Source organism: Paramormyrops kingsleyae, chromosome 6 (assembly GCF_048594095.1).
Source record: "Paramormyrops kingsleyae isolate MSU_618 chromosome 6, PKINGS_0.4, whole genome shotgun sequence".
NCBI classification, from domain to species: Eukaryota; Metazoa; Chordata; class Actinopteri; order Osteoglossiformes; family Mormyridae; genus Paramormyrops; species Paramormyrops kingsleyae.
Genome location: NC_132802.1, coordinates 20,560,624 through 20,774,886, shown reverse-complemented (window position 1 = coordinate 20,774,886; position 214,263 = coordinate 20,560,624). Strand labels below are relative to the sequence as shown.

General features: G+C 47.0%; 1 protein-coding gene across 2 annotated transcripts; it reads left to right on the top strand.

The window, feature by feature from the left end:
• The first annotated feature begins 34,281 nt into the window (after positions 1 to 34,281).
• LOC111855146 (plexin-A1-like) lies at positions 34,282 to 181,468 on the top strand. Of its 2 annotated transcripts, none has more exons than XM_023833862.2 (32): positions 34,282 to 34,479; positions 52,746 to 54,099; positions 65,968 to 66,150; positions 109,513 to 109,650; positions 119,878 to 119,978; positions 121,222 to 121,345; positions 121,458 to 121,611; positions 122,763 to 122,862; positions 126,864 to 126,978; positions 134,896 to 135,096; positions 143,619 to 143,715; positions 145,511 to 145,701; positions 149,183 to 149,334; positions 150,372 to 150,492; positions 151,436 to 151,572; positions 152,952 to 153,119; positions 155,939 to 156,032; positions 156,893 to 157,129; positions 158,168 to 158,311; positions 159,016 to 159,250; positions 162,404 to 162,546; positions 164,543 to 164,799; positions 166,187 to 166,253; positions 168,769 to 168,915; positions 169,211 to 169,370; positions 169,514 to 169,617; positions 169,701 to 169,797; positions 171,714 to 171,904; positions 173,856 to 174,025; positions 175,282 to 175,494; positions 175,650 to 175,800; positions 177,320 to 181,468. In XM_023833862.2, the coding sequence occupies exons 2-32, from the start codon at positions 52,933 to 52,935 to the stop codon at positions 177,413 to 177,415; spliced, it is 5,655 nt and encodes a 1,884-aa protein (XP_023689630.1). In that variant the 5' UTR covers positions 34,282 to 34,479; positions 52,746 to 52,932; the 3' UTR covers positions 177,416 to 181,468. The 2 variants fall into 2 exon arrangements, with proteins under 2 accessions (XP_023689630.1, XP_072568962.1); XM_072712861.1 differs by having other exon boundaries at positions 162,404 to 162,552.
• Positions 181,469 to 214,263: the final 32,795 nt, after the last annotated feature.

Here is a 214,263-nt window from a genome sequence, read left to right as displayed (position 1 = left end):
GGGCACCTCACATTTGAGCCCCTCCCCCCTCCCCTGGGCTCACAGGCTGCAGTGCGGCTTTTATCTTCTGTGGGGAGGTGTGGCCGTACTGTGACACCAGTAGGTCCACAACGTGTATCTGCCGCATGGCCACACAGGGCAGGGAAGTCCCTCGTGTGATTGTTGCGAGCCAAGCGTTGCATAGCAACCTGCCACTCATTGTGAGTACGCGCCATGAGGGCTTATCAGGGGATCACGTTAAGACCTCTTGCTTAGCTGGCTGTCGGATCCTGCACACAACGGCATGTGCAGCCTAATCAAAGATCTTATCTAAACCCACGGTTAAAGCAGTTCGCTCACCCCTTCTGTCGAGATCTACAGTGTATAAGCACTGATGCCTCAGGTCACTTGGCTATACCTGGTCCAGTTTATCTCCAGATGTGGATTTCTTGGCTGCGGTAGCTGAGATGGACTGACCGAGAGTCCCTCAGAGACTCCAACACTGAGTCTCTGCGGTCTTTAAGACCAGCCAGCCAAATTCATTCTCAGATGGCCCATTCCCAGCATGCCTCTCTCTCCCGTATTTCCTCTCGCCTCATCTCCCACTCGTCTCCCCAGGCCTGCTGCACATTTGCTGAAGCATGTCAAAGCCCCAGGGAGCAATTATCTCTGGATAAAATTATTGCTGTCTTCCACTTGCTAGGGCCTTATCTCAGACTGGTCAAAGCCCTGTGAGAGGGTTACTGGGGCCCGCTCCAGTGACAGGTCACTGCTGAGACAGGCCTCATTGTGACTGGGGTGTGCCAAGCAATGGGTTACTGGTGAGCTGGGGCAGGGGGCCAGTGTGCAAAGACAACATGAGTCCTAGGCTGAAACTTAAGGTATTAGTGATGCCACATTTTGATGTGCAGTCGAATGGGTTCACTGGTTATGATCTATATATGCAGATTTCCGTACTGTGGGATTAATTAATTAATAAAAGTTATCTTATTTGCAAGCCCATATGTATCATTACATAGTGACCCTGTCCTTAGCAGTGAAGTGTGATCAACAGCCGCAGTCAACAGCTTGACATAAAAGATCCAGAAAGTGTCTTAGGAGCTGATATATCACAATGACAAAGTTCTCACTTCCTGTACGCTTGACGAGTCACACTTTAGCTGCAATTCAGTGGCATTTACAGCCAGGGGCGCCTTGTCCCCATCCTGCTGGGACGGCGGTTTCAGGGTTCAGCGCGATCCGTGGTCTCTGCATTCATCTGACAGAGCCAGTAAGTGAGGCGGATTTGCCTCAAAGCATTCACCTCATAAAAACATAGCTTGTAAATGGGGCACAAAAAGGTTCCCCTTTCCATTTTTTCCATTTCATGCCAGGTGATCTTGCTCACATAACACAAAAAAATTCCTTGACCCTTACTCTACTATGTCAACCAACCATTTCTTTATAGATTAACACTACTGCAATGGACTATGGGAAGCACTTTGCCTGCTAGCCAATTTTTTAGCCGCGGATTTGTTTTGAGCCCCAGGTTTTAGACTCCTTGTAGTTCTAAGACGACCACCTTAGCTACTGTGTGGTGAGTAGAATGCCTGCCGTCGTATCATCCAGGTGGGTTCTATACTGGTGGTGGTTGAAGTGGTTCCCCAATGGTTCTGTAAAGTGCTTTGGGTGTCTTGAAAGGTGTCATATACATGTAATGTTCATACAGTCATTCATTAACCTAGGCCAGCTTTACCAGGGGAGAACATGCACAGCTAAAGTATCCCTCTTTGTGGTTGGGACTGTAACTACCTGGATGGACCACACTAGATGTAGAACCTCCACCGTGTAGGTGCAGCTACTCAGTGACTGAACCAGAATCACTCATTCACTAAACTCTCAGGTTGAAGCTTACTTGCAGAGAAGTTGACTGTTCTTTTCTGCACTAAGTATTCATGAAGGGTCTTGCGTTACCTGTGAATCTTTACTTAATGAAGTAACTCCCCTGGCTGTGTCTCTTTCAGATCTGGCCTGTGTCTCATTGGCTCTTCACGGCGGGGGCTGTCTGTGATGAGGCATGCTCAGGGTGTGGTCTCTCTGCGTTTCCTTCGTTGATTAATGTGAGGGTCCTCCCTGCAGGGAAGGCACAAGTGAGCGTTGTGGGGGGGGGGGAATCATGACAGGGTTATGATTGCTTAGACGTAGGGGTCAGCTCCTGCGGGGTGGAGGAGTGAGGGTTATCGACAGGAGCGGGCAGATTTATTTATTCAGCTGTGACATGCTGAGTTGTGCACTTCGATGGGCTCTGCTTCTTTCTGCACCTGATCCTGTCTTCCAGGGCATGTTCTCAGGTGCTCCCCCTTTGCAGTTGGGTTCCTAGAAGTCTCTCTTTTGTGGTCAAAGCCACAGTTAGTCTCAGAATCTCTGTGGTGCACAAAATCTGTGGGGTGCCAGTTTGGGTCTGCAGTGAAGCAGGGGTCACCGTGGACAGATTCTGAGGGTAGAAGCATTCTCTGTGAAGAGGTAACAAAGCAATGCATGTCTTTATTAATAAGACCTGTGACACGGCAGCTGGACTGGACTCTCACGCTCCACGTGATGGCTGATTCCTTGTCTAGGACGCCCCTCTTAGCCTGTGGCATCACGTTGCCACGCTTTATAAATAACAATGAGTGTTACTGAATGGGGCGAATGCATGGGCATACGGTGTAGTGAGGCACTGGCCGGCCTGCGCATTATGCTGTTTTATCCACACCTTCTGCAGTGCCATCATCTGGCTGTTACTGACCGGTAGTACTGCCAATGGCCAGGATGCATCTCAGATTCATACTGGCCTGTCCTCTATGTGAGCCCTAATCAGGGTGTTTATTTTTATATGTGGAATCTGAAGTAGTGCATTTCACTGGAAGGTGTGAGGAAGCCACTGTGGAGATCCACACTGGGCTGGCAGAGAGGACCCAGAATGCTAATATGGAAACACTGTACTGACTTAGCTGATAATTTCCATTTATGCACATCGATGTAATTAAAGCAGTTGTGCTCAAGACTATAAATCCTTCCTTAAGAGTTTGAACCAATAAGTCCAGTATTTTGCCACCTCAGTCCCTACTACTTATACTTTTAGCTAATTGTCATTGTATTAATCAACTTTATATACCAGTGATGTAGTCAAGACCACCTAAACCAAGACCAAGTCATTTCTAAACCAGAGTGTATTGAGACTGAGACCGGACCAAGACCAAGGCTGAGTGAGACCGAGAAAAGACCAAGACCAAGGCAGGGCGAGACCGAGACAAGACAAAGATCAAGGCAGTGCTAGACCAAGTCAAGATCAGAAATAGACTACTGTTTGAGTCTGCATAACAACTCATTATAAAATGTGGAGCATAGGCACCATCTTGGGGCTAGGCAGTATGGCCTACATTTTGTGTCACGGTATAATTTGATCCATGGATGTTTTTTTATTAATTTCAATATAAAGGTTTCTGGACAGGAGAAGCAGAGGTATGGCTACTGCATAATGCGAGGGCAAAGGTTTGGGCTCAGTGTAAATACTATCTCAATGCACACACATCGAATGATAAACTCTGGGTAAAGGACAGAGGAAACAGTCAGTGTAAAACGATCATCATCTGATGTGCGGTCTCCATCCTTTTTAGCTGTAAGTTTGGTCTCAATATTGGTGGCCACGTTCCCACAAAAGCACCCACATAAAAACATATACAGGCGCTCCTCTACTTATGAATGAGTTATGTTCCGAATGGCCGTTCATAACTTGAAATGTTCGTAACTCGTTATTCAACATCATTTTAAGGGTATACGCAAGTACAAAGAACTAGGATGCTGGGAGTACGCACGCTACGTTGCTGCGCGCCGGGAGTAGCGGCCAGAAGTCGTACTAGGCGGAATTGGCGAGCAGAAAAAAAAATTTGATGTTGCGGACAGGAAACGGGAGCCCAACGAACACAATTTGGACTTGCAGTCCTCTTTGTTCATATGTCTGAAAGTTTGTAAGTTGAAAGTTCTTAAGTAGAGGAATGTCTATATTGTTTATATTAAACTTATTTATTGAACATACTTTCCCCTTTTTTTTTTACATCACTTAACACAGTATTGCGTGCAAATTATGCTTAATATGTCCATAGATGGGGTTAAACCTTGGAGTACCTGACATGAATTTTCTTTTTAGCATGATAGCAGCCTTCTCCATCTTCAGAAGAACGTAATGGTTGCGTGTCATTCCTGCAGAATCTTACACCAGGCCAGCCTGGGTCTGTTTTATGGTTTGTATACTGACTATAAAATTAGACCTTCCTCTTTGCTGACCATGTGCGCCATAGTCACAAGGTGGTAACCATCAGCATCGTTTTACGTTGAGATACGTGGCCTTGGCATTGAATGGGAAGTGGTACAGTAGCACCCATCTAGACAGATGAATAAGAAGAGCAAAGAAGAGCCACATGACCGACGTGATGGTGGAGACTCACTGGTGTTGCATGAGATGGATGACAGAAACTGTAAGAACCTGAGATGGTCCTGTGTTAGCCTTGCCAATAAAATAATCATGGAAGGTAGACATCTCACACAGGTAGATTGTGGCACTGTTGCACAGGACTGAGATGAAGTACATAACCAGTCATATATCCATATAAATTACTGTATAGCAAGGGCATAGGTTTAGCTTTAGCACTGATAGGGACTAAATCAGCCTTGAACCCCTAAACTGATGTGGTTCTCCTAAAATATTCCTAGGGACATGTCCCTACTGTCCACGTAACTGTCAATGTATCTGATTTCCCTTTTGTTTTATTTCTCTCATTAATTAATTCTGCATGGTTATCTCCCAGGGGAAAAGGACTTCTGCTGGTCATCTAGTGGCTTCTCAAAGTTACAGCAGAAGCTGGTCTCCTGGCATACAAACCATTGACCTTCTTAAAGCAGGACTTTTTTTTATACTACTCCCCAGAGTGAAAAAAAATTACAGCTTTTTAATAGACCATGTTCATTACCAGCTTTAATATAAAAAACAGCAGGTGTTTATGAATCAGACTGAATGATTATTAGTTAAGTAAATGCTAAAAAGCAAAAAGTCTCTCATGTTAGCACAGAGTGAAATTAAAAATAAAATATTGACACATAGTACGACAGCTGCACTATGTTGAAATGGTGACTGTCAGGCTTCTGTTGGCATCCAAGTCAATTCACTTAATAACCACGGGCTGTATTTTAACAGTAGGTGCCAGATGCTGCTGTATTTTAATTAATTTCTAAATTTGTTCGGAGGGCTTCTGGGAAATTGTGGCCTCCAGCACTCTATCTAGTATTGTTGAATCCAGGTTTAATCCCAGCTGCAAACGTGATTTATTACTGGGGTCACTCCCAAGCTCAGAGTCGGTCCTTATCCTTACCATTTCAATGAAAAAGAAGGCAGCGCTTTACATCTCGTGTCATGCCGACTTGCAACAATAGATGGCAGTATTGTACCCAACGTGTGGCTAAAATGAATGCCTTCCCTACCTATCCTGGCTACAAATCCCACTCCACAATGCAGGTTGCTATGTTCTTACCACCATGGTCTGTTTACTGCGTCTGTTGCACAGTAATTATTTGCTGTTGTTGACTTCGGCACTCTTGTCATCAGCCTTTCAAATTGAGTCACGTTGATCAAGGTGCAGGGGTTTTACAAAGGGAGCAAGAGCGTCACACTGTCATGCAGATAAACGTGTGCCACACGGTGCCTACAGTGGTGGCTTTGGTTCATCCAGTAAATTCTGCAAGCGACTGCTCACAGCTGCACGAGTGTGCAGGATGCGCAGAAGGGGGCCGGCTTGGGCGAGAGGTCGTCTCGTTAATTCTTCCAGCCTGAGAAGCCCTGGGCCAGATGCCTGCCGTCGACTCGCTGCTGCCTCCACTGTTTGTACAGCGCTAGTAATCAGGACCCCGGCGCTCCAGCATCTGCCAGACAAGGGAGGAGCGTCTCCGAGCCTGCGAGGGGAGCACCGTGCTGCCGTAGCCCTTTCACCTGGATGTCTTCCACTGAACCAGGCGCTAATGAGGGTGAAGGCTGTTTTTCTCATGCCATTGGAGAAGACATCACCCCTGGGCGGTGTCATCCACTCCCTCTGTGGCATCAGACACCCTTCCTGTTGTTTCCTGGTGAGTCCACTTCAACAGTGAACCTGGCATTTGTCACACATGCAGTGCCAGGGAACTTTGGCCATGCCCGCTTTTAGGTCTCAGGAAATTGCATCACTCTGATTGTTGCCTGTTTATCACCAACCTTCACTGAAGCAGTAGTTGTACATAATGGTGGGGACTGGGACTGGGGTGATGTGGACTGCCCTATGATGAAGTCACCAATCTGCCTATCGTAGCAGGAACGAACAGCTAATGTTTTGCAGTATGTGTTTGTGCATGCTCTCATATGAGGCATCTATGCTTACTTGAGTACTGATGTACTCAAAAAATAAGCAGTACTGATGTACTCAAGTACAGAGATTCCCACATGCAAAACTGACTGTGGAACAGCTGGATTGTCTGATCCCCTGTACAATTAAGTGAGTCTCGTCCGATCTGTGTCTCTCAACAACCGTTATTGTTCATCTGGGGTGCGCTAAATGTCGAACGTGAATGCAAATGACACGTAAATGTCATGCTTGCATGTAAATAACATGTAAATTAACTTGTGCGAGTCCAAAGAATGCGGCAGCGTTTTGACCAGCCTTCCCACAGCGGTCAGTTTCCAGTGGTGTTTGTGAAGCCAGAGGACAGTCCTGACTCACGGGGCTCCTGCTCAGGTAGCCTGGCTATGGTGAACAACAGTGGTGCCACTCTTGCAAGTTGTCTTTGGTTTGAGATCAAGTGCTTTTTGAATAGCAGCAATGTTCGGTTGTTCAGCAACGCTGGAAGCCTGCAGCCACGTATTCAGGATGTCATTACTGGATATTCTCTGTCTTCCCAGCATGCATTGCTGCTGATGTAGTATCCAGCGTACTGTTCTCTTCAGGCTGTGGGTGGTCAGTCATGAAGTTCCTATCGGGGGGGCTGGGTTCAGGGCGGCTAATGTGATACTGGCTGACAGGACCTGCAAACCAGGAGAATCACTTTTTACTGAAGTCATCTTGTTACTCCAACTTCTGACAGGTCAAGCTGACCAGCCTCACTCTGCACCTCACTGGCTTTTAATGCCCAAGATACAGCTTTGCATATAATTCGTAACATGAACGTAAATATTTGCACTCTACAGTGTGCAGTAGGCGATTAGGTGAGGTACGTGTTCTTTTGATAATTGTGTCTGTTTGCTAATCCCTGGTGTAAATTCCTGCCATTGTGCCCTTACTCCTTAGTTCAGCTGAAGATAACCCCTGTAGTATGTTAGGGGAGGATCTACATAAACCTAAATAAAGATTACATCTGCCTCGGCAAAGAACACCTCATCGGTGGTAGGGGTGACATAATTGGTGACCTGAATGCCCTAGTGAGCTCAGTCCCAGGCCACACCCTCCCAAATGCTATTACCACCCATAATAGCAGTACCAGCCCGATTGGGCATGACCTGCCTGTCTAACCTACCCTTCTGGTTTCCGTGATCCAGCCTAGCCCACAAAGCAGGACCCTAGGGGTGTCTTTCTGACATGATAATTGGCTCTGACTGACAGTGCCGCCCTGGGCATCCTCATCCGTGTGATTTCCATTACAATGTGGGGCCAGTGGCGGCGTCGGTGGCCTCTAATGGTGAGGTTGTGGCAGGGGCTGCTGCGGTCACCGCCAGCCTGTCACCGTGTGCCACCAATCTCTGCCTCTTAACTAGACCTGCTCTATTATTAATGCCGGGGCCTGACAGAGCTGTAGGGGACACTAGGGGGGTATGCAGAGCAAAGGCTAGTGCTGTCATTGCAGGGAAGAAATCTTACCCCATCCCCACCCACCTTCTCAAATTCCCAAACACCAGCCCCCCCCCCCCCCCCCCAGACTGGAAAGAGGCCATATTTTTTCCTGCTTTAGCTCTTTGGCATCATCACTGACTGGGCTGGAAGCAATGCAGCCCGGAAGGAACATCCAACACCCCCCCCCCCCAGGATTCCTACAGGTGAGTGTGCAGTATTGGGATATTACCACCTCAGCACCTATGTCTGGGAAACTGTCCCCCTTACCAGCATCATTCTGAAGCGACAAATAATGTCTGCCCTGTGTTGGTGATGCAGCTGGGGTGGTTAAACTTGGCACAGTCTGCCTCAGCCCCCCCCCCCCCAGCCGGGACAGCACAATGTTTAGGGATCAGCATCGAGCCCCCCCTGTTATAACAGATTATCATGGGGGACACTACATCAGGGTTGTTTTCAAGACACGTTTCCTTTTGATAATGCTGTGCTCATCCTGGACACACGGACAACAGGAGAGGGCCAGGCTTTCAGAACACAGACACACTGCACCCAGGAAATAAGCAGACCTCTTTGAAGGTTTATAACAATTCTGTAAATCTTTGACTTGGTCAGTTCAGCAGCATACAGAAGGCTATTTCCACCTCATTCCATTCCAAGGGTTATCTATGTAAAATACATACAGTATGTATACATATACATCCCGCTTATTCATTGTGAAGGCCTATTGCCATTCATCCAAGTTCTGAACTCTTTAAATGAAGCTATTGTTCTGGTATAGTTCCTGTTTAAAAGGATTATGGTTGTGAAGTAGCTGCAGTTGCTGGTTTGTGAAGACAAGTTGGTCAGGGCACGATGCCCCCTGACTGTAAGCTTATTAGCTAAGAGAATCCACTGAATCATTCCTTGGGATAAGTCAACTGTGATGGTACATGTGTGTACACCCATTCTGAAGCCTTGACTACATTTAGAACTAAAGTTTAAAAAAAAATAAAAATCCATATCTGCCGACAAATCTCCTGACAGTCTAATAGATTAAGGCACTCAACTGTGTATTACGCTGCCTGTCTTTAGCTGCATATTAAGAGTGGAGAGCCAGGACCCAGCTCAGCCCAGCTTCTAGAAGAGTTGGGTACTTTTTGCTCATTGCCTTGTCTGCCCCCCTGTGGGTGGTAAAGTTGGTAAAGCGGTAATGTCAGTGATGGGCTCCCTCCCAAGTCAGGAAGAGCCTGAATTTACAACGATGTTAATAATGAGAAAGGATGAGCTGTTTCTAGTATGCAATGAGCTCAGACATGGAAGCTATATGGGGTTGTTCCCCCGCTTTCCAGTTTCGGAGCTGCAGCCTCCCTCCAGTAGCCTGACGCCGATAGCTATGTCCTCTAGGTGCATCACATCCACTCAGCCAGAAAAGATATTCATCATCTCTCAGGAGCAGGCTAACATCTGTGCACTCAGCTGAAGAAGGCGGTGTCCGCTCGCTGTAAACTCCCATCTCCGTGGTCTTGACAGGGTCGCTGGCCGCAGAAGCGTCTGTAAGCCTGCCAGTGCCCGCTTTGGGCTCGGCTGCGCAGGGCGAAGAGCAACATTACCCGTCTCTGTGCAAACAAGGTAGAAAGACCCCCTGCAGTCATGCTTCTTTGGCCACAGACTGCCAAGCGTTGGAGTCTTTGGACAAAGTGTCAGTCTGTAGAATAGATTTTACCTCACAGCAAATGACAAATAACTTACTGATAACACTTTACTTGAAGGGGCATAAATAAAATAGTATTATATTATTACTTATGTATTAATTAACCACAAACTAAGTCATAGTTATATATTGATCTCATGTTAATTTATCATTTATGAATCGTGATGCATGTTTTATTTCAAGGGTTACTATAATTTGTCACTATATGTTAATTATGTAAATCTTTGTGAACTACTAAGGAACTACTGAAGGAACAAGTAATGAATATACAAGTGAAATACTGATCTCTTGTTTGTTCTTCAGTAACGAATTGTGACGCATCTTAGCTCAAGGAGCGACTATGTATGTTCATGATTTGTTCATGATTTGTGCTTCAGTAGTAACTGAGTTATTACAAAGTATTTGTGCCCCATCAAAAAATGTTACCAACATATCTGACCTAGCATCTTACTGTAGGCCTCTTATATATATGAGCAGTTCCTGGGCATGTCATAGGGCCTTGAGTGAGCCACACTGGTCCCAGGTGAACCTTCCCTGTATAGCTTTGCTTGGCCGCTCCACATCGCTTCCACTCCAGGCCTCTGAGGTCTGGATATGCATGTTAGCTGGACTGATGTTGCTGGAGAAGCAGTGAGTGTATGAAGAGACAGCCACCTGAAACACTGCTAGCATGTGACCCCCCCAGACAAAAGGCCATGTTTCTTTCATGATACTCACAGTCAGCTGTTGCCAATGGATCCAATGTGCTGAGAAAATGGTTTAAATTGCACCATTCCTGTAACCCACAATCAAAGCACTACTTGTTTGCCACTCTTCTTTTGTCATCTTTCTAGTCTTTCCTTTTCAACTGGGAATGAAAAACATGACACCAAGTCACAGAGTACACACACTGCAAAAACATCTTACTGCTGACCGGCTTAAGCTAGCTATATATTCCAAACGATATCCAGACGAAACAGAATCAAACACGTCAATGAAAACAATATGTCACATACTTAAGACGGCACTGCCACCTTGTTCGTTCTGTGTCACACCACAACCGTACAGGGTGCAGAATGTTTTCGATGCAGTAGAACCCCCATACCAAGTAGACATATGCTTATGTGAAATTCCTACCCATTAATTGCAAGTTGTTTGCACCTTTTTAAAATCTCGACGTGAACGTGTCATATAAATGTGTATAATTTTGCACAAGTTTAGCGAATCTTCCAACAAAGGCATCAATGAGTGCAAAACCTTTTTCTTTTACTTCCGAAACAATGCAGGGGCATTACGATGCAAGAGACCACATGCTTTGTATAGCCAATCGTGGACAGCGGGTGGGATCAGAACAAATGAAAAAGGCCCAGTGCGGGCGGAGCATCAGAACGACAAGCAGTACAGCGATCACCACTCATGCAATGTTGTATTGCTAAAACCATGTCGATTTTATTTTAGGTATGAGGGCACCTTTGGTGTTACTGTGATGTGATCATGCTATGACTTTGTGGGTTCCCTACTCCAGTCCCCTGACAGACAGGATCTTTTGAGAGAATGAACTTTTGCTTGGGTGGGTGACTTTGGTGTTCTGTGAGCACGTAAGCATGCTCACAGGACTGGCCTATAAACAGTGGCTGCCCCCCCCCCCCCCCTACAGGATACCATTCATCCGTTGCTGTTTAGGTGACTTATCTCCGTGGTGGAGAGCTGTTAGATGCCATGGGGCTGGAACTATATCACAGGCTTCATTCTTCACCCCACCAGGAAAGTTGATATAATGACCTTCTCAGGAGGTAATTAGGGGCTAAATTTATCCCCGCTGTGTGGCTCTTCTGCCAGGCCGAGGTAGAGCAGTAGTCTTGCTCTGCCCCCCTGGGCCTTGCTGCTCAGTTAATCAGTGAGGAGCTGTTTCCCTCAGAGCCAGGCAGTGTTAGAGAGAGAGAGGCTTTAAATTCACTGCTGGGACTTTTCGATTGCTTTTCCATACTTCATCCTAATGTAATCCTTACCAAACGAGATTATTGTGAGGTGAGAGGATTATTGCACGGAATAAACAAGTCTGGCCGTCCCCATAGGTATGTGTATGTGTGTATATATATTTGTGAGCATGCATGTGCATCTGTGTGTGCGTGTGCACATGCTTATGTACATGCATATTCTTTAACTGTACATTGTGCAGTTATTACCATGGAAACAAGCTTATGAAAGCTCATGTAAAAATTCCAGTAACGAAAGTGATCTTCAGGGAAAAAAAAAATCACATCTTTTCAAATTCTTAGGCATGAGTTTTTATTCATGGAAAGCAGGAAGCACCGGAGCTCGCAACTCTGACCTTTGAAATAAACTCATACTCTGACCTCAAAAGAAATAACAAAAGACTTTTCGCACTTTGTCGTGACCTTAACATCTTCCTTAGTGAAGCCTGCGTGCACCTGAAGCATCTGCGGCCATCTTCACCCCCCAACAGTTAGCCAAATTGCTCTCTGTCTGTGAAACGCAATCCTGATGTTGGTTCCAGTTTAAGAAAGCCTTTTTTCTCTCTCCATGTCAGAGTTAACCAGTAGCCACATGTTTTCTCCAGTAATTAGTGAAGATTTTGTTGTTCTGAAAAGTCTTTTTCTTTAGTCACACTGTACTGAAAGGCTTAGCAACAAATGGATGATAACAGACAATGATTTATCAGCAGAAAAATATTGAAGGGATTGATAATGACACATTTGAAAAGTGGAACTTGCAGTACTATGTGCCAGGGTTGTTATTGTTATCAAAACCTGAAACTATAAGAAAACATTTACCTAAACTGAAATAAGAAAATAAAATTCAAAACTACAACTAAATGAAAACTATAATAAATATTGATTCTGAAACTAAATGAAATAAAATAAAAACAAACATCAAATACTTTTCATTACTGTTTTTTAATACAATTTAGCTATAGTAAGTATAGCATAGTAATTTGGTTATCTTTCCTTCTTGATGAAATTTATTTGAGGAAAAGTACATCTGTAAACCTGTACACGGCCTTTACATGACAGTTACTAATACTCTGAACGTGTTTTTACATATGAAATAAAATTACTCAAACTTAAAATGAAGTGAACATATAAAAACTAAATACAAATATTGATTCGATAAAAGTCAGACTGAAAATTAATAAAAACGAAATGGTTGCTCTTTACATTAAATGCATCTGTATAATGCATTCATTATGTATTCATGGAACATTCATCAGCAGCATTTAAGTATACCTCAATTTCCTAACATACTGTAACAGCTTTAATATACATCAATATCAAACATTCTATGAGTATATGTTTGTGAAAATTGACAATAATACAAAATAATGACTACAACTTGAAAGAGGGCTGCTAGAACAGGCAGGTGTGTGTGTGTGTGTGTGTGTGTGTGCATGCATGTGTGTCTCAAAGGAGAACAAGATGGGATATGCAAACTAAACAATTCCAGTGTATTTGTGCAAATGGCAAATAAAGATTCATTTCATTTTAATAAGCACTAATCATACTATATTAATTGTGTCTTTTTTAAACAGGACAATTGCTCACTGCTCACATCAAAATGCACAACTAGATGTTCTGAAGAAACACTGATGGCTCATTGTTGGATTGTACAATAACAGTGGTTCATTTTTTAAGGCAGACACTCAGCTTGCCAACAGGAATCATGATACAGGTTATGTCCTGGTTATACATTATAGGGCGTGAGACACACTGAGACAAACTGGCAGCACGTCCACTGCGGCATTCCAGAGTTACCCAGAACAGACATCATTTTGATATTCTTCTCAGAAGAAAATACTTCAGAGGATTTCTGTTTGATTTTCTGCAAACATACAATTCCAAATAAAATGTACAAAAGTTAAGAATTTAGTTGTAGGGTGAGTTATATTCTGGATTTCGAAAATTAATATGTTTTTAGGACTTGGGTGTTTTAAATACAAACAGTGAAACATATGAATAATTGAAAGACATCCAAACTACAGTGAAAATGAAAGGGTTTCCATCAGGAGATGGAGTGATATACCTGAAGAAATACCTAAAGAATATTTTTCTTCTGAAAAGAAATTCTTGCTCTCAGAATGCATTTAGTGCCACAGAAGTTAACTCTGCTTGCTTTGTCATATTTCCTGAACTTCATCGGTTTTGTTATGTGGTAACTGCAATACGCATTTCCTAGCATGATGCAGAAACAGTTCAGTGTGGCAGGGCTGAATTTGTGCCTAGGGGCATGTGATGATCTTGCGCCCCCAAATAACGTCCACCGGTCCTAATGGCAGCTAAACCATGCCCCACCTGCACATCTAGACCCCCCCCCCCCCGATTTGTCCAAATAGGGCTGCGGCAGAGTCTCCCAGGCTGACACATTCTGGCCTTGACCTACGCAGAGTGAATAATAAATATAGATTTGGGCCATTTCTCAGCGTCTGTCAGCACCGGCCGGATGGTGGCCAAATATTCCCTTGTGTGATGAAAGGGAAGGCCTGTCACGAAAGTTTAGGGCCGTCCTCTTCTGAATAGGCGGATGCGGAGTCACCTAATGCGAGCAGGAAAAGGTCTTCAGCAGGGGGCAGAATGACATGACTTAAATATCACCAGGTTTTCCATTCTTGTTTCACAATGCTCATATTAAAGGCAGAGGCAACAATATGGGTATAGCTGAAATAAATGCTCCTTTATATAGCATGTCTCCATTCTATGACTGATAAAGAAGTATTTAAATAGAACACAAATATTCTCCCGTGCACAAATTAATGTACATGTTTATACGCATCAAACCTAAGCTGTTCATTGGTTACATAAAACAGACGGTGCTACAGCATCGTTTCTCAACCCGGTCCCAGAGGGTCCATGTTTTTGCTCCCTCCCAGCTCCCGGAAAAACGTGGACTGTCTGGGAATCCCCAAGGACTGGTTTGAGAAACACTGTGCTGGAGCACTGCAGGGCCCATACATAGTCACAATCACACACTAAGGAAAATTTGGAGGCAGCTTTTCCACCATGTTTTGGTAAAGGCAGCAGGCAGAGGAAAGACAGGGAGAATATGCGAGATCTCAGGAGGACCACTCAGCCAGCCCTACACAGACTGATACAAAATACATTTAAATTTTATGTTCAGGTGGACACTTTTCAGTGCTTTTAAGGTGGCTTTGTTCAGTGCAGTTTGGATGGACACTGGTGCTGGTCAGGTAGACATTATTTGGTGGTGTTCAGATGGACACTTTTCAGTGCTTTTAAGGTGGCTTTGTTCAGTGCAGTTTGGATGGACACTGGTGCTGGTCAGGTAGACATTATTTGGTGGTGTTCAGGTGGACACTGTTGGGTGCTGTTCAGATGGACACTTTTCAGTGCTTTTAAGGTGGCTTTGTTCAGTGCAGTTTGGATGGACACTGGTGCTGGTCAGGTAGACATTGTTTGGTGGTGTTCAGGTGGACACTGTTGGGTGCTGTACAGGTGGACATTGCTCAGTGCTGGTCCGGTGGGTACTGTTTGGTGCTGTTAATATGGCTGAAGTGCGTTTTTCCTTTTTCTCTCAAAAAATATTAAAGAATTTTTCACTCCAGTCAGAAGCCCTGTGCAAACATTTTAATATACTGTATAAGTTTCCTCTTTTTTTCTGGAGTTTGGAAGCCTATAAAACAAACAAGCTTTGTTTTGCTTGCTGTCGATCTCCATGAGAGTTCATAGAGATAGCCGTGGCTGTAGCTTACCCACAGCCCGGCAATGTTTCCTTTAACTAGCAACCCAGTAGCCCTTCAGAGGGGTATGTGCTTCCAGCAACCCCCCTACCCACACATACCCTGGGGTGTTGCTTTTTGTGTCCCCCCCCCCCCCCCCAGCTGCCTCCCTCTCTCGAAATGGGCTATGTCTGCTTTGTTGCGATAGCGAGGCTTAATATTAACTGTGTTTTTGGATTAGAATTGAATTTCATACTTGGATGCTCCTATGCTACATGTTTTCTTAATAGAGAACAAGGGCACTCACCTACAGAATCCTGCCTCGGAGGATGTAAGCCCCCGAGGTACCGAGCTTGGCTGGCCGCTCAGGGTGTGCAGCATGGCCGCTCTGCTGTGCTAATCCCAGCCCACAGAACTGCTATGCCCCCTCCCCCCAGATAAACCCCACCTCCCAGCATCTCTGACCCTCCAACTGGACTGATGGATGCATGTGAAAGGGCACAGAGGCAGAGATAGATATTCAATGCACCAACACCCCTTCCTGGACCGGGTCTCAAAATAAGTAGATTGCAGGCTCCTCGTGTTGCTTTCTGTCAGGGTTTAGGGTTCGAGCCAGGCACCCCACAGCTTTGTTTCCCATTGTTTGAAGCTCTCACACCTCACACTGCAGCTTTCCCCATAAGTGCTGATGGTCTGGGGTTGCTGCGGCAACCCTGCATCACCAAATGCACTGTCTCTGCGATATCAATACAACATAACACACTACCGTCACTTTCCTAATAATTAGAAAAACTATGATGAAATAAGCTTATCAGATGACAGGACTGTACTTCATTGACTACTGCTGCATTCTTTGTTCTTGCCTGGCACTATCCTGCCATCCTTGATAAGCCATAAGTTCCATCCAGATTGATAAAAGAAACGCTAATAAAAAATATTGATAATGCTAATTTTGGAAATTCCAGTAACACCATCTGTTGCGCTTGAAATTAGACAAATTGTCTGTGCACTGCAGAGCTTGACTCTGTGATGGGCTGCCGGTTTTTAAACCTCTGTCAAAGTCATATTCGTTTGGCCAGACGCACAGCTTGAGCCTCCCTACGAAGCATACTGAGATTCCTTATAGGATGATAGCATGCTACATATGCCTGTTCCTCTTTCAGGCTTGAGCTTCTCTTGCGTCATTTGCCACTGTTGCGGACAGTCGTATGTTAAGATTGATGCCGAACTCACTTTCCTCTGGCTTTTTAATACGACACCTTAAAACACCCCTCCCCCAAAATCCATCATCTGACAAGCCCAGACCACATTTGCAATTAAATTAATCACCACAAATGCGCTCCCTGCAGAAGCAGCAAGAGCAGCGAAGGAAAACACGGGGAAGTCTCACGGCTCTGCTCTGCAGACCATCTGAGTACCTCTGCGAGAGGCCTCCTCTTTGATACCCGCCGAGATTCTATTTGAGATCTTTCTGAACGGCCTACACCATCTCCCCATCTGTGCCGTCCCGACACGTTTACCGCATGCTCTTTTAGTGCTGTCAGCATGCGGCGGGTGTTCGGTTCAAGTGTGCCGGGTCCCAGTTGGTTGGTGTGTTAGAGCCAACAGTTTTGGTGACAGGATGGCTGAAGCGTATTGTTACTGCATGGGTCAAGTGAGCATGGAGAGGCTGATGACTGTGACTGGGACCAAAGCCAGGCCACGGCACATCAGAGAGAGAGAGCAAATCTTTGTCTGACATGTTTGTTTTACAAAGCGGCATCTTAATAAAGTCGTGCTGTGCCAAATGATTCTGTGCTCCTCGGAAAACCGAAGACACTAAACGCCTGGAGAGTTGGAGCCGGAGTCATCAGCATGCATGGTGATGAAGCTCTGAACCCACGCTGAACCCAAACTGCACAGCGGAGGCCGTTAACCTGCCGGCCACTCCTGAGCCCAGCCTGACCCATGCCCTCTGTGTTTCTCAAATTCTGGCTTCTCTGAGATTCATGCAAGGAGACTGTCAGACTCAAAAAGCCCCACTGCTTGACCCAGACTCTCTCCAAGGTTGAATTATGCCCCAAAATAAAGCCTGGATTTGTATATAATCAGAAGTGCTTTCCTGATTTTTTTTAATATCCCCTTGTCAAAAGGGCTGGTGATGTGGAGGATGGTATGAAATCTCACTTAAGGCTGGTACTTACTGTATTATTGGGGACCTGCCACTGTGCGCGAGGCTGTGGTGATGTCATTTTCATTAGGCGCTGACACCGTGTTCTGGTGGACCGTGCGTGAGGGTGCCCTAGGGACCGCGAGGGTGCCCTAGCACGGTCGAAGCTGCCTCCGCAGTAAGTATGAACCAGCACTTAATTGCTGTGAAGTGGATTAGAGATGGGGCACAACTTTCAAAATTCCCTGCAGCTGCATCTAAGTAAATAAGAGTGAGCCAGGCATCACCTTGCAGATGTGATCTGAGGATGATTGGACTGTCAGTCACATCCCTCCCCACCAGTCCCAGCTTCCCCTGCTTCATTTCCCCCTGTTCTTCTTTTAATTAGTATTTTATTATTGTATTGATTCTTTCCTATTGAGTCAGAAGGGGGGTAACCCTCCCCTCCCTCCCCATGAGGAGCTGCTCTCTTCTCTGACGCAGCATCCAGCTCTAAGATATGTCAAAGGAATCCATGTTTTGAATGAGACGGGGGTCTAAGCAGGCATTTTCTGTCAGCTGATTTTCTCTCGGCTGAGCGATAACCTCTCCCTCTTTTTCTCGTCCTCCTTCCCTCTCGCTGCAGATCTCGTGCTTCATGGTTACCTGTGACGGCTATTTACTTCCACAGACAAAGGGGGAAGTCTCTGAGGACTGATTGTTCTTCGCTCGGTGCACAATCTTTCTTAAGAAACATTTTTCTCTGTCTGTTCTGTCAGCAAGGTTGGATGGTTGTGGCACTGGGTCCTTGAGTAGATCCCTGTGAGCAGGCACCCGGAGATGACTGGAGAGCTTGGAGCGCAATGAGCCAAACGTGTCATAGCGCTCTCCTACTCCTGGCTGCTGCCGCCCTTACAGCCTCCGAGTTTGCCGCACGGAGAGCCTCTGCTGGCCGCATGGATGTCCCGGCTTCCCTGGGCCAGCAGTATCATGGTAGTGAACGGATAGCTATTCTTACACCTGTGCCATGAGACAAAGGCACTCCAGCCTGGATTGATTTCCCGAGACTCTTCATGATCTGCCATGACTACTGATATATATTTATCGGTGAATGATGGTTATCAAGAAGAGAACTGTGAATACTGGAAAAAACCCAGATGAAAGCCTTCTGCTGGACTGGCCTTGGCCCTTTCACTGGCCTGACTGGGCTGAGATTGCGGCATTCAAAAGGAATTGCTGGCCGGCAGTGGAGGGGGGTTGCTATACAGTCAGTTCTTAGCTTACGTAAACCTGGAGTTACGCAAAAGATATCCAAGGTACATAGATTTACAGAAGTGCTGACGCAAAAAGGGCGACACGCAATATGAGGCAGGCTGCACTCTGCAAACCATACACACCTGCCGCTTTCCAATTCTCACATGTGCGTTGTTGTGAACAAATCATCTCGGGTTGTATTTTCCATTGTTTGCAGTTCATATTTTTTGCTATTGTGCACCACGGGGTGGTAGTAAGCATACTAGTGAAAAAAGTAGGTAAAAGTGAATGAGCGACTGATTTGGAATCGAAAATTAAAATGATCCAGAAATATGATGGTGGACAAAGCTTATCGGCGACTGCAACTTTACTCGCCAATTCAACCTTAAGCACTATAGTCCATATGAAAAGAAGAGCATGTCTGAAGTTGATAATGACAAAGAGACGTGAATGGGCAGTTAGTGATATGGAAAAATTATGAATGGAAGACCAAATCCAGGGAGCACCAACATGCATAAAGTTTGACTTACGTAAAGGTTTGTGGAACAGATTATTTACGTAAGTCAAGAACTGCCTGTTTTTCCCAACCGGGGGCAGGAGGGATTTGGCTGGAGTGTGTTGTGAAGAACAGGAGAGGTAATGGCCAAAGCTATTATGCAGCGACTCATCGGGGTGCTGATGCGTCGGGAGCCATGGATGGGTGTTAATGAGGAGGCTGTGTTGCTCTGTGAGAGAATGACGTGTCACAGCCCTCGGGGGTCTGTGGTGGAGGAGCTGTGTCTGACAGGACGGGGACAGTCGACAGTGCAAACACTGTGCAAGGAGAGGGACAGTTACCACCATAACGCCTGGCAACATGCGAGAGGCAGCAGAGTCATCTCTGTGCTAACAGAGGGACAACCAAAATGTAACCCCGGGGCGAACATCGCTTGTAATGTTACTGCTGCGATATCACAGTGCTGGTCTGTAATCTCTGTGCTAAGACCGCAGTGTGATAACATTGTAACTGAAACTGACTGTGGGAATTCAGAGACTGTCAAAAATGCAATTCATGCGCAAACACAGATTTAGTTGTATAACTGATATCCTGACTCATATTTAATGTGTAATTCTTGAACCACTAGTAATATAGGCATAAATGTAGAAGTTGATTGCATGTAATTTACAGTACTGAGCAAAAGTCTTAGGCAACCAAAGAAAGTTATGCCTAAATTGTCATAAAACTATGGTATTATATCTGTCAATGTGTATTAACTTAGCCATTTCAAAACTACTCTTAAATTCACCCCAGTATTTGCAGTAACCATTCAATATATGCATGCATTTGTTGTCTTGACCACTAGCATAGCATTGGCTAATCGATACCACATGAAATAATATAACAAATTAAGTTAATTAATTAAATGAGCTGGTAGTGAAATTTAAGAAATATAGATGGTATGGCTGAGGTGCCCCTGAGGAGGGGTTTGGGAACTGAAGCAGTGTTCATCTAGCCATCCAGCAAGATTTTAGTAACTTTTTAGAGAACAGAAGACATTTCTGTGACGTGATCTTTTTATGATGTTACTGCATATATTCTAAATGTTAAATTGTATGTTTTTCTGGTCAAATATACAGTTACTGTCCAAATATATAGCTTTAAACATTTTCTTTGACTGCCTAAGACTTTTCACAGTACTGTGGATGACATATTAGTTAACACTGTGAACACTGCAGCAGGTGGTATAATAGTTAAGAATGTGTCCTTGAAATTGCCCCGCCTGTGTAAATGGGTAAAAATATTCAGGTAGATAAAAGCCTCGACAAAGACAATACATCAAATCAAGTGGGTCTTTACCATCTATATACTGTCTCATCATCTATATAGAATTCACAGCATAAAATAACATTCCCAAGACCGCAGTGCAGTGTGTGTGTGTGGATTATGTTTATGTTACATTGTGGGGACCAAATGCCCCCCACAATGTGATAAAAACCTGTTACTGTGATGTTGTCAGGACCATTTTTCAGGTCCCCACAAAGATCTGTGAATGCAATCAAAAAGCTAAAAAAAATATTTGGTTACTTATGGTTAAGGTTAGGGCTGGGTAGGGCTTAAGGTCATCATGTTGGGATTACAGTTTTCCCCATAGAAATGAATGGAGAGTCCCCACAAAGATATAATTACAAACCTGTGTGTATGTTTGTGTGTGTGTGTGTGTTTGTGTGCATGCATGTGTGTCTCAAAGGAGAGCAAGATGGGATATGTGTAGAATGCAGAGACTGGAAATAAGACATGTGCAAAGCATGACGGAGAGGGGGAAAGGAGAATAAAAACTAATAGATATAAATAATAAAGCACAGATATACACTAACACACAAGGGAGCTAGGGGAACCCATACGATATGGTAGAGATTGTAGAAATTTTTATTTAAAAAGTGAATAAATGAATAAATACAACAGGTATGGCTATGAGCATTGGACAATGTCTATTGGACAATGTGCATTGGATGAAGAGGCTAGTGCTGATGGTATGCCAGATTTATAACCAGACTGGTAAAGAGTTCAGAGTTCAAACAGCTTTGGGGAAAAATCTGTTGCAAAACCTGGCAGAGGACACTCAGATGTTCTTGAACCTTCTGCCAGATGGGAGGAAGATAAAGAGAAGGTATGAGGGATGGGAGAGGTCCTCCACAATGCTGGAGGTCTTGCGGATGCAGTGCTTGTGGAAGATGTTTTCAATGGAGGGTAGAGGGGCCCTGATGATTTTTCCAGTTGCATTCATTATCTCTTGTAGGGTCTTGCAGTCAGAGATGTTGCAGTTCCCAAACCAGACAGTGGGGCAGCTGGTTGGGACACTTTCAATGTTTCCCCTGTAGAACGTAGATAGAATGGGGGGTTGCAGACTTGCTCCCCTCAGCCACTGAAGGAAATTCAGATGCTGCTGTGCCTTCTTGGCTCAGGCGGGGGTGTTGAGGGTCCAGCTTAGATCAACTGCTAGGTGTACTCAAAGGAATTTGGTGCTCCTGACTAACTCCAATGCAGAACCCTCAATGTGCAGTGGGGGGTGGACAGCAAGGGGGTTTCTGAAGCCAACAATCATTTCTTTCATCTTTCCCACATTAAGAGTCAGATTGTTGCAGTCATTGGATCTCCATTCTGAATGTCGACTCATCACCGTCACTGATTAGACCAGCCACTGATGTGTCACCAGCAAATTTGATGATGGTGTTGGTGCTACACGTGGTCATACAGTCATGAGTCAGCAAGGGGAACAAAAGTGGACTGAGTACACAACCTTTGGCAGTGTTGGTGCTCAGTGTGATGGTGCTGGAAACCGTTCTGCTGATGTGGACTGTCTGAGATCTCTCTATCAGGAAGTCCAGGATACAGTTGCACAGGGACGTGCTGAATTGCCCTATGAGCTTCTGGTGGATGAGGGTGTTGAATGCTGAGCTGAAGCATTCTTGAATCGGTGTTCTTCTTTTCCAAATGGGACAGGGTCAAGTGGAGAACAGTGGAGATGGCATTGCCAGTGGAGCAGTGGTATGCAAACTGTAGGCAGTCATGTGATGGAGCAAGTCTTAATTTCAGGTGCCCCATGGCTACTCTTGAAGCACTTCGTGATGATTGGTGTCGGTGCTGCAGGTTAATAGTCATTGAGACAGGAGACAGATGTGTCCTTTGGCACAGGTATGATGGTGGTGAGCTTGAAACCCTTGGGGACGGCTGCCTGGCTCAGTAAGGTGTTGAAGATGTCTGGGAAGACATCTGTCAGCTGGGGTCCAAGAAACTAGAGGAAAGGGACTATTAGATATCAGATACTATACTGTACTATACATACTATATCAGATGTCTTGGTCCTGCCTCCTCTAGTTACTTGGACTCACCACTGCTACAATCTGATTGATTACCTCTCTGAACCAATCATTTTTCCTTCTGCCCTCAAAACATTTTTGTGAAAGTAAAACTCCCTCGAGTGTTCAATTTCATCAAAGTTCTCCATATATCAGCTGTGGACAATCCACGGTCTCTGGTTGGCTTGTGTGGTGTTGGTCTTGGAGACAAACACATAGTCTATGCACTTGTCAATGTAACCAATGATGGATGAAGCATACTCCACCTAGTTGATATGATGCAACCAATCAGTGCCACCAAAACAGTCCTGCAGCGCTGAGACAGCTTCCACTGACCACACCCTGATCTGTTCCTGTAATGGTCTAGACCGTTTTAGCAGTGGTCTGTTTGCTGGCAATACCACTACAGAGATATAGTCAGAAAAATCGAGTTGGGGGTTGCAGCTCTGCATGCATTGAGGGTGTTTGTGAGGCTAAGGTCCAGCGTGTTCTCCCTTCTCGTAGGAAACTCGACATGTTAGTGGAATTTGGGAAGGAGAGTCTTGAAGTTTGTGTGACGTCCCCAGCCGCAATTAAATAACAAAAAACATTGGGATGCGCAGTTTGTAAGTTACTAATAGTACTATAAAGCACCTCTTTAGCATTACCACTGGGAGGGATGTAAATAGCCATGAGAACAACAGCATTTAACTCCCACGGTAAAGTAATTGTAGATGATTTGTGATGTTAAGGACTTTGTATTTGTTTTATATAGGTGTACTGAGCAGTACAATCAGTGTAGGGACTGTGTCAATAGCTTCAACACCTAAGCAGACAAGCAACATTAATTTCACAAAGGTGTCCTTCATCAAAGGAAAATTAACCTTCTGCTCTGCTCAGAGATTGTGATTATATACATTAACGGAGCTAAATGTATCACTGTAGATTCCCACGTAGCACTAGCTCAAGGTTATGACAGCAGAGCTCATTTCCCAGGACACGGACTCGCCACCTTTTGCTAATGAGGCCCAGATTCTTAGCCACTCTGTTAACTGCCAACCCCCACCCAAAGGACACAGAACGAAAGGGAGAGTACATACCCCCATGAGTCTGCATGGCCATTGTTTCCCTGTCATATAGTCGTAGGAATGCTTAAACAATGAGGCAGGGGACATAAAAACTCATGTGGCATCATAATGACATAACGTTAGAGCGCCTCCTGTGGTGATCCATGGTATGCACCATTTGGCTTTGGAATCACACAGTCTGATGGTGTTAAAACTCAGATAATAATGAATATCTGTATAATGGAGAATTTGATACTGACACCAAAAACAAGGGCAGGTTAAAGTAATAATTCTGTAAAACTACACACATATGTGTCAAATGTAAAATGATACATAGATTTAATTTACTGATCAGACTGACATTGTTAATACAAAGCGGTGCATGGTTATATTTGTACATTTACTCATTGAGCATCGTATCAAAAACATCAGTACTAATACTGGGCCTCCCTTTGCTCTCGAAAAAGGCCAAAATTCTTTATGGCATGGATTCCACGAGATGCTGGAAACATTCCTTTGAGATTCTGCTCCATGTTAACGTGATTGCATCACACAATTTCTGCAGATTTGTCAGCTGCTATTACATCCAGTGTAATAAGACAGGGGAATATATCTATATATAGTTCTGTTGGATTCAGATCTGGTGACTGGGATGGCCACTGAAGAACACTGAACTCATTGTCATGTTCATGAAACCAGTTTCAGATGAATGATGACTTTTGCTTTGTGGCATCATGGATTATCACGCTGGAAGTAGCCATTAGAAGATGGATAAATTGTGGCTTCAAGGGATGCACATGGTCAACAGCAATATTCGCATAGGCTGTGGCATTCAAGCTATGCTCAATTGGTATGAATGGGCCCAAAGTGTACCCCATAGCATTACACCACGAGCTCCACTCTGGACTGTTGAAAGAAGCCAGGTTGGGTCCATGGCTTCATGCTGTTGATGCCAAATTCTGACCCAACCATCTGTGTGCCTCAGCAGAAATCAGGATTCATCAGAGCAGGCTTCATTTTCCTGATTGTCAGCTGCCCAGTTCTGGTGAGCCTGTGCCCAGTGCAGCCTCAGCCTTCCGGTTTTGGTTGAGAGGAAAAGAACCCAACGAGGTCTTCTGCTGTTGTAGCCCATCCGCCACAAGGTTTGTTGTGTATCCTGAGATGCTTTCCTGCTCACTCTGGTTGTACAGGGTGGTTATCTGAGTTACCATAGCCTTTCAGTCAGCTTGAACCAGTCTGCCCATTCTCCTCTGACCTCTCTCATCAACAAGGCATTTCCATCTGCAGAACTGCCATTCACTGGATATTTTTTATATCTTGCACCATTTTGAGTAAACTCTAGAGACAGAGTGTATGGAAATCCCAGGAGACCAGCAGTTACAAAAATACTCAAACCAGTCTGGGACAAACAATCATGCCACGGTCAAAATCACTGAGATCACATTTTTCCCCCATTCAGGTGTTTGATGTGAACATTAACTGAAGCTTCTGTGCTATATCTGCCTGGTTTATGCATGGTGCTGCTACCACATGATTGGCTGATTAGATAAATGCAGGTGAACAGGTGTTGTATGAAGTGCTCAGTGAGTGAATAACTACACTGATATTAACACAAAGAGTAACATATTTAAAAATTATAACTGGTTACAGTATAATTTTTTAGCATTCTGCTAATATGTTAGCTGTAACTTTGTATTCTCCATGTGGAAGGAAAATGTAAATAATGTATAATCTGTGCTGCACTGTGAGTGCCACTTAAAATGTGTGGGACTTTGGAATGGGCAGCTGTCGTAAAAGAAGCTGTGCTTGCATAAGCCACCTTCTCTTGAATTTCCCTGCTGCTCTGAAACTGACCCCACTGTGACTGTGACCCTGATGCCTGGAGGTGACAGCAGCTCAGGAACACTGTCATGAGCACACATACCCAGTGTCACAGAAAAGCTGAAAATAGGGGGATTTCTCAGGCCGAAGATTCGCTCCATGGACATAGCACACCCCGTGTGGGACACAAGTGCCTGACTGGAAGAATACCCATGAGTAAACCCATGTGACCTCTTTAACTCTAGAACCCCCTCAGCAGTTGTACAGCCTCCACATATTGCTCCTGTAATAACTTATTATTTTTTTTGCTGTTTTGTTTTTCACACAAACTCTCTAACTGACTTTGAACAACCTGATGAATCATGGTTGATAATCTCTGGTGTCCCGGCTTCCCTTTTCAGATCAGCTCATTTTGAATGTAGGCCCAAAACCGTAGCAGGTCACAGCAACACCTCCCCACCCCTAATGCACCTCTCTCTCTGCTTTGCAGGACCAGACCTTTTCTGTGTCATTTGATACTTATTCAATGACAAATTTCAGCAACAGTTTTCTTTTACAGAAAGCCCCCCCCCCAGAAACCTGATTTCCTTTCATGTCCCGTGTCATGGATCCCATATCACAGACACGCGCATTTCCACAGATTTTCTCCCACACCCTCGGGCAGTGGCTCACCGTTGTTTTCTGCCCACACTGCTGCCCCCGGGTTTTCTTGGCAGTAATACCAAAGCGAGCGTGCCCTCAGTAGACCCAGGACCCCGTACTAGGAGAATTCTCCAGAGCCATTACAGGACCACTTTGCATTTAGATAACTGCCATGTCATTCACAAATTGCCTGCTAGCAGAAGTGGTTGGGGTGGGGGGAGGGGGGGTCCTCGTGGACCGTGATACACAGAGAGGGCTGGGCACTCGTGCCTGGCTTTGCTATCTGATGATGGCCGCAGGGACCTCAACCTGAGGGTGGTGTTTCTCAAGCCGGTCCTGGGATACCCCCTGATGGTCCACCTTTTTGCTCCTACTGGGAGCTGGGAGGGAGCAAAACTGCGGACTGTCAGTGTGTCCCCGAGGCCTGAGTTGAGAAACACTGACCTAGAGGGCACCAGCTACTGAGCAGCCCAGAGGGAGTGCAGGGGTCAAAAGGGGACCCATATCTCAGGCCGTACATTCACCCAAACAAGTTCATTGTACGGGGCAACATTCATCATTTACCATTTAGCACATCAAGATAATCCAATCTTTTGCCTGGAAGCTGTACAGGTCGCATTTGCTGAAGACCCCCAGCCCTGGTCCGTCTCACAGCTGTTCTGTGAGCCCATTAAGCCATGATGGCAAATGGGGAAAACCAGATTACGCCAGAGGAAGATGGGGGAAGTCACATTGTTAGAGAGCAACCCAACACCCCAGGGAGAAGCGTGTGCCTGGTCTCAGTTACATGTCCTTGGAAGAAACAATAGTCCTTAGCATCAAGCGCTTCTTGGTTGATTATCATAAGCAATTAATATTTGGGCCTCATCAGCTTGCTCCAATGAATGAAACCAGTTCTTGGGCATTGACATTTAGTGCAGCTAAATGTCAATATGCAGTCAAGCTGTGATCCCTAGTGTCTGAGCAAACGCAGATACGACTGTCCTGGCTCAGCCATTAATCCAGATTGACTTCACACTGCTCCGTCAACTCTATAGTTAACGTCCATTTATGTAGCTCTACACGGCGGCATGTTTGTTCACTTTATGATGCGCCTCTAGTCGGAAATATATATAGATATATTCCTCTCTCTTATTACACTGGATGTAATAACCACTACTGTCGGAATTGTGTAATTTATTTCAGTTCAGCGGAGGGCTGGGTGCTGAAGGGGATGACTGTTGGTACGTGCTGCCATGTCTATAAGAACAAGCAATAAATTAGTGTCACCGGAGCCAAAAACAAGGCACGGACGGCCAGTTATGCTAACTCCCTGCAATCTACATAAGTGCTGCTCATAGTGACAGCGATTGGCTAGCAGCCCAGTGATGGACGGCTGGCAGTCGAGGCAGAGCTGGCTGCAGGATCACCTTACCTGGAGGGTAAATGTCGCCACAGTGCTCTGCCGGTTTGCAGCGAGGCCGGCTGAAAGGGGAGGCGGCATACCCAGAGTAATTACCGACCCAAAGGAAACAGGATCCTCACTCGGAAAGGGGAGAGTATAAGCTTATGCTTCAATGACTACTGTTTTGTCCATCACCTCTCTCCTCGAACCCTCACTGCCTTTACCGGGCTGTCACCTCTCGTGAACTTCAATGTTATCATGAGAGATGACTGCTAGACATTGTAGCACTATGTGCTTCTGTGTATTTGACCCCAGGTGCCCTCAGACCCGTGAATTTACACATAAGCTGTTGTCAGGATTGGTCCCTGCCTTGTCCTGCCTTGTCTGCCATTTCCATGTTCGGTCAGCAGGTGTCACTGGTCATTCTGGTCTGCTCAGTGTGTTCCTCTAGGTCAGCGGTGGCCGGTGTGTATGCAGGTTTTTGGGGTAACCTTTAGGTCAGCTGTTCAAACCCAGGTGTGAGGACTCCTCAGCCAATCAGTCCTCTAATTAGTAATATAATTAGGGAGCTGCAGCGAAAACCCACACACACAGCAGCCCTTTGTGGATAGGATTGGCCACCCCTGCTCTAGGTTTGCCCCCATTCCCTGGGCAGCTGTGGGGCTGAGTAATCACTCATCCCCAACCATTATGAGTGTAAGACTGGCCAAAGGTCATCTTTGGACATTTTGACAATTTATGTCCCAGAACTCATCATTGTCAACCTGCATTAATCAAACACCTTGTGTGTATTAATCCCTGCCATTAGTGTCATTGTTTTGCTTGTTTGTGTCCCAGTTGTATCTATGTCCTGTATTCCTTGTCTCCTGATATCTTTTGGTCCCTAGTGTTAGAGTTATTAATGGCCCACGCCTGTCCCTCATCTAGCTCTTGTTACCTGTGTATATACTGTATGCCCGCCCATACCATGTCGCTCATCTAGCTCTTGTTGCCTGTGTATATATGCCCGCCCATGCCCTGTCCCTCATCTAGCTCTTGTTACCTGTGTGTATATGCCCGCCCATGCCATGTCACTCATCTAGCTCTTGTTGCCTGTGTATATATGCCCGCCCATGCCCTGTCCCTCATCTAGCTCTTGTTGCCTGTGTGTATATGCCCGCCCATGCCCTGTCCCTCATCTAGCTCTTGTTACCTGTGTGTATATGCCCGCCCATGCCATGTCACTCATCTAGCTCTTGTTGCCTGTGTATATATGCCCGCCCATGCCCTGTCCCTCATCTAGCTCTTGTTGCCTGTGTGTATATGCCCGCCCATGCCCTGTCCCTGATCTAGCTCTTGTTGCCTGTGTGTATATGCCCGCCCATGCCATGTCACTCATCTAGCTCTTGTTGCCTGTGTATATATGCCCGCCCATGCCCTGTCCCTCATCTAGCTCTTGTTGCCTGTGTATATATGCCCGCCCATGCCCTGTCCCTCATCTAGCTCTTGTTGCCTGTGTGTATATGCCCGCCCATGCCATGTCGCTCATCTAGCTCTTGTTGCCTGTGTGTATATGCCCGCCCATGCCCTGTCCCTCATCTAGCTCTTGTTGCCTGTGTGTATATGCCCGCCCATGCCCTGTCCCTCATCTAGCTCTTGTTGCCTGTGTGTATATGCCCGCCCATGCCATGTCGCTCATCTAGCTCTTGTTGCCTGTGTATATATGCCCGCCCATGCCATGTCCCTCTGACAGCTGTTGGATGTAAATGTGCTTGAATGTGCTTTCCATTTGATTTTCCCCACTGAAACTCTTTTTAAAAGTCAGTGTAATCTTTCTGCATTAAACTCTTTAGTATTTACACTATTTTAGTCTTTGTTAGTTCTCATGTTTCTTACCTGCTTCTGTTTAGACCCCTCACGGTGTCTTTAGTTATGAGTGTTTGGTGTTTGGTTCATAATAAAGTTCCCTCCATCTGTAAATCACATTGTGGACCGTGATCCTTGGCCCAGTGTAACAGCTGTAACGTGTGCCAAGACCTTGATGTGACCCAACAAGGCTTGATGCCACCTCACAACCCACGCCAATCCTAACTGTCCCACCCTGGGTGTTCTCCCTCTGGCTTATGTAACCAGGGCAGTGTAACTATCCGAGAAAATGGAATATAACAGAAGAAAGAGATGGCTGTGATCTCCATTGTAATGAAAAGTGCTAAAACGAATCAAAAGCCCCCCCCCCCCCGGCTCTTTTATGATGTGCACCTCTAGGCTCACACATCAGAGAGCTTGAGGAAGGCAGGGTGGCTTCTTTGACTGGTGCTGAGGAATGGCGAAAGGGAATGTTTGTTGCTAATTAGTTTCTGCATGCTCTCCCTCAGATTTTAATTATGATCGGGTGTCAAAAGATGTAGTTAAGAAAAGCTGCGTGTGCATCATGGCACCTCAACAGGAAGAAATATGAGCTGAGGAGCAAACAGGTTTCGAGTCACATAGGTTGTGGCATGATGTTGCTTTGTGGGGGTGTGCCAGAGCAGGACACAGAGCTGGGACTGGGGGTTCCAATGGGATGACAGGGTGGACACATGCTCCATAATTAATTTTGGGGGTCTTCTCTCCCCTTCCTCCCCAACCCCAGGTCTGGAATTCACTGTACAACTTGCTGTGGTTTCAACTCACAATGACTCATGCAAGAAGTCATTGGCATCACAAATGATTCACTTCTATAGTGAAAATAGAGTGACATTTAAAAGAGTTTCAATTTCCATAAACAATTACCCCTGCTTATTGTTCTGAGTGTGATGAATGTGTTTTGGTGGTTGTGCTGGGATGTACAGTTTGCTTCAGAGGAAAAATCCCCACATCCTTTGCTGGGGCTACAGGTTCAATTTACCTGAGAACTCTCAAGAAGGAGGTGGCATGGTGGTGCAGTGGTCAGCACTGTTACCTCACACCAGTGGGAGCTGGGTTCGAGTCCCCACCATTGCTCTGTATGGAGTCTGCATGTTCTCCTACTGTTGTCTTGGGGTTTCCTTTGGGTTCTCCAGTGCACCCTCCACAGTCTAAAAACATGTTTATGTGATGGAGTTACCAAATTGCCTGTAGGTGTGAGTAAACATGTTGATGTGATGGAGTTACGAAATTGCCCGTAGGTGTGAGTATGCCCTGCGATGGGATGGTGCCCCAGCCTGAGTTGTTCCTTGCCTTGTGCTCATAGGCTCTAGACCCTGCGTGACCTTAAATGGGATAAGTGGTTAGATGGATGGAACTCCAAACAGGCATGAAACTACTGTGTCCAGATTTAAGCCTTACATAATAACTGCACACAGCTTCATGCATACTGTACCTGCATTCATGTATGTGCCACACTGCTTTGCTTTTGCAAAGGTCACCTTACCAGCAACCGACAGAGGTGAGCACCATTCTTTCACTATAGCCTATCTATAATGCCATAGCCACTTGCATTTAATAAAGCAGTTAGTATTGATTGTCTTTGTCGTTATTGAATTGTCGCAAAGCAAAACATTTAATTACGGCTGGGTGCGCACTTCACAAGCATGTTAACTGCAGGAAAAATTAGAATTTTAATACAGTATCAATCCCTACTTTTCACGATTCCATTTCAGAAAAATAATCACCTGAAATTATACATAAACGTTAATAATATTTTATCTGTTACACTTTTACCCCTTCAAGACTACAATGTAACATTATTATGGTGCCGTTCACTGAAAACCACACATTTCATTTAATATCAAACTTCAGTTTCAATGTGATTTACAGTCTATATTTTGATAGTAATTCATGAAGAATTCCTTAAATATATCTCAATCATTTCTGATCCATTATTAACTGAGCCCAATATAAAAACAAAGAACCTAAACCCCGGCCAATTATCCTTAGCTTTTCATGTTGCACATATTTCTGGAATAACCCCTTAGACCCTTTCAAAACCTCCCACTACTGGAAAAAAAAATCTTGCATTAATTAGGGAAGAAATAATGAACAAAAAAACTACTCGACAAAAAAAAAAAACGAAATTACAGACTTTTTATTCTTATTATGTCTGTTATTATAAGCCTCAGTCCCAAGAGCAGCTGCAGATGTGATTACCTGCCCCAGCGATTACGTGTCTGCCTGCAGGTCAAGGTCCACTGCCCAAGATTCACAGCTCCCTATTGGTCAATAGCAAAATGGAGGGAAAGACCTCCCTGCAGATTTTGCCCCTAATGTTCCTTCCCAGGGGTGACATGGTGGTGCAGTGGTTAGCACTGTTGCTTCACACCTCTGGGACCTGGGTTCAAGTCTCTGCCTGGGTTACATGTGTGTGGAGTTTGCATGTTCTCCCCGTGTCGTCGTGGGGTTTCCTCCGGGTACTCCGGTTTCCCCCCACAGTCCAAAGACATGCTGAGGCTAATTGGAGTTACTAAATTGCCCTTAGGTGTGCATGTGTGAGTGAATGGTGTGTGAGTGTGCCCTCCGGTGGGCTGGCCCCCCGTCCAGGGTTGTTCCCTGCCTCGTGCCCGTTGCTTCTGGGATAGGCTCTGGACCCCCCATGACCCAGTAGGATAAGCGGGTTGGAAAATGGATGGATGGATGTTCCTTCCCCTCACCTGTTCTTGTCCGAAAGCTCGGTGGTGACAATAAGTAACAATCGAGTTAAGTGCTGATTCTACAATTCTGATATGGTGGTTGGCAAAAACGTTCCATCACAGACTGCTGTCAAGGAGACTCAAGACATTGAAAGCAATGTGGTGTAAGAATTCAACATACTCTAAAAGATAAGGTTTTATGAACATGTCAGGTATACCTATCCTTATGAGGCCCGCTCATTCTCATTCACTTCTATGGGAAAAATGCTAACGCTAACTATGACAACCTTAACCCCACCCCGCCCTAATCATAACCGTAAGTAACCAAGCAAAATACAAGAGTTATTGCAATTTTAGTTTTTTCATAGCAGTCACCGATTTTTCTAAAATAGAGTTTTCCCTTATGGGGACCAGCAAACCGGTCCCCATAAGGGAAAAAAAACAGATATTTATCACGTTATGGGGACATTGTGTCCCCATAAGGATAGGTATACCCGTTCTCACACACACACACACACACACACCTGAAAAATGGTCCTCTTAATGTCAAAATAGCAGGTTTTTATCACATATAAACATAATGCACACATACACACACACACACATAAAGATTGGGTATCTATATCTTTGTGGGGACTCTCCATTCATTTCTATGTTCATAACCCTAATCCCAGCTATAACAAAACAAACCAACGAAACAAAATACAACAACTTTTGGGATTTTATGTTTCTTGATTACATTCACAGCTTCCCATTGTGTAGACCGAAAACAATGTCCCCACAAGATCAAAATGGTCATATCAGCAGAAGGACCACATCACACTGCAGTACAATTACTGTAGACTACAGCACAACCTAAGAAAACACTGCCGTTTATCCGCTTAGAGCACATCTGGGAAACTTGATATCATTAGAATTGGACTCACATACTCTAATATCGAAAAATGTGGAAAAAAAAATCTGAACGGCATTTACGTTTTAAAGTCTGAGTGAAGAATTAAAGAAAACACAAATAGTCTTTTCTGCCTTTTAAATCACCACATTTTGCTTAACATATAAGCTACGTTTACTTTACATTATGAAAATGTACAGGTATTGGTCATCTGCTCAAAATAATTCTAAGGAATCTTGGGGAAGTGAGTTTGGACAGGAGTGTTACTCGCCAGAAAGGGCAGCTAATGAAATTATAAAGGTCAGTAAGTGAACAGGCAAGCTGTGGTGAATTGGGCCTGCAAAGGATGCAGTACTTGCTCTTTAAAACCATGCATCATTTGGGATTTACAGATTTATGTTACTGGACCGAAAGACCGGTGTAAGATAATCACTCACATCATCACATTCATGAGGACATATGACAAAAATACCTGCATGTTTAAGCAGGATACAGCAGGGTCAGAAAAGGATCCTTGCATAACCTCTTCATGTCAGCAGAACAGCCAGGAGCTTAAAGCCAGTCTGCTTTCTGGTGTCTAACATATGAACAGCAGTTGCACATACACTAAGAAACGTGGCTCTGATTTTTTTTTTTACCATGTCATTTAATCTAAGTACAGAACTGTAACAATATCTGCAACATGCAGGACAATCAAAGAAAAATGCAAAATTCCTCTTTGTTAATGTTATTCGGAACAAACGGAACCTGTCTTTGTGCTTTGATTGTTTGTGTCAAGCATTGCTCAATTTAGTCACTATATAATAATAACCATAACAATAACAGGTACTACTATAATCCATATCAGTAGTAGTTATTGTGCTAATAATAATAATCTGTAATGAGACAATCCCTAAGGCACCCATCAACTTCATTCAGAAAATTTAATAAACTGATATAAATGCCTTTTTAGATTAATATATTATTGTCACTCCCAAAGTTTTGTGTTTCTCATAAGACCCACTAAGTGGGCTTCACAACGCAGAGAATGTGAAGCCAACGACAGCTTTCATATCTCAGCAACAAGTGCGCTGCTTTCCCGCCTGACTACCAGTCACGCCTTGGCGTTGCCCTTTTAAACCGAAATATCCTCCGTATGCTCTCGCCACCATGGCAATATTGCCTGCCGTGGCTATCAAAACACCGACTGCTACTTCTTACACTATTTTCAATATTTGTGGATACACGATACGTTTTTGTCTTTAATGGAAAAAAAACACGTGTTGCCTTTTAAACACTAATGTATCGCCTATCTATTTGTCCTTGTCCATACATACTTGTGTTTCTAAGCATCAGTTCATATTATACGTTACTTTGCGTAATTTGGCGACAAGAAATCCAACGTCGTTCCGAATCCCGGTAAAACCTTCGCCGTTGCCCTTTTAAGAGGCGCCCGGCTCGCTCCTTCTCACATGGCCCTGCGGAGCGCAGTGACGCCCCCTATGTGCGGCGGGAGCATGTGCGCGGCGCCGATCCCCGCGCTCCGCGTTCACAGCGAGGCTGAGGCGCCCTCGGACGGCTGGGCTGCATTCCTCCCCATTCATGCCGAGACTCCCAGGCTCTCCGGTGAAATGCTGAGCGAGTGACTGCGTCCACGGGAAAGGACGAGTCTGCAAGTTTTGGAATTTAACCATGGAAAGGACGCCGAACCCCGGGCTCACCGTGTTCCGTAAGTACGGCGAGAGAATCCCGATGCATGTTGACTTTGGTGAATATTGTTAAAATGTCTGTAGTTTGCGGATTTTCCCCCAGCCTCTCTGTTAGGGTGCCTGTCTCGATCTGTTTTTCTTCTAATCCTTCGTGTAGTGACTCCGACATATGTTACGTATATAACTGGGAATTTATGCCTTTCGGGTGGAAATTTATGGGATGGCAGCCCCACTCTTCATTATTTTGCGCATTTTAGTTTACAGTGAATATGGGTTACAGTATTATTTCTGCGCAAGCATACTTGTGATTTAGGGCAACCAACTTGATTTTATTAAAACAAACAAAGTGTGTATTCTGGCGGTGTAAACCTGCTGGTTGCGTGCTACACGCCATTCGAAATAGAACCGAATGTTAGTTTAATTGCTGTGCCGATGTAACTAAATAGCGAGAACATCACTGCGTTTGAGCAGCACACACTCGGAATGCGCTATTCCGTCCGCGATCAATTCTTATCTAAAGACATTAGACTAATACGTGAACATGAACAATATGACTTTTGTGTTTTCGGTCATTTCTTTACTTTATTTTACAAAAAAAAAAATCCCATCTGTTAGTATTATTGTATATGTAGCCTTATGAGGAATGAGTACTTTTTATGGCATTACATTCGAGCTGGTGAAATTTTCACGTTAAGTTGAATTTTTTTGCGTGAAGAATTAGTTTTATGACATTCTGCGGTCCGCTAGGGAAATGGGAGATTATCGCCGTACGCTGGCGGAATGAAATGTGTTTAGTTCTCGGGATATAAATTGTCGGGGAACCGCTGGAAATTGCGTTTAATGTTACCGTAGATGACTTGGCGGTAGCTTTATTTCCATCGGTAACCTAAGAGTCATTTCTAAGCGCTTCATCGCAGGACTGCTCGGTGATGTCTCCGTAAAAATCGGTATGATTTTTTTTCCTTTAACGCACAAGCTTTACAACAGATTTCTAGATTGTCTTAACCATTGGTTAAAATACGATTTATACCGATCTTTTTGTTATTATGTATCTGAAAATCCGTAGCGCAGCGCGTTTGGACCCCCGTGCATGTGTGTGTTTGTCGGTGGGTGTGTTCGCGGCGGACCGCATACATCACAATCGGGCTTTTTGTGCACGAAAACTTTTCCTGTTAAAATGCCATTAATCACGTTGTGCGTGTAAAGGCTGGTTTCGCATCTCGGAAGGTGTCGGTTCCGTATTTCACTTGGAGACGATCGGCGAGGTGCTATAGGCAAGGGAAAGGGTTTCGTTGCACGGAAAAGGTTAATAAAAGTGGCGGCTCCGTCTCCTCATTCGGCTTTTCGTATCGGTAATACCAGCATCGGCGGCGCTTCCAGGCTGTGTAGCGCGCGGCGGAGGCGCGACTACGGCATTTACACGGTTTATCGCATGTATGTGTGGTGGCCCCGTCACATTTTATAATTTAGCTATACTGTTTTATTGCAAACACAGCGATTATAATTCCTCAATACATAATTTGGGTTCAGACTTGTTCCAATAAATTTGGTTTTATTTTGAATAAAAAAATCGAGGTACATAGGTTACTTTAACTTTTTTGAAGTGAGTGCATCTTCATAAATTATGAACTCCATAAATTGTAAACATTTTTTGTGAAGATTAGGGTAATTCTATTTCCAAACAATATAAATATACCCACAGAAATTGATTGCCAAAGAGAGCCGCGATAGAATGGATGCTCCAGGTGTAGATAAAACGTTACTGTAATTTTCCCGCAGATAACTTCTCCAAGTCCCAGGTAAAATACATTTTTATCGGTTTATTATTAACTGTAAAATTATTTGCAGTCACTATTTATTGTTTGTTTTTCAAATAACGTAACCGTACTGGTGGTGGCAGCAGGCAGATTAAATAACCAAAGCTACTTCGGGTAATAAAGATAATGACAACCAGGAACCGTGGTAATGATTAAAGAAGGATATAAAGGATACTGTGTACGCGTGAGCTTTGCCTTTACGTTGGTGTGCGGCAGATATCTCCTTTTCCACTTTTCTTGTCCTGTTGAAGGAAAACGTGTTTTTTTCCTGCGTGAATGTTTCGGGCTTTTTTTTGCGGAGGAACTAATTTACTTCCCTCATTTGTACTGGAAAGTTGCGGGAAATTAGCGTTTCCGAGCGGCGAAGGTTGTTTCCCGTCTCATCTCGCATGGATGGGGACACGGTGGCGGCTTCATGAATGTCGCAGGTCACCCAGAATCAGTTACCTGAAGAGAGAGTTACGGGAAATGATGAGCTAATCTCGTGGTCGGATTTCTGTACTGTTCCCAATGTTGATGTGACCTAAGTCTGGAAATGCACAGGCGGTTTAAACGGAGCGCGGCGCAGCTCTCGGTAACCGAGGACAGTGTCTCTCGGCATTGGTGTGAGATTTACAGACTGAACGTCAATCGGAGTCCCCGTGTCTGTGGGCACAACTTGCGGTTTCCATGCGATTTTTATTAATCTACGCGTCTGCTGAGCCCTTTAAAGTATTGTGGGAAATGTGCTCTGTCTGCCCCTACCCATCTACTCAAGCATTTTAAAGCACTGTGGTATCAGACGTGCTCTACTCTGCTAACAGAACAGTTGCAAAAAAAAACCAAAACAATGTATTTTCTGAGTATGCAGTTTTGAAAAAGTGTCTTGCTATGATTCGATCAGAGTATTAGAAAGTTCAGAGTGAGCCTCAGAGATAACATCCCAATATAAATAATGTGTCAGGATTTTCAAATATGAAGATAGCTTTGAGAAATAGCTTTAATGTGATTTCAGATTCGGATGTCTCTGTTCCATACAGATGCACACAATTTATTAAGCGGCTCAGCCTCTGTAATTTACACCTCTAGTTATCCTGACACGAGTAGATTTCTGCAAAGAAACAGCCTGGTGTTTCCTCCATACATCCAGAGCCTCCCGCCCCCCCCATGAGTGATTGGCAGATGTCTGAAACTGAACTGACAGCCTCCCCCCCCCCCTGCCCCCCCCAACCTCGTCCACCCAACCCCCGCTCCAGCCATCTTAACTGCTGCTATCCCACTCGTGTATTTCATCCTGTGGTCACAGCCTTGGCCAATTGCTGTCGCTGTTATAATGCTCTGGGCAAGCAGAGCCTGGAGTCCTCTCTTGTGACGGAGTGTTTACCAAGTTGGCAAGTTCTCGGGGGTGGGGAGAGATTAAACCACCCCCAGGCTCCCAACTCTGTTTGTCTTGAGACAACCTCAGGCCTCAGTGTTTAGGTTAGTCTGGTACTTCTCACTGCATCCGGGACGGAGAGGGGGAGGATGCCGTCATCTTCCACATCTTTGGTTTCAGTGGAGAGAATGAAGACGTGGGACAGTGTGGAGAAACCGGCGAACCCCCGCCCGCCCCAGTTCCTTAGGGATTTCCCTGTCTGTTTACTTTGGGAAGGAGCTGCATGGATACGATGGGCTCTGGCCAGCTTATCCAGTCACTCTTTCACGTTTCCCAGCTGGAATTTCACGGGTGGCTGTCTAGTAGTCGTGATTATAGCAGATTAAGATCTGGGTTTGAGAAACCAAAGTGGACCCATGTTTATGTGGCATGGGGCCCTGTTGGGAATGGCTGATGAAGGTGTGCTCTCGGGGTCTGCGTCAACGCTGGTGTTTCCCTTTAATGTAGAATAAATTTTAATAATAGGCTTCTAAAGATAATTCTGTCTGTTAGCATTTTATGGGGCTTCAGAAGCTCCGGCTTTTGAAGAGACTGTCACTTTCAAGTGTGTGGCATTTTGATGGAGGGATCGCAGCAAAGGGCAGCCACATTAAATTGAAATAATCTCTCCCCTCCGCTCTTCAAAAAGAAACATCAAATAGCGGGGCAGCAAATTAAAAAGTGGTGCCATGTACAGTCAATGTTTTGGCCGGACACTCAGTACAGCAGTACAAGTCGGGAATAAAGGATAAACTGGAGAATGAGAAGTGAATTTCTATAAATAGCCATCATGCTGTGAGATGGTATGGAGTACCTGGGTGTGGAGTCTTCCTGTCATGGGTTCAGGCCTCAGTCTGTGCACAGCAGTCTTTGGTTCCTTGCATGACGATGGTAACGTGTGGTCGGTTTGCCTTGACCAGGGAAAGCTTGACTAAGCAGGTGAACACCATCTCATCCCAGAGGCTGGCTGTCCAGTTTTCTGCTGCAGTGGCATGTATTTCTGTCCTCTGCCCGGCTCCCTTTGGGGTCCCTTTGACAATGACACCAGGTGGCATTTCGTAGAAGGTACAGGGTACCTTAGAGGGGCCTGCTGATGTGTCATTTCGCATGAAGTCTCTGCTTCGTCAGACGGAGGCCCGTGTGTGTGTGACTGACTTTACCTCTTTATGATCCCAGGCCCGGAGGTGGTTGCAGGTCCCGTCACCAGCCGCTTGACACAGCGCTGTAGTCGACGTGGTGATTTTGATATTTACATTTTGCTAGGAAGCAGCAAATTCTGTTACTAGCAGAAGCCTGTCAATCGCTGCTTAGTTATTTTGTCAGTCTGGTATTGTAGTGTTGTGTAAGGGGCTGTCTTCATGTGTCTGTCTTCAGAAGGTTTGGGGATTTTCACGCGGTTGTGAATGAAGGAGATTATCACCAGCTTTGCTCTGGCTGGACTGGGGCCACCAGTGCCGGCTTCCTGCCTGCTCGCCTCTGCGGATTCACACGCTTCTCCCTGCCGCTGAAGGATTAAAAGGCAGCACCCCTGGGGGCCTGTGCTGTAATTGATGGTTTTCATTGCCCCCCCCCCCACACACAACCCCCAGCTGTCAGTATGGCATCACGCCGTCGTTTGGCCTCAGCTTGGCCAGCTCCCCCCTTTTCTCCGGTCATTATCAGAGCAGGGGCTTAAATAATTCACAAGCCCGCATCTCTGCCTGTAAGTAAGATGTATAGGAAGTGGGGGTAAAACACGCCTGCGGGGGCGTGGGAAGTACGGCCAACGGGAGAGGTGGTAAATCAGGTGACATGGTCTGCGGAAAAGGTCACGGGTGCCTCTGGCAGCACCCCTCGGGTATCGGTGACACAAGGTGGCGTGGAGGGGGAGGGGTGGGGTGGGTGGGTAGGATACCGCTGCAGGCTGTGGAATTTGCGCTGGTTACGGCGTGCCCCTTGTCGGGCTGCGGTGAGAGACCTCGTTTCGTTACCTGTGGGGTAATATGAATGTTCCCTGTCATGGCTGCCCTAACTTGACAGCCAAAAAAGGTTGGGAAGTCATGCTTGGTATCTGTTTGTGTGCTTAAGTTGTTCTTACTGAGGGTGACGAGACAATCAAGAAAAACCTGCTGGTGGTAATGCGGGGGACCTTCCTCCTCTACAGGCTCCTCCAGCTGCACCTCTGCTGCCTCCCCTCCCCTCCGTGACTCATTCTGCCCCTTTACCCTGCGCAACAAAGGCAGTGTGGCTGTGAGCTTTCAGACCTCCCTCTTCCTACAGTTTTGACTTGACTACCCAACAGGGAGAGTCGAGTGAGTGGGTAGCCCCAAACAGGTCATGGCTCATGGGTCGCACAGCTTGTTTTAGCGGTGGGTTTTAAGTTGAGGAATGGACACCGCTGACAGTGCAAGGACACTTCTGTTTCTCTGAGGAGGAGGGACGCGGAACGTAGAGAATCAAAGTGAGATAGGCAGACACAAGGAGCTATCTGTTGAGTGTTTGTCTGTCTGTGTGTGACTGACATGCCAGAGTATCAGATTTACACAGTATGGTCAGTAGTAGACAGTAATATCAGGGCGAGGTACACCGTTTCCGTGGGAATTTGGATGTTGAGTTTCCCCTATGGTGTTTAACCAAGGATGTGGCTTGTGAATTTTTCACCTTCATGTTTGAGCTGCAGTGAATGGAGGCTCTTCCTCTGCTGGCCAAGAGACACATTTCTGTTCTCCCTTTGACACTCCGATGCTCTGTGTGTGACCCAGAATCCTCAGGTTTTTATGAGACAGAAATACGATGCTGTCCCTCCCCCGCTCGCTCACTCTTTACCTACTTTTTGACTGCAGCAATTGATTTAAGGACAAGCTGTGTTTGTGTGTGTGTGTGCATGTGTGTGTATGTGACTGTGAGTGCCAACTCTCTATGTATGGCTGTGAGTGGCGTTTTTGTCCCCACAATGTGATTAAAAATCTGCAACTTTTTAACTTGTGGAGACTGAAAAAAATGTAAGCTCAGTTTTATAAAAATCCGTGAATACAATCAAAAAGCTAAAATAGCCAAAGGTCTTGTATTTTGTTTGATTACTTATGGTTAAGGTTAGGACTGGCTGGGGGTTAGGGTTAGGTGGTAGTACAGGCCCGGTGTGTAAATGGCTCTGTAATGTCCCTGGTCTGTGTGGTTCCCGCTGTCCATGTCCTGCCTGTTCTCATCACCCGTCCTGCACTTTTTCTCCTGCTTGCTCTCTGCCAGACCCCTGTTTCATCTGGTTCCCACACAGCCTCGCCTGGAATGCACCCTGTCCGCTGAATGGGGGGGGGTCACTTGGCGTCCTGTTCACCCGCTCGTGAACCCTGGGGTTTCCGCTCTGGTTGGGGGGAGCCTGATGTCCCTCAGGCCTGCTGCTAGGGTCCAGCATAGCCGTGGTACTCTGGGCTGGGTAATATGATTTTAGTTTTGTTTTGTTCTGGGACACATCTTGTGTGTGAAGATATGCGGTGTTCATTAAAATGGTTGCCTGTATGACTCACAACCGGAATAATTTCAGCCTATGAGATGGGAGACATTGCTTTAAATTCATTTTGCTTAGGATGTAGAAGGGTTCAGGGTTGGAGACGGTTTCGGAGTTGAGGTCAGGTGGCTTCATTTACTGTGTTTGAGACAAAACCCAAATACCTTTTGACAGGACTCTGTTTGAAACCCATGTAAATCAAAGCAGCTGTCAAAGTGGGAGGTCATTTTCAGTTTCATGTACAGAGATGTGTGGCATGCAGACTAGCTGCCTTTCACTCAGTAAATGGTGTCTCCTCTATAAATCAATCAGTAGTAAATGATTACAGGATGTAGATGAAAGAATCAGCACAAGTGTTTCTTGCTCTGAGGTGAAGGTTAAGGGTTCTTTTACAGAGAGGTGTCTGTCAGGTCAGTTTTGGTCCCCACAATGTAATATGTACATGACCACACATGCATACAAGAGTGCGCACACACACACAGGTTTGTAATTATATCTTTCTGGAGACTCTCCATTCATTTCTATGGGCAAAACTCTAATCCAAACATGACGATCTTAACCCCTACCCAGCCCTAACCGTAACCATACGTAACTAAACAAAATACAAGACTTTTGGCATTTTTACTTTCTTGATTTTTACTTTCCAACAGTGCTGTTGGACCTGCAGGCTTTGTTTTCTTTTTTAGTTGTATAAGTTTGGGTTTTTTAACTTCTCTGGGTGGCGACTAACCTTCCTGCCCCGGCCTTGCTACTAGAGCAGGGGTGGATGGGGTCATGATTTTTTAAATATCTCGTATTTGTTCAACGCTCAGACACTTTGCAGGAATGTGGAATAACCAGATGACGTGCTCTAGGTTGCTTACCCTGAACTGTGGCGGCACCAGAACCGTGGCCGGTATCGAATATGTACGGGAACGCCGAAGAGCTGTCCAGTTTGTGGGTGGCGTGAGGGCTTTCCGCCAAAACGACGGCAGCTAAGATATTTCATCGGAGCATTAATTGAGCCGCAGGTCTTTGGAGAGGTTGTTAATTATTGACATTTGCTAGTAACAGCATCTGGGAATGAGTCATGCCGCTTTCGCTAAACTTTGTTTCCCATTCACACGCTCTGCCCACAGCCAGGAACTTTTGTTTTTCTCTCTGGCATGTGCTGCAACCTGACCGACGTACAAGGGCGTCCTACGCGAGAACTGCGTGTTCTTGTCTTTCTTATGGCTGTAATCTCCCTCGGCTTTCCGGCCTGGAAGGCCATCACTAATCAAAACCCAAACTATTCTTTTGTCCTTTTCATCAGGTACTCCTCCATATACAAAATGCAGTGAAGTCCATTGTAATAACTTGGCTGTTCTTAAACAAATCATTTTAGTGGTTGTTTGTTATCCCTGTGGTTTAGTGACTGAATGCTGGAGCTGTCTTTTGTGCTCATTCTCCTGCCGCAGCCCCTTGTCTGTGAAAATATATGTACATGTATATCTGCTACCTGCAATAGCATGTGTGTTTAATTCCCTTGTTTCGCACTTGTGTGCCACCCGTGTGTATCAGCGCAGTCAGAGGGTGTAGGGAGATTGTAACAAACCTGAGCTCTTGCTCCACATGGGACTGTGTTCTGCTAAGTCGGGCTGCCTTCTGAATGTGTGACAGTGACTGCCCTCTGCCCTCTGCTGTTTATTCTCACAACACAAAGGGTCAGTGTCAGAGTTATTCATTCGGAAAGGCCGTCACTGGCATTCTGTGGGAGGTGGCCCCCCCCCCACTAAGTAGGAATAACCCTGCGTTCGATTTTCTCTCGGAACTAAGAAATTCTGAGGCGAGTATAAAAAAAAAATAAACATTTTTAAAGATTTATAAAATAGAGTTACTGTCGACTGTGTAAGCCGCCATGAGTTCCGGCTCCGAGAGAAATAATCGAACACAGGATAAGCCGAGCACTCTCACCTTAGCTAGGTGGGCAGCGAAAGGGGGGAGAGTCATCAAGAGCTAAATCTCCGTAATGCTCCCCCCCCATCATTTAGAATGATTGGCTTAGGCCCTCTCTCACCACACAAACCTTGGGAACTTCTGTCATGTTTCAGCCACTTCAGTTGGATTGTAGTCCCTGGGGGGGGCAGCAGGGGGGTACTACCTGAGCGTTTTATAAATCCCTACTCCTGGGTAGGTATTGTGCATTTGCCTAGGTACTACTTACTGGGGTTAATGGCGATCGCTTGCAGATTGGTTGACCACAAGCACCAGTACTAAACCACGCGGAAGTGAATTGAAAATGGGTAGTGTATTTTAATTAGATTAACAGGATTAATGAATCTCTCTTTGCTTGCTTCCCCATTTGTCTGCCCCAGATAATTTGATACCCAGAATTCTAGGTAAACGTGCTTAGGCCTTCTTGTTGTTTTGTATAGTGCTGCACCAATATAGAAATTTGGACCGTTGCAGATATATTTTTGTCTAACATTGCTGATACGTACACTTGGGGTTGGGCGTAACCAGGATTGAAACTTGCTGGCATTGATTATCAGAATCACCATCCACTTTTTTTTATTCTGTGGAACATCTGGTCTGTATCTAACAGGATTTTCCAATGTCGTAAAGTTAAAAGCTGTGTCCTGTTTTGAACAAATCCAATATTGAACCAATATCTGTATTTTCAGACCATGTGATCAAACCCCCCCCCCCACTCTCCCCAATAACTAACAAATAACAAAACAACAACTTATTCATCCTCCGATGTTTCGTGGGTAGAGTAATTTCCTTGCTTATGAAGTTATTAAGTTACATGTTAAGTTAATGTGCAAACTTTTTGCATCTTCCATGCTTATTTAGCATAAAGGTCATAGTTCTTGTTATGCGGTGGAAAAGTGGCACCACAACAGTGGCCAGGAGCTACTAAACTAACCGGGTGAGACAGGCCAGGAACTAGAAACCAAAAACCAGGTTTCTGAACAGTCTGCCTGGTCACCCTGGTGTTTGGGGTCAGTCAGCACATCTCTGAATAATATGGATCCTCAACTGTATGGTTAATGCCACTCAATGCTTTCAAGTGCGTCTCCTGATCATTCAAACCCTATAGGGTTAACTCTATAGCAGTTTAAGAGACTATCGATCTGTCTCTCAGTCTGCCTGTCTGTCTATTCTATAGCTATGTGACAAAGTTCCCCTTTCTGCTGTACTTGTCTAGACCTTTTAATGGATTTCAAAAATGTTAGATGGTAATTTTTAACACTTAATTATATGTTTATTTGGTCCAGATGGTATCCCATAAAAAGCCTTTTATTAAAATGAGGGCGCATGTTCTAATTTTAGGGAAAAATATATTATTTTTCATGCAAATCTGACTAGCTTTCTACTGCTTATTTGATTTTTTTTATTTACGTTAAAGATGCAAATGTAGCCTTTAAGAAAATTAAAATGCTGAAGTGAGTATTGTAGCAGCTGATCTGGGCGGCTGTTCATTAGTCTGCTGTAATTGACTCGGCACAAACACAATCAGGGGAGATTGAAGGGTCTGTCTGAAAAGGTCAGGTGGGCAGTGTGAAGATACATCTGCTACACAAGCCTGTGGTCCTGATCCGTTTACTGCAGTGATTCCCAATCCGGTCCTCAGAGACCCACAGTCGGTCCATGTTTTTGCTCCCTCCCAACTTTTTGCCAGACAGTCCACATTTTTGCTCTGGGAGTTGGGAGGGAGCAAAAACATGGACCGACTGTGGGTCTCTGAGGACTGAATTGGGAAATGCTAGGTTCCATGGTCACTTTAGTAACCATAAAACCAGCTTTTGGTTGCTTAAAGCTGACCGGTGCAGCAGCTTCTTTCTCAAATCCAGATTCTTTTTTTTGTCTTTTTTTTATTATAAAAAAAAAAGAAGATGGAGATATTGGCAGAAGCAGAGTGTGAGGGCCTGGCTGGTCACTGTTCAGCTGTCAGTGGGAGTTGAGCTGTGTGAGAAGAGGCTGGTCATTGCCGTGGTTCCAGAGCAGGGGGCTGTACGACGGCCGGTGAAGAAAGCACCCCCCCCCCCCCCCCCATTTACGCAATGCGGGGACCTTGTGGTGGATATCTGCTTGTGGGTGATGTCATTGGACATGGGAAGGCTGATCTAATGTGGTGCGGCTGCCAAATGATGGCTCCGCAGGCGGGCGTCCAACCCCACATAGGGAGATCGGAAGGTGGGGGTGGGGGGGGCACTTGTTTGGCTACCTTTGGTGGGGTGAATTTATACAAACCGCATGTAAGCAAATCGGCATACAGCGATGGCCTGGCCCACTTCTTACAACTCTTCCCCTCCCTGCCCCTTTTAAGTAAAGTTTATGTAGTAAGTATCAGATTGCACACAGCACAGGTTTTTCTTGTCCGGACTTTTTTCTCCGCCCCGTGTCAACCCTGCCCCCCCCCACACACGCGCTTGATGGTAAGATGTGATCAGACTTTTGGGCGTGTCTGCAGCCCCAGGAACAACGGTGACATTAGGCCTGAGAGCCCAGCCCCCTTCTTACAGGACAGGTGTGCATTTGTGTGTCATGTATATACTATGTGTTAGGGGCCAAATGTCCCTACAACGAGATAAAAACCTGTTGTTCTGACGTTGTGGGGACCATTTTTCTGGTCCCTACAAAGGGAAACTCAATAAAGTATTTTGTTTAGTTACTTATGGTTAGGGCTGGGTAGGGGTTAAGGTTGTTATTGTTGGGATTAGAGTTATACCCATACAAATGTATGGATGGTCCTCACAAAAATATACGTGTGTGTGAGTGTGTGTGTGTGATGCATGACGTCAGTCAGCAGAACCGGCCCTGCAGAATGATTCGCTCTAGATGGAATGTGTGCTGACAGTCGGAAAAGCAGAGCACTGCTGGAACCCATGCACTACTGTCAATGGAATTCAAACCTATTATTATTCTTATTATTGTTATCATTGCTATTAATAATAACTACCTAGTGGCTTCAGCGAACCGTTGTGCTGCATGTGGAATTTGCCATGGCTGGCTTGCAGAGGCTGTGTCGTCACTGGTGTGTTTATCCCGATTTGCCGGTGGGTCTCTGTTCCCCGAGAAACACGGCTTCCCCCGTTCCGGGGGGATTTTGGCAGATGTTAATAATAGTAATAGTTTGAGGCTGTGCGGCAGGCTGCACTCCTACTCCAGTTCACAAGCTACGTCACACAAAGTATTCTAAGTATCTGCCTAAGCCAGTATCTGTATGTATACGTAGAGTCGCAGCTGGGTCTGGCAGTTGGAGTCGTCGGGGCTTTTTTGAATAGGCCCATTGAAGTTCTGTGTGTGTGGCGTTCCCACCGGTTGTAGTGGCGTTTACACACGAGGCTGACAAAAACCTGGAAAGTGGGGCTTAGGTATTTGCGACAGTGAAGTGCAGGACTTTGCTGGGCCAGGGAGAGACTAATTGTTCTGGTAATTTCCTGCGGTGCATCACGGCTGCGGATGAGAGGTGTGTACGATGTAGGGTGCGCTGAACAGAGAGTCATTTCCCCCTCGTGGTTGGCATGTTGTGTGTTTTTTTTTTTTGTGACTTTTAGCCCAACCCCCCCGAAACTGCAGTATGTTAGTAAATAGACACAGGTCACGTATCACACGTAGCAGGAGCCGTCCCTCCGGTCCAGCTTCAGTTCGCTTAGGCGTGGCACAAGGCGGATTTAGCTACTCAGACCCCTAGACAGGCAGCTGTAGTGGATGGTCCATTAAGGTGCGTGCGGCTCTCGTAAATATTTGGCATACAGATATGAGACGAGCAGACAGGAACCAGCGTGAGGAGAGGTGTTTATGCAAAGGGTAAATGTATGCTAGTGTGTGGGGGGCGGGAAGGAGGGTAGGGTCTGGGGTTAGTTAGAGTGGAGCGATGTAGAATGAGGGGAGGGTGGAAGGGGGGGTGAGTAGTAGACTGTGAGTAGCACGTTTGCCTTGACTGTTGACCAACTTTGGGACAAATATTGCAGTGGCTGTTCTGTAAGCAGGCCATGCAACGTATAATAAATGGTTAAGAGCATTTATGGCTGAAAAAAAGGTATAGGACATTTTTTTAATGTATTATTTCTCCTCTTAAGTGTCTTCTCTCAGGAGGAAGGATTAATTAAAAAACGAAGAGGCAGAGTTGAAGCAGACATGTGTGGATTTGGTGCAGGGGTCCCTTTCATTTCCTCTCTTCGGGTTCTGGTGCCCCTGGTCGGCAGTGGGGGCTCCGTGGAAATGCTACCCAACCCCCCCGCACCCCACCAAGCCCTAACCCCCTTCAGATTTCAGCCTGGTGGATTTGGTTAAGGAAAGAGTGACTGGGGTCACCTGCAAGATTAGGAAGAAATCACCCATGGCTGTATCTGAGCAGAGGGCTGCGGGTGTGTGAGATCGAATGATACAAGGATTAAGTGTTGTTTGTGACTTGGGGATCAGCTCAACACACACACACACACACACACACACACATGCAGGTTTGTAATTATATCTTTGTGGGGACTCTCCATTCATTTCTGTGGGGAAAACTCTAATCCCAACATGATGACTTTAACCCCTACCCAGCCCTAACCTTAAATGTAAGTAACCAAACAAAATACGAGACTTGGCATTTTTAGTTTTTTTGATTGCATTCACAGATATTTGTGGGGACCTGAAAAATGGTCCCCACAACACCAAAAAAACAGGGTTTTATTACATTGGAGGGGACATTTGGTCCCCACAATGTAACATAAACATAATGTATACACATGCGTGCACACACACACACACACACACGCACACTTTTCCCGTCCTCCCCTCTCGAGACCCTGACAGATTGGACATGTTACAGTAAACATGCACGTCTACGACACTCAGCTCTAGCACAATAGCTTAGTTCCCCAGGGGGTGACACCCCCACCCCTTTTTAATAGGACCTGAAAGCCTGGGAGATGTGCATGGTCACACCCACTTGTGGCCTGTTTCTATAGACATTGTTGTGTGGTGGGGGCGAGGGCGGAGTCTCTAACTCTGTGGGGTCCCTCCCAAATCTACACACGAGTGGCTGGTGCAGCAACTGCCCAACAGATGCGCCCCCCCCCCCCAATCTTAATCCCCCACCTGTGCCTTACACAGACCCCACTTTGAGTGCAGGGAGGGGCACAGCTGCCTTTCCGCCTTGGAGGCACACAGCGGTCGTGTACGCTGCAGGGGCGGCTGGCTTCCCTTGCCGCGCGCGGACTGTCAGCCGGCGACCCGTCTGCACGCCCACTCGCCGCGGCTTTTCCCGCCTGTGACAGTACGGTGAGCGCTGTGTGCGCTGCTGATTTACATTGTCAGTAGAAGTGTCTCTCAAAGCTCCCCAATCACAGATTGCACCGTTCTGTTCTCTTACGGAGTGGTCTTTGTGGCTGGCTGATTTTTATCTTTTTCCCTCCCATCCCCCCATTCGTTCTTCCTGCACTGCAATGCCAGGCTTATTTATAAAGGGGGAGTTTATATTGTGGGACAGCCTGTCTACTAAACAGCTGCACTTGTTGTTTTTCTATTTCCATCTCTCTTATTGTCTGTGCTGGTAAAGGCAACAAGATGTATTTCCATCCATATATATACTGTATAGTGTGTGTGGGGGCCAAATATCCCCACAATGTGGTAAAAACCTGTTATTTTGATCTTGTGGGGACATTTTTCCAGTTTTTAATCTATCATTAAAAAAATTCCAAATTCATTGCACAGTTTTCTGGGACTAATCGCAATTAACCATACCTAACATAAAAATTTACAATCATGCATATTTACACTCTGAATCCCTAAATTATTTTACAATTAACGCAAAGGAGAGTCTATGGGTCATTCATTACTATAATGTATCAATTTTCTCTGATTTTTTAAAATTAGTTTGAAGACAGACTCATTATGCAGCTTCATTGTTTAAACTATCATTTTAGCCTGAGGGCAACTTAATCAGTTTTGTTGAATTAGCATTTATTTCTGTAATAAACAAACGTACTCCATGAAATCCAGGGCAAGAGTTACGGAGATGAGAAAACATTACAAAACTAATTAAAAACTGAGCAAAGATACACATCTTGTCATGCAAATTGTTTGTGAGTTAAGTCGAAAGATTTAAAAACATTTTGTGTTCTTTGATTTTTGGCTACCTATTTGGGGGAAATGGTTAAAAATCATCAAATTGGGGCAACAAATGACACCACTTTAATACATCTTGAAAATTAAGGTAAATTGCTCTACACAATAGAACAAACACTATTTCACCATAAGATGTTTTCCAGAAAATTCTCAAGCTTGTGAGAATGCTATTTTAATATTTTAATATTTGTTTAATGTTTTAAGTTAAACTTGTGATGTGCAGCTTATTCATTTCCAAGAAAACTACTAATTGCTGAATTTGAATATTTTCAAAAAGGCATTGAAAATACATATACCACATGTACGTATAATCTCAGGTACTCAACAGGCAGATCGACGTAGTATCTAATTTCAGCAGCATGATTGATCTAACATCTAAAACCTATTTGGCAAATGGCTCTAAGAACAAGAACCTGACAACCACTGAAAGTGCACAGAATAACATGAAAGATCTTAAGATTTTAAAGTTTATGCCTTCAATAAAATAAAACAAATCGTGCAAATAGCATTATTTTTATCCTTTGCCTCCATCTGGCAATTTTTTAAAGCAAAATAAACTGGAGTCCTGTATCAAGAAGCTGGATTTGTTTAGCTAGATAACTTGGTAACATGTTACTTGGCAGGGTACAAATACTTAGTAATAACTCATTGAGCTGGCATGTAATAACTCATCAGTATTTTACTTGTATATTCATTACTTGTTCCTTCAGTAGTTTACAAAAGTTTATAGAATTAACAAATATAGTAACTGCTTGGGATGAAAGGTACATCATTATTCATTAATGATGATCAAATATGAGATCAGTATTTAACGTGTGTTACTCATGACTTGTTCCTTCAGTAGTTCCTTCAGTAGTTCACAAAGGTTTATAGAATTAACAGATACAGTACCAAATATAGTAACTGCTTTAAAGCATGGGTCATGAATCATTAATGATGAATTAACATGAGATCAGTATGTAACTAAGACTTAGTTTGTGGTTAATTAATGCATAATGCATAAGTAACGGTATAATACTATATTATTTGTGCCCTGTGAAGTAAAGCGTTACCGATAACTTCAGATTTAAGGGACAGCAGTTCAGATGCAGTTCATCTTCATTCACCTATATTTAGGCCAGACTACCAGAAATTCGACAAGTTACCCTGCTAAGAATAATGAAACCCTGCTTTGTGTCAAAGAAATAATGCATTATGACTTTAAAATTAACGCTTTGCCTTAAGTCGATACATTTCCCAGCCCCGAATGTAGCCAGCTAGCTGTTTATCTCTGCTGTCTCCCCACTCCATTGTTTCCTTATGGCCTGTATTTTATTGATCTCGAAGGGGAACATTTTTATTTTATTATCCCACAGCTTTGCACAGGTAAATAAAAAAAAATAGGAACGCTCCCAACAATAATCCCCACCAGAAACAGCCGTAACACCATATAGTAAAAAAAATAAATAATTGTAAGTGTTTAAGTATAGAATAGTGATGCCTTATTCATTTCTGTGACATCAGTCAGGTAGCTTTTCCTTATCCCATCATGCTCTCTGTGTGAGATGCAGACACGTATAAAGGTGAGAGCCAGCTTCGGGCTCAGAGCACAAGGTTAGCCAGCATGTAGCGCCCCTGCAGAACTCAGGGTTAAGGGCATTGCACCAGGGCCCAACATTCTGCCAACCATGGGATTTGAACTGGTGACTTTCCGATAACAGGAGCGGAGTCACTCACCCTCTGTGGGTGCTGCACCTTTAGCATTACTGAGGTAGACACCTGCTGTAAACAGTAACGATGGAAGGTGTCTAATTAGTGCTAGCTCACAAGGCAGTGGTTGGGCATTGGGTCAGATTAGGGGCATGGAAACCAGTAGCGTGTGCTAAGCATGCAGTGTGAATGCATACATGTGTAATTAGGCTTTTTGTGTGTGCGTTTTGGGGGGGGAAGGGGTTGATAGCCAATAAAACACACCTGGGACCTGAAAACTGTTTGGGCTCCCATAGGCTGCCCCTCCTCCCAGAGCATCAGTGACATATATCTAGTGACATACTTGGTGTGTTCAGGTTCTGCCCAAAACCCCCCCCCCACCCCCCACCACCACCTTCCTTGGCTCATCTTCAGAGGAAATCTGTTAATGCTGGCTCTGTGGGATATTTGCATTTTTTTCAATTTAGCTAATATATTCGAGGAAATGCTAATTTATTTCAAAGAAATGCTATACTAATACTTTTAAACACTTGAACAGTAATTTATATGGTGCGCCTCTTTTTGTCCCATTTAAATCAAGTGATTTGAGTGATTTATTTATTCCTCGTAGTTTAGAGCTAATGTTGTTTTGAAAATGTAATTGTATTTCATTTTGGATTACATTAACACGCACAGAAACCGATTCTGGCTGCAGTTAATTGCAGCGCTGATTTACATATTCAGCATTTTCAGTGCTTTGGATGCCCAGGCACTGTGTTTGAATTCATTGGCATTAGGTATTTCCTTTGTGGAGAAGAACTATTGGAATGGCAGCATTTTATTTTTAGGTTTTGTAGGGTGTAGAGGAAGTGATGGATGTCGGCTGCTGTGATAAGACCTTGAAGGTATGGCAATAAAATGGCCTTTTCTGCACATTTTAATTCCTTTCCCCAGTGATTGTCCCGTAAAAGCATTGATCTCTGCAAAGTGCTTTGGTTTAAAATTTTGATGGATTTTTATGTGCCTTGTGAGTGTGTATCTGTGTGTGAGCACACACCCGTGCTTGTATGTTAGGGCTTTTTTCCCCCATAACAAGAATTAGCTTAGCAATAAGTGGCGAATTAGGACTAAGTGCAGCTAAATGGAGGCAATCCTCTCACTCTGGGAAATTTGTGCCGCAACGATTGTCAGCTCAGGCAAAGGTTTTTGTTCCAATGGGCTTGCAAGCAGGGAATTTATGCCGTAGATCATCCGGACTGATTGGGTTGCATTGGGGAATGCGTTGACTCTCTTGTGAGTGTGTTGAGGCGGAACCCGAAAGATTGGTCGGTGCTTATGAGATATAGATAACCAAGATTGTTTGTGTACCTGTCATTACTTAATTGAGGCCCAAGGAACAAAAATGTGCCCAAATAAAACACCACTGCTCACCACATTCCTGTTGTTAGTTGTGAAAAGTCTGTGACGGTGGAAGTAGCACATTCAGACCACCAACTAGCCTCTAACCATACCTGATACAGTAAGCATCGTAAGATAGGCCTTCATATCCATGGTTAATCCATGCTTGTCTTATGCTGCATTCTGCTGTGTTTAGTCTTGTCTGACAGCAGCCCCCTGTAGCCCAGGATGCCCATCCTAGTAATTAAATGTTGTATGGGATATTTCCCCCAGGTCCCATTCTACTTTATTGCTACATATGTGTTGTGAATGTTTCTACCCACCTTCCTGTTTGGCTGGGCTTCTCTGGTGTTTTAAACCACAGAATGCAAAATCAATAGGAAATGTTCCACTGCAGCTCATAATGTGTTTTTTTTTTCCCTCTCCCCCTCCCACTTGTAGGGCTCTTGGCCGTGCCACTGCTGATGTTATAGATGACAGCTCTACGGCAAGTGAAAAACGGGACGTCTGGTCTATAAGTGTGTTCCCTCCCCCCGCAAATCATTAACGTGGTGCAGCCAAGCCGGACGAAGGAGCAGGAGGAAGAGCCCACTATCTAACCTTGGCTGTACAGGGGCAGTGCGTGAAAATGTGGTCTTGCACGAGACTGATGAGCAGCTTGCTCCTCCTGCTCCTCCAGGGGCTACCACTCATCCTGGCTGTGGCCCGCATTACGCCCATGCCCTTCAAGACCTTTTCCCCGCTGGACGGAGGCCTGACACACATGGTGATCCATAACAAGACAGGCGAGGTGTACCTGGGTGCAGTCAACTGGATCTTCAAGCTATCTAGCAACCTGACGAAGCTACGTAGTCATATGACCGGCCCGGTGGTGGACAACGAGAAGTGTTACCCGCCACCGAGTGTGCAGTCCTGCCCGCACGAACTGGCACAGACGATCAACGTCAACAAGCTACTGCTGGTGGATTATGCTCAAAACCGTCTCATTGCCTGTGGAAGCACCTCCCAGGGGATCTGCCAGTTCCTTAGACTGGATGACCTCTTCAAGCTGGGTGAGCCGCACCACCGCAAGGAACACTACCTATCCAGTGTGAATGAGTCAGGTACCATGTCAGGTGTCATCATTGAAGGGATGGACAGCCTCAACAGCAAGCTCTTTGTTGGCACACCTATTGATGGCAAGTCGGAATACTTTCCCACATTATCTAGCCGCAAGCTGATGGCCAATGAGGAGAACGCTGATATGTTCAGCTTTGTCTACCAGGATGAGTTTGTCTCTTCTCAGCTGAAAATCCCCTCTGATACGCTGTCAAAGTTTCCAGCATTTGACATCTATTACATCTACGGATTCAGTAGCGAGCAGTTTGTCTATTACCTGACTTTGCAGTTGGACACGCAGCTCACCTCACCTGATGCTAGCGGTGAGCAGTTCTTCACCTCCAAGATTGTGCGCCTATGTGTGGATGACCCTAAGTTCTACTCCTATGTGGAGTTCCCTATTGGCTGTACCAAGGACGGTGTGGAGTACCGGCTCATCCAGGATGCCTACCTTACTCGGCCCGGTCGGCTGCTCGCTCGCTCTTTGGGAATCTCTGAGAAGGAGGACATCCTGTTCACAGTTTTCTCGCAGGGCCAAAAGAATAGGGCCAAACCACCTAAGGAGTCAGCGCTCTGCCTCTTCACACTACGTCGAATCAAGGAAAAGATCAAGGAACGCATCCAGTCATGCTACAAGGGTGAAGGCAAGCTGTCTCTGCCATGGCTGCTAAACAAGGAGCTAACTTGTATTAACTCGGTAAGTCTTAAAGCATTCAGCAGACCGTTCAGAAAGTTCTGCTCTATATAAAGGACCCTAAAAATCACATTTCCATCCTGTCGCTTTTGCTTTTCCCTGTCTTCCTCTCTGAAAAATGTCTCAGGTTTGCTACGTAAGGATAAGGTTTTATCATACAAATGGTCTTCAAGAAACTCTGGTCAATTCTTACACCAAGAAGAGTTCATTATTTGCTCCTGGGATTTGTGTTCTGTCGCTCTGCACTTCATTGCCGTCTTCAGGCTGCTGAACTCTCCTGAGAGTCTGCTCTGAGGTCTGGCCTGATGTCAGTGAGTGGCTCTTTGTAACATGAGGGCAAGGGTGTGCATGCTTAATGTAACTGGGATGACACTGATACGGACTCTTGTGGCATTGCCTTTTCGTGGGGTTGGTCGACATCCTGTGGCTGTGCTGTCCCAGAATGCAGCATGCAGTGATATTTAGTATGCCATCTGTGTGTTTCCACTGCAGTGTTTCCGGTGATCGGTCTTTGAAGTAGTACACTGCATTCTCGTGTGCTATTGGGTGGAGATTAGGCAAACTATGATGGTGATGGCAAGATCCCCCTCAGGCCTAGTTAGGTGTAATATACCTTTGAACAGTTAATTAACAGGGCTGGAGGAGTGTGGAGTGGTGAGCAAGCTGTGAGGTAGTGTGAAGGCAGTGCTTGTCATCACACCCCTCCCCTCAAATAAAGCTCTTAACTCCTCAGCAATTACCAGTTGCTAGATTTGCCATTTTTTGTTAATGAATGCTGCTGTTTGGGAATCCTCAGGTGCCTGAGTAGTCTTGTTTTCTCTTCAAACACTTGAATATTTGGTGAAATAAATAGCTGTCATGGCACATAAATTTCCTAATTAATTGTACACAGGATAATAATCTCCCCTGATTAAAAAGAAATATCAGTTGTTGAATATTACCGTAGCATTTTACACCTGATGCTGGTATTGTATGATCCTCTTTGAATATTAGCGATGGTTAGCTGTGTCTGCGAAGCCAGAGTGGCAGTAGCTATAACTGTGCCAAACACTGACGAGCGCACCAATGAGGCGTGGAAGCCACATCCTGCTGCTTCTGCAGTCTGTCAGCAAATCACACCAGCTAATGTTTGGACCAAATTGGCCGATAACACCGTCTCCCATTCTTGCCAAGAAATGTAATTCTCATGTCATATTCACCACGTAACATGCGGGATCGCCGATTGACATTCACCGCTTCCTACTACCGTAATCTGCACCTCATTTTTTAAAAGCCTAATTCTCCTCCTTGTGGCAAGGCACTAAGCTTCACTGGCATGACCTCAGTATGGTCAGTGTGTGGAGTCCATCCAGTGAAGAGTTGTTTGTATTAGCTTTGCATGTTTCTGGGAAGGATCCAGTGAATCGTGTAAGTGTCAAGTGCAGGGGTCTCCAGTGATTTTTTTTTCTCAAGGACGAAATTCCATCAACAACACAAAGTCAAGGGCCACTGCCTTGAAATTTACCAACTGGGTGGGATGGGTGCTGTCGTGACAGTATGATTGCTAAGTTGGGGGAGGTGGGGGGAGTGCCATCACTGGCCACAGTTTTTTTTTTTGGACATTGTGGGGACAATTTTTCAGGTCTCCACAAAGACCTGTGAATGCAATCAAAATGTTTGTTTACTTATGGTTAAGGTTAGGGCCGGTAGGGGTTAAGGCCGTCATGTTGGGATTAGAGTTTTTCCCATTGAAATGAATGGAGAGTCCCCACAAAGATATAATTACAAACCTGTGTGTATATATGTGGTGGGGGGTAGTTGTTCTTTACATCTTCAAAATTTCAAAGAAGAATGAAATTCTGGTGAAAATTGGGAGAGGGGAACAGGTTTTGTGTGTCATTTGCTCTCACCTTGAAATTATGGGTTGGACTGGTTATAATGGACTACTTCAGTACTGGGATGACACCATTTTTCTAAGGAATGTCAAAGAACTTCACTATGTATTGACATCTGTCTTCAGTATTGACAATTGATTCATGCGATATCATGGGGAAAACAGTGACTGAGGTTCCCCCGTTCAGCATTCACTCTGCATTTTGAGTAACTGGTGACCTCTCTGTCAAACGTGCTCTGCATGGACTCATTCTAGCTTGTCAAGGGATTTCTTTTTCTAAGGAGTCTCCTGACCTTTGCATGTTACGGAGGGAATAGATATAAGCCATTTGTCTCACTCGTATGCAGATCTGTGATGCTGAGCTGTGTGATGACATGTTGGGGGGGGGGGGGGGGGGGGTTGACTCTGACTTTGATAGTGCCAGCATTGCAATCCATCATCTGTCTGTGTGTCTGGATTGTGTGTATGTATGTGTTTGTATATAAAATTTTATATATATTCCACACCACTGTCTCACCCCAAGCCCAGAAGCAGCAACTGAACCATTATGGGTCACCTTCCCTTAGCAGCTGTTTGTGTGCTTGTGGATCTCTGTAGCTTTTAGTCCTTATAATGACCCGTTTGAGGCGTCCTTGGGAATTTAGGCAGCTGCTGCTGTTCTGCCCTGGTTTCTCTTGTTCTCATTCTGTTGTACAAGCGCGTGTTGCTGCCAGGCGTGTAACTGGCCTCGCTTGCCCGCACGGACCATTTCCCCACGCGCTGAGATGTACAGTGGGGGCAGCACCTTGTGCATGGTGGAGGAGGGTCAGTCCAGGGTTAACGTTTGGGTATTTTGTGGGGTAAGGAGAGGTGTGATGATGGTGCCCTCATTAACCTTGGACAGATTACAGGAGCACGTTTAAAGACCGCTTTGGGAAATGTACTGCGGCTGTTATCCCCCATCTAGGAATGCTCATTTGTCTGGTGGGCTGTAAACTTCAGTTATATTCTGGTCAAAGGCTTTGATCTCTCAAAATGGCCTTGGCACTTTAATGGCTTGTGTTTCTGGTATCTTGCATATGCTCAGGTCACCTCCTTCTTCCCATCAAATTATGAAGTTTGCAGGTTGTTGACGGTTTACAACAACGCACATTAGGGCCCCTGCTGACTTGATAGGGAAACCCTTGGACTAAATATCCACGTTTGGTTTAGTGTTAAGTTTTTTAGTTTTTCTTTTTAGAAAGAACTCTGGGAAAAGTCATTCATTTTTCTGTCACAGTAGTTGTCTGCTTGTAAATATGCCTGGTCCATGGCCTTTGGTCAATGGACACTTCTAGAATATTCTTGAGTGCAGTTTTTTTCTACCCTAGCTATGCAGGCATGTTGCTTATAGCAGTTTCCATACCAAGACATACATGGTGAACCATTGCATTGTTACATTCTCCCCACTGTCTTTCCAGTGCTTCAGGGATTTTATGTATTCACTTGCTCTCTCCCACTGGAAGCCTGAAAGTAATTCAGTCTCATCACTGATTGTACCTGAGGATTGCTATGCCAAAACTTTGCATCTAGCAGATTGTGTAGCTGCTAAGGACACGCCGTTCTAATCTGAAATTCCCAGGAGGATCTAATGCTGAATTAACCTTAAAAAAGGGTTCTTTAACCTGAATACTTCCAGTGAAATATCCAGCTGCATAAAGATGGCTGTGCTTGTAAGCTACTTTGAATAAAAGTGTCAGCTAAACAAATATGTATACATTTAGTAAGGAGGAAGAGTGTCAGAGAGAGATCAGAACTGTATTGTTTGGATTTTGCTTAGCAGTGCCCTGTCTGCATGGAGAGTGAAATGAAAAGTGTGTAATTTGCCTCTCCAGGGAGTGTGAGATGCAGATCAATAACTACAGGCACAGTTGGTCAGAGGCTAGATGTCTTCTGTGACCTTTCATTGGTGGAGTGTGTCTCTTGCAAGTCCCCCAATGAGATGGGCCTGATGCTAATGAACTAATTGCCAGCGTAATTATTTATTGATGTTTGAGTAAAAGGAAGGGGGGGGGGGGTGTGTGTGGAATTATGTTGCTGTTTAGCGGTCATCATATACAGCTGTATTTGCTGTGCCCTACGGTGCGTTGGGGAGGATCTGTGAAGCAGTATTCTGCTTGCTGATGTTCGAAGAAGTCCACATCTGGCAGGGAGGCCTTCGGCGCCAGGGCCCAGCTCGCGGTGCCTGGGATGTGCGGCCGACCGTGGGAACATGCAAAAGAACACGTGGCAGCTTCATGCCGACACTCTGAGTGACACGGTGCTGCTCCCAGAGCTGAGCTGTGTGAGGGACAGCATGGAGTTTCCTGTGCTGTGTGGGGAATAGGACACGAAACAGAAATGTCCTTAGTGACAGTGATGGCATGCAGGGGTTATCATACGCAGAAAGAGAAGCCTGAAATGTACATGTGCAAAATCTCTGGTTTATCGATGAAAACTTGATAGGAAAAAAATGTGCATATTAATGGAAATGCAGGGGCATGTGTACATAGCATTTTGGACAGAGCGGTGACACCCATCGTAAACAAGGGAAATGCAGGTAAAGCGGCCAAATCACTGCTTGCATGCCAACAGTTTGTATTGCCGAGCTGCACTTTGACGTGACAAACAGTAAATCTAACTGTCAAGTGGGATTTATTGATTCTTCCATTGATTTATGTAAGCCTAAGACTACATGTATTTGCATTGGCGAATTTAATTTGCTCTTTCAAATATTACGCCTTGTCACCTTTTCCCATGAACGGAACATATATGTAACTGTCACTAGTTGCACTGAGATTAATAAGGTTTATCTTATCTTATTTTGCTAATTATGATGACTGGCTTATGAGCGGATTCTTCTGTCATTCCTCTGTACACCTACCGGGTCTGACTGCTGTTTGCTTTCTGACGACGGGCACCTACAAGAGTGAACTGGCATACTGATTGGGGATATCTTACTGAGCTTTCAGCTCCTTCATGCCTTCCGTGTCGGATGGCTTAGCAATACTAGCCAGGGGCTACATCACGTTTCCATATGCTGCGGGTGAACGGGCAAATGTAAAAACTAATGTCCAGTTTCCTTAATGTAATCAGTGCCGTCGACTGCACTCACATTGCAATAAGAGCATCTAGTGCTAATTCAAACTACTTTTTTCAGTTGAAAGCAGTTTCATTATATTAATGTGCATGTTATCTGTAATGGTGACATAACATTGACATATATAGTAGCTGGATGGCCTGGTTCTTCATGTAGAGTCTTAGGTAGCACATGTGAATCTCCTGACTGCTTTGGCAAAGCAGCACACAGGGCATCCCCTGTTGTAGATGCCAGTAGCATGTCGAAATTTGGTGGCGATGATGTGAGTTTGCCCCCGGCAGCTACAGTCACACTGGCCCTGAGGGCAGCAAGTTGCTACATTCTCTTTATCTTCTTGTTTATTCCGGGTATAGTGTGTTCCGTGGAGCTGACGGAATTTACCGCCGCAGAGATGTGGTCTATTCAACACACTTTCTTGTTTGTGATAACTGTATTTTAGGCCCCTGTGCTTTTGTCGTGCCTTTACCACTGTAAGAAGAACCACTGCCTTGCACTGTTTAAAATTCCCCTTGATTTTTTATTATTTGAAAAAAAATTACAGTCACATCTGTCAGACTTTGCAAGCAGAAACCCTTGATTTGCATATTACATAAAGATGCATCTCATTTGCATTGACCATTTATGGTTATTTGTGGGCAGAACCAGATCTCAAGTTCCTTCACTTAAACATGTTTACAACAACAGCAGATTAAATATGCGTGAATATCTATGTACGTCAGGTTTGATAAAGCATTTCAGCTCATGGCTAATGGTTGTCACTATTGTGCTGAATCACACAGTGTGGCCCCTTTCTTTGTAACAGGAACTACACTTGCCGCCCATCATCCATTGTGGGGCCATTAAGGCCAGTTGATGGCCATATGCAGGACAGAGTCTGCGCTGGAATGCCTCACTTCCTTGACACGTCGTCCCATCGGGCTTCCTGCTTGGAATCCATTCCGAACTGTTCTGTACTTCACAGCAATTGATGCAACATTAGAATGTATATAAAAAAAAACTTTCTAATGGGAAAAACATCTTGGCGTGACAGCATTTGCTTTTATGATGATTGCCTTTTTTTTGTTTCCTGAAGTGAAAGCTTTCCAACAGTGTAATCTTGTATAAATATGGCAATTATACCCATCCCCCCCCCCCCATTGCCGGTTCTCAGCTGCTCTCTCTGTGGCTGTGCTCCGGCCGCTCAAATCGCTCGGGGTCCTTCACTTAATGATTAATGACAGATAATGAACCTGCCCCACCTGGACTCCAGCAGTTGCCAGTGGGTTCGTTCCCAAAATCTATTTAGTGACGGGCTTTTCTTCGAAAGCGCTGATTTGTGAAGTTTCTGTGCCTGGCCAGTATGGATGCTGGAGAGCAGGCCTTGTGGGCTGGGGGCAGCGGGTTAATTGGATTAGAGTGGTACTATGCAGCCTCTTTCATGTCACGCAGATTAACATCTGCAAAAGTTGCTGCTCTGAAGCTAGTGCTGAAAGTATCAATAGATCATTGTAAATACATAATGAGGGCGGCATTGCATGTAATAGAAGATTAATTGTTGTGGTGGCCTGCCGCATGCACGCTTCTCTGCATGGTGGGGGATGTTTAGAGTTTTAGGGACAGGGCTTCCCTCTACCATGGGGAGGGGGGCTTTTTAAGCTTTTCCCCCACTGTTCTGCTTCCTGTCTGGTGGGAGAGGACCCCCATTTGTCATCATTGAGACTCTTTGGTTGATGTGAAGGGAGGATTGACCTAGGGTCAGGATTGGCATAAATCTTTATTTAGAGGCATTTCCCTGGGGGGGGAGGGGGGTTGGTCTTACAATATTGCGTTTCCAATGAACCGCATGCTCGCTAGGGAGTCACTCCGCTGCATCGTGGTGCCATGTGAACAGCTCAGAACTGATGCTCCTTTTATAGAAAAAGGGGTCGCTGATCTTGCCAGTGGCTCGGTCACACTTCTCCTCACCAGGACTTGTGAGAGGAAGCATGCCCACGTCTGATGTCTGGCTTAAGCCTGCCATTGCACAACGACCTGCGGCCTGGAATTGGGTCGGCGGTGGCTGGGATGGTGTCTGCACCCCCAGCCTTTACCAACAGTGAATTGAAGAAATTCTCATGAAAGTCTGTCTCATCTGGTACCACCGCTGCTGAATTAAGGAGACAGCTGCTCGTGTCTTTCTGTCATCAAGGGACGTTTGGGGTAAATGAGTCACCCAAGCACCTCATTCATCTTTGAAGTGTGTGGGTACCTGGTCGGTGCAGTTACCCTTCCTGCATGTCAGGAGTACCGATAAGCCACTTTCCTCCCTGGTAAATGTGTCGTGTGTGAGCTGGGTGTGTGCCAGTGTGTAATTAGGGCTCTGTGCTGGCGACTGAGCCCGGAGCAATCCTGCACCGGATCTGAACATCTGTTCCCTCCGCCTGCTCTCACTTCCTGTGCCCAGGTGCATGGCATGCTGGATACAGTCAGGCGGAAGACAGTGGTTTTACAAGATGAGAAGATTTTGAGGTTGTCCCCGCGCAGATGCAGGAATCTGACATTGTTACCTGTCTGTGTATTATCTTAACTTTCCTGGAGAAAGAAGAATGTGGTGCAGACAGGCAGTCAGTGGAGTCAGACTTCCAAAGCCTGTCACCTTTTACTCCAGAAGCACAGTTGTGGTGATGACTGTCAAATGTGGTCTTCAGTGCTGAAACAAGGTGTGGTGGGATTGGCACACGGACCCATAAAAATGCAAAGGAGGACCTGAATTAGATGGAGGGTGTGAGACAAACAGGTGTTTCCCCTAAAGAAGAGCAGGTAATAAAGATGGCTAAATGGGCTGATAAACAGCACCAGTATCACCTTGGGACCGTGAGCGTCGAGAGCCTGCAGCTACTGCCAGCACCTCAACACCTGAGAGGTCTCCAGTGGCCCAGTGAGGAGGGGACTGGCATGAGGAGAACAGGCCTGGGGGGGCCTTGACAGCTCAGTTAAGGAGGGGCACCTGAAAATGTGGTGATGTCGCTTGGCGTGCCGGGACCGTGGGAGAGGCAGGCCAGCACAACAGCGAAGCCCATCCTTCCTTTGTGTTTGGCTCGCAGCCTCAGAGCAGGACCTGCCACCATTAAGGGCTAATTAAAAAAGCTGCCGTCAGCAGCCGGGGAAAACAAAGAGCGAGCGGCACCGGAGAGCAGCATCCGGCATCACCAGTCGGACCAGGGACTCGGGGGCCTGCAGGAACGTGCTGCTTCTGGGGGCTCGGTTAACTAGGATTTTTTTCTCCATAACCGGCAAGCATAAGGCTCTTCCATTTTGTCCCCCCTAGCACTTTTGAAAATTGTCAGATGTGTTGCATCATTCTCCTGTGGGTGACCTAACTCTCTCTCCCATTGCTGCTGTTTACAGGAGATCTCTCTGCTCTTTTGTTATTATGGTTTGCTCCCCACAGTGCTGTCCTAAGAGAGGCTTGGGGCTTCAGACCTCGCTGGAGATAAATATGTACTCTCTTTCTCCTCCTTCCTCTCTCTCTCTCTCTCTCTCTCCCCTTCTCTCTCTCGGCCCCATGGTAGTTGCACGTTTCCCAGCTCCCGGAGCACCCACTTCTAAGACAGTGGTCTGATCAATTCTTTTTTCCAAATCCACTTCGAGTTTCTATCCATTTTTAAATATCTCAAGGTCGTGTTGATGCTGCTCTGGCCAAACACCTTTCCCAGAATGCATTGCTGTGATTTGATTACCCCCCCCCCCTTCTTCAGGGCACGAGATGCCCATAAGGAAGGGCGCCGTGTGAAACCTGTTCTCTTTTCTGCACCCTCTTTGGCTGCCTTCCCTTTGTGCTGCAGACGGGGAGCCCCCCTGGATGGATTATAAATTAAACCATGATGGGGGGGGGGGGGGGGTCAGAGTGAGGAATGGAGAAAGTCGACCTTTGTGACCTGGGTGGGCGGATTGAAACGGCGGGAAGCAGAGTGGCCTCCATTGGCTAAGATTATTCGCGTGGGGCTGAGGCCCAGCCTTTTGTTGGCGATGGGGAAGTGTCAGAAGCTGCTGACGGACGTGTCATGACCGCTTATCTTCATGGATCCCAATAAAGGAGGCGCTCTGGTCAATGGACTCGAGTAATACTTCACTGATAAAGCGCGTCATAAACGCCCACGTGAATACGGACTGCTGTGTCTACTCGCCTTCTTGTGAATGGCCCGTTTTGTCGAGTTGTTCTCAGACTCTTCACATTAAATCCACCCGCCATGTGGTAGTAAATTCATCCCCCGAATCGCGGTCGCTTCCTTCGCCCCCCAGCACTGGACCCCGTGGTCTGTCCCTGCTGTAACAAAGGTCCTTTCACATGTTTGGTCCTGTGATTCTGCTGCCCTCATCTGACACTCTGTCTTGTGATAGAGCTCTGACCAGCGAGAGCAATCCCCCCCCCCACCCCCCACACCCCTGCCTTGCTTTTCCACAGGGATGTGCAATTTCTAGACCGGAAAAGTTTTTCCTTGATTGGAGAAGATGGGTCACAGTGAAACAAACAAACATAGCGAACAGGCCGGCACTGGAAGTCTGCGGAGAGCAGAGGATACGAGTGCTGATATGTGATTCATTATATGATTCATTAACATCTAAAGTCAGGATGACCGCTGTTCTGTTTCCGGTGCTCTGATAGCCCACGGCCCCCTCCCCGAGTCTCCCTCGTAGCCCTTGTTGGTGGCTGCTGCCAGCTACAGCTTATCCTGAGGTGTTACATCACCTTCTGTTACATCACTGATTGCTTCGGCTACAGTATGATGAGAGCACTGGGGTTGGGCTGGGTGGGGGGGTTACGCGAAGGAAAAGTTAGTGAACATTTAAAAATGTTTGGACTCATACATTGTGTTATTCTAAAATCCAGTCTGATCTTTATCACAGTCATAATAATGACAGTATTATTGAAACTTACGGCAAACATTGTTTTATTGCTTTATCTTTTTGGAACAGATGGTTTAAACTATCAAGGTAATTCAAGTCAAATCAACTGGTGGTAAATTATGTGAAACCTCATATTTTGTAACTAATGGATTGTTCTGTATTGGCAGTCTCAACCAAATGCCTTTTTTAGCTTCTGATCATACTTTGCAGTAGTAGTAGGTATTTTGCCCGGTCCTCTATACGAAGCGGTCAGTACGTGTATTTTTTGGCATGTTTTTCTTGAACAGTTTGCTTCTGATCACAAAGCAGCATTTCAATTGGATTGAGGTCAGAACTCTAACTTGATCTTTCTAAAATATGGAATTTTGTTTGAGCCACACTATTGTTGATCTGCTCCTCTGGCTTATTGAAACGTTGCCTGACCCACATTCTTTGGAGCATTAGACAGATAAAATGACATTCTGTGGTAGAATTTTCTAATACAGGTTGGAATTCATTGGACACCCAGTCAATGCAAGCCAGCTAGGCCCCTACAAAGCAGCCCTACTGTTATACTAGGGAGGGGCCGATCCACATTTTTTAATTTCTGGTACAATTCAGATGCACAACTGCCCATACCAATACAGATTGCAATACCAGAGCTCTTTTTACTTAAATATTGTAATATATTATATGCAAAGCAAAGTAGCCAAAGCCAGCGACTCCGCTCTGTTGCTTTTTTCACATTATTCGCGTTTTCTCGAAGAGAGTTGTATTCTTCCATTTGTAAATGATCTTCCAGACTTAGACTAGGGACCCGTGGGTTTAGAAAGCCTTTTGTCAACCGTATGAGCTTCCGCATCCCTTCTCACCTCTTCCCAGGACTCTGTTTTGACTGCACTTCAACAATATTGTTGTGAAAAACTGGCCCCCAAAATTGTGGTCATTTTATATTGTAGGGGAGGCCAGACCCACACTGGAATTTACTGGAATAACTGACTCTGGTTTCGCTTTTTTAAAGAGGCTGTGATCCTGCATTTTCCACATAGTTTCTCCATCAGTGACCCAGATTAAGCCATTTTTTCAGAAAAGATATGTTACATGAGACTCTTTATCCATTACTGTGATCAGATTGCAGTTTAGGGGGCCTTCATGCAGAATGCCATGTTATTCCTAAGGGTTTTCCCCTCTACTGTAAAACTCGCCCTTGCCCCACTCTATCTGTCTGCTTCTTCCCCCAGCAGCCTCATCTTTCAGCTCTCGCCATTAGTGGGAGCAGGGATACGTGCCCAGCCTCTTGCTCAGGAATGGTGTTATTGTTGTTCTGAGTGCCCGTGGTTCTCTTGGGCCCACGGCTTCTGGCTTGGTAACCTGCTTCTCCGTCTGATGCTCCCCCCACGCCCTCCCCAGCTGGATGGGTGATACATGAGCAGCTTTAGTGGGAGGCCACAGATTCTGATGTGGGGGGGGGGTGTGTGGTGCAGGCAGCCTCATTGCTATTAATGAGATCCTGCTGTGGCCTGTTGGGGGTCAGTATTCTGTAGGCGCAGCATCTGCAGGCGTGGTCACCTACTCCGCTGGGAACGTGGAGCTCTCTTCTGGAATGTCTTCTGGAGGCACCTTTTTTGAACTTCTTACATCTGGCTATACTGTTATCATTTTCAATTACAGCCTCACCACCCATGAGATAAGTCGGTGATATCGTGGCTTACCTGTTGCCCTCACATATGCACCTAACTTATTAGTCTGTATCAAAGAAGCAGCCCTTGCCTAACCGGGTTAGCCAGACCCGGTTAGGCTCATAATTAATTACTGGTTGAATTAGGAGTAAAACTGTGAGGTGGGTGGGGGTTGGCGTTGGAGGGGGGCTTGCATGAGGCAGAGATTCATACATTAACATGAGTGCTAGGTGGCAAAGTGTGTGTGTGTCTGTGTGTGTCTATGTGTGTGTGTGTCTGTGTGTGTGTGTGTCTGTGTGTGCGCGTGTCTGTGTGTGGCGTTCGTAATGATATGTAAATCATCATGGCTGTCGGGTTCACTGTTGTCACTCTTCCAGCCCCTGCAGATCGATGACAATTTCTGCGGCCAGGACTTCAACCAGCCCCTGGGTGGAACCAGCACCATTGAGGGCTTGCCGCTGTTTGTGGACAAGGAAGACGGCATGACCTCAGTGGCTGCCTATGACTACAGGAGCAACACGGTGGTGTTCACCGGCACCCGCAGCGGGAGGATGAAGAAGGTATGCTCCGGCTGTAACCTGTCTTCCTCGTCTGGTGAGCACATGACACAGTGATCTGGGCAGGTGATGTTTGTATAAAATAAAAATAAAATAAATCTGACTTCCTGGTCAGTGGCCACCCCTCCCCTCGGTAGACCGTGTTGGATGGTGAACTTTTCAAGTAGCCTGCGGTTGATGTATACACCCATTTATGTTGTCCTCTGTTGTTCTGCAGAATCTCCATTTGAGCTGTTAGCAGTCTGAAATGTTGTAGTTATCTAGAGGCAGAGAAGTGTGTTTGTATTGATTTACAATTAGGACATTGTGGCAAGAGCAGATGACCTCAATACCCCACCCATTCTGCTTTTTATTAAAGCTGTCTTTACACTCATTTTCCGTCAGGTTTCTTGATGGTGTTGCTTGTCTTAGCTGGGAACTGGGGTGATGTAAATTAATGAAAGGTGCAGGCTGTCGCTCTCTGTCCCTACACTGGTCCAATGGACTGTGAATATGCAGCATATTTCCGTGTTCCATTTGGACTCGGAGGTTGGAAATTCCGAGTTCATTGTCGGAAATTTGAATTGGAATGCCCCCTGAAGTCGGAATTCTGTCTCAGAAAGTCGGAGGAACCTCTGCAACCCCAACCCGTGTAATTCAAGATGGCTGCGCCCTTTACAGACTTAAGTGAAAGCTGAAGTTTCATGCTGTTTATTAGCACTTATGTCTCATTTGTGTTTCATTAAATTTGTCATACACAAAGTACTGTTCAACCACCATCTATGGACATGTTGCTGTGGTGTTTTATCAGCTGATATTGCTAACAATGGCTATTAGGGAACCTGGCTAGAACTGGGACCTGTTACAAAAAGCAAGATTTCTTGCTTATCCAGTCAGCTTGTCGGATTTAAGGTAGCCTGTGCTAAGTGATCAAAGATAACTGGGGTAAATTAAATCTGACTAGTCAACTGGCTAACCAAGAAGTCCTGGTTTTGAAACAAGTCCCTGGTATTGATAAATGACTTTCTGACTTGGAACACAGTTAATTTGGGTGTGATGTCATTCCTACCTCAGACTTCCGACCTCTGATTTAAACAGAATGCAGCATTAGATGATGCCTGTGCTGTGAGCTGGTGGGATTGGAGGATTGTGCCTGCCCACTCCTCTGATTGGTCGGCCTCAGTCACTGCCCTGTCCTCACAGCTTTATAGTGGTGTCAAAGATTATCAGACTATTGAAGGATTATCTTCAGAAACAGAGATTGCTTTTCTCAAGAGAACCAAGTTGATTTTCCTGTTGCCTCAGCAGCAGATTGTATCTGTAGTTTTTACATATTTTAATATAGAAATCAGATTTTCCGCAGCTTATCTTAAGTGGAGGTCATGTTTTCTCATAGTCGGGGCATGGTTCTAGAGACTGCACACAAGCACTGGCCACACGCATACACGTTTGCAGAGCCACACTTAGCTTTTCTGTTGCACTTGCTGATGCGATACCCAGTCATTTCGTCCTCGAGGCTGAACTGTCGTGTCCTCTGGGGTTGTGCCTTGGCCTCAGATGCTACAGGCACAGTGTGGTTGGGTAGGTGGGCAGTGGAGTATCTGAAATGATTGGTGTTGATTGATGTCATATTTCCTTGGCTCCCCATGGTCCAGGAGTAGCGATCTACCATCCACATGAGGAGGACCAATGGAGGCAGATATAAATGGGCTGTAAGGCTGTAAGATGCGTCTCCGGTATCATTTAAAACCGTTTTGTACTCCTGGGAGCCGACAGTCATCGCCCCTCTGTCCCGGGAGCGGCAGAGACCTCTGTATTCATGGAGCTATTCCTTTAAAGCAGTGGTTCTCAATCCTGTTCCTGCCCCCCCCCCCCCCCCCGCCCCCGCCTGAATGTTTTCATTCTAACCATGCCTTTTAATAGGCTAATAATGAATGTGACAGTGTGGGTTGGAGTGAAAGCATTCTGGCAGGAGGTGCCAGGAACAGGGTCAAGAACCGCTGCTCTAAATGAAGGACGGCGACTCTGGACTCGCCTCCGGGTTTGAAACTGAGCCTGACCACAGTTATTTATTTACCCAGCCTGTCTATTAACGGAAGGCTTTTGAATGAATCGTGTGTTCCTCCCCGCCTCTGTGTACCGCTGGAGGAGCCGGTATTGGTTCATTGCTCTGAGCATATAATTGTGCCGTAAATCTGATGCTGCGGATGCATGTGTGGAGTGACTGGCAGTGCCTTGTGTGAAGTCATTCTTTGCTCTGCCTTTATTTGTGTCACTGACATTATCACCAAGCTTCTCCCTCTGTGGACGCTACTGAGTGACTGTAAAGGCGTCCCATCCAGGCGTGAGTCTTGAGTGCCTGCATCCGCATGCAGGAAGGCTGGGAGGTTGTCGGCTGGGAACTTGGATGAGGAAGTTGTCACAAAACCTAGAATGTTTTTACTGTTCTATATATATAACCAGATGACACCTAACACAAGGCCTGGAGGATTTCGCATTTCAGCCACTTTGCATTTTTTTTGTCTTCCGTTAATGGAAATTCAAAACTCTTCCTGGGAGGGACATAGAACGTGCTTAGTGTACCGCCAGACATAGTGAATTTATCTTTTGGTGGATAGTTGAGCTGGAGAGCAGATGGCTTGCACAGATCAGAATCCAGTGAGTGTGTGTGTGTGCGCGTGTGTATCTAAGCCTACAGGAGCCCCATAAAGTTCAGAATCTGCCTGCTTAGCCTATTAAGACTCCCTGCTCAGCTGACTGCTCTGTGAGGAACTGCCCTTCCGATGATGTCACAGGCAGCTGGGCATGGCTTTGATTGGTTGATGGAGGCCAAGTCCCCTCAGCCCCTTTGTGATAATGATGTGCTTGCTTTGACCCCTAGCATGCAACACTAGTGGCAAGGTCACAGGAGAGTCTCTCGGCTATTAAAAGTTTGCACTATTAATGAATTTGCCACCGTAGCGTAAAATGAACAGTGAGATATCATCTTCAGCAGCCCAATCTAGAGCAGGCAGCTCATCCTAATTCAGCGCCATCACAAGCTTATGATGAAATTCAGGCACCCCCCCTCCCCCTTTCCTGCCCCCCTCACCACCTGACTGGCACGTTAATTAAGATGCATGGTTTGATTTGAGCTAATTTGCCATATGAATCATAATTATAGATGTGATTTAAGAAAAAAAGGATTCGGAGGTCAGTTTGGAAACGTAATTAGTTTGCGTAGTGAGAGGAGATGTGAGGTGCTGAGGACATCATTGTGGGACTCATCCTGGAATCGATGGAACTCAGGGATGAATCTCTATAGTGAGACGCTTGTGAAGAAAACTGGGAAGTAGGCGGATTTGGGGGGGGGGGGGGGGGCGTTAGTGAGGGCCATGAGGGTAGGAAGATTATAGAGCAAGAGTGCAATATGATGATCAGCCATGACTTGTCGTCATTGTCATCATTGCTCTTCTACTCCAGGTCAGAGAAGGAGACAGAAGTTCCACTCATGACGGCGTGTGGCGCAGCAGGTTAGACACTGTGCCTGTGATCAGATGGCCGGAAAATGGACAGAAGCATATGCTGATTAAATAAAAGCTAAAAACTAGCACAGCAGCCAGTGTTAGCTGGTGAGCTAACAGTCAAAAGCCTACAGGATCAGACCGAGACTCGCCTGCACCCCCCCTTGCCACAGTAAGGCATAGCCCCCCTGGCAGAAAAGCATGTTAGATTTCAGGAAACTTGCAGGGAAATGAAACACAGTCCGTGCCTCCCCCTGCAAGCGTGTCACCTTGAACACTCCCACTGCAGTTTCCCATCCATGTTGCTGGCTGCATAATAACTCCTTACCCCCCCCTCCCGCCGTTTGCTACTTTTTATCGAAGGCCGGAGTCAACATTTATCTTGTTCCGATGGAGATATTCTGTAATTAGATACTTCTGAGTGGATCTGCAATGAAACTCCTGACCTGAATCCTGCTTCCTTTCTTTATCACTTGGTGCCGCCTTTATTGGTACCTGTATGTTGAGATGTTTCATCTCATGATACATAAGATATTCTAGTGGGCCACAGCCAACCTGTCATCATGCCAGATTTGTGTCTCGTTGCCCGATCATTGCTTGATCATTTGTTGTTCTTGCTTTTTCTTTGGCCGTATGATTCTGCGGCCGGGGGGACCTCCTCTGTGAGTGTGATGTATGACCGCCCATGTGTTGGGGCATGTTGTACCAGCGAAATGGCAGCTGTGAGGCTTGCAACGCTTCCCCCTTCAACACAATGCCTGGGACAACTGCCTCTTCGACAACTCTCCAAACAACTGTGCCCGTGTGGCCCATGTGACATAAGTTTGCAGTTATTCCAACGGTACCGCTGGGCCTATTGCAGTGAAGCAGCTGTACCCAACAGCTGCTGCTTCACTCCCCATTGTGGGGCTGTTCTTCATGCTTTCACCCCACGGTCCCCCTCATGCTGGTCTATGGTTCTCTGCTTTAGGTATTTTCAGATCCAGTTCTGTCAACAAAACATGGTGTCAGGAACAGGTTCTTTGGTGTCCTCCTGCAGTGATAGTCAGAGTTACCTGCTGCTATTTGCTTGCAGCTGACATCCCCTCTTTAGATGACACTTCTTGCAGTCTCCATTATCCTGCCATGTTTGTTGCTTAAACAAATGAATCATGCATTTTGAGACACCTGGCTATGACAGGATAGTTCTGGACTCCTGGAGGTTCAGCTAACATTCCGGTTTGCTTATAGTGTGGTCTTTCATAGCTCAGATCTCGGAGTTTGTTGCCCATATTTTGGTTATTTCTCAGATGTTAGATGCTTCACTTGTCCAGCCATAAAGCCCAGGTGCCTCTGCTATGGGAGCCTAATTTAGCACAAGGATTTAAGTGTGTCACTGTCTTTCTAGTTCGACTGCTCTAGATTTGCTAACATCCTTTCAGGAGTTTATGAGGTTATGCTGTGAATGACCATTTGCTGCCGACTCTGTTCTGTGGCTATGCTGCCTTCACTTCCTTCACCCTTCATACACACCCTTATGCATGTGAACAAAGAAATATGCCCTCATTATCCACCCCCAGCCCTATGGAATCAGCTTTCCCAGGACAGCAGGAAATGCAGCTCCTTTGTCCCGTAGTGAAAGTCGATCCATACTGAACTGGCACAGAATTCCTTAAAACTTCCTTAATGGATTCCATAGCGGCGCACCAGATTCAGGTAGTTGCTTCCACTATATTAGTTGAATGATGTTCAACACAAAAAAGTTCTGAAGGGAGAATGAAAAATGATTGATTCAGAGAGATAACCAGTCAGTTCGTAGAGGAGGTGGGTCCAAGCAACTAGAGGAGGTGGGGCCAACCAATCAGATGTCTTGGTCCTGCCTCCTATATTTGCTTGAACCCACCTCCTCTACTAACTGATTGGTTATTGCTCTGAACCAATCAGTTTAATTCTCCCTTCAGATCATTTTGTGTAAGTAAAACTGCCATGAGCTGGAAGACAGGGCCAAGGAGGCATCCATTTTGTATTAATCGAGGGCTTTCCCTGATATCAAGAGTTGTTTCTTTTTGAAGGTGGAGGGCTTTTTTGAGGAATGCTGACTAATTTGCCATTCCTTTACAAAAGAAAAAATATGGGTAACCAGAGGTAATGGGTAAGTGTCCCATCTGTTAGCTCTCTAGTGCCAAAATACATTGTGTACTCATAGGTGGGAGATTACTCTGCATGCTGTCAAAGTGTTCTGCTCAGACCCATTAAGAGACTGTGCCCCAAACAAGCATCCCCTCCTGCCCCAGCTGTTTGATTATGTTGTTAAGTGACTAAAGCCTACCCAGAATCAGTGTGATGAAAATGTAATCTCACTGTGAGATGTGTCCCTTTCATTGCAACCAAATCACCTGCCCTTCTCTTTAATTAAACCATACCGACATTTAGAAGGTTTCTTCTGGTGGGAATCTGGCTGACTGTGTTCATGCCTTCACCCTCAAATGCACCCTAACCTTCCCCATTCTGTGCTTTCAGTACATCCCGTCATAACAGTGACTCTTGTTGCTCTGCACTGAAGGCCTCATGTTTTGCCGCTGACTAATGTTTCCAAGGTTGGGGTAGGGTTGAGGGGGGGTGGTTCAGACATCTCTGGCCAGTGGGGTAACAGATGGGTAACAATAAGAGCCCTATGCAGACGCCTTTCTCCTCAGCGGGATTGTGGCAAAGCCACAGTGCCCTGATTATTCCCCATTGCTTTTTCCAGAATGCGTCGGCTGTCTCTGTGACGGGTAAATAGTCTGTCATGCTCATGGCTAATGCTACTTCAGCTTTGTGGCCCTTAGCCAGCATTGGTTCCCAAAACAGGCTTCATGTTCCAACTTGGGTTATTAGTTTATTAAAAATACGGTCCTTTTCCTCCAGTGATTCTGAATTGTTCAGATGGTATGTTATGGACCCTTAACCAATAAACGTCAATTTGTAAGTTATATCTAGTTTAATATATACACAGAGGTAAAGAAATGGCATTTTAAAGAGTGGATTTTGTCTGATGCAGTAGTGTGCATTGACCATTCACATTTAAAATCAGGAATTGTATAGCTTTTTGTGGTGGATTTAATTGTGTGTAGAAAATGAAGCACTAGTGTTTGGCTAAGGACTTCTTCTGATGAGAGATATCAATGGGTGGTTGGAGTAAAATGATCTCATTTATGCATAGTGTTGCAAAGGGGCAAAAAAATTTCTGGTAAATCTCTGGAAACTTCCAAGAAACTTTCCATGGGAAGTTAAGCTGGAGAATTTTGGTAATATTGATCTCTGTGAAACACTGTGTGAATTGTCAGATACAGCAAAGAAATCAAACTGTATGAATAATACAACATAGAATATGACTTATAAGCAGTGCATTTTGATGCAGATGCTTATTTTGGGGTGTTTTCACACACACATAATTACTCACAATCAGTTGGTTACACAATGATATCACTATTAGTGCCGTCAAGATGTTTTTTTTCCCCAACTACGTTTATGTTCCCTGTTACAGGCTAATCTGCAGTTTTGCAGATCCAATTTCTTTCCATCAATTCCCATATATTCCAGTTAATTTCTATATATTCCTGTTAATTCCCATGGAAAGTTTCCAACTTTGAAAATTCCCTAGAATTTTGCAACCCCATTTATGCATTGATTCTCAGCTACCTTATAACACACACCATTATACCGGCACACACAGCTTTTTGTGTGGTAGTTCCAAACAGTGGTGACCGCGTTTAAAGCATCCCCCTACCCCAAAGAACATAAGAACATAAGCAGTCTTTTTGAGCAGTGTTTCTCAATCCTGGGGGTCCTTAAGGACTGGGTTGGGGAACACGGTTTAGGATCGTGTTTTTCCTAGTGTTAGTGAATCCAGAGAAGCTTGACCCATGAAAACTCTTTCCAGCCAAGTGGAAGTCCCTGTGGACCAGCCTGTTTCTCTGGTCCCCCCACTCCCCTTACGGGACGCCTCCTACTCAGTGTTGATGCTGCATGTGGCTCCTAATGAGGCTAATTAATTCTCCGTAAACGTTAAATGTTCTTTCCATCTAACTCGCACTTAATTGAACATAACATGGAGGTACAGCTGACACGGATCTTGGTGGTCCTTACAAGATGGAAGGAGAGCTCCGGGCCCTGCTTGTGGGCGTACAGGGCGGCCCACTGGAGCGTCGCGTGAGAAACAGGCCTGTAAGAGGGACGTCCTGCTGCAAGGGGCAGCCTGGCCCTGGAATCACAGACCTATTCCCAGGAAAGAGCGGATTGGACTGGACCGTCACCGCTTAGTGTGTCCACCATTCCTGCCTGTCATGTCTTTCATTGTTTTGATGTTTTGCTGCTGTCATTCCTATATTTTTTGCATTTTTGTTTCAAAATACCTTCTCAAAAATTATGGGTTGAAGAGGGGGAAATTTTATACATATGTTTTTTTTTTCTTCCCAGGAAAGAGATGTTACATTGTTATGTGCCATAGTAGTGAATTTTTGAGTGAAAATGACTTATGATGCGGACTGAGCGATGATCACAGTCAAAAATGCTTCGCCGGCCGAACTGACCCCCCCCCCCCATTAGAGGCTCATTGTTGCCCCCCTTTGCTCTGATCACTGTATTCCCCAAACAGGGAATATCTATGGTTTTGGGACCCATTTGCCACTGCAGACACTTTCTCATGAGGTTCTTAACTTAAAAGTCATTTCATGGATCTTTTTACGACTTTCATGGTACATTGTAAACTCATGTTTTTATACTGTAAAAACATTTTGAGACAGATTGCATCATAGTTGGAGCAACGCCACATAGCATGATAACTCAGTAGTTTGTCAGATCCTTTCCAAACTTTGACACAAAATCTGGACCTGTTCAAATATTGAGTCAAATGGCACCTAAACTGAAGCAACACTGTTTAGTGACAGCAACGGGAAGGGCGACTGTAGAAGACACTTGACCTGGTGAACAGGATACCACTGTTTGATCTTATTACTCTGTTTACTCATGTTTATTTCTTTGATGTATCTTATTACCACTTCACAAAAACATTATATGAATGAACATCTACACCTGAAAATCTACACCTGAAAATCTACACCTGACAAACTTTGAAACAAATTGCCTCAAAGTAGAAGCGGCAGTGCTAGGTGACAACAGGGGACAGAAAAGGAGGGTGCAGAGGCCATCTTGGGAACATGGTAAAATCTAAGCATTTAATATGTTGTCCCTTTTGTCCCTTTTCTAAACAAGAGTTTTGGGGGAATCGGCTCAGCTTTAACTGCCCCTTTGAATCTGGCATATTAAGGTATGCAGAAAGATCACATGGTAGCGAAAGATGCATGGTGGTGCCACAGAACTTGGTTACAACAAGCCTTTCAGATCCCTGGATTGGTCAAGAATAACATGAAAGACCCTCTCCCTTGCCTGCAAGGCTACACTGTCCCCTCCAATGCAGCAAAGTACTCTTTAACTGTCAAAAGATTTGAAGAACAGGCTGTCTGATGTTATCAGTCTCCAATAAGTGTTATGTTTGCGTTTCACGCTGATGTCCCTGAATTGACTTCTCCTTTTCCTGTTGCTCCTATGCCCACAAGGTACATAAAGAGCTCTGAGATTTGCCCCAGGCTGTTTTTCTGTGGCTCTTCCCTTCATCACCGCGGGTTAGTATTTAACAGGTGTGTTTACCTGCCCTTGGTGGGCTGCCCTCTGAGAGTGGGGAGCAGATAGGATGAGTGAGTTAGGATGCTGGGCCAGTCGTTTCATCAGGCACCCACCAAAATGAAGCACCTGTATGTGAATGAGAGAATGGCACCAGGAATAGCGATTGCTGCCATAATATCTTCATTCCTGAGGTTGGCATGCTGAAGCCACCAGGCTTAGCCCGATGAGGTCTGGGAGGGCTGGTCCTCCTGCTTCAGCCTTGCCGACCATCTGCTTTCCTCGGGCATGTGAGAGGCGGGGCATGGACAGGGAGATGGCCATTGGTGCACTCTGTCGCCTGCCAAGGGGGGAGCCTCGCGCGTCCCGCACTTGTTTTCCTGCCAGTGCATGCATGTGTTCGCCGTTGGGCCGCAGCAAGGTGAGCGATAATAAAAGCTTCTTGGACAGCGAATGGCGAGTCCTGGAGCCGCAGACATGGGCAAAGCGGCGGAGGCAAATTACCTTTGGCCCTGGTCCTTCTGCTCCTGTCAGTGCACACTGTCAGCACATGCTGTCCACAGCGCTCGCTAACACAAATCTCTAATCGGACTCCCGCCAGCCAGCCCGTCGGGGTCCCTCCCAGGCCCGCCTTCTGGGGCCATGGTCCGACCAATCGTGGCCAGCGACACCCTGCACGTTGGCCAATCGTGGCCAGCGGCACCCTGCACCTTGGCCAATCGCAGCCAGTGGCACCCTGGACTCTGGCCAATGGTCGCCAGAGGCCACTAGCCAGCTCACAGCTAGACCATCACCCACTAAGGCATTGTGCCCTGAAATCCTATGTCATAGCGCATAAAATGTGTATGATTTCTGGTTTTACTTATTTGCTTTCATATTTTGGTGGTCTCAGGTCTCGGTTTGTGTTTATTAAATCATGTCTGCTCCTGGATAGCTGTTTGGGGAAGGGGAGTTGGTGACTGCACTTTGAAGGTAATCTCAGCTGCTTCCAGATTACTCTCTGCATCTCCTTTAGAAAGGGAGCAGCTTTGGGAGCATGTCGTCCTGAACGGCAGCCTGACACGCATCTACTGGGCCAGTTTGGGGAGGCTTAGCAGTCACTAATATGAGCTGCTGCTCTGGGATGTGCTGTCCAATCAGGGCTCTGCTTTTTTCAGCGCACAGCTACATACATAGAAATCACTTCGATCTGGGCAGCTTTAAGTTTTAGGGGGGTCGGTTTATAGTTATTTACTATTGTTCCGATGCTGCTAATCTTTACTCCTGAAGAGCCTGAAGGGTTATATTATGTTAGGGGAAGCGGCAGATAGCTGAGACCTCTGAGAAGCGTCTCCCTAAGCACCAAAGTCTGCTTGCAGTGACTGTGAAAGCAGAGTCACACTGCTGTAGTTTACTTGATTGTTATTTGGAGTCAGTTTCCTTTCTGGTTGTGAAAGAGGAAGCTCCCATATCCTCCTGCCCTCTCTCCCAGTCACTATCACCCTGCAATCCGCACACAGTATTGCTTTCTGCGGTTGTGCTGCATGCGCCTTTCTCTCTGGCTTCAGAGGACAGCGCAGGCTGCTTCGCATAGAAGATGCATCCAGCGGCATGCAGAAGCGGTGTATCTCGCCTAGTCTCTCGGCGGCTCTTTCATAGGAGCCTGGTGGGGGGGGGGGGGGGGGGGGGGGGGGGGGGGGGTGCAGCTATTACTTGCAATTAATTATCTAAATGGAGAAAATGCCTAATAAATAAGTAAATGTCTCTCCGTCATTCAATACTGACGTGTTATTGCTCCTTTTGTGTTAAATTTAACATTTCCTGCATGAATCCCGAGTAAATTATATAAGCTTATCGGATTATAGATCTCCGTGCAATAAATGTGTCATTGTCTTTTTTTTTTGTTCTAGCAAATATGATTACAGTTTACAATGCAACAAAATTGGTATTCTTATTATTGTGCAAGCAGACACTGTTTTGCATTATATTATTCAGCTGAAGCAAAGTCGCATGTTGAGACTGCCCCACCGCCACCCCCACCCCCACCCCAAGGGTCTGTGTAGCGTGTCCTTTGTGTCCCCGACAAGTGCTGTGCACCATCCTCGCAGAGATAGAGCCCAGGTCAGCAAACCCCAGACTTGATGTTCCCCCGGCTTGCGTTCCGAGCCTGCGGCCGGCGCTGCCTAAAGACTGGGACGTATTTCCTGCACGCAGACCACGTGGACATGGAACCGTTCATACTTCTGCGGTCAAACCTGCAAAATGCGTGCATGTTCTAAATAGCTGTGGAAAAAGTCAATTTTCATAGTTAAATAGAAGTACAGACACCACACCAAAACATTAGTGAAATAAAAATGAGTCATTCAAGTAACAAACACCTGGTTTTAAAAGTACCTAAGTAAAAAGTAGGATACATTAAAATCTATTGATCTTAGAAAAAGCAACATACCCTTTTAGAATCGCTCAAGAGAGGTCTGAATGTAGTATTGCAAGTTACAGTGCAGCACAATAAGGAAATCTGAGTTGCATATTTTCTTTTTATTCAGAAAAAGCAGTGAAACCTGCCAAGCTTGCTGGTGCAGATTAGCGGAATGACATTTTTCTTGAAAATGAAAGATCAATCAAAGGGCCAGATTTAATAATGAATTACAAACATGACTTTGAATATCGATAAATATTGGGTGGCAGTTTCAGTGTGCTGACTGGGGAATTGTGAGAGAAAACTGTGATCTTTGAGTGGGAAAAAAAATTGAAAATTTGATTTGTATTTTATCCAGAATCATGCAGAATACATTGGGGAGGCGAAAAGGACAGTATTCCAAAACGGAGATGTGCGCAGTGGGTGAGGAACAGCGCGGTGAAGGGCTGCACGGAGACAACAATCTTCGAGCTGCAAACGTTTGAGCGCAGAGAAGCGCATTTACGTCAATCGCGTCATAAGCGCACGTGCATGTCAGTGTGTGGCGAAGTATGAACAGGCAGAGTCTGCTTTCCGTCAGCTACACACGAGTTTGAAATGATCTGAATATAGTGTTTAAATTCCTCCTCTCATTTTCCATGGGTAACACTGCTGCTCCAACTGAAATTAGATTATGTGGGCTTAAAATGACAGTGCCTTCCAGGACACCCAGGAGGTCCTGAGGCTGAGAGGCTGTGTGTGTGTGAGAGTGGGTTTACCTATCCTTATGGGGACATAATGTCCCCATAACGTGATAAATATCTAAACTTAAAAGTAAACTTGTTAGGTTACTTATGGTTATGGTTAGGGCAGGGTAGGGGTTAAGGTTGTCATAGTTAGCGTTAGCATTTTTCCCATTGAAATGAATGAGCGGTCCCCATAAGGATATGTTTACCCTACATGTGTGTGTGTGTGTGTGTGTTGGTCTGTCTGGGCCTGCTCCTGCTCTGTCTCTCTATCCTTCACATGGTGTTCCCATTGGCAGTGAGACTCAGAGTGTGCATTTACAGGGCCACACATTCTTTGACGCTCACTCTCCGGCGAGAAAAAAGGCCATCTAATTGTCCGTGGCCCTAACAAGCAGCCCATTGTGTTGTGCTGGTGTTTCCTCTTCTGTCTTTTTGTCTTTCGGTTCCCACTCTCCAAAGCCTGACACAGGGCCGTTCGTCCCAAGCCAGGCAGCTCCGTCACGGCCCGGGACGTTGGTGCTGACCGGCCACGCGGCTGCACGCTAATCACATTTCCAGCGGGGTTTACTGGTTCAGCCCCATTATTGCGGCGGATTAGCACTGCTGACCCTGGAGCCCTGCCACCCACGGCCTGAGCGGCAGGAGGACTGCGCCACTGTGCTGCCCCCGGCGCGCTGGGCTTTGCCCTGCCCTCTTGGGTCTCCTCCTTCCTTCCTCCCTCCTTTCCCTTTCTGTACCCACTTGTAGAGGGAGTTGAGGCTGTTTCTTCTGACCATCTGCCTATCAGGGAGCATATACATACATACATGTATAGTGTGTCTATATATATGTGCATATATTTTTGTATTTTTTCGTCGCTAATAAAATTGCAGAGTAAGTCAGTCTCACGGGCAGCTGTGTCCCTCCCGCTGGCCGCATCAGTTGCCCCGCCCTTCTCTGTCCCTCCCATTGGCCCGTCTGTAGCCCCACCCCTCTCTGTCCCTCCCATTGGCCTATCAGTAACCCTGCCTCTCCCTGTCCCTCCCATTGACCCATCTGTATCCCCATCCATCTCTGTCCCTCCCAATGACCCTTGTGCCATTTCGGGCTCTAATGTGCTCCTTCAGTGATGTGATCTCTGCTAGATGCCCCCCTCCTCCAACTAGCATTTAGAGAGAAATGTCACCCCCCCCCCCCCCCCAGAGAAACAAGCCCCTTTTCGAAAGGCGTAGACAGGCATGCTCATTTCGGTGTGTTTTATAGTGCGATATGGCTGTCGTTAAGGTGTCTCTGGGTAATGGACGTGTGTGTTTACGCCCTCTGCAGCTGTGGGGATGTGTACAGCTGTTTCCTGACTGACAGCCAGTGCCCCCCTGAGCATTGGTGACACAGGTGAAGCTTATGGGATTGAATCATTTCTGCTCTGCTGTCATCGCGGTCCATTAAGCAGATTAACAGCCACACCATTTCCTCGCATCCTTCTGCTGCTGCTGGCTCGAGGCTCCGACTGGAGAGTCACACGGACCACGCAGCACGTGGAATCGGGGCTATGTTCCCGGTACCTGACGAGGGCCCGAAAAGCAGAACAGAGAGGGCTGTTTGAGCCAATATAGACGCCACAATGCACGTGCCATTCTCGAGTCGCTGTCCTGCTCCGCCGGGGGGGGGGGGGGTTTCTGTTTTGGGTTTTGTGTTGGCTTAACGAACCAGAGTGTCACGCATGTGCTTGACCTTCAAGGTGGTGCGAGAGAGCACCCTAATTTGCTTCTACACGAGTCAGAGGTCAGAAGGGCTGTGGAGGGAGATGAGAGGCCAATGTTTTTGCCAGGGAGGTAACACGTTGTGAACGCTGCAGGCGGCGTAGTGGGTCACTAACGGTACATTGATCCGATAATGCTGTTACTCCTCCTGTTTCCCATCGGCGGCCTTTGAAAGTGAGGCCGCTCCGTTTTATGTTACTATGAGCTTTAGCTGGACTGTTCGGAGCATTAGAACGTGAAGTGAAGGAGGAGGATGTGTGGAGTGGGGTTTGGTTCCCCGGGGCAGTGGCTTGAGCCATGCTGGGAGGTTTGGGAAGTCGGAGAGCTCAGAGAGCTGGTACGGACATGGCAGCAGAAAGGGAAATATCTGGCAGACCCAGCAGTCGGCCCTGGTGGTCCATGTCAATGGCGTTCCTGGACCAAAAGCCACCCAGAACCCTTTCACATGCAGATAAATGGGCATCCTCCTGCCCCTCCCTCCAGTTTGCTGGCCCTTTTGTGTCCTGTCTGCACCCTCTGGATGTGGTGGGAGTGCTGAGCATTGCGGTCCTCCACAGCTAACGATCCCCTCTCCGTCGCCAGCGCCGACCTTCGCCGCACGTTTCAGCATCTAATTTGCTGCCCGAACTTGGGGATTGATCGCAGTGCTGGTGTGGTTAATTCTTCTGGTGTGCTTTAGGGGCCCAGGAGAGCGCGTATCTGTAATTTGGCAGGACCCAGCGCTTACCACCGACACTCTTTGGCTGAAGAGGCTCATTGTGAGGAGAAAGGGGGGGCGGAGGATCTGGCCCGTTTCCCACGTAGCGTGACGAAAGGAGAGGGCCTTAAGCCCACTGTATGGTCTCAGTGCTTGGCTGTCTTTCCCGAGGGGGGTATGCCGAGGTGGGCGTGGGCATATTTATTCATCAGGGCAGGCCATTATACCTTCTGCTGTTGGTTTTGGCTAATTTGCAAACTGATCTCTGGTTGCTCTGCTCTTTCAGCCTCGCTGCTATTCAGTCTGCGACACGCAGTATATATATAAAGCGTATATATAAACTCATCACATCAACAGTGTCAGCGCATGTGCTGTCTAAGATGCATGGATATCACACGCACGCTCACCCACACCTCAGACACGTGCCAACTCGATAAAGCAGCTTTATATATACTGCACATACTGTCTCACGCACATCCTTGTGGCAAGGAAAAAGAAAAACAATCTGAGTTTTTTTTTTTTTTTTTCGTGTGATTTTTTGAATCTATGAGTCAGCCTCTCTGGGGGACTGGAGGAGTTTGTAAAGTGAAACGGGCGAATCATCAATCAGTGGAGGTCTGACAATTAACAGATACCACGTATTGCGAGGGACAGAAAGTGGAAATGCCAGCATTCACGTGGCTTATCTCAGATCAAAGAATGCAAAGACAGAAGGAAATTAAAGGGAGATGCAAAAAAAAAGGGCCTCATCCTGCTTATTATTCTTAGGAACGAAGTAAAATGCTAACATGGCTTTAATCTGATTTAATGCCGTACAGCAGTCCAGGGAGCACGTTAAATTCATAAAAATGGCTTAATGCAATGAAATGTAATGGGGTCATTTGCGTGATGGCGGGTGGTGGCTCAGTCCTTTATGAGCCTTCAGCTCCACGTTTAACACGGGGTGACGGCATCAGGCACGCCAGAGTGTCCACGCAGCGTGTTGATCCTGAAAAGGGCACATTATCCTTCTTTCTGCTACCATTTGGAGTAAAAACTTACCCCAGTTGGTCCCACTGTTTGCCCCAGTGTTTATCCATCTATCCATCCATCCATTTTCTGAAACTGCTTATTCTATTCAGGGACACCGTGGGGGTCCGGAGCCTACGGGCGCAAGGCAGGGAACAACCCAGTATGGGGCGCCAACCCATCGCAGGCCACACTCACACACCATTCACACCTACAGGCAATTTCGTAACTCCAATTAACCTCAGCATGTGTTTGGACTGTCGGGGGTAGCTGGAGTATCTGGAGGAAAACCCATGATGACATGGGGAGAACATGCAAACTCCACACATGGCAGAGAGTCAAACCCTGGTCCCAGAGGTATGAGGCAACAGTGCTAAGCACCGTGCTGCCGTGTCACCCAACCAATGGTTATTTATACTATAATATCTTCACCTGACCAATAGGGCGGCACTCTTAAGGTGAGCATAAAGGGAATGGAGAGGAAGACGATGGATCGGGGTCAGATGCCATCCTAGATGACTTCACCATCTGAAGGCTGGAAATGAAAACTCCACATAATCAATGGCTCAACTGACTGTTGCCCTTGGCAGACTGGGGGAGGTCATTAAGAGTAATGGCTCCTGTTTCCCTGAGTGGGGGATGGTCGGCAGGTCACACCGTGTAGGGGATGACATCATTTGTGCACGTGCGCTTCAAACTTGGCACATCTCTCGTTCTGTACGATTTCATTGCAAGTAAGATTTAAATGTAATAAATATTTTAACCTCGCCAACCTCTTACTGCATGTTTCATCTCCTGAGGGGGGTTAAGAAAGCTGCTGTGGGTCGGCCCTGATTGAACACCTTTGCTGAAGGCCTACCAGTGGGATTGGCTGGGTGACCGCCGAGACACTGGCAGGCCAGGTGAATTTCTACAGCCAAAAAGTTCTCCTTTTGTATCACTGTGTAGTTGCTGCTGGCTGGATTCCAAGGTTGGTGCTTGATAGCAGTCTTGGAATAACTCTGCATCATGAGTAGCACAATTAGGGGCTTAGTGCCCTCTGCAGTCCCTGGCACATGCTCTGTTTCTGACGTTACCCCACGCAGACGGAGCAGTAGCCAGCCTGTAGGCCGTCAGCCAGGCGACGCTGTGCGCCCTGTGATCCCGGGCTTGATGCTGGATAGCATGACAAAAGCCGAGCAGGTCTGAGTGTGTGAGGGCAGGTCTCTCACGCAGGGAATGGGCTCTTACTGCATTGTTCAGCCCGGTGGAACAATGGGTTTCCATTTTCGTAAGATTTGAGGAAACAATTACTGATGACCCAGCAAGACAAACTTCTGTTTCTGCTAAGAGACGACAAAAAGGGCATTTGGAGACTGTTGTGCTGTTATTACTGGGCAACCTCTACAGTGTGTGGGAGTGTTTTTAAGCTCATGGAAGGGAGCAGAATTGAAATTTCTCCTGGTGATGACTTTATTTTTTCCAGCTTAAGAGGAATAGGGCTCCAAAAACCAGTCGTCATGCGTTGAACCTTTGAACTTGGTGATGAATCAAAAGTGGTAGCGATGAAAGTGCCAGTTAAAGAAGCACGTACTGCAAATTCCCAACCCAAAGACTGTGTTTGATGCCTCCACAGCCTTATAAAGCCCCTGATCAGTCCAAACACTAGGGCCTACCTTTGTAAGAGCGCCCCCTGTCTGGGAAGCCCAATCCGTGTGGTCTCTAGGGGATGGAAAAATATTGCATTTCACTTAATCCATCTAGTGAATGCATACGATTCAGCATTTCAATTCATGCATTGCTGCTTCCTGCATTTGTTTGGAATGCGATGTTTGCATGTATATTGTCGCATTTCCCAGCCCGGCTTGCTTGCGCTGGTTCTCTCGTCTACGCAGCGCTAAGACCATGATGGATAGCGGTTTGAAATGCATAGTTGCCTGGCGAATTGGATGTATATCACACTAAAAATGCTAGCTTGTCAGTTTTATTTTAGAAAATTAGATTGTTTTTGTCTCTAAAGGCCAGAGCGGTTCACTCTGAGGCGCGTCCCCGTCCTGCTGCGTGAAGGAGTAGCTTCAGCGGCTGAAAATGACCTGTCTGTCTCCCGCCATGGGAGGATGGGCAGCCCCAGTGGCCATTTTCATTTAGCTGGTCTCTTCTGGTTTTGTCAAATCGGAATGAAGAGGAAGTGACCGTGAAGGCCAAGTCCCAATCGACTGCCGCTCATCGTCGGATAAAGAGGCGACTGAACCAGAAGCGGTTAGTCTCAGGGATTTCCTCCTGTGCTTATCCGCCGGGACAGGTCAGGCCCACGATGCTGTCAGAAACATGGATGCGAGACAGGAATGCTTGCTGTTCCCATTCAGCTACCTTCCTGTGGCTCTCCTGCGGCCCTTTTCCCCTCGTCGCTCTCTTAGGGATGCTCCCAGAAGTGGGAAAGGCAAGAGCCTTCTTATAAAGTCTGGTCCTGCCACAGGGTGCAGTAACTGCTGTGGCCCTCGGCATGCCTGCCCAGAAATTAAACGGGTATGCTTCGCACGTTGGTCTGCCTCCGCTGACTCCTGGAGCAATCTCCTGCCTTTAACACCAACTCTCACGTCTAATTGGAGGTAAGACCTTTTCATTTTCGGCCTAATAGATTTGTGCTTTAGAAAGTCAGTCTTTTATTTTTCAATTAAATTCCCCGGCATGTGATCCCAGTTTCAAGCCGGCGCCTGCACATGTACTGCCAAGGAGGAGGTCAGTTGGATCCGAATCTCCCTCATTTTGGGTGCAGATGGCAGTTGTGGATGCGCCTTTCAATACACAACAGTTGACACCGTGTTAAGCAAGGAGGGAGGACTGGTAGGTAAAGACGTTAGAAACGCTGTGGATGGTGAAGATGTGGAGGCGGGGAGAATCTGGCAAATGGTTGTTAGATATTGGAGTATAGAAATGGTAACATGCAGTTATCTATGGAGGCTTTTCCATCTCGTGTGACAGCCTTAGTGTCTCAGGCCAGGACAGCACCCTGCAGCCCTCTGAATGCGAGTCTCACGTTTTCTCCATATGAAACCTGGAGTTTGTGGTGCTTGGGGAGGTTCAGTGCGATGCAGTGCGGGGAGCCTGGACAGTGTCGCTCCTCACCAGCAGGAGGACGGCAGATCGCTGTGTAAGTGTTGAGCACATGCTGTCCAACTCCACCCTGTTCCCGTGTTTCATTTTCCGCATCGGTTGTCAAAGGTCGTTGCTACCAGCCGGCAGATAATTGGCGATGAGGCACTGCATTGTTCCCTCGTAATTGGCCAGGGTCTGTGTCTGACGCGCTGGCATTAAGTGTGTGTGTGTGTGTGTGGGGGGGTCTCTGGAAGGGGCTTATGGTACATGTACAACCATCTGTGTAAAGTGGGAGGGGGTGGTTTTGACATTTAGCTTAGAATTGGGCATGCATCTGGGATAGGGGTTCCGTGATGGGGCCAAGAGTGGCAGACAGATTGGGAGAGGCGTTCAGTGGATTTAGGACATGAAACTGAAGGGGCAGGCATTTCAGAAACAGATTATTTGCAGAGCCTGCAAAGAGTGACTCTGTGTTTGTTGAAAGAAAATGATCACTGGAAGTTTGGCACGACTTGTGCAGATTAGCAGAGCCTTTATCTTCGGTCAGTGGTCGTGGTTGTCCTGGCTATGCAGTGAGAAGACAGAACTCCTGGAGAAGGAGCAGAAGCAGAAAGTCGAGTGCAGTTGAAACGGAGTGAGCTCAGGTTTAATTAGCAGCAGTGTTCATGATCTGGCTGCCCTGTTCACATGCAGCTTCTGGGCCTTTCCCTGGCATCAGTGTGTGGCCTTTCTCTGCTGGGCTCCATGCACTTCCTTTGTGTTTTAACTTAACTGTTCTTAATCCACAGTCTTTGCTGTGTAAAGGCAATAAGTGTTTTTGTTTCGTTTTTTTTTTTAGGGAAAATGAAGAGGGGGCAGCATTAGACCCCGGGATTGACCTCTGTAGGAGGTCTTTCCCCAGAACCTTGTCTCAGCTGCTCTGTGCTGGCAGCCCTTCACGCTGACTTTAATGAGTTTCTTTTCATCAATGGCTTTATTGTCATATCTTTTCCTCCCTCTCAGTGGAACTCTAATTGTTGTTGCCTGTCCCTGAGGGGTCTTGACATGACCTTGCACAAGTAAGAGGAGGTGAAATTATGCTAAGAAGCTGTGGAGTTCATCTCATTAATAATTCAGGGGTCACCATTGCTGGTCTAGGGGACCCCCCCTCCCCCCCCCCACCCAGAAATAGTGGTGCTTGTCATCTGTGAGCCACGGGTGGAGGTGCTCGATTTCAACTGTGGTTTGGTTAAGCCTATATCAAGCATCCGTCGCATTAAAGATTAATTATATTGATCACTTTGCTTCTTACACACAACCCTGTGGCTTAATTATCAGCTCACAACAGGAGCCCTAATCCTTCAGATTAGACGATTAAGGAGCAGCATGTAAAACCAACTAGAAAAGGGGGGGGTCTTCAGATCTAAGACATTCAACTTCAGCGTAACGTTTATTAATGCACGTGGCTGCCGCATGGGGCTGAGCGGGGGTGCAGTGCATCTGTATCTGAGGGATCCTTTCACCCGCTCTCATTTTAGGCTCCATCAGGAATGTCGCTAGCATGTGATGGACCGCATTTGGGAATGCCGGGGGAATGACGCGAGAAGAAAGGCCAGACTGTCCTCTGCGGCTGTAATCACTCTGACAATCAGCGTAATTGTTTTCTGGATCCCAAAAAAATAACAGCGCTGCCCTTGTTTCAGCTCATTATAATTGACCTGGGGTCTGATCCAGTGGCGTTGATCAGTTGTTTACAATGATAACATGTTTGGTAATTAATATTTACCAGAAATGTTACGGCTTTTCTGCAAATTTCCTGCTCTGCTTTTATTTGATCACTGGTCCTTTTCGTCAGGCCGCATTCTGGTTTCCACCATCACCTCGTGAAGCCCTAATGGGTCCTGTGTGCCAAGAGCAAAAGCAGGTCACTGATCTTCACCAGCAGCGCCCCCTGCTGCCTGGGCACCGCGCTGGTGTGCCGTGTGGGCCGGCCCTGCTCGGCGTCCTCCGGAGAGCCGTGGGGAATCCCAATGCTGCGGATCAGCCCATTTGGTCCCTCGCCGTGGCCTTCTGCTTTTCTGTCGGCATCTCGATGAGCATGGATGAGAGGCTCGGGGCAACAGGGAGAGAGAGAGAGGGAGGGGGAGAGAGAAAGGGGGAGGGGGGTCTCCGAGGTGGTGAGAAATCACTGTTTTTTTTTTAAATTTTCTTTTTGGTGAACGGCAGGTCGTCTGTCACCCATAGCCAATGGCAGCGTGCCGTCGGGTTGCCGTGGCAGCGGAGGTGTCAGCAGGCAGGCAGAGCGCATGCTGCCCCGCGGCAAGCTGCTCCCGCGGCGTGGACACGCATCCCCGCCCCAGCAGCAGAGAGGGCCACCCGGAGCGCTGCCCAAGAACGGCATTCAGGAGCAGGATTATCCCTGCCAGCCTGGATTAGAGGCATTACTTGGCATTAGCTGGCATCGCCGTGGCATTTCGAGCCCAGCGCTAGGTGAGATGAAAGTGCTGGTGTGAGAGGCCTCTCCAGGAAAAAGCCTTATCTCTGAGTAAACAGCTTAGTTAGGCCATCCATGAATTTATTTGGCAGTTCAAGGTGAAATTACATCAACTGTCTTGCACGGGGCAGTCCAGTAAATAGCAGTCATGTGTAGCGTGTGTCAGATGCAGCCCGGTGTCTGTTATGTAGCCCAGGATCCAGCCAGCACTGTGTAGGGGCCTCTGCTGCCTAAGAGCCCCACCCAATCCCCCACAGGTGTCAGGTGACATGTCCGCATGGAGCTGCCCCGCCGCTGACGCCCGGCCTCACAGCCCAAGCGTGTGAGATCCGCAGGTCCAGGGCTTCTCCAAAGGTGTCCGGCGACTCATCTCATCTCCCCTCAGCTTTTGGTTCAGTCTTTGGCTCGCGTCTGACTTTGAACACTAGTGGCGTAACATCCGCCCCCCCTGCTCCCCTTCCGTCTTCTGTCTCCGTTAGGACTGTGACTGCCACCTGGAAAGCCCCCTTCCTCCCTGTGCTGACCCTTCCGCTTGCATATCGCCAAAGACTCAGTGTGCTGCCAGCAGCGTTCTCTGGGGGAGCTCCTTGCAGGGGGGGGGCGCAAGTCGCTGTTGTATATCTGAGAATGTCGGGGTGCTCATCTCACAGCTGTCCTGGCGTCTGCCGGGAAACGCCGCCGTTCCCACGATCTCGCACATGGCCCCTACTTTCCCCGTGCCTGGTAGTGCCACTCTGGTGTCGCGCGCGGCCCGCCGAGGACAGCGGCGGATTAATCTGCCCATGGCCGTCTCGGGAATATCTGGTGGTGAGCCAAGTTCTGAGAAGAAAACAATGGAGCGTTTAGGCGAGTGACTCATTATTCGCTCCGCTGGACAGCCTCCAAAGCTGCCCCCACCTCTGTCGATTAGGGCTTGTTGTTTTCGCTCTCTGCGGTGTGACTGTTGCTCATTTTTTTTTCCTTTCAAGGATGGCCATGTTTTTGGGACGCCTGTCCCTGGGCGGAGGCTCCGGGCGGCCTGTCCGTTCGCTGGCTCGCTTCCTGGGCATCGCCGGTTTGTCGAGAGGAACATGACCCTCCCCTCAAAACTACATGCACATTTTATTCTTTCTTAGAAGTGACATCCTTCTGGGAGAATCCTTACTGTTTATATTACAGTGTGGCTGTGAGGATGACTCACTGTACTTTAACCAATCAAATATTTTGGCAGAAAGTCCAGCAGCGAATCGAGAAGCGGGATGGAGCAGTGAATGCTGTCACTGGATAAACAAAGAGCAGGGCCTCGTCGCCCCCCGGCCCTGAGGTCAGGCAGCCGTGAAGCTTATAAGTCCCCTTACTTCTGGGAGTAATTGCTCCTCATTCGCTTTACCTCTCATCTCGCATTGTAAGCACCAACGTTGGCCAGGGGCTTCAGTGTGGCCTCTCACTGCGCTGCCCTCTGTTTGTATTAATGTATCTGCTCTTGCCCTCTCCCTCCCTCCCTCCCTCCAGACAGCCGCCTTATTGGTGACGGGCTGCTGTGGTGAGTGTGTGTGAGGCTGGTTCATGGTCGGCCGTTGGCTTGGCAGAAAGCTTTGATGGAGGGTCAAAGCCATTATAGATCAGGGTATAGAGAGATGCATCTTAGTGCACCCCCATCCCCACTCGCCACCCCCACCCGCTGGGGTCTTCCTGTTAATGGCTACACCTTTGGGTGATGTCAGGAACCTCCAAGCACCTAGAGGTCTATCACATGCCTGGGACCTTATGGGGGCTGTGTTGACCTAAAACCTCAAATCCTCATTCCTGTAGGCATGGCAGAAATGCAGCGCATACTCTTGCTGTTACCCGCTGGAAGCCGCTGTCTACTCATGAGTGGCCCTCTCAGGGACGAGGGCCAGGGGGGTTGTTAACCTAGGGAACGGCTTGAGGGTAGGCCTTCGCAGAATGGGGTGGCTGTTCGCCCGGCTGACTGTGACTAACCCCGTGTTTGTCACAGTCCAGTTCAGCTCTGTGGTTAGTGTCACAAGGCCCATGTAGATTATATTTGGAGTTCAGAAGAACGAGAGGCTTTAACCAATATGACGCACCCCTCCCCCGCCCCTGCCCACTGTCAGGACTACGGAGTGAACTCGCTTGTTTGGCATCTCCTTGTTTCTGAGTCTCGCTTAGTGTTGTTGAAACCACACAGAAATGCAAGCTGGTGTTTCCGCTGAGCTTCATTGTTGGCCGTCACGACAAATCAGATTTAATGTATTTCTAGGATGAAAACAAATAGGAAATTTATGGGGGAGAGATACTATTCTCACATGTGTTGAAGCAAAGAGGAAGGACACTTTTGTGGAGACGTTCTTTGGCTGGTTTACCAGACACAGGTTGCTATCTGTCTGTCTAGGTTCTCCATATTTTTTGTCCTTTTTCAAAGAACCCCTCCACCCGCTGCCTGATCTATAGGTCTCTTTCAAAGAGTCAGCTTTGCCGCTGGATGTTGTGCTCCTTTCCAGTTCCCTCAGTTCAGGTTCGGAAAGTAGAAATCCAGACCAAGATTTTGTTTCAACCAACTTGTTGAGTGCACTGTGACTGTGACTCTGTATGCTCAACTGGTTGGTTGAAACAGAATCTTGCTCTGGATTTTTACTTTATGGACTTGTATTTTCACCTCTGTGTCGATACCGATAAATATCACAATAAATGTTAAATTATTATTTCTTGCAGTTTAAAGGCTGGTTTTTGCTCCTGAGTTAAGTTTGTGAAGAAATGAGATGGTTAATTGTGGTTTTAAACTATTCTTTATTGTCAGAATGTGACAAATTTCAAATATAGGCCTATATCTGTGTAAATAAAAATTGGGAATTTTTTTGCATTTTCAAAAATGACCTTTTAAAAAACACCTGCAGTTTACCCTTGGCCTATTGATTTCCGCCTGCACCTGTATCCACAAATTGCATAGCAGGATGTTTTTTTATTCGTTACATTAAAACTTGTGGGTCACCCGTCAGATACCGCACCAGTGCAGTACTCTGGACATCAGTCCTGTCAGGAGAACCAGCCTGTTGCCCACAGACACGTGTGTTTATGCTTTTTTTATATTCACGTTTATGTTTGTGTGTATGCTGTTGGACAATGGATGGATCATTGGTTGCATGAAGTCTTTATGAGGACCGATTTTTATATTATATATAAATTGAGTTGCACTCGCTGTCGTCATTCTGCACTCGGACCCTCCTTGATGCTCCCCCCTGGCCCCCCGAGCGTGGCTCTGTGCCCAGAGGGCTTTAATGAACAGTCGTCAGACTGGCAGAGGCGTCATATAGGCTGTGTGGGGTTGGATCCAGTTCACTGGAGTGTTATGTGGGTCGGCCAGGCTTCCGTCACCGTCGCTCCCGCTGGATTGAGCGGGTTTCGCCGGGAGCAGCCCCCGACGCCCTGCGTGCTGCTATGACCTGCTTGGGGCCGCCTCTTGTCATTAATGTGCCCTGGAGCAGGGATCACTCATGGGAGGTGACAGTCTGTCTGTCTGCCTCCATCACCCAGCATGCTGCAGCCCCGGACCGCTGTGCTGTTCACCCTGAACTTCGATGGGAAGGACAAGGCAGTAATTAGAGAGGACACACATGAACAGATGGGGGACCCAGTGGTGACAATGTTTGGGTGCGGTCTATGAGCTGTGTGCTTCTGGTAACTCCTTCCTCACCACCTGAGCTTTTTATGATGGTGGTCAGTGTTTCTGACATTCTTGCGTGTGTGCCGTGCCACATTGTCAAAGCACTGCTCTGCATGACTGATGCCTCTGATGACTGGTGCCTCTGATGACTGATACCTCTGATGACTGATGCCTCTGATGACTGACACCTCTGATAACTGAGCCCGGCCACGATTTCAGAGCCTGTGGGCACAGTATCAGGCCAGGTGAGCTGCCTCGTCAAACACCGTAGTCGCCTCCTGACCATGGCTCTCCTCCTCTCCATTCCTCGCCATGGGCCCTAGGGGAGTTTACTTTTCTTCAGTTTATTTTCTTCCCGTTATACTTCATCTAGCTATACTCTGCTGTGTAAACCCCGCCCTCAGTGGTGCTGAGCAACATTGACTTTATTTTGGCCCATATGGATGTAATCCACCGTGTTGCAGAGTATAAAAGGGGCCTTTGTCAGCAGTGAGTTTTTCGGGGGTGACGGCTTCTCCTTCCCTGGCAGAGCCCTTAGCCTGGCCTTATGCACTCTCCATCTGTGGGTACTGCCAAAACGAGTCCAGTCTCTGGAGTGCGTTTACCTCTCTGGCACCAGAGGTTCAGTAGGCCATGTTCAGTCACACACACACAGTCAGATATGGTCTCTTTGCACAATTAGAGTCTGCAAACGAGCTGTGTAATTAGCCCATTGTCCCTCATCCTGATGATGTAACGCCCTGGAGTGTTCGCCTTTTGAGCTGTAGGTAACTCTGCTCATTCAACCGAAGCTCTGCCTGTCTGCCTGTCCTCACTGCTCTGCTGCGCCTTGTGAATCCTCCTATGTCCATGTCATCTATCAGCAGGCCTTGGATTTGGAGAACTGGATTAAGAAAGAATGAATGTGAGAATCAGACGGGTGGAGCCGGCATCCCCTCTGTGTGAGGGGTCTGTGCTGTGATTGGACCTCCGAGGAGTTTGGGTTAAATTATTAAGCCGTAAACCAAAGTCAGGGTTAAAATGATTAAGTTATCCTGATTTGTTAGCTTTGTGGCTTTATCTTTGCGACTGATTTAATGTTACGCCCTTTTGTCTTGGGCCATGGTGTTCTGACAGCAGTCACTTATTTTCCTGCAAGCTCTCATAGTTTTAAAATTTCCACCAAGTTCTGCACCTCCCATTCCTCTCTGTCTGAAGGTGTTCCTTGTTCTGCTTTCCACCCATTTGCTGCTGTGCTGGCCTAATTGCTCCCCATTGCCTGTCTGAGACCCTGGCAGAAGCCTCTCACGGCTCTGTCACCTTGATTTTAGCTTCCACAAGAAATGAAGGTTGAAAAGTCCCCCCACCCTGCCCTTCCCATGCAGCAGTGGTACATGCCTTAGGTGGATGTAAAGGACCTGGTAGTGCTGGAGGGTTGGAGGTCCATCTCTGAGTTATTTTACTCTGCTGCTCTTTGTGAGTCTTCCCATGTCCATGTCCATCTAACAGCAGCTACTATGTTGGATTTGGGGAACTGGAATAAGAGAGAATGAATGTGAGAGTCAGAAGGGTGGAGCAGACAGCAGGGTCTGTGCTGTGATTGGACCTCCGTAGAGTTCGGGTTAAATACGTAAGCCGTAAACCAAAATCAGGGTTAAAATGCAGTTTGGATAATAATGATAACGATGACGACGATGATGGACGCCTCTCGGTCATGTGTCCATACTCTTGACAGTAGCCAAGTTGTTTATGCTTAAAACACCCCAGAAATCAGGATGGCAGCTGAACTTCCCAGAAAGGTTTCCTAACATGTCTGTTGAAACATAACGCTCTTTAGGGGAGGTGGTGTAATTAAAAGAAAAGGATCAGATGGTTTAAGTGTGAAAATGTGAATGCTCCATGATATGTTATTATTATTTGTTGCTAAGCTATGCAGCTAGAAAAAATGAAAAAAGAAATGCTGCCCTGTTCTAGAAAGTTCTCATAGCTCCTGGGTCTTGGGTTTACTGCAGTCTCTTGTGGGAGGTGGTGATGGGAGGGGTCACATACATTTAAGAGCTTAAAGTCTACTGTATCCCTACAGAAGAACATGGATCAAGGAAAATCCTTTGAATGGGGACCTTTCTGGTGACACTTAATGCCTTTTGTTTAATCCTCTGGATCTGCATTTGCTGCAGGTTTGGCCTCGAGGCACCAGTTTTGTTTTCCTCGCCGATATTCTGCAAATTCTGTGCAGTTCTCCTTAAGCCTTAGGCAATGTTTGATTTTTACATTAATGAATCGTTGAATTAATTGTTCGTTTGCTCAGTAGGCAGCCTTTATAGACGGGTGTTCAATTAATCGTTTAACCAGATGCATCTACGTGGAGAGTTTACTGTATATCTCTCATAGTGGAAGGCAGAGTTATGCCTTTGCTGCCAGTACTTGGCATCAGTCTGCTAGCTGTGCCAAGGGGTATGCCAACTGGGCTTCAGTTTCTCTAAACAACCTTAAGGTTGTCGTTACCCATACGTGATTCATTTTTCCTATGGCTTCATCTTTCTCATTACTGACTCATGTTTTTCCTTTGGAACTAAAGCTTTTCGGAGAGAACAAACAGGTACTATAAAAAAAGAAATAAGGTATGAAACCCTGACGCTATGTTTCGAATTCCCTTCGCTTTCCCTTAGTGGAGTTCTGCTGCTTTGCTTCCCCGTCCAGCCTTGTTTCGAGCTCTCCCTGATTGTCGGCCCCCAAAGATCGATTCCCAGCTGGCTCATAAAACCCCACAGTCGTTTCCTTTTTGAGGTTAAGCAGGCCAGTTTGCGTTCATTGGCGGGCTGCGGGTGGCTGTGCTCCTCCAGGGACCGTGTAAGTGGGTCTGGTTCCTTTCAGGCGTTGCAGTGCCAATGTCCTGCTAGCTGAGTGTTCCTGTCTGCAGGGCTCTAGTTGAAGCTGCACCTGTTACTCTCAGATGTTCCCCACAATGTGATAAAAACCTGATATTTTGACGTTGTGGGGACCATTTTTCAGGTCCCCACAAAGGTCTGTGAATGCAATCAAAAATGAGTGGAGAGCCCCCACAAAGATATAATTACAAACCTGTGTGTGTGTGTGTGTGTGAGAGAGAGAGAGAGAGAGAGAGAGAGAGTGTTGAGGGTAAAACAAACTGCATTCTGACCTTGTAGATGGAACCTGTGGGTTCAGTCACTGAGTGGGGCCAGATCAGGTTACCTCAAAAGGTAGAATGATCTTCACGCAAGCAGCTCTGTGGTGGATTAAGGAGTGTAACCATGCAGTGTGTACTTTGCTAATGAGGTCCCTAGTGAGTGGTCCTCGGACATTACAATGGGATCTGTCAGCTTGCTGGACATCGGTGCTGCAAAGCAGGAACAGCGACTGACAAGAGCTATCATCCACTCTGGGGTGGGTCTCAACTGGGGTAGAACAGAGTAAATTTGCTCTCATTACTGTGACAGAGTATTTTTTTTTTGTAAAACCCCTAAGTATCTTTAATCATAGTACTTTTACATAAGTATTATTAGTTTCAAGAATTGTGCTTTTTTACTAGGGTCACATGACAAGGTGAATGAATGAGTGCGCAGACACGGGCCCCCGCCCACCGGTCATCAGAAGATGTGCCAGAAGATATTTTCTGGCTGAGGGTGGTGGCTGATCAGCTGATTAGTGGTGTGTTTTTAGGGGAAGACGTTCAAGCCCTGGGCCATTTAAGTATAATTTAAAAACATGTTGTGGACTGTCTAAAGCAGTGGTCTGCAAAATCTTTACACCGTGTACCTCCTCAGAAAGCATTATGCTCGCAAAGCAGTCATTGAGAGGTGTCGGAAACGTAGGCTGGGAGGCTGAACTGAGACTTTGCTATCGAACCTAAACCTACTTCCCCCTACAAAAGTGATAATTGTGGGTTAGTTACCGTCTGATACCGACACCGGGTTACTAGTCTGATATCATCATTTACCGATAATATCATCATATTGCACAGGCCTAGTGATAGCCGACATCGCGACTGCAGTTTCGCCCGTTGCCTTGCCTGGGGAGGGGTCTCGCCCATCCCTCTGTCAGAGAGGGGTGTCACCCATTGCCCTGCCTTGGAGGGCTGTTGCCTGTCCCCCTTCCTGGGGTCTCGCCCATCACCATTCCTGGGAGAGGTCTCACCCGTCGCTCTATCTGGGGCCGGCCTTATAGGCCACAGGAAGGGGATCAACAGGGAAAAAAGCGATTGGAGCGTTTATTGATATGCCACATTAGGTCTCATGTGAGGTGTGCTGAAGTTTATGTAAATCCAGGCACTGTTTTCAAAGGGAAATGTTGCTAATTCTGCTATGTGTGTCGTTCCTCTTTCCCTGTGGCTACGCCTGTGTACATGGCAGTGGCTGCACATGCTATTTCAGGATATTCCAGACCAGGAAAGCCACAGAGTGCCCATACTGGTTTCAGCGGCTGGCTCTATTGGCTGTGTTTTTGCAGTAAGCTTTCTCTGTGTCCTCCACTCCCCTAAAATTGACACTAGGGGGAGTTGGGTCACGAATGAAGCACTCCTTCATCACCGTATCATGTGAGAAGTGAGGCCCGTGCTCAGGATCAGAGGTTGAGACCCCAGGAGAGGGCTATGATCTCTGTACTGTCAGGCCCTGCTTAGCTTGGGGGGGGGGGGTGTTCTCCGACACAGCAGAGTCTCGCATGTCCTCATCACTTCCTGTCACTGTTACCCTGTCTATGACAGAGGAACCCAGAAGAACCCAGAAGAACCCTATGGCCGAGAGAGGAATACGGGGGGCGGGTTTCCCTGATATCAAGAAGAATAGGGGGTGACATCTGCCATAGTTTAATTATGTATGGCTTCCTCAAAGAACAATTTGAGGCATCGGTGGTTCTGTAATCAGCCGCTTGTTCCCGGTGGAGAGCTCTCATCGTCTCCTTTATAATTACAGATCTGAGCGGCGCGCGCCCTGCCGGGCCGGTCCGGCCTGCTCCAGCTCTGACATGCGCATCACCACCTTCTTATTGTGGCATGTGGCAGCTGTGACCTGTGGTGTGTGTGATGCGTGTCGGGCCCTGGGGGCCTCCCCTGTATGCTGTGTTGTTCCCATGCTTGGACTCAGGTGGGCGGGGGGATGACTTAAGCAGCTCTGAGCCTATGTGAGTTGCCCACCCCACTGTCCCCCCCCTATCTCTCGCTGAAAAGGACAGGGAACACAAAATCACAGAGGAGCTCTAGGAACTCAGTGGAATCCTGAGTCTGTCTGTCCAGGGATATCAAGTAACACAAACACAAGCCTTCATGTTGTGGTCCCCAGCTGTGGTAAGATGGGAACCACCCTACCATAGACACAGACACCCACTCACACACACACACACACACACACACACACACACACACACACACACACACAGACACAGACACCCACTCACACACACACACTCAGACACAGACACCCAATCACACACACACACAAACACAGACACCCACACACACTCACACACACACACTCAGACACAGACACCCAATCACACCCACACACACACACACACACACACAGACACCCACTCACACACACACACACACACACACACAGACACCCACTCACACACACACTCAGACACTGACACACACACACACAGACACAGACACCCACTCACACACACACACACACACACACACAGACACCCACTCACACACACACACACACTCAGACACTGACACACACAGACACAGACACCAACTCACACACACACACACTCAGACACAGACACCCACTCACACACACACACACTCAGACACTGACACACACAGACACTCACACACACACACACAGACGCTCACACACACGCGCAGACAGACACAGACACTCACACACACACGCACAGACAGACACAGACATATAAATTATGGAAGTGTGGGCGAATGGAAGAGTTTGTCCTCGGCCCTTCCTGTCTCCTGTTCCCAAGGCCTGGCCGTCATGGATCTGCTCTTTTCGGGTTTTCCTTGGTTTGTCCCACATCCAGGTTCCGGAATCCCTGTGTCCTCTGTGTCTGGTTACCGTTCATTTTGAACATACTCCTCTGCTTGCATTTTTAGCTTGCTTTTTGCACTTTTTAACTTTAGCAACTTGCACAGTCTGCAAAAGAGCGGTTCAGGATGCATTTCACTACGTTTTGTACTTTGTATAACTATGTATGTGACAATGAAAGAATCTTGAATCTTGAATCTTGAATCCTTTCCTGAATGATGAGCTGAAAGTTTAACAGCCCAGGATTATTATGGAGTGGTGCCTGTCTCCGTGCCCCCCCCCCCCCTCAGGATGGTGCAGACTTGCAGCCTGCTGCTTCACCCCCCTTCAGCTTTCTCTCCCAGAGGCCCCTTAACTGAGCCTTTCTGCAGTGTGGCCTGTGGGGGGGTGGGGCTGGCACGCGACCGTGAAGCCAGTCAGAGTTCGGCTAGGGGCAGACGGCACTCCTTCGTCGTCTCAGAGAAACAGATGTGGAGATGGAGAGAGGGAGCCTTGCTTAACTATCCGTAAAAGTATGTCATTAAACAGACACGTTGTAGAACATGGAATTTGTTTGGCAAATCTGCTTTTTTTTCCCCATACAGCCTTTATGGGGGGCGCTTGTGTTTAGATTTTCCTGCCGCTGCTGCTTTATTGAGGAGTTTGGCTCCTCTGATCAAAGTGAGATACTGACAGGTGTCGAGTAAACGCTGGTGGGTGACACTGTGCCCGCAGTGAGAGAGAGCCCCCTCCCATGGGGTGGGGCTGTGCCCGCAGTGGCCCACAGTGAGAGAGCCCCCTCCCAGGGGGTGGGGCTGTTGGCTTCCCACACTGTAGTAGCTCCTGTCGGGTGCCTTTCATGCTGAAGGGCTAAGCGCTTATGACGGTGTCATAACAGATGTTTGGTGGCTCCAGAGCCTCGACTGAACCGCACACGGGTGACGCCCACACAGCCTCTGTAAACCTGCTGCTCTTTAACCCGGGAAAACTGCAAGCTGTGAAAACGCAGCATGTGTGGGGTGCTTTATACGTAAGAGACTGTGGCACCTACCGGGCCGTGACTGTCAGCCAGGACTGTGCCGCTGGGCTATTGTTTTGTTTGCAGTCCAATGTTTTGGTGTAAAAGATCGTCAGTGTACAAATCACAGACCTTTTACACCAAGTAGTTTGGATGTGCTGGGCACCTCATGATATGACTAGAATTGTGCGTGACTCCATCTGCTGGATGGAATGTTCATAATGGTCCCCATTTCCCATTGTTTACATGGTAAGTTGTGTGTATGTGTCCATGTATCCCTTGGGCCAATAAAGTTCATCTAATCTAATCTAATACAATACAGTAATTATGCCCCTAATTTCTATCCCTGGAACTCATGTCCCAGTTGCTGGTATAACTGCCTTTGCCTTAGCAGCTGTGTAAGTGGCTCTGATCGTGCTGGTGGCCAGGATGACAGCGTAAGTGCTGAATATTTACATGAGCAATATACACTCACCTAAAGGATTATTAGGAACACCATACTAATATGGTGTTTGACCCCCTTTCGCCTTCAGAACTGCCTTAATTCTACGTGGCATTGATTCAACAAGGTGCTGAAAGCATTCTTTAGAAATGTTGGCCCATATTGATAGGATAGCATCTTGCAGTTGATGGAGATTTGTGGGATGCACATCCAGGGCACGAAGCTCCCGTTCCATCACATCCCAAAGATGCTGTATTGGGTTGAGATCTGGTGACTGTTGGGGCCATTTTAGTACAGTGAACTCATTGTCATGTTCAAGAAACCAATTTGAAATGATTCGAGCTTTGTGACATGGTGCATTATCCTGCTGGAAGTAGCCATCAGAGGATGGGTACATGGTGGTCATAAAGGGATGGACATGGTCAGAAACAATGCTCAGGTAGGCCGTGGCATTTAAACGATGCCCAATTGGCACTAAGGGGCCTAAAGTGTGCCAAGAAAACATCCCCCACACCATTACACCACCACCAGCAGCCTGCACAGTGGTAACAAGGCATGATGGATCCATGTTCTCATTCTGTTTACGCCAAATTCTGACTCTACCATTTGAATGTCTCAACAGAAATCGAGACTCATCAGACCAGGCAACATTTTTCCAGTCTTCAACTGTCCAATTTTGGTGAGCTCGTGCAAATTGTAGCCTCTTTTTCCTATTTGTAGTGGAGATGAGTGGTACCCGGTGGGGTCTTCTGCTGTTGTAGCCCATCCGCCTCAAGGTTGTGCGTGTTGTGGTTTCACAAATGCTTTGCTGCATACCTCGGTTGTAACGAGTGGTTATTTCAGCCAAAGTTGCTCTTCTGTCAGCTTGAATCAGTCGGACCATTCTCCTCTGACCTCTAGCATCAACAAGGCATTTTCGCCCACAGGACTGCCGCATACTGGATGTTTTTCCCTTTGCACACCATTCTTTGTAAACCCTAGAAATGGTTGTGCGTGAAAATCCCAGTAACTGAGCAGATTGTGAAATACTCAGACCGGCCCGTCTGGCACCAACAACCATGCCACGCTCAAAATTGCTTAAATCACCTTTCTTTCCCATTCTGACATTCAGTTTGGAGTTCAGGAGATTGTCTTGACCAGGACCACACCCCTAAATGCATTGAAGCAACTGCCAAGTGATTGGTTGATTAGATAATTGCATTAATGAGAAATTGAACAGGTGTTCCTAATAATCCTTTAGGTGAGTGTATTTATTGTGAAAATAATGCTAAATCCCCCTTCCCGTCCATCATCATCTGAGGCAGCTCTGGGGAGTACAGAGGAGCGGCACAGGCGAGCGCGGGGGTCGGCACAGGCGAGTGCGGGGGTCGGCACAGGCGAGCGTGGGGGTCGGACGGCGCCTGGAACGTCTCCTCTGACTCCCGTCACTGTAAGGTGGCGCTGTGACATCAGCAGGAAGCAGGATGTTGGAGGGGCTCAGAGATGCTTTCTCCTGATAAAGCCGCTAATTCCCCTTCTGATGACTGCATGTGCATCTATATTGGCTGAATCACAGTAATGAGGCGGCGGTACGGGGGGTGGGGGGGGCGTTGGAAGCAGGCTGTCGTTCATTTTCTCAAGCTGGCTCTCTAATGGTGTCGCCGGGTGAAAATGTGTGGCATCCATTAGTGCCCGGCGGTGATCCCCGGAACAAGGCCCCGCCCCCTGCTCTGCCTCACCGTGCAAAACCGAGGCGGGGGGTGAAGACGGGAAGATGGATGGCTGGTCTGCCCGCTCTGGTGGTAATCCCCAGTTTATCCGAGAGCAATGCGGGAGGGGCCATCGGGCAGGGGGGTGTCCAAGAGCAATGCGGGAAGGGCCATCGGGCGGGGGGGGGGGGGGGGATCAGCCAGCGGCTGCCCGCTGTTTCGCATGCGGTGCAGAGCCCCAGACGCCCAGACATTCCAGCAGCATCATGGCTGCGCCGCACGTGTGTCTGAAGAGCAGCTGTGGATCTCCTGGCTGTGTGTGTGCACCATGCCCCTCGTCCCCCCCAGTACTGTGACTGCGTGCTGCGTGGACGTTGACAGGCAGCTGAGACAGTGCTCTGAACAGGAAGCAATTTGAGCTGGTAGTGGCACAGTAGTTACAGTCTTCCACTTGAGTTGAGTGCCTTGGGCTCTTTGGCTCGAGCACTTTACTCTTTGGGTTGAGCACTTTACTCTTTGGGTCGAGCATTTTACTCTTTGGCTCAAGCACTTTACTCTTTGGGTCGAGCACTTTACTCTTTGGGTGGAGCGCCTTGGGTTGACCTGCTGGGTTCTTGGGTTGAGTGTCTTGTCTCCTCTCCATATGGACTGAAGTGCTGGCTCTCCAGCCCCTGGTCTTCTCCAACAGGTGTTGATGGCTCATCATTGGGGAGGTGGTAACGTGATCCCAGAGTCAGTGCATATAGGCAACAGCTGCTCTGAAGGGAGCATGTTCAGCTGGACTCAGGCGGGAATCGTGCACATCTGTGTGGTTGTTACCACACTTGGCCCCTTCGCTTGTTTCTGTCTGTTTCCCAAGGCAATACCCATGGCTTTCCACGTCCACGTGTGTGACTCTTGGCACACTGACTTTTGAAGCCCTTTTTCTATTGCAGCTAACCTAAGTCGCTCCTGAATCCATTGTAGCTTTGGTTGAGGCTGGGTGTCGTACAGGAGCTACCGTCATGCCTTACCTACTGACCATAGGGTGTTGGATCTGCAAGCCTCGAGATGGAAGTCCTTAGCAGTGCTGCTGGCAGTATAAAAAATGATATCCCCTGGATTTACTGACAGGGAAAGAATCCTGAGAGGGGTGCGTATGTGTTTTTGCGTGACTGAACATCAGTATCGGGGTAGCCAGCATGATAAGGGTTAACGTGTCCTGATACTGGAAGGTGTTGGTGGCAGGTAGGGGTAGTGGGGTGGGGGTGCAATAGCGGAGGGGTGATGGTTGTGGTCGGGTGTTTTGCAAAGATAAGTCTTTCGCCTTTGAAGTATCGCGGCTCCACCGTAAACCTCGCTTTGAGCGTCTCCACCAGACGCCCGAAATTAATCACCTCACCGAGCAGATAAGGGTACGGAGTAACAACAGGCCCGGCGCGCAGGGCGCAGCTCAGGAAAAGTGAGCAGAATTTATTACCGGCTGGATGAGGGCTCTGTGCCCCCGCCCCGGTGACACCGGGGCCGCACTGCTTTTATTTCCTTATTTACCCCCCTCCCCCCCCAAGTCCTTGTTTAATCACTGATATTTGAAGGCCCTTTTAACTTTGCTCAATCCGGCTTCTTTTGACTGTGTGTCAGACTCTTGTTTACACTCAAACTCGACTGGGATCATCTTCCACAAAGTCAGAAAATCGCATCTCTCTTAATTGTCTGGCTTGCAACAGTGTTTGCTCATGGATCTGCCTTGGGGTGGGGGTGGGGGGGAGGATTCTCTACTTCTTTCCATAGTACAGTTCGGTCTTCCTGAACTAATTTTCTTCCATTACAGTCTGCTTTCTATAAAAAATCTCTGGGTGTAGTTGTACCTTATTTGTACACTTGTTTCCTTTATCAGTCAGATGTGATGTGGTTTGCTAAAGGTGACCACTGGATGTGGTTTGCTAAAGGTGACCACTGGAATTGTGTTTTGGGACTGTAGCTCTCAATCTGATGGGAAGTCCCGGACCTAAGCTACTGTGAGCACCCAGCCCAGTAAAGGATAAGCTGGGATTTTATTCCTACCAGTGGATGACATTGTGAAGCGGGAGAGCTCCCCCCGCTGCAATGCCTCCCGCCCCTCTGCCCCAGACATTCACACACATGTGCCCTTTCACTGTTGTGCTGCCATTCACATGGGCGCTGAAACTCTCACAAGTTCATGACAGACACTTGAATGTTTCAAACTTCAGCTACCATGTACCAGTTGGGTCACATCACCATAGCAATAGTGGGACTGCATGAAACACAGGGTGTGTCTGAAATCGCAAACTTGTTTGCTGTGTGCAACTGATCGACACTACGATATCCCTCAAGGCCACTGGAGCTGCAACTGGAGATGAAGAACATTGCTTGCTTAGAGATTTTTGTCAAGTTAGCAGGGGAGGTGCCATCTCTGTACAAACTTATGTAATAGTTCTTAACTTTCACGTGGGTCAGGCTGTATCATTGGAAAACAACCGGCTCAGATAGTGTGCAGAATGGCGGCCGCAGTGTTTCCAGTGTGGACTGTTCCCATGCATACATGCAGTGCGTACTGCAGTAACGGATGAGAGGTAGGCTTCAGAAGAAACTCAATGCCGGCTGTGTAAGTGGGCGATTTTGGATGCACCCACAGTTTTGTCTTGAAATCCAGTTCACCTGTGGGATAAGATGTGTAATGTCTCAGCTCTGCAGTACAAATACCATCAAAACGATCCCACAGCAGGGCTCTGCTCTGACTTTCCTGAATGCGTTTGCTTACTGTATGTAGTGCCTGAGTTGAGCACTCTCCTCTCTCCTAAGTGCGGGATGGGTGGCGGAGGGGGGGTTGCTCCCACCCTCATTCAGTGTCCATAGTCAGAACTTAGTCTCATTTATCTATCTGTTTCTTTGACTATCTGTTTATTTACTTTTATTACCCCCCCCCCCCCCCCCCCCCCCCCATGCGCTATTTACCTATGTGTGAATTTCTCGCCTGTATCTGTCTGCAGTTGAAAATCTCTTTGTCTTTAGGTTAAAATGAAGTACCTTTTAGAGGATGCTACTGCAGGCCCCCTCCTGCTTTGAAGTGGCACCCTTGGGGTACACTCTTACTCTGGGCCCCCCAGTGGCCGTATGCTTTTTGATGCCTCAGTTAAGGTGCGAGAGGCCAGTGTGCCGGGTGGCTGAGCCATTCGGGGGGGGGCTCCTTACACAGGAGAAGTATGAGAACAGGCCCAGTCAGTGTGGAGAAGCCATGTCAGCCATTCTGCCATTTAGTGTGGTGGGGGGGCGGGGGGGACGCAGCCCATTCTGCTGTTACTGTTTTTAACAGGCACTTGTTACAGGCACTTGTTAAACATGACTCCAGTAGCAATTCCAGTGAAGTACTCCGTTAATGGTTCTGTGTTGCACCCCCTGGTGTCCTGTTTCTGTCATCGGCTTCATTTCCTCCTAAGGAAACACTTGTCAGTGATAGGTGATCTCCGCACCCACTTGTTTGTTTGTTTGTGTGTGGGTTTTATATACAATTATATATATATATATATATATATATATATAATTTATATATATATAAATTGCAGGTTTTTAATCACATTTTGGTCTCCACAATGTAATATATTACATTGTGGAGACCAAAATGTGATTAAAAACCTGCAATTTTAACATTGTGGAGACAATTTTTTTGTGCCCACAAGTGGAAATTCATTTTATAAAAATCTGTGACTGCAATCAAAAAACTAAAAATGCCTTAAGTCTGGTATTTTGTTTGGTTAATTATGATTAAGATTAGGGCTGGGTAGGGGGATAAGGTTGTTGTAGTTGGGGTTAGGGTTATGCCCGTATAAATGAATGGAGAGTCCCCGCGATGTGGGTAAGTGGGTAAGTGGGTAAGCGGCATGTAACGGATGGATGAGTTGTTTTGTAGGGAGACATGAAAATAAAAATGAAATTAATTTCAAAAGCTTTTAGGGCTTGGTCACCATCAGCCACGAGTGCCCTGTGCTGAACGCTGTAGCACTGAAGCATGTGTAAGTGGGGTTACAGATAACATGACCGGGGGCCGAGGCTGCATACTTCAGCGTCACCTGGTCCCCTCTGTGGGTCCATGGACAGTCAATATCCAGACCTGTCCCACCAGCTGCCATTTTTTGCCCTGTGTGTGTATGTGTGTGTCAGATATACTTTACTTTGTGGGGACCGAATGTCCAGGAAACTGGTCCCCATAAGGGAAACGTCAGTTTTCTAAAAATCCGTGACTGCAATCAAAAAACTAAAACTGAAAACTCTTGTGTTTTGTTTGGTTACTTATGGTTAAGGTTAAGGCTGGCTAGTGGGTAAGGGTCTCATTGTTAGCATTAGCATTTATCCCATAGAAATAAGTGACTGGTCCCCACAAAGATATGATTATGGGTCTGTGTGTGTACGTGTGTGCGTTTGTGTTTGTTCATAGACCTGAAGGGAGGTCGGTGTTCTGAGCCAGGCAGCCGCTATTCTGCTTCTCCTGTGAGGCAGCTTTGTGAACTAATGGGTCCTGCTGTATGTAAGATGTGATATCCAGGTGCGCCGATCGGGTAAATGCCTGTCAGATTCCAGAGGGTGATGCAGAGGGCCATTTTCACCGCAGGCCTGTCTCACCTCACATCTCGCAGAGAAGATAGCTCTCAGCCCATTTGGCCAGTCTCTTCCTCCATCTCAAATCCCATCTTCGAGTCTCGCACCTCCGCTGCCGGCCAAGCTCGGCCTCTCTTGCCCGCAGGGTCTTTCCGGCACTGAGGAGGTGGGTGCTGCTGGTTGCCTGCTGGCCAGTCTAATTATGTTTTTAGTGGACCTGCCTTCTCTGATAACACTGATTCATAAAATGTACCACATGTGTCTCTTGGCCCTGTTTCCCAGAATTCCATGCAATGGGTTCAGCTTCACTACATGCACTATGTTGCGGTAAATGAAATGGTAGCACTGTAGAAAACCGGCGATGTTAATGATGATATTAACAATAATGATAAAACCCAATATGACACATTGACGACAGCCTCCCGAATCCATAAATTATCCAGCAGTCAGACTGGAGCAGCCTCTGATCTTCGATTCAGGAGGCTTCAGATCAAAGACAGCAGTGGGCCTTGTATGTTATGCAAGGGCCAAACCCAGTTATGTCAAGTATGAGAGACCTCGCAGCGGAGAGGGGAACACCGGTGGACGGCGGCCGGGTGGGGCAGGGGACATAAATAAAATAACATGTAAACAGCTATACGCACTTCAAAGGCCGAGTGTCGCAGTGGAGATGCCTGCCACTGCAGTGGCAGACGCTGGAAGCCAAACCCTCGAGAGGCTCGCGAGCTTCTGTGGGGGAGTGGAACAGATGCAGCAGTGATCTGAAGGAGGCCCTTCTAGAAGCATCTTTATTTATACCCCTCAGTCGCCTGCAGCCAGCCCGTTACGAAACCTCCCCCCCCCTCCTCGCTCCCGAGACGTGACCATGGGGCCACCTGAGTCCCTAGATAGGTGACTGTGGATATCTGTGGAAAGCCCTCCCACTAGAGTTTCTGTGCTTAATAGGCAGGACGGTAACCCCCGCCCCCATCCACACTTACCCGCTCAGTTTCTGTATGGTTACGAAGGGGGCCTGTTTCTGGCCCAGGACTGTTTCAATAAAGCAAAATGTTGCGTGAAAAAGGAGAGCTCCGGCATAGCAGCTGTGCTGAAATTGTCGTCTGTCTCGCTGAGCCCTGTCAGTGCCGGGCCACATAACCACAGCTTACTCCTGGGCTTGGACCAGGGTATCAGTCCCCCAAAACCTGCGGTGACACGCCTGTTAGCCTGAGACCTACGGTGTTACCGTCACCCGGGGTGCTGCACAGCTGCAGACTAATATAGAGACTAAGACTGTATTTTTTGACCGGCTGCCACACGAGATGAACGTCTGGGTGACCGCTTGCCCCCAGTTTTTTGTTGTGATTGTTGCCACCCAATCGAGCCTCATCTGCATTGAACTTCCTGGGTAATGGTTCTTGACCCTGGCCTCTAGCAGAAGCAATCTCAGCCCTTAATTGAAAGCTTTGGTTGGGCTGGAGATCAGTCACAGCACAGTTGCCAGCTTGCTCCGGCGTGCCCTTTTCTGTGGGGCTGGGGGGCGTGAACGAGGCCACTTATTTGGTTTGTGGTCAGGCCCCGAATGTGGTCACAGAGCTCCTCAAAAAGTACAAAACACACTGCTTCATGTGAAGCTAAATGATGTTAATGGCGGTGGAGGACTGAGTTTTTCTTGCTTGCTGTATCCAATTTGGAGTCTGGGGGGATCGCTATGGAAATGTGGACTGTTTTGTAACACAGGCTTATTTGCGTGGGTGTTATCCCTAACCGGCCATCTAACGTGTGGAAAATACTTTCTTTGATTGCATTAGCCTGATATTTCCTTCTCGGTCTCCCCTCCCCCCAAAAAATGGCTGCAGTTTCAGCACCTGGGATTTAGACCTTGGCGCTGGAGGAGCCTTCGGATGATGTGTTTACGAGCGAGTGCTTGGCCTTCCTGGGTCTTTGCTCGTCGTCATCATGGACCCCGCAGATCGTGGGTCTTTTCCTGCGTCTTATCCGGCTGTATGGGGACCGCTAGCGTGTCGCTGCAGCTACTTGGGTGTAAGCCTGCTCCTCCTGTTGGACTCCCTGCAGCTTTCCGGCCCCTTCTCTGCAGCTGCTGACCCCTCTTATGCTATTTTCTGATCCATGGGATAGCAGTTTGAAGGGTAGGGGTAATGGTGACCCCCCTCCCCCCTCCTGAAACCCCCAGCCTGAAGCCACCGACACTGCATGACCGCTGCACGAACTCGGCCTGGTCCTTAATCAGGGCCTCATCTGGGGAGGTGCAGTTAGGGAAATGGCAGGATGGGACTCAGCTTTAATTTATGTTTCTCCATTTTCATTTTCTAATCTAATCCCCCCATGGAAGATGCAGGAAGCCCTGTCATAGAAGGATACCCAGGGGTCTGGACTCTGGGGGGTCTGTGTGCATGGGCTGCTCCCCCCAGGGTCAGACAGAGGCTGGTGAAAATGAGGCCATTGATTAATAGGATCCGTCCTGCTAGGACAAAACATGTCAAAAAAGGAACAGTATGTTCTACTAGTTTGGGTTTTGTGTGTGTGTTCTGTTAATACACACTGGCTTTTTGGATTTCACTTGGTGGAATTAGGTCCACTATCGCTCCACTGCCACTTGTCCTAGTTTCAGGATGCAGAGCTGACCCTCCGCATGAACTTGGATGGGTGGCCAGCTTTGAGTCGAGCCGCACCGAGGGCACGTGTGATGGCTGCAGTGAGGGAGATGCAGTGAGGGTGATGCAGTGAGGGTGATGCAGTGAGGGTTACAGCCTCAGACTTGGGGGCAGTTACGGGTGGGCGGTATGGCAGTGTGGATAGGGTGCGATGGCCGGACCTTCAAAGGCAGCAGAGTGTGAGCTGGCTATCCACAAATCTGCAGCAGGGTGGCCGGTGTCAGAGCTGATCTGTCAGGGGAATCGAATTTGTTTTCTTCGTCGTCGTCTCAGGGGTTCATCTTGCATGGCCTGTTCTGACGCCTGCCCGTGAAACTGCGGATTTCTTTGGTCTCCTTCGCATTTCTCTGCCAGCTCTCCTTTTTGACTTGGAATGGATGGCGGACGAGGGAGCAGAACATGGCTGTACGCCCACGCCACACAGGGAGATCGCGTGTCACTGCCGTGTAGCTAATGGGGGGGGGGGGCTGTTTAACGTCACCTAATTGGTTAGTGTTAGAAAATCTCCCTGTAATGAGAGAGGTGCTGTCCCTGGTGGACCATTCAGGGTAAATTGTGGCTAAATTGAATTATATTTGATTACAGATGAGTAAGCTCAGAAAAGAGTGCAGCGGGAATGACAGATAAGGCGGGGGTGGGTGGGTCGGTGGGGGGGGGGGGATTGTGGGGTGGGTTCCAGGGGCCGCCGGCCACTTGTTTGTCTTGGCGGTCAGCGTGGCCTGTTCCTGTGTGTAGAGCCCAGCACAAAGGACTATGGGATATGTCCTGTGCCATAGGACAAGTTCCTCCCACATGGACAAGTTCCTTGGCAGCTGGTCCAGAAGCAGAGGATGTGGTGTCCTTGCTGATAGCGGTGCTGGGCCTGTAATGAGCCATATCCAGTGCCGATGGGGGGGGGGGGGGGGGGGGGCGCTGCCCCATTTTATACTTTCTTCTTTGCTCACATTCCTCCCTGCTGTGGGCCAATAGGCTTTTCAAACTACCCCCCATTAAACATAATAGGACTCCCCCCCTTGTTTTTGTGAAGTTCTGCTAGCATTCAATAGACCTATATGTGGAAGATCTTCCCCAGTATGATATGCCCCCCCCGACCCCCATGCTCTCTCCCCATAGACGACAGCTGCCATTAGTCACTCTGGACTGGGAGCTCATTAGAAACACCACAGTGTAGGGTTAGGGTGGGGGTCATGGCCACCCATGACCCTGTGACCACCCCTCCCCCATCGTCAGCCTCACTAACTGCTACATCGACCAGCTGTTTTGCTTGCCATGCATTGCCCTGTGTGGGGCGCCCTCGTCGTCCCTGCGTGGGGGGGCAGTGTCCTCGCTGACACACTCCACGCAGGCCATACAAATGCGTTCACCTTTACAGTCTGGCCCTTCCAGAAGCAGGAAATTTCAAACAAGGTGCATGTAATGGATTTAAAAACTCAACTGGATCATTTCCGGGCCCATTAGGCTATAATAGATTGAAGTCTTGTGAGGGGAAGCGTTTCACTTTCCAGCTGATAAGTGATGTTTTACTATTTGCGTGTAACACAGTGCTGGATTTTCGTGTATGTATTTACAGTTGCTGAATGACCCTCTTCTGTATTGACATTCTATGAAAGCTAATAACTTTGCTTTGTTTTATGGATATCATTTTTTCCTCATTTAATCTTGCCAGCGTGAATGTATTCATTTTGATGATAATGGCTGACATTCGGATTGCCTCGGCTGTCAGAAGTGCAGCACCTGGTGCCAACTCGTTACAGATTCGACTTCAGCCCTGCGAACGCTCGATATTCAGTAAATTGGACTTTACACAGAACCAGATAGGGCGGGCGGTGGATCGGGTCCAGCTGAGCCCGACACTTATCCAAGGGACAGCATGTTTCTGTGATTCTTTTCTTAACTCCCGGTCTGTCACTTTTTTTTCGGGATAGGTGACGGTGAAATGATTGCGCAGGGCGTTTGATCAAGGCCGCACTGAGATCTTTGATATCGTTCCTTCCCATCAGCGGCAATGGCCGGTTTCCCTGTGCCATGCCCCCTCGTCTGCCCCACCCCAGGTCCTCTCGATGCATGCCAGCGTGAAGTCTGGACAGTGGTGCCATCGTGTTTTGTTTTCCCTTGCAGATCCTGGTGAACTCTGTGAGCTCCAGCCAGCCGGCACAGCTGTACGAGGACATGGCGGTCAGCGCGGACAGCCCCATCCTCAGGGACCTGCTGTTCAGCCCCGACCATCAGTACATCTACACGCTCACCGACAAGCAGGCAAGCTTGGCCTTCGCCTCCGGCTGCTACCTCTCTGTGGTGGCAGCTGCCCACCAGTGACATAGTAGTTAAAGCTTGATTTGTATGTCTAGTAATCAAAAGACTGGTTCTTTACTGCCAAATGTTGCACGTTTTTGGACCTATGAGCATTGTGTGAGGATTTGCTGCCTTAAGTCTTATGTGTAGTTACACAGTGAATGTGTCCCTCAGTCCTTCTACCACGTCAGCGCAGGCTAGTTCCTGATCCACTGTATCATGGCTCTATCAAGTCCCTTAAGAGTCCCTTCCCTTCAACCCAAGTGTGTATGCATAAAGGCCCACCCCACTGTCTGCACCTTCACCTGCCCCCCCCCCCCCTGATTAAAGCTGAGACACACTCCTCCAGTGAGCTAGGAAGTGGGGGGAGGGACTTCCCCTGTTTGGGACGGACACCCTGTCGGTGAGTGCCGTTAGCTCAGAATAGAGACCGCAGGGACTAATTCACCATGTGAGACAGAGCAGCGGCCCAAAAAACCTTCTCAATTTATGCAGTGGGGAGAAGCGAGGCATGGTTGGGGTGCTGAGTAGTTCCTGAAGTGCGGTGGGGATGTGACTGAAGGGGGGGCTGCTCTCAGCCTCCCTGTACTCCGGGCTGGGAGACGCATCAACACGCCAGCTTAATAGCCTCTTGTTACCGCACATTCGTACACCCTCGATTACTTCCTTCACCTTCCCCCACCCCCCCAGCAGCTAGCGCCTTCTTCACAGCTGTGATCCGTGGCAGCCACCGGCCGAGGGGTCAGGGGTCCTGCGGAGGGCTGCCTTCAGCCTGCCTGCACTCTCGAATACAGATGCACCTCTGTGAAAGGATGCCTGAATTTTTTGCATCTTTTTTTTTTTTTTTTTAATTCGCTTGCTTGTCTATTTAATTTGCTGCCGTCTCTGATGGCTGCAATTGCACTAGAATGCCCCCCTCCCCCCACTTCCTAGCTGACCATGCTGGACTGTCCCTCTGCCGTCCAGGGGCCACTGAGATGGTGTGTTGTCTCCTCAAGCCTTGGCCAGATCTCTCTTGTCCATGATGAGTAGCAAGACAAGAGGCGATTCTTTCATCTGCCTGACCTTCACCCCTGTAAGCCGAGGAATGTTCTACTATCTGTATCATGACTCAGCCTTCCTCTCCCTATGCTCAGCTGGTATGGGTCTCCTGGTTGTTCGGCCCAGAGGAGAGCTTTTTAATGCCCATCTTCCTCGCCCCAGACACCCCTCCCCCCCAACCCAACCCCTCTCCCTTGCTGCAAACGACCAGCCTGGCCTCTGCCTCCTGCCCTGTATAGAGCAGCACACAAGAGAAGCACATTAAGGTGTCAGCTGACATGTCTACTGATGCGTTGCCGTGGATATTTCCCACAGGGAGGGGGGGCTGCATTCAGCCATGGTGTCTGGTAAATCACCCGGGCCTCTCATTGGGGAAACCATAATGCCTCTGTGATGTATTGTTATTTATGATTATTATTATTTTTTATTATTTCTGTTATTTATCATCCTAATCACAGGCGTCTTCACTGTCAAAAGAGATGTGTCAGTGTGAATATGATCTACCGTTATTGATGGATTGCGCGCTGCGCACGCGGTTCCTGAATCCTGCGTTATAGCTGCCCCCGTGGGACAGTCTGCCGTACAACTGCAGAGGTCCAAAGTGCTGCCGCCAGTGCAGAATCAAGAATCATTTGAAGGAAGTGCCTGGCTGTGCCCGCCCTTTCGCCCATTCCCCGTCTGCGGCCTGACGAGGGAGCCGGTGATCTTAAGCATAGTCAGAGGATAAGCTAGATTAGGGGGAGCCAAATTGTGGTCCCCTCACAAGACTTTAATCTATTATAGCCTAATGGGCCCGGTCTGAGGGGGGACATGATCCAGGTCTATAAGATTCTAACAGGTCTGGATGCTGTTCAACCAAATGGCTACTTCAGTATTAGTTTAAATACTAGAACTCGTGGCCATAAGTGGAAATTAGCGGGAGAACATTTTAAACTGAATTTGAGAAAGCATTTCTTTACACAGCGTGTAGTTAGAGTATGGAATAGTCTTCCTGCTAGTGTAGCGGAAGCTAAAACCCTGGGTTCCTTTTAAATCAGAGCTAGATGAGATTTAAACAACTAAGAGCTATTAGTTAAGTTCTCCCCAAGCGAGCTTGATGGGCCGAATGGCCTCCTCTCGTTTGTAAATTTCTTATGTTCTTATGGTCTGTATGCGGTCTGTATGTCTCCTAGACCTGTTCCCACCTTTTTCTGTTCATACAGCTACAGTTTTCCTGGTTTACACAGTTTCTATTATAAATGCCTAATTTGGAGAACTGTGTTTGCACTGCAGCAGTGAGTTGAATGTGTCTGGCCTGTAGAACCCCCTCCCCCGCTGATATTCAAATAGTAAAACCATTCTGCATGGAAAGACTAAATTTTACAGGAGCCTCTGGTGCTCATCCCACATCCTTGATACCAGCCCTTTGTATCTCTGTTTACCACTTGTGGCCGGTAGGGTATTGGGTCCAACGTGCTCTGGGGGGGCAGCTTCTCTCATTGTGTCATTTACTAGGATGGGGTCACCTTGACATGCTTATGTGCCGGACCTGGCTCTGTCCGAGCGGTAAAAGCCCGGTTCTATTCCACAGGCCTGTGTCGGGGGCTTCTGGGGGTCTGCCTACTTACAAAGCTGCCCCCGGCCATTGAGATTGGCACTTGTTACCCATGCTGTCACTGGGAGAGCTCATGTGGCAGACTGCCTGGCATTTATCCCATCACAAACGGCATGCCGGCGCTCCATGGCGAGCATGATCTCATCGCGGTAATGATGCAATCGCTGCCGTTGTATCTTTTTCGCCTGTTAGTGGACACTGGCGACGGCGTGACAGGGAAACGGCTAACGAACGTCGCCCAGGTAGACTTGCCCACGCAGACGCAGACAAACACCCGCACCGGTGGAACGCAGAGGCGCCGCAGCCCTGCTCCCGCGAATGCAGAAAGCCGCTGTTATGCAAATCAGACCTGTGTTTGCGGTCAGCGAAGCGAGCAGGACGTAATATTCCCGGAGGAGAAGAGGGAAGAGCGCAAGCTGGTGGAGACCCAGGATTATTAACAAGCCGTGTTTATTAACAAGCTGCCCCTCCCCACCCATAACTGAGGCAATTACAGCTGGGGGCGGCAGGCCCTGCTTCTGCATGTTCCGGGGCAGGTTGGGGGGGGCTGCTACGGGATGAGCGAGCTGGTCATGAAGCAGCTAGCAGAACTGGAAGTGGTTCATATTCAGGGGACTTGTTAGGGCTGCCCCCCCACCCCCTCAACCCCCCTAGGAGAGTTAGGCTTCTGCTTGTGGTTTGCCGGGCCAAAGGCATTAGCAGTCCGGGCTGATCTGTGTCCGCGTCGCATTTCCTCTGCGTCGCATTTCCTCAGCACCGCAGCTCCTGCTGCCCGGCTCCTTCCGGTCCCGCGCATCCTACCCTGCCTGACAAGCCTCTGTGTGGTGCGAGAAACCCCCAGAGGAACTGCCAGTGTTGGTTCTGGAAACGCTACCGGATCTCTGTCGCACAGACACTGGCCGTTCATGAGAAACTGTATCAGCCTTTCAGTGTTGATCAAGAGAGATGAAATTAATATGCTGGCTTTTTCAGATGTTTAATTTTAGACTGCTAATGGAATTTTCAGTCATGTTTCTCTGTCAGCTTCTCTCTTCTTATGTTCCTCTCCCCACTAAAATTTGTGGCAGGGTCCAGGCCCATGCTAACATTTTGAGGGAAGCAGGTGTCTGGCTCGTACCATTTCCTTCTCCCGGGGGAGAGGTTTTAAATTTAAAATTTTTTTTAAAAAACAAGCAACTGAATATTGAACTGCTTTTATTTATTTATGTGCAGCAGTGTTTTTATTTGCAAGAGTTCAAGACTTTTATTTGTTTCTTTCTTTTTGATGTGTTTGTGTGACCCACCCTCTCTATCTCCCACGAGTCCCTCCCCCAGGTACAGTAAGGGTTGATGGGATATCAAGCCTGGGTCATCCTTTCTGGGGGCTGTTTTTCTCGAGAGCAGCATCCAGCCGGGAGCGTGGGGGTGAGGGATCACAGGCTCCTTTGAGGGTGACAGTGTCTGAAAGAGATGCTGTCAGACAGGGTAATTTTCTGGTGAGGGATGGCTTCTGAACAGGTGCCATAACCTCTGGCGTCGCCCCGCCGGCGACGCCCCTGAGGGACACTCTGATGGAGCTCTTTTGTTGATGCTGCCACTGCTAATAGGTGCTTGACAGTCACCACATATAATGGCTGGAAATGTCCTTTTAAAAATGCATTCGGATTTTTATCATTTGAAGAAATCTGAATGTTTATAACACAATTATAGACCCAGCCCAGCGTTGCACAATAGCCCAGGCCCACTGTGTACAACAAGAAACCGTGAAAGATGAAACCCAGAGTGGTCTTAAGTGAGGGAAATGACGAGGAGGCAATAATATATAATGACACATTTTTATTTGTGTAGCTACCAACAGGAATGGAATGCCAACAGCAACAACTAAACAGTTGTTTAAATTGTGCTGTGAAATTGAAATATCAGTCGATTGACCTTAGACCACTAACACAGGCTTATGTGTATAAAATAGCTTAAAACTTAAGTGACATCATGCATTCAAATGCTGCCTTTGGTTTAGGCTGCATCTTAGGCTTGGATGGCGTGTAATTTTTCATGCTATAATACTGTTCGTTTCTTTAATCCCCCCTTCCTCATTTTTACATGCCATATCTATCTTTTTAAATAATGTACCACTAGTATAATGTACCCAAAGGTAGCTCAGTGGGTAGTGCTGTGTTCTCAAAGCTCCTGCGGTTCTGTGAGGCGTTTGCATGTTGTCCCTGTGTTTGTGCTGTGTTCTCAAAGCTCCTGCGGTTCTGTGAGGCGTTTGCATGTTCTCCCTGTGTTTGTGCTGTGTTCTCAAAGCTCCTGTGGTTCTGTGAGGCGTTTGCATGTTCTCCCTGTGTTTGTGCTGTGTTCTCAAAGCTCCTGCGGTTCGGTGAGGCGTTTGCATGTTCTCCCTTTGTTTGTGCTGTGTTCTCAAAGCTCCTGCAGTTCTGTGTAATGTTTGCATATTCTCCCCGTGCTTGTGCTAAGTTCCTCCCTGTACATCCGTACTGGTGTTCAAAGTCGTGCACTTGAAGCAAAATGCACTGAACTGCCCATAGTGTGGGATGTTTGTTGTGACTTTCACAGCCTTGCACCCTGTACTTCCTGACAAACCTGTACTGGATAACTGGTTTTGGAAGATTGATAGTGCAGCCACTGGCTTCTTTGGAGTTGTTCTTTGGCCACACAGAGTGAGGTGTGTTCCATTTGTCTGAAGTGGACAGGGCCTTTGTATTGATTGGCATACAAGAAGTGGACTCCATTAAATTCTGGCTTCCATGACACACCTATATGGGAGCTGTATCATGTATGCAAAATAAAATAAGTAACTATTTTTCCTATATTGCTTTTATCATTGTTCATATGAGGGTTTCTCAAATGGGTTTAATTGGATCAACAGTGATGCCAGATGAACGTTAGCTTTCTGGATGGTGGGTAGTGATCAGTCCTCTAATTGGTGGATGCCACATTGCCATATGATTGGCTCAGCTCTGAGGGTGAGCCATCCTCATTGGCCTCTTAGTGGGGCTGGTCCATCACATTCTAGAAGCTCTTCCCAGCCTACTGCAGCTGGAGTGTCACACTGGCAATGGAGATGGGAGGTGGGCTGAGTTTGGCTCAGCCAAACATCTACCGTTCAGCTTGTTTGTAGAAGATTCATTACGGACCTTAGTTTGATTACCTGTTACAAGTATTCTGATATTCTGATTTTGGATACATGGAGGAACACACAGCTTTGACGCAGTGTTGTCATGTCTAACACGGTTGTCAATTCTCACACTTTCAGAGTCTCGTGCTCATGCAAGAAATCTTATGGCAAATCTATATTATTCCATTATAAACCTAAAATTAGCTACATCACGTGCTGGGGTAGTTTGAACTATTTTCCAGGTAATAAAACTGTTAAATACATGTAAATGCTTGTGCATGTGTGTGCAGACGTGTCTTGAATTGAAAATCTCACTCCAGCTAGCTGACCAAAGTTGGCAGCCCTGCTTCTAAGCTAAAGGCTCCTTACCAGCCTGCAGAGGAAAGAAAACAAAAACACTCATTATCCCTGGTAACATTAGGGAAAAAAGAACCCTATAATCAAAAATGTGCTTAAATCATTTCTGAAAAAAAACAACAATAAAATTGAATTATGAAAAATTCCTGGAGGGAATGATCTGATTCATGTAAAGTCAGCCACAAGCAGGCTTTATAAGCTAACATTATGTCACGTTTCCCCACAGTTTATTTGACTGAACATTAAAATAAAATGAACATTGAGTGCTGTTTTACCAGCCACAGTTGAGTTTATTCTTTGTCGAAAGTTAGGCTCTAGGCAAACATTAACAACTATTTTAGCTACCATGGCCATCATTAGTTTGGTCTTTAGCATGCTACTCACGCCAACACCTCAGAAAATATTAGTATCCTCTCATGTACTCAATACTGAATGCAAAAATCAAAAATATGCAATAAAGGAGAGGCATTGATGGCTCCATAGAGAAAGATCTGATTCTTTGTCCTCTAGATGATAAACCTCCTGCTTTTTATTGGGCAGCTTTAATCAATTATCACTCGTGGAGTGAACACACATGAACTGCCAAAGCAGTAATTACACTAGATATTTCTGTTGTTTTCTGATTAAATGAAAACACAGACTTTTTTTTTATTAAATGAGTTGTTTTGCATGTTGCAGTTTTTAGCTGTTAAATGAATTGCGTCAAGTTTCTAAAGAGTAAAAAGTGTCTGAGAGGTGTAGAGTTCATTGTAAATACAGGGTTTTCTGAACGATTACTGAAAAGAATTTAACACCACAAGTTTTTACACCAACTCTATGAAAACAGTGAAAATTAAACCGATTAGACTCAAAATAGAGTAAAATTAACTTCAGTCAGAGCTAGATTGACTCTCTACTTGTAAATCTTTCACAAATATCAAAACTGCTGCTGAATTTGCTGTCTATTTAAGATAAAATACACTTTATTTATCCTGGGAGAAAATTCTTTGTTCCTTTCAATTTGTCCTTAATGATACCAATATCCTGTTGCATTAGCACATGTTACATATTTAAAAAACTGTCAAAACAAACTGGGATTTGCAAACTACAGCCTCAAGTTTTTAGGGAAGGTAGTTGTCCCAGTTATGAAAAAATAAAATTGGTAAGAAGAAACTACCTGTTGATATCTGAAATGTAAACTTTGACAGTGTTTCACCGGTGAACTATGCAGTTGGTGAATTTGATGTGCTCCCATGGCCAGGTGCTGTACTGAATGAAGGAGCAGAACAGGAAGAGCATACCCGTGCGTGCCCAACCCGCCGACCCCACCTCTGCCCCCCAAATAGGAACGCAGAGGATCCCTGGCTGCTGTTAAATCCTGCCGGGGTTTTCCACCCCCTTAATCCTCACTCACTAAACCCGTCGGACATATGCTGCTATTGATTCATTAAGCTCTCTGCATTTCCATCAGTTGCTGTAAGTGACCAAGGATTTTGATAAGCCAGATGCTGCTGCTGTGTGGGTCTTTGGTTAGGACACTAGCTGCAGACAGGGCAGTGTGTGTGTATGTGTGTGTGTGTGTGTGTGTGGTCCAGGTATACCTTACCTTGTGGGGACCAGGAAAACTCAGTTTAATGTGACTGCAATGAAAACACTAAAAATGCAGAAACTCTTGTATTTTTCTTGGTTACTTATGGTTATAGTTAGGGCTGGGTAGGGGATAAGGTTGTTACAGTTAGCGTTAGCATTTTTCCCATAGAAATGAATGAGATATGTTTACCTGACGTGTGTGTGTGTGTGTGTGTGTGATTGGCCCACTTTGAGACGCTGCTGCATGTGAATGGCAGACTTCACGCAGGCTGCTGCACGGTGCAGCTGCAGCTCGAGCAGGCAGTGGGGTCCCCTGTGGCTGGATATCTGCAGTGTCCTGGGCTGCACGCTTCCTTCTTGCGGGGTGTGTCTGGCCCCAGAATGAAGCATTAAGAGGAGCACGGGGAGTGCTGCATGCGGTTTGCACCCGCAAATTGTTCCCTGGTAGTGAGGCTTTTTGGTTTTATGGTTTTCATTAGTTGTTAGTCTTGAGGCTGAATGGAGTTCTAAGCCCCTACGAGGTCCTGATGTCCAGGTGACGTCACAGGCTTACTAAGGAGCAGCATGCCTGACCTCTACACGCTAACACGTGTCTCTCATAGACTTATTTCACTTTATCATATTCTGTGTGCAGAGGTTCATTTTTGATTTTGGTTGGGTGGGGAGAGGGGGTCTCTATTTAGACGGCGTCTGGACCAGAGAGCATGATGTATGATTTCATTAAGCCGTGTGTCTCTCTCTACTCGGCCCAAATCCAAAATATGGAGGAGGAGGAGAAGACAGGTTTTCCTTGACCAAATTAAACACAATCTTTTTTTCCTCTTCTTTTTGGGGAGGAGAGCTGTGTCGTAAGAGCAGCCTATCGATCATCTGCTCGCAGCGTCGGCACTGTTGCTGCTCAGCGTGGTGTAGATGGAGGGAGCGCGCTGCGCCTGCCTGCCTCACCTGCCCAGAAAGTGACCCCCTACCCCCCTGTCGCAGTCGTTGCTGAGCTGCTCCAGTCCCCAGTCTCTCTGCTCTTCTCCCCCCTCTGCTCTGCTCTTCCTGACCCAGATGAGGAGCTCATATGCGCCTGTTTACTTTTAAATGGTATGTGATAAAGACCCCCCCCCCCCCTCATTCCCAAGCCCCATCTGGATCAGGAGGTGTTTGGACTGCCTGCTATATTTTAGCATCAGCTCCTTGTTAAGGAGTCCAGGGTCTATGTGGGGGGTGTAGAGGTGACAGGCACCATGCCACATCTGTTCACCCCCCCACTCCCCTATTTCTCTTTCTGTACAAAGTCTCTGCATCTGGCGGGGGAGGGGGGGGGATTTTTGCCCCAGATTCTCACTGCCCCCTTATATGTAATTACTCACCATGGAATGGCTGTTTAGTGTTCTCATTCAGGGATTAAATTAATGCCCCCCCCCCCAACATGATTTAAAAGTGGCCTGTAGTTGTAGCTTGATACTGTAATACTAGTTTTATAGTTCAGTATAATGTTATGTTTCAGATTTAGCTGTACAGGGAATATTGACACAGAGCCCATATATCAGCGTGTGTCTGTGTCTGTATGTGTGTGTTTGCACGTGCGTACCTTCATGTGAATGCACACGTGTGTGTGTGTGTGAGCGCGTGCACTGATTTATGGCCACAATGCAGGATGTGCCTCCATACAATTTATTCACAGTTGCCCCAAACCACTTAACAAAGACTTACCAAAATGTTACAAGTTTATTGAAATCAAATTAACAGCAGCAGACACAACAGTGGTTATTGTTAAACAATATTGAATTTGCTGTGCGATGAAGGCCAGAATACAATGGAGGAGAGGGAACAGGAATCCACCCCAAACCCCCAGAGCCTTCTGCGAAAAAATGGATGTATAAAGATGAAATGATGTCCACGTGATTCATATGATTCATGCGTGGAGCTATCAGAAGCGGCCGGCCTGCTGTGTGAGCTGTGTGATAAATGTCTGGCCGTGTGGTGGTGCATACTGGGCTGGACCCAGCAGAGACTGTCTTGGACCAGCTGTTTGGTCTGTGTCCCGCAGATATACAGGTAGGGGGGTGAGCACACCTCTCCATGGGGACTCGCCACCCCCTCCCCTCTCCGTGGGGACTCGCCACCCCCTCCCCTCTCCATGGGGACTCGCCGCCCCCTCCCCTCTCCATGCGGACTCGCCACGCCCTCCCCTCTCCGTGGGGACTCGCCACGCCCTCCCCTCTCCATGGGGACCTGCCACGCCCTCCCCTCTCCATGGGGACTCGCCACCCCCTCCCCTCTCCGTGGGGACTCGCCACCCCCTCCCCTCTCTGTGGGGACTCGCCACCCCCTCCCCTCTCCATGGGGACTCGCCACCCCCTCCCCTCTCCATGGGGACCTGCCAAGCCCTCTCACAAGGCGTCCCCGCCTGTCTACCTCAGTGCCCGTCCTTAAATCGGTGTGATTCTCTCCTTTTAGGTGGCAGCACTACCAGCCCGTACGCACGGCCACCTGACCCCCCCCCCCCCCTTGTTTTTGTACACAGGTGAGCCGCGTGCCGGTGGAGAGCTGTGAGCAGTACAGCAGCTGTGCGGAGTGCCTGGGCTCCCGCGACCCCCACTGCGGCTGGTGTGTCCTTCACAATGTGTGAGTAAAGGCCTTTCACCGCGCTTCCTGGTTGGCGTGAGACTGCCGCACTCAGCTGGGACGTAGCAGCACTTGGCTGGTGGGACCGGCCCGTGTTCTCGGAGACACCCTACATGATCAGGCACTTACAAAAAACTGGCGTTTAAGATGGTGCCACCCTTACAGTATATCCACAAGTTATCGTGCAACTAGACACCTTTCCTGTCTGAAGTGTTGGTAGTGCGTGGCTCTGTCGGTTAGGGCCTAGTGATCGAAAGGGCAGGAGTGCAAATCCCATGGCAGGCAGCATGATTTTGCCATTGGGCCCTTGAGCAAGGTTCCTAATCCCGGTTGCTACGTGACTGTCTGACCCTGCTTTGTGTAAATGCCAAAGTGTAAATGCCTTTTTCCCTACTGTGATTCGCTCAGTACAGACAGGACATCTTGAGTGTGATTGGGCGATGGTCTTGAGGTGCAGGTCCTGTGTTTCTGCTCATGGCCCAATCTGCCAGCACAGAAATTACAATTATAAGCAGTTGCGGAAATAAACTAGCTAGACTATGTATGTAGTATGTAACTGTATCGGACTTTATTTTAATTGTTGGTGTAAAAAGGCAAGGGTGTCATCAGGATTGACTGTAGCTGGTCTGACTCCCAGATGTCTGACCTTCTCTCACTGTGAAGTGTTCATTACCAGCTCAATACATCCACCGTTTATGAAGCAGAATGGCCGAAGTGTGAGTTTTTTTTTTTTGTATGTGTGTGTATGTGTGTGTTTGCATACAGCACACTATGGTATTTTAAAGCCAACTGTAATGTAACATATTATGTGAATTCCCTCCCTTTGTCATATTTTAGTTCATGCTGCTTTAAATTTCTGAATTTTTCAACTCAAACATCTAATTCTGTGACCCGATTGGCAATTTTGGTTGGTTTTGTTTTTCCTTTAAGGAACAAAAAAACACCACCATGATGAAGGGCTGTGACGTGGTCTGGCGTGGTGATGAATGAGGAGATGATCTCTGAGTGCTGCAGGGCCCTTTTGCTGACTCGCTAACCTCGGCCAGCCAGCCAGCCAGCGTTTCCTTTTCCCAGTGTTTTGCACCAGATCAGAAATAAAGCCTGCTCAGCAGATCTTTAAACCCGTAAAAAAGCTTATTTATTAGGCTCATTTAGGAGGCGGTCTCGGCATTACGGGGCTTCCGCTGGGCTTGCGCACTCAGGCGTCCTCTGACCACCTTGCCTCCCCCCCCCCCCCCCACAGCTGCTCCCGGAAGGACCGCTGTGAGCGGGCCGAGCAGCCGCAGCGCTTCGCCTCGGACCTGCGCCAGTGCGTACAGCTCAGTGTGCAGCCCAGGAACATCTCCGTCACCATGTCGGAGGTGCAGGTGCGTCCCTCTACGTCGTCCTCCGCCTGAGTCTGTGCGTGCGCCTCCCACTGCTGCGCTCATCTCTTTGATGACTGACACCCGCCCCCCCCCCACCCCTCCCCATTCCCAGCTAGTGCTGCAGGCCCGTAACGTTCCAGACCTGTCGCTGGGAGTCAACTGCTCCTTTGAGGACTACACGGAGACAGAGGGCCGCATTGAGGCGGGGCACATTTACTGCCGCTCCCCCTCGGCCCGTGATGTCATCCCCATCACACGTGGTCAGGGTGAGCTCCTATCTCCTCCTTCTCCTTCACCTCCTCATCCTGCAGCTCCTGCCATTTTGACCTGATCCAGTGACCCAGCTCTTGTACTGCCTTTCTTTTCCTCTGTGCACTGACTACCAGCCCCACTCCCCCCCCCCACAGGAGTGTGGGGGCCGCATGAGCTCCGCTGGCCCTGCTGGGGGCGGCTTAGGGTCTCGCTTTATCAACCAGAGGCTGCTTGGCTGCTTCTCAGTGCGGCTGATATGTGTTGTGAAAAGACTCACATTCAGGTCGATTCAGTTAAAGTTCTCCATTAGATAAGTTTTCTATTTCCACTGAATGCAATTGATAATCATGTGGGGAGGTCCTGAATAAGCTGCCCTATGCATTAGTTTATTAGTTTTTCATATGTATTTATGATCCCTCTCTCAAACATGCGGTATGTTCATTGTTTGGTGTGTCGTGTGACCACTTCAAAGCAATACAAAAAATGTGATTTTTTTTATGGGTAATGTACATATTGCGTGGTTAAACAGTACTTGATTTTTTTTAAACCTAACATGTAAATGAAATTTCAAAGTGCATCGAAATGGCTTATCACTACAAGAGATATTCTTGCTAATTCCCCATGAAAATGCATAAAAATGTCAAGTTATTCATGGATTGCTTCTTACACACCTCTTACCTCCAGCAGAGTCTAGCCAGTAAGTGAAGTTTTGGCAACAGTGTGGTAAGCAAAATAAGTCAAAATACAAAAGGACGAGACAGAAATCAAGGCATGGAGGAATATCTCATCCACTCGAGAAATTAATGTCTCGTCAGAACTACTAATGAAAATTAACATGAAAGCAGGATTTTTAGCGCAAAACTGACCTTTGATTGAACCATTCATTAAATTTTGGTACATTAAGAAAAAACGTTAACATTGAAGGAGGTGGAGCTGCGCTCCGGCAAGGTGCCATTTGGACGTGCGGAGGTGGAGCCTCGCTCTACTGCTCACAGTCTATATTTAAACCCCGGTTATATGTTACCTTAATTGAATTTCCTTCCAGCATAATTCCTGGTGCTGAGATCCCAAGACGGTGTGTTATTTCACAGTGTCTCTGCATTTCAAAGTGTGGCATTAGACATGTGCACTTAATGAGAGCAAACTAATCTCCGGTTCTCTCCAGGGGACATGCGGGTTATCAAGCTGTACCTGAAGTCCAAGGAAACGGGCAAGAAATTTGCCAGTGTCAATTTTGTCTTTTACAACTGCAGCGTCCACCAGTCGTGAGTATTCTTCTAAATGTTCTCTCGTTTCTCTCCCACCGTGTTCCTGATCATGCACTTTCCTCACACTTTTCCTACTCCTGACCCCCTCTGCATCACAAGGCCAGTGCCCCCATATGGGGTTAGGCTACCAAGATCAAGGTTATACATCCGTATGCTATGAAGTCCATGTGTTTTTCTTTTGGAGGGCGCGTTACCTTCTCTTGTTCTTGGCTGTGAGCAGAGGTCAGTGGCCTTTTAGCTGAAGACACAGCCCTAGGGCAGGTTTGGGACGTGGGGCAGGGCAGAAGGGTGGGAAGGTGGGCTGTTGGGGACCTTGGCTCCAGATGGCATTGGTCACATAAGCCCCCTGCGATTCCCTGTGGAGGGTGGAACCAGGCATAGAGAAAGCCGATATTCTCACAGACCCCTCTCAAGACCTGTAACTCAGAAACTCCACCGAGCTCTGAGAAATGGGGTCTTTACTCAGCACTTCTGGTGGGGTCAGACTCTTAATGTTGGCCCCGTAATGACCCTGGGTTCCCATGACAGCAGTGCAATGATCTCTTACTTAAGTGGGAGTCTCCGTTTTCCTAGGTATGCACATGTGTGCGTGTGTGTGGCTCAGTGCTCGGCTTGTGCTCCCTAGGACCTATCGGAGATTTCTTGGATAGGTGCCTTGTGAAGTTTTATCATGTCCATCCTCCTTTACCCCCCCCCCCCCAATAACAGTAAGGAATATATGTCCATGTCCATTATTAGACATGTTCATGTTGATTTCGCCCTCACTTTCATGCCGCATCTTTCCAAGAGTGTCTTGTCCTACCTTTTTGGCTTCCATGCGAAGCTAGTTTTGGGATTGAAGAGATATTAGATAAAGTCTGTATCTGATGATTGTAGGGGGCTGTTCGTTGTGTTGTTGCCATGGTACGAATTTCATACCTTTCATAATTTCATCCTGAAGCCACTTACTTGGTTACAAGTTCCTCATACTTTACTTTGATACACTTTGCTTCCTTGGTTACGGGCTCCGCGCACCTTATTTGGTTACATGTTCCACGTTCCTGGTTACGGGTTCCTCCCTTAATCTGCGATATTGAGTCGGCCCGTTTGGTGCCGATCTCCTTTGGTTCCTCTGTCATGAGAGACATGGAGAAGGCAGACAAGCAACCACAAGATGCAGAGAAAAAGAGGGAGAGGGAGAGTGTGTTGGTGGTATGGACCCGAGAAATATCACGCAAGCCTGAAAAGGATGTGCCCCCCAGATGGAGAGGTGGAGGGTGTAGCACAGATAGCCTCAGCTGAGGAGGGGATTTGCACAAATCATGCCCTGCACTCTGCATTGGGATCCCAGCTCCCACTGAGGGCCACAGCTGGCTGTCCACCCCCGACCTTGGCATGCATGTGCAGCCAGGGACCCCCCCCCCCAAATTGTAAGTAGCTGTAATAATAAAGAGCTCGCATGGGGAAGTGGGGGCAAGACGAATCACACGGATCACGCATAATTGCAATATCGAGCTTTTGCATTAAAAAAAGGCTGGAGGAACAGCTTAATCGAGCACGCGGCAAGGAGGCTGGAGCGGGGGGAAAGGCAGGCAAGGGAGCCATCACGCCCATTGTGGTGGAATAATAGGTGCCTCAGAGCTTGAAGGGTTAGTGCCCAAGCCGTGGCGAAAAGCTGATTTAAATATGAAAGGTTGAGATGAATGCAGGTTTCCAAACAGCCGACACAATGTGCGCTCCCAGTATAGCCCATCCACTCCAGGCTCAGAGCCACTGGAGATGTGTAATCAACCCTCCACCCTGAGCTGAAGAACGGTCCCCAACCGGTGTTGCGAGGAGGCAGGAGCATGGAGGCCTTAGTGTGCAGAGCGCAACCACAACAAACCCGTATCAGAGGAGGTGTCACGTTGCAGAGAAGCTAATAAATCAGATGTGTCAGCAGGTGCCCCTGTGCTCTGGGCCTGTGGTATGATTGGCTAGTAGAAGCTGGTACTGAAGCTGGTGTGCCATGTTTTTCAAACTGCTTCCACTTTCAAATTGATGCACAGGCCACCGCTGTTGTGTGTTTAGAATGTGCTAGAAGCTGATACCCACATGGCAGTGCTTCAACAGCACGCCGTGCAGATATATGTGTGGGTAAGGAGTCTCAGCTCGCTTAGTCACTCCTTGGAATTGTTCCAAACAGTAACCAAAGGATTTTGATGTTTACAAAAAAAGGGTTTATAAAGAGGCCGGTCATTTCATTTGGCTGATGGTGATAGGCCTCCTGTCATGCAGTGAGGTAGAATATCCCACTGTACTGCCTGCTACCTGAGGAGCTTGATTAATCAGTCTGAATGGGGGAAGTTAAATGTCCCAGGGCTGTATCTGCAGTGCTTGTAAATATGCACAAAGATCAGCACCTTTCTTTCTGAAAGCACAACAATTGCTGAAGTGAACGCTTGTTTCAGTTTTGGCTTTTCTCGCACATTTCGAGGTGCTAATCCATGATTCACTTTGAGCCACGAAAAAAGGGAAGGGAGAAGAGATTTGAGGGTTTGGCTTATCTTGCATCCACAGATTATTCTAATGTGACTCTTTAAGTATTTCACGCCTTTCTGGGCAGCCCACTCCAAAAACGGGCTGGGTGGAGGGGTGGAAAATAGAGATTTCCTCTCATCAGGGACCCCCCTAGTCCAACTCACCGGAAGGGGATGAGAGAAAGCGAGGAGGATGGAGTTACTAGAGGTCCTGTTAGAGGTGCTGAAGACAGGCCATGGGGCTCAAACTGGGTGTTAGATGTGTCACTGCCCCTCCGGTCCCCTGGTCCAGTTTGGCTTGTTGCCTTGTGTTACCATGAGGTGTCGACCTGCCTCCTTCACACTGCAGATACGGCACATATGATGCCATCCTGACATGTCTGCTCCTCGCATGCTCAGCTGCAGGGCTGATGCAGACCGCATACCATCCTGACATGTCACAGCTGCAGGGCTGACGTAGACCCCATGCCATCCTGACATGTCTGCGCCCTGCATGCACAGCTGCAGGGCTAACGCAGACCCCATGCCGTCCTGACATGTCTGCGCCCTGCATGCACAGCTGCAGGGCTAACGCAGACCCCATGCTGTCCTGACATGTCTGCCCCCTGCATGCACAGCTGCAGGGCTAACGCAGACCCCATACCGTCCTGACATGTCACAGCTGCAGGGCTAACGCAGACCCCATGCCATCCTGACATGTCTGCTCCCTGCATGCACAGCTACTTCGGTGCATTCGGATAGCACGTAGACGCCCCCTGGGGCCCAAATGTTCAGCTTCTTTAGACACATATAAAAGTTAATTGATCAATTAAGTCGGTCATATGTTTAATTAAGGAAGCTCTCCTGTCCCCAAGGGCTGAATGATATTCCAAATGGTCACTAAATTACTTATTGAACGAATCGCCAGAGCAATTGACCCGAATGGATCCGTCTCGCCGCCTGTGTTGCGTGGCGTTTCGTATCAGGGGAACGCGGCCCGTTATTAGCGCATGTGAATATGCCGCCAAGTCGAATGAGAGCGTGACATATGGCTGCCACCCTCTCCCCCACTTACGAGGACTCCCCGATGTTCTTAGCCGCCTGTATTATATTTCTGTCAATTCAGCCGCATGCTCATGCTGAACCCCAGCCGAAACTGAGGAAGGTCGTCAAACAGCTGCGCCGCATGTGGTCAGCCAGAGAGCCCAGAGTTAGACGCCGCCCCAGACAACATAATAATTGCGCACGGCCCGTCCCCTTTGGTGGCCATTGCCTCTCAACCCCCCCCCCCCCCCCTCCATCGGAGTGCACAGCGGTTCTTATGATGCAATGGTATTGCGACAAAAAAAAACACCTGGGAGACTAAGACTGACAGTATAAGCAAGCGAGAGAGACAAAGAAGGAGGCAGTGAAAGAAGGCTGCTTTTTTGTGTCTGTACGCGTTCCGTGATGTGATGTGATGTGATGTGATGTGATGTGCTCTCTCTGTCTCTGCCACTCCCCCCACCCCCACCCTCACAGCTGCCTTTCATGCGTCAACGGCTCCTTCCCCTGCCACTGGTGCAAGTATCGGCACATGTGCACGCACAACGCCCGGGACTGCTCCTTCCAGGAAGGCCGCGTCAACACGTCTGAGGTCAGTCTGTGCCACCGCCGCCACGTCGGGGGTCCCGCCTGCCTCGTGCCTGTGCCCGCTTTCCTTGTGCCTGTGCCCGTCTCAGTTTGGAAGATGAGGGAGCACCGCTCACAATACGTCACGTGCTGGAATGCGCCTTCTTGCGGCGTGTATCTGGGTCATGCGTGACGGCGTGTCTCACAGCAGAAGGCTGCTGCCAACGCACTGGGCACTTCGTCCCCCTGGCGAATTGACACGTTCTCCTTTTTTGGTCAGAGAGAATGACTATGCAAATTCTGTCTTGTTCTACATTTTCAAATACTACATTACCATAAAAACTAATATCAGTCACATCTCTGCCTCTCTCTGGGGGCCCCCATTTGTAATGCCACGCTAGGGCTGCTCTCTGAGGACTTATCCCCATCTCTGCCTCAACATTCCCTGTCCGTCATATACGCTGATATAAAATGCACCTTTCCATCCAGGTTTTTGTGGTGTGACACGTTAAACTATGGGAGAGACGCCAATGTATACAAGCATGACTGATGTGTGCAATCAGGCTATTTTTTTCTGTATGAAGCCTCATTTCCATCTATCCGTCCATTTTCTGAAACCACTTATCCTATTTAGGGTCGCGGGGGGTCCAGAGCCTATCCCAGAGGCTCCAGGAGCAAGGCAGGGAATTACTCAGGATGGGGCACCAACCCATCACAGGTCACACACACACCTACGGGCAATTTGATGACTCCAGCTAGCCTCAGCATGTTTTTGGACTGTCGGGGGAAACCAGAGCACCTGGTGGAAACCCCATGATGGAGAACATGCAAACTCCACAAACATGGAACCCTGGTGGAGACTTCAACCCAGGTCCTACAGGAGTGAGGCAATAGTACTAGCCATTGGCATTATATTCAAACATATACTAAAAGAATTGGTTTCATGCTCTTTTTTAAGTCCTTGATTGGTCCTGAGGCATTTTCCATCAAAACAACCAAATATTATTGGATTATCTCCCTGCTGTGGCCCAGAACCTGGCCAGTGGTACCCATGCTGAAATGGATAGGCCTCCATAGCTGTGTGAGACCCACACTGCTCCCACATCTCCAGGAACGATACCATGGTGAAGCATGGTGAAGCCTCCACATCTCCAGGAACGATACCATGGTGAAGCATGGTGAAGCCTCCACATCTCCAGGAACGATACCATGGTGAAGCATGGTGAAGCCTCCACATCTCCAGGAGCGATACCATGGTGTAGCCTCCATATCTCCGCACTGTTTAGGGCAATAGTGGTTGGAAATACCACCTGAAAAAATGCATCACCACCTGCTTGGGCTGGTTCAACATAGCATTACGCAATAAGAGGTAACATTGCCCATCAACCCGTTATCATTACTAAAATAAAATACCCAGTAGTGTTCAGTATATCACATCTCCAGGCAATGTTCAGCAACATATTCAGATCTCAGGCACTTTGTTAGACTATTTCCTACCTCTGAAGAATAAAGTATACTTTGTAAGTTGACTCGTTGTTTCATTAGAAGATATTTTGTTCTGGAGATCTTGCAAATGCAGAGTTATTCCCAGAGTTAGCGGTGGCCGTGTGGTTTCAGCGCCGGTGCTTTCCGGCCGATGCGCGGACGTTCACGTTATCGCCATTTTCTCAGCTCAGCATGAACGCTCCATTTGCAGCTTCTTTTACATTTTTTCTGGTTGTCATGGTAAAACACACACACTGCATACAAGCAGCGATCCTTGTCGGTATCTTGCCATCTGTGGTTCAGTCAGTATACGTAACACTATTATCTATGGGATGCTGCCAATGATTTGGGGGGTGGGCTGCATTTTATGTATGTATGCACAGAAAAGATGTGGTACATAATGAGTAACATTTACAAATCAAATGTATATAAATCATCGTGCCCCTGACAGGTTATAAACAAGGAAACGCATTAAATCCGACCAGGCAGAAAATTACTTGGGTAACGCACACTTCAGAACGCCATCAGGAGAAATTCATAACTAACAAAAAACAAAGCAGTAGAGTGTGGTGTCTCCCGTGCATGACTGTGGCCCGCCGCCGCTGTGCTCTTCTCGCACCGTGGCCTGCTCTCGGACCGGGGTCTGCTCTTCTCGGACCGTGGTCTGCTCTTCTCGGACCGGGGGCTGCTCTTCTCGGACAGTGACCTGCTCCTTTCGGACCGGAGTCTGCTCTTCTCGGCCTCTGCGACGGCAGCGAACGGCCCGGGTTAACAGCCTCCAGCTAGCTTCAAACACCTTTATAACGGACTCTTGGTACAAATGACTGCATCATAATTGCTACTAAAGGCTTGTACATGGAATCAGATCGTATTTCTCCCCAATGCCGCCAATGATGATATACGTGAAGTTAATGCTGGTCAAACCAAACCCCCCCCACCAAGATTGCGGAACCTGGACCTGAGCTCTCATCCTGTTCCCACTGCCAGTGGGCTCCCGCTGTGGTGTACCTGACTCACATTGTCGTTGAAACTCGTATGTCTTGTGCTTCTTGTGTGTTTGTTTTGTGGCAGTTAGAGGTAACATTTTTAGTAGAAGCATTCATCCAAGAGGAGTAACATGATACTGAAGTTGGCAAAACATGTGTGATAATATAGTAATACAGGAATGCTTTAGAAGAAGGGAAGAGTGGTCTCTTAGGCAACACATGGCCGGTTGTTACAACATTATAGTGACGTAACCCATATGTATCTTGGGAAAATAAAAATTTTGTGGCTTGTCATGATCGATTCCAATAGCGCCTCAGCCTTAAGCTCCTCTGACGCTGCTGGCTTGATTCCAGATGTGCGTTGCTGCTTTTGTCATGTGTAACACTGTGTGGGTGTGTGTGTTTTTGTAGTTATTATATAGTGAGGGCCAGATTTCCCCACAGCGTGACAAAGACCTGTCATTTTGACCTTGTGGGGACCACTTTTTTGGTGTGTAAAAATTTGTGAATGCAATCAAAAAAAAGCTTTGTGCATTGTTTGGTTACTTATGGTTAAGGTTAGGGCTGGGTAGGGGTTAAGGTTGTCTATTGGGGTTAAAATTAAGCGGGTTTCCATGGAGTGCTATTGCCAAACCCCCCCAAAGTGCCCTGTTAATGGCGCGGCTCGTGAACAGTCAGCGTGACGTGTGCTCTCCGCACCCCATCCTCAGCCTCTTCATTCCTGCCAGCTCAGGGGCTCAAGAACATCCCCCCCCCCCCCCCCCCCCCCCCTTCTAGGGGGTTGAATGAGACGGGGGGGAAAATGATCTTGATCAGTATGTTCATCTTTCAATTTATAACCACTGACAGTGCTTTTGTTTCAAAGATAATAAAGCAGAGATATTTGGATAAAATTGATCTTATTTTCTCTAATTAGACAATGTATCAAAATGGCGAGAGAGCCCTGAGCGGCCATGGGTTCTGTCCCTGCTTCGCCTTTCATTAAGGGAGATGAATGGCTGGGAAACGAGCTCGCTGAGTGAGAAGCCAGCATGCCCCGGCCGTGTTGGGTGCCCGGCCCATCAGCAGGTCACCCCTCCGCTCACGGAAATCCTCTTATAACGTGCGAGTATGTGGAATGTACAGACGTTGCTATGCTCTGTTCTCCTCCCTGTAGCAGCATAAGACAAATGGGTCTCTTTGTGTATTAATTAGTGGGAGTGAGAGGCTTGTTGGTCTTGCTCATCTTCCGTGTTGAGGTCATTGTAGACCCCATCTCTTGTGTGGTGAGCCATGCATCATAGCCCCCAGCCCCCTCAGGCTCAGGCATGTGCGGTGACCAACTGCAGTCGCCCTTCTTGGGGTTTAATTATTGAAATTGTATTAAATCTTAATTTCCAGATGCCTTTGCGTTTGTCTGCTTAATGGAGGCTAAAGATGGATTTTACATCCGGAGCTGGACGACTCGCCCTCTCTCGCACGTGTGTGTCCTTCAGAGGGCACGGGGCTGCATCTTCATTTTGCTGTGTCAGTCATTTATTTTTAAATTGTGCCATTCAATCCCAAAGTATCTGACATTCTTAGCAAAAAAAAAAAAACTCATCCGGATGCGTACCGCCGGAATGCTCTTCATTAGGATGTTACACGGGCAGAGGAGGCGTACAATACGACTTTCGAGGGTATCGGAATTCACAGATGAGCATTAGCCGTGCATCTTGTGGTAATGTGTAATTTGTGTCCTGGCTGTGTGGGTTTTGCTCCAGGCTGTGTGTGTGCTGCTCTGGTTTGTGTTCCAGGGTAGGTAGATGCTCAAACCCCTTTCATGGTTCAAAGTCCTCTTTTTATTTTGGCGACGGCCTTCTCTGGGGTACCTGTCTGTCCTCTGTCTGGTTCAAACTGGCCCTTCCTTCCTAATGAGATGGGATCCCAATGCCTTGGCCGTTTTGCCAAGCAGATTAGCCAAAAATAACATCATAAGACGATACGGCAGTGATCTTTTGAGTGCATGTGGTTTGTGTGCTGTGTTTGTATGTCCCTTATGAGGTGGGTGCAGTTGGCACGGCTGTCTCTGAAAACATGGCTTTGATGCAGTGGTAGGTTTTCTTCTCCTTTTGGCTGATGCCTGCTCATCCTACATGAGCTTGCATGTGAGCAGCTCATTGGCTAATGCTGGAAATGAACCTCAAACAGGGGATAATGGAATGTGCCCCACCCCCTGACAAAATAACTCATCCCTCGCATCTCTGTAATGTAATGGGAGATTGGGTGGGTTGGTTAATATGCAGGAATGCATGGAATGCAACGGCTCTGTCAGGGTGCACGTGGAAAGGTTCTGTGAAGGTCATCTGCCGCGTTCTAGATTTCCTGAAGCTGCAGAGGACACAGAAGGGTTGGGGCTCCTCTGGAGTTGAGCAGCATTCATTCCCATGGCTTCCAGAGAGGAACCCGCTTCTTAGAGGACACCAAAGGCTTCTGTATTTCGACCAGATATGAACTCGAAACAGTGAGCAGTTTAGGGCATTTTGGATCACATAACTGCCATTTTTTAGTTACTATTTTATGCTGCCTTTCAAACCAAAAGAGGCCACTGAATTCTGTATTTAAGCAAAGACCTTATGCCAGGGTTAGCCAATCTTATCCACAAAGGGCCAGTGTGTGTGCGCGTTTTCGCTGCAACTCCCTAATTATATTACTAATTAGAGGACTGATTGGTTGAAGAGTCCTCACACCTGGGTTTGAACAGCTGACCTACAGGTTATCCCAAAAACCTGCATAGACACCGGCCCTTTGCGGATAAGATTGGCCACCCCTGCCCTCTGCTGTCCCCTTCTCCTGGCTAGCTGAGGGGTGGCGGAGGATTCTGTGGGTTGGTGTTTCTGACTTGTGGCTCCCATGCCTGCATCCTGCTTGTTTATTTGCCCTGAGATGTTTTGTGGGTTTTCTTCATGGCCCTTTAGCTTATTAATCATCAAAAGAGTTCTTGACTGAACACTCCTGTAGAGTCATTATTTCGCTTTCAGACCAGTATCCCAGTACGGCCATTTTATTGCGCATTCCTGGTGTTTTCAGATATAGCCTCTGAAATGGTTTCATCTCCATGGAGGCCTCACCTGGTTTGACTGCTCTGGCTGAGTTTTGGGAACCATGAGTTTTGCTGGTTGTAAAGGACAAAGGAGGTTAAATCGGTGTAATGACCCTCACCACTGTTCTCCTTGTTGGAGTCTCAGTGAGGATGAGGTTGAGTGGGAAACATCTGCGAACTGTTCAATTATCATGATGAAGCAAAACAACGGCTGATTTTAAGTGCACTTAGACGTCTGGCCACAAGGCCTCTCATTGGCACGCTTGTCTGCTCGCTGCCCACTCAGACCTGAACATGTTAGCCTGCTGCAAGTACACCAAGCCTTGATGTCGAATACTGTGGCAGCCAAAGAAATCGTATCGCTGTAGAGCCTGAAATCAGCCCCAGTTACTCCAGCGATACTGTTGATGTTTTTTACTTGTTCATCGCTTTGGACTAAAGTATCTCCTAAACAAATGTAAAAACCCCTCCTGATCTCATCTGCCAAAAGAATGAACTTTTCTCTGCGACTTTCATGTCGTTCACAACCTGGCTGTTTGGAATCGTCAAGGCAGGGCTGAAGAGCTCTCTGGTGCCTCTGGTGGCCACCGGTGATATGGCTCAATAAAAGTCCTGAAGAGAAACCCAGGGCTGCCCTCTGCCTGTTAGAGGATTTTTAGATTTATTTATTATTATTTTTTTTATAAACAAGCTGTCGTTTGAGTGCAGCTTTGTCTTTGAGTTCTCCTTCGGCACTCTGGGCCGTGATGCAGTTTTGGGGACCGAGTACTTGTGCTAACTACCCCTTATCTTATTGGGGTTTTGCTGTTCTTCCTCCTATTCTTTAATTTCAGTCCATACCCATAGCTTGAGGAAGTTAATTAACTCAGTTGTTTATAGAAATTTGTGTTCTACCTGTGTGCAGCTAATCTAGAAACAAAGAGCCGTGTCATAAGCATAGCATTTGCATATCTTACTCTGCTGCTCATGCAAATTGTTCTCCGCCATTCGGGTTCTCAACGAGAGCTTGATTGTGTTATTCGGCATTCAGTCGGTGCCTGGGCCACAAAGTGTATTTTCCTCAATTTCATTACCTGGAATTCCTTGCCTGCCTTCCTATGTAAATTACAATCTTGGTTCATTAGCCACCCTTAATTTAACACTTTTTTAACAATAACGAGGCGATGAACAAACAGGCAGACCAACCAAAGAGATCCTGCTGGGCTAATAATGATAAAAGGGCCAGTGGTATGGTGGATTCACCCTAATCATTTAGGGTGCAATGAAAACACACATCCAGAAAGGTTCTCCCTCTGTGTTCTCACTGGTCCGCCTTGAGCCCCTTTTGCTCCGCCCACTTCCAGACAGAATTTACATATCTGCTGATCGACAACCTGCAGTGGAGCATAAGTCGCTCGCAAGAACAGGAAGGGGTCGCATGTAAGGTCACATGACACGTGGAAGTTTGTAGGCTAGCAGGATGCTGCAGAGAGCAAGGTAACTGGAGGGCGCGACCCCCCCCCCCCGCAGTAGATATGTACACACACAGTGAAGCCGGGGGACAATTTGATCACTTCCCATCTGAGCTGCCTTTCAGTCGTTGGCTCGGATGACCTCTATTAGAACACCTCTGAGAGTCAGCGCACCCACCCACCCACATTCCAGCTTTATACTACCTGCTGCCACCAGGACTCAAGCTGTTTCAGGGGGGGTCATGATGACACGTCAGAGCCAGCGCGTGGATATTACGCCTAGCATTCTACAAAGCACGTGTCGGAGAAATCGCAGAGAGGCTTCACAAGAAAAACTGTTTGTGCATGAGATGACCGTTGAATGAGAGAGCAAGAAGGGGTGACGACTATTTGTTTATTTATATATCAGTCGGCGTCAATGACAATATTTTCACAGACCCAGAAGTCTCCTGTAGGCGGAGGGCGAGATGAATGTGCTGGAAATGGTACAATCTGTCAAAAAAAGAAATCCTATTTCCTTTATTTATCTGCACGTCCACTTAATTTTTCTGCTCCACAGACTGGCTGGAGCAGGCTGTCTCTGCCAAACGCAGGCGACGGGAGTCCGTGGACTGTTCTTCCCACTAAAAATCTGCTCGCTCTCTCTCGCTCTGGCCCGGGAATCATCATCAGCTTTGGCGTGGCAGTGCGTGTGGCGCTGCCAGAATATTTAAGCTGCATAAACACTCTGACGACTCCATTTCTTCTCTTGCGACAGCTCGTTGAGGACGTTCGCCCTGACCTGGGTGGCTCCGCCTCTCGTCTGTCTTCCTGACCCACCCACTTTTGTTATGAAATGGATCTGTCCGTGGTTTTTCCCCGCAAAATACGAAAATGCAACATTAACTTATTTTCTTCTATTTGACCTCCATCTTTCCGTCGCGACCTAACAGAATGCTCCCTCTCCCTCACCCCCCCAGGACTGCCCCCAGATCCTGCCGTCCACGCAGATCTACATCCCAGTGGGGGTGATGAAACCGATCACGCTGCTGGCTCGCAACCTGCCGCAGCCACAGTCAGGCCAGCGCAACTACGAGTGCATATTCCGCGTCCAGGGCGTGTCGCACAGCGTCACAGCTCTGCGCTTCAACAGCACCAGCATCCAGTGCCAGAAGACTGTGGTGAGTCCCCACCATGCACATGCAAACACACATAACCATAGGGTCCTGCCGTACACGCACATGCACACAGGCAGATGCGCAGCTTTGGTGAATCCTTTGTGGAAAAGAGCTTATAGGTTGAGTGGATGGGCAGCAGACATATAGCAAATGTTGTCACCTGTCAGCTGACATGTGTGCGTGTGTGTGCCTGTGCATGCGCGTGTGCCTGTGCATGCTAGTGTGCCTGTGCATGCTAGTGTGCCTGTGCATGCGCGTGTGCCTGTGCATGCTAGTGTGCCTGTGCATGCGCGTGTGCCTGTGCATGCGTGTGTGCATGCGCTTTGTTTTTCTGAAGCCCTGTTTTGCACCTCTTGCCTCAGAAGAATTCTGATGATCTCATCCCATGTTGGATCACGATGAAGTCCTGTATTTAATTATTTGGAGGGGGGGGGGTTTATCACCCTCCCCATTTCTCACACTGACACTGTTCCCCTGGAAAGCCTGCCTGGCTTCTCCCATCTTGTGAAACTTGTTGTTCTGCGTCCAGTAAACTCTGACTAACCAGGGGAGGGTTTGTGTATTTGGGAGTTCGCTCTTTCTGAGTTGCCCGCCCCTCCTCCCCCAGGCAAACTTGTGCTTGAGCAGAGGGATCCGTGATGTTCGCAGTCCACAAAGTCCTTGTGGAGAGTGGTGGGGGGGCGTTTCACTTCAGCGAGGCTGAAAATGTGAAGGGGACGCCCAGCTGTGGGAATTGATCCTTGCTCATACTGCTGGGTGGAGGTTGATGGATTGCTTGTCCTTTGTGGCAGGGCGAGGGGAAAGAAGAAGGTTTTGAGCATGACATTGGACACAATACACAGCCTCTCTGACAAGGATGGATATCTCCTTTCTTTCTTTTTGTCCCCTTTTCAATATCTAAGCTTTACATCTCACTCCGCATCCACAAAATACTCCATTCTACCTTGTGTTACACAGGGGGCAGAGTCATCCATAGCCCTCATGACCTTCTATACCCAGACTAAAAATCTGGCCCCGCAGCCAGCAGCCGGGGCCCCCCCGGCTCCAGAGCGTGAGTCTGTTTTAGCTCGATGTTGTATCGGCTGTCCGCATCAGTCTATGTCACTGAGCACCTTGTTGGGTGCAATGCCGCTAGTCACCAGTAGGTGACGTGTCCCAGCTTGCCGTGTCTTTTCGACAGTAGCAGGTGTCCCTGAGCTATCTGCACTTTCCCTCCAGTTCTCTTTGTTTGGCAGTCATCCCCGGGAAAATGGGAGGGACCTTGGCATCGCTGGGAGTCAGCCCGCAGCGCCCGCTGTTACGGCCTACCTCTTGTGGACCCCTGAACTTTGAGCCGCCTGGCAGTGTCCGGGGCTGTCTGCTGGCTGGCCTCAAAGCCTTTGTGCCCTGTATCCCAGCAAGACGAGTGCCTGCAGTGACTTCAGGCTGTGGTGTGAGAGGTACAGCTACGAGCTGATGGTCTCCTAAGGCTTCCTATTCCTGTGTTCACAGTACTGATGTTTCCCTTCATTGCCCCCCCCTCCCCCCCAGTGCTGTTGCACCTCTGGCTCCCAGCAGCACTGCGGTCACCCTTTCCGTTAGCTCACCGTGTGTCTGTCCCTGTGCTCAGGCACCTCGCTCAGTCCCGTCAGCATTAATAACATGCGACGCGCAGCGGAAGGCCACCGACCGCGGCGTTGTCCCGGAAAAGTCCTCTGCAGACACCGGAGGAGAGCCGTCCTGGAGCACACAGCCCTACCTCTGTTACTGAGGGAAAGCGGAAAGAATATACCAGATAAACTGGAGTGTGTGTGTGTGTCTTGCAAACAGGTAGAGGTGTTCCATGTCATCTGTCTGTTTTTTGGTAACTGACAGGAAGCTAGTCGAACAATTTATGCACTGTGAACTGTAGCATACACTCAGCCTGAATAGCAAACCCCCCCCCCCCCCCTCCCATATCTCCCTAATACATCCCCTGGGGACTAAAAGAGGGCGCACACTGCGGGATGTTACTGGGATGTGTGGCTATTATATGCTACATGCTAATACCGATTGTTTATGTTTGTTGGTATGAGCCTGTCTGTTCCTGTCTGTACCTGTCTGTGTATGTCTGTCTGTACCTGTCTGTGTGAGCCTGTCTGTACCTGTCTGTGTATGTCTGTATGAGCCTGTCTGTACCTGTCTGTGTATGTCTGTCTGTACCTGTCTGTGTGAGCCTGTCTGTACCTGTCTGTGTATGTCTGTCTGTACCTGTCTGTGTGAGCCTGTCTGTACCTGTCTGTGTATGTCTGTCTGTACCTGTCTGTGTGAGCCTGTCTGTACCTGTCTGTGTGAGCCTGTCTGTACCTGTCTGTGTGAGCCTATCTGTACCTGTCTGTACCTGTCTATGTGTGTAATGGTAAGGTACCCACATTCTACTCATGACAGCAGCCCATTTCCACACATGAACCACCTAATCATACAGCTGCAACGTTCCTCAGAACATTGTCCATTTAGAGGCTAAGACGAGTCCAGCTGACTGCGCTCTCAGCCCCCCCCCCCCCCCCCCCCCATTACTCTGGCATCTCTGCTGCTCAGTCTGTCCCATAACAGATGAGAGTGTGCAGGTATTTTGCAATGCTTTCTTGGTGTCTGGGGACTCAGATGCTGGTAATTTATGAACAACCTATAGTAGTTTAGCTAGCCACGCAAGTTTTCTTTTCCTTCTTTCCCTAAGTTAAGGAAACTATGATATATTAAAATTAAATAACCAGCTCCTCTCAGAGCATCAAGCTAAAATGGACAAAGGTTTTCTATCTTGCCGCGGTGGCTGCTTTGAGCAGGGAGGGGCCCTTTTGTGAGGCTCGGGTGGCAGCGGCTGTGCTCATGTTGAGCAATTCGGTTGCATCAACGGATTTGGTTGCATGAAGGTGGAAAACGCCATTGGTAGCATGTGGCATTGGTGCAGGTGAGTGGCACCTCGGCCTGGCGTGTCGTGGCCCCTGCGACAGCGTACTGTCCTCCCTGTTTGTTAGCTGTCAGTTTCCTCGCTCACCTCCTCATTCTGGCTGATGGAACCAGGCGTCTCCTGCATGTGGAGAAAATCGGGAAGTGGGTCTCAATGGAAATGTGCTAGGTCGGTTTGAGGGGGAGGGGAGGTCGGTTTGAGAGGGAGGGGCTCAATACATCTGCCTCACATCCCGCTTCCTTTGGGGGGGGTCATCTGGGGAGCTGCACCAAATGAGTCGAAGGTAAGAGAGTGGACAGATAACACGGAGGACTCCCCATTACCTTACCCATAGATAAATGGCCTCTTCCTTTGTCTCCTTTTTCCATCTGCTGAAAAATATAATTAAATAAGTAAGTAAGTATAAATAAATAAGCAGCAGGAAAGGGGAGGATGGGGGGGGGGTCCTCGATGAGAAGCTCTTGGTCTTTTTTTAAGCAGGAGAGTTTGAAGGTGACTGATTAATGACACAGCAGACTAAAGGATAATGAATAGCAGCTGTGAAGAGCGGCCTTTCAGAGGAGAGAGGCAGCCAGCCACACCTGGAAGCAGGAAGGGTGCTGAGTGGGAAGACAGCCTGCACTGTCTATGCTCTCCCAGCAGTGCCAGGACAGAGTGTTGTGGTTCCTATGGCATATAATGGTCAGGTTGTGCAGCATTTACAGGTAGATAGAGTCCATTGAAGGGATTTGGGCTGAGTAACTCATCTGAAGGTACAACAGCAGGTCCCTTGCTGACTGAATCAGGTTATCATCGGCCACGCTTCCTGATTCCCGTGTTATTTGTCTCTTAATGGCTGGAGGTTATATCTTAGGATGGGCCGTTGAAAGTGCACAGGTCATTAAGCCTGTGCGGGTGGTTTTGTTGGGTTTTCATAGGCAATATCCACTCTGGAGACCTCATTACACTTTCCTTATGCCAGGAAGCTGTGTCTTACACATGCTTCACCTAGAAGGATGCGTTGGCCTCCCCTATCGGTCATCTAAGCTTGATATATGCTCCGTCAGTTGAGGTCGATCCACTGCTATCTTGATACCTGAGATACTGGTGATTAAGAAAAGCCTCTGTAAAAAACCTGCGTCTCTGGCTGTCACTCCGCATTGCCGCTCCGATACTCAGGATGCAATGCATGGAGAACCCGGCTAATTAGAGATGTTAAATAGTCGTCATGCGTGACTGCCTTCCCGAAACAGAGAAATATGCTGCTTTGCACTTCGACGGCGTGCGTGTTTTAATTGGATGTTAATTAGATCGCTCTCGCTGAGCCGTAGCTGCTCCGTCCCCTTCGGCTGGCAGCGGCACCTTCCCTCAGTGCCCTTCTTGGTCTCCCTGTAAGACACGCTGCTGATGCGCCCCCCCTTGTCATTTCTGGGCTGCTGAAGTTTGCCCCCCTGTTGCAGGACACAGAGGCGCTCACATCTACACAGCTTCTGTTGGGGGGGTACACCAATTTTTTGCATGCCTCCCAGTCTCCATGCAGCGTGGATAAAACGATGGCAGACAGTCTAGTGGAGAGTTTTTGCTCATTGGCAGCTCTTGTTACCGAGCATTGGGGGGGGGGGGGGGGGGATGCGTGAACTGACACGCTTTTGCAGTCTTTCTTTGCTGTATTTCTCTTTTATTAGCCAATAGCCACTGATAATCCCTTAACTTGCTTCCCGTAATTGATGCCCGTTAAAAATCCTGTTGAATCTCTGTAATTCCATAGCGCTTCTCATTGTGCTGAGGCATTAATTCAATCCTGCTTGACCCCCCATGTTAATCCTGCATGGGATTACTGGATGGCCCTCCCTTCACAAGCTTCCTGTATGCGTGTGTGTGTGTGTGTGTGTGTGTGTGTGTGTGTGCGTGCAAGCATGCGTGTGTGTGCGTGCCCGCCCGCCCGCCCCTATTCGGAGCTCAGCTTCGGCCAGCTTCGCCACATTCGCCGCTACACCGCCACCAGTAAATAAACAAGCGAATGAAAGGCTCCAAGCTGCTTCAGAACTTTTTCCGAACTTGTCAGAAGCAGAGGCGGCTCACAGGGCCGGGCTTCCCTGCGGCTGGTGCCTTAGCGAGAGCCGAGCGCTGGTCCTGACACATTTCTACAAAGGAACAGCTCTTGGCTGCTCAAGAGGAATTCTGTACATTTATCCCTTTATATATACGGCAGCATAGACAAAGTAACGGGCCTCAAACGGCTCCCTTCTATCTAGCCCCATTCGCGAGACATTAACCAAAATTTACCTGAACAAATAATTTAGGCAGACAGCTAAACCACATATATAAAGGCAGGACTGACAGTGTCGCCGTGGGACAGCCAAATCAAACAAGGAGGGCTGGCTTTATGTTTGACTGCTATTTCTAAATAACAGCCTCGTCGTCCTCTCATGTGTAGCCTGCTGTGAGGGGGTGTGGGGGTGTGGGGGCGCCCCCTGTTGGAGCTGGGTGGATACAGAGAAGCTAGCCCAATGCTATTTTTAGCTGTTGGATCAGGTATTCCTTCAAAATGACTAATTATCTGCGTACGACGTGCGTGAAAGGGCAGCCCCCCCCCCCCCCCCCGGCCCCTCTCTCTCTCTCTGAGGTGCTGCTTTGTGCACTTTTCGGCACTTTTCCACTGAGAGGATTCAGGGTCTCTATTTTTTTTCTTTTATGCTTGCCTTGTATTTTTGCCCCCGCCCCCCATCCCATTCCCTTCCCTCTCCTTACCTCATCCATGATCTATAGGGCTGTCACAACGGGTAGGGGGGGAGGAGGGGCCAAGGTGCACACTTTCCTTTCCTGAGCCTCACTAATTGTTCAGTCCACACTCTCTGTTTCCAGTATCCCTTTACTGTTCATGGCGGCTGGGACATTTTCGCTTGGCCAAGCTGCCTCAGTCTTGAGTCGGTCGCTTTTCCAGTTTTGATTGGGACACAAATCCCAGTTTCCGCTCTCCTGGCACAGTCCACTCGCAGTGCCGTGAAATGCGCCTGCACGGCGCCCTGCCTCCGCACGCTGCCCGATGTGGAGAGAGCAGCCGTGGTACTTTAGGGCCCCCTGAGCAGCTGGACTGAGCATGTTCTGAGTTTGCAGTTCAGTACGGGGGGGGGGGGGGGGGGATGCGGCTGTGGGTCTTCTGTCGCGTCAGATCTCTGCATAGTTTTAGCACCTGGCAGACACACATTTTCTGGTTCATAGTGGAACGAAGCGCCACGTACAAAAGGTACTATATTCCTCAGAAATGGATTTTCTGTCACTCTCCATGCGACTGTGTTACTCTGGATTGGACGTTTTTGCCAGTCACCCCTGTCCTTGGAGAATGTAATAGCCCCAGAGCCCTAAGAACAGACCTGTCTGTGGGAAGGAGGTGCATTTAAGGTGATCTTTTGACTGCAGATGAGGAGGGTGTTTTAAGGACGTCCAGGGCGTGTTTCGGGTCAGTCTGCTCTATAGGCTCTACAGTGCTTCTCTTTATACCCCAGCGCCATGTGACACAAGCCAGCGAGAGGATGGTGCGTGAATATTCATCACGTCCCAGTCGGCTTTTATCTCTGTGAGTGACTTTGCTTATTTTCCTCTTTCTCATTTGACCTGTACTAGGCTAGGAAACCTTTAATCTTGGCTGGTGCAATAACCAATATGGACCACGCAGTAATGGAAGAGAAGAGTTTAGGTGGGTTCGGAAAATTGTGCGACATGAATCGAATTAATCACGAACTTGCTATGTTCATGTCTTCACATGGGCGTGCTGATGGTAGGGGAGGCTGGGGTCCCGCCCTGCCTCTGGAAGGTCAGCTTTTTCTGGACAGCCACCCAGAGCACTGGGCTCTGGAGCTTACCAATAGTGGTGGGTGGGGTCACACGCACACCCAGTGGTCCTGAGTGAATCTGATAGCATAGCTGCTACGCTGAGACTCCCAAACCCGCCTGGGGGCCTCCTAACAAAATGATAGGAGGAGAGAAATTTCCCTGTGAATTTTGTTAGTTTTTCCCCCTTTTTCCCCCAGAGTAGCAATAAGCTTGAAGTATCAGCCACTGTCAAGCATTTAAGCTGCCAAGATACGCGTGCCGTTCTTTGTGCGCACGTCCCGCAGCCGAAAGAGCCCCTTCGTGGCCTGGAGGGGCCCCGGCCTGCCCCCGGCCGGCCACTGGGTGGGGGCAAGGGCAACACACAAAGGGCGCCGATGAGACGTGTCAGAGAGCAAATTGAAAATGCCAATTTCACTTACTGCTTGGCATCGCTCCTCGCGCCCGGCTTCTGCCACTTATTTCATGTGTAAATGAATGGCCTCCAGTCTGTAATTGGTATTTGCCAGCCGTCTCTCCTCTTCCTCCTGTCGCTTCCTCGCCTCGGCGCTCCCACTATCTCGCCTCGCGCCGCTCCACGGAACGCTGCCTGTTTCGTTGGGTCTTGGAGCTCGAAAGAGCCACGTCCGCCTGATTTCAGGATATTTATACGTGCTGTACGTGCTCTTGGCGCAGCCGTGGTTAAGGGATCTGGCGCCACAACTGCAGACTCCCTTCCCCAGGCATAATCTTCGGCTCCCTGTCTGTTTAGTTTGATTCCTTTAAGGCATGTGCACCGCTGTAAATATTTACCGGAAGGTTTCCGGTTTCGGCTTGGCCCGCTGGCGTGACCGGCGGCAGGAGCCTGAGAGCCCGACTCTTCGGTGTGTGCAGTCTTCGGTGTGTCGGTGGCGAATTTCCCGAAGCACCTGCCATGCAAATAAATAATGTGGCATAATTGGATTCCCTGCCTTTGGACGTAAGAAATGGATCGCAAGATGGGATGAAGGAGAGGGAGCTTTGAAGGGGAGCAAAAGGAGCAGAAATAGATGGAGTTAATTTCCGGGGTGAGTAATGGCAGGATTAATGATGCAGGCCTGTGCCGGGTGTGCATTGGGGTGGGGGCTGTATACCTACAGGCCTCGCTGGTGGCTCCCCGGGCATCGGACGCTGCATGGCTGCCCTTCTGCTGCGTGACTGTGTGTCTGCTTTGCTCATTCGGATCAGCTGATAGCTTTTGCTCTTTTCTGGAGTATCATGCAGGCATAAAGTGCACCAAAAGCATTGCCGCTGGGGACCGGGGGGGGGGGCTTGGCCTTTCTGCTGCAGTGTTAATTGCACCAGGCAGTTATGCATGCAAGCAAATTCCTGTTCTACATACGCATCCCTCTGCACTTTATAGGTTTCAAATCAAATTTTGATGGGGTGGGGGTTGAGGGAGGGAGGATGTTCTTGTTTCTAATCTCAGTTTCAGTTAGGGTTTGGGTATGGATTCTAATGTGTGTTTGAGGGTGGGGGTCTTGAGTGCCAAATGTCTGAGACAACTGTTCATCTTCTGCATTAGAAGTATTTAGATGTCATTTGTGGAAAAGCCTAATTGTAGACTGAATACCTGCATAAAATTATAGGCAAGCACAGATCCTGGTAGACTGGACTGTCACCCAGGCATCCAGACTCTCAGAACAGGTTCTGCTCTCTGACACACACTGGCATGAATGGATCATACACAAACCTGCCCAATCACAGAAATGTTAAATCATGGCTGGTGCCTCAGATGTGAACTAAAACATCTATTTTTTTTTCCTCTCAGTATGACTATGAGGGCAATGACATCAGCGACCTGCCAGTTGACCTATCAGTGGTGTGGAATGGAAACTTTGCCATCGACAATCCATACAACATCCAAGGTAACTGGTCCTGCTCTTCCTCTCCTTTCCCAGTGCCACCCATCGTCTCGCTGCTGCAAGCTCACTGGGCATCACACCTGTCACCACAGCACGGTCCATCGCGAGCATGCCTGCCGTCGGTGTCACATGTCGCCAGATGACTGACTCTGCCTGGTGGCTTCAGAAATGCTTTCTCATGTTTGTAGTTAGTTCAACATGCTCTGAAGAAACCTGGCTGGGAGTTTTACAGAGTGAAAAAATAAGAGAAAAAATCCCCAGGAAACAGCTTGAAGTTCTGAACGTTTGGTGCATGAATAATATGTAAAACCCTCTTTCTGCTACTTGCTGGCCATCTAGGGATGGATAAATGTCACCAGAGGAGGATTCTGGGACTCTTATGAATGCAAGCTGTCATGGCTGTGTAGGGTGAAGGGCTTGGAAAGTCCTCAGTCATGTCCTGTCAGGGTATTAGTGTTATCCAGAAAGTGCCGCTCACACAGTCTTCTGCCACAAGCTGAGAGGGACAGATGCGCATCCCTTCAACCAGGCCGTGGCGTTTCAGAGCGGATGCTGCATCCTGTCACAGAATGCACCAGGAAAAAAATGACGATGACTGAAGCTTACATCCTAAATTGCATCTGATCTGATTTGTTTTCCTTTTTCATAGTGAGTGGGATTTAGCGTGACGTGAAACAAGCAAGGCCTTAGTCTGCAGTGATTATACCGAATGAAGATGGACTATATCAGCCGCAGTGGTGTTACCAAATACAGCCGGTTAGCTAGTCTGCAGGGTCATAAGGGTCAGTGTAGCACTGTGTAGCCTAACCATGCCATCTTAACAGGTAGACAGTTAGGGTTAGAGATGCTCTGAGGCAGTAGTACGTGAAGGAGAATGAAGGTGGGGAATTGTGTGACTCTTAGAAGCATGTAGACGGCCAGTGGTCCAGGTGCACACCGCCAGTGGTCCAGGTGCACACCGCCAGTGGTCCAGGTGCACACCGCCAGTGGTCCAGGTGCACACCGCCAGTGGTCCAGGTGCACACCGGCAGTGGTCCAGGTGCACACCGCCATTGCTTTTAAGAAGTGGACCTGAGTTTCTGAATCACCAGGACGCCAACAAGTGCCAGTCAGCTCCACTGGCTCGAGAGCGGCCGCTGACCCCCCCCCCCCCGCACGTGCCAAGGCCCAGGCGCCTATCCGGCATGAAATTTTCATGACTGATCCGTCTCCTCCTGGCTGCAGGAAGAGAGATGTACCCGGGTGTAACGTGGAAATGTTAATGCAATTAAATCATTAATTTGGTTCAGTTTAATTAGCGCGGGGGTTACTTTTAAGCTTAGCTGTGACAAATAAGATTAGCGGCGGGGCTGAGTCGGATGAATATTTTGTCTCCTTTGAAGTCCTGCGGCCGAGGCGAGTTCTGCTCTCTCTCTCTCTCTCTCTCTCTCTCTCTTCTCCTCCTCTAATGGAACTGCAGGGCTCATTTCTGACCCAGAAGAGCTTGCCAGCTCCCCCCTTACCCCATCAGATTATCCCTCTTCTACCTCCTTTTTTAAACTTTTCTTTTCAATCAGTTGCCAAGGCTTTGCATTAATGTCACTGAAGTTTTTTTTTTGCTATTTTGTAATTATTATTCCTTTGTTCCACCCACATTAAACAGGCTGCCATTGTAGTTCAGACAAATCCCAGGCCTCCACCACATGCTCTCCTCTGTGTCCACGCTTCCCCGCGATCAGTGGCCCTTATCGCCCTGTCCCTCTTCTTCCACCTTGCCATGTTGCAGTTCTTCAGTCTCTCTCTTTGTCTCCCCTCCCAGCTCACCTGTACAAGTGCTACGCGCTGCGGGACAGCTGCGGCATGTGCCTGAAGGCCGACCCACGCTTCGAGTGTGGCTGGTGCGTCCAGGAGAAGAAGTGCTCCCTGCGGCAGGAGTGCACGCCCCCGGAGAGCGCGTGGATGCACGCTGCCGCGGGCAACAGCCGCTGTGCACACCCCAAGATCACAAAGGTTAGACGGTCACTGGGGGCAACACCAGGGCAAGACTGAGGGACGGGGAGTTGGAGGGAAGAACAGAGAGCATGATGGGTAGGTTGCAGAAGGACTGGACCAAAGGGGGCAGGAAGAGAAGGAACATGGAGAGCAAGAGCAGGAAGGACAAAGGGACGGAGAAGAGGAGTGGGGGGGGGGAGGGGGGTCTTGGGAGAGGTGGCATCAGGCGCTGGTACTTTTGGAAGCAGAAAGCTCCGCTACCAGGTGCATGTGCCTGACAGGAGCTGGATCGGCCCATTGATGGAGTGCTGCGGGGGGCGCTGGCGAAGGGGAGCAGTCCATCTGTCGCCCTGGTTGGAGGTAGCGGGGAATCGTGTTTGGCACTGGTCCATTCCATTGTTCCCCGCTCGCGTGATGCTGTGCTTCGGACCGGACAAACCGCCTACAGAAGGGGGGAAGGATCTTCTGTGGCCCCTGCTGGACCACGCGACTCCCCCTATCCAACCTGTGAGAGTAACGTAGCCTCGCAGGTGGAGTTCGTCGGACGACTTGTTTCATTCTCAGGGTTTAATTTCCCCCAGTTTTCTGCAGGGGGAAAATACCATCCTGAGTTTTTGCTTTTCAGGCAGAATGACTTTTGAGAGTACAATTAGTTTTTATTATTTATTATGATAAATCCGAGATATTGGGTAACTGCGGCATCGGCACACAGAGGCTAATCTGGCTGCTAATGTCTTTTCTTTTGCTTACAGTAATTCCTGCAGTAAATCTCCGTGCACAAGAGGCATTAGGTTTTTTTGCAATGGGGTGGGGGCTAAGGGCCCAAGAGGGTGTCGGCAATGCCAGTACACCGTTGAAAGTGCCTGTGGTGGGGAGGGTCACTGCTCTGACGCACCCAACACCTCCAACAGCTTCACTTACTGTTCTGCACTCATTTCCTTGCTCTCGCCGCATTAAGTGCTTTAAGCTGTGTCTTGTTCCGCCTTTTCTTCTTTCTCTCTCGCTTCCCTCCTTTTTTGCGCATTGTTGGCGACGTTTGGCTCCGTTTATTCGCGGTGGATTAAGCGGTAATTTTGCCCGGAATGGGCTGCTTAACTGGGATTTCCAGGCTCTCACTGTGCTTCACAGAGACCCCTGAGCTTTTTCCGGGTGTCTCTTCTCCTCATTGTTACCGACGTGGAGTGTTCATCGTGGACGGCCTTTCGGCTGTCGGGCGCCACGGAATCCTCCCTGCTGAGGGGCTCTCCGACTGGCCGCATAATGGCAGTACATTCGCTTTAGTGTGTCTCTTGTTAAAGCCAGTTAATTGGGAGAAAGCCTTGACTGGAGAGGTGGATTCTTAGGGTCCCTCTACGGACTCAAGCCCATCATCCAGCCCCCACTCACACTCATCCCCTCTTTTTCCCTGCTTCCTTCCTTTGGTATGGTTTTGGCTGATCCCAGATCAGGTACATTTCCAACAGAGGGTTTGTGTTTCCATTTACTTGCAGCTCTCGCCTTGTGTAAATCCAGACTTAGGCAAAAAATATTCGAGATACACAGAGTTTCCAGAAGCACTAATGCAAAAAGGTGTCATATGCCTGTAAGTAAATTTACATGTTATCTATTTATTTATGTCGTCTTTAGTACGTATTACTAGTAAATTTTGGCTTATATGTGTCTTGCTGTAAGATGTGTTGAATGGTATGTGAAGGTAGATTTGCCTTCTATTAAGTCTGACTTTCGTAAGCGTTTGTAGAACAGTTTACTTATTTCAGTTGAACAGCCTGTATGGATACTACCAGTCAAAGGTTTTTACTACTTTTCCATTTATTTGATAAACTGCAGATTTTTTTTATTCTTATTAAGCATTGGAAACAACTATAAATGAAAATGCAAGTCCAATAAAACAAGTTTCCTTTATAACATGGAGAGAGTATGTAACAGTGCACGTCTGACTCAAATGGTGAACATACTGTCAATGTATTTGTTAGCAAAGAATATTGAGTGTATTTTCAGTAAATGTTAAGTGAGCAACATGTAAATGTAGAAAATCTCACTGTGTGCAGAAACTCGACTGGTGGTGTATATGTGGGTGTATATGTACTTTTCTGCAATTACACGAGAATATATGATGTAGACCGAGGTGATTTGACTTGCTTCGTTATTACTTCTCAGAGTATCTGGAGTAGAATGTAAGATGGCAGGACGTGAAATGGTAGCAATAGCTTCGCAATCTCAGTGCCGCTGCAAGCGTCTCAGCCCTTCCTGTTGCTGCTCTCTATCACTGGCTGATGTTTGTCTGTTTCTCGTCACATCACATTGCTTTGGCTCCCTGCCCCTCCATACACCCGCCTCCCCATGCAAACCCCATGGAGTATTTGAGACCAGTCAAAGTCCTGGTTGGGTTTTGTTCCATTCCCAAGCTCATCTGCATAGTCCATCATGAAAGGTTATTTTGCACCTGTGACCTGTAGTCTTGTTAGTCATTCTTCTTAGCTAGAATGTAGCTAAGGGACATATGCGCACTCTGAGATGCACTGAAGCACGCACATGCAATCTCAGAGACACACAAAAGCAGAGACACGCAGAATCACATACACGCGCTCTCAGAGACATGCATGTGCATGTACGCGCACTCATAAAGATGTGTGTGGGCACACACACACTCTTAGGGAACTCGCAGAGACACAGGATGACTGCTGAAAACAGTGACGCAGTCCGGCCATGCTGTCCCACTGTGCTCCTGTAAACAGCATTTAGTGGGGAGCCCGGGGCCCTGGGAGACTGGGCCAGGACCCGACCGCGGTTCTGGAAAGCCTTGCAAAAATGTGCGGTCGTTCCGTCTCCCCACCCCCACAGCCGCGACACACTGGCGATTAGAGGGGAGCTCAGGCAGCCGGGGGACGGCATGTCGTCTCCTGGACATCAATGGGCCCCCCAGATGCGAGGGAGTAGCTGGGCCGTGAAATTACCCATAATTATGCCATGATTGTTGTTTGCTGCTGCGTGCGGTTCTGCGCATCACTCACGCTATTTGTTTTGTCACGCCACACCTGTCTGCCTTACGCAGAGTAATTCCGCTAAATAAATCGCATTATTCCAGCGGCCGCTGTGTCCGAGGCGGCGGGGGTGCGGCGTGGTGGCTCGGGTAATAAGTTTCAATTAGGGGAGGGGGGGGTGGTGCCTGCTACTCTGTTCGGTCTCTCTTTATCTATCATGAGGGGTCGTTTTTCTCTATTAATGTGGAAGCGTCTGGATCCGGGCCTGTCTCCGAGGGAGGGACATGGGATGCAGGGTACCGCCGCTCGCCCGTGTCCAATTTGTATTCCCCATATGTGGCTGTTAGCTGGCATCTAAAGGGAGCAGGGGAGCAGGAGGCCGTCTGTCCGTGTGACGTATGAGGAGCGTGCCTGTCTGCCGTGTTATTCCGCCCCGTCCGTCCTGCGGGGTCCTCTGCCTGGCGTCAGTCACTGTGTGTCGCTTTATTTCTCCAACCCCCAATGTGTTTGTGTTGCAGCTCTTCCCAGAGACTGGCCCGAGGCAGGGGGGCACCAGACTCACCATCACTGGCGAGAACCTGGGCCTCCAGTTCCGGGACATCCAGTCTGGTGTGCGGCTGGGCAAGGTTTTGTGCCACCCCATTGAAGACGAGTACATCCGGGCTGAGCAGTGAGTCCCCGTACCTTGGCCTCCCTCTTCCTTTGTCTATCCTCCTCTTTTTCTCTTGGCCCTCTGAGCTTCTGCATCTTTTTCCCATCTTCATCTGTCTTGGGGATAACGGTGGTGAGAGGAATGGTGAGGTGGGGCCTGGTACCATCTGCTGCGTGTCTCCCAGATAAACCTGCTGGAAGTGACCAGGGTGGGGTGGGTTGTGCCGGTACTAACAGCGCTTTCACATTTTCCCTGCTGGTTAAGAGGACTGCAGATGTATGTGGAGTGGGGGGGGGGGCTGTGGTTATTCCTGTCCACGTAACACCCAGACGGCCCTGGGAGCACAGGCTCTCACCCCGGTCAGAGCAGGCAGAGCCGAAAGTCGCGCTGTTTCGCTGAGATGCATCATGGCGTACCTGTGTAAACATCAGGATCCCTGGTTGCGTTCACCATGTACTTGTGTTAGCGTGTCGGATACACTGAAGCCTCCTTGTGCCTCTGTGTTGTTTCACAGACATCATTATTGTTTTCCCACCTTTTTTGATATTCAGATGTCCTCATAAAAATGGCATCTTCCTGATTTGCAGACTCTGGGCTGTTTTTTATTTAGTTTTTGTCTAGCACACACGCACAAATGCGCACACACACACACACACATGCACAAACGCACACACACACACACGTGCGCAGTGCCGGTGATGGGGCACTCGGGATTAATCCTTTGCATTCGGGTTTAAACCAGCACACTGAGGGAGAGTGTCGGAGATTCAGCAGGAGGAATGAAATCCATAACCTACATAAGGAGATCTGCTGTCTCAGGGGCTGAGGACCTGGAGCAGCATTTAGCATCACCTCTCTCCAAGCAGACCGGTGATAAGTCATGGTGTACGAGAGGAGAACATCCAGGCATGTCCAATCAATCACAGAATAGGTGCTTCCGTAGCCGCAGCCGTGGGGTTGGCACTGATCGCGGAGGTCAGCTGAGGGGGGGTCTTCTTTAACGCTGCTGCTTGTTCCCACCACACGTTCATGCTACCCTCCCCCCCCCCCCCCAGGATTGTGTGCCAGCTGGCTGATGCCACAGGTTACCGGGTCCACGAGGCGCCGGTGGAGGTGTGCGTGCGCGACTGCCAGCCTGAGTACCGAGCCGTCTCCCCCAGGAGCTTCACCTTCGTGGTAACGTCGGGGCTGGGACCCAGCTCTTTGCGCTTTACGCCATTTAGACAGCAGACACTTTGTGCAGAAAGTGCTTACACAGCACCTGTCAGCCACACTCTTGGATGTCCTTACTCCAAAGCCCCTGGTTAAGTATCTTTCCACAGGATTTAATGGCAGAGCAAGTAGCACCCAGAATGATTTTGGTCGACTTCCAGGTCTGATGCTGATTAAGTAAAATACCGCAAGGTAGATCTTTAAGGCTGTAAAGAGCTGCTTTGAGGTTATGAAATCTGGGGCTTCTTTAATATGAAAACCAGGCAGAAAGTAGTGTAATAGCTAAGGAACTTTATTGTAACTTTAAAACTGCAAACTCATGGATAACCTAAATTAAGTGTCAAATTCATACAGCTCTTACAAGCAGTTTAATATATGAAGTAAATGCTTGCTTGCAGCTGAAACCTTGCAAAGGCAACATTTGCTTTTGTCATTCATGTAAGGGCTGAAGCTGATGATCATATTTGTCAGCCATTCTGGCTCAAAGAACAGTGAAAACCATTAAAGAATAATCATCATTCTAGGGTTTAGGCCAAAGAGTCAATGGGCGTTTCTCAATACCAAGAACACAAGGGGTGTACTTATGGTCTTGGGGAGACCAGTCTTGCTAAGACACGCGAACTTTGGGAGCAGTGAATTATGGGATTGGTTTTATTTGGCGAATAATTTGATAATTTTTGATAATTTGGGCGGGGCAAGACCAACATCCAGTGTTTTTTACGGTCCTCCATACTTCTATTCTTGAGTATTGGAACTGGTCTTGGCAATGGAAGATGACGTAAAACGGGGTACACCAAGACAGTGTAGCACAGGCATCAACGGCTGCGTTTCTCTTTGGCTTCGCTAGTCACGGGGCACCTTTATTTGGCTGAGTCTTAACCCTCATCTTTGCTGGGCTCCCTTGCAGACGCCGTTCTTCTCCCGTGTTCAGCCCTCCCAGGGTCCTCTCTCAGGGGGCACCAGGATCTCCATCGAAGGGAACCACCTTAACGCCGGCAGTGCTGTGTCCATCAACATTGGCCTGAACACCTGCCACTTTGAGAGGTGAGATTGCTGTGTCCAAAACCCCTGCGACCCACTCCGTCCCCCCACCACGAGGTTGTCATCGCCCTCGCCCCTCTCCGGCTTCTGCCCCCAACCTCATTGTCACCTGTTGTGGGAATATGAGCGGATTACTGCGGTGCTGTCGCCTAGCACCGGATTTCTTGCGGAGGGAAGCAAGCCGAGGCCTCCCTCCCACTCGCTGAATAATGCGTATTTGCTCGTATCCTTCTGGAGAGGAGCCAGTACTCTAGTGTGAGAAACGTCTTTGTTTTGGTCCTCTATACGTAAAACACTGATGCATTCTTTTGATGTTAATGGAAATCCACAATGTTTGCCCATTTAGTAAGCCAGGGATTTAAAAAATCAAAAATCTGCCTTACTACTGAGGAATGAAAGCCTCTGTCATTGTTGCAATGAAAACTAATCTACTGGTGAGGTTTAATGGGTTCTGGTCAGTTTTGCTGGGCTTTGTGGTTAGGCTTATCTCAGTTGACCCTGTCAGGTTTGATACGTGACTGACATTGCTATCACGCCGTTGGTTTTTCAGTGGTTTCTTACCATTGCCATGCATTTCGTTCGCGACCATCTTTTCCAAGTCTACCTCTGGTGGCATTCATTTCAATATATTCACTTATATTTCTAATATTCTGCCTTAACAGCAATTTGGCAACATATCCCCATTCTGCTTTCTCCCCCCCACTCTCCTCTTGTTCCTCCTTGTCCTTTGTGCCTGAGACAAACGCCTTGTCAAAATATGTACCGTCTTCAGAGAGTCGCTCTACGACGAGTGTTATGGAAGGGGGTTCCCATGGCAACGATGAGAGAGGAGCCCGTCGGCGCTAGGCATTGCACGTCTGCCATCAAAAACCTGGGAGAGATGGCATTTACGTTTCTCCCTGCTGGAGAAAGAACGGTCATTTCATAGACACATGTTACATCAAGGTGTGCTTATCTGTGAGCGTTACAAGCACAGGACACACTGGGATTTACACATGCAGCCTCCATCTCAATGCATGTACATTAGTTGGGCAGGCGTGTTTTGCTTTGGCCTTTCCGGCTAATAGAAAACAAGCTTTGAGTATTATGGTAAATACGGTGAGTAGGACACAGAAATGTTCTGGGAGTAAATGGCATTAGTAACACAGCCTGTGCACATGCCTTTGGTCATTGGAGGGTAGTGAAACGCATGCCTGCCCAGAAGGCGTGGCCCAAAAGAAAAGGAACCTATGGGAGGACAGCGACACACCGTTTAATGCAGCCAGACTGGGTTCGTGGGGGCGGGGATAGGCAGAAGTGCATGATGGGAAACGTGACCGATGTTACAGAAGTTCCCATTCGTCTGAAGGTTGTGTCACCCCTCCCCCATTGCATCTCCCTAGGAGGAACACCAAAGAGATTGTGTGTGTTACCCCCGCCGGTCAAAGTCCTGGTGGGGCGCCAGTCATGGTGGACATCAACTGGGCTGAGCTGCGTAACCCAGAGGTCAAGTTCAACTACACCGAGGACCCGACCATTCTTAAAATTGACCCGGACTGGAGCATCGCCAGGTGACACTCCTAATTTCATAAGCCAATCGACTTCAGTGTCGTGTTAATACTGACTGCTATGCGGTTAGTATGGGTACAGTAAATGGGTATTTGAAATGTGAGGAGGGATTAAGAGATCAATGCAGCAATCAACTTGGAATGCCTCAATAAAACACTGAAACACACATGTTATCTGTTAGAGAATGAAATAAGATGTGTGTCATATACCAGCTGTGTTTTGTATTACGTGTGAGGGGGAAATACAGAATGAATGGAAAGCAAGAATGGGGGACTTCAATCCAGGAGGCAGGTACGTCCTAGAAGGTACATCCTGTAGTGTTTCAGTCATACCCTAAACAAAGGAGGTTCTGCATCTCCTTCCCAGGTGATGCCAAATGCATCCTCCAGACGATGCGGTCTACGATACCGTGCAAAAAAGATACTATTAAACATAACAATTCAGTTCACTGGGATTCAGCGATGCTTCAATACAATTCAATAAAAATGTGATACTGTTTGATTCAGCTCTGATTTGATACAATTTAGATTGATTTAACATGCATTAACGTGTCCTACTTCTGAAGTAAAGACATTCTAAATGTTTTCAAAGCAAGTGTTTTGCACTGCAAAAATCATCCAAGACTCTAGGTACCTGAAGTTGATCATTTGATCTTGGCATGAGAAAATCGTGCAGTAATAGTGAGGTATCGATTTGTGGTATGTTTATCGGTGTCCTAAATTTGAGCCGAATTGGTGGCTTTGAATCGATGACGCTGTATTATAAACACGCGGACTGGATTTTCGATTCCTATCAATTTTTCATAAGACCCCTGTAAGCGAGGCAGTGTTTAAGTGGCAGGAATCTCATGCATCTCTGGCCAACCACAGGGGAGGATTTTCTCAGAAGCCCAAGGCATAGCTCATGACAGACGCTGAAGTTGCTTCTCTGCTTGCGGGTGTCTGTGCTCACAGGGTGTAGCCATTATAGGAGAGAAAAGCTAAGACCTGCAAAGACTTTAGGCACTTTGTAGGTCAAGTGGTTCATGTCCATCTCTGAGAGACAGGTGCTCCAGAGTGTTTTCACGACCCACACAGTCCCACGCCCCATGGTCCTCAGGTCAGTCCACCAAGGGTCTAAGCCTAGAGCCAGACCAGCCCGGAAATGCAGCTGTGAGCATTCTGCACTGAGTTTTGCTCCACCAGACCCTTTGCAGTGCTATCATGGGAGATTTACTTACATAAAAATGTTCCAAGGGCAGAAGAAAAAATGATTGGTTCAGGGAGATAAACAATCACATTATAGAGGAGACGGGACCAACCAATCAGATGTCTTGGTCCTGCCTTCTGATTCCCTCTCAGAATATCTGCTCGGCTTCCTTGAAATACACGGAGCCTTTCCCTATGCCGACCGTGGCAGAGGAAACAACCAACCTGGTTCAAGCCTGGGCTTACCGCCTCCCACGTCCTGGCCACCCACTCCCACGGCCTTCCAAAGTCAGTAGCTCCTCCCACAGAGTCGCCCTGTCATCATTCAGCCAGCCCAGCGGAGGTACATGTCAACCCAGCTTGGGGGTGCTCTTCAAACGGGAGTATTATGCTGCTGTTGGTCTTCAGCGGGCATGGCTTTCTGTCTGCTTAGCACCTGTTGATTACTCTGAGCCTTGTGTATAGCCAAGAGCCCAAAGCATAACATTCTTTGTGATGTTTACCTCAGCTATGCGATGGTAGAATAACAATATCAGAAATGTTTTAGCGTTTGTGTTACTCAGGGCTGGATATTTTTTTCTTGTATGCAGCGTCTACGTGGATGGATGTTCAGCATTGCTGTATTTGTACCAGGATCTGTTTTGGACATGAATGCAAGGACACAAATATTAATCTGAATGTCCTTGGACCAACATCTATTCCACATTTTTGTGAGGGTGGTCGAGGGCCATCGAAATGGCTGTTTGTAAACGTTTCCGCGAAGCGGCAAGAGGAAATCAGCCGCCGCTGGGAGCCCACAGTACCGTCCTTTGTCCTTCTCTTCGGTTTATTTTCCCGACGTGTGAGAGTGGAAGAATAAATAAGAAAGCAGGTTTGGTAAGCGCTCCGAGAAGCCCCAGAGGAGCCTTGTTGTTGAAGGAAACAAGATGCACGCAGATAGTCACCACACGTACGGAAGCGAATCTGTTCTGAAAATCACGTTGGTTATTCCCTGAAGCGTTACCTGAGTTAAAAGGGCTTTTAGAGCAAAAAAAAAAAACCCTAGGTGTTGGGACTCCACATAAATAACATTAACTGCAGGAGGAGCCCATAAAATGGACTGACTTCAGATGTTTCCCGGAGCTGCCCAGGTATGCAGTAAAATGGACTCTAGCTGGGGGGACAGTAATGGAGAACTGATTATCATTTTATTCTCATTGATTATGGTCCCAGTTTGTAGTGGTCTTTGTTGTTTGTCATTAAAGTCCCCTCCCCTCAAAATGGCATGGGCTGTGTGAGTAATAAGCAGGTTGTGGGGCACTGGGCAGGTTTTCTTTATGCATTTCAGGAAATGGAATTTCTAACCCTAAGGTTTAAGTTCTAGGGAGGACTTTACTATTGTATCCCTGAGGAAGGTGATTGGCATGCAGCTACATGAAAGGTGCTCTCTGGATCGTTCTGTGTCCCCGTCAGCTAGGTAACCAAATGTAAACGGTTAGAAACGTCTCTTTGTCTAACCTGGTTTTGGTGCCAGCTGGGCCTGTCTCAGCCAAAGCCGGCCTCGGTGTGTCTGTGACGGTTTTGTCCCGGCAGATTGTTGAAACCGTTCTCCTTCTCGCCCCCACCCTCTCTCGCCCTCCACCCCCCACCTTTAGTGGAGGCACCCTGCTGACCATCAGCGGCACAAACCTGGCCACCATTCGGGAGCCTAAGATCCGTGCCAAGTTCGGTTCTGCCGAGTCTTTTCACGTGAGTACCAAAGAACCCCCCCCCCCACCACCTTCCCCTACCCCCACTGCACCAGGTTAACCTTTTAAATGTCAGCCGGCGATAAACTATAGCCACAGAAACTCCCTCGGTACCTGAAACCTGAGGGCCCTATTAACCTTTCTGCCAGGTTACACCTGGGGTATAATGTTAAAGCGAGAACAATTTCTGTTTTGTACGTATTTCATGTTCTGCCTTGGGAATTCCAGCTGCAAAGAAAAATACTGCCAGACTGCTCTTTATTTAGATATACCTTATTCGCTTACACCTGTTCATCCTAAAAAGCAGACACACGCAGCAGCATGACGCTTGAAAGGAATGTTATTTTTCTAAAGTTATTTTTCCAACCTTATCAAGAGACTTTCTACTTGGCATTTAGGAATTTAGAGCGAGCCGGCTGCACAGTCTGCGTTGCCATTTATTACAGAAATTGCATGCTTGTAGACTGAGCAAATCAGGATTCATTCCGGCACCTGCTTCAAGTCAGGGAAATGCTGTCAATTGCTTCCTGTGGATGACTTTATGTTGTGAGAAATGGAAGGGAGGGATTTCTGGGAAGTGCAGAAATGGGCTGGTCAGTTACATTGTAAAGACAGGAAAGGTGATTGTAGACAAGGGCTTCGCTTAAATTGAGGTGCTGCACCTGCTTGTCGTCTTTCAAGATGCATGAAAATTTTGAGCTTCCAGGTCTGTTTGTGCTTTTAGTCGACAGACCAGTGAACCTTTTACCACGGTCTTCAAAGCAGGTTAACGACTGCATGTGACTATGAGTTGAAAGGGGGCTTCACTTGGCTGCGATTGGATCACCGAGTGCCCGCGTTTGCTGGCTCTTCCTTCTGTAGCTCTGCAAGGTCCACAACAACACAGTGATGGTCTGCCCGGCACCTTCTGTGGCAGCCTCGGAGAAAGGCTTTTCGGAGCTCGGAAGCCGGCCCGACGAGATCGGCTTCTACATGGACAACGTGCAGTCGGTGCTGGTGGTCAACGAGACCTTCAGCTACTACCCCGACCCCGTCTTTGAGCCTCTGAGCCCCACTGGTGTCCTGGAGCTCAAACCAAGCTCTCCACTCATCCTGAAGGTAGACACCTCCACACTGTGTGCCCCCCCCATAGCATTTGGAGTTGTGTGTTGAGTAGCTTGTTGGAGATTATAGGGGTGCCTGTGCAGCTGTGATGGTGAGCTGGCATTCTCTCTAGTGCTGCGTGACATGGAGCCCTGACTGTTTTGTTATTCCTGATGAATCTCCCTTCCTCTGCAGTGAGACTGCATTCTGCTCGAAGAATTAAGCGAATTAACCGCAGCCCGGTGCCGTTTTGCACACAAACGTCTCACATGCAACTGCCGCTCTTTATTTTCCTGATCATTTAAAGCCTTTGAAATTCTGCTGTTTGCGTTTGCTCTCCTAACGGCCCTGCTCTCCCATTATTCCACCGCTTAATGACAATTCAAAGAAACCCTTGCCGATGTTGAAATCCCACTCTGCTTGTACAACCCGCACATTAGTAAAAATGGAAAAAAAAGTCAATTGCATTAAATAATCAGCAGTGTGCCCGATGTGTGCATTGCATTTTTTATGCAATTAATTTTTCATCACTAAACCAAGTGGGTTATGTAAAATTTATCTGCTCTAGAGGAGGATTTCTGTTTTCAGAGGTTATTTACCAATCTAATTGGATCTCTTGGCCACACTGTGTACAGCGGCTTTTCTGCAAAAGACTCGTCCAGTGCTAAGAAATGCATATATAGAGCATTTGCTCCCACCCCCAGACGAAGGCTGATGTGAGGGGATATTGAAAGTGTAAATCCTGTCAGAATTTGCGATGGTGTATCAGGTGGGGGGTAGCTTGCTGCAATCGCCCCCTCCATCTCTCTCTCTCTCTCTCTCTCTCTCTCTCTCTCACGGTGAGCATGTGAACACAGCAGGATTATATTATATGTCCACTGTCACAACACAGTCCTATTGCCTACATAAATTTTGCTTACGGAAATACTTCCGAACAGTAAGTTTTGCCAAGATGACAAATCAAAAAAAGCATTCTTCGAGATGTTATTATGTGTTAAATTTGGCTTGCTTGCGTATGTGTTTACTGGCATATTTCACCTTCCCACGTTAAAGGGTCGGAACTTGATTCCCCCGGTGCCCGGGAACTCGCGGCTGAACTACACGGTGCTGATCGGCGACACCCCCTGCGTCTTGACTCTGTCCGACACGCAGCTCCTCTGCGAGTGGCCCAACCTCACGGGTCAGCACAAAGTCACAGTGAGTATGACCCTCCTCGCTTTAACCTGCGAACTGCAATAGTGTCAGTGTGATGCATGTAATAATCCTGCGATTTCCTCTTCACACGCTGTTCTGCAGTGAAGGGACCTGCTTTACAAAATGGGTGGATCAGTGTCCATTTTTATCTGTGGAATTTGGTTACACATAAATATGTTCAGAATTCAGGTTTTTTTTATACGTCTGATACAGAATGTTGTGTGTAGAGTAGGTTTCCTACCTGTGGGGGTCTGTTTTGTTCATCTATAAGGTGGATTAAAATAGAGCTGTCTCCTTGCATTTCCCAGCAGTCTGCATTCTCTCTAGCTGTGAGGCATCCCTTAAAAGAAGGCCACAGATGTTTGTCTCCCTGCCTCTAAAGTAACCTACATACGGAGCAACTCCATCTCGTCTGGCACCTATGGTGCGGTGTACCATGGTCATGGTGACTGGGGGGTTGACTGGAGAGGTGCCTTGGTGGCTTTATCTGCATGTATGTCGGTGCTTCTCTTGTCCCATGTGGCTTGGTTCCCTAAATCGAGACCCCAGCCAGGTACCTTGGGCCGGCCTGCATTAGACGCACCTTTAAGTTAATGCTCAGATGAGTCTGTTTCTAGTCTATGGAGAAGATGGTCAGGCTTCTGCTGCAGTACGGAGGTGGACGAATGAATCTCCTGACCTGGATTCCCTTTCTCGTCTGGCCACAGATCAGAGCGGGCGGGTTCGAGTACTCGCCTGGCACACTGCAGATCTACTCGGACAGCCTGCTGACTCTGCCCGCCATCATCGGCATCGGCGGCGGCGGCGGCCTGCTGCTGCTGGTCATCATCGCCGTGCTCATCGCCTACAAGCGCAAGTCACGCGACGCCGACCGAACGCTCAAACGCCTGCAGCTGCAGATGGACAACCTGGAGTCCCGGGTGGCGCTGGAGTGCAAGGAAGGTGCGACTGGTGCTCGCATTTCTCCTTTTCATTCTATCTCTTCCGGTCCTTTTATCTCATCTTTTTCCCTTTAAAGCTCTAAGCCATCCTCTCTCTGCCCCCCACCCCCGTATGCTGCCCCTCACCCCTCTATGTTGCTCACCCACCACTATTCTCCATCCTGATGAGTACTCAGTCATTCTTTTACCTCCTGCTTCTCTCTTGGTGGGTGCAGGCCAGCACTAAAGATCATCAAAGACTGGCTAGAGCATGTTCTGCTGTGTGTGAGTGTGTGTGTGCATATCTGTGTATGTGCGTGCATGTGTATTTTTGTAATAATTTCATTGTGGGGACATTTTTTCAGTCCCCACAAGGGGAAACTCAATAAAAATCTATGACTGCAATCAAAAGCCTAAAAATGCCAAATGTTTTTTTTTTTTTGTATTTTGTTTGGTTACTTATGGTTAAGGTTAGGGCTGGGTAGGGGTTAAGGTCGTCATGTTGGGATTAGAGTTTTCCCCATATGAATGAATGTAGAGTCCCCACAAAGATATAATTACAAATCTGTGTGTGTGTGTGTGTGTGAGAGAGAGAGAGAGAGAGAGAGAAGCAGCATGCGTTGTTGCTCAGTGTCTATTCATCTCAATGACAAGCAAGAGCAAATCTGCTGGAAGTCTGACATAAAATCTGCTTGGGGGGGGGCTTAGAAAAAGCACCAACAGCCCGCAGTCCTGCAGCAGAGCACCTGTTCCTGCACTGCCCTTTAAGAATGGGCGTCTGGCAGCTCCGATTGATGCAGCCGCCGGCTGTGGGCCCAGTCGTGGGGACTGACAGTTTGGCCGGCCGGCTCGCCGGGGAGTGGCCATGCCAGGGGGGTGGGGGGGTGGGTTGGGTTCAGGGTGGTAGGGAGGGGTGGCTGGTCACAACTTGTCGGTTTCTTGCAGAAGGCACGGTCTGTCGCCGGGTTCATTCACGGACCATGGAGACTTTTTGTGGGAGGGTAGTTCAGATTCGCCAGGATATGCAGAGAGGCGTTTAATCTAAACGTTTTGTCGTTACGCAGTTATCAGTTTAGCCGGTGTGTTGGCAGGCTTCCACATCTGCGGTGATTTACTGGCATTATGGATTAAGCTTGTGTACTCACAAATATGCAGGGAACTCTAAGTACATGATAATCAGCCTCTCGCGTGCCTTTTCATAACACTCATTTCAGATGATGTGTGAAGCAATTAGCTCCTGGGGTGGGTGCGGGGGGGCAAAGGGATATTCCTGCCATTCTGAGTTGTGAAGGACCCCCCCCAGCAAGCGAGGTGCATGGGGGGGGGGGGGGGGGGATACACTGGCAGGGCAGCCGTGCAGCATGTGCTTAGGAGTGGGGCGGGCCGATCCAGGCAGCGCCACAGCCTGCTAAACAGCAGCCCGGGAGCCTTTAGAGTCTGTCACCACCAGGGGGCCCCGTGCGGCTCATGGGCCCGGGCTGGGTCCCCACAAAGACAGCCAATCCCAGCACTGTGTAACTGAGTGCAGTTTAAATTTCTCATCTGGCCCATCACCTCACTGCTGAGCTACGGCCATCCCAAGCAGCCGAGACCAGGCTACGAGACCAGGAGGGCCGTCTGCACGGGTCCCAGGGAAGCGGGAGCCGCAAGCTGAGTAGCCCGGTCCCCAGCAGCTGGAGGAAATTACGCATGAAACGTGCAAACCCCATTATTAGTTAATCGTTCAAGCAATTAATTAACTTTCCCTCTTTATGAACTGTTCTAAAAAGGGAAGCACCTCTGTCCCTCTCTCTTTCTCTCTCTCTCTCTCTTTCCCCATGAAACAAAAGCCAGAGAGACTGCCTGTGTCAGAACAGCGTCCTCGATTGGTAATTAAAGATGGTAGATAAGCACCAGGCGGCTCTGCTCCCACTCAGGGGCGAGCTGGGAAGCGGCCGTCTCGGCAAACTCTGCCCAGTCCCTATAGGCTGTCTGGCTCACACCCAGTAACTCACTCACCATTCCCCATGTGCTTAATCTGCAATCCCTTTGACAAAAAAGCACTCCTGATTTTCCTCTTGATTTCTGTCACGCATTTGGCTCTTTGGCATAAGCATCTTTTCTACATCCATCTCAACTTCTTCCACTTGCTTCTGTCGCATTAATTCCATCAGGCACCTTCTTATTTTATCGACCTGCTTTCCTATATATTCATCTATTTTTGTTAATTGTGATGTGTGTGGGTGCTGAGCTTTCATTTAGCCTTACATGGTCTTCCTGTAGAAGCTACTGGTTTCTCTAATCATCCACCAATATTGTTTGGTATTTTAGCATGTTGTCGCATGAATTATTATATTGCATGTGGACGGCATTGTTGGCTAGCACAGATGCATGCTGGGTATTGCTGTAGCTTCACGGCTCGCGAGGTGTGGCTGTGATTCCTGCTCCTGACTTGGTGTGTGTTCCGTTTGCACACGCTCCTCAGCCCACATGGGTCTCCTCTGCACACACCTGTTTACTCCCACGGTTGAACGTGAAATAGGGAGAATTGGTGTCCCTAAACTGGCCTAAGTGTGTGTGTGTGTTTATGCATGTCGTGTAAGGCATCCCCTTTCACCTACATCCTTATAGGCTCCAAGCTTGACGCGACCTGGTATTGGACAATAGGTCATGAAAACCGAATGTAAGGATATTAAGACTGACAAAGGTTCTTTACAGCATAATGTGTTCTTAACCCTATATTGATGCAAGCTGTATTGTTTGTAGCTGTAGTAATAATGTAACACTGGTACCACTGGGGCTAATGGACAGACAGCACATATAAACCAGAAATTCAGCGGAAGTTGTAACTCACTTTGTGTTAATGTAGGGGTAGTTAACCCTGATCCTGGAGTGCCAATATCCAGCAGGTTTTCTGTCCTACCTGCCTCAGATCAGGTGTGGTTCTTCACAGACCAGGTGTCAAGCAAATACATCCACAGCTGACACAGCTGTTAACATAAGCACCACAGTTCTGTGGACACGTATGAAGGTTTTTGCTCTGCTCACATGGGAGAAAGTCCTGTGCGACCCTGATCTGTTCACCTGCTTCTATTCCTCCTAGGCAGGGTGGTGCTGAGGGAGGTGTTGCACACTTCTCGCTTCTCCCTGCCTGTGGCTGACGCCCGTCTCTCTGCATCTCTCTTGTGTTCTCCAGCCTTTGCAGAGCTGCAGACCGATATCCACGAGCTGACCCAGGAGCTGGATGGGGCCGGCATCCCTTTCCTGGACTATCGCACCTACGCCATGCGAGTGCTCTTCCCTGGCATCGAGGACCACCCCGTGCTCAAGGAGATGGAGGTACGGGTCAGTACACTGTCGGCACCGCTTCTTCGGTCAACCCCTAAGGGCGGGCGCGGCTCCGTGCCAACACTGCTCTGTCTGCCTCAGTCTGCCTCTGGCTTTCCATGCATGTGGAGGGAGGCTGTTTGAGGAGGTGCAGCCCAAATTTATGATGCATCACTGAGAAATGTGGAGCAGAGGGATCAGTGAGCCTCAGGTATCTAAAAGTACCCTGTCTCTGTGACGCCTGGCCTGGAAAGTGGCCCATCTCTGCAGCACCGAACCCCCAAAAGTGACCCAAGTCCGAGGCACCAAGTCCGGGAAAGCTGCCCATCTCTGCAGCACCAAATCCCCGAAAGCAGCCTGTGTCTGAGGCACCAAGTCCCGGAAAGCGACCCATCTCAGAGGCACAAAGCCCCTAAAATTGGTCTGTCTCTGCGCCTCCAAAAACAGCCGGTCTCCACGGCACTGAGCCTCTGAAAGAGGCCCAAGTCCGAGGTGCTAAGTCCCCGAAAGTGACCTGTCTTATAGAAGCCCCTGAAAGTGGCCCGTCTCTGTGCCTCCGTAAGCACCCTTTCTCTGAGGCACCAAGCTCCTGATCTGTGCCCCCGTAAGCAGCCCATTTCAGAGGAGCTGTGCCCCAAAACTGGGCCATCTCTGAAATGGTAAGCCCCTGAACGCAGCCCGTATCTGAAATGGCAAGTCCCTGAGCCCCCGATAGTGGCCCATCTCTGAGGCACTGAGCACCCAAAAGTGGTCTGTCTCTGAGGCACCGAGCCCCTGACAGTGGCCCGTCCCTGAGGCACTGAGCCCTGATAGTGGCCTGTCTCAGAGGCACTGAGCCCCCGATAGTGGCCCATCTCTGAGGCACTGAGCCCCCAAAAGCGGACTGTCTCTGAGGCACGGTGCCTCTGAAAGTTGGCCATCTCTGAGGCACCGAGCCCCCAAAAGCAGCCTGTCTCTAAAACACCAAGCCCCCAAATGCAGTCTGTCTCTGAGACACTGAGCCCCCAAAAGTGAGCTGTCTCTGAGGCACCGCACCTCTGTATAATCTGAGGCAGGCATGAAGAGCAACTGATTATATATTTCTGGTTGTGTTGGGGGCGTGTCTCTTATTGAATTTCCCCTTGCGTCCCAGCATAATGGAAAGGCCGTACCGCGCTGTTCAGCTCCTCATCTCTCCTGCCAGATCCCTTCTCCCTAAAGCAACCCGCCGCTCCCTGGGGGCCACGCAAATTTCATTTTGCTCCGCAATGAAAATTGAAGCACTTTATTAAGCCGTGTAGTTGAAAAATGGGGGTGGTGGGGGGGGGGTGTAAGTTATGGAATATGACGGTTGAATGCCTATGTGACTGGAGCGTTGAATTTATGCTTGTGTTTACAAGTAACTCAAGGGAGGGGGAGATCGGGTGGGACTGCAGGTCTCCGGAATGGCCTTGTGTCTTTGCCTGGCCTGCTTCCATCTTCTTTGCCGGTGAGGCTGGTTCTGGAACAGGGATGAGGTGTCAGACTGTGGGCCTGATTGGAAGTGACAGGTGCCAGCCTGTGGGACAAGTGGGCTGTGCCCCCCCCCCCCCCCCTGAATACGGGGGTCATGCCTCTCTCCTACGGGGGGGGGGGTTCTAGCGGCATTGGTCTTCCTTTCTGTCTCCATTGGCCTCTCTCCCTTCCTGGGCCCGGGGTTCTGATTAAGCGTCTAGTCTCTCTGTGCCTCGATGCTGTTGTATTGATTTATGAATAACGAATAACCAACCCGCACGACTGTGTCTCACTGACTGATTTGACTGATTGATGTGTGCAGTATGCTCTTTGTTTTACCCCTGTTTGCTTTTCAGAGTTCCTTTCTCAGCTGTAAAGCTATATTGAACCTACTCAGCTGGGTACCATTGCTCATGGGCTGAATGCAGAGAAGCTCCCCGTAGGCTCTATATAGTAGATGGCACTCAAACCCATGTCTTTTACCTACTGTTCAGTACATTATCTCACCCCCCCCACTTGCTGTCCTTACCCCCAGGTGCCCGCCAACGTGGAGAAGGCCCTCACCCTGTTCGGCCAGCTCCTCAACAAGAAGCACTTCCTGCTGACCTTCATCCGCACCCTGGAGGCGCAGCGCTCCTTCTCCATGCGCGACCGCGGCAACGTGGCCTCGCTGATCATGACCGCCCTGCAGGGCGAGATGGAGTACGCCACCGGCGTCCTCAAGCAGCTGCTCTCCGACCTCATCGACAAGAACCTGGAGAGCAAGAACCACCCCAAGCTGCTGCTGCGTCGGTGAGCTCCGGGGCTCACTGGGGGCAGAGGGATTTGGTGCCCTCCATTTTTCATTTTGCAGCTTGCTTTTTGCTTTCTTAACGGACTGCAAGGATGCACACACACGCACACACACACACACACACACAAACACACAAACACAGCCAGCCGGTCTAGGGTCAGTGCTGACAGAGGTGGGCTGTAATGCATCTGAGTGGCAGCAGGAGGCGCCACAGTCTGGAAGCAGCTGGGTCCTGACAGCACTAACGCAGCCCAGGGATTGTTTTGGGAAATCGCCCCTCCTCACTCTATATTAGATTACTCCTTTCCCATTGAAACTGTTCCCATAACTCTCAGTGGCTTTATGGAACTTCTTACTCTCAACCATTGATTTTGTTTTTTGGGCCCATGGTTCTTGGCAAACAAATTCCTGCACCGTATACTGATAAAGTAAGCCAGTACAGATCAGGATCACCATTGCCTGTCTTTATCATATGATTTTACTGTGTGTACATTTCATGTTTACATTTTTTATTGTTTTTTGAAGATACAACTCTACTTATCATGTGTACCTCATCGTCTTGTGATGTGTTTGCGTAACGCCAGAAGCAGTAGATACCCAATCACTTACCCATTTTGAAGGTTCAACAGCAGAACCTTTTAGGGAGCCTCTGAGTCAGAAGCTTAGCTGCTTAAGCGTGGCACCGCTCGCTGACACAGCAGTGTTCTCTGTGACCGGCGTATCCTACGAGCACCAAGTAAACCACAGAGAAGTGAGGGTGGCAGGTCACTGGAGCCGGGACAGACAGGGTGACCCACACTGGGAACAGACCCTCCTGGCCCCCACTGGTAATCTTTCATCCAGCTTTCCCCACAGAGCATGAAGGCACCGGCCTCCTTCATATCCGTGCACCTTGGTCTTTGTAAAGACAGATTCTCTACATGTATAATTAAGCAGCAGAGGTGGCTGGGGGAGGGGGGGGGGGGTAAAAAGCAGAGGAAAAACAAACTGCTCCCCTAAGTTCTTCCTAAGCAAGCCTCACTTGCGCGTTTTCTCAGAGTTGTTAACAAATTAGGAGTAATAACGTCCGTTAATTACAGAGGCTTTTAATTACTCCTTTTCAGTTAGACCTTTCGTGGGTCATTATTATGCACCAGGTTTATGATTAATGAGAGAAGTTGCCTAATTATGCTAATTGCCTCCTTTTAATGAAGATTGGTCGTGTGTTCAGGGATGTTTACCATTTTTATTTATTTATTCATGGAAGTGAGCGAGTCTTCTGACTGTGTAGTAAACGGATCAGGTGACATGTGCCATTTTCCGGGCGTGGATGATTCTCTGCTGTCGCATCAACCTGATTGTGTCTCTCCTGATGTTAATTCCATGTCTCTCTTTCGTCTCTCCTAGGACTGAGTCGGTGGCTGAGAAGATGCTGACAAACTGGTTCACTTTCCTGCTCTACAAGTTCCTGAAGGTATGTATCTGAGCAGCAGCCCCCAGACCTGCACCCTCCGCTGTCCTCAGCGGCCCTGGCAGAACTCACCACTTTCCTTCCTACCTTCAGATCTGGACGTTCAGCTTTGAAGTCAGTATCGAATGTGTCTTTTCTTTCTTTGTTTACCGGTTCCCCAATTGCTCCCCATTTCATTGCGTACCTTTCCTGTTTTCACTGCTCATGGGAGTTTTACTTACCCAGAAAAGATCTGAGGGCAGAATGCAAAATGAGTAGTTCAGAGACATAACCAATCAGACTGTAGAGGAGGTGGGTCCAAGCAACTATAGGAGTCGGGACCAACCAATCAGATGTCTTGGTCCGCCCACCTTTAGTTGCTTAGACCCACCTCAGAACATTTTTATGTAGGTAAAATTCCCATGAGTGTTTTCGCTTCTCTCTAGCTGAAAGTGTGTGACTGAGTGCCTGGGCACCTCCAGCTCCTTCAGCTGCATGTCTGCTTTAAGGAGAGAGATATCTTCAGTTTTGGGGCAGGGGGGGTCCTAGTGCTTTGTGGGGAATCTGGGGGGTTTGCTACAGCCTGTGTAATCACGATAATCATGATAAAAGTCAGACCAAAAGCAGTAGGATCATTATTTATAGAGTGTGGGTCAGATCTATGGAGGGGGTCGTCTGGCCGAGGCAGTGTGTGTGTCAGTGTGCAGGGGCCCTGAGAAGCACACCATCCCATGCCTTCTGGATGCATACCTTCTTCTGCCACTGGATGGCCCCTCGCTTAAGGCTGCCAGTGACTTAGGGAAAGTGAGAGCCTCGTTCGCACAGCGTGCCTTCATTGTGTCCAGGGCTCCTTTGGCGGATTGGGGGCCAGGCTCCTGGGCCCTCTGGATATCAGTTTAGCGCTATATAAGCCTGATTTGCACTAGCTGCTTTAGTGCCTTGTTCAAGCACTGCGGGTAAATGGAATAAAGGGGGGGGGGGGGGCCCTTTATTTCTGAAATTCTCCTTGCCTCTTTTTTTGTGGGCTAGTGACCTAGACAGACCACGCAAGGCATCTGACATAGGCATTTTTATTTTTTAAAGGGAAGTGTTGGAAATGTAAAGCAGGCGTCAGAGTGGTGCCCACCCCTGGGGGGGGGGCTTGCCGAAGGCTGCAGCCAGCGTGTTATTCTCACATGTTGTCTCCCCCATGGTCATTAGCCACTCCGGGTGTGACGTTCAGCTGGTTAGCTGCTCGCTCCTCTACTCTTTCATGGACATGTGTGCAAATTTGCCCTAATGAAGCCAGAATCTCAAATTAAAGGTAATTTCAAAGACAAGCGTGCTATCAGAGGGTCCCTGGGAATGAAATATGCGTGTTCCCGCTTGTTAGCAGCTGTCTGTTTAATTACCGCAGATGCTAACGAGATGCTAACGGCATATGGTGGCGGTGGGAGAGGCCGAGCTGACGTGTGGCTGCCAGGAGGGGAGGCCAGAGGTGCAGCGAGTTCAGCCTCTGTCCCAGCAACCCTCAGCATATCGAGGGATATTGATTAATCCTTTTTCCCTTATTCGCACCAAATGTATGCCTTTAGGAGAACTGGACATGTGTAAGGTTGTGTACGTTTGTAAATTGTTCCAGAATTTTTGCTGTGGTGAGTTAGCGCTGAGTGTGCATTTAGCCAGCTCTGTTATCTGATTGCTATTGTATTTTTGGCACAGCTTGTCTGTATTTGCTGTTTATGTAGGTAGTTACCTGTCGTCTCTCAGTCTCCATCTAGCTCTGAAGTGGGCTTTGATTCAGAATTGTTGACCCCCCATTTAACTCTGTCCTCTACCACGAATGCACTCCCCAAAGAGATAAGGTTGGCTACTCATCCGAAACTGCTCGCATTTTTGGAGTGCACTTTCCCCGGGCGTGTAGTTGACAAAACGGCACCTTAGTCTCTAGTGGGATCTCCCCTAAACTGGGAGTCTGGCTGTGGTTTGCCATGCAGGTTCCAGAGATGTTGGAGTTGAATGCTCCTCCTTTTTAATCTGAGACCTGGAGGGAAAATATGGGCCTTGCACAGCCCTGGTGAACACCCTCCTTTGCTGGGGTACGGGGGCGGGGAGTGTGACCTTGCGGCGTTCTGGGCGAGCCGAGGCACGGCGAAATGTGCACAATCGCTCAGCTACTTGGCTTTGTGAGTGGCGTAGCCACACTCAGCCTGAATAGGGATGAGCACCATGATTTAATATTCCCTTAGAAGTCTCATAAAATATCGAAACTCTCAGATGTTGTCAGTACATTATTTATTTGCTTAGTACGTTGTGTTTTTTTTTTCCTCAACCATCTTTCTTCTAACATTTTATATTTCAGCTGGTTTTATGTAACTCTTGCAGTACAGTTGCAAAAAAGCTTCGATCACAGATATTATGGAAAGGTGCATCTTGGTGTGATTTCTTCTGTCACTTCTGTCAATTCCATCTGACATCTGAATGGTAATAAAATGGACCAGACCATGTCCAGCTAGGTGGGGGTGTTGGATCGACACTTTTGTCTATGTTCTTTTTTCAGGAGTGTGCCGGTGAGCCCCTCTTCATGCTGTACTGTGCCATGAAGCAGCAGATGGAGAAGGGTCCGATCGATGCCATCACAGGCGAGGCCCGCTACTCCCTCAGCGAGGACAAGCTCATCCGCCAGCAAATCGATTACAAAACCCTGGTCAGTAGCGTTCCTGTACAGCCCAACTGGGGGGCGAAGGCCCATGACCTTGACCCAACCATGGGTGTGAAGCTGCTCTTTTGGACACGCTGTGAAATGGTCAGGCCATGTGATCGTTAGCATAAGCACGCCTTTTGTGTTTTTTGCTATTTTCGGTGAGGAAAGGGGGGAAAAAATTACTCCTAGGATTATGAATTTATGGTAAAAGTAACTATGAAAACATGTACTGTATATGCATCCTGCTCAGAAATGCGACGCATATTAAAACGTCCCTTTCTTTCCCATGTCCCAACAGACGCTGCATTGTGTGAATCCAGAGAACGAGAACTCCCCGGAAGTGACGGTGAAGTGCCTCAACTGTGACACCATCACTCAGGTGAAGGAGAAGCTGCTGGATGCTGTGTATAAGGGCAGCCCCTACTCTCAGAGGCCCAAAGCTGGAGACATGGACCTGGGTAAGCACACGCCTGTCAGTGTACACGCATGAAGCTAGGGGATGCGATTATCGAGGTAGCTGGCAGCTGATGAAGGCTCATATTATGTCGGCCCGCAAATGCATCGTTAATAGCCTCAATCTGTCTTTCGATGGGCTTCTCAGAGTGGCGCCAAGGCAGGTTGGCCAGGATCATCCTTCAGGATGAAGACGTCACCACCAAGATTGACAATGACTGGAAACGACTCAACTCACTGGCGCACTATCAGGCAAGGGCATCCAAGCACTGGGAGACGCCGCTAAGCTCAGCGGTGCTCGGCCGGCTTTTGGTGACGCCATTTCTGTGCCGCAGGTGACGGACGGCTCCGTTATCGCCCTGGTGCCCAAGCAGAACTCCGCTTACAACATCTCCAACTCTTCCACCTTCAGCAAGTCCCTCAGCCGATATGGTGAGGCAGGAAAATACCTGATGTTCATACCCTTCCCCAAAATCCAAGCTGTTTTTTTTTTCATGAGAAAAAATCCATCCTCACCAAATAACCAAGTTCCCCAGAGCCTAAATGGGCTCCTCCGGGTGTCTCGAGTGTCTTTTTTTCATGAATAATTTGATGCGTAGAAATGCTCCAGAGCCGAACCCAACACACATTCTCTTGCCTACACCCTCCCAAAACATTTTCCATCATTTTTTTGTCCATGGCTGACACTGAATAAGGTCCTTAATTCTTCTCGAGTACAAAAAAATGACCATCTGATGGAGATAGGGAGAGGGGGCGAGAGGACAGCGTGTCACTTCCCAAGTGTCTCCGGCAGCTGCTGCCTTTCGGCTGACTGTATACTCCCCCAAGTCTGATGGATAAACTGTTGTGATGTGTGTAGAGGAATAAAGGAAGGTTATTTCTGTTTCTTAGGTCAGGAAGTTTTTTCCAGGCTGTAGAGAGCTGACCCACCACTGAAGAGTTGCATGAACTTGAGAAAACACTGTGTGGTGGTGTAACGCCTCACAGCATGCGCTGATGGTCAGGGGCCTGAGGTCGAGGCCGGGTTCAGCGTAGTTAAGGCATTCCACAGTTCAGATACTTTGAGATGACCTCGGATTAACACTTTTCCCACTTGCCTTTGTCTGCTTTCCAAGGCTTGTGCACAGATAATTCCAGCCTTGCTGTTGAATAATGTGGCTTGTAAAGATCTCGAAATCTGTTTTAAAATTGATACATTTTCATTTTTCTTATCGGCATGTCAAGCCTGCAGAAAAAAAAAGTTCCAGAATATTCATCTCCCCAATCCTTATTCAGATAGGAAGTTTCTAATCTGAAAGTGGAGTGCACTAAGATGAAGAGGCGTGCTTATGCCCGTCGGTGAAATCTGACTGAGGATGAAGACGTCTTGGGCTAATCATGGCCTTTTGCCTCTCTGTCTGTCCATTGTGGCCGGCGCTGCCTGTGACCTCATTCACTCCCACCGCTAGGCTCAAGATGCCAGTACTGGGCAGCCGCCGTTGGCAAACAAGTAGGAAAATTCCCGGGTGTACTCCATCAGTCTGTCAGCTGGGGGGAGGAGACTCTGATATCGAGGGTGATCTTTCCTCTGTCTCTGAAGGCTCCACCCGCCTCAGCATCAGCTGGAGTCCATCTCTCTGACTGCTGCCATTATGGAGATAAGGAAAACACATCAGATAGGATCTCATTGGTTCTGTATAATGAGCTTTGACGTTTATACCATTAATAAAATGCCCGCATTCACGCAGCCCGGCAGAAGGGGTAGCACTGCACCAGCTGATAGCCGTCGAGTCTCTCTCAGCACGGGGTCTCGCACTGTTTCAGGGATCATCATGTCATTTTTGTGGTGTTAGAAGAAAGTTGGGGGCAAGAGAAGGGAGAAAGGAAGCTTGTGGAACTGATGCAGCAGTACTAGCTTTCAGGGCCAGCTAGTCTTACTTCAGCACAGGGGTCTCCAACTCCGGTCCTGGAGAGCTACCGTCCAGTAGGTTTTCTATCCTACTCGGCTTCTGATGAGCCACACCTGTTCTCAGGTAAATACCGGGAGCAGGTGTGGCTCATCAGAAGCCAAGTGGGACAGAAAACCTACTGGATAGTAGCTCTCCAGGACCGGAGTTGGAGACCCCTGCTTCAGCATATGAGGAGAATGAGCTGAACGCCCCAGCCAAGCTTCAGTAATCCCCACCCCCTTGATAATTCTAACCTAAAGAAACAGCTTAGATTCAAGATGTAATTTGGGGCTACGCCTGTACTGTTCCCCCACCTGCCCTAGAAAAGAACACGGATCTTGTGGCCATGTGTTCTAAGCTGTCCCCCTCCCTCCCACTCACCTCGCCCTCTCACCCCTGTCGCCCCTCTCCCTGGTCCAGAGAGCATGCTCCGCACGGCCAGCAGCCCCGACAGCCTGCGCTCTCGCACGCCCATGATCACGCCAGACCTGGAGAGCGGCACCAAGCTGTGGCACCTGGTGAAGAACCACGAGCACGGCGACCAGCGGGAGGGTGACCGCGGCAGCAAGATGGTGTCCGAGATCTACCTGACCCGCCTGCTGGCCACCAAGGTAATGCCAGACTCAGAGGAGAGGTGGGAAGGAGAGAAATGTGGAGCTTCTGGGCCATGGAACGTTTTCTGACATCATTCCAGCTTTGTTTAATACAAGAAATGGATCAATTCTCTCGGTTGAACATTCTTATGTCAATGCACAAATCTGGCACGATAGCAGCACATGCTAATGATTATGCTCATTCGACCCATTGTCAGTTATTAACGTGACTTTGGAACCCACAGCGCTCAAGAAAGCAAGGTAAACCAGTTAGTCTTACATGCAGTTAATGATTATCCCTGCACCTCTTAGTTTTTTTTCCCTTTCCTCATACCTATTAGTTGGTGCTGCATGGTGGTCAGAAATGAAAAGGTACTGACCTTAAAGTTCACAGGCTCACAGGTTGGAATCAGTTGTTTGACTGCCAAAAAAAACTCAGCTTAAAAAATCAGAATTGCTTTGGAAATTGCTTTTGTGAATGATGGGGTGTATATAATGCTGCCGGCAGTAGTGTTGTTCAGTAAACATGTTAACAGGTGTGTTATGTGGGTAGTTGTTGAATGTGGTGTTACTTAGTTTTGAGTTCTGTCTGTTAATGATCCGGTTCGTCCTCTAATTGAAACCACTCCTCTCTCCTCGTTTATTGCCCGCGGCCACAACGCGGTGCCAGCCCCCCAGTCTCCCTCGCTTCCGCTCCGCTGGGGGCCCCTAGGCGGTCTCGCCTTCCCTCTGAGTCCTTGGCCAATTGCATCTTAACCGGGCAGACGGAAAACCCGCTCCCTGCTGGTTGTTTTGGTCGTAATTATTCCAAAATGAAATTGAATTGAGACACTGTTTACAAGCCTCTTGGGTGGTCCGTTTGCATTCATAATGGGGGGAGGAGAATGCACGTAAATGGGTGGGGGGAGACGAGGCAGAGATGGTTAATTCATGGCGTGGGTCTCGGGGGTGTTGCTGAGCAAAGCAGACGGTTGGATCTTGGTTTATGGGGGAGTGTCTAAGGGATTAGTGCAGTCCTCTACTAGAGGATGGAACGGCATCTTCTCATAGACCTAAAGGTGTGTAAAAGATCTGCACTAATCTTGGGGTAGTTCTGTCATCTTTGTGGTTGTATCTTACTGGCTGTTTCCTAATGGGGTCAGAACAATGCTTTCCTGCTTCTCCTATACTGGCTCATGGTTCTTCTGGATCCTGCTAGATGGTGTCTTCCAGCCAAATGGTCTGTGACAGTCTGTGTTTAAAAGCGTGCTATAATCTGCACTCCAGGATCGGTGAGAACTTGGAAGGGTAGGCAGAAGGTGGCTCCTGGTATAGCTGGTAACTTTGGCATAACCGCGTTCCCAGCCCCCTCTGGGTCAGCGGCAGGCGCCGAGACTTCAGCCAGGCTTTGTGCTGCTTCTGCTGTTTATTACGTTCACCCCCAGGTTTACAGCTTGTCTCTGGTTTACAGGCCTGGAGTCAGAACTGCTGTTGCTTGCAACAGGCGACTATAGTGATGCTGTTCAGCAGATTTTATCGTTGTTTATTTGTCTAGCCGGGCTTCTTAATCCTGGGTGAAATGCAGTGCTGACAACTTTGACTCCCCCCCCCCCCCCCTCCAATTCGTCGAGCGGGTTCTGAACTGAAGCAGCTCCTATTTACTGAGGGAGTCAATGTAGGCATCCAATGATACAGCCCACTTTGGGTTTTTGTAGAAGCCCTTTGTTCCGGCAGATGTTCATATTACCCATGGGCATTTTGTCTTGGCTCAGGTTGTTGTTGTTTCATGATCGAATCATTCTATCCAGTATAACATGTTGATGAGATTGTCTTGTACAGAAGCTGATAATTAGCCCTTTGGAAAGATACAATAATGCCTTCGATCCTACAGCCTATAGAAGAAGAATGGCCTGCAGCTGTACTCGCTGTCAGGTTGTTCATGGGAAGGTGAGCTGAAATGCTCAGCGTGACGAGTGCCGCATCTTTTCAGGGGACATTGCAGAAGTTCGTGGATGACCTCTTCGAGACCATCTTCAGCACGGCTCACCGCGGCAGTGCCCTACCTCTGGCCATCAAGTACATGTTTGATTTCCTGGACGAGCAGGCGGACAAGCACCAGATCTCTGACTCAGATGTTCGCCATACCTGGAAGAGTAACTGGTAAGGGGTGGGATAGAGTCGTCCCTGTCCCTGTTTATGTTATTGTACATCAGCATGTAGGTTGTCTGGGTTTCAGTTCCATTTTTTTGGTCTTTGGAACTGACTTAATTTTGAGACAAACTGCACCAAAATGGCTTTGACAGCAAAGGGGACCAAAGAAGACAATTGACCTTGTTAACATGGTAACTCAAAACGTATTTGATGGCCACTTCATAAACCATTACATGGGTGAAGATCTATACCTGATTTAATTTTGAGGCAATTTGCACCAAAAAACAAGCAGCAGTGCTGTGTAGCAGCAAAGGAAGGAAATGGCAGCTGTAGCAGCAACACTTGGTCTTGTGAACACAGTAACTCTAAAAGTATTTGATGGATCTTATTTAAACTTCCCTGGAACACTGACATTATAATGATGAAGATCTATATGTGTTCTTATTTTGGGAAAAATTACAGATGCAAATCTGGAGTACCTGATTACATTGAGATAAGTCACATAAAGTTGGGCTTTTAATAAAGATTTTTTGAAGAGGTGGGGAGACTGTTCTGGGGGGTTACAGAGTGTAGAGGTTGGGGGCAGTGTCAGAGGAGTGAGGATTAGATAGGGGCCTTCCTGGGAATACATTGTTGTCTTCCCGAAAGCATCTATATACATACAGTATACATATATATTTAAATCTAGATTTATATATGTGTGTGGGTGTGTTTAGTGTTGTATGTGTGATCCAATGTGTATGTTGTTCTTGAGCTCTGAGCATGTGTCACCTGTGCTCATGTTCATGTTCAGGATCAATGCTTGTGCATCTCGCGCTAAAAGCAGCAGCCTCCTGGGCTGACGGCTGTGATCTGGGAGCTTTGAGGAGGCCCATTGGTAACCTTCCAGCTGTCAGCTGTAGACCCCTGTCCAGCGGGCTCTCCCTGGCTACATTTGAAGTGCGGGGAGATGGAGGCGGTGTGGGTGCCACTGAATGCCACAGAGCCTGTGTGTTTTGCTTATAGTCAAACAGTAGCACATTTCAGTTCTGGGTATGTGTGTGCAATGGATGCACTGACAAAGCACTCATGCAGCAGCCTTGCAGAGGAGATGCTGTGCACTTGTCTACACTTGCAGATCTGGTCTTGCCAGCTTTGTGTCCTTGTCATCTTCTGCACTTTATATGATTCATCATTCAGTACATGGCCTCTTCATATTATGACTTCCTTTTTTGTCATGTTCTCTTTTCCTTTCCTGTTTGCTGATGACCTACTCCTCCCTCCAGTCTTCCACTACGCTTCTGGGTGAACGTCATCAAGAACCCCCAGTTTGTCTTCGACATCCACAAGAACAGCATCACGGACGCCTGCCTCTCCGTGGTGGCCCAGACCTTCATGGATTCCTGTTCTACCTCGGAGCACAAACTGGGCAAGGACTCGCCCTCCAACAAGCTGCTCTACGCCAAGGACATCCCCAACTACAAGAACTGGGTGGAAAGGTAAACAGGACTGTAGCAGACACTGCGCTGGTTTATTAACGAAGGGCAGAATCTGTTCTGGGATTCCACCTTCTGCAGTGCTAAATACTTGGATGTCAATGAATTGTGAGGGCAGTAACGTAGATGAAGGATAAAATGCTGTTTCCTTCATAAAGGTACTACTCTGACATCTCTCGGATGCCGGCGATCAGCGACCAGGACATGAGCGCCTACCTGGCGGAGCAATCTCGCCTCCACCTCAACCAGTTCAACAGCATGAGCGCCCTGCACGAGATCTACTCCTACATCGTCAAGTACAAGGACGAGGTTCGTCTTGGCCGTTTATCAGTAGCTCCATCTCAGCAAACACAGGGAAATGCTTGAATTTGTTAGCCTGCCAAATATTCCTGAAAATCCTCCCTATAAAGTCAAATCTTTGTTCTTTTGAGTCTTGCTGCCACCTGCTGCACTGTAGAGCAGCCAGACCTGATCCTCTCGGCGTTCATATGTTACATTTGGCTTTAAGGACAGTTCAATTTATGGTTTGTCATATTATTTTTAAATATATCAGTTTGCATAAAAAAAATATTAGAAAACTTGAAATATTCGCTGGGTACAAAAGTTTGTCAGAGAGATAATACCAAGCATTAGCTGGTTACATTAAGTACAAGGTGAGTGCAATACTTACAGGCAGAAGTTTATATTCCCACACTTTCTTGCAGGCACAAAAATGAGTCAGGCATTTAAATAAAGAATGTACTGACTCATAAATGCTCTTCCAGGGTAGATCCGACAGGCACTGTCACGTCACTCATGATTAGCATTCATAATCGGCAGTGGAGGGGCTGTTTTTTTTTGACCCACTATTACTGCCCCATCCCTTGTCGCTCTGCCCCTCCAGGAACATGCATCTAGCCTGCACTCACCAGAAGTACAGCATCTGTCATGTGACATTTGGGTTCCCCTTGCCCTAGGAAGGACATCTGTGGGGCCTTCACAAGGGGGCTCTGATATACAGTTATGCTCGCTTTTGGTATTTGTGGGGCCTTCCCAAGGGGGCTCTGATATACAGTTATGCTCGCTTTTGGTATTTGTGGGGCCTTCCCAAGGGGGACTCTGATATACAGTCATGTTCTCTTTTGGAGTCTATAGGGAGGTGACCTGCGGATGGCGCTCTGCTTCTTTTGCATCTTCACATTGGCATCATTATCTGTGCCAGTGCCCACCCGCCCTTACCGATGTAAAATCTCAAGGTCACACAGACAAACATATGCCATGCAAAACACAACCGTGTTGACTGACAATAACATTGATTACTGTTGATTCAGGGATTGTCTTCCTGTCCATACTGTACATGGACAAATGTGTCCGGGGGCTCTCTAGGCTAAACCTATGGCTGTGACCAGAAGGTTACCGGTTCAAGCCCTAGCTTTGGCAGAATAGTCACATCTGTGGGCTCTTGAGCGAGGACCGTAAGCCCCCGCTCAGTGGGTGCAGGTACAGGTGGCTGCCCTTCACTGCCAAGCTTGCTCTCACCTACATATGTATCTGAGTGTCATGGCATGCAAGATGGGAAAGCAAAACGAGGATTTCCCCACGTGGATCAATAACGTGTCATTCATACAACAACAAAACGTGTCCTCTGCATTTAACCCATATGAGCACAGCCTTTCGATTGAGAAAAGAAAAAACTATGTAGGCTACGTTTTTAAATATGCCCGTGGTGACAAATAAAAAAATTGAAGTTTTTGATCCAAATGTTTGTCAGAATTTGATGCGGTGTTGTCCCCTGCTCTGAGCCCAACCCGTAATGATGTCTCCTCCCCCCCACCCCTACCCCATGCAGATATTGTCGGCGCTGCAGAAGGACGAGCAGGCACGCAGGCAGCGGCTGCGCGGAAAGCTGGAGCAAGTCGTGGACACCATGGCTCAGGCTAGCTGAGGACAACCCTGTCCCTCTCAGAGGACCGGAGGAGGGCTGTGCCGTTCAGGGCATGTTTATAAGAATAAGTAAATAAATAAGCCAACAAACTAAACGGAAGGACTGCAAGCACTGAAGCAGTTGCACTGGTAGACAGTACAGAGCCGGATGGATGAGTGCGGCCTGGTGTTAGTTTTTACCTTCCCTTACACCTCTCCATCGCCCGTAATGCCTAGACGCCCTTAACCCAAGAAAGAAACTGCATCCAAACGAGTTCCATTGCAGTTTTTTCTTCTCTCTGTTTTCCCTCGTATTGAATTGTGTACCACAGTTTTACGACTGGAAAGCGGCTGGTGAAAGGAATGACTAGAGTAACTGGTGAGGAATGACTACCCATCAGTGTGGGGACTGATGGGTAATTATGGTCACATGACCACCTGTCATGGAGAAGATTCGGACCAGGCTCAGGTCACATCAAGGACATTTGGTTGTGACATTTTTAATCCACTCCACTGCCCACTCTGGACTGCTGTCACTTGTGTTACTGCTGAATTTGCACAATTTACAGGAACTCAAACAGAAGAAAAAATATAGAAATTATATATATAAAAATAAATACAGTTGCATTTTTAAAGAAATATGTGAAAATAAAGTGGGGAAACTTAGTTTTTTTCTGTCTTTTTAAACATACAGAAATTAAAATGACAAAAAAAGCCTTTGATATTTCAGTGAAAAAAAAAATGTCCTGTGAGATGTTTTATTTAAATGTCATTTAGTGCTAAGACCTTTTGTTAGATAAAGTGTGCTATAATTTAAATGTTAACCTGCTTTGTGACTGAAAAGTCATTTGGAGGGTAGGGGTGTATCAAAACCTAAAACATCATTAGCAGGGGAAGTTTCGCCATGTCTGTTTGCGGGGGGTGGGGGGGCGGTGCAAACACACAAATGTAGGTTTCAGTGGTATGTACTATGGAAACAAGTACTGTTTAGATTTGATTTGCAGATGTTCTTATCTTAAGTGAAATTGTGGTTTTTCGAAGTGAGAACAAAACCCTTGTTTGGGCTGTGACTCCCACGCAGGACAGCCTCTGTGCTTCGAAGGGGGGCTCGTCTCGCGGCATATTAGCTTGGCGAGTCAGGCCTGGGGAGACCGGGCTCGTTTGCGCTGTACAATCCCGCTGTGACTCCCTTGTTCACAGCAGTAATTGTTTGATGAAGTACGTTGTATTACTTGAAGAAAGACACCTCTTCTCCCATTTGTTGGGCCTGGATTCCAAGAGCCATCCGTGGTTCTTGGCAGTGAGGACGCAGTACCTGGGATGAAAACCCTGAAACCCTGCCCTGAAAACCGACACACAGGTCTCCTGTTGGATTTCCAAATCAGTCCCCTCTGTCAGAGCCATTCCAGGGGCAGTGTCCTGTGCCCCCCCCTCTAACCCCACCCGCCACCCCGCACCAGCCTGTCTCTGCCATCTCAACCTCTGAATGTATGACGCCATCGGCAGAATGCGAGGTGATGTTGGGTCCCGGCAGACCTCTGCTCCTCTACTCACAGCGGATCCTGCAGCCAGGGAGCGAGGCAGCCCAGTGGGGCCATCAGCTGGCACTCTGAGCGACCCTAATAAAGCAGAGCAGCATAGAGTTTGCAGCTGAACCCAGTGTGAACCCAGTGATCTGAAGTGGTCTTTGGCAGGGGGGGGAGGGGGGGCGGACCAAGGCTGTTTCTCAACTTGTTAGCTAAATAGCACCATACGCCCCTTGTCCCAGCACAAGAAAACAGCACAGTTGACACCATTAAGCTTTCGATTGTTTCTTTTTGTATTTAATTTTCTTATTTTATAATAGACGTTTCAAGTCCGACTTGTACTGAAAATGTAAATTGTCATTGTTTGCTTGAACCAAACTGTGGTCTGTAATGTATTTGCTATATTTTTTCCCATCAAAAGCGAAATCCTCTCCCCTTCCAGTTTATTTATTTAATTTTCTTTCCTCGTGTTTTCGTTTTAGGATAGTTTCCCTCAAGTAAGTGTTCTTGGTCGGTAGCAGTGTATCGCTGGTTGAACATCCATCCGTATTGCGTTTGTGTTCCGTTGTTATTTTATGAGGTTCAGGCAAAAAAAATAATGACTCTGATGGAAGTTTTAAAAAGGCAACTTTGTCTTGAGTACCAAGATGGTGAATCGCTGCTGCTTAACCCTGCTTTTTTGGAGTAGATGAAGGTTCTGTCTTTCCAATTTGATAAATTTTCTGAAATTCACTCCCATGTAAGCTGTGTGAGAGGTTTCTTTAAAAACAACTCAACTTAACAGGGAGGAATAAGTCTGGCCTGCTCAGATGGTTAGGTCACTTTTTTTTGAGAATTTTATTTTTCACAAACAACTGGGAAAAATTTGGGTTGATTACAGGCCAACAAAACAAATGGATAAAGGAAGAGAAATTATGTGTATTTTAGGCTGTGTGTGATGTATTTTTTTATCACAATGGTACTTTTAGGAGTATTTTTTGGCCATTTGTTGTGTCTGTCTCTTCGTTGAGATACAGGGCATCTGTAAAGCACCTGGTCAGCTCTCTCCTCCTGCTTGTGGGGCCCCTTAGCAGGGCTGGGCCCCAGTTGCACTAAAGGGGCCACAAGCCTCGCAGCATTTCATTCCAGCTCAGGCTCTCAATAGCATAGAATTCTCTAGTATCCCTGGTCCATCTTATTTAAGTCATTAGATTTTTAAAGGGTACTTCTGAATTTTGAAGGACCAGGTCAGTTTCCAGGGACTGAAACTACTTACACTTGATGGTTGGGTCAATCATCTATGAAATTTCAGTTTCTGCTGGCCCCTTTTGTAATGTAAGGTCTACTGCAGGACCCAGTCTGCTGGCCATTGGCACAGCAAGAGATTTAAAAAAGATTCTTTAACAACATGACTGGGCCCTTTAGATTGTGCCAATAATTAGTTACATTTGTTATAATAATTAATTAGCCAATTCCACCAAAGGGATACTATCAATCTCATGTAACAGCTTTCCTAATGTATATCTTGGTGTATTTTGCCACTAGTTGTGAAGGAGTCTTTGGAGATTGCAATGGTAAAGCAGTCAGTTGAGTTCCAGCCTCAGGATATTTTTTTTTCCTTGTTTGATCTTGGTTTTGCTGTTCTGTTCAAGGGGTGTAAAGGAAGGTTTTCCCTTATGAAATAGAGTAGTGGGTGGTTTCATAATTTGCATGACTAGACTTGAGTATTTGGGACTTAAAATGCCTGTTTTCCTTTTTTTTTTTGCCCCTTGGTCTGTGGAGAGAAACTGCTTATTGAGATGGTACGTGGGCAGTCATGTGGTGCAGAGGACTTTAGTGTCAGATCTCACCCAGGCAGATGGGACGAGGAGCAGGGTGGCAATGGAGCCAGTGATGCTGTTTTCATGAGCACATACAGGGGCGGATTAACTTATCTGGGGGGCCTAGGCTGACATCAGCATGGACACTCAGGTGTTGCCAATTTAACTAGTCGATCCATTTTGCCCGATGTGGGGCGGGGCCCTGATGTTTCCCAGGGCCCTAGGCTGTAGCCTAGGATCGCCTATGCATTAATCCGCCCCTGAGCACATAGTGCCTTGTCAGCTCCCGCCTGTCTCCCCTTTGCCATCCCACCCTGGCAGCCCCCCAGCTTCTGTCCCCCTCGGTTCTCCCTCCTGTTCCCCGAATCCAAAGTTCTGGTCTTTCCCGTCATCTTGCTCACTCCACATCTTCTATATCTGGATGAGTTCAGAACTTTGCCCTTTCAACCTCTCATAATCTTCTTTGAAAACATTTTGTTTTGCTCGTATATTGAAAAGCTGTCCTTTTTAAAGCTAAATTGAAATGCATAAGAACAAATGATATACACAGATAAATTTAAGTGGGAAAAAAAAGAGTTTTAATACTATATGGATTCCGATACATTTTTAAGAGTTTCAGACTTGAAGCAACTGTGACAGGTTGGCTGTTAAATGCTCATTGTGTAAATATTCTGCTATTTCCTATTTTGCTGGTTTATTACTTGTAAATAAATGCGCATCAAGGAGAGATTAAAGTTTTTTTGCTAAATACGACTGTTTTTGTCCTCCCTTTGTTTGTAACTTAAAGTCTTACAGTTTTATCCTGGCTCAAAAGCTGATGATCTCATTTGTGGCCTGATGTGTTGTCTGGGGTCATGTTGTATTCACACCTAAATGCTGATTAATTCTGTACTGATGACGGACCACGCAAGTGTGTGTAATATAATGCGTTAATCAATTTATTGACTCTAGTGCATCGCTACCGATTAACTTCACTTCAATTCACAGGCCAGCGTATTAGGCCTTGTATCATGTCCCAGCCCTGTCCTGGACAGCCCTATCAGGAATAATGCTCACAGTCTACATTGCATCCTGGACAGCCCTATCAGAAATAATGCTCACAGTCTACACTGCATCCTGGACAGCCCGATCAGGAATAATGCTCACAGTCTACACTGCATCCTGGACAGCCCTATCAGGAATAATGCTCACAGTCTACACTGCATCCTGGACAGCCCTATCAGGAATAATGCTCACAGTCTACACTGCAATCCCTCAGAACGCTGAGTAGAAGCTTTCTGAGGTCTTGGATTAATTGGTTTTTAAATGGCTCCCCTGCACTATTATCATGAGTACCTGTACTAATACTCATCTTATGAATTGTATTATCGAATTGTAGTGTGATAACCATATACAGTACTTTGAAACAGTCCTACAGTATATAAGATTTAAACTGATTTAAAATAGAGTGATGCATTATGCAGCATTAAATAATTAAGTATAGTTAATATGTTGGAGCCATAATGTATATATGTGTTGCGCAGGAAGTAAGTTGTGCTACACAGATATTAGATATTTTAAATGTGTACTTTATATCTTCTTTCCATTATCACGTATCCATGGCAGGATTATGGCAAACCTGGAGCCTGTCCCAGAATGCCCAGGGCAGGAGGCACTCAGAATAGGAGGCCAATACATCACAGGGTGTGCCCTTCACCCTGAATAGGACCCCGTTTGTTTATTTACTGGACAGGAGGCACACAAAACATCACGAAACATCACAAAACGTCAATGACAGATCTGGGAAGACTAACTCAGACGCGGACTAAATACACAGGACAAGCCAAGAGAAACAGGAAACAGGTGATGACAATCGGGAATTCACACGAGGTAACGAGGTGGGCATGGCACACACGAGGATCGGACGAGCTGGGTGTAACAGTAGTAATCCAACTTTTCCTGACCAGATGCGTGACTATTAATAATCCGACTACGTATCTGCGCTGGATATCACCGGCACGCCATGCGCCTTGTAGGAGGAGCTGCATGTCCGTTATAGCCGAACAAAAATACAGCTAAAAGCGGCCCTGGGGACCAGATTGTTTGTCCGTTATAAGCGAAATTCCGTTATATGCGAGTCCCCTATATCCGATGCTTTTTCTGCATGTTCATTATAGCCGAACAAGACTCCAGCTAAAAGCGGCCTTGCAGACGAAATTGTTCGTCTGTTATAAGCGAAATTGCATTATATGCGAGTCCCCTATATCCGATTTTTCTGCATGTTCGCAAAGGTGCACAGCTGGGACCAGCGGACCTTGTCCATTATAGATGATATTCTGTTATAAGCAAGTCCATTATAATGGGATTTTACTGTAGTTATGATTTGTTGGGGATTTCTTGTTGTATAATAACCACAAGCCCAGAAAGTTATCGGGTCTTTCTGCTCTTATATGCAGGCAGGTTTGAATGTAATGGCACATGCTCATTCACTTTATTTCCCCCATATAAATTAGTGCAACAATGTGTTTTAATATACCTTGTTCCATGTGTATTATTTAGCTATTATTACCACTACAATGCTGTTAATTTCACATTTTTTGCAACATTTAAAGTCATTTAGCGCATTTTGATGCGTTGTAGGGATAATCACTGTAATATATATATATATATATATATATATATATATATATACACACACACACATGGATGACTGCAAAATCCAACATAAAATGTTGCCTGTCATGTTGCATGTCGCCTGATTTGGAGGTTATTTACAGGCCTGGGTTTATCTGGGAAGTGCACTAACTAGGTGAGACTGCCCAAGGCCACCAAACAGCTATCTCAGTGGGAAATGGAGCACAAGTCACAACACTCGTCTGCTATTTATCAGCCCTGGCTGGCAGCTACCACTTCACTTCTGAGTTCACCGAACACGGGCCGATAGAGATGTTCTCATTTGCTTCAAATCTAACCGCCTGGGCTAATTCAATTAAAATTCCATCAGAGGACAGTCGCAATGACGAGATGATGGTGAGATCATTGACTGTAAATGATTCTGTCAGAAGCAAATGTTCACTTAGTGCTAATGCCATGATGAATGGTTTGGAGGTACAGAAAGACCTGGAACTAGACCTGGGGGGTATTCTTCGTACATGGTTTGAAACATCCAAGATCAAAGGACTCATCCAGGATCATTTAATCATGGATACAGTTAACCAGCTATTTCGATTCTTCAAAGCCACTAAAGAATCAGATTAGCCAAGCTGGATAAAATAATCCGCAACAACTGTATGCTCTCATGGATACCAACTAGGCTTCATAAATTGACCCTCAGAACCATGATCAGCAAGGTCATGAATGACTAGCTATAATGGCAAAAGCGAGGGGGCAAATGTTTTTTTTGTCATTTTTTGGGACTTTGCAGGCTCCGTAGGAATTGTGCTCTCACTTTTGCCATTTTGCAACACAACAAAATGAATGACAGTTATATGAAACGATGGATGTTTTTCTATCATCATTTGAGATATATCGTCATATCGCACAGCCCTACGCACATATATCAGTGCTAAAACTACTGTTAAACTGTGTGGCTGAGAGCATGTGCTCATCTAAGATGTGCTTATCAGCATTAATCATTGTAGCTGGCTAATTATGTAAACGTAATTTCAGTTAACACCATGGAATTAGATATTTCTAACGCGCTCAGTATGAACTTCATTTCATGTTATGAATGTTTAGATTGGAAAATACAACACTATCATGTCTGAACTTTTGTATTTAACAAAATATATGTACAGTGGACACCTAATGTCTTGTTATACAGTCGCACCAGGACTACTTTAAGCATATTTACAAACAAGCACTCTCTTACTTTTACTAAAGTAGAAAGGCCAATGGGGTACTTCAGCTTTTACTACAGTACATTTTTGCCTGTTTATTTCTACTTCCACTTTCTAATATGTATTAGTGTGCAACAAATATATATATACAGTAGCAATTTTGGGCACCTTTGCTTATAATTTTGGTCACTGTGAGTAGTTAAGTCAGCAGAAGATGAACTGAACACCAAGAGGCATAAAGTTAACGATGACACATTTCTTTAAAAATTTAAGTGAGATTATATTTTTGTTAAATATATCTCTTGTTAAATCTTGTTTGCATTAAATAAACCTGCCCTGAGCAGGTTTCAAGTTACTGATTGGTTGTTGTGACGACCAATCCAACGAGAGTTTCAAAGAACCAAGAAATCCGGGATCTGTACGAATGGTGAACAATTAAATCTGGATAACTCATTAATCCACGTGCGAAGAACAACCCCCGAAAAGTCCTCTGCTGATTGATAGTAACTAGAGAAGTTTTTAGCATTGTTTCCTTCTGATGTATACACACACAGATGGTATAGAGACGCTGTTTTACATGGCTCTATTTGTACAGTGAAAGCTTCGGAAGCTGACAGAGCGCATTATAGGAGAAAGACACTGGGACCATAAACAGAAGTGCCCCCCCCCCCCCCCAAACCACTGCCAAATCCTCACCAAAATGTAGTCGCCCTGTGGTGCAAGGCTGAAGCAAAAGCCATAACCAATGGGAGGATGAAAAACTGCAGGACGACGCAGAAAGGCCAAGTGGCTGCCTGCCGCAGGGTATCGGGACCATCACGGCACAGCCACGGTCGACAGACACCTCAGCATGACTCCCCGTCCGTCTCTGCATCAATCTCAGCTCGTCGTGAATGATATGCAGGTCCTTTGTGACATGTCTGATTCAGCGTCCTGTGATAAGTCCCACCATCAAAAACAGGGTAAAGGACGAGCAAACATCTTTGCAAGGTATGAAAATGTTATCTTCTGTATCCCAGAATTCTGCAAAACAACTTAATTGAGTTTTGACCCCAAAAGAGATTTTCTTTCTCATTTCTCAAACACATATAGTTCCATTCTCAGTGTAGACATGTTGTTACCACTTCACAACATGACGGACTTGTTATTTTTTCTCATTATGTTTATTTCAGTCAGAGGAGGCACCTAACCCTGGACACAATCTTTGACATGTTACTGGGGGAAAAAAAACTCGATTCAGTCACTGTGAAACTTAAGGGACAAATGGTTTTCTTAAGTGTATCAAGCAAAAGCTTTCAGCTATATCTCTCTTCACCGTTCTTTGGTATTAACTAGCTGAACTTTCACAAACTGCTCTGAGTTGGGGGCAGGTGTTTAAAAACAAAAACAAACAAAAAAAAAAAAGTGTCATTAAATGTCTGTGTGACTCCAAAAGTCTCTTGGACAAAATTGCATTACAATTGAAATAGACTGCACTCCCAGCGGGAAAGGGTTGATTTGACAAGCAGATCATCAATCAAATAATAATCTCATTACAGTAACACCAAACGGAAGGATTGCTTCACAGGAAAAAATACAATTACTTCTAAGACATTACCTCTCTCATCTTCCTGTGGCATTATCTTTTGGACTTTATGCAGGATTGGGGGTCAGTTTTAAAGAACCACCATTACTTGTTGGAACGATTTTGTGCTCTGTGCTATCACCGACCAACAGGGGATTCACCTCTGAATGTAAGAATCACTTGAACTTTGCGTTCCCTCATGCGAGGTCTGCATGTAAATCCATACCAAACTCTGCCTTCTGCGATTTCATGGCCTCTTCTCTTCCTGCTGAGTTGCCCATTCAAATGATTCACTTGTCTTCAGAAGCTTACAGCTTATTATTATTTTACGCTGCATGAAAATTGCAGTGACTCTTTGTTGCTGGGCTTTCCAATGGCCTGTCCACTGCACTGCACTGCACTGCACTGCGTAACAGAGCCATCTCTCTACTGGTTCTTCTTGCATCTTGTTTTCTTGCTTTCTCCCTTCTCCCCTTTGTAAAATGATGTAACCTCTGGAAGCCTCAGTGAATATTCACACGGAGTTAAGCTTCAGCGACAGTAAAAGCGAGAGATTTAGCTAAGATGGGATCCTTAACGATGCAGTATTACTAATGGAAGACAGTCAGACCTCACTGGAGCAAACAGCACATTAAATGTTTTAATCTGTTAGCGAAGTCACTTCTGGGTACATGACTGATAAGGATCACTGAAGGAAACAAGGTGATAGAAGTGAATCAGAGAGCAGAGCCAATGTCAGGCCTGCTGCTGAGCGGAATTATCGTAAGGGCTAAGTGCCTGCTTGGGTAATTTTAAGCTCACAGAGAACATAAGCTCAGCTTGTGTTCTCATCTGAAGGATGCGCAAGAGGCAATTAGCAATCGCAGGACACCTATGCGGCGGATTCTGCTGCAGCGTGAGCCTGGAATACCAATTCTGGGCCATCTCCCTCTGGAACCTCTTCTTCTTCCAGCGCGTTCTGCCTTCTCCGCATCAGTGTCTTCGGGATGGAAAGGAAGCCTCTTGAGAAGCCAGCTGACGGAAATAAACAGACGGGCCGGAGGAGTCCACTGTCTCTGTGCCAACAGACTCCATCTTTCTGGCTCGTCTGGCCCTCAGAGGCCATGACTTGACTGAGCAGATCCACCTTCTCAGCCACTCTGACGGAAATGATTTCAGCTACGTGAATGGAGTCAGTACCGGTCTGATTACCAGCCACGGCCTTTCAGCTTCGTGAGGGGGAGACAGATGGGGGGGTTGGGGGGGGGGGGTGTGCACACATAGCTGGTAGGAATTGAAATACACAATCAGAACTGGTGGCCAAGCAAGGGAAACCTGCAGAGTCATTAAAGATATTTCACATCCCTGAATTAAAAAGGCAAAAATCATCCAATTATACACATATTATTCAAATTTTAGGTATTTAGTTATATTTGTGCATACACACTCACACACACACGCACACGTGGGTAAACATATCCTTATGGGGACCGCTCATTCATTTCAATGGGAAAAATGCTAACGCTAACTATGACAACCTTAACCCCTACCCTGCCCTAACCATAACCATAAGAAACCATATACAGTATATATATATATGTTTACACACACACAGCCACATGCACTCAGCGCAGTGCTAAATCATGTCCCCAGTGAGAGCTGAACACAGCAGTCAGACTCCGGAAGCTAAAGCCTGAGACACTCCGGAGAGGTGCTGGGTCTCCTCCTGTATCATGCAGGGCAGCCCACACTTCCAGGGTGAAGATAACAGTTGGTGAAGAAAAGTAGGCTCAGCTCAGCCCGCCGTTATAACCCAGATCAGCCCGCAGAGGCCGATCTGCCCTGTGAGTCCTTGTAGCTGAATCTGTGTCAGGTTTCAGTGGTGATATAAACACTGATAAAAGGGCTCAGACTATTATCTGTTACGGATGAAACATACCTGCCTGAGACTTGGCTGTGCCCTATTGGACATAGATGAACTGCCCTTCCTATTAACACAATGAAATCTGCCATTTTTCTTATCTTGATGTCTACAGTTATTGTACAGTATGCTTGAATAAAAGGGTTGCGGTCAAACATGTGACTAATACAATGTTACTCTGGTTCAAAAGAAGCTTAGCGAAATTAATTTCAAAACCTCCAGACCAAACTGAAATTTGCATCAAAAAAGGTTTTGAAAAGGAGAAATTTGAGTTCCAACAAAGAAAGGCCTGTAGCAACATACTTTATAATTCATATTATTTTTCATTCCATTCCATTATGTTTGGCAAGCGTTAACTCTCAGCCTTTTATTTGGGTGGCTGGGGGTGACGGGGGGGGGGGGGGGGGGGGAGGTACCAGTGTCCCATACACTTCTGAGTGGGCAAGTGTTTTCGCCAGTAACCCACAAAAGTTGCAAATGAGCAAAGTTAAATAGAAGGGGAAATTATACAATTTCTGTAATCTTTTAATTTATCAGCAGATGAATTTCCCTTTATGGAGGCTGTAGATAAGAGCAGCCAGTGCACTGCTCTGTGTAAGTTCAGGTTTGACACTGTATTTCACTGGGGCTATGTGAGGTATAGATAAGGCCTGGCGATGTGAGCCTCAAATCCCACAAAAGACAGGAAGAAAACATTTGCTAATTACAGAGGTCTGATGGAGGGAAAGTGGGTTATCACTGTCCTGGCTGTAGTGAGGGTTTGGCCACTGTCAACCCATGTGGCGATATTCATGTAATTCCATAGTGCCGTGGAAGTCAAAACACAAGTTGACTCGGAGGCAGAACACTTAGAGGACAGAAATGTAGAGTATGTGACAGGTCTTTTATGGGAACTCTGTGGTCTGTGGTCGGCACTTGAGATGATTTTCAGGCTTGCCAAATGACACTCGCCTTACATAGATCAGAGAGCAAGTATCCTAGCCTGAGTACCTGAGCACAGCAACAGAACAGGAAACGCTGATGGATCACCTTCCAGGGCCGTGTGTCAGCTTCTGAAGGATACATCAGCCTTCTAACCGTCTCCCCGACCATGAGACAGGCTGTATATTAGCCGTCATCCATCTCAAATGGACCACTGTGAGGTTCTCTTGATCCTGGAATTCATTTTGTATAATTTAATACTTTCATTTTTAATCAATCCAGCTGAGATGGACAGTTCAAAATATCCAGACCGAGATTTTGTTTGAACCAACCAGCTGAGTATAACAGAGTATCACAGAGTACTCAACTGGTTGGTTAAAACAAAATCTTGGTCCAGACTTTGACTCTTTGGACATGAATTATGCTCCTCTGCAGTTCAGATATCCTCCTGAGTCCCCACCCATTCATTTATGTCCATTGTAGTGGACATTTTATTTTTGCATCTATCTTTTCACTGATGTAAGGAAACATATTTATTCCTGTTGTGCACTAAAGAGGACATGCTGTGAAATTAAAAATACAAATAAATTAGAAAAAATCTAAATTGTAAGATGTCTTATTTCCTCCAAAGACAAATAACCTAAAATTGATGGACACTTTTTTTCTTTGGCCTCATGAGGATATTCCTCTATTGACTTGGGCAGTAATCAGACTGGCCTCCCACCATGAGGCCATGAATGGCTGCCCGTCATAGTCCCCCCTCCCCTGCTGACCCCCTCCTTTGCTTGTGCTCCCCATCGATGCACAAATGGGAAGTATCTCATTAGGACAGGGCACCACTTTTCTCTCTGGACGCACTCGCTCTTCTACTCGCACACCAGACGGACACTGTTTTGTTGCATCGATACACATATCAGCGGCCACGCAAGCACAGGGCTATTTCCACAGAAAAAAGCACACAAATAGGCAGCATGGCAGACCCCGGGTGATTTTCTGTAACACTGAACTTTGCTTGACAGCTGAGAGAGTTGGGACAGTGACTTCTCGCCCAATAATGCGGCGAACGCTCTGTACGTGTCTAATTGGCATGACAGTCAGCTGCCTCAAATACCTGCCATGCATTTGTCATGAACCTGGTGAGCTTTCAGCTTTTTTTTTTTTATTATTTTCACTCTCGATTTCTCTCAATTGCTCCTTCTAATACAATCCCCCAACCCTCTGATACTGGATGGCATTTCAATTCAAAATCAGAATTGAACATGATTTTGTTGGAGCGGGGTGGGAGCAAAATATGAACTGTCTGGGAGGGAGCAAAAACATGAACTGTATGGGGGTCCCTAAAACTGGTTTGGGAAACACTGCTCTAAGCTGTTTCTGTGCTGTCAGTGATACCTTTAGATGTATTTTAGATAAGTAGAGGCAAAGCAGCCCTGGTAACACACAGCTTTTGCTAACAGCACAGGGCTCCAGGCTCTAAGTTTTCTGATTAAAGTTTGTCACAGAAGTGTTTTTTCCCTAGAATTTTAACTGACTTCTCTGGAATCTTGGTAATTTCACCAGTTCTTTTTGTCAAAACTGGCAACAACTTGAGAAAACTGAGGGAAATGTTTATTCTAACAGATCAGAGGATGTGGTTATGAGTTTCAGATTAAGGATCTAGAGTTTGGAAGAAGTTGTTTGAAGATTTTCACAACTAAAGATTAGGTTTATTTATCACATCTGAAAACATGAAAACAGAAATAACAGGAATCCTGTTATCGTGCCCTACACAGGCATTACAGATTTCCTACATGAATACCTCAGACATGGCTGAATATTGGGACTCTTGGTATGCATTGAGTGAACAGCTACAGAGTGCGGTAAACATCTAGAGCTGCTTGATAAACTAAATATAGTGATATGTTGATCTGTTTTAAAGAGGCAAACAAAATGATAAAAATGTGTAAAAGATTACAAAATTATAAAAAGTTGCCTTGGAGAGAAGCATCGGGTAAACAGTGAAGTTTAAACACAGGCACAGAGCTGTGGCAGGCCCAGCCAGTTAGGACTTTGCTAGAGAAGAGTGCTCACCCTGTGTGACTGTCTAAACATGCCAGCACTGGACGTGGTGGTGAGTTTTGGGTTAGGGTATCAGACAAATAGGATCCTGGGGGGTGAGGGGGGGCTCTTCTGGAGCTATCTGCTTCCCTCAGGATCTCATTTCTGGGGGTCAGGGTATCTGCAAGGGACCCCTGCACCTCTACGGGAGCCCAGATAGTGTTTCGAAAGGCCCCCAAAATGAGTATTTGATGTGCTGTGCTGTCAGTGCAGAAAAGAGGGTCTCTCGATGCGTGAAACCCAAAACATTGTGCCAGGCTGACAGACTGAGCAACTGAGTTACAAAGTGTAGATTTCAAACAATTCAATCTAACAGTTAATTTAAACATTTACCTGCATGTTGTAGTCTGACAGAGAAACATAACCAGTGAGCTCTCTAAAGGTTCATCTCTCTCTCTCTCTCTCTCTCGCTCTCTCTCTCTCACTCACTCTCTCTCTCTCATTTCGTCACTCGCACGGCTCTGTCTATGAGTTTTAGCACCAATGGGACTCACTAGCTGGTTGTTTAACACCAGATCAGTTTTAGAACAGGCACAGTCACTTATATGACTTGTTTCAGACTTTCAGTCACGAAATCAGTGAAGTCCCTGCCAGAGCTCCACTTTGGTGATGTCTACATACATCTTGTAGAGAATCCCTCCCTTTACACTGCTGCCAGGTTGAACGCTTACAAAGGTACAGACAGCTATATGTCTGTTTACGTCCAACGTATTACATTAAATGCATTGATGAATACCTTTTTGCATATTTCTGCAATGGCCATCAATAACTGATATACTTTTGTCTCGCATCACCAGTTCCAGTGGTGAAACTTGTCAGCGCTTATTAGTAGAATAACACTATATAATTTTTTTATTCTGTGGAAAACCAAAGATCAATGTACTGGACAGATTTAATAATGAATTATAAACATGTCATGGGTGGTATAAATGAAATATGAATAATAGGCTGTGTCCCATTTTGATTGTATGAAATGACATGTGAAGCTTAACCTACGAGCTTTGCATCTCCTATGCTTGTTTAACATAAAGGTCCCAGTGCAGTAGGAAAGTGACACACTAACGTGGCCAGGAGCTATAAAGGTTCTCAGTCGGAACTCGGAACAAGGAACTAAGTTCCTGAATTTTGGTGTGAAAAAACCCTTTGATCTCTGCCATTCTTTTATTGCCTCCCAGGGGCCATAGGCACATCTAATAAAGAGCACTAATCCACAATCTCCTCCTTTCTGGGTTTTCTTCCTCGGATGGGATTCTGCAGAAGCTCAACACAGGCTAATGTCCATGTCGGTCAGTGCATCCAATTGAACAACAACAACTATCTGGCATTTTGGCTTGACAAGTATGGTAAAAAATAAATTTGCGAGCAGCAGAATAAAGTCTTGTTTTGGCCTCCAGCTGGGCAATCCTATAAGGATGTGACGTCATGTGAAAACTATTTATTTAGTATTTACACTTGGGGATGCATCAACATGCTAAAATGGAACTGAAGGACTCCAGATCAAGTGCCAATGCTTCTCTGATCGTACTCCCTCAGGCCCTACATTCAAATCACCCAACTCTTTGTTTTTCTTTTAGTCTGAGATGCATCTGGACCACTCCTTAGAGCTGGATATAAATGAACAAACTGGATTTCTTTGACACACACGAGCTGAAAATATAATTTGCACTGCCTGCATCTAATCAATACTGCCCAGAAAAGACTTTCAGATCTTGTTCTGCATTGCGGTCATTGTGCCGTACGCAACATCCTTTAAATAATACATGTCATGTTTAAAGGGATATGAAATATGAATACAAACTTATATGCATAGTTTGATTTCCCCTCCTGCCTATTTATCCATCACTTCAATTTTTAAATGTTGTTTTCAGTTGAGCACGCTGGCCTGCAAGCACCCAAGCCTGCTGTCGTCTCTGGGGCTGCGTGACTAACTCCTTCCCCACCACCACACCTCCCGCCATGATGGTAACCTTCCCCTAATCCTCCTCTCTCTCTGTCCACATCGACTATTTTCACATGGGGCTGTCAAACGTGCCACATCACAAATGCAGGAGGACACGAGTGGAATGAAAAAGAATGCATAAAAATCTCCTTTGCCAAAACCTTTTTGAAAATCTGATCTATATTCATCGAGCCAAAATGGCGTCCAGATGAATAATGGAACAAACGGCCCGCTGTCTTTGCTTGGAGGCCGCGCCGTCTTCCTCACCACGCCTCGGCAACCCAGATTCTCTCTGAGCCGCGGTTGGCGCCGGAGCCGATACTCTGCAACTGTTGCCGCTAATTAATCCCAGGGAGGAGAGAGGCAGAGGAAAATGTCACGGGGCTTTGGACAGAGTGCCCAGTCCGGTGAAAGCATGCAGGCCGAGAGGACAGGTTTAGCCAGTGTGAGCCTGTGGGGAAGGTGACAGAGGGAGATTAATTGCTGGGAATGGCAGGGCTGCGGATGAGGGGAGGACTCAGAGACAGAGTGCACCGGCTCTGGGACAAGGGGCGGGGCAGGGCCCCGTCTGTTGACCTCTAATGTTCCTCTCAGCATGCACAATAAAACACCACCCTCAGACACCCCGCCCCCCAAACATCTCCGACTATGTTATTTTGGGGCATTTTCATTGCACACACCAGCTCACTAAGCTTTGGCAGACTGTTAAAGGGCATTTTAAATCTGACAGTCATCCATAAACTGAATTTTTTATCAAAACCTTTAATTATAACCTTTCCATGAAATGTACCTTTTCTTCACGTAGGAGATGATTGTGGAGCATGTTGATTAGCGACAGAGGCTATATTGAGCTCAATCAGAGGCACGTCCACATTTGTCAAACAACCACATTTAACTACTGTGTAGGCTGTATTCAATTTCTTTCTTTCTTTCTCTTTTTTCTTTCATTCTTTCTTACCTTTCTTTCTTTCTTTCTTTCTGCAATCTACTGAAATAATGCAGGACATGCTTTTCAAAGGACATGCTTTTCTCTATCTTTCCAGCACTTCAAAGATTGGCTTCGGAGCACTATAGACTCCCAGCTCAATTAAGAAGGTGAGAAAGCTTGTCATTACTGAACGCCGTTGGTAGTGCATCCCGCCCCTGCAGTTTTACGCAGAGAGTTAGAAGGACGCTGATCTATATGCTGGCAAAATCAATACCAGCATAGTCACCCATCAGGTTAGCAGCAGACTACTGTGTTTACAATGTAGCTTATTGAGCTGGGGATTTGATGTGCGGTCTTTTTGATGCACTACCGCAATAAATCCATATTCTAGTGAATCCTGCATGGATATGACATGGTGTCTTATCCCTGGTTGTCTTGACAACAAGTTTGAAATTGCTGGAGCATTGCAAAAAGAATGTACAGTAAGGAAGAAAGTATGAGTTTTCGTTATTACTGTCTATCTTGAATCCATGTGTGAATATATTGCTGGTATAAATATAAATCTATGTAGGTGATCAAATAACCTGAATGAATCACTTTTTGTTGTGTTTTAGCTGATGTCTTATGGGCCAGAGTGCGAGTCTATATGACTGCCTTAGGTATACTCATAAGGTCCCACTTCTCTGATCAGGGTTATTTATTGCATTGAATAAGTTAACGTTATTGGGAATACATGATGGCTTATTGTTAATAGTGTCCAAACAGCAGGCATGTAGCGAGCGATTCATCCAATTCACGATTCGATCCACCATAGTAGGTCCATGATTTAATTTTCAATTGTTATTTTGGAAAAAAAAAAGCATTAAATGAAATTAAATTTTGTCTGCTACTTTGTTTTCTTTGTCATTTGTCAACACAGGGAGACTAAAATGTTTCCAGACCTCTGATCTACACAAGGATGGGGTGCCCTCATGCCCTCAGTTTCAATTTGACCACTGTCTGCACTCACCCTTCTGTAGTACGTGTTGCTTCTGCAGTTTGCATTAGTTGGTGGATGGTAGGGAGACAGACCAAGTTATCGTGTCTTCTGCTGTCTGAACAATGCAATTACAGCTAGGAAAAACTAGAGATTATGCAACCTAATAATAATTTTAGCTATTTTGCAGTTCATTTTGTATTTCCACGATTCAAATCGTTATAAATTTGTAGCATGATTTATCGTCGCATGATATATCCTTACATACATACAAATCAGGCGACACTAAGCATGCATCTCATTACCAGGTTTCCTAGTAAGAATTCGAGAAACCTTTGTGTACATGGTTGAGCTTCGTTTTAGGTTTTGGAAATGCTGTTTAAGTAACCTAATTGCAGCATGATTGACTTACGGGTTGACGTTGGTTCAGTACAGTATTTAAGGTTAGCCTGCACTCTTGGGCTGCTGATGAATACTCTTCAGCGTGTAGTCAAAGTCAAAGATATTTTACTGTCAATTCACATTATATGTGCAAGACATACAGGAGAACCGAAATGACGTTTCTCGCTCTCTGGTGTGCGTTCGGTCCAATTACAAAAATTATAGACATACTATAGAAAAACACAGATAACAAGACACAGGACAGACTGCATACTGCCTAGCTGTGTGGTAGGACTCATTGCTGTGTTATGCATGTGTATTAAAGCACACTACCATTACAATTTGATATTGTGGATATAATTTTATCCAAAGTAATGTTCGATTTAGAAGGGTCAGACAATTCCTGGAACCAACGGGGGTTAAAGGTGCCATAGAATGAACATCAGACTTTACCTCGGCATAGCTGAATAAGGAGAACTCCATACATGGAACTGAGGTACCATGAATCTCAAAAAAAACTGTTGTTCCCTCTTTCAAATATAAATCCCGCATTTGTATAAGATGGTGGTAAAATGGGCTAATTCAAAAATTCTAGGCTGTCGCATAACTATGTCTGCAACTATGTCTTTATGGACCTAGTTTTGTGCACTGGGGCACAGTCATGCTGGAACAGAAAAGGGCCCTCCTCAAACTCACTGGAACTAAGGGGCGTAGTCTATCTCCTGAAAAACAAACCCATACCATTATCCCTCCTCCACTAAACTTTACAGTTGCCACAATGCAGTCAGGCAGGTTCTCCTGGCATCCACCAAACCCAGACTCATCCATCAGACTGCCAGACAGAGAAGTATGATTCGTCACTGCACAGAACACGTTTGCACTGCTCTGGAGTCCAGTGGTGGCATGCATTACACCACTCCATCCGACGTTTGGCATTGCACTTGGTGATGTGAGGCTTGCATGCAGCTGCTCGGCCATGGAAGCCCATTCCATGAAGCTCCCAGCATACAGTTTTTCTGCTGGAGTTAATGCCAGAGGAAGCTTGGAGCTCTGTAGTTAATGTCAATAGAGCATCGGCGACTTTTATGCACTATGCGCCTCAGCACTTGGCTACTTTAGCTACTTTACACCGTCTGCCATGAGTTTCTCTCATTCCTAAATGCTTACACTTTCCAATAAGACCACTTACAGTTGACCGAGGAATATCTAATAGGGAAGAAATTTTTGAACTGACTTATTACAAAGGTGGCATCCTATGACAGTGCAACGCTTAAATTCACTGAGCTCTTCAGAATGACCCATTCTTTCACAAATGTTTGTGAACCTGACTGCATGGCCCGTTGCTTGATTTTATACACCTGTGGCAATCGGTCTGAAAGAAACACCTGATTTCAATGATTAAGAGGTGTGTCCCAGTACTTTCGTCCAGATAGTGTGTATACATAATGACAGCCATTGATGTAAGGTTATTTATTTCCTTTAGTTTAGTTTCACGGTTCCAACTATGTAAGTTGCTAACATTTTAGCAGCTGTACTCCTGGTTAGTAGGGGAGTAGTAAACAACCTTACAAAGTCTGTGACACTAACACTGACCAGAAGCTTCTGTACTGCCTGTAGCTAGCCTACTTTTGGTTAGCTAAACAAATATCTAATCTATACTGAAGTAAAAAAAAATAAAACCAGCCAAAATTCATTATAGATAACACATTTACTAGCTGCTGGGTTTGCTGCTTGGAGTTTTAAAATTTTCATGATAAAGCTAGCATTGTAAAATCAATTGTTGACAGATGTAAAATAATTACAATGTTCTTGTTACAATGCTAAAAACAAATTTATGACTACGCTATCACCTAAGCTGAAGTGGGAGTATTACAGTTACCTGCAGCAAATTGTTTCAGGAAACACTAAATGACAAAACCTGCCACTCAGAAGTGCTTATCTCCAATCTCAAAACAACTGGCTGTTCCTCAACCTCTGATTCCTCCTGATACATGCTCAGACATATTGGATTGGGTTTGTAAACACTCCATGGTCCACCGCACCTGTACTGATCTATTTACAATTGTGTGTCGCTTAAAGACAGGGATACTTCCTGAGAAATGCATCATTAGGTGATTTTGTCATTGTGCAAACATCACAGAGTCTACTTACACAAACTTAGATGATATAGCGTACTACACAACCAGGGTACAGTAAGTTTTTTTTATGTGTAGAAAGTATACTCTAAAATAATGATAAAAAGACAGTACATAAAATACATAGAGTAGTAACATAGATATTATCATTGTGAAGTATTGCGTATTGTACATAATTGTATGTGCATAATTGTATATACTTCTATTTGACTGGCAGCACAGTGGGTTTGTTTACTCTACATCCCCAAAAACACGTGAGTAATGCAACGTCAATTTTTTAGCTGTTATCTTATGGGACCACCGTCGTTTATGCAGCCCGTCGTTAACTGAAACGTTATGTGGTGCATGACTGTAGTGATGTTGGTTCTGTGTGAGACATCATACTGCCTCACTGCATCCAGCCAATCAGAGCCGAGCTCATCAACGTATTAAAGAGCCCACCAAAAAGAGAGCCAAATAACAGGGCTGTAAATGAGCCTGCAGTACAGCTTTGGCACATTTTTCTAATCAAACCAAGTTCACATACCTTGTATGTAGACACCAAAGAACTATTTAAAATGCAATCTATGGCAGCTTAAAGGTGTCCGACAATGAAGTCACTTTGGAATTTTGCTGATTCAAATCCCAGGACTAGCAATCACAAACATAGTATCCTGACCACTGAGCTACATGACACAATGTAACATGCTATGCCAGGGAGCTCCACAAACCCCTTCATCATAACTTTGACTTTTAGTTTAGCTTTTTAATGAAATGATTAATGATTTAATTTTGGCCTTAAAATAGGTTTGTTTTGTGACATCAGCCTTTGCCTTTGACTCATTCATTCGACTGCTTTGGCGTTAAATTGGTTAATCAGACTGGCATTCTTATGATGTCCTGTGGAGTCCATTGTGAGTCTGCTGGGTAATTTTAAGTCCATAAACGACATTGGCATGCCTCATTGCCGGCAGTAATTGAGCCCCAGTTAGGACCTGAGAGTGCTGCACTGTTACTGTGTATTAGCGTGTTCCGCTTCCAAAAAGGTACAACCTACTAAATCTTGTGCTTAGAGTATAATGCCCTTTTGCAAATGACTGCACAGAGAGACTACTTCTGCAGCACCTGTATGTGGGAGAATGAGTCTGCTCTTGGTCAGTGACCCTGACAACACCCCCCTCCCCCATGATCACCTTGTCAGCTCTGTCACACACCCAAGCCCTGCCTAGTTTAAATTCCAACAGAATTTTCTGGAAGCCCTCCAGTGGAATGTTTACTTGGTTTTAAATAAGCTTTTAGACTGAGTAACTTATCTGAATAAATCGTGCATAATTCTGTATTCCCCAACAAACGAAGAAAGTATCTTTCTGTAGAGGCTGTTCTATAAAAAATTTAATAGTTTAAACTTTTCAATCCCTGTTTATATCAAGGAACAGGGCCGTCGTTAGGCGCGGGCAGTCAAGGCTGAAATCCCTAAAATGAATCCAAACAAGTCCTGAATGATTTGTGTGGCTTGGATGTTTTAACACCCATGGTCTCAGTTTGAGAATTCCTTACGTGACGACAGTCATAGTCCAGGGCTGCATTAGTACTAAGATAATTATCTCTTTGATCACATTAACGTATGCAGTATTTTGATGCCTACGAAGGGGAACGGTATGAGCAAAGATTTTAATAGAGATATATAGTATCCCTTCCTGGTTGTAAACAACTCCAGAGCTTCTGTCATGACATTGCACAGAATCCCAAAATTCACAGCTCAAATCAAAACATTCAGTTTGCAGCCTCACTGGGAATCTTAAAAATAGGGCAAAATCCTAGAAATTTAATTTTGAGACTGCTGTTTGAAATTAAATCAATTTCTACGCTGAATATGCAGAGTATAAAATATTGTTTTGGGTGGTATTGGGTGGGGAATCGTGCTCAGGCACTGTACAAGGCAACTGGGCCAAGTGTGAATATGACCGTAGCTGCTTTACTAAATTTCCCAGAGGAAAGATGGTGGAGGAGCTAATTTTGCAATTGTATTGTCTATTCAGTAACAGCCAATTATTCATGTTAAGTTGTAGGATAATATACCCAAAACCAGCATCACTACACTTAAATTTCAATGCAGTGGTGTTACACAGTCTAATCCAACCTCACTCACTGCTAGCATGTCCTGTACATGGTGCAAGAATGGTGACTAATAACTTTACATTGATACATTTTTCTTACTGCTGCTAGCAACATATTATCCATTCATCCATCTTTCATAAATACGTACTGAGAACAGGGTCGCAGAAATGAGAGAAGCATGACTTTGGACCGCATGAACATGGGGAGAGCACTACAATGAAGAATAGAGAACGTGAAGTAATAATATTCTCCTTTTACATTCACTTTACTGTTCATTCAGGCTAGCCAGCGATTATTTGCGACGGTAACCATGGCAGTAGATCCATTTGCATTGACTTATTAACTGATAACCCATTCAAAGTGATGTTTAGCGGTTTTCAGCTGAGCACTTAATTAATTAACCTGGATTGAATGTTGGCTTTAATGAATTGAACAATTCAAATAATGGTAAACAATAAGTATTGCTTGAGAACTCTTATGCCAAACAAATAATTAACTAAACAATTGATTTATCTAAAGTAAAGTTCAATAGTGATACATTCTGTTTCGTTTGCCTTGCATGTGATTAAATAAATGCAGCAGAGAAATTCTTATTAGCCCAAACACACCTGTTCCACATTCCCCATTTCTTAACGATTATGTGATAATTCAAAAATTGAAAGATACTAATGAATACAAATTGTTAGTTTTAATAGACAGAACTATTTTTTCCCCCAAGTATTCATTAATGAACACAAATCTGCTTGAACAAATGCAACTCTTATCGCGGCAGTGAAGATGACTTAATAGAGATCTCAGCTGGAAGAGCAGCGAGTGGATAGAATGGGAAACTGGTGCCAGTTTTTCCCACGGCATTATGGACAATATCATGTAAATGCATTTTAATGAATTTTAATTGTAAGTGTGTGTTTTTTTTTTTTTACAAAAATCTTATCCCCCCAAGAGACATGATGAGGTTTTAATGTAACAGACTGTTCTTGTTTGTAATGTAACCTACTTTTTATAATGTGAAAGCTGCAGCTAAGTCATTGAAGATATTTTCTACTGGTGTTCAGACCAAATATTATTATTTATAAGTCAATGGAAGCCCTTGTCAGGTTGGGATGGAAGCTGCACTGACAGATGTATGTATCTCCTGACTTTCCACAACTTCTGACCAGCTTCTTGTCACCCAGAAGAAGAATTTCGAGGCCGAAACACCACAACCGAAGACGGAAATCAATGGACTATGCTGAGATCTTTCTCCTAAGAGGTGTAAAGGCACTTCTCAGAAGAGTAACAGTTACAATTTGAAGTGGTATTTGCTCTGAATGGAAATACCACAAAGAAGGTAACAGTAATACAATGAAATTGGGGCTTCATTTCTCTGGCCCAGACATACTTTTGACAGTTTTAATTTCAGAAGTAAGATTTACCAAGGAATATTTTTGTCACCGGTAACCGTTGTAAATGTCAGTGTTGGGGAAAGTATCTGCTTTTTGTATATATATATATTTTTAAGAGTTTAGTTGACAAGTTAAGGAGTTTTGTCAAGTTTTATCTTTTTTTTTTCCTGTGAGGAAACAGAAAGAAAAGCATAAAACAGCAATTGATGGTTTGGTTTATTAAAGGATACCAGGCATCTCACTCAAAAGTCACACACACACACACTCACACACACACAAACAAGGGTGAGATATATATAGAGAGAAATAAACAAGACGGTAAGCATTCAGTTTGTCTTTTTCAAGGTGTTATGGAATTAACACACCAAAGAGTAGTAATGCAAAAAGACAGATTGAGGCCAGTCACTCCCTCTTTGTAATGCATATGTAAGGAGACAGAAGAGAAGCTGCAGGCCGTCTCGCAGCACTATGGTCCTGGGCAGAGGAAGCAGAGGATGAGAGAGAGCAGGCATATAGGTGCAGGGGGTGGTGTGAGGGGCCTGCGAGGCCTGGGAAAGACGAGAAGGAACGGCTGGCTCAGGACCCTGATGGGAATCGTGATCGGGAAGGGTAGAGGGTGACTCCATATGGGGGGGTTTGGGACCTCGGGAAAGATGGGGCGGGCCTTAACCAGGGATACAGGCAGAGCAAGGGAGTATGGAGATACAAGAATGTAGGAAACCCAAAGGCCACCTCTCAACAATGAACTCAGCAGTGGGGTGGAAGTTGTCATTGAACAGAACACAGGTAGAAGCTGCTTAAACACCCTGACATGCATATAAAGAATAAGAGAGACAGTGATGTTAGGGGGAGCCTAATGAACAGGCTCATAGCCAAAAATAAATTTTGCTGGGGGAGAAGTCCCTCTTAAATCGATCTGGCTGATCGGGGTGGGGTGGGCATTGCTGGTTACCCACCAGTTGTGTCAGATGGTTCTCCTGTTGGGTACCATGTGACCTTTAGTGTCTGCTTGGGGGGGAAGCTGTTGGCAGATGTAGGCCTGTCTGCTTCAATGTAAGCAAGTTATATAAAAAGGAATTGAAGTGGAAGAAAAAAAATCAGTGCGAGGGAAGATTTTTTTTCTTGCTTAAATGGCAGTGGATCGCAGCATGTGATAGGCTTCATACCCTCTGTGAGCTGATGCGGATGCTGGGCCTTCTGTTCAGATGGTCACTGCGTCCCTGTGAAAAACCTCTCATCCTGCCGCTGAAATATGATAGTGGGGGAGCGTTATCCTCATGCAGGTGTGAAGGAAATGGTGCCCATTCATCATATGCAGTGACGCATCTCAGATGATCGTGAGTCACAGAATGCAAGTCTGAGTTAAGTCCAAAGTCTCTGAGGAACGAGCCTGAGTAAAGGCTCAAGTCTTTGAATCAGAATCCAAGTCAAGGCTCAAGTCTGTGTTTCTAACTTCATAGGTATTCTGTGGGCTTCTTTTTCCTCTGGATTGTATCCAGTGCAATAACTAATAAGGGTTAAAAGTCTAAGAACCACAATTACAATACCATATAAACACAATGCCCAACTTCAAAATGAAGAAAAATCAAAAGTAAACACTGTATTCTTAACTTAAATAGATGTTGGCATCAATGTGAACACATCCTCACCGAGTGACAAAGATGTCAGGGTAACAGCACCTTATATACAGATAAAGCCTTGAAGCCAATAACAAATTATAAAACATAAAACACAGCAAAGGCACGGTTTGTGTTCAAAACTCAGCAATAACAGCATATAGAAATGCTAGTCTGACCTGACTTCCTGTATATAGGCCTATGTATGTCTCCTTCGGTTTTTTCCAGCAAAATATTTAAACACACAAAAACAAGTGCATGCCCCCTTTAGTGCTTTGCTGTCTTTTAGCCTGGAAATGCATTGCTGTCTTTCTCATAATTTGTGAAGCAACTTGTGAAGTTCTATGTGCTTTTTTGAGGAACATTGCATAAATTGGCATAAGTTCAGGATTTTTTCAATAAATCAAATCAATTCAACATTAGTATCAAATAAATCAATGCCAGGCATGTCTGTTGTTTACTGGCTCTCGAATGCTCACTGTATTTGTCCCGGAGCTATAGCTCTGTGTCTGTATTATTAAAGGTTGGTTACCATCCACGGAAGTGCGGCTGTGAGTAATTCCACTACTGGCGCAGTCAAATACATTGACAGAAAAATGTATAGTTTAATTTCCAAAGTGCCCATTGCTTTTTATGTGGACTATGCTCATCTGAGCTCTCCATGAGAGATGTTGACTGTGCCCATCTTCTCCACAGCAGAAATGCACAAAAATGTGCGGAAAGCTGCGGTAAATTTTGAAAATTGCAAGCTCTTGCAAATATTGCGGAGCTTGCATGATTTTGCATTAACTTCTGTGATTGCAGAATCACTAAATCCTGGAGGAACTAGTTAAAAGATCAAGGCGGGTTGTAAAAAATAAAGACTTTGGTACTACAGAAATGTTCAGCACCTCATTAAATTATGAAAGACTCTTAAGGTTTATGAGTCTTTATCCAGGAGCTTGAGTGAAATCTGAAATCAATTAGGAACAATTTGAAAGTCAAGTCGGAAGTCTATTTGTGTGCAACTCGAGTGCAACTTAAGTAGGAGTCACCGACTCGAGCGCCCATCTCTGTGACGCTGGCACACACTTGTCTCTGGAGCACTGCCCTGCAGCTCAACTGAGACACACGCAGTGGGGACTGTGCAACACAAGTGCTGCTGAGTTATTTCAGCCTTGTTGTTCAGTGGGAGACAGCCTGATTTACACCAGTGCATGTCTGCGGGGAGCGGCACAATATTGCGATACATTACCAGTTCAGCATACTGGTGATTCGCCTCTAGGGCTTCCTGCTGGTTGGCACCAGATGCCCTAACCCTTCCCCAGCCCTGTTCCAGCTCTGCCTCATGCTGCCTCACATTCTGTACATCTGAATACTCATTCTTACTGTACACTAAGGAAGAATGCCCACCCCCCCCCCATAAATGTGCACCAATGTGCAAAGGAGACACTTAACTGGGCTTAAGGTGAGGTCACTCTTGTGGGTGGGGTTGAGAGCAGTTCCACCCCCCTTTAACCACGCCCTGGTGAGGAAGTCCAGGCGCTTCCTCGGTGTCAGGAGCCGGGAAGAGAGGTCCGCAGCACCGTGATCTACCCGTCACCTTGGAAAGAGAGCATGCATGTCAACAGCATCATGCGGATGGGATTCTCGCACCCAGTTGCTAATGGTTACAGAGGCTGGAATGGCTCGTTACAGCCAATAAACATACAGGGTTTAGCATTCTCCACTCTCTGTGTCACTCAGCTGCATGGCCCATAAATAATTTTACACACAGATTTGATTTTTGGCACCACAAATAAATAGCGTTCCCCCATATCCATTCAGGATTTATATTCTCCCACAATGACAGCTATCCGATCTATAGTATCACTGCATTAGCAGCATAAATTGGAAGAACTTTACTGGCAGTCGTTCGAAAATGAGCCCTTTTCCACATTATCTGCACTAACTGAAGTTTCGTCCGCCAGAATTTTATCTGCAATGTCAACTTTGAAATGATTAAAGAACATGAATTAAAAAAATAACAAAGGCAGAAGGCTTGAAGCGTGATCCCTAATATTGACCTACAGTAGGTGGAATATAAATATGACTGGGAAAGCAGGTGCCTTCTGTCTCCAGCCAAAATCCTGCATGGACGTGCTTTGTTTCGCACGTCAGGACGCTGCTCTGCGTGCCGCACCGTGAGCTGGCAGATGACAGAGACACGTAGCACCCAGCGGGTCACCCACTCCACTGCAGACAGTCCACCTGCGTCCACCTGTGTGCATTCCGCCCACATCCCCCCAAACCTCACTCTCCCTCTCCCTCCTCATATTGTCATTGGCCATAGTGCGCACACACACACACACACACACACACACACACACGTTTGTAATTATATCTTTGTGGGGACTCTCCATTAATTTCTGTGGGGAAAACTCTAATCCCAACATGACGACCTTAACCCCCACCCAGCCCTAACCTTAACCATAAGTAAGCAAACTAAATATGAAACTTTTGGCATTTTTAGTTTTTTGGCTGCATTCACATATTTTTGTGGGGACCTTAGAAATGGTCCCCACAATGTCAAAATAACAGGTTTTCATCACATTGTGGAGGACACTTGAGACACACACACACACACACACACACACACACACATACACACACACTAGTAGACGAATGGTGGCATTAATTGCTTTTTTAATGTCTTTTCAGCCCCTCTTCCTTCAGGCATTCACCTCCGGCAGTATATTTCTCCTGGGAAGGGTGTGGGGGGGCAGGGCGCGGGGGAGGGGGGGGGGGGGAATGCAGTAAACCGCAGAGCCCTAGCCAATTCACTCTGACCTTTTAGTCAGTCACCTTTGTTCAAGGGCAGACAGAGGGTGACTGGAAAGCAGTACGGTGTGTGAGGGGGGACATCACTCAGTCTGGAGGTGTAGTATATAAGATAATACATCCTTTTAGGCCCCATTTCCACATCGGCCTCTAAACATTTCCATTGAAGGCTTTGGGCATGTGATATACGAGTCCCCTTAAATAACGAGAACGGAGCACAATGTAGCAGGTCAGCACCACCGTCGTCTTCAAAATCAAGGAACTTCAGTAGGACAAACTTGTCAGCTGCACAATGAGGCAAAGAGGAGAGAAGGGCATTATCATCTGGGAGATGCTCCTCGGCTGGGTCTCTCATCACGGTTCCACTGGCAGTGAGTCATATCTCATTTTTCTTTTTCCTCCTTTTTGGTGCAGGTGACTCAGCTCATTATTCCCTAAACAATACAGTATAACAACTATTTACATGGCATTTACTTTGAATTAGGTATTGTAAGTAATCTAGAGATGACTTGAAGCACAGAGGAGGATGTTCATAGGTTATATGCAAATACTGCACCATTTAATTTAAGGGACTTGAGCATCCGTGATTTTTGGTGTCCACAGGGGGTCATGCAGATATGAAGGGCTGACTGGGTCAATGCAGACATTTTCCAGAGCATCCTTAATGTAGTGGTGTCAGTCATCTGCTCAGGGGACATTGGAAATGTCACTTCTCTGGAGTAGATGCTACCTCTGTGCACTGGAATCTTCATCCCTCTCTCCGATGCTGAGGAAAACCGAGGAGTTAAGCAGAGGCTGTTCCTGACAGCAGGAGTCTGGCTTCCAGTCTGTGCAGGGCTGCGTCTGGGTGCTCAGAACTGATGAGTGAGGTGAATAATGATATGGGGGACTGAGGAAATGCAAACAGAGATGGGGCTATGGCGGGCTCACGGGAAGGTCAGCGAGACAAATTGCAGGGTCTTGTGCGTGCTCGTGTGTCTCTGAGAGCTGAAAAGAGAGGATTTTAATTTTGTGTTATTGAACAAAAATGAAAGAATCTAAGGGCGAGTGAAGGACACTAGACGGAAGAATGCTGCAGTAAACCAGAACAGAGTGCTCCTGCTCCTCTCCCCACACAAATTCTTCTCCTGCAGGGAGCACACCTGTCCTCTTTTCCCGTTCCCACTCTCCTTGGGGAGACAAGGAGCAGCGGTGTTGCTTTTGTTCACGGGCAGGAGATGTGAGTTTTGCTGGTGCGGGAGAGAACAGGCACGTTCGCTGGGCTGCCTGCCTTGCTGCGAGGCTTTTAGCTGTGTCTGATGGCTCTCTGCTTTCCAGGTGTTGCTGGGGGTGTGTGGCCATCATGTTGATGGCATCTCTCTGAGATTTCACTTCGTCCTACCTCTATTTGCCCGCATGCTGGTTGGGAATGTCTACCATCATCCTTCTCACTGAGAGCCCTGCAGTGTATCGTCGATGTCATTCGTGGGGCTGCGGGCTTCTTTGCATAATATCATGCTCCTCCGTAGCTGTCCCAGAAGTTGGTAGCTGAGAATATCTCTAATGAGTTTTATTGATATGCTGATATTAAATGTAACCTGATAGTAGGGTAAACATTTGCAGAAAGATTTTCTGCATACTCCTCTCATCTTGACTGTTGTTTCACAGCTCCTGTCTGGCATTTTAAAAATCTGCCATCTGGAGTCTCGCTCCAGGCACATTTTGCTGTTTGGGATAGATGGGCGCCGTCTATCAATTCACACCACTTTTGACTTTGGAGTGGGGGGGAGTGGGGGGCATGCGTTTGAATTTAGGGAGGGTTAGCAGCGCTTAAGACTTTGGCCTACGTGTGGATTTCCGTGCTCTACTCAGGTGTGTGAATGGGTTGCCTGGCACATTATCTACGCCTGTGTTTTCATCTTGGAAACACAAGCCAAGTCAAATCAAATCAACTTCTTCATTGTCAATTATGCCATATGTACAGGACATACAGGGGACTGAATTTGTGTTTCTCTCAGACCCATGGTGAGTGCATGGAGTATGGACAAACAAAAAGAAAACACAACTATCATAAATAATATAGTAAATACAGTATAATTGTACAAATAATTTTATAAGTTATCTGCCAGGAATCATTTTGAATTTGCTTTCGTGTCCCGAGTACGTCTGAAGTTTTACCGTAGTGTTTACGAAAATGCTAAGATATATTATTACAACATTAGAATCTGTTAGCTCTCCTGTATTCCTACAGCCATGCTCAAAAACAATAGGCTTAGGAAAATTAGTTTTATTCGTTTCTGTAAAATATGAATTGCTCATCTTTAAATGAAGCAAGCAATTTAACACTACATCATGATCTGAAATGTCTTTCTTTTTTGCGTGGCTTTAGAAGAGGGGGCACCCATCTGCCGGATGCAGTTTGGAAACCCCTGGATTGCCAGTCTGGTCATGTCTCGGGTGAGAATGAATGTACGCTCAGGGGGCGGCGATGCTGCGATGCATCCACACTCATTCCGGCGGACAGGAGACGACACCTTCCCTGGAAGCAATTGGGACAGTGCTGAAATTGCAGCATGCTGAGTGGTATCACCACAATATCATGCTTAGTTCCACTGCTCCTTGCTTCCTGCACCCCCACCCCTCCCCCCGCCCAGCCCACCAGCCCACCAGCCCACCAGCCCAGCCATCAGGCGGCAGTGAAGCAGAGCGCGTGTCATTTTACTTGGGCCTCATGAAGAGCTCATTTATGTGATGCATCGCCTTGGAAAAAGATTTGGTTTAACCTGCCAACAGCGGGCCAGGTCTGTGACCAAGGTCGCCATCTCTTAGCTTAGCTATGTCTAGCTGCGGAAAGACCTCTGGCTGCCTGTAGAGAGCTCTGAAAGTTTGGGGTCCTTTACATACTATTTCTTTGTTATTTTTACATTGTAACTTCACACAATTTGATGCAAAGCCACTCGTATTTGTCCTGCTTGTGTTTTACAGTACTTAGCTATGTCGAGCTGCTCGTTTTACAGTACCGAAGGTCCTCTCAGAACCTCTTCATTGGGTCACAAATTTGTGAATGTAACCATGCCATGTAGTCCCTTACATGGTTTGAAAGACTAAAAAAAATGTCATTTTCCATTTCCTTACACCCACTCCAAAGGATCCCCTCTGCAGTGGAGCAGAGTCATGTGTGTTATTTTAGAGACGTGTAAACCTTCCGATCTCTCCATCTGTCCCTCTCAGTTTGCCTTGCCCAGCTCCACGTGGTTCGCACCCATTTCCCTTGTGTTTGCTTATTTCTATATCCTTCTCCTTCCTTTTGTCTTCACTCCCCATAATCAGTTGGCGTCTGTCATGGATACACGTGCTGTTTTTTCCCTTCTTTTTCTGGGAGGGGGAGGGGGATCGACAATGGGACACATAATTCCACGGTATCTCCGGCTAGCTGCTGAACCCTAATCTCTGTGCCTGACCTAGCGCCCCATTTTGTCTGAACCCCCCACTCCACCCCATCCCTTTCCCTCCCCGACTAACCCCCCCCCCCCCCCCAACTCCCTCTCCTCGACTATTTCACCAGGCGAACCATTGGAGCAAAGAAATTGCCTGTTATCAGGGGGTCGATTTTTCATGCGCCTGTAAATTGCTTTGTATTGACACCCTGTCAGAGTGGCATCTTCACGCTAAACCGTGGAAGCCGCCTCAGGTGAACTGCGCCTCTTCCACCCAAATCGTCTGAGGTGCGAAGAAGTAGTGGAGCCTTGGCATTTAAGATGGGGTTCTAGGTGGGGGGGGGGGTGCAGGGATAAGCACTCTGTTTTTTGCTCAGGGTGAGCTTATAATTCCTCATTAATGTTTTTTCTTACTAGACTTTATCTCTATGCGCAGATATTTTTGAAGTGTCTTATAGCAACGTCTTTCAATCCCGCTCTCCGCTGGGTTCTAATTTCATTCTTTCAGCTCTAAGTTAATTAGGCTTGATTGGGCTGATTCAAAACACTGCTGTAGATGTCACAATTGTTAATGGTTACAGACTACTTTTACAAGTGCAATTTGCTTATAGAAAATGTTAAATATGTTCTCCACTTTGTTCCTTTGTGGATCTCAGACAAAACAGTGCAAACTCACATTCAACTTAATTAGGATTAATTGATCGCTTAGTTGCTTTATTTTTCAGGAGCGGAGAACTAAATAATTGTAACTTAATCACAGTTATTTAATTAACTGTAATTTTATTTAACACGTGGATGTTAAGGGGCAAAAATGTCCAAACTGAAGATGATAACATTTTAAAACAAATTTGAGGAAGCACTTCTTTACACAGCGTGTAGTTAGAGTATGGAATAGTCTTCCTGCTAGTGTAGCGGGAGCTAAAACCCTGGGTTCCTTTAAATCAGAGCTAGATAAGATTTTAACAACTCTGAGCTATTAGTGAAGTTCTCCCCAAACGAGCTTGATGGGCCGAATGGCCTCCTCTCGTTTGTAAATTTCTTATGTTCTTATCTTTTCATTCTTCTTTTTTATTCTCACTTATTGAACATTTTCAACAACGGTTTCTGGAGTTGTCAAGGTGTGTGTGACAAACTATGGTTATTATTAACTCAGTGAGGCTAATCTAAGAAGCTCGGCTTGGATAGACAGTGCTCCTGTGGATCAGGACTTTAGTCTGTTTCTTTGTTTTCCTCTTTCAGCAGTGGACGTCCCCCTAAAGGACATGCAGGTCCGGACACAGAGAATCTCTGATTCTTCTCACTGTTTCTCTCTGCACCGTTCATGCTAGCGAGCTCACAGCGCCCTGCAGTTAACAATCAGTTAAAGTATGTTCTTACCATACAGGCCGATTCAATTGTTTTGACCGTCTTGCTTCTATTATTACCCACCAGCTAGCAAAGCTGACAGCAATCCAGTATGTCGGGGTGAGGCTACAGCTGGAGGGGTCACTCCTGGTCATTAGCGGATGGGGGCTAATGTCTTTAAAAACATGGCATGGGAACATTGCCAATATCCCTTGACTCCACTCTTAAAGTGAATACTGGATGGGTATGGGCTTCTAGAAACAAAGCTGACCTCCACGTCACCACAACACACAGCTAGCTGATCATGCTTGTAAACCTCATTACTTAGTATCTCACAGATATCACTGATGGAGCAATGTCTGTGTTGTGCTAAAAGAAACGTGATCACAGATGCATCTTAATAATGGGATTCAAGAGGGTTAATTAAAAGCAGGACATAGCATACTGAAGATGTCAGCTCAGTCTAACTGTGTGCCTTGGCTCAGGTTAGATGCAGACACTTCTGACGGTGTGTGAGTATTTGCCCTGTACTCAGAAATGAGCCAATTCTCTTAATACCACCTATTAAAGTAACTCCTTCCTACATCAGTGAGGAACATCAGGTACTTCCTACTAGCCATGAAGCAATTACACCTATTCTGATTATTTAAAAAAAGCAGCACTCTCCCCCAAAGGACCAGGACCGGCACTCATCATGCTCTGCCTGTAATGCTCTCAGTATTCTTCCCTTTTAACAGTCACAGGGTGTGAAACAAGACGAGAGGAGGGGCCAGTGTGAAGGTCATCCAGTCCTGGGACCCCTGGATGGACCCTGATGGGACTCAAATGGCAGTCAGAGGGTTTTGGGACTTTGCCTCTGATGTGTTTGGGGAGTGTTTCAGGGCTCCCTGTCTTTGGCGTTACACACAGTATCAGGCAGCAGCTGGCCCCTGGTAGCTCCGTGGTGTTCTGGAAGTTCCGTGGTGTTCTGGAAGTTCCATGGTGTTAGCCCATGTGTGCAAGGGCTGAGGATGGGCTTAGCGTGGAGCAGGGTTGTGAGGGAAGTGCCCCCCCTCCCATCGGTACCCACCTGTGGGGACTGCAGCTTGGCACAGAGGGAGGGGGCCCGAGGGCAGCAAGCTTCGCATAGTCTTATTCCTCGTGCTAATTGTGTTGTCTGGTGTCTTTTGTCTTAGTTGTGACCTCCCCTACGTTTTTGTTTCCAGGTTACATCTCCCAGGTTAAAGGTAAAGAAACTGAACAACGTCAAGCCTTTTTGAATATTGAGAGAGGTGCTGGTGAGTAGTGTTAAGCCATAAACCTCAACTGGTTAATTGAAATCTAACAGACTAGTTCAATGAAATCGAATTACAATTGCTTTGAATTAAGAAAATACATTGTAAACACATTCAGTAAAAACTATAGCAAGTTCAGCCAAACTTTAGAAACGCACCTCGGAAACAAAAGGTCCCCCCATGGTGAAAACCTCTGGTTGGTCTTTCAAAGACAGATCGATCTAACCTGGATGGGGAGACCTGGATGCGGGGCCAGATCTGTATCTGAAGGTAAAGTGAGATATGGGAATGGAAGAGAGGTGAACCTCTTCATCTGCCCGTGGCATTCGAGTTATTTGAAATATAAAAGGTCTTTGCGGAGTAATACGGCGAGAGAATTCAGACCTTCGCTTGGGTGCAGGTCTATTTGTAAAGGTCAGTGTCTTTAGTCTGAATAAAGAGCCTGCAGTGTGATCCTCCGGGGAATAAAGAGGATCCAGCAAAACAGAGAGTTTGTGTTATTATTCTCGGAGTGTGCGGTGTTTAGATGCATGTGACAGGTCCTGTTCTGGGAGTCTGCAGCATCCTCGGTACATCAAAGCCGGCGCTGTGCCTGCGGCTGCTATAGCTGTTGCATCAGGAGCCTCGGTGTTAAACAGCGGAGCCGTTCGCACAGACATGGTTAGGGTTTGCCCCTATTCTCCAGCATTAGCAGAGCAGACTGGCTGACGGCCAAGGATCTGGGATTGGAGGGCGTGAAGTCGCCGCCCGGGCTCCCGCCGCTTCCTCGAGAAGCTGACGATGACTGCGCCGCTGCCTTCAGAGAGGGAGGCATGACGGGAAGGGGGAGGCGGTGACGACCGGCGCTTTAACGTGCCGCCGGAGCGCGGAGTCTGCGGCTTGTCTGGGGAGGAACTCGTCCTTCAAGGAGACATTAAAGATGGGAGGGAGGGGGGTCAGATTCCTAAATTGTTAGCGGAAATTGATGGCGTTATAAGACTGATATGCAGCACCCTGCTTAGAGAACAACAGGCAGGGAGATATCATGCAGTGTCTCCTGGCCTTTTGGTGAGAGTGTTCCAGGAGGATGTGATATCCCATAGGACAAAGGGTCTCTCTAGTGGCGTTTGGCTGCAGTGATCCAGTATGATGTCCTCTTATTTTTATCATGTGTACATTCATTTTTCTGAAGTTCCCCATCACATTCAAACATGACCACTGACTGTACTTCAACACACGTTTGTTGTTTCTCGCCTGAAGTTGGTCCTACTGGTGAGATGCATGTTATATAAATGGTAAATGTGTTATTCAGCTGTTTGCTTTACCTTGTATGGAAGCTCATACTTCTCACCCACTTTCACACAAACAGAGAAGGTGGCGAGTGACATGAGACGGGTACGCAGATCTAGTGAGCTCACGCAGAAATTTCTATCCCGCAGTAATCGTGTCAGATTGAAGAAAGAAGTGTAGAATTTATCTTGCATGTGTTTGATTTTACTGGCTGAAACTTTTTCAACCTCTTTTGCTCAAATATCGAGAAGACGAGCAGTTGCTCAGTTTCTAATATCACTTCCACACAAAAGTTTTAAAATAAGAAAAATTACAAATGCATGCGGCATGTCTCTTAGCCCATGATAGCTTACCCTGAAATCTAATTGATATATTGTGTTATTTTCTTTTAGGCAATGATACTATGCGGTTTATTTGCTATGACAGACAATTTTGCCTACCTCATTTATACAGTTGATGTTTACCAAAAAACTTCAGAGGTATAAGTTGAGCAAGTCAACCTCAAAGCATTACAACCTGCAGGTACAGATTGTAAAGTCAGTTGACTTTTTAACAACTTTGCTACTGTGTTTCTTTCTTACTGTTTTTTTTTTTTTTTTTACATTGTTTCATGTTACATGTATGATTAAAAAAACCCAATTAGATGTCACATAGAGAAAACTTCATAAACACAATCAACAGACAAGCAATTTACCTGGGGCAATGGAAATCTTGTCAGTTAAACTAGTAATTTTTTGCCTCTAAGTTTCTAATTAATTATTTACTCCCCAAATAAAACATTTGTTTTGGCCTGACAATATTTACCCGGAACTTGCAGTGCATTGGCACCCTGTGGAGGGAGAGTGCGCCTGTTGTTTAACAGATGGGCCTGGCAAACCCAATGCAAATGGAAGTGATCAGGCATGACAAATGTGAGCCTGTCACAGCTAATGTTGTGTTTTGATGCGTCGTCGCCTTTTATCGATGTGCAGCATCTGTCATAGAAATGCTAACGTGGACTCTGGCGACATCATCATCGTCGTTGTCGTCGTCATCATCATCATCATCATCATCATCATCATCATCACGGTCATTGTTATCACAGGGAACTTGGGTGAAAGTTGTTGTAGTGGTATGTGTGGCTGCATGCTGCTGTGTTTCTGTTGTGCATCAAGCTCTTCTGGGTTGGACCAGAGTTTCCACCTGCTCATCGTCCTTGGAGCTTCACCTCGTAGGTGTCTGTCCTTTACTGGGAGACCTGTTTACTTTGCACACACTAATTTAGTCAGTATTTGCCTATTTTCTGGTCATTGGCCCACCATCTGATGAAAAAAGAGAGAATTTTTTTCTGCTTTGTTCCCTTGTTTACGTTCATCTTGTTCTGGCATGGAGTTCCGACTCAAGGTTGCAGGAGTCGTTGTGATCTTCGTGTTTTTTTTTGTTTGTTCTGATTTGTGTTCCTGCTCTCCCAACACGCCTGTCTACACCCTGAGCACGTTCCCAGCTCAGTGCCCTTGCTGCCGCAGGTTGTCGGGCTGGATGGCCTAATGCCGGTACTTTCTGCCCTTGTCTGCCGCCCCCCAGTGAAAGGAGTGGAATGTCCTCCTGAGTGGCTTAGATAGCTGACAGAAACCACCTGTTCAGAGCATCTGAAGATACTTTCTGTCATAAGTACACATTCCTGTTTCATTCATTCCTAAATTTCTG

Bases quoted from the DNA above. Each gene is read 5' to 3' on its own strand.
- LOC111855146 (XM_072712861.1), top strand. From the start codon at position 52,933: ATGTGGTCTTGCACGAGACTGATGAGCAGCTTGCTCCTCCTGCTCCTC. The intron at 159,251-162,403 runs GTGCGACTGGTG...TGTGTTCTCCAG, and splicing joins GGCGCTGGAGTGCAAGGAAG to CCTTTGCAGAGCTGCAGACC. The intron at 169,371-169,513 runs GTAAGCACACGC...TGGGCTTCTCAG, and splicing joins AGCTGGAGACATGGACCTGG to AGTGGCGCCAAGGCAGGTTG.